The sequence below is a fragment of the Lathamus discolor genome, chromosome 1, assembly GCF_037157495.1.
Source record: "Lathamus discolor isolate bLatDis1 chromosome 1, bLatDis1.hap1, whole genome shotgun sequence".
In the NCBI taxonomy this organism is placed as follows: domain Eukaryota; kingdom Metazoa; phylum Chordata; class Aves; order Psittaciformes; family Psittacidae; genus Lathamus; species Lathamus discolor.
Genome location: NC_088884.1, coordinates 86,214,464 through 86,458,256, shown reverse-complemented (window position 1 = coordinate 86,458,256; position 243,793 = coordinate 86,214,464). Strand labels below are relative to the sequence as shown.

Genomic DNA, 243,793 nt, shown 5'->3' with positions numbered 1-243,793 from the left:
TATCTGCAAAAAGCAGCTGATCCTGCTTTGCCTACTCTGATGATGAGCAACTGTGTTGTTTGATTTTGTTTCTTCCCGCCTCTCCTGTGCCCAATACTGCACACTTTGTAATGCCAAACCAACTCTGAGAATCGCCCCCTTGTCTTCCCCCTAACCCCCTTCCCTGAGTATTTTAGGAGTTTAATCTCCTAGAAGTATTTTAACAAAACACAAAGTAAATAGCCTCAAGTCCTCGACAGGACCTGCCCAGGAGCTGGCAGCTCAGCTGCCGAGATCAGCTGACTCACACGGGGCGGAGCCAGGAGCAGCAGTGGCAGATTTAAACTGGGCATCACGAACTATTGACGGTCAATTGCTGAGGTGAGTAGCTCGAGAGAGGACGCCTTCAACACCGGAGCGGGGGGAGATCGGCGTCCAGGAGCCTCAACTCAGAGCGCCCAGAGCCGCCGAGGGAGCCTCAAGGCCTCGACAGGACCTGCCCAGGAGCCGGCAGCTCCGCTGAGAGCAGGGACTCACCGGGGGCGGAGCCAGGAGCAGCGGCACCAGCCCTGAGGGGGTAAAAACCTGCCCCGGGGGGCGCGGGCGGACAGGGCGGGTTGAGGTATTTTGTGCAGGCAGTCGAGCGGGATGGTGAGCACCCGTTGTATGGGCAGGGCCCGCTCTGGGAGCTCTGCTCTGGCTGCCCCGGCGGTGGCCAGCGTAGGCACCCAGACAGAGCAGGTGAGAGGGGAGGCTGCAGTGCAGAGCTCGGAGTGTAGAGGGTGCCCGCACTGGTCTGGTGAGGGAAAGGAGCACGACGGGCAGGGCTGCACTCGGTGCTCCCTGGTGCAGGTCCTCCTGCAGCAGGTGGCTGAGCTGTGGGGTGCTATTAGCGGGCTGCAAGATGTCAGGGTAGCTGAGAGGAAGCAGGGCTGCTTGCTCCAGCCCCAGGCTGTGCAGGGGCCTCAAGCTTCCTCTCCAGCTCATGAAGGAAAGAAGGAGGCCGTTATCCCGGGGAGCTGGAAATTGGTGACAAAGAAACATAACAAAAGAAGGAGGAAAAGGACCATTAAAAGCAAGGGGCTTCCTCCTAAATCTGTTGTCCCCACGCAGAACCGCTTTGCTGTCCTGCAGGAGGCTAACGAGGAAACACACTTGCACCGGTAAAGATCTCTACTGGCGCTACCAAGAAAAAGCAGTGGGTTGTAGTAATAGGGGACTCTACTTTGAAAGGGACAGAAGCACTCGTCTGTCGGCCTGACCCCGTCTCGAGGGAGGTGTGCTGCCTACCAGGGGCACGGATCAGGGATGTTACAGAGAAGCTGCCTGCACTGGTAAGTCCCACGGACTATAAGTCACTCCTGGTGATACATGTGGGTGCTAGGGATATAGATAGTAGTAGACTGGGGACCATAAAGAAGGACTACAGAGCCCTGGGAGAGGTGGTTAGGGGCTCTGGAGCTCAGTCTTTTCGTCAATTCTCCAGGACACAGGGGAGGACCTAAAAAAAAGCTAGGAAGATTAGCCAGGTAAATAAATAGTTAAATGGGTGGTGTCATAGTCAGGGGTTTGGGTGTCTTGAACACGGACTGGACCGATGTTTGTAGGCCAGGTCTACTGGGGGCTGGTAGAGCTGGTCTGATAAAGGAGGGGAAGAGCAGTTTTGGTAGGAGGCTTGCCAGACTGGTCAAGGAGGCTTTAAACTAGATGTGTTGGGGGAGGGGGGCTTCATTCCATCCCAACACACCCAGTCAGTTACCAACACCTATAATAAATGCTCGGAACAATGTACATATATTCCAGCTGCTCCAGCCAATGAGCCGGCTTCAACTGGAGCTCGTCTCAGATGCCTCTATACAAAACGCCTGTAGCATGGGGAACAAACAAGAGGAATTAGAGATGTGTGCATGTCTACGGAGGTATGATATAATAGGCATCACAGAAACATGGTGGGATGGCTCCTATGATTGGAGTGTTGGAATGGAAGCTTACAGGCTCTTTAGAAAAGACAGACCCGGCAGGCAGGGAGGGGGGGGTTGCCCTTTATGTTAGTGATGGGCTGGAGAGTATGGAACCCTGTCTGGGGGCAGGTGAGCAGTTTACAGAGAGTTTGTGGGTCAGGGTTAAAGGGAAAACAGCTGTGGGAGACATTACTGTGGGGATCTGTTACAGACTGCCTGATCAAGGAGAACCTGTGGATGAAGCACTCTACAGACAGATAGGAAGAGCCTCACGCTCGCAGGCCCTTGTTCTCATGGGGGACTTCAACCACCCTGACATCTGTTGGAATGACGGTACTGCATGGCACAAGCAATCCAGGAAGTTCCTTGATTGTGTGGAAGACAGCTTCCTTCTGCAAGTAATAGAGGAGCTGACAAGGAGAGGTGCCGTGCTTGACCTCGTGCTCACCAACAGGGAAGGGCTCGTTGAGAATGTGATGCTCCAGGGCAGCCTCGGATGCAGTGATCACGAGATAGTAAAATTTGAGATCCCCAGGACAGTGAGAAGAGTGTGCAGCAAGCTCACTGCCCTGGACTTCAAAAGAGCAGACTTTGGCCTCTTCAGGAACCTGCTTAGTAAGGTTCCATGGGATATAGACCTGGAGGGCAGGGGGGCCCAAGACTGTTGGTTGATGTTCAAGGATCACCTGCTACAAGCTCAGGAGTGCTGCATGCCAACTAGAAGGAAGTGCAGCAGGAGGGCCAGGAGACCTCCTTGGATGGATAAGGAGCTGCTGAGGAAAATTCAAAAGAAAAAAGAGGCTTATAAAAGTGGAAGCAAGGACAGGCAGCCTGGGTAGAGTACAGGGATGTTGTCCAGGAAGCTAGGGACCAGGTTAGGAAGGCTAAGGCCCAGTTAGAATTAAACTCGGCCAGGGATGTTAAGGATAACAAGAAGGGATTCTACAAGTACATAGCAAACAAAAAACAGACTAGGGACAATATAGACCCCCTGAGGAAGCTCTCAGGAGAACTGGCTACACAGGATTTGGAGAAGGCTGAGGTTCTGAATGACTTCTTTGCCTCGGTCTTCACTGGCAAAGGCTCTGACCGCACCCCCCAAGTCTTGGAAGGCAAACAGAGGGACTGTGAGAATGAAGACGTTGGGCCCACTGTAGGAGAGGATCTGGTTTGAGACCATCTTAAAAATCTGAATGTGCACAAGTCCATGGGACCTGAAGAAATCCATCCACGGGACCTGAAGAAATCCATCCACGGGTCCTGAAGGAGCTGGCAAATGAAGTTGCTAAGCCACTGGCCATCATATTTGAAAAATCATGGCAGTCAGGTGAAGTTCCCGACGACTGGAAAGAGGGAAATATAACCCCCATTTTCAAGAAGGGGAAAATGGAAGACCCGGGGAATTACAGACCAGTCAATCTCACTTCTATCACTGGCAAAATCTTGGAGCAGATTCTCCTGGAAGGCCTGCTAAGGCACATGAAAAACAACAAGGTGCTTGGTGACAGCCAACATGACTTCACTAAGGGGAAATCCTGCCTGACCAATTTGGTGGCCTTCTACGATGGGGCTACAGAACTGATGGACAAGTTGATGTCATCTACCTGGACTTGTGCAAAGCGTTTGACACTGTCCCACACAACATCCTTGTCTCTAAATTAGAGAGATATCAATTTGATGGATGGAGCACTCGGTGGATAAGGAACTGGCTGGATGGCCACACACAAAGAGTTGTGGTCAATGGCTCGATGTCTGGCTGGAGACCAGTAACGAGTGGTGTCCCTCAGGGATTGGTGTTGGGACCGGTCTTGCTTAACATCTTCATTGCTGACATGGACAGTGGAATTGAGTGCGCCCTCAGCAAGTTTGCCGATGACACCAAGCTGTGTGGTTTGGTTGATACGCTGGAGAGAAGGGATGCCAACCATAGGGACCTTGACACGCTTGTGAGGTGGGCTGATACCAACTTTATGAAGTTCAACCAAGCCAAGTGCAAGGTCCTGCACCTGGTTGGAGCAGTCCCAGGCAGAGCTACAGGTTGGGCAGAGATGAGATTCAGAGCAGCCCTGCAGACAAGGACTTGGGGGTGTTCGTCAATGAGAAAATAAACATGAGCCATCAGTGTGCGCTCACAGCCCAGAAAGCCAACCATATCCTGGCCCGCATCAAAAGGAGCGTGACCGGCAGGTCGAAGGAGGTGATCCTGCCTCTCTGCTCTGCTCCTGTGAGACCCCACCTGGAGTATTGTGTGCAGTTTTGGTGTCCTCAACATAAAAAGGACATGGAACTGTTGGAACAAGTCCAGAGGAGGGCCACGAGGATGATCAGGGGACTGGAGCACCTCCCGTATGAAGACAGGCTGAGAAAGTTGGGGCTGTTCAGCCTGGAGAAGAGAAGGCTGCGTGGAGACCTCATAGCAGCCTCCCAGTACCTGAAGGTTGCCTATAGGGATGCTGGGGAGGGACTCTTCATTAGGGACTGTAGTGACAGGACAAGAGGTAATGGGTTAAAACTTAAACATGTGAAGTTTACATTGGATATAAGGAAGAAGTTCTTTCCTGTTAGGGTGGTGAGGCACTGGAATTGGTTGCCCAGGGAGGTTGTGAATACTCAATCCCTGGCAGTGTTCAAGGCCAGGTTCGACAGAGCCTTGGGTGAAATGGTTTAGTATGAGGTGTCCCAGCCCATGGCAGGGGGGTTGGAACTAGTTGATCTTGAGGTCCTTTCCAACCCTAACTATTCTATGATTCTATAGTGGTTTCTGTCATAGAATGATTTCTGCCATGTTTAGGCTTGCATTTTGAAATCCCAAATTATTACTAGTTGTGTACCAGCAGATTAATTTAGGTACACCTGAAGAGATCTGTTTCTAGTGTTTTGGCAAAGGCCAGGTTCAGAAGGATAGAACGAACTGGCCTGTTGTGATGAGTGTAGCTGGATTTTATTGTAATAGAGGAATAAAGAATACTGACTCCTAGATAGGTATCCCTCTAAATATTATAACTAAAATAAAATAATGTTAAAATGGGGAAGATGTTTAATGGGAGAATGGGATGGTACTTCGTTTCACCTCTTATTGTAGAGGAGTACAAGTCTAAGCTTGACAAAAAGCTGTTTGTTCTGAGGATGGGCATATCATGGATAGCTTACAGATAAAAGTTGCATGGGTCATTCTGATTTTCCTTCTGTAGTCTATTGTACCTTTCAAATTATGTTCTTGAAGGCTGAATCTGGACTTCAGTTAATCTTTTAATGATTTATCTATATGAGCTTTTATAGGTTGGTATTGTTGTCTCCTGAATGGCTGCAAATTTGGTCCCTGATGAAGCAGACCGTCTTCTACTAGTCTGTCCTTCTCTTTTCAGGAAACTTAGCACCACACTAGTGAGCCAGTAAAGGATGAAAATCTAAGTAGAATATTCAAGTCAGATTTTTTTTTAGCCTGTTTAAAAAGTTACTCATTGCATTGTCATTCAGAATCATCTTCCCGTGTGACAGGATGGGCTTGTCAGATCCCAGAAAGATAAAGACAGATTTCTCAGCTCCCAGAGGGCCAAAGTAAGCATCCTTCTGGCTAACAGTCTCTGAGCACTGTGTTGGGAGTGGTGTAAATTTGAAGTTGTGTGCTGTTGAGTGGTATAGAAAATATGCTTGTGTAAATGTGGTTTATGGTTAATGATTTCTCTTATTCTCTATTTGCATTCTGTTCTCCTTGCTCTGTATGTGAGAGCAGGAAGAAGGATACGGATGGAGCAATGCAACTTCTTCTTTTCCTACATGAAACAATTTTGTCCATTTCTAGAAGTCATCTTTGGTCTTTTCTAAAGGACCGTCAAGACATGGGAGATGTCTCTGATACTGCAGTATGGAAGGTGGGCCTTTAACATTCTCCTGCCCACTAGGACCTCTAATTGATGGCTCTTCTCCCATCTTCACTTACATCAAAATGTGAGATTTCTCAGGTGTTTTTCTGTCTAAGATGCCCCTTTAAATGTAGAACTTGCCATGAAGGCTAGTAGTCGTTATGATGAGAGCATCCAAAGGGAGAGGGAGCCCTGAACTCAGCATCTGATTTGGAAGAGGGCTTTTGTCATCTTTATGCTGGTGGTCAGGATTGATAATAGGTGAAATAGGTGGTAAAAAGGTGAATTAAGCAGATCTTCCAAAGGGTGCAGTGGTTACCTTACAAATGAAACAAACCATTAAGAATTGCCTGAAATATTACCAGTGGCAGTGAACATAGTGTATGATACATGTCTTCGACAGTCTCATTTTGACTCCCTAAAGCATTGCTTCAGAGGGTAAGGCTGTGCACCAATGGGTGTGGAAGAGTGCCTTGTGTAGGCAGGGCAGTGTTGACAAGTGCCTTGTGCCATCTGCCTCCTTTCTCCACAAATCCGTCAGCATCCATGCAGCAGCTTGTACTTGGTAAGAACACTGAAAGGAGATGTGATTTGGATTTAATCATTAGCAAATGTCCCTCAACTGTTTCTCAGTTGCCCATCTGAGTTTAATTCCAAGAGAAGGAAACTCTGATGTATTCCTGCCTTCAGGTATAATTACTTCAAGACAGATTGACTGTTTAAGCACACACTACACTGCTTAGCTTTAATTAGAGTAAATTGGCAGAATTTATATGACCGGTAGTTTTGGGGAATGTCAGATGCATGAAAGTGTATTTTGCATATCATTTCCTGCTGAGGCTAAGACCTAGGTACTAGCTGAAAGGCTTGTAATTAGGATAAAAACACTTTGTAAATTTAACCCCATCTAGATTAGGAGAGGAATGGAATTGGCTGGGGGAAATGGTGGTGCTCTGGGAAGATAAAAACATGTGAAATGGAACATAAACCAAGAAGTTGTTGGAGATAGTGCTGTAACACAGAAAAGTGCTATTGCAAAATTGAAATCTTTGTGGACAGGCACAGGTGATTTGTGAGTACAGAAGTAAGATTTAGAAACCTAAAATGAATTCTTTTGAAAGGTTTTTGTAGTATATCATAACCTCAGTGCTGATAATTGAGATGAAAAAGAAGAGGAGGTTTGGCTGGATGTCTTGTCACAATAGCTCCTAATGCACTGATTCCAAGTGCCCTGGAATAACATTAGCCTTTGCTGTATCCATTTCTGACTTGACCCTCTGCTGTAACTTGCCTGTTCACTCACAGCAGTGCAAGCAAAGAGTGCTTAGTACACAAAGAGATCCCAAACCATTGACTGAACAGTAAGTGAAGACCAGGAGTGCCATTGAGCCTCTTCTGTACTGAGGGTCTCCCCTTTGTTGTCCCTAGACCTTTTGGCTAGGATGAGGTTTACAGTCTGTCTCTGCATGGCAGGCAGTGAATCTCCATTTAAAAATGTGTGGAAGAAACAGTCCTCAGTTTTCCCAAAGAAAGGGAATAGCAGACCAGAGGTTCAAATCTGATTAACTCACTGGCCCTGGGTTTGCAAACTGACCTCTGTTTGGTGTTGGGAGCTTTTACTGATGCTATTCTCTGAGAAGTTTATGGATTAACAAGAGTCGCACACAGCAGCATTTTCTTTCTGGAATGGCACAAAGTTTATTAGTTTCTGTATTATGGCTTGGTGTATGAGAGGTGACAATTTCAAGTTCATTGCTAATTTCAAGTTCACTGTTAAGGCCTAGGGAAAGTGGCCTCAAACCTTTTCTACTGTGGGGTCAGGATGGCATGTGAGTCTGTTTACTTGAGGATGCTGCAAATATTGTGGCCTCAGCATATTTAACTATTCTACTTTTTATTTTCTTCGTAATTTGTCCCTGGCATGAGATCTGTGAAGAAAGTGAAGTGGCTGTGGTCTTTAACACTTTGGTCCCAACACTTAATTTGCTGACCAGCTCAGTGTTTTTGAGAGGTGCGTTATTTCCATGTCGGTTGTGCAGGCTTCGACACAGCTTTGCTTTAATTTATTCCACTATCCAAATGTGATCTATCTGAATCCATCAGTTCCTTGAACCTGTTTTCTCTAGTGAAGCTGATGGAGTCCATACATAGATAGAGGTGGTTCTCCCATGTTAATGAGTGAGGCTAGTCTGGCTTCTTCCTTGTTTCTTGCAGCTTTCATGGGATTTTTGATTCTGACTTAACTCAGCAGCAGATGTAGATTTTGTCAACTGTATTCAGATTAAGAGCTTGCTGTCAGCACCCATTCTTCCAGTGCAGTATCAATAGTTAAGGTTTTAGTCACCCTAATCTCTCTGCTTTTAGAAATGGAGTCCTGCATCCCTGCAAACTGGTGCAGTAGAAAGAAATGATTTTGATCTTTTTTCCCAAGATCATGCATTAACAAGGACTAAGGTATGAAAGTTTGTGGAAGAACTCTAGGAATTCCTTGCTATTCATTTTTTCTTCTGTCTTTTAATATGAACGTTGCAATGGCAATTTGCCGTGAGAGATTTTCTGAAGTCATGTGTTCCAGGCTGAAGGGGCAGAAATAAGGGTTCAAGATGAGTAAAGAGTGTTTAGTACAGTGGACGAATAGTGGCCTTCTTGGTGGTTCAACTGCACATTTCTTTCTAAGCCTAGCACAAATTTTATTTTTCTGTTGCTTTTATTTTTAGCAGGATGCTGGGGATGCAAAACAAACATGAAACATTTAGGACTGTGCTGTGACCTAATCTGCCTTCTGTGAAGCTAATAGTCCTCCAAAAACTTTTACGAGAGAAGTTACAGACTTGTATTTTTCACTGTGTGGCACGTCACAAACTAGAAATGTGGTTAATGGCTCCCTGAATTCTCCTCTTCAGGGAGTTTTTCCTCAGGAGAGCCATTATCGTTAATCTGATTAAATCTGGATGCTTTCCCTTCTTTTCTTGTATTGTTTGTTCTGCTTTTAGGTAGTTACAGTTAATTTCTGTCTAGTGAAGGAACAAGTGGTGTTTGCCACAGTCGGCCGCAAGGGCTCACAGGCTCTCATTTGCATAGGCCTTGTTACAAAGGCAGACCACATCCTGGCGAGGACAAAGTGCTGTCTGATACACAGCCTGCACACCCCAGTGCCTTCCTGGAGGGCAGCCAGGATGTGGGCAGGCTTTGTGAGAAGGCACTCTGTTAGTCTGAGTGGAAGTTCAAGGAAGGGATAAACCAACTAAATTAATCTTTCTTTCCATTCTCTGGCAGAGCTTCCACTAGTCAAAATATGCATATGATTCACTACAGTATAAATCTTTTCCTGTGCTTTTTTGTTTGCTGTCATCTAGGAGAAAAGTAATGTGTCAATCACTCGCCTGCATTTCACTGGGAGCAGCGAAACATTCAGAGAGGGCTGAAGACCCCAGTATAGATGACTTCTTGCAAAGATATCCTCATTCCATGTCTAAGAGATATCTTTGCAACCAAGTGATAAATGAAACATGTTTATAATCTTCCATCTAAAAAGTTTGAACTCCACACACAGCATAAGTACTAGGATTTAAGATTCAAGCACTTGCTGAAATGGGTAGGTGAGCTTCTATGTGCTTGTCAGTTGTGTCTGACTCTTGCAAAATAGAAAAACTGAGTTTGTGAGGAAGAGGGTGAAGATGCTGTTGTAGTAAGCATATTATTATCTGCCACTAAGATGAATCCACAAAGTGTTTAGTAACTTGTCTGACTTTACATTTGGTGATAGAGTTAGACATATTACCCCATATTTCCTGATTTTGGGTCTGTAGGGATAAAAAACCCAACCAAATTTGAGAAACAACCGTTGTTCTTTTCACTGAAACAGCATCATGGGAAAGGAACTCAGTGGACTGCTGAATACAGGTTAGGGTGACTTTTAAAAGGAGTGGGACAGCTTTTTTCTATTTTTTTTAAAGCGTTTCATTGCATTTTGTAGTTGAGAGAATTATCATGTGGCTGCAGGGTTTTAATAAACCTTTCTGCAGCTAAAATAAAATGTTGAGGTTTGATGGGAAAGCGGGTTGAAGCGGAACATTGGTTACATCAGTAAATGTGCCTTATTCTCAATTGGCAGTGGTGAGTGTGAGTCAGTATGTTTGTTTCAGCCTCTAAAAATACCATATGTCTTTATAATTCCAAGCAAGTCCTTACGATGGACAGAAGCAGTGCTCTTTATTTCTTAAATATGGCACAGTGTCTGCTGCGTATTGAATATCCCTGAAAACAAGCTAGCCCACATCCTGATGGACTGCTGTTTCACTGCTGTGTACCTCATCAAAAAGTGACTTTACAAAGGTGTAGAACTTCAGTTAGCTGTGGGGAAACAGGTCCTCTGCCTTATGTTTGCAGATGCTAGAGACCAGAGTTGGTCCTGGCATAAACAGGTGAGTTTTCCATTCAAGCTGAAGGGAGTTGTCCCTATCTGTGCCAAGAATGAGCTCTAAAAATGCACTTGTGGGTGAAATCCTCACAGATTTTTGTTTATCCAGTTTTGGGTAAACACGTTGTCCTAAAAAGTACTGCGTGAGCCTAGCTTTACCATATGATTCAGTATCAAAACTATGTGAAATTAGCCATTTTCCTTTTGATCTCATGGTTTTGAGCTGAGAATAAACCTGAGGGTTTTGTTACTTGAATGCCAAAGTTGAGCAAAAATGGAGGGCACGACAACTTTGTTCAAAGCAGCAAAAGTGCTTGGGGAAAATACCTATCTCCTAGAATAATTGCTGGAATCCCCCTTGGTTTAAAACATTTAAAAAAGGCAAATACACTGTATGGGACTCTTTTTCTTCACTGACTCCATTCAAGCCTGCTCCTGGATAAACTCTGAAAGGAGGTACGTTTCGTGATTTACTTGGAAAAGACCAACTGTTCACTGGTGGGACTCAAATCCAGTCATCTTGAAATCTTAGAGAACATTGCTACCATATATTCTGGTAGAAACTGCCATAAATCATAGTAGACATCATATATTTGTCTGCTTGACTGATCTGTAGGTACTCTGAAGTTATGAATCATCCTTTACAGTAAGAATTCTTTGTGGAGTTTTTCCTTCTAAGGCCCAAAAAAGTCCCTAAACACGCACATCTTCTGGTCTAGAGCTGAGTTACTTGGTTCCTCATTTTGAAGGTATTTGAAGGTATTAGGGTAGAACACTACAAACTAGCAAGGCAGTTTTACAGTCTTTCATATGTGTTTTGTCTAAAACCCATGAATAACTTCAGATGTCTGTATTCTAGGTGTAGTTTTTAAATTGTTTGCTCTTTATTTTCTTTTCTGCTTTTATGACCATGAAAGAATAACTAGAAATATTTGATAAGCCTGTTGAATTACACAGAGTAATTGTTAGAAGCATCCTAGAGAGGATTCCTTATCCAGCTGTAGGGTGCCACATAATATTGCACCAATCTTTGTCAGTATTGCTGTATTTGAGCATACAGAATTTATTCAGACAAGTGCTGAAAATAAAGGAACCAAAATAAAGATGAGAGCTGTTTCTGTGAGAACTATGAAAATAAGCTGATGGAATTTAGGGTTCATTTACAATACTTACCATGTCAAAAGAGTGTCTTCCTACAGTTGTTGAAACTTTTCTCTCCCAGATAGTCCCAAATCAGGCTAGTCATATTTACTTCCAAAGGTGTGTGATGTTCATAACTGGGTGTAAAATATTTTACTACTCTTACAGTGTAAACATCCAGCACAGTCTCGGAGGCTCTCTCTCTGAGGGTTTACTGTTACCCTAACCACAGCCTTAGATGGCGAGTGTGGGAACAACTGGAAGAAAAAGTGCAAATAATTTTTTCTCTTAGTATTACAGCTTGATTATGCCATTTCCACTGCCCCAGAATGCTTCTATAGCACCACTTTTTTTTCTGATGATGTTAACACCAGTGCTCTCCATGGCATCTTTTCCTACTGGTGTGCTCTGTGCCAGCTGTTTGTTATTCTGTAATTGCACAGTCTGTCCTGTGCAACATTATTTTGCCTCTTTTTCAGTGTTGTACTTGAAAATTGTCATGTGGTATCAGATACTTACTGGACACTGAGATCAGATAAGACTCATGAGAGGGTTAGAGCTGAAAAACTAACCTCTTGCCCCCATCCTGTCTTGTAGCTTGGCTTTTTCAGGATAGTGTTGGCTTTTCTGGTTATGTTTTTTGTTGTTCTCTCTCTCTCTCTAATCAGGAACCTGGATATAGGAGGTATTAAAGCTTTACTAGAGTTGCATGTGAAGGAGCAAATTATTGCTATTTTGTGTGGGAGGAATGTGCTCAATAAGCCAATATATGGGTTCCTCTGTCAGCTGATAGTACCCTTGTTAAAGCCTATTACTATAGGCCAGTCTTTCCTCCTGCTCTTGTCACTTGAAAGGCTTCAAAGCCATCACCCTATTTATCTGGTTTTAGAGAGTATGGGAGGAGCTGTTTCACATCCCCAGGAAGCATGATGAACAAAGGATGTGATTTGCTAGGTCAGACCAATGTCTTATCTGGTCCCCTAGCTGAGTTCAGCCTTTGGCCTTTATCAGTGCTCCAGACAACAGCAGTATTTCTTGCCAGGTATCTCTCCAAACGAGAGGCTACAGTGAGTGGTTAAGTGTTCTTTTCGTTTGGCCAAAAATGACAGTTGTTTTATACCTTGAAGCATGATTAATTGTATTTTTTTAACATTGGCTTTGTTTGTTCAACAACAAATGTGGCTTGCACCCAAGGCTTTATTCCAAATGTTTGCCTTGATGTGCTGGTGGCATAACAGCAAACATGCAAAAAGAGGCCTAGAGATGTGACTCAGAAACAGAATTAACTTCCCTGCAGAAGTTGCCTGAAGGAAGTAACAGCCAACAGCACAGGATCCACAGAACTTGATGTTACAGCTTATACTCAGGAGCAGTGGGGAACATGGAGATTTTTTTGCGTTTTAGGCAGAGCCAGTTCTCAGTGCTGGACGCATAGGATTTTATTTTGTACTTTTTTTTTTTTTTTTCCTCAGCAAAATCTCTTTTCTGTTTTGTTTGTTTTAGAAAAAGTGAGAGGAAGTCACACTCAGAATTTTTCACTTCTGTTCTTCCTTCTGCAGAAAAGAGGGGATCACAAGGTTGAAAATGGAGGACAAAATGGTTGAAAACCAAACTCAGAAAATCTTCCTTATTTGAAAACTGAAGTGAATAGCTTAGCTTAAAAAATACATTCTATTTTGGTTACTGGTTCTTATTACAATGCCCTTGTTTGAAATGCAACTATTTTGTCTTAATCTTTGCTACACTAAAGAATATGGTGATACACTCAGTCCATAAGTCCGTGTTGTCATAAACTGCTCTAGAAGACCACTGTAGGTTTGGTTGTGTAACTGTTTAAGACCTCAGTGTTTGTAAAGCTAGTCTTCCCTCATGGGCGAGCTGCATTATGTGTTCTGCGTAGTGCTCTTGAATAGCAGTTTTGAGCAGAGCTATATTCATGGGAGTGAAGGATTATATGCAAAACACAGCTATTACCTGAGTGTGATCTGTCTTAGCAGCACTATGGGCTCTTGGAGACAAAGGAACTGTTTCTGCACACAGGAGACATTATTGAAGCACTTATGAAAAACAAAGTATTTGCTACAAATTGTATATTTTCTGAGGGCAAAAAAACCAAACAAGAGGAGGAATGTTATTCTTTCTTTCTTCAGATTTTTCCATTATCTTCCCTTTTTATTTTAAGGGAGATTCACAGTAATGGGCCTTAAAAGTGGCAGGCTTCTCAACAGTTCCAGTGACAGAAACTAATGTGAGGTACACTTGCAGGGCTAAGGGTTTCTACTTTTAGACAGCATGAATTCCTAAGCAGTGGATCTGCATGTGAAAGGCTTGTCCATGGCTCTTGGAGGCATGGAAGGAGATGGTATTCCTGGACTACATGCTGTAGGAATCCTCCCAGTTTTTGGGCTGGCTTGGACAGGATTCCTTTCTGGAGTCTCTGGAAAGCATAACTCAGAGAGACAGCACAAACTTCCCTACCATGAATGAAGTGTGCTCTCATGCAGAGCCAGGGTAAAAATCCTGACCTCCTTCTCTGTCCTTTTGCAGGCAGCAAGCAAGATCTTTGCCTATTTTCTGTGCAAGAGATGGAAGATGCTAGGTGATTTGCCAGGGTTTTATTTTTTTTCTCAGAGCATGCATGCTTGTGTTAGGACTATCTCATTAAGTGTCTGTGACTTGTTTTTTCTCTAATGGTCTAGTTATTTTTGGACCTGGATTGTCCATTTCTGATTTACATTTGCTCAATGCAGAGTGAATAAAACAGTGGTCCTTAGGAATCTTTCTGTCCTTCTGTGGGCTCCCATTCAGAGATACTTTTAGCTTTCTGTTTTTTTTTTTTTTTGTTGGTTTTTTTTTTTTTTAATGGGCTTTTTATGTCTGCAAGTTCCACCATCTTCCCTGCTTCATTTTGGATCTGTAAAACGGAGATAATAATTCTTCGTAGTAGGAGGACTACATTTGGGTGATATATGCACTCCAGTTTCACCGTCGAAAAGCCTCTGGAGGGAAAAGCACTTTGTTCATCTACTGCACACAGTAACAGCAGGTGATCCACTGAACAGATGCAAGCACTGACTGGTTTTTGTGTTGAGCACAGATGGCAGAATTCTGTCCCATTCGAGTGGTATGCATGGTTGCTTTGCCTCCCTTCAATCTCGTTTAAAGGCTGTTTTCAATACTTAAGTATGACTTGAGTAATGCAGGTCTTGCTGGCACAGCGGTGAGGAGGATTCTGGGTAAATCTTTCAGAAGTGCCAGGAGACAGTAACTTTTGCTTTGATGCTTCTGGTGGATTTATTTTTAGTCTTACGAGATCTATCTTGCTGTGATGAAAATCAGTGGAATTTTGGCTTCAAAATCATGGTAGTGTGTCTGAAGTGTTCCTGTGCTGTCTCATTTCTTTCTCTGTCTTCATTTAATGTGCCACCACAACAAGCTTCTAATGGAAAGACTAATTAAGGATTGTTATTTGATGATTTCAGTTGCTGGTTTCCCCTGCATGGATTTGGAGCTAAGAAAATAATTTGTGTGTTACTCTTCAAAACATCTTGCAGAGTCTCCTTCATAGCACTTTAAATAGGGACGCACCTGCAAACTTCTTCTTGCTTTAAGATACTTAAGAGGTTGAATTTAGCTATCTGGTTAAAAAAACCTCAATCCTGAGTTGTTTTCAGGCTCCCAGTTGCCATGACCCTCTGAACTGGGTAGCATCTAGATGTATAGATTTAGCCTACCTTATTGAACTCTGTTGTTGCTTATTGATTCCATCATGTAGCCTGTATCATGGGTGTGTGTGTGTGTGTGAAATCATGAGCTGCTAAGCATGCGTTCTTGCAAAAGCTTTTGGTTTGTATTTTCCTCCCTTCAGTAGCAGTAAAATACTGCTGACTCGCATACCATGGATACCTGTCTGTCCACTTTAAAGCAACCAGATAGTGTGCTTTATGGGTACAAGGGTCAACTGGACAGTTTCATGAAAGAGAAATTAACTGAGGGTGACTAAATAGATAAAAAGAAGTCTGGCACAGGAAGTCTCTGATCCTCAAATGGTTGGCTGCTGGGAGACTGCCAGGAAGGTATTGTATGTGTGCACACAGTTCTGCTCTTTCTTAGATATTTGTTCTCCACTACTATTAGGGGGCAGGCTGTTGGGACAAATGTTTTGTTCTGAGACAACATGGTAGGTCTTTCATTTTCATGTATAACCTCCTTCTCCAAAGTAGAAAATACTACCTGCTTTAAACAGCTGAGGCTGTTTACTGTAAAAGAATCAAGATGCAAATCTGCAGGACCTGATTATAGAGTCATAGAAAAGTTTGTGTTGGAAGGGACCTTAAGGCTCATCCAGTTCCAACCCCCTGCAGCGGGCAGGGACACCTTCCACTAGACCAGGTTTCTCCAAGCCCTGTCCAACCTGGCCTTGGATGCTGCCAGCGATGGGGCAGCCACAGCTTCTCTGGACAACCTGTGCTGGTGCCTCATCACCAGCTTAGTAAAGAAGTTCTTCCTAGTATCTAATCCAAATCTACTTTTTTTTTTCAAAGCTTGCTTTCTCTTAAACTTAAAAATACCAAAGACTTAAGCTGCCTATGGGGCTCATATTCCCTCTGATGTGATCAGAAGAGTTGGATGATAAAATTTACAGTGTTGTGTAGTTGGGAAAATTAGTAATTTGAGAATGCAAAATATTTGTCTTTAATTCCTGTTCCTGCTGCCAGGATCAGTACTAGACTGCTTGTTGCAATCTAGACCTAACTAGCTGTAGGAAGTTGCTTGTGTCATTTTCCAAGAGTGCCTGGATTGTATAGGTTCAACCGTTCTCATTCACTGAGTAGGTGCAACCTAAAGCCAAGGAACATGTACAGGTTTCCACAGCTACCAATAAGATAACACTGTGGCCCCAGTCTCCTGGTTAAATGTTAACAGTCTGCTTCTAGCAGTGTATATCCAGGGTAGCATGCAGTTACTAGTGACTGCAAGCTCAGCATACTCTAATCGGCAATATTAACATGCCCTGGCATGCTTTCAAATGCCTGTTTCACTCACCCCCACCCCTCAGTTTGCTTCAGTACCATTGCATCTTCCTTGTATTTGTGTAGTCTCATATATACTGGTGGTAATTTTGTAGGGTTAAATCTCTCACTGTTAATTTGACTTTGTCTTAAAATATTTTGAAGCAGATATATTGTTTGCTTTTGCCCTTAAAATTCAAACAGCATTGGACTCTTATATCAAATGAACAGGCTGTCTTCTGAGGCTTACAGTTTTGAGGTGTTTGTAGCTGGCTTCATTATTCCTGTGCCGCTTGCTGTGACTCGGAAGTGGAAATGCCTAGTGAGCTCATCTTGCTTTTTGAAATCCTGACATGTTAAAGTACTACCTACTTAGGTGCTTAATTAACATAGTAACTAAGTAACTGGGCTGCAGTAAGTTATGTGTGCATTGGCACCCTCTCAGGAGCAAGAGCGGGCACTGTTAGTAGCTGCCTGATGGGCAGTGAGCAAAGCATTTCTGCCTGATGGAGGGGTTTTTGCCTAAATTAAGCCTGCAACGTAGTCAGCAAATTCAGCTGCTTGGCTGGCAGCTCCCTGATAGTGGTTGCAGGTAGCTTGCGTAGGAGTAGGAGCTGTTAAACACATAAGCAATTACCCCATCTGCCTCCATACCTGCCAACTGTGGAACTGAGCAAGCTTGGAGTGAACATGCAAATCATGCTGCTATGGCACTGTGATGGTGCTGGGCTCTTCTGTGCTTTGGTCTCCAGGCCAGGCTGCCTTGCTGCTGCTGCACAGTTCAGAGATTCTGTGCCATATGTAGTTGGGGAATGCCCTGTTGGCTTGGGCAGTTGGATTTAATGGGGTTGAACATTTCTGTGACAGTTTTCCTTATGGTGTGTTGCCACCTTACTGTGGAGAATTGTGTCAGAGCTAACCTTAGGACTGGGAGCCACAGAGCATTGCACCAGTGACCTGTTCCCAGTGCAAAGAGAATGTGCATGAAACTTCCTTGAAGGTGGTGGAAGTATTTGTTTCTCACCAGTTTCCATCTAAACTGGACACTACAGAAAGGCCTCATGTATTTATTTGAAAGGGTCAGTGTGTCAGAGTTAAATCATTGTGAAGAAAATTTATCCAGTTGCAGTGGCTACACACCCCTCAAATCCTGTTTAATCCCTTAAATAATTCTGCAGTTCCTTGACCTTGTGCTGGCCTTCAGCATAGGGGAGGATTTCACCCAGTATGAACAGGTCTGGAGGAATGGGTGTGATCCTGTGAAGTAGGTAATACATATGAGTGACTTAATCCCCTGTTGAAATACAGCCACAGCAAAAACCTTTTTGCTTCCAAAAGGAAATGAAGAGGAATATACAAATAACCTCTTGAAGAATAAAGTCATACTTTAAAAAAGTTGAACTATAATGACCAGAAATGGCATTTCAGCCAGGATACCTGGATTTAACAGCCTAATGTTTCTTTCAGAACTTCTCCATGTCTTTTGCAATCACAAGTGGAGAGGAACTTGTTTTAAAATGTTGCCTGAAAGTCTGTGCCCCAGATTTGCTGTTAGCCTGATATTAAGCCACATAATTACAGGGAAGTTATTCTGTCTTTGTACTGATGTAGTGAAAAGTGATTTGGTCTGATGTCAGCATATGTTAAAAACAGAGTGGTAGAATCTGTGGCACCATAAATAAAAGATCATTGACTGTGTTTGTTTCTGGAACAGGGATGGGTCCTGACTGAGACATCACCTCTTCTGTAGCGTCATGAAATCACTGTAAAAGAATACAGTAAGGTTATTTTGCAGGAGGAGTCTGTATATATTGCGTTTAAAATATAGCCTGCTGCAAATATATCAGAAAACTAGAGGCATAGAAAGATTGAGGTAGCCAGTGAGGACTTCATTATTAAAAAACCCAACCAAATTAGAAATGAGTTAAATTTCATTGATTTAGCTCCGGAGGGTTTTTTTTAATTTGCCCTTTGCTTTGCTTAATAAATATTGTAACCTTATAGGGTTAACTGTAGGTGAGAGACTAACTATCTATATGGGACTTGGATTTGCTTTTACTTTGGATTTGTTGGTAATATAATTTTTAGCAATATGTTACATATTAAAAGTGGAGTGTTTTAGTGATGTGGGGTAGTGATAGAAATCTGTGTCCCTTTAAAAATGACATAAAACAGCATCTCCCCCACTCCAACAAACCAGCCAACAGCCTTCCCCACCCAGCCAGAAACAACAAAAAATTCCCAGCCCAAATCTAGAACAAAACCAAACTGTGCTGTTAAGCACTCTTTAATATTGCTTGTCTTGACTAAATGCCTTCTTGGGCATGCTACTGATTTGAAAATTTCTTAAAGAAAAGGCTGTCAGGAAGCTGGAATTCTTGTTACCTCTAGCATGCTGTTACCCTGCCTTCAAAATGTTATGTCAGATTAGAGCTCCTGTGTGTGGAATACATGTTGTGTAATGCACATTTCCATTCTTCTTCTATAAAATAGTTATTTGATGTGAGGGGTGATGCCAAATGAAGTAGTGGCTTGCACATGTGAACTGTTGTGCAAAGGATTGTGATGTTTTGTGTGGAAAAGCTTTGCTTTAAAAACACGAGAGACTTTGTTACAGCTGAGGGGGAAAGTGATACACCGTTTCAGAGGCACCTTTGTGGCTCTAGCAAATGCTTTTATTTGTTGCCTGTAAGATACGTCCGTGATAAAGATACTGCTGAGGGGCAGAAGTGGCTTTGAATGGGCTTTGGATTGCATTTCTCCTCCTGCTGCTATGGACTAATGAGGTACAGTGGATATATCGCCTGGTCTCTCTTTTCCTTGGACTCCTCTTCTGCAGAGTGTCTGATATTTCTCTCACTTATATGAAGAGCCCAGGATCACTTCAAGATGGTAGAGTTGCTCAGTGGGAGAGTTACGTGCTACTGCATATCCTGTTCAAATGTGTTTCCTCCCTTTTTACTAACTGACAAGAAGGGAGGGAGTTTTTCAGAAAGGGTGAAAATGAGCCGTGGATAGCTGCTTTCTAGATTTTAGAGAAAACGAACGCTTTTTTCTCTTTGCTTCCTTCCTTGCAGAATCATTCATGTTTGCTCACTGCCACTGCTGTTATGCACTATATAATACCCAAATATGCCAAAGGTTTGACAGGCAAGGGGGAAAAGCAACTTGTTCGTGAGGGAATTGCCTCAGCAGGAGCTGATGCAGCAAGAGTTAAAAATCATCTGGGGGAAGACGGAGGTGACAAGAATAAGCTTGTGTGGTTATGCCACGAGGAACCTAGCAGCCTGTACGGTTGGAACGAAATAAAATGCTTTTTTGTCACTTTTCTGCCCGGCTCCCTGGGGAGCATGGGGGCTGTGGAAGGACTGAACAAGGCAAGAGTGACAACCTTGTTAAGTATTCTGGCCCACTGGGTTGTGCCTTCAGTGTAGTGTTGTATCATTATGAGTGTTTTAGGGAAGGAGTTTAGATTTTGGTTACTTTCAAAGGCCACGCCCTAAAAACATCTGTCTGCTGGACAATGGAGCTCTAAGCTTGGAAATAGAAAGGAGTCTTTTAAAACAAAATGTAAAAATCCTGTGATCTATGCAAGTGGAGGGAAGAATGAACGCCTTGTGGAAATGCTAGCGGGACAGATGAATCTCTAACGTGGTGCTGCCTCAACTTTAATTTTATTCCTTTTTTTAATGGAAAAAAATTTAAAATTGTAATCCTTGCTGACGTGAGTTCTCTGTTGTGGTTTCAGCATTATTTTTTTTTTAATAGGCAGAACAAAAACAAATGAGAAGAATTAACAGCCTTGCAAGGTCACTGGGACCTGAGCAGAATTATTAACCGGTTCTCTCTCTGTCAGGCACTCTGTATTCACTGTATCACAAGCTTGAAGCCAGACCTTATTTTACTAAGCAAAAAATGGTTCTTTTGTTGCTGTTTTCCCCCTAGTGTCATCTCTCATGGTTGCCAGGGAAACCAGCGTGTATCCTTTCAGCATAGGTTATTGGGCCTCAGGAAGGAAGTGCTCCAGTGCTGGCCTGCTATTTTTATAGAACCGTTACATAATACAATCTATTAAAGCTTCCTCTTGGCGTTTTATGACACAAAGGGGAAATTAAGTTTGATGACTCCTAAATGTTTGATGGAAGATGTCAGGTGACTTCTGGATTGTTTTGTGCTCCCCACATAGCAACAATATTTCTCTATGCAATTCAAGAAGGACAAATATACATTAGTGCCATTGGCAATACTTGCCTGCATCCAGATCACCAGAGGAAATTGAATTCTAAGCAGAGCAAGTACAAACACTGTAAAAGTGCAGAGCTCTATCAGCTAGGGGAGGAGAAGATGGCAGAGTAGCTGATGTTTTGCAATATAGGGAAAAGAGGCCTAAAGGAAAATAATTTTTTTTTTCATTGCTTTATTCTGTTGCACACAAGCTGGGAGGTGCCTTAATGCACTTGCAATCATCATATATGTCTTTAACATGTATATCGTAGCAGCATTTTCTTTATTGACAGTGATTTCTCAGAATTTAGCAGGATGACAGAATTTGAATTGAAGCTTTGGTGTCACAAGCCTTGATCATTGAGAGAAATGAAACTGCAGAGTTAGTGATGTTGGCTATATGCTATACTTATATGGCTCCTGTATATATTCCTGTCCTAGGTAGGCTATTGTTTCACATGTATTGCTGATTGTTTGGAGATACATTTCAAAATGAATAATTCTGGTTTTAATACCTGGTCAGGATGAAATTTCTGCTTAGAGATTGCATGTTCACAGTTCATTTGGCTGCTTCTTGTCAAGATCAGATCAACACTGTGTCTTGACTGGTCCATAGCTATAAGGGTAAAGGCTTAGCAAGCAAACAAGTTGCTGTGAAGAAGCAACAGTACTGCACATGGCTTGCTCCAGGGGAACTGCCTGTGTACTTGCACTTGGCTGGCATAAAAGATGATGTAATTCTAGCCAGCTTAATCCTCACCGTCTGTTCTTTGTTGCCATGTAGAAATCAATGATCTTCATAACTTCCTACTTGCCCGTATGGCAACTGTGTTGTACTTCAGTCCAAATTTAACATGGAGTTTGTAATATGGATAACATGTAAGTGGAGATAGCTTTGTGCTGAGTTCTCAGTACTGTCCTTGAAAGAAGGAAACAATGGGACTGTGAATGGCAAGGCTGCAAGCTTTGGGAAGAGCAGGAAAGCATCCTCCTAAAAACCTAAAGGGCTAGACTGACTTCTGATCTTTACTGCTCATGAAATCTGTATTGAAAGCTGCCAAGAGAAACTCAATTTCTACGCAGGCAGAAATTCTATTAAAGCTGAGAATTACAATTCAAATATTTGAATTCACAGGAGTAGTTTCAATGATATTGTGCACTGCATTGGAGGGAGATTAATTTCTGCTTTTAACTGTTTCTGCTTATTTAAGAGATGACACTGCTCTCCTGAAACTGCAGGGAGGAAGTGAAGAATTTTCAGTTGCTTGTAATCCTTTGCAAGTAACAGAAAACTTTCCATAATCATAAAGTCTTTGCCCCACCATCCACAGAGGGCATCTGAGATGAACCCAGCAGGCAGAATAGCTACATACGGCTACTTACAGAGACTCAGGCCTCAATGCTTTGCTCCTGACAAATAATGGGATTAGATTCTCGCGCACACACACAAAAAAAGTACCGCATTTTTGACCAGGAGATTATATAGGACCCAAAGGATGCAAGACTCATCCAGAGAAGGGGTGGAGGAGGAACCAGAGCTGAGTGCAGTTTTACTAGGCTCCAGTCAGCATGTGTGGAACGAAGTGCTGTAAATCCATGGCCATGATTTCATGTGAAGAGTAGAGCTGGCTAGGAATTTTCCAAGAGAACTTTTTTCATTAGAACTTTTCATGGAAACTTGTCACTTCAGATGAAACTTTTGCGTGGAAAAAATTCTGTGATCTGGCAGTCAGTTTCTGTACAAAGCCAGAGCAGAGAGCTCAGAATAGCCAATACCCTGGAGGGCAAAGCTTTTCCTGGGAATGCAGGAGATGTCTGCCAAACATGAGGTCTTGATTCTCAGGTTGCTGTTCCTTCAGTGGTACAAGCTCTGACTACTGGGCTTTTGGCCGTCCTGTGTGGATGCCTCTTTCCCTACTGAGGGTGGGTGGGGAGAGAGACGTCTTTCACTCTGTCTGCTCTTCTGTGTCCTGATGCAGAAGAATTTGTTGTTGTTTCCTGTCCTGCTAACGCTTTTAGGATTACAAGGTTTCCACCCTGACCCAATGATGTATTTCCGCATGCTCCCACCATATGCAGTCTGTTGTACTGTAGCTTGTTTATAGGCTGTGGGTCAGGAGGGATCCACTCTGCCCAGTCCTCACTCAGAGTGGTGACCTGGCTGGAAAAGTTGGGTGGTTACCCTTCTGCATTGGAGCCAGGCTATGTCAGGAGGCCAGGGGGGAGAGTGTGGAGCTTGCCCAGGTCTCTGACGTAGGGCTGGGATGTCCACTACTGCTCAGCTGCAGCAGCTTAGAAGGGATTAATGCTGCCCCAAAAGGGCTGGCTACTGTGTTCCCTGAAGTAAATAGTTGTCAGAGGGTGTGTTGTGCTGTAGAAATGAAAAATTTTTACGACTTGGTTGTTTGGCAGTTAAGAATGAAGGAGGATGTAGCAGCCATGTGACTGTTCCAGATCCAGCTAGCATTAGAACTGACCTAGGATTGCAGGGAGGTTGGAAAGCCAGTCATCTCCCTCCCTTCTCAGCTGTTTTCTTTCTTTTTTTTTTTTTTTTTTTTTTTTTTATTGACACGTGGTTTGTTTATTAATCAAAAACTTACATGAGTGTAGTTTGAGTGACCTGGAACTGTTTATGTACTTGGGTTAAGTCTTTAAGATAAGTTTACTTGTACAAAAAAATTAAGGAAAAAAATCAGGCAACTTCAAAACTACACATTTTGACATTCCCCTTACCCACATACTAGGCTTCTGTGCATCTGGTTAATGAAGCTGGAAACAAGTTAAGTGCCTTTCACATGAGGAAAGAAATGCTGGACCATTTCATAGCCAGCTTCAAGTTGGAGCAGACATGTTCAAAACAGGTCTTCGCACATTCATCTGATTTCAGCCTTTTTTTTTTTTTTTTTCTATTTTATTGTAATTTCTGATCTAATTTGTAAGTCATAACTACTCCTCCAGGCTTTGGAGACCCTGAGGTGACTAGCTTGGATCTACTAGGTGATAGTCTGTCTTGGTCCTCAGTAACATTTAATTTAAATGAAGTGGAACAACTTTAGGAGGACATGCTGAGGTGCTTTTCTAGCCTAGCAGATATGACCTTTTTTGGGCAGCTAGGAAACTAGTTTGAATTTCCTCTGAATTGGACAGAGAGGAGATAATAAACTTAATGATTCTTCAGAAATTGCTCTTTCCCCACTCTTTCACCTTACTTTCCCCAAGAGTCATATCTTTGATTTGAGACAATGTTAAAATCACAACTGACTTGCACAACTTTTGGTATTTATGAAACAGTAATTTCTGAAGGAAATTACTGAATATATATATTTTAACACTCCTGTTTTTCTGCTGGCCAGAATGAAAATGCCCAGTGAAGAGAAAGTGGAGCAGCAGGCAAAGTACAGAGGAAGGTATGTGTAGGAGACTCGAGAAGATACTTCCTGTGTTTGCTTTGAAAGCACTGATGTATAAAAATCCTTGTTTGTTTTTAGAAGAAGCCTCTGGCGGAAAACAACTGTGGGCAAGAACGTGCAAAATGCAGAACATGAATTATCTGACTTTGTCCTGTCAAATGTTAAACCAAACAGGAAGCTTTATTTTTCTCCCTTCTTTTTTTTTTTTTCTTTTGGCAACTACTTCCCCAAGCGTCCTATGGGGTGGAAATGGGCAATAAATAGCAGGGTATCTAATGGCATCATTCCAGGCCTCCCAGCTACTGTTGTTGGCAAGGAAATAGCTCTCCTTTTACTTCCTTCTTATTTTTAGAGTGCTGAGTTTTCAGGGGGTGGAGGGAGGGTTGGCTATTATCAGTGAGAGTCAAACCACAGCGGCTGCCTTCCGCAGAGCTCTTACCACCCTGCCAAACTGGAGGAAGTTGGAGTCATATAATTCATACCGCTAGTGGTTTTGCCTTGTAAGTGAGACTTCCTTTAGATTTAAAATACATGCATGCAAAACTGAATTGTCTCATTCCTATAGAATCTCTGTTTAAAATATGTTCACATTTTTGTCTTTTTCCTTCTTCCCCTGCTGCCACTTCTTCAAGTCTAAAAATGCTCACTGGAGAGATGAACTGCAAACAGAACCAATGTTGCTTTTGGAAAAGTTGCTCAAAGTACAAGCCCTGGAGGACAACAGTGTGAAAAACTCTTCTTTATGATTTGATGACTTCCACATAAAAATGTTCTTCTCCAAAATTCTATTTTGAGCTTGGTGTATTTGAAGATCATTTTTTTTTTAACTTGTCAGTCATGCAGACTGTAGAAAATACAACTGGTTTATGCAAAATCAAGGGGTTCTGTTTGTTGTGAGATAGTAAAAAGAACCAAAAATACCAAAGACTGGTTTTAAGTTTCAGAATTAAAGTTTTTTTACCCTGTGAAACTTTGAATGCTATTCTTACTTTTTCCACAGGAGTGCTTGATTTTAGTTGTAAATTTGTAAGCCAGCTCAAATAATCTAGAATTCATTCATGCACAATAGGCTTGTATTTCCCTTTGGCTGTGGAGCAGAGCTTTAAACTAGAGAAGTTCAGCTTGGTTTTGATTTTGACATGAACATTTCAAGTACTCCTATTTCAGCAAACCTAATGCAAGAACATTTATTTCTGCTCTTTACTGCATGTTCTGGACTTAAAGCAATCATGGCTGGAAGCTTTGAATTTCAGCAAGTACGCTGCATTGCTTCTTTCCCCGAAGCAGATTTAGCTAAGCCAAATTCTTCTTGACTAACATTTGACCTGTTCTGAAGAGGCTCTGCTGATGGAGATTACACATCCTCCTTGGTCAGTATCTTCCATCAGAACTTTGTAACTTCATCTCAAAATGAGAGCTCATTGTCAGAGCTTTAGAAATCTATTCGGTCTGGACTGTATTCTGCAATGTTGTATGCAAATATATGTTCTGAAATTTCTCCTAGCAAAGGAAAAACTCTTGCCTAGGCTAGATTTTTAGCATAGAGTCTTGAGGCAAGGTATGATACTTGATACCAGAGGAATGGATAAGGAAAAAAACTGAGCAGAAATATCTGCTTATACAGGTTCAAATGCTGTTGGTCCAGATTGTGGCATGGAGTTTAAACATGGTAGAGATCTTTCACATGTGGTCTTGATGGTTTCTGAAGAATGATTTCATAGTCATGAAGATGTCTCCAGATGGTTTACTAAGTCTGTGCTAACTGATCTAGCCCCCTGGGTACATGTCAGTCCAGGTTTTGGCAAGACCTTGGCTGAAGCACAGTACTCCCCATAGTCCTAGCAGAATGGTTCCATAATCCACAGCGTCTTTTTGTTTCATATAGTTTCAGATGCAAAGGCTGAGGAGGACCATGGGACTAGAAAAGTTGTGATGTCAGATTAGACTCAGCCTAGGAAAGTTATGATGTCAGATTGATAGTGAAAGTTTTTTTTACTCGTGCTTTGCATAGTCAGGTGGGAATGTAGACTTGAGGCAATGAGGTTTACATCATCTGTACTTGGTTTCCCACAGAGGTTCATCTTGAATCCAAGCACAGAGACGTTTCTAATTTCATGTGATGATACTTTTGTACAAGCCTGCACATTCTTCTCAGTGTGAGATTATTTATCCTTTTTACCAGAAAAAAACACCCTTAGCTATGAACAAGTAGGTATATTGCTACAAGATGATGATTTGTTTTTTTAACGACAAAACTGAAAGACTCTCCAAACAGATGGTTAGCATGTTCATCATTAGCCCAATGAATAAATGCCCAGAAAAATCCCTGTTGTCTGAGTACCAATTTATGGGAGAATACACTCTAATTACTCTGTTATGACACTAAAAATATTCCCATTCTTCTTGTTTCGTTGGCTCATTTGGCTTCCAAATGCACCTTTTGTCAAACAGAGTTTGATGCTGTGAGCAGGTAAGCACAATAGAATTATTATAAACTTGTTTTACACTTAAAAACTTGTTTTACACTTACTGCTCTTTGGAACATATTAATGACAGGATTTAGTAGTCTTCTGTACTTGTTATTCATATCCACATATAACAGTCTTTGGAAAGTGTGAAGGTTTTCATTACAGATTTTGCAGTATCCATAGTGAAATGCTGCTTCTATCAAAAGCTCATTTATGATTGCAAGTTTCTGATAAAAATTTTTGTCTAATGTACCTTTAAAGGTTTAAGGGCTCTTTCCCTCTTCCTTTTTTCTAGAGGGTCCTGGTTTACTGTGATAAAGCATGATGTTTCTGACTGGTGACATTGACTGTTATCTGATCGGTGTGCTTGAATAGGGATTGTGATAGAGCAACCCTTTGGGAAGCAGCAAATTAATCTCTTATCATTCTAAGTATACGTACTGAGACAAGGAGACTTGAAGTAAACCATGGTTAGGGACAATGTATATCTTTACTATCCGTGGATACAGGACCATTCTGAAATACAATGCAATCTAAGTGATTACCTGGATAATTTTATGCCAAATACATGGTGCATATTTTGCAATATAGAGTAATAAGATATGATCCTATATCGGACATGCAGCTTTCTGTTGAATACAATATTCTGTTGAATAATATAAGGATGAAATACAGAACATGTGGCTTAACTATGGTTTTTGAAAAAAGCAATCTGTATATGATCAGTACTTTGATCACCTTCATGGTAAAAGTATTTACTGTTTTGAAAAAACAAGGAAAAACAGTTATGATTTTGTCCCCTTTTGGGATGACCTGGGCTTATTTAATATAACAGTATTTTACAAAACGTCTAATTTGGCATGCAAGTGTTAAATCTCTTTTAAGTATATTTTTGTTGCCTTCTATAAAAACTGTATAAACTATTCTATGCGTATCCATCTCGGTCAATACTTAGGCTCAGTTATTTTCCATTGGTATCATTTGGTCTTCTAACAGATGCGGTGAGACTTTATGAGAAGCACCGTGGAAGATGATTCATTTTCATATGATATAACATCATAGTCCTTATCTTTCCGTGGAAACAGGATTTGGGTTTTCCCCAAGTGGAAATTTTCTACTAAAAGATGAGTCTTAAAGTAAGGTTAAGGAAGCAGAAGAGGAAAGAAAATAAAAATACTCCCTCCTTTGTTTTTGTTGGATTCAGGAAGAAAACTAATTCTGCAGGGACAAACACAGTACTACAAAGCAAGTATTATATTTCATGCTAGAGTCCTCATAGTGGCCTGTAAAAAGCAGACAGAGAAAACCTCTAGAGAAACCTTAGGGTGTGCTCACTAGGAGATTGCTGCTCTTTATGTGGCTGCTGGGGTGTGTGGGTTATAAAGCAGGGGGAGCATAGAGCTCTATGATGTCTCTGATAAAGTGGCTATGAGCTGGTTTTCTGTGGCCCCTTTTGCTGCTGACCTGGTCTTCCTGCAGTTGGACTTGTGTGGAACGCCTGTGGCTCCAGTGTTGCAGTTCTCACTGCCTAGATTCCTAGGCAGGTGACTTTGTAGCATGTAGATTGCCACTACATGGTCATTTTCTGCTCTTGTTCATTTGTTTTAAGACAAACTGTCCAAAAGAGGCAGAGGTGAATAAGAAAGCAACCTTAAGAATTAAGAGGTAGAAACCTAGTTTACTAGGCCAAATAATCAGTGGTGTAGCTCCAACAGAGTTGGTAGAATTTGAGCACTGAGAAATTGGCTCACTTACAGTGAGTCACAAGCCAACATGTGTATGGCCCAAACATCCCATCTTCTTATGAAGCTGCTGGGCTAACACATTTGGCTACCTCTAATATTCTTGACTGCAACTTGGGGTAGCTTAGACGTTAATGTACGAAAAGAGAATGGGGATCTATGAAAAAGGGGGTCAGTGTTAGGGAACAGAGACAGCATCTGGCATGCATGGTTTCTTGCTCTGATTTTTATTATCTTCTGTTATTTCCTTTTTCAGTTTGGTACTTTTGATGACTGTAGGCCAGGGGTTACTATCAAGCTGGAGATTAAAGTTCAATGGAGGAGATCAAATGGCTTATATTTTAAAATATTAAAACTTGTAGATTCCAATTTAGCACAGTCGTTGACAGTTATGCCTGAAAAGTAACAGATGCTAAAGGACATTTCTGTCCCCTGGAGGAACACAGATATTATATCTTCTGATGGACAGAAAGTCTGATTTTCAATTTGTATGTTTGTGTTCTATATATAAATATTTATATATACATTATATATATAGAACGATATATATATATTTCCCTTCTGTAAAAGTGGAACTACTCAAAGGTTTGAAGCTCCTGTATGCAGCACCTTTTGTGGATTCTTTTTTCTTTTCCTCTAATGAAAGCAAAGCAGACAGCTCTCAGGTGTGTCCAGAGATCTCAGTGACCTGAAAACAGTGCAGACTTATGCTGCTATGATTTATTTGAAGCCTTGTCATTTGCCTTCAGTTCTGCAGTGAGATGCTAATCTTCACAGATTTTGTGGACTGTTAGTACACGTAAAAGCTGTCCAGAATGGTGATATCAGCATTGTTTCATGACATTTACAATGAATGTTTCAAAACATATTTGCACTAGTTTAGAGTAAGTTTTACAAACTGATTTCAACCTTCATCCACAATAAACATTCAGGGTTTTGATTTTTGTGTGCGAGCAGTAAAATGTGAACTGTGTAATAATTAAGAGAGAAGGTAGAAGTCCTTTGTGTTGAAAGGGACTTTTCCTGTGAGGCTGGTTGGTTAATTTGGTCAAAAATCTGTGGGATGGGAGGAATAAACATTGTGATGAAATAAAAGCCTTAAATGAAAACTTTCCACTTGGGTTGTATTTCTAGCCTGTCTTCAAAAACACTAAAACTTACTGAACTGAGGAAAGGTTTTAGTTGCCAGAAACAAACAAAATTTTACTCTGCATGTAAACTGGAAACTCCAATTAAGTTGGAAATTGTTCATTTTCCTAAAATGCTTTTGTGCAGGCTGGGAAGTGGGGGTATAATTTCCTGACCAGCTCTAACACATACTTGCAGTGCTGCTGCTTTTTATACTTGTAGGCAGCCGGAACTGGTGACTAAGGTTTCGCTAATACTGCAGATTCTGTAAGCTGGTTGTTTGCGAGCATGTAATTGACCTTTGCTGGCAAAGTGATGTGAAGATAAGGAAAGGGAAAGGACAGATCACAATTAACTTATTTTCTCCAGCTCAGAGGAATACGCACCAATGTTGCCTCTTGTTTTAGAAACAATTTAATTTCACTTTGTAGTACTTGTTTCAGTATCACATAAGGCAATTGCATGTCTCAGTGCCTGCTTAATTGCACAGGTAGGAACCCTAAGTTATTTAGCAAACACCTCCATTATTGATAAGGTTCCTTACTTACCTGCAGTGATCTGTTAGTAAACAATAGTCTTCTGTAGACAAACAGCGTCATTAGCCCCAGACCATCCATGGATTCAAAGGGTGCTTTTTCCTTTCACCTCTGGGAGGTGAAACACAGGGAAGATATGAATCAAAACCAGTTTATTACTCCCTGACATATTATTTGTGTTTTCTCAGGAAGTGGGTATACTTTACAAGTATAAATTATCAATTTATCAATGACAAATGGGGGGAAAATATTTGTGAACATTCTTTTTTTTGATCAAATTAGGGGTGTGTGTGCATGCAGCTTGGGTTCTGAGTCTAAATTCTCACCTAGGTTTGGATCACCCTAAACTTGGTAGTATCAGATGAAAATTCTATTTTGGAGGGTGAGGAGAGAAAAGAGCCTACTTCAATGTTGGCCCTCCACATACTTCCTGACTTTGCCCAGTGACTTGATGTAGCTGAATGACACCGGACTTCAGTACAAAGCTGCCAAGCACAGCAGCTGCAACTGTGCTTTGAACACAACTATTTCCAGCTAGGTACCTGTTACTGGGACTGAGAGAAATGCTGATATTTACAAAGGAGAGGGGAGGAGAGCTTCTGCTGTAGCTATTTATTATCTTAAATGCTCCAAATCCTTCTTGCAAAGTAGCAAAAGATCCAATCCTGTCTTTCCATAGACATCTGAGTGCTCCATCCATAGCAACATCCATGGCTCCAGTGACTGAAGAAAATAAGAGTATGTTACTGACATGTGGCAGAGTCTGTATTGTTTTATATCCGTCACTGATACAGCTATTTTATGCTCAGTTTTGCTGGTCTGGATTTTTTTGGCAACAGGTTCTGAAGGCAGTGTGTGTTGTGCAGGGTAATTTTTCCTTCCATAGGAGGAAACATTGAAGCATCTCTTTGTCTCTCTCCTTCGGGGTGAGAACGGCAATTCTGAAGAGCTGAATGTCCTTCGCTGATGTTGAAGTCAGCAGTGGTGATGTTTCCCTTGTGCTTGTTAGGCTGTGCCCGAAAAGCATTTTCATTTCGTCACAAAAGTAGGAGCTGAGAACAGGCTGGTTTTCGTTATTCAGCCTTCTCTTGTTTCTGAGGACCAGGCTCAGGAGCAAGGTACCACACAGTCAGCTTTTCGACTTGCTGATGTTTGCACTCGCCTTCCCCTGTGACTCATTCCAAACACATCTCATTCATTCAGGAGGGTAATTTTCTGTTTCCACTTAGGTGTGCTTCTCCTCCTCCTCCTCCTCTGCCCCCTCCTTCCAGATCTAAAATGTCCTGTCAGCTGCTGTTTATCTGATGGTTCAAATGTCCATGCTTGGTTTCTTTTTCCCTGTTACTACAGTTTCCCCTTCCGTTTCAAAGGCTGTTTCAGTTGTTCTTTTCCTACATCAGCAGCATTCTTCATCATCTCTGGCTGAGGCAGTCTGTCTACATGTTTCTCTTTAGAGGTGTTTTTGGTCTAAATGAGTGCCTCCTAGGAAGCCAAATGTAGCATAACATAATTAAGTGACAATATATGAGTCCTTTACCAGGCAGTTAATGACTGGCTGGAAGATTTACAGGCATCAGGTAGAGTCAGAGGAAATTTAGCACTCCAGCTTGCATTTAAATGATAGGTAGAGGACATTTGAACTCTCCTGTATACCAAATAGGTACTGGCTTAAACTTAGCAGCGGTCAATTTGCTTATTTCTGTATTAAATTGAATGAATGTCAGAATTTTCAAGGCTGGAAGATGTTATGCAAATCATATCCCTGGGCTGTCTTGGTGAGGTGGACATCAGAAGCAGGCTTCATTTTCATTCCATATCTTCCAGTATTTGCGTGGCTACATTTGTAAAGATTTTACTTAGAATCCTCACTGTTTCCCCTTTTCTTTAATTGTAATGCAAATGTACACTCACGATATCCTCAGAATAGTCTGTGTATTTTTTGTCCCATATGCTTACAGGCTTTGCTTTAGCAGTGTGCTCTGGAGGCCGTGCCTTGTGCTTCTTGATCCACGTACTGATGCCCTAGGCAGGGCAAAGAAAAGTGTTTCCTAGCCCTGTAGACAGTGTGCACATGCCTTGGTTGTCTGCAGGTTCCACCTTTTTCTAGACACAAATTGATCATCTATAGCTCTCTGTTGGCTTGCAGAAGTGTAGTACAGGAATGTCAAAAATAACTTTCTGTTTTGCTATTCTTACGTATCTAGATACACTGTAAATGGATATATGTTTCCCATTCCCCATTTGCCTCTTCTGCAGCCCGCATGGAAAGAAGTGACGATTGTTTACCTTGGTTTAGATCTTACTTTGCATTTTTGAAATCTTTCCAATGGGTCCTATGCTTTCAAATATATTAAATATGAGTCTTCAAGGCTGGAGGAATCACGCTAGCAGGACGTGTGGGAGGTGTGTGCATGTGGCACATAAATGATAGGTTGAACAATATCTGTTCACGTCCATCTTTTTAAAAGACAAAGGGGAAAACAATTTCTTAGAAACAATGTCTCCAGGATTATTCCAGACGGGGTACCAGATCCTTCTATGTTTGCCTTATATATATATATATATATATATATATATATATATTTTTTTTTTTTTCCTTCCTTAGCTCACTTGTGTTTCCACTCAGGACTTTCTTTTTTTTTTTTTCCATCTTCCCTCGTTTTGGTAGCAGATTAGTGTGGCCACTAAGAGGTACTGTTGATACAGCTCTAGTTATTGCAGTTTGGTTGCTGAAATAGAGATCTTTTTGTGTACTTTTTGTATATTTCATTTTATCTTTTTATTTGTTGTTGTTGGGATTTTATTTATTTGTTTATTTATTAACAAATTGGCTGTTTATGTTAGCTTAAATATTCCCTCAGTTTTCTCAGCTTCATGTGTGTGTACAAGCCATGTGAACAAAAGGCACCCTCATACAGACAAGTGTTAGCAACATAGAGTACCTGGTGCTCAGCCCCCTGGTTGCCTTTTCCAGGCGCAGCTGCTGGAGGTGCCCGATGCTTTGCCTCTTTGTCAGACCATGCTGATAACTTGTTGTGGTGGCTTTTATTATGCCTGAGGGTGATGTGCAGGCATTCTGCACCTGTGTGTAAACATATGACCATACACAGATCACCCTTTGCTCCAAAAAACTATTCCAGCAACAGTTCCTTCCACTTCAGGAAGGGGCACTTTCACTAAGCCATTGCCAAATGACATCTTTCTGGATGTGTGGTATTCCTGTGGGGTGGGTGGTTTGTTCAGGTAAGTGAGATTGAGCTGCGTCAAAGAACAGGATACTGAGCATCCCTGAAGGAAGAGTGCAGGCTCCTTCAGGGCTGCTCATGTTAGGGCTTTAGGTGGTAAGGAATGGTGTATCCAGATGGTACCCATTGTTACAAATTGGATTCAGAGCAATATTAAGTCTTTTGATTTGTGAGTTGTACTGGGCGTCTTGGTGCACTTGTGAGGCTTCCCCTGTAAACTGGCTGAATACAAATTTGTTATTAAAGGAATATTTGCAGATAGCTACTAGTTGCTAGTTATGCATTAAGCATATCTTGGTGGTGCTTGTACTGGATGTGTCGGAGATGTATGGAAAGCGTGTGCTTGGGTTTAGCTCATTTTGCTCCTTTCTGTTTGTGAAGTAGTCCACTTTAAATTGTGCCTTTGAATTTCTGGCCTTTTATATTAAGGAGTACTATTTTTATCTTGCAGTTTTCTCTCTGAGCTCCATATGAAAAAGAAAAAAATATTACAATTCAAATGGGCATCCTTAGGATCTACTTCTGTTATGGGAAGAAGTTGGAATATTTTCCTAAATTGTAAGTAAATCTATCTGTGAAAGTTTAGTGAACAGAGTTTTAGGACCAAGTCTTTTCAGGTTTTGTTAGAGTCACTAACTTGCTATTGAAGCATTGTCCAGGCTCAGATACATGCTGGTCTTTAGATACCCAGGTCCTACTGAATCTAATAATGAAATGGCTTGCAAATTTCAGCTTTGGATACTTTAGGAATCTACTTCCTGTTCCCTTCTTCCACCTTATGTTTGTGGGTGGCTATATTTAAACAGAAATTTGAATTTTCAGCTCTTAAAGAAATGATAAATCGTTGTGTATCTCTGCTTTCTTCCAAGCTGAATCTGTTTCTCTCACCAGCATATTCTGTATCTTTTACAATTGCTTTTCAACCCCACACATTTGATCCCTCTCATTTAGCATCAAACTACTTGCATTCATTTTAAGTTGTCATTGTGAGGTTGCTAGATGACACATTAGGATTTCTCATGATTTAATTGCATGATCATGAGAGGCAGCTGAACCTCCAGGAGAGTTGTATGCTCATAGGAAGCGTGTCCAAATGCATGTCAATTCAATTGCTAAGTTTGTGCATGTGTATATCGCTGCCCTCTCCTGCATAAAACAGGTACTGCTCTAAGATGCGCCTCAGGCCATTTTATTGAGAAACTGACAGCTGCATCGTCCTCCTGCAGAAGCAAAAGGGTCTTGCGGCTTTGACCTGGGAGATGTCCTGTCTGCTGTTTCTGTGATGCACAGGGTGCCTGTGGTGAGGTACAACAGGATAATCCTGTGCCTTAAAAAAAACAAAGGGAGAAAAGGAGGGAGGGCTTTACTTGGTTTTGTCTCAAAGAAAGTTAGAGTGTAGCTACTGAGTTGATATGACTTGATTATTAAAAGCACAAGGAATTCAATTATGTTTCCTTATATCTCGTCATAATGCCATTGAGATAGCATTCTTCGAAACACTATTGGGCTTTTGTATAATATTAATAAGGAAGGAGGTAACATTGACACAGAGCGCAAAGGAAAATGTAACTTTGAATTGTTTCTGTGCTAGGTGTGAATTCGCTGGAATGGGGATAGAGAAGGGCCGTTGACACCATTCTCCTGCTTTTCAATCAAACTTAGCAGCTTCTTGTTTCATGGGTGCTGGGAGGTGCTAAAGGTGTGTTGGAAGTGTGTGACTCTCTTGGAGGCACCAAGGTCAAAACGGAAGGGCAAAATGCCACATAGCCTGTGGATGTTCAATATCCATGTTGACATCTGGGCTGTGCCTGCATATGCAAAATGCTTAAGACAGCCATGGACGTCATCTGTGATCTCTGAAAATGTCATCTGTGATCTGTTGAAAATGGAGACAGTACGGCAAGATCAGGAATTTGGGTTGATGTGGGCACGTTTGAGGGCTTAATTCACTAAGATTTTACCAGATAGCTTGTCCTGTCCAAGACTGACAGAGAAGAGGGAGAAGGGTGATGGTTCAAAATGGAAGGGTGACAAAAATGTGGCAAAATGAACAACTTGCCTTCTGCACTTCTAACTACAAAATGTCTCTCCCCTGTGATTCCTGCAAACATCTGCCACCAAATTTGCATCTATTCTGAGCCAGCTGTTGAGGTTTGTAATCAAAGTGAGATAAAGCTGCACATCCTGTATCCTAAATACTCTGCTAACTAAGCAATGAATGTCTGTGTTCATTGATTGCGAGCACACTCTCTCATTTATTTAATTTTTTTTAAATTATTTTTATCCTTCTTTTGTGCTTTGTGCTTGTTTTCCACATTCCTGGGCTCAGTATGTCTAAGAGCAACAATTTATCTACTTGCTGGAGCTTTACAAATAGAGTTTTGGGGCAGTGTTGGAGCACAGTTTTGTTTTATTATTTTTTTTTTTTTTTAAAAAGAACAGTGACTTGACACATAGTAAGCTCCAAGCATTAAACTTTTTCAGGTCAAGCTTTTCAGTTTATGTAAGGAAGATGGATTTGAAATGTTCTTAGCTTTGCCCCGCGGATTAGTCCAGACATTTCAGTGGTTGATTATGTATATATTATTAATATGGTCAGCTAATGAAAGTGATGCAATTTAGATAAGTTATGATTTCCAGAAAGATAGGTCATGGTGTTTGAACATGACTACCTTGTAACTGAGTAAGATGGCATTAAATCTGATAACAGCTGTGTTTGATGTCACAATATTTTGTGAAATTTTACTATGGAGATGATATAAAGACACTGTCGTTCTTAGTTAAATCTGTCTACCATCTGATTTCAGTTCTTTGGCCTGCTTACTTTCAAACAGGCATAAAAAAATAAGCCATTTAATTTTTTTCACTTCATCTTGCTTTTTTCACGGCTACTGCACAGAAAATGCTTTTGGAAGGTGAATGATTCTGTGTGAGGGATGGATTCAGATAATCTAGGTATGAAGAACAAATTATCAAGAGTTGCTTGATGAGGGAGGAGGAGGGAAGTGTTGAGTGTAAGAGATGAATAGAAATTAACAGCTTTTCATGTGAGTTGGCACAAGTCTTTGTGCTGATCGGAAACCACAGAGCAGCAAAATGCACTTAGATATTTGGGAGTAAAAGTTAGATTTCTACTTTTCATGTTGCTGCCCGTTTCATGTCACTTGTGTGTGTATACTGCGCTTGTGAATATTAGCATGTATTCTGTTTTAGTTTTTAAAGAGGTAATTTTTTCAGTCTTTGTAGTCTTCAGGTTTGGTTTTATAGAAGTTAAAGTAATTTTTGTATTCAAGAAGGTGCATACAATAAGGCTTGTGTGACCGATTAGATTTCTTTCTGTCTGGGAGGATAATAACAGTTTCCTTTCAATGATGAGGTTTCATTTTCTGACACAAGTAAGCCACAGCAAAAATGTCTGACTTCAAATAAGTTTACGAGAACACAGCATCTAAGGTTCTGAATGTAGAAATACCAAGCAGGGACATGATCTCTCTCATTATGCTCAGGCCTTTGGAAAAAGAACATGCCAGAAATATTGCCTGCCTTTGTTCTTGGCATGGCTAATAAATTGCTCTAGTCAACTGGATGTTCCTTTGGAAGGTTACAGTAAATCATGGGCCTGGACATAAGCCAATATTTCCTTCCGTAATCCAAATCTTAAAAGGTACAGAAAGGCTGTGTTGGGCTATTCTCAGATACAGCTTCCTCCTGGACAAGGTCTGCTCACCAGTAACAGAGCCACAAGAGGGCAATGGGTCTTTCATACAAGCTGGATAGCCAAAACAAAAAATAATATACATTCAAACAGTTAAGTAAGTCCTTCAGACAATGGTAAAAAGTAATTTAAAGGGAAAAAACAGATGGATGAAAGCAGAGGAGTGTAATCCTGATAAGCTTCATTCAGGTCTTCAGACTTGTTCAGAGTTGTGTGTTTATTATTTGCGTAGTGGTTTTAGACAAGTTGTATGTGATTACAGTTCACTTCTTAAGGGAAGCAGGCTTAGTTCTTGTATGTAGTTCTTCCATTCTTATGCTAGACTTACTGTCAAGCTTACTGTGCAATTGGCACTTGGAGTGTATCTGGATGTACTCAGATCCAGACGAGAGCTATTTATCCAGTCTCTCAATTCCTTTGGTGTATCCTTCTCCTTCTCCCTGACACTTTTTTTTTTTTTTTTCTTTGCTTTAAGGTATGAACAATGTGTTTTGGAAAGATTTGAAAAAATAGATTCTGAAGTTTGGCTTATGATTATTCAGGAAAAATTCTTGAGGTACTGAAGTGGTGTACAGGCATTTCATAGTTCAAGACTCCCTACTGAAGAACTATGCTACTATTCTATAGATATTCACTGCATTAGATAGTATTTTTTTAAATGGGTGCTCATAAAGGTCTCTTGAGGTCAGTGGTCTCTTTCGAAGAAGGACTAGTGCATAAGCCTGGTTTCACTGGAGTTAAGATTGACCCACTGGGGTGTCTCACATTTCCTCTCACTTTTTTTCCACACACAGTTTTTTCTCTGTTGAGAAAAACAGAGCAGTTGAAGGGAAACAAATATCTGAAAACAGTCATTGGAGGGAAACAGTTTAGTTTTCCCCTTTTCACCTGGATGATTGATGTTGCCAGTGAAGAAGTGGTACAAGACCGTATCCTTCCCCATAAACACTGCTGCAAACATGCCAAGCACAGAGCCCTTAGGGCAGGTTTCCTTGACCAAGGAGGGAAGGGATGGGCACCAAAGCCTGGTGTTCAAGAGGGAACAGCCTGGCTACAAGTACGCTGTGTAAATATCATCAAGTATTCCTATTCCACAAAATGCTGATGGAGTTACGATGGAACAGGGGGTTTTATTCTGAAGTTGCTTTGCATAAGTGTGTATACTTTTGGGGCTTTTTTTTCTTTTAGAACAGACAGCCAAAAGGAAGGTGGTGTGTGAAGGAAAAGGTGGCTTCAGAGGGTTAGCATTTAGGGGGCAGGGAGGGAATCTTGCACCTTTGTGGTGCCTATCCCATGATTTGTCAAATAAGTAATTATACTTTTTAATATTAAAAATGTAGTTATAAAATGATATCTGAGTGAGGTGTATTGCATTTATATTTTTAAATAAAAATAATTGGTTTAATGTTTTTTAAATGATGAAAATGATTATCAGCTTACTGACTAGGTTTGCAATTTGGAGTTCAGAAGCAAATAAAATGTGATACATTACAAGGCAACAGTAGAAGCCTGGATTTAGACTAAATGACATAGATTCCCCTTGTCTGAAAAAGTTGAAAGTCTTATTTCTTGCCGGAGATGGAGGCAGTGTGAACATTTACAACTTGGGTGGGGTGTGTAAGCAGAGGATAGTCCTGATGATCCTGCTCTTTTCTGTTCCTCTTCTATAGTAAGTGCTGGTATGGCATGGTGACTTATTTTGACATCTGCACATGTGCGCAATGTACAAAAGAAGACAATTTTAACCCTCACCCACTTTTAGTAGCTTTAAAAATGGCAATGTGGCAATGCATTTGTGATACTGCTGACACAGCTGTAACCGAGCAGCACTGTTGTGGAGGCCCAATCTTCGGACAGTCTTCACCCAGTTCCAAGACTTGTGGCAGTTTCTAGACAATGGCTGCATGAAAGAGGACTCTGCTTGGGTTTAGACTTCAAAGCTGGGGATACAGTCTATTCTGGAAGACAAGCTGGGTAACCAGGCAGTTTCAATTCATCCCCTCTACTTGACTTGATGACTCAGTTTCATACTTCAGTGCTAGTTTTATGTCTGCTAATTATTTTGTCTTTGCTCAGCTACTCAGAACAGAGCTTCTGCAACTTAGTTCTAAAGCCTTCTCTCCACTGATAAAGCCCAGAAGGTCACTGTCAGCATGACTGTTTTCTAGTTTCTTGTTTTGTTTTGTTTTTTTTTTCACATTACATGAATTTACTCAACAAATCCTGTGAACTAAGTACTTGAAGAGGCTGAGAGATTGAGGAGGTAAAAACCAAACAGTTTGGCAGTCCCCCCTGCTTTGGCTTCTTGGTGGCAGCAGTATTGGTTAGGCTTCATGTGGAGTTGTGAGGGTCGATCTCTGGAAACAGGCTCATTAGCATGGCAAAGTCACTTGCCTTGTGGGTGAATGCAGATCTTGACCTGTTGGCTGATGCAACCTAAGTGCACTAGAAAACTGAGATCCGTGCAACAGCTGAATGGCTCTTTAGATCAAAACATATTTGACATACAACCTGGCTGGGTGAGTCTGAAGCTTGTGTTCACTGATGTATAGAAAAATCATTAAAAGATGTAGAAACATGCATAGGAGTCTCTCAGTTATTGAGCTAGAAAGAAATATTTCTGTAACTTTCAATAACCTTGTGAGTCTAACATCACTCTATAATAAAAAAAAAAAAGTAGGAAGTGAGCTTTATTGAATTTCACTTTTTTTTTTTTTTTTTTGAGTCAGCACAGTCTAATCTATACTATGATTAAGTGTCTCTAGCCAGGAGATTTAAAGAAGAAACAAATACAGTTTTGTTCATCCCCTTCCTCCATCTTCCTGTTGTGCTATTTCTGCTCCTGTTATGTTTGTAGACTTGACAGATGTGCATCCGTACGCAAAGGGGCAGACAAGTGTGTGTACACATTCTCACACGCACACCTGTCCTGCTCTGCTTGAGTACGGTGGGGTGATGTAGAGTCTGCTGCCTGGCCTTGTCAGAACTTGATAGCTCTCTAAGTATTGTATTCCTTGTTTCCATAACACTGGGAAAATAGTATGGGATACTGCGTTATTATAAATATAACTGAAGCCTTGGGGAATAGAAGCATTTCTAAATGACTTGAACCTATGTCAGAGCATAATTCTTGCTGAACCCTAGCTGGATTTTTGCCTCCTGGGGCACTCAACATTGCTAGACAATTATTATACTAAGGGATTATCTTTAAACAGAGAACAGTTATCTTTTCTATTTGTTTTTACTATTCACATAAACCAAGGAAAATGAAAAGTGTTCTAATTAGTCATGGATCTTTCTCCTGAATTAGCTCTAGCTTTATTTAGAAGAGTTTTATGCAGTACATTCAGTTTACAACTGGAGGAAGGTTAAAGGTGGGGAGAGAACTTGACAGATCTGTTTTACAAAGCCACCTCAGTGAGGACATGAAATGGGGAAACAGATAAACATCATGTTGAACTGAGTTATAGGTGAAATATGAATTTAACTATAGGAGCAAAACCACATTCTTCATCTATGGAACTGTGACACTTGAATTGAAATACATTACCCTGAAGCAATCTTTTTTTTTTTTTTTCAGACTTCAAATGTAGATCCAAAGAAAATAAATTATATAAAAGGTATCATGAAAAAATTGTACAGTTTGCCTGCTAAAGCCAGAAGTCTAAACTCGCGGTCATTTTGCATGTGACAAAAAAAGAAGAAGAAAAATTAATCTTGATTTGGTGTCTGCCTATTTATTTTTTTTTTTAATATATATATATTTACTTGCCTACTATTTTCTCTTCATATTGAGAAGTATCAGCCTAGGACAATTTCTCACAGATGGCAAGTACAGTACAGTCTTCTAAAGCTTTCTGGAGATTGGAAAGTGCTATGCATCACAGGAAAATGTATGTCTAGCTATAGCATGGACAGCTGAGCTGTAAATACACTCAACTGTGAAAATGTCAATGCCAGTTAACTCTCTTATACTGTGACTGTCTTTGACGGTTATGTTTTAGTAGATTAAATTTGCAAGATATTTGTAAGGGGATTTAATAAAAGAAACAAAACCAACCTAAAGCTTTTTGTTTTTTTTTTTTTTAACTTCAGTACATGGTTAGAGAGGAATGCAAGTAGTGAGGATCATGCTGCAGTTTTGATTCTTTACAGGATTTTTATTATCATCCTAATAATCTCAATACAGAATTAATGTGGTGGATTTCAGTTTTGTGTATTGTTTTGTTCACAAGAGCACCAAACCTTAATTACAAAATGCGATAAACCAGAAGTAATTTCTCATTCAAGCTTATGGTCAGTAGCAAGGTGTCTGATTGCTGATGTATGGAAGATTCAGCTTGCAGAGGTCTGAAAGCAAACAGTTGCGCTGTTCTGAAAAAAAAAAAAGGGCATTTATGAAAATTATTGGGAAGTAATTCAACTTAAATTGAAATAATTTGATATCTGACCTCTATTGCACCTCTGGACTTCATATGTTTTGAAAGCATATAGATGGAGACAGTGTCCCTAGGGTGGTTGGCTTGTGGCATGTGTGAGTGTGTGTGATTAACAGCAGTAGAGAAGATGCAGTGGCATTGCCTTTTGCTGCAGGCTTCCTGCCTGAGCAGACAACACAGATTTTGCAGTCAGGACCAAGTTTTGTATTACCAAGTTTCTGCTGCTATAAATCTAGCACAGCTATACACATGGTGTAGTAAGGAGTCGGATGTGGGCAAATAAATGAAAAGGAATGGATTTTGTCCTCCTTTTACCTCATGTTTTATGGCACACCTACAAAATCTATAAAAGAAATCAGGCTCCCTCTTTCTATTGAAGGAAGGAGTGTTAACCTTTTTCCTCTGCCTCACCTGCCTCAGCTTGCAAATACGAGAGCTGCAAATAATATTAAATGTACCCACTGAGCAGCAATGTGCTACTTTGTCATGTTTACTGTCTTTTACGAGACCTGTATTTCTAAATGCTTTCCAAGAGTTAAATAACTGCCAATGCTACATGGTCTAAATTCCAAAAGAGTAGAGAAAAGGAGATTGCATATACTGGAAAATTTGAAGACATATAAGACAAATAACATGGCAAGAGAACTCCAAAGGGCAGGAAAGGGAAGACATTATATAGCTGAAATATAAGTGGAGAACGGTGAAGGCAGAGGAAAATACAGAGATAAGTTTGTCAATTGGGCAGAAAATAGACTGCTACCAAAAGAAATAAGAAAAGGTAAGTATTCCATGGTAAGGGGAAGGAGTGGAGGAAGATGCACATGCATGAATGCATTTAAGCAATGAGGAAAAAGAACTGGTAAAGAATGAGGCAGACTGAATAGGGAATAACTTTTATGTACCCTGGAGTTTGCAAGTCTACAGAAGTCTGTTTTTTAGTCCATTTTGTGGGAGATGGAAGTGATGCAGACAGTGGAAGAAAGTGACAGAATTATCTGTACAACTATCTTGTCATATAACCTGGGTAAATCCAGTTTTGATGACTTTCTAAGCTTCCATTGGAAATTTCAATTGAAAAGGAATACTCTTCACTTACTTTTCAGAGACCATAAGATTCAGTGCAGGTGGAATGATTCCTGTTTAAGCTTTTACCATTTTTAGGTCTCGTCTCAATTCTATTGTCTCAATATGAGTAATCATCAGCCAGGAACAACATTGACTTTGAGGCAATCCACTGGGGACGTTGTAAGATCAGGGCTACTGTTTGTGAAGCACTTCAGGATCAGGATACTGCTGAAAGATAAAAAGTAGCAAGTATTGTAGATTCATTATCTGGCATTGTAGGATGACGTCCAGCCCAGCTACTTGTTAGTCAGATTTTGAAGGCTTTCAGTGACAGAGTTTCCACAGTCTCCTTGGAAAAACTGTTCCAGTGTTTAATTAGTTTTATAGTGATAAACTATAATGCCTCCCCCTCTGATAATCTGGTTGGAACTTCTGGTTGAGTTTACAGGTGTGGCCTCTTGTTCTCCTGCCTTGCACTGCTGTGAAGAGCCTGTCTGTCTTCTTTGTAATTTCCTTTTACATATGGGCAAGCTGCTGGTAGCTTCTCTCAAAACCTTTTATTTTCCAGGCTAAACAATCTCGCTCAGACCTTCTCTCCAGCCCTCTCACCATCTTGGTGGCCCTCTCTTAAATTTGGTCCTTTTAGCACTGGGATTACTAAAACTGGGTGCAATATTCCAGGTACAGTGAGTGCTAAGCAAAGGGGAATAGTAAAAATCCTGACGAAGTTTTGTCAAGGATAATGGATTATACTTTTAACAATGCTGATGTAATGGACCAGGAATTTTTATGGTGGTTGTACCTGGCTACCATCCTAGAAACAATTCTTCAGACATCACTGCCTCCTTGGAAATAGGTTAGCTAGAAATTTGGAGCCTGTGGAACCATTAGATTGTATGTTCCCCATCTTGTAGAAATGAAAAAGGAACACAGACCTGGTTTCTAGGTTTTTTTCATCTTCTTTGTATGTTGAAAATGACAGTGGAAGATGTGAAGAAGCACAGTAGAAAGTCAGTAATGACTGGTAATTTTATTTCCCCTACAAATGCCTTAAAAGCAGTTCTGGAGCAGGAGGAAAGGAATGATGTCTTGGCACCACATTTTGGCAGGAACAAATTTTTCTCCATACCAACTTGGTTTCTGGAAATCCTGAGTCTTTCCTTATAGTAGCCTTTGCAGTTGCATATGAGAACCTGATGAACTGAAAAAAAGAAATAGGTCCAAAGCATATGCTGGTCTAAACTCTATGAAGACTAGTGAGGTTGCCTTACTTTGCTTCTTGCATTTCTGCCACAAGATCTCATGGGACTTCATGATCTTAAGTCTGTCTAGGAAAGAGGTTATATTGATGTCACTTCCTAGTCGAAGAGCTTCAGAAGGAGAAACTAGGCTGAGGCTTATAGCAGGGTGACATAAATGCCGACTCCAGGGCCACCTGGCTACTACTCATACCTGTGCTAGCAGGTATAAGGAGATATCCCTGCTAGCAAAGCGTAGGGAGAGAAGGGAACCAAATCAGTCTGTGATGGAGATGACAGCAGGTTGCTGGCTTGCAAACCACAACTGTCAGGTGCGCCAAGTTTGACAGAATTTGATGATCTTTTCTACCTCATGGTTCTTGAAAATGTGACTATGCTGTTTGGTTTCCTGTTGTGTTCTGTGGCCTTTGTCATCAGAAAGAAGTGACATTTCAGTAGCTGGTGTGCCCCTGAACGGCTACATTGTGCCACGCAGCACTGACCTTTCCAATGTTCTCTCATGTAAATGTCAGGTGCCTCTTCAGAGCTTCAGTAGCTCCTGAAAAGTGTGAGGCTGTGGGGAAGTGTTGACTGCTGAAGAGACAGAGGTGTGTGATTCATTATCCTGTATCACAAAATATGAAGGCTATCACTCGGATGCATTGAGGGGGGGCTGAGGGTGAGCAGCTCTGTGCTTGTGGGCTTTCAGAGGCCTTCTGTGCAGAACTGGTTAGATAAAATCAGTAGGAAAATGGCATTTCTGTGAATGGGAGAGGTGTTGCTCACCTCCAGCAGAAAAAGTAAGGCTGCAGTCCTCAGGTTCTGTGAGCTGCTGGCAGGATGAAAGATGTTCTGTACTTCTCTGTCTGCTGTCTCTTTGGTCTATTATTTGAGTTATAACCTCTTCAGGGGAAAAGACTGGCTTGCTTGGTGGGTGCTAATTTCAACAGGCTGTCCTTGGTCTTTGGCTGTTACTGTGATAAAGAAAGATGGTAATATTTACACATAGAAAACAGGTTTTCTTAGTTGTATTTGGTTTCTATTTGTTTGTTTATAAAATCATCTTACGATTTTTGTCTCTAAGTCCCTGTCAGTGATCTCTGAAGAAAGTCTGAAAGTCATGTAGGGGAGGGAGCTTACCTAAACGGAGGCCTCATGCGTGTCCAACTCTTGTCTTGCTCCGTCTCCTCATCTGATGCTGTCTGATTGTTACTAAATTTGGTAGCATTTCCTCTGTCAATCTTTGGGGCCCTCCTGACCTGTAGCACCTATTTATTAGTAGAGTGTATAAGTGAATAAGTAACTCTGAAATTTTAACATTTCTGCGATAAATAAGTGGCAAAGCAGTAAATCCCATTTAGGATCCCCCATGTCAGGAGAAGTAGCTGGTTTTTACCTTGCTTGCTCAGCTTCTCTGACCTTAGGCAACTTGCTTCACCTTTGTTTATCAGTTTTCCAAACTGTAAAGTTGAATTAATAATCTATATAAAATTGCACTTTGTTGGCTTGATATATGTATAGAGGAAGTCATGTTATAGTTGCCTAGTTTTGAATTATGTTAGAAAGTGCTAGAAGCACTTTCCCAGAGGGAATAAAGTGTCAGTATAGCATCAGTCTGTTTTCTCCTTCTGAGCCTGTATTCTAGGTCACAAACAGTATTTAAAGAACATTTAAATGCTTTACTTGAAACAAGTTACAAAATGCCAAAATTGTGAGCCATTGCTTATTTTCTACAAATTCCTGAATTCCTACATCATTGAGAACATCAGTGTTTACTGAATTCCATATTATGTTTTCTATTTTTTTGTTCAAAACATGGCCTGTGATGCACTTGCTGTGAGTTTTTTAAGACCTGCTTTGGCTACTAACTTGTTAATTTTCTTCTTGCTTTCTTCTGTGGTACTTATTACTGCAGGAGCCATGCTGGGAAGCTGTTTGAGTTTTGTGGTAGTTTGGAAACTTGAAAAATATTTCTGTTTCAAGTCAGTGTTTTCTATAGAACAAAATTCTGAATTTATATTTTGGAAGAACCAGTGGAGATCTGTTTCTATGTATGTATACGCACACATCTGTGTATGTAAATATCAAACACTTCTTAAAAAAAATTTTAGCTTTGCTTGTGATTTCAATTTACCATTACAAAGTTGAAATATTTTTACTTTTCAAAGGTCAAGCTACTGTAATAGACTAAATGTTTAAACTTATTGCATTAAATATTAGTAATTTTACTTTGTAACTAACATGTATATTTGGCATTTAGGAAAAGAAAAGCAGAAAGATTTTACATTATGCTGTAATGTTAAGACCCTACCTCACCCAGTGAATTTTGGAGCCTACATGTGTGTAAGCAGAGGACTTCAGGAATGTAGCGGCTAACAGGAGTGGCTGAAGTACTCAGCCTCTAGAGCAGGGAATTCAGTCCTTCAGAATTACTTCTGCTAATCTTGCTGTTTCATCTCAAAGCTTGCATGCATGTCTTGCAAATGTATGCATGTCTGTATTAGGATATGAATGGCTTCAATTGCTGATACTTTGCTTGTTTTTTCTTCAATTGTCTTCTTTCTGTTTTGCTTAATATTAAGGTTTCTATCTTACTCCTTTCCAGTTTTTCCTGAAAAAACAACGAGAAGGGACATTTGTACTTGAAGGTGTACAGGCTTTTCTTGTGTTTTCTTTTTCTTGTGCTGGCATCATATCTGTCCACTTGCCCCATAATATAAATCCACAAATGTTGTTCTTTCATAAATTTAAAAGATTCATCCAAAATAAGAAGTCCTTGTATCAAAAATTACAGTGTTTTGAAACATGATCCTTAGCAAACAGTCTCTGCCAGTGAGAGCAAAACCTGTATTAAAAACAATGTTTACAATATTAAAATAGGTCAGTATTGGAGTTTCGGAAGTACAAAAGGTTCTAATGGATCCTGTGACATGTTTCACTCAGTTTGGAGAAGCACATTCAGATAGATATTAGTTCTAGTTGTAGGGAAGGACAAGCAATCTTTTTGAAAGGCAAGCATAATGAGAACCTGCATATTTCATGATACATCATGTGCTGCTCAGGTGCAGAGGCAAAAATCCAGTACTCTACAAGTCTGTCTGCCCAGACTGGAACAGAGGTAGCTATTTAGCATCCCGCCAAAGTGTGTCTGATCTTAGAAGTTATAGAATATTTGTTTTATGACTATAAGAGTGCCAAGAAATTCTTTGAAGCAAAGTCTGTAATCTCTGAGACTGAGATGGAATAGGATGAAACAGGAAAGTTACTGGAAGATGACATTGTTAAAAAAAAAAATACAAAAACCCAAACACAACGATCTTCCCTCCCAACTCTTTTTAAGCCTGACTTTTTTAATTATATTGCCTGTCATGACTCTAATTCTGTAAATTAATAATGGTGACTGATATGGTGTCTGAAATATCTTTTCCAATGAATGTGTGATATGATGGATTGTGATTAATTGAAACATAGAGGTCTGAAGTTTGATAGCTTGTGAAGTGCCATTTGTGATACAGCCTCAGCTTCCACATTTCTTCGAATTCAGCTATGTCTTTCTGAATGTCATTAGTCAGAGTATTAGACCCAGAGAGAGACCATATAAATTACAGATCATTACTGAACGAAGTTCCAAGATTTCCTTTCTTCCTTCCAGACTGAGGTAGCATATTGCAGTACTACCCTGACTGGTTTTGCAGACAGAAGAAAGCAGTGATTAAAAACTTTAATTTTAAAATGAAATTTGTACTTGCATAGTAAAGTGTTTGCAGTACTTGCCTTTGTGGGCTTGCTGGGGTATCTGAGATTGGGTAGGTTATTGAGACCATCCTGCAGTTAGTTTGTGTGACACCATGCTGGAAATTTTCAGTAGAAGGAGTTGGCTGGTGAACAGAACAGCTTCAAATGTCAGACTTGCCTAAATGACTCTCCTTCTAGTGTTTACATCTGAACCAAAGTCTATCTTTCACTCTTCCCCTCCCAGTAAAATAAGTTCTTGGCAGCTGTGTGAGACCTGGATAACTTTAACATCTTGATTAACAATTTTACCAAATAACCCTGCAGTGAGGGTGTGGGGGTTTGAGGTTGATTTTTATTTTTTAATTTTTTTAAATTGCCTTAAAATAATCTGCAGTGGGAAGGTTATGTGTATTTGTGTTTTGTACGGAACCTAGAACACTCATTTTAAAACCCTGAAGTTAACTTTAATAGGTATAGAAATAAGATATTTAGGACCTACAATTAAAGTGCTGATTCTGTAACATTCTGCTGCTATTTTTAAGCCATTCTGAGGTGCCTTTTGTGCCATTGCAGTTGGGTGTTGCAGAAGTTATAAATCTCTACTGTGTATGAAAATCTAATGGAACGAATTTGTGATATTTTTTTGAAGAGCTCAGTAGAGGCAGTACACTTATTACAAAAACAGTTTTAATAAAATTTCTTTACTTTTATTCCTTTTCTGTACTGTTACAGGCAGCTAGTAAGGTTTAATTTGAATACTGGACATGACTGTGGTTTTTTTTAAAGATCAGAGATGATGAATGGGCTTATCTCAAAGAAACTCAGTGGCCAGAGCTATAAGAGACTCTAGTAGAAGCAGCTGTTGAGTTGTGCAAGTAGCCACATTAAGTAACAGCAGCGACTGTGGAGCACTGGTGGTGGAAAGGCTTCTCTCAAAAGCTTTGAGTGATTACTGCACAAACACACAGTGGTGAAAATGCAGTGGCCAAAGATAACCTGGAGGAACTGTACAGTTAGCTCACCTTTCACTATTTCAGCTCTTTGGTTCTATAGATGGCAAATGAAGAGTACATAATGCTACAGTCTGTATCTCAAGTAGTGGTCACTGACGATAGACAGTTCTGCTGCAATGCCTGAACAGTTTTTAGCTACCTTTAGGCAAAGGGGGCCAACCAAAACACTGTTGTAGCATTCTGAAGAGTAAGGACAGCACAAAAAGAAAGTAATGCTCTCCCAAGTGGTTAAATGCTTTCAATGGAAAAGCCAGAATTTCAAGTTTGTGAGGTTAAGTGAATGTCTAATAAAAGGCAAGATTCTATTCTGGAACATAAGTTTGCTGAAGTTACTAATGAACACTCGAAGTTTTAAACCTAGAGGAAGCAATAGAAATGTGCCAGGACTTGACAGAAAATCCATGATACTAAAAGTAGTGATACAAAAGTACTGATACCTGAGAAAGGAATGTAAAACTCAGTTACACTGTGCAGAACAGCCCATAAAACCATGCCAGCTCCAATAACCTATGCAAGATGATGCCTGATATTTGAAGAAAAAGGTAAGTGAACAGCAAGGGATCATATTACATTGCAAGAATTTGTAGAGCCTGTGTGACTGGGAGAAGAGGTTTGACAATTAAGCTATTAACCTCGAGGGATTCCTCTTGGGAATAGAACCATAGGAGAATATTAACAGAGCATTGCACAGATAGCAAACTAGGCATTTATTAATTTTAAGTTGAGGATGCTGACGCTTGAGACAGTATGAAATAATGAGATCAACGCCAGGAAAAAAAAAAAAGCAGTGGTCAGCTGGAACACAATGAGGTGAAATGAGATGAAAATTTGTTCTCAGGAAGAGAGTTAGTTAAATAATAGGAATAGAAATCTACTTTTAAGCATACAAAAAGTATTCAGTCGTCTTCTGGAGGAATTTTTGTCCATTGACTGTATAAGAATTGTGGATTCGTAAGGTATAAAGTAGGTTGTCACATGATTAGTCTGTAAATGTATGAGTAGACATCATTGCCTATTTAATCACATTTCCAGTGGACAAGTACCCATGATATGCTTCAAAATTATCAAATCTTCAAATTCTTTGGATAGGTATGTACCAAGACAGATTTGGAAATCATTTAAATCCTCTTTTGAGCAGCAAAGTCTTAAATAAAATGGATTTTACTTCTTTCAATGGTGCTCCAGTTTGTGATTCTGTGAAAGATTTTTAAAGGCAGAAATTAAAATTAATGCTATCCTGTTGATCTGAAAACAAGTAGAAAAATATTAGTCAATTTTAGAACTGATTTCTACAAAAAGCTTGTTGGTCTCAGTAAACAAACAAAAGCTGGGTTCATTTTGCGAGCAGACCCCCAAATAACTAAGATAAGTGAATTACTTCCTACTAGCTACCATGAGAAAACTGAATGATGTAAATACCTTTTCTATAACTACAAGATTCTGTCAAGTGGCTTAGAAATACATGACTGTTTGAGATGTGTTGGAGGTTTATAAGCATCTGCTGGTTTTAGTAAACAGAGAAATTAAAGGATTTCAAGTTTTACATATATCTATATCTATTAGTCTGAGAAAAGAGTATGTGGAGAAATACAACTTCAGGAGACACAAAAATGAACAAAGTGGCATATGAAAATATCTCTGGGGGCAAGAGTCTAAAGTTAGCATTTATAACTCAGGCATTGAATGAAGCACTACTGTAGCTACCTCAGTGGCATAATGATCTCAGTATTTCTTATATCTGGGCTGTAATTTCAATGCCTCTGCAGGCACTACAGATCTTTTTAGACCTTCCTAATTCACCATGCAAAAGTGGAATTTCCCATCTAATCCTATCCCTATTTAAAATTTTTATATAAGATCATTAGCAGGGTTGGCTGGAATTTTTTTTTTTTCTCATAAATGTGTTGCTGAAAAAACTTAACCTCAAAAGTTGCAGTTTTACTCTACATTAAGAAGTTATGCAAATTCCCCATCTAGCTCAGGGAATCAGAGTGAAACGCAGATGCTGTTTATTATTCTCAACTCACTTTTGACTTTTTTTACTGGGCTTTGAGCTCAACAGACCCAAATGTAATTAAATGCATACTTTGTGCTCTCTGGAAAATCCTACATTAGTACTGATAGCCTCCTTCAAAATTAATGCTGTGCATGCCAAATTGACCTGCAGGAGAAAAATATGAGAATCAGAAGCGGCAGATTTAAACTGGGCATCACCAACCGTTGCTGGTCAATTGCTGAGGTGAGTAGCTCGAGAGAAGACGCCTTCAACACCGGAGCGGGGGGAGATCGGCGTCCAGGAGCCTCAGCTCAGAGCGCCCAGAGCTACCGAGGGAGCCTCAAGCCCTCGACAGGACCTGCCCAGGAGCCGGCAGCTCCGCGGACGCGAGCAGGGACTCACCGGGAGCGGAGCCAGGAGCAGCGGCACCAGCCCTGAGGGGGTAAAAACCTGCCCCGGGGGGCGCGGGCGAACAGGAGCGTGGCGAGGCAGTTTGCGCGGGCTGGCGGGCGCCCGTCGTATGACCAGGGCCCTCTCTGAGAGCTCTGCTCTGGCTGCCCCGGTGGTGGCCAGCGTAGGCACCCAGACAGAGCAGGTGAGAGGGGAGGCTGCAGGGCAGAGCTCGGAGTGTAGAGGGTGCCCGCACTGGTCTCGTGAGGGAAAGGAGCACGACGGGCAGGGCTGCACTCGGTGCTCCCTGGTGCAGGTCCTCCTGCAGCAGGTGGCTGAGCTGTGGGTTGCTATTAGCGAGCTGCAAGATGTCAGGGTAGCTGAGAGGAAGCAGGGCTGCTTGCTCCAGCCCCAGGCTGTGCAGGGGCCTCAAGCTTCCCCTCCAGCTCATGAAGGAAAGAAGGAGGCCGTTATCCCGGGGAGCTGGAAATTGGTGACAAAGAAACATAACAAAAGAAGGAGGAAAAGGACCATTAAAAGCAAGGGGCTTCCTCCTAAATCTGTTGTCCCCACGCAGAACCGCTTTGCTGTCCTGCAGGAGGCTAATGAGGAAACGCACTTGCACCACAAACAGCCGGATGATGCACGGGTAAAGATCTCTACTGGCGCTACCAAGAAAAAGCAGTGGGTTGTAGTAATAGGGGACTCTGAAAGGGACAGAAGCACTCGTCTGTCGGCCTGACCCCGTCTCGAGGGAGGTGTGCTGCATACCAGGGGCGCAGATCAGGGAGAGGCTGCCTGCTCTAGTAAGTTTCACGGACTATAAGTCACTCCTGGTGATCCATGTGGGTACTAGGGATATAGATAGTAATAGACTGAGGACCATAAAGAAAGACTACAGAGCCCTGGGAGAGATGGTTAGGGGCTCTGCAGCTCAGGTAGTCTTTTCGTCAATTCTCCAGGACACAGGGGAGGACCAAGAAAAAGCTAGGAAGATTAGCCAGGTTAATAAATGGTTAAAAGGGTGGTGTCATAGTCAGGGGTTTGGGTGTCTTGAACACGGGACTGAAGATTGTAGGCCAGGTGTACTGGGGGCTGGTAGAGCTGGTCTGATGATAAAGAAGGGGAAGAGCAATTTTGGTAGGAGGCTTGCCAGACTGGTCAAGGAGGCTTTAAACTAGATGTGTTGGGGGAGGGGGGCGTCATTCCATCCCAACACACCCAGTCAGTTACCAACACCTATAATAAATGCTCGCAACAATATATTCCAGCTGCTCCAGCCAACGAGCCGGCTTCATTTGGAGCTCGGCTCAGATGCCTCTATACAAACGCCCGTAGCATGGGGAGCAAACAAGAGGAATTAGAGATGTGTGCACGTCTACGGGGGTATAATATAATAGGCATCACAGAAACATGATGGGATGGCTCCTATGACTGGAGTGTTGTAATGGAAGCTTACAGGCTCTTTAGAAAAGACAGGCCCGGCAGGCAGGGAGGGGGAGTTGCCCTTCATGTTAGGGATGGGCTGGAGAGTATGGAACTCTGTCTGGGGGCAGGTGAGCAGTTTACAGAGAGTTTGTGGGTCAGGGTTAAAGGGAAAACAGCTGTGGGAGACATTACTGTGGGGATCTGTTACAGACTGCCTGATCAAAGAGAACCTGTGGATGAAGCACTCTACAGACAGATAGGAAAAGCCTCACGCTCACAGGCCCTTGTTCTCATGGGGGACTTCAACCACCCTGACATCTGTTGGAATGACAGTACTGCATGGCACAAGCAATCCAGGAGGTTCCTCGATTGTGTGGAAGACAGCTTCCTTCTGCAAGTAATAGAGGAGCTGACAAGGAGAGGTGCCGTGCTTGACCTCGTGCTCACCAACAGGGAAGGGCTCGTTGAGAATGTGGTGCTCCAGGGCAGCCTCGGATGCAGCGATCACGAGATGGTCAAATTTGAGATCCCCAGGACAGGGAGAAGAGCGTGCAGCAAGCTCACTGCCCTGGACTTCAAGAGAGCAGACTTTGGCTTCTTCAGGAACCTGCTTAGTAAAGTTGCATGGGATATAGCCCTGGAGGGCCGGGGGGCCCAAGGCTGTTGGTTGATGTTCAAGAATCACCTGCTACAAGCTCAGGAGTGCTGCATACCAACTAGAAGGAAGTGCAGCAGGAGGGCCAGGAGACCTCCTTGGATGGAAAAGGAGCTGCTGAGGAAAATTCAGAAGAAAAAAGAGGCTTATAAAAAGTGGAAGCAAGGACAGGCAGCCTGGGTAGAGTACAGGGATGTTGTCCGGGAAGCTAAAGACCAGGTTAGGAAGGCTAAGGCCCAGTTAGAATTAAACTTGGCCAGGGATGTTAAGGATAACAGAAAGGGATTCTACAAGTACATAGCAAACAAAAAACAGACTAGGGACAATATAGGCCCCCTGAGGAAGCTCTCAGGAGAACTGGCTACGCAGGATTTGGAGAAGGCTGAGGTTCTGAATGACTTCTTTGCCTCGGTCTTCACTGGCAAAGGCTCTGACTGCACCCCCCAAGTCTTAGACGGTAGACGCAGGGACTGTGAGAATGAAGACCTTGGGCCCACTGTAGGAGAGGATCTGGTTCGAGACCATCTTAAAAACCTGAACATACACAAGTCCATGGGACCTAATGAAATCCATCTACGGGTCCTGAAGGAGCTGGCGAATGAAGTTGCTAAGCCACTGGCCATCGTATTTGAAAAATCATGGCAGTCAGGTGAGATTCCCAATGACTGGACAAAAGGCAATATAACCCCCATTTTCAAGAAGCGGAAAATGGAAGACCCAGCGAATTACAGACCAGTCAGTCTCACCTCTGTGCCTGGCAAAATCTTGGAACAGACTCTCCTGGAAGGCATGCTAAGGCACAAGAAAAACAACAAGGTGGTTGGTGACAGCCAACATGTCTTCACTAAGGGGAAATCCTGCCTGACCAATTTGGTGGCCTTCTATGATGGGGTTATGGAACTGATGGACAGGGGTAGAGCAGTTGATGTCATCTGCCTGGACTTGTGCAAATCGTTCAACACTGTCCCACACAACATCCTTGTCTCTAAATTGGAGAGACATCAATTTGATGGATGGACCACTTGGTGGATAAGGAACTGGCTGGATGGCCACACACAAAGAGTTGTGGTCAATGGCTCGATGTCCAGTTGGAGACCAGTAACGAGTGGTGTCCCTCAGGGATCAATGTTGGGACCGGTCTTGTTTAACATCTTTGTCAGTGACATGGACAGTGGGATTGAGTGCGCCCTCAGCAAGTTTGCCGATGACACCAAGTTGTGTGGTTTGGTTGATACGCTGAAGGGAAGGGATGCCATCCAGAGGGACCTCGACACGCTTGTGAGGTGGGCTGATGCCAACCTCATGAAGTTCAACCATGCCAAGTGCAAGGTCCTACACCTGGGTCGGAGCAATCCCAGGCAGAGCTACAGATTGGGCAAAGATGAGATTCAGAGCAGCGCTGCAGAGAAGGACCTGGGGGTCTTGGTCAATGAGAAAATGAACATAAGCCGTCAGTGTGCTCTCGTAGCCCAGAAAGCCAACCGCATCCTGAGCTGCATCAAAAGGAGCGTGACCAGCAGGTCGAAGGAGGTGATCCTGCCCCTCTACTCTGCTCTTGTGAGACCTCACTTGGAGTATTGTGTGCAGTTCTGGTGTCCTCAACATAAAAAGGACATGGAACTGCTGGAACAAGCCCAGAGGAGGGCCACGAGGATGATGAGGGGACTGGAGCACCTCCCGTATGAAGACAGGCCGTGGAAGTTGGGGCTGTTCAGCCTAGAGAAAAGAAGACTGTATGGAGACCTCATAGCAGCCTTCCAGTATCTGAAGGGGGCCTATCGGGATGCTGGGGAGGGACTCTTCGTCAGGGACTGTAGTGACAGGATGAGGGGTAATGGGTTAAAACTTAAACAGGGGAAGTTTAGATTGGATATAAGGAGGAAGTTCTTTGCTGTTAGGGTGGTGAGGCACTGGAATGGGTTGCCCAGTGGGTTGCCCAGGGAGGTTGTGAGTGCTCCATCCCTGGCAGTGTTCAAGGCCAGGTTGGATGAAGCCTTGGGTGAGATGGTTTAGTATGAGGTGTCCCTGCCCATGGCAGTGGGGTTGGAACTAGATGATCTTGAGGTCCTTTCCAACCCTAACTATTCTATGATTCTAAGATCTATGATTCTATGATTCTATTTGATCTGTGGAGCAAACATTTCATCACTATTTATTGATGATTATTAATGTGGATGAAATGTAGCAAAACTAGTGTCAGAAAAACTATGAGAAATTACATTTTATAGTAGAAGCATAAGACTGCTGTTATTGGAAAACAGTGATTTTTTTTTTTTTTAAATTACGTATTACTGAGTATTAAATAAAGTAAAAAACCCTAAGACTTAGGTCTTAGGCAATGAGTCTGTTCATTGCAAACATCTGTCTGATGTACAGTGGCAATCATAATAGAAATGAAAAATGTTAGCCTGGGTGAAAGAAAGGATAGAGGATACATTATTATGCTATTGAAAACACAGCTGAGATTCTCTCCATTTAAAAATATTAGTGTTGATGCAGAATTGTAATTCTTGAGTCTTACTTGGGTCTGAGTCTGAACACTCAGTTCCCACAGTTGTGCCAGCATGCCACGTAGAGCTGCCATGGAAATATCTCCAGCAACTACAATTGCATCTTTGTAGTTCAGTCTGTCAGGGGTGCACAGATATTAGTGGGCTGGAATTCTGCTGTTTCGGAAAACTTTAAGATGCAAACTCTAATAGTATGTGGTTTTAAAATATTGCAAGCTAATGGTTATGAATCATGCTTCCCTTGAGGCAGAAATCAGTATTTGACTTCAGTGCATCCAACAAAGAAGGCTGTGTTTTAATCATTTTGAACTGTCCTTGGTTTGATCCTTGACTGGGTTAAAGTGCCGTATGAGAAAACAGGGAGGATAATTTAATGTTGTCATCCATCTAAGTAATAACGATGCACTTCAATTTTTTGGCATCTTAACTGATAGGTTTGTGAATGTCTGAAGAGAAATAAATAACAAAAATGTATGACAGAAACAAAAGGAATATTAGTCTATGAATTAAAATAAAAATAGACAAAACCTATATTTTATTTCTGGCAGGAGATCAAGAGAAGTCATCCTTTATTATCATTTAGTGTCTTGCACAGATAGTGTAAGTAGAAAACTGATGAATATTTACCTGGTTTTATTCTGTGGTGACCACTTGCATCTTAGTCAAAACTTTTGTCTCTGACTTCAGCAGAGAGGTTCTTCACTTTGTTGTGTTTTGTTTTGAGAATCGTCATAGTATCATAGAATACCAGGCTGGAAAGAGCTTTAAGGATCATCTGGTCCAACCTTTCTTGGCAAAAGCATATTGCGGACAAGATGGCCCAGTACCCTGTCCAAGTGAATCTTTAGTGTCCACTGCTGGGGAATCCATCAATTTCATGAAAAGATTATTACAACAACTGATTTTGTAATTGTGAAGATTTTTTCTCTCATGTGCAATTGGAATCTTGTTGATGTAACCTGGCACTCTGTTGGCTTTCTTTGCTATAGCTGTGTACTGTTCACTCATATTGAGCTTCATGTCTACCAGTACCCCCAGGTCCCTTTCCACAGATCTGCTCCCCAGCTGGGTAGATCCTGTCCTGTGCTGCGCTCTTGGATTGTGTTTACCCAGGTGCAAGAGTTTATATTTGTCCTTGTTGAACTTCATGAGGTTCTTGTTAGACCGCTCTTCCAGCCTGTCCAGATCTTCCTGCAGGGTGGCTCTCCCTTCTGAAGTGTCTGCTTCCCCGCTCCGTTTGCTGTCGGTGGCAAATTTCATGAGGGCATAACTGATCCTATCATCCAGATAAGTTATGAAGATATTAAACAGCATTTGGCCCAATATGGATCCCTGGGGGATCCCACTTGTGACAGGTCACCAGATAAAAGAGGAGCTATTTACCACCACCTTCTGCATGCTGCCTGTCAGCCAGTTTCCCACTCACCACGCAGACACTTTGTCTAGACCATAGCTCATCAGTTTCTCTAGGAGGAGTCTGTGGGAAACTATCAAAAGCCTTTAAGAAATCCAGGTAGGCAATGGCAACTGCCTGCCTCACATCAATTGAACAGGTTACTTGGTTGTAGACGGTGATAAGGTTTTTCAAACACAAATTCCCCTTGGTGAATCCATGCTGGCTTTCCCCAGCCAAGTGCTTCATTTGACTTGTGATAGTCCCCAGGAAGATTCATTCCGCAACTTTCCCAAGGACTGAAGTAAGACTGATGGGTGTATAATTTCCTGGATCCTCCTTTTAAGTCTTTCTTTTAGATGGCGGTGACATTAGCCTTCTTCCAGTCCTCTGGGAAATCCCCTAATCTCTGTGACTTCTCAAAGATTATGGAGAGCAGCCTCACAACATCAGCCACCACAGAATTCATTTAGATAACCCTAGAAATGTGGAATCACCACGAGAGGCTGTGCAACCTGCCACTGTTTTACCAAACCTAACTAGGTAGCTTGCCTTTCTTGGCTTTGTAGCTTTAAAGCAGAGGAATGTGGTATTTCAAGAGTTCATAAAACTGTTAGAAACTCCAGGCTTGGAAAAGCAATCATTTTCTCAGTGCAGTGGAAGGTTGTTAACCTTTCTAAGCCTGCAAGCTGGATGCTAAACTTCCTCTGTATTTTATTCAGAGCTCAAAGAGTATGTCATAAGCAGGGGAAGATACTGTTTTGCTGGACTCAATGGGCTCAGCTCCATTTCAGGCCAGGGTAAGGTTGAGCATGTAGTTAGGAACTAGGGCAACTCAATGATATTTGTGGCAGCATCCTTACAGTCTCAGTTCCTGGGGAAGCTGATGCTCTGGTTTATCCAGCAGGCACCACTGAAACCCAGCTCATGAACATCTCAAGAAAGGTGGGCAGTCACTCTTAGTGTGAAAAGAGCTGCCAGTCTCATTATGAAATAGCATCTCTCTTGGCTTCTGCTGCAGTTCGGGTTCCGCAAATGAAGCGTAGAGGGGAGAGCTGTGGGAAGAAAAGACTGGAGACCAAAGGAAACTGACTGTTTTCTTTGGGCAGGATGGTACCAAAGAGTTTGTAATGTTTAACTGTCAAATAAATCTTTTGCTAACAGTTTGTTTGGTTGTTACTGGATGTGTTAGCCCAGTAAACACTTGTTTGCAAGACATAAATATCTTTAGGAAAAAATAGTGAAGTTTAATAGTGAAATTTGATGGTTTTGCTGAGCTCTGCTGGAATACTTTTATGCTGATTTGGCAAATAAAATCTCCCACAGTTTAATGCAGGATTTAAAAGAATATCTGTAGCTGGAAAACACTATAGAAGTACCAACCCCCTCATATTTACTATGAACCATCTATGAACTAATATAATTTCTATGGTTCCTCACCAATATTTTTGTTGTTTTTAGAATTTATTTTTAAATTAATCATAATAATTTGAGTTACTCCAGAAGTGTCATTCTACATCTTCTGACCTAAAACTTCTGAAAACATGAAGGACTGGGATGGTGCTGCTTTTCAACATCAACTAGTTGTTTGGTTTTTTTTTTCACCTGAAGTAGCATTTGATATGGGATTTTTGCTTTTATTTATTGTCAGATCCTAAAAATGTTAGTGAATGGTACCCACACCTTTAAATAATAAAACCCCTAAATATGTTTGCAGATACTCTAATCTGTTGTTAATAAACTTTAAAGGATACAGTCTTGTCTAATAAACACATCAAACTAATGTGTACCAAAGCAGTTCAGAAGAGTGTCTGTTGTTTGGTGTTTAGATTTCAGTCAAAATTAATCAACAATGGATGGGGCCTGCTGTATTTATTAGCAACACAAATCCCTGTGATTCAGTGCCAGGTCTTTTTGATTCGTTTTGGTGTATGCTGGCAGGGTACAGGACTGATAAATACTTACATCCTTGTGACTGTGAAAGGAAGAGGGTGGGGAGGGGGGAATACAGCCGAGAAAACAGGCCTCACGGTTGGCATGAATTCCTTGAAAGACATTTTGAATCTCTTTCTATACAGCTAGCTTGTAAGTAGGAAGTCATTGATTCAGAAACAGCAGAGGCTTTTTTTCTTTGTGGAAACTTCAGCTTTGCAGATGGCTGGCTTCATAAGATGGCATGGTTTTGTTCTCACTTCCCCTCCTGGATACTCTCTTTCCCCAACTTTAATTTTCATTCTCCTTTGCTTTCTATTGAATTTCTTAAAGAGCTGTTGCAGAGATGCTCCTTCTTGGAAGCAAGGGATAGTTAAACCATCCCTTGTTAGAGAAGTTAAAGTGAGGGTGTTTGAATTCTTGATGTTTAATTTTTAAGTTCCAGTTATGAACTCATGGCAAATTATGGCTCATTTTCTGGAGAGTAAAGTGAATTACTAGCATCAGAAATGTTTATATCAAAGTAAATTAAAATCTTTACCGATTCTCTTTGTGTCAACCATTTGTGAACCTGGAGATAGAGAGGTTCCACTCATAGTGATTTTGTGTCTTTCAGAAATGGTAAAGGTTATTTTCCCTGTAGATACCCACTCTCACTTTGCTTCCGGAACACTAAATTCTAAGCCTGGGAAGTAAAATGTTCCAATTCTGGACAGAAGTATGCTGAATTTCTCATAAGAATTACTTAGTGATAAACTGCGCTAGGAAACAAATTGCAGCATGTTGTTCATGTGGTGCTGGAATTTCAATAATGTTATCTCAGAGACTAGCAGTTGCACTTGATCCTGATAAACCAGTCAGGTCATGGTATCCGCTACAAAGTCTTGATCTTGACATGACATTTGCTATTTTACAGCTTCGAACCCAGTTTTCTTTTTGTGATGAGCAAATGACTAATGAAAGTTGAGGATGCTCTCTGAGGAAGAGGGGCTTGCAGCAGAAGGGACTTCTGTAAAAGCTATTTGAACACCGTGAACTCAGTTATTAACTATGGGAGAAATGATGATGGTGGGGGAGATTTTTGTAACAGTATTGCTGTGTGTCAGCCTAATCAACACAGATTTTGCTGCTATCCAGTGTTCCCAGCTTCAGAGTTTGCAGCCATTTTAGAATGAGATGCAATTAAAATTAAACAAACTGCCCTTTTATAAGTAACCTGTATGAAGAGGATTTTGCAGACATTAAACACGTGTAAGACATCTGCCTTAATAAGGACAGGTGAGATCTGGTAGCACACAGCTTTCTGTTACTGCTGCAGCTGTTAACTTTTTATGTTTTTAATCTTCAGGTAAAAAGATATTTATGTTTCAAAATTCAAGGATATGTTTATTTTTTAAAGTCAATCCAAATGCTGTTCTCCTTGCAACAAATGTTTGGAGGTTTGTTGTTTTTTGGTTTTGATGGGGGGAGTCACTAAAGAAGTACGTACAAAAGAAGTATCCTTTACACTTAGGGAGGAAAACAAGTACTTTAGGGAAGAACAAAACTCACTTGTGGGGGTAAAAAGTCTTTTTCTGAAAAGGTATTATTGGAGGGGAGGAAGAAGCTGTTTCTATTTCACAAGTTATCCTGATGTTTGTCACTCTTAAACTCGGTATGAAAAAAACATACAAATTTTGTGTCCACAGAAAATATAGTTCTGACTCCTTTTGCATCTAGTTCCTAATGCTGATGTCACATGAAAGAAAGGCAGGGTGGTTCTCACTTGTAGACAGAAACGGACTGAAGACAGTGTTTGCAGAAATATTAACCAGCTTCTCCATGGGACTGTGTGTTACTTTCTCTCAGGCTAGCTGAGAGTCAATAAGTGCCCTACATTAGAGGCTGCCCTTTTGTTGTGAGTTTTCTTTCCTGAGGGAAAGCCTATACAGATAAGGGGAGAAATTAAACCTTGTTACTTGAGAGATTCATCTTGCAGTGATGCTGCTTAATATTATCTGTCTGAGTATGATACAGAACACGTGTAGTTTCTGTTTACTTCACTGAGACTAACTCAAGTCTCAAGATGAGCCATTTAATGTCAACTAATATGAGTAGTATTTATCCTTTGGCATCACTGGGGAAAAAAAAAAAAAGTTAGTAAAAATAATATAATGAGTGTAGGGAATTTGAGTGTCTGAAACCAGAACAATGAGTTAGGAAATGAGACAGACTTCCCTCATGAGTTACCAGAACTGAAACAACAGGCCTCTTGCTGGATTAACTGCTTGGCTTCTTCTAAATTTTGTGATGGACATTAAACACAGCACTGTGCTCTTCTCTCTGGTCCAATAGCAGTCATCAGTGTATAGGAACTGAGCCCTAATGGATGGAGTTATACTGTACAAAATAACAGCTGGTGGGATGGGCTTGAAACAGTTCACAGATGTGAATATGAGTTTTGTGTGAAAAGAAAAAAAAAAAAAGAAAAAAAGTTTTCAGTTTTAGCGTGAACATAAACTCTTTGGAGGCAAGCTCGATAAGGTGATTAATGTCCTAGCTGAAACACCATGCTAAACTGATTTTGTGACAAACTGGTCAGTGTAAGAAAATCTGAAATTTCTACCCTGTAAGTTGGGTCTTCCTTCTACCTTTCCATTTAGGATACCTCAAAGATCTACTGATGAACAGATTTATCAATACAGTGTCATCTTTTCTTGGGTTTCAGGAAATACACCCTTGGCTATTCACCCCAGAAGAGCTACATCTTCAGTGTAATAGGCTTTGTAGGAACTATGATCTGTAAAGCCCCACTTTAGGTTTAGACCGGCAGCTCCAGGATTAGATTGCAAAGGGTGCTAAGGATTATCCAAACAGTTGACCTGTTAACATACATGAGCAGAGATGAGATGCTGTGGTTGAACAAAACCTGGTATAAATGGTAGAATTCTTAGCACAGCAGTACATCCTTGCAGATATCTTGCTTTGGTACTGATTCATCCTTTATTCATAAAGTGGTTAATCTTAACTCTTACCCAATACCCCTGTGATTAAAATAAATCCCACTTTTTCTCTTATTATTTTTAGGAAAATACACACTTCCTTCAGAAATAAGGAGGCTGCCTGTGATGGAGCTCAGTGGGTGGAATTACTCACAAAGGTACTTCAGTACATTGCATGGTTGCTTGGATATAATTTGGCATTTTCTGGTTTGAGAATATTTGTTTTCCTGTTCCCCTCCCTCTTTTATTGTCATTTTAATTGGTGTTCTCTTAAGTATGGATTTAAAGTAATATCTAGTGAATTAATAGTTTAGGAGAGGAAGATTATGAATCAGCATATGAGCTACATATGAGTTACAATTCTCACACACTAATTTTTCAAAACTAGTTAGCAGTGATTTAGGAGAATCATCTTTATGATGTATGGTGTTCAAGAAATCTCAGGGCGTTCTCAGGCTGAAATCTCTGTGAGTTTTTGAGGCTATAAAATCTTTGGCTCTGCGTCTTGTGGTATCATGTCCATGTCTTGGTTATAGAATCATAGAATTATAGAATAGTTAGGGTTGGAAAGGACCTCAAGGTTATCTAGTTCCAACCCCCCTGCCATGGGCAGGGACACCTCACACTAAACCATCCCACATAAGGCTTCACCCAACTTGGCCTTGAGCACCGCCAGGGATGGAGCACTCACAAACTCCCTGGGCAATCTATTCCAGTACCTCACCCCCCTAACAGGAAAGAACTTCCTCCTTATATCCAATCTAAACTTCCCCTGTTTAAGTTTTAACCCATTACCCCTTGTCCTGTCACTACAGTCCCTAATGAAGAGTCCCTCCCCAGCATCCCTATAGGCCCCCTTCAGATACTGGAAGGCTGCTATGAGGTCTCCATGCAGCCTTCTCTTCTCCAGGCTGAACAGCCCCAACTTCCTCAGCCTATCTTCATACGGGAGGTGCTCCAGTCCCCTGATCATCCTCGTGGCCCTCCTCTGGGCTTGTTCCAGCAGTTCCATGTCCTTTTTATGTTGAGGACACCAGAACTGCACAGAATACTCCAGGTGGGGTCTCACAAGAGCAGAGTAGAGGGGCAGGATCACCTCCTTCGACCTATTGGTCACAGAATCACAGAATCACAGAATCCCAAGGGTTGGAAGGGACCTCAAAAGATCATCTAGTCCAACCCCCCTGCAAGAGCAGGGTAACCTACAGTACATCACACAGGAACTTGTCCAGGCGGGCCTTGAATATCTCCAGTATAGGAGACTCCACAACCCCCCTGGGCAACCTGTTCCAGTGCTCTGTCACTCTTACAGTAAAGAAGTTCTTCCTGATGTTAACGTGGAACTTCCTATGCTCCAGTTTACACCCATTGCCCCTTGTCCTATCACGCTCCTTCTGATGCAGCCCAGGATATGGTTGGCTTTCTGGGCTGCGAGCACACACTGACGGCTCATGTTCATTTTCTCATTGACCAGCAGCCCCAAGTCCTTCTCTGCAGGGCTGCTCTTTAATCTCATCTTTGCCCAACCTGTAGCTGTGCCTGGGATTGCTCCGACCCAGGTGTAGGACCTTGCACTTGGCATGGTTGAACTTCATGAGGTTGGCATCAGCCCACCTCACAAGCGTGTCAAGGTCCCTCTGGATGGCATTCCTTCATTTCAGTGTATCAACCAAACCACACAGCTTGGTGTCATCGGCAAACTTGCTGAGGGCGCACTCAATCCCACTGTCCATGTCACCGACAAAGATGCTGAACAAGACCAGTCCCAACACCGATCCCTGAGGGACACCACTCGTTACTGGTCTCCAGCCGGACATTGAGCCATTGACCACAACTCTTTGTGTGTGGCCATCCAGCCAGTTCCTTATCCACCGAGTGGTCCATCCATCAAATTGATGTCTCTCCAATTTAGAGACAAGGATGTTGTGTGGGACAGTCTTTGCACAAGTCCAGGCAGATGACATCAACTGCTCTAACCGTGTCCATCAGTTCCATAACCGCATCATAGAAGGCCACCAAATTGGTCAGGCAGGATTTCCCCTTAGTGAAGCCATGCTGGCTGTCACCAATCACCTTGTTGTTTTTCTTGTGCCTTAGCATGCCTTCCAGGAGAATCTGCTCCAAGATTTTGCCAGGCACAGAGATGAGACTGACTGGTCTGTAATTCCCCGGGTCTTCCATTTTCCCCTTCTTGAAAATGGGGGTTATATTTCCCTTTTTCCAGTCGTCGGGAACTTCACCTGACTGCCATGATTTTTCAAATATGATGGCCAGTGGCTTAGCAACTTCATTCGCCAGCTCCTTCAGGACCCGTGAATGGATTCCATCAGGTCCCATGGACTTGTGTACGTTCAGGTTTTTAAGATGGTCTCGAACCAGATCCTCTCCTACAGTGGGCCCAAGGTCTTCATTCTCACAGTCCCTCCGTTTGCCTTCCAAGACTTGGGTGGTGTGGTCAGAGCCTTTGCCAGTGAAGACCGAGGCAAAGAAGTCATTCAGAACCTCAGCCTTCTCCAAATCCTGTGTAGCCAGTTCTCCTGATAGCTTCCGGAGGGGGACTGTGTTGTCCCTAGTCTGTCTTTTATTTGCTACGTGCCTATAGAATCCCTTCCTGTTATCCCTAACATCCCTGGCCAAGTTTAATTCTAACTGGGCCTTAGTTTTCCTAACCTTGTCCCTAGCTTCCCGGACAACATCCCTGCATTCTTCCCAGGCCGCCTGTCCTTGCTTCCACCTTCTATAAGCCTCTTTTTAACTCTGAATTTTCCAGGTCCCTCTTGATGGCGTTCCTTCTCTCCAGTGTATCAACCAAACCACACAGCTTTGGTGTCATTGGCATACTTGCTGGGGGCGTACTTAATCCCACTGTCCATGTCACTGACAAAGATGTTGAACAAGAGCGGTCCCAACACTGATCCCTGAGGGACACCAGTCGTTACTGGTCTCTAGCTGGACATTGAGCCATTGGCCATAACTCTTTGCATGCAGCCATCCAGCCAATTCTTTATCCATTTTATGTTAATGATGCCTAAGTTGTGGAAATATTATTTGGTGGTTAGATGAACAGAGAAAAAATATATCTCCCTGAATACAAAACACCTTTTTATGTGCTTCCCTTTGTGTTTTGCTGACCACAAATGAACTAACAGTACCTGATTTGACTGTCTAGTTATGTCTTTTTGTGGGGACATCGTAAAATATTCCAAGGTAAGGAAAGACAGTGTGAGTTCCAGTCAGGAATTATGGAATTATTTCTGATTTTTGCCAATAGCCATATACGACCTTTTGCAACATCAGTTTAAAAGAACACACCAATTGAACAAATTAATGGAAGAAGAAAACCGTTTAATATTTTTTTTCTGGCTTGAAGATCCTGACCTGTAGCTCGTTTAGGGCTGGGAGAGGTTACCAGGAAAGTACTGTTACTTTTCCATTTCCTCATATTTACTATTAATGTATGTTATTGATTACTGTCATAGATAGGATATTACACAGGATGGACCTTTGTTTGGAGCTTTTATAGCAGTCTTCAATTTTCATTCTCTTTGTTACATATTTGCATAGTGAAGGAGTTACCATTCAGGTCAGCAAAATTCCCCTTAGTTTGCCACCAGACAGCATAACTGCTTGAGAATTGCTAAATCTTTTTCTTGTCAGTTGGTACTTGCACAGCCACCCAGATCTTGAGAGCACTGAGCTATTAGGCCTCAACTAGTATGATTTGCAACCTAGATGTTTTCCCTTCCCATCTCACCTGACCTGAAGTGTGTGCTGACTGAATCTAGCCAAAATGTGCTCCCCATAGCTTAAAGGGAAAATAGACTCAAGTATAATGACACAGGGAAATACAGGGACTTGAAGAGGTTGTCAGAGCCTGCATCAGCATGTGTTGGGTGGTGATGTAATGTTCTGGCTCTTACTTGTGATATGTGTCTCTTCAGTGGTGCCAAGGGGAGCTAAGCGTGTTCTCAGCTTTAGTCCTGCTCATTTCTTTGGCTAGTAATTGAGCACTGTAAAATAGCAATTGTAAAATCAGGCCAGGGTGCCTAGCTGGTTAGAGACAAAAGCGGAGAGGAGTCATTTTCAAGTAAACTGTTAGTGTCCCATTCCATGGGTCTTTTAAAGAGGGGCTAGAGAGACCAGACCAAGCAGAGCTTGGTGCCACAGATCCTGAGTGTGTCATGTGTCCTGGTAGGAATGTGTGTAAACTGAATTGATGCTTGGGATGCAGATATTTACACAGCCTGTGAGTTCTAGGGGGATTCATCTTGGACTAGCTCTAGTCTGTATTGAGTGCCTGTTATGTGTGGATTGTGTTAGGTGCATTCCCGGAGTGCACCTAACCCAGTTTGGTTTCACCTTCCTTGAACCAATTTAATGCACTGCAGACTAGTTGTAGTCAGGTCTTATAAAATGAATGTTTGTTTGCCATTGAAGCACATTAGGTGTATGCTTGGACCGTCTCTCTGTCTTTGCTTTCCACCAAAAGGAGCCAGGCTGCATACCCTGAGACAGCCTTGCGATATAGACCAAAGTGCAGTTAAGTAGGGAAGATGGAGAGATTCACCTCAAAAGGCCATTCCTGATCCTGAAGTGTTGTGAAATGCTCTTTCTTAGGCTAGCTGGAAACACTGAATATGTTCAACTTCTTCTAGTACAGTAGCAGGGAAAGGGTAGACTGTGGACTCCTTCCTTGCAAAGAGAAAAAACTTGCAGCAGTTGTTGCACTACTGCCGCTCTGGAAACATGGATTGTAATAAGAATATAAAAGACATGGAACAATAGAGAGAAACCTATCTGAAGGTAGCTAGAGGAATGATGTCTGTGCTTCTGTCTGCTGTCTGAAGCCTAGCTTTTGGGACAGGCACAGCATGGGCACTAGGGAAGCAAATGCTTCATGCTGTCTCGTCAGTGCTGTGACGACCGCAGCTAGCAGGAGTCCAGTGTTGAAGGTAGCTGTTCCTTAATCTTTCTAGTAAAACTGCTAATGAAATTTCTATTTGTGCCAATTAAAGTGGCGATTTTTAGTTATGTAGGAGTGTCCAAAGGTGACTTCAGTCAATCACTTAGCTGAATTTCGTATCAGTTATCAGGAAGCCAAAAGATGACTGTAACTTTTAACCTCCATTAAGTTAGCTTTTGTCACATGCAAAAAGGCGTGGAAAAAGTAGAAGTGTCATATCCTCAAGTCACGTTCCTTTTTCTATCCTCAGGCTGTGTTGTTTTCCTTCAGTATTCATTTGGTTAACTGAACACGATTCTTCCTTACTTACCTTCTCTTGAGTACTTCCTTTGGAAAAACAACCCAAGAAGCCCCAGTATGGAAGTTCCCAACGGCACCTATCTGAAAACATGTCTTGGCCGAAAGCTCAACTTTACCAGTTCATTTTAAGTGTGATTGTACTGCAAACGAACATGAAGAGGAAAAATGTAATTTGGCTGGTAACATCTTCTGGAAGGCTCAACCCTGTGATGCATTGGGGTAGAGTGGGAGGAGTCTCTGATGTTAGTTTAGTGATTAATTTACAGGAAGGAAGATCACAGAGTAGCTATGCGAATAGAGAGGGAAAATATCTTCAGGGTGGCCACCCACACCCCACCCAGGTCTTAGCTACATTCTTTCCAAATACCATTCAGAAAAGCCCCCTTTACTAAACATAGTCAGCATAAACCCCCTCATTAAACAATGACACAAGATTTTTTTGTTTTTATAATACTGTTTTGATTTTCTTTTAAGCAAGCATAAAAGTTTTTTGTGATTTTTTTTTTTTTTTTTTTGGTGTTTGTGAAAGGAAGTCTTGGGCTCCAACTGTGTACCAGTTGTTTGAAATAGCCCTTTTGCATTTATGGCGCTATAGTTAACCAAAACGCCAGCTGCAAACTTTAATTTCACCATTTTTTTTCCTGGAGGTATATTACAGGTCATGCTTTCTCCGCTGGAAGGGGTGGGAAGGAGCAGGGCAGGAACGAAATTAAGCTACAGCCCAAAGAGACAGAGGCAGTTAAGCAGCCCAAGTTTTGGATATCCTGCTACCCCATGGGATCTGCAGCTCTAAGTCAGGTATCCAGGATCTGCAGCTCTAAGTCAGGTATCCAGGCTTCTTAGCTTGAGGCTGGAATCTGGGTGCATGCAGCCACAAGTGCAGTAACTTGCTGGACAAAAAGGTAGTAAGAGATGCCTAGGAAAAAGATATAGATTAGGCCAAAGGGAGAGAGCAAGGGAGACTAATACCGCTGTTATTTGTGTGGTATAAGGTGTCCATTGAACATTAGCATATTTGAATAAAGCAGAATGGTGATAGGAGACCTATTTTAGAATCAGGCACCTTCTAGAGATGTAGATTCAAGTCCACGCACACTGGGCAGAAGATGTAGAATCAAGCTTTTCTCACTCTCACGGGTACCAGACCACTTGCTTGTATGTTACTCACAATTTGGAGAATGTAGTTTTTCTAGACTATGGTGTGTTAGCTGAGAGTAAGCATGTATGTATTTAGCCTTGCAGCTGCTAGAGTTTGCATGAGAAGCAGATTGATTGGGAAACAGAAGGGTTCAAAAGCTTCTCAGCTGAAGAATCAGATCTTCCATTGAAGAAGGTTACATAGCTACAAAAACAAAGCTTGATGGGAGAATGTTATTGTACAGGAGGGAAGAGCAGTACCTATAGCAAGGGAATGATGCAAAGTATGTTGTTTAAGTGTTGGACTGAGCTACTCTGGCAAAGTGACTGCAATTAGGCTTTGTTGTGTGCACCTTCAGGCTTCAGCTGGAAAGAGGCATGAAAGCAAGATATGGGTGAAGAGTAAAACCAATGCCTATTTCCATAAACAAATGGAGAAGATTTTTTTTTTTCTTATCAGTTGGAGGAATGGAATACAAGCATGGAGGTAAAAAATGTATCTGACTCATGGCAAAAAAGTCATACATCAGTTTGATAGATTCTGTCACTTTTCCTTTGTGCATCTTTCCATGCCAATAGCAATTATGTTAGCACCCTGATTAATTTTCCCCCATACAGTGTTCACCTTTTTGTGTTTCACATGTAAAGGTCCATGCAAATAGAATTTTCCACTCACCATGAGTTACTAGAATTTATTTCTGAATTTCTAATAGAGGAGAAATGTATCTGTATAATAACAGATCCTAGCTGCTTTTCTTAATCCAGGTACAAATCTTCCCATTGGTGTTCTCCTGGATCATACCTTTCTATAAGTTCCTACCTCTGCTCCAGACAAAAAAGAAAGTGAATACCCCCTCCCCCCATCATTCAAACGATGAAAGATATGGAGTTCTAGAATATTGTTAGGGTTTGCTGGTATTGTATTTTGAACTCAGAGATGTACTGTGACTCAGAGGCTATGATAGCACCTGTGCATACTACTGATAGGTTACCACTGGCTACTTCTGCAGCAAATGTGTGGTTGCTCATTACTTTCATGTAGGTCTACATACCAGCTGAAACCTGCTGGCTTCAGCTGAATGTGTTGTCTCCCCACTGAAGTTTTTAAGTTACTCGTATCAAGGTTACAGTAGCCAGAGATCATAGGCTCTTTTGGGAAGTGGGAGTGGTTTTTTTTTTCGTGTGGGTGACAAGCCGTATGGGAACTGTGGGCTCAGGCAACAGCTGGAATGTGGATGTGGCAGTCAACTGGATGAGGTTGCTGAGTAGGGAATGTTAATGGAACAAAACTGATAGATTTAACTGAGTAAGGAAACATTTCACTTCCAGATGTTGAAACTCTAATCCCTTTGACAAAAAGTCTTATCCTTCTGTGTTTGGAATGGATGGGGAAGCAATGTGCTGTACCTGTCTGGCTGTTTGTGTGCTACTGCCACACATCCAAGATATAGCCTTTCGGTGCCATTCTTAGTGCAGGAGGAGCAGTGATTATGCTAGTTTTCCATTCTGAATGGGTGCTAACCATTTTTTCTTAGGAGCAGGTGAGAGACTAGTGGATGCTGGAGCTATGTCTGTTGTGTTTTAAATTCAAATTTGTCAATACTAGGTATCACTGAGGTGAAACTGAAAATATCTGTAATGAATCTACAAATCCTTGGGCCTGGTTCATCATTAAAATGTATCTCTGCAAGTTAGTTAAGGCCTCTGTAGCAACAGAACCTTATCCTCTGTCCAGGGAGGAATTCCCCACAGCACGGAAAATCCCTACGTGTGGTAAAGGGTTGCTTCTGCCAAATTTAAAAGATCTGTGCAAAAGTCATTGGCACGGGAAACATGCCAGGGGTGGTTAGCGTAGGTAATGTTCTCTCATATAGCATGAGCTGGGTAGTGGCATAACAGGACCTTGTTCCTGTAATAGCGCTAAACCAGAACTGAAGGCAGACCTGGCTGTAAGTGCTTCTACCACCCCTGGCGTTCTTGCTGTAGGTATGTGCTTCCTTCTTCACGTCCCCCATGAGGATCCTCTTCTCTTTCATTGGTGTCTGCCCTCCCTCCCCCCCGGAGTCCTGGCCATGGTCTCCTTTCTGAGGGGAAGGGAGGCTGCCTGTTGCTCTGGTGCTACATGCTATTTCTTTCTACTGTTTCCTTGGGTCTCCAGCTGACTTCCCTTTCCAACTGCAGCTTGTCTTTTGCTCACATAGTGACAGGCAAGTGTTGTCATTGCATCTTTGTATGACAGTGTCCGAGGATCTCATCCACCTCTATTCTTCAGAATGGCCTGAGGTACTTTACTCCTTTGTAGCAGAGCCGTTCTCTTTACTGCTTGTGCAGCTGTTGTTCCTTTGACAAGTAGAGCATGTTACCCCATGGGGGAATGGTTGTGGTTTCCGACCTGCCATTTTTTCATATTTTGTCTGGCTTTTCAGAGGACATAATGGAATGTCTTGAAAAATCCAGGTGGGGATTTTCTCTCGTTCCCTCTTCAGTGGCCCCACAGCAGCAAGATCACTGGGACTTTAGGTGAGTTGAGAGACTGCATAGGATTTAGCTATAATTTCAGCCTGCATTTTCTGTTCTGCATAAGGCTTATGGTGACTTTGTTTTTCTTCTTATTTTGAAGGGATTTTGGCAGTGTATTGCTGTATTTGCAATATACACATGCAATATCTGTATTTCTCTGCCAATAATAGCCAGTGCTGCCACATATAATTTTTCTGCTCTTTGTGATTTTGAAAGATCTGAATACAAAATACACCATGTACATCAGCAAATGTAGTGCAGAGCCTTTCCATGGGACTTCCATTCATGTTAGCTGTGGGGAAAATAGTGAAAGTCTTCTAGGGTTGGTACTTTCGCCGCCACAGTATTTAAAGGCTCACACTCTGTCACGGCTCAGAATTCTGTCTTTTCCTTCTCCAAGAAAACTAAGTACCAAAGGAAGATGACATATAGACTGCTATCTTAGCAGGTAAATTTATCTACCCCCAATCTGAGTGAATATATTGTTTGCTTTGTTTCTTATTAAAATCACACTAATTGGTAGGGAAATTGTTGAAAATGAGCAAGGCTCTAGGTGTTTCTTGACTACATGCATAGAAAACTAGATACTAAAATGGAAAGATATTGAAAAAGTCCAAGTAAGATAGAAATCATGTTTCAGAATAACAGTAGCAGCAGTAAATGAAGAGATTTAATGGATATAAGATTTTTTTTTGAAACCCCAAACAGAACCTTAAAGCCACCTGTGCTACAAAACATGTTTTCTTGCTACAGGGCCTGTGCTTCTGACAATTTTGGGAATTTCCCCCACGTTATCATTTTATAAATCATGTAGCATTATCTTATATTAAAAGCATTCCAGGGAGAATAACTGGTCAGTATGCTCAAACAGCTATTTCCTGCTACTACAGTTTCACATTTTATTGTGGTATGAATGCAGTAGGGCAGAAAGGCACAAAGCTGACAGCGTTAGCTACCTTAATGCTATGACAATAAAAGGTTTTATAGTGAGACAATGCAGTTTGAAGGTTCAATGACTCACTCTTCAGTGGAAAGAGTCAGTCTCTAAAGATAGCATGATTTGAGGAAAGGCTTGAGTACTCAAAGTTGTCTTGAGTGATTCTACAGTGTACCTTTGTAAACAAAGTAGTGACCTTGCACATGTATTAGCAGGTTGTTGTCCCTTAATCTGTGCAGCCATCAAAAGATAGGTGCCACATGAAGTAATTTCTTCATTTTACTTCACAAATAGAAAGCTGCAGCAATCCTCAGCTGTCATGAATCAACCTTCTTGATTAACATATAAGAGAGGTATGTGACTAGAGCCCAGCTTTGTGACAGCTTGAGGAATTCGGTGGGCTGTAAACCCCCAGAACTGTGATCCTTGTGGGACTGGGCTCCAACCAGTCAAACATCCTATCAATCAGGAGGACTCCTGCATGGTACGGCATTAACTTTTACAATTCAGACTAGTGTGGGACTCTGCTATACTCAATCCATCCGTCAAGTCTGTCTGCACATTTCCTCTACAGGGGATACATCAACATTTATGATGCTGGTCATTGACAGTCTGAGCTGTGATCAGTCAATCAGTCTCCTATCCTGCTGCACAATAACTGCAGGATAACACAAGTTAGACTGCCCCATAAACACTCCCATGTCCCCCAAAGCTAAGTAAAATAACCTTAAAATAAAAATAAATCAATCTTTTCTTCATATATTACCCCCAATGACATCCTCCCCTACTTTTCCTTCAATTATTTTGCTCTTTGTTTTTTTTCTTTCCCAAGTTCAATTCTGAGGAATGTTTTTAATTATGTTTCATTATTATTATTATTAAGTTTTGTGTGTATGTGTGTGTGATTAGCTAATTGTTTGGCACAAAGAATTGTCTCTGATCAGGCCCAGGCCTAGAATAACAAAAGTATGGCAGGTCAGGATGGAAGAAGGTGGATTGGCAGAGTGTTTACATTATCCCTGGCTCTAGCTTAGTTTATCAGTAGATTTGGCCATATTTACTGTTTCTTTATAGCTAATGGTGAAGTAGATTGTATAAACCAAGAGCAGTTTACAGGATAATAATTGTTTGGAAAAGCTAGTAGTGAATGAAGATAAATTAGAGAGTGTGAGGTTTTATGCATGGTGTGCCTCTTCTGTGGGCAAAGGACGTGATAGTACTTGAGCACTAATGTAGGTACTAATTTCTATGTACCCCCCAACACCTAGTTTTGGTAGAAATTAGCAGATTCTAAATTTTTGCACACACACATATATATAAAGTGTGTATGTATACATATATTAAAAAATACATTTTGTGCAGTGGTGTCTTGTTTCTCTGTCCTTTGTATCAATGATTTTGAAGGGTTTTTTTTTGGCACTACTTTTTTATCTGGGAAAACACAGCTATTATACTGTGAAGTAATCTCAGTTTTTAACAATTCTTAAGTATTTTGTAAAATTCTAGGGAAAAAAAAAAAGTCTTCTGACTCCCCCAAGCCTTGGTAACAATGTAATTGTTTGATAGTATAGGCAGGTATAACTTCCCTCTTCTATTGTTAGGGCCACCAGTTTACCCGTATTCCAGTCAGGTATACATTTTAGATTAGCTTTGAAAAAATTATTAATATAACATTCAATGTAATTGAACTTGTTCCTCTGCAGTTCAACAAATGTTAGGAATGAGGAATGGCATGAGGGAGAGGCTCAAATGTGTAATGGTAACATTCCAGTTATAGGATTTGAGCTGTGGAGAGCAGTTGGAGTAGCATAGCTTCTTGGTTCAAATGTACTACTTTCTAGGGCATGGGCCAAAGTATCATTAGTAGCTGTGTTTTTATAACTTTTAGAAGCAATGCTTCTTTAGCAGTATGCTTCAGGGCCAATACACTACTAGCTGACTGCAGCTAGAAAAATGAAGTTCCTGCAGATTCAGTGAAACACTCAAAGGGATTAGGAAAGACCGAACGTTGCTGCTTACCCCTCATCCCATAGCAAGGTGAATTAGGTAACTGTTTGGAAGAAGAGATGCTCTGAGGCACTTGTCCAGATCAGGTCTAGAGAAAGCTGGGACACGTTCCTGGCCTGGATTGAAAGTTTTCCTTTCTGTTGCTGCCTGAGCTCTTCTATGTCCAGCAACCTTGGCTAAGGAGCTCCCTTTCTCCTGCTACTGTTTCTCCTTGGAGATGGCAATACTCCTCTCTGCTATGCACGACTGAGATCTGCTAGTGAAATGTAGTAGAGAAGAACTGGGTGGATTTCACTGCAAATCTTAGAGAGACAGTTTTTTTGGTAGTAAGGTTTACAGAAATTGCAGTGTTTGTGCAAGACTGATGGCTTCATTGTTTCTACAGGAGGAAATTCCCTGTCCTGCTTGCTTGTAGGAAACACTGGAAATTTTCATGTCTGGGTAAAAGATGAAAGAGTAGGAAGTAGCTACTGCCCAGCCCTACAAAGACTTAAATACCTGTGAGGAAATTTGCTAATTTATAAGACTGCATCTTACTTGGCAGAGGTGGGAATCTCCACAGACTTTGTGCCAGGGAAGCAAGTAGTGCTAACAAGAAAAAGCAGGCAGATTTGTGTGAGGCCTGGGGCATCCTAAGGCAAGGATGCAGTGGATTTCCAGATCTCAGCATGATACCGAAAGAGAATCACTGCTCAGATAGGCCACGAAGAGGGAACTAAACTAGAGGAGGAGAATTAAACCTTACCTTATCCCCCAAAAGCTTTGTATAAAACACAGATGCCTGTGTCAGCATGAGAAGTCCAGAAAAAAGAAATTGTACTGGATTCACTAGGCCTTTTTTCCTCCTGTGTGTCCTGCCAAAAATGCTATTTTGCTGTAATTTTGGTGGGTTTTTTTTTTGTGTTGTTTTTCATGATCCTAAAGCATTGCTTGAACACAGATGTAAAACATCAGTACAGTACTGCAAGGAGTGGACCACACAGACATGCAGCTCCTGTTGAAAACACAAACCAGAGGAAACAATCTGCCTTTAAAAATAAACTTCCTCATTAATTTCATTAAAAAACGTGTGCAGCTCCTAGGGAATGGCAGAGGGTGACTTAAAACATGGCATTATCCCTTGAAAATTGGCAGGTGGTGAATGTGCTCTAGAGGGAAAAATAAAATCCAGGGTGATCTGAAAGAAAGTTTGGGAAAGGGAAGCAGATCTCCTGCAGTGGTTGCCATTTTTTTTACTCCTGTCTGCTTTGCTGCGCTCTGCAGCCACACAATAATAACCCCAGTGGGCCTGGGGATCAAATGACGTGTTGCTGAAAGATTAGGAACAATTTTATCCTGCTGGCATGGGCTTAGGAATTTTCATTAAAATGACCTTGGGTGTGGTGAGAAAGGAATTCAGGCTGCATGGATGGAAAGCTAAACATCCTACCTGGAGAACAACAAAAGGGCCTTGGCGAGACTTGCCTCCCTGGGCCCCAAGCAGAGCTGTAATGCTTTTTTCCCACTCAGTGCAGTTGTTCCTGGATTAGCATGGAGATACGTGGAGGATTGGAATTAAAAGGCATCTTTCCAGGGCATGGAGGGGGCAGGTGGGAGTATGGAGGGGAGGAATGGGCAAAGAAGGCTTGTTTCCTGGAACTGCTTAAAAACAAATACTTAGAAACAAATATGTGTTTGGTAGAGAGTGGAATTGCCTTTAATTAGCAAGGGAGCATTATGCCTAAGTGTTGAGCAGTTGAAAATTATTCCTAGATTGTGCAACCCCATCTTGTTCACCTATACAAGCAACTCTTACACAGTTTGGTGAGTTTCTTGTGTATGCACTTGTTTGAGCAAAACTTTTCAGTCCTGGTCTAGGAGACCTGGTGAATGTCTTCTTACAGCACGACTGTAGGTATTCAGGTGGGCAGCGTCTTACACCTTACAGGAGCACTTTTAAATTCATGCTGGCTAAACTCAATTGGTTTTAAGGAAGCAATTAACTTGTAACTGTAATGCAGTTACCTATGAAGTATGACATTAACATCTTCAACTGGTAGGGACATTCTAGAAGAAGTGGGCTTATCAGAATAAAAAGAAAGCATGATGTTGTTAGCAGCAGAGCAAAAGCATGAAAGCAAGCGGAATATAAATACCCATTTTGAAGTCTATAGGGCATGTGGTTGAATGCTTCCATGTTTGTATACACAGTCTTGACAAAGTTCATCACATCCTGGTGAAACGTCCCCTTTACCTTGCATTCAAGGTAAATTAAAAGAAACGTTTGGAGGCAGGTATCATTCTTCTAGCAGGTGCCAATCTGTTGCCTTTGTCCTTCAATTCCACTTTTGTGTCACTGTCTCATTGGAGCGTCCTGCAGGCTTTGCAACTCAAAGCTGTTAAACTTCTAGGCAGGTGCTTTAATAGACAGGATGGTGACTGAGAGGTTTTTCTCAAAGTATTGTTGGAAAGGATGGAAGAAGGGAAGTGGTGAAACTCACTGACCAAACAATGAGCTGTTTGAATTAGTCTTCTGATCGAAGTAGCCAGGTAGTGTACACATAACACCATAGCAGATATTCTTGGTGACAACAGTCGTTTTGGAACACTTGGATGTAACAAAAGGTGTTAAGAAGCAAGCACTGAAAATGGCGTATTATCTGTAGTTCACTTTTCTTGTCTGGCTTGAGAGGTTTGTTTTAAGCTGGAACTGGAAGTGACTTAGGATTTTCAAGTGCATTCTGGAAGATGTCAAGGAGCTCTTGATGTCCAAAGATATGGCAGCCAACATCTGACAACTAGGTGAACCTCAGCTATGTCATAGGCATGTACCTGTGCCCAATGGTAGCCCCACCTTTTTGCATGGTCACTGAGTCTCTAGGTGGATCTTCTGACTGTCACCACCCTGGTCCTGCTTGGCTCCTGGCTTGTCTAGCCATGCCCCTGCTGCTCCTTCAGAGTTAGTATGAGGAAGGAGCAGGATCCTGGGCATTTAGCTTCAGTGGGGTTCCTGGGACTCTACATAGGGTCCCAGATGAGGCTTCTCAGGGCAATTAAGGCCTATCAATGCCCCTAGGATGGGATACACCACAATAGTGATCTCTGCCTTCTTCAGGAGAGTTGGGCACAGTGTGTGTCAATTAGGTCAGCACTGGCATTTTGTGAGATTGCACAGCTTCTCTGTTGGGAGAACAGGTATCTCCTCTCTGCTAATGTCTTAAGAGAGAAAAGTCACGAAGTTGGGTTGTGATGTCTTGTCAGTGGACTTGGCAAAATGAGAAGAGAGCTGTGGGCCACGTTTACTTGCAGTTTGCTGTGACAAGAGGAAACTCCATCACTTTAAGCCATGAGTGCAACCTTGTTGAACCTAATGGAGAGTTAAAAACTCATTAGTCCTCTTCCTTTTTATGGTCTCCCTCTATAGAAGACCAGTTTGGGCTTGGCCTGGCCAAGTGCTGTACTCTGGGAGAAGACACAGTCCAGGGACAGACTTCCCTAGACCAGACGAAAGGCTGAGCATTTTGCAGCAGGTGCTATGTGACTGACCACCCAGTGTTTGTAAACCAGAAGCTGATTGAGTGTGAAGCCCTGTCATGTCCCCAGAGGGTGCCCTGGGTGGCATCGTCATGATAGCAACAAAAGATTATCTGTTCCAGGCCTCTTCTTCCTAAGCCTGCAGAAACACAATCCATTACTTCAGACTGGAACAATTTATTTCAGACTGATTATGTTACAAGAAGATCCTGGAGTGAGTTTGTGCACCAGCAGCAGAAACCTGTCACGTCTGAGAAGCTGTTTATCAGTATGACTGGCCTGTTCCCCTCAGCTCAGTACCTGGAGGCAGAAGGCACCATGGTTAATGGGGGGAGGCCTAGAAATATTAAACCTATAACCTCCTACAAAGACGTGTGTAGGCACTACTGCTGAAGACTGTTTTTCTAGACACCTTATTCTGATTTCTTGAGTCTGTTGTATGTGGCTCTGAAAGGAAGGGTGTAATTGTAAATGTGACCAAGCTCAATAAGTGACTTTCATGAAAATAGGCTAACTGATTTTCCTTTCGCAGAAGACAAATGTAAACCGCATACCTTTTCCCTAAGTCTCCGGAGATTGCTCTTCAAGTGATCGATAGGGCCCAGATTTGTAGAGCTGAGGATAGTAGGACCTGTTTTGCATTTTCTTCATCCTGTACCCATGGGTAATTTAGCACAATTAAGGAGGAAAGTTTTCTTGTTGTTCTGGATGGTAGAACTCTGCCTCCCTTCCCTTCTCTTGAAGAGGAACTTTCCAGCTACCTGGGAAAGATTTTTAGTAAATTTTAAGAGAACCTTCAGTTCACTTGTAATGGGAATAAGTGGAGCTGGAAACCTGAATCTTTCCTTCCAGAAACAGATCTAAGGTGTCAGAAAGCAAAGGGAACAACAGTATTTGTGCTGGGGCTGTCTGTCCTTTCTGCTCTGTGAGGGTGAAAAACAATCAATCAGAAACTCTGAAATATCTATCATTCCCATTGAGTGAAGAAAAGCGAAGTGTGATACTTCGTAGTGCCAATCAGTCAGCAATCATTACCGCTTAAAGATTTGGCTTGAGGCATGCAAGTTGGTATACTTATTTTCATATTCAGGGAGGGTGATTTGAAGCAGAGAGAGGTTAATCCCTTACATTAGCAAAGTCATATTAGCACCGGCCATAATGTTCAATAGTATTTGTTTGCTCACTGTCGGTATGCACAGCTAAAAGCGTTGGTATGCACTGCTTCTGCCTGCCTGTTGTGGGTTATCTTGGGTGGCCTTTCCAACCCACTGATAAGGTCCAGCAGTGACGCTTCTGTGACAATAAAATTGCCAAGGAAGGAGTTGCTAGCTGAGCTCTGAGTCTTAAGCCTCTAGTAATGTGCCCAGCCTAAGTTTTCACAAGCTGACAAACATGTTCACTGTGGCTGGGGAGTACAGCAGAGGTGGCTAACTGAATTGTTTGACGACCCTTTATTTTCCAGTCACTGGGAGACCCAGCTCCTCCAGCACTGTTTTGCTGGTCCCATAGAGACTGATTTTCCTTGCCTCTAGTTCCAAACCTGGTGATGGTTTTGGTGGTTGTTAGGGTTGTTTTGTTTTCTCAGATCTCCATATTTAGATGCATTACTCTCATATCAAACATATTTGTGTTGTGTTCTTGCAGGTTTCTCTCAGGAGGAATGGAAGAGAATGGCCAGTAAATATTTACTGTATGGGAAGTATATGAATGCCAGTGGGGGTGGGTGTTTAGTGGTAGTGAACAGGTGTTTGCAAAAGGCACAGCACTGTGTGACAGGATTTTAGTAGTTTTGTCAATGTGCTAGTGTCCTGAATCTGAAAAAGTTGCCTGCTAAGTGTAAATGAGAGGTTCTGGCTGTTGAGACCTATGCATCATTCTTCCCCTCTGGTCCTGCCTGTGGGAAGACAATGCTAGAAATCTTCTAATTCAGGATTTAGAGACTGAACTGGACAGAGCCCTGAAAAGGTCTTAAACAGAACAGCCGAGATCTTGCAAGAGAATATGAGAGAGGTTACGCAGATCTCGGCATCTTTTCTGTACTTTATCTGTTTTTCGCAGATATATGAAGACTTTCATGATGTTCTAATGCATAGAAATAAGAGATATATTTGAAATCCTGACTTTTTTTTTTGGTTTGTTTTAAACCCTTTTGTCAATATTTGTGATATTCACCATATGGTCAGTGCAGTCTCTGACTGACATTTCTTCCCTTGGAACACGTGCAATGTGGCTAGCAGGTTTAAAAACAAACAGAAGAGCTCTATTAAAGCAGCTTGACTAGAAAAGTGAAAAAAAAGCCCAAGTCTTGAAGTGAACCTTCAGTTGTTGCAGAGGTTTGTTGTCCCTGGAATACCTTTGCAGTGTGTGCTAAATGGTCACTCAAAGTCAGCATGAAAAAATTATTTCCAAAGCTGTTGGACAAATAAGTAGAATGCTTGCACTGAGCAGCCAAAGTACATAATCAGGTTTAGCAAAACAAAGCCTGATACCAAACTTGCCAGGAAAAATTGTTTTGTCGTTTAGAATTCTTCTTGGTTTTTAAGCAGACCTTCCCAGTACAGAAAACAATGTGTTTCATGCCCCACTTCATCTGCCATTGCTGTATTTTTCTTCTGAAGATTTGTAAGGAAGGGAAAGAATATATAATCCCTTTGTTAAAATACTTAAATTAAAAGCTTGCTCGTGTTGAACTGCCCTGTGTCTATATGCCCTGTAAAACGACAAATCCAGACATTAATCACAGGAAATATTCCGGACCTTTTAAAAATAAAACCATGACATTCTATGAAGAATACATAATTGCGAGTATCCTGGACAGGTTGAAAATTAGCCCAGTTGATCGGTTACATAATGATCAGCTGGGTAAGCCAAGGGGAAAAAAAGAGCACATGGGGCAAACAATGCAGCAGCTTTGTGCTATTGTCTGTCTTTTCCTGTCCTCGAGTTCAGCTCGGTACAAACATTGTCATTCCAAACGAAATTGTATTAACAGGAGGTGTCTGTACCCCGGGTCAACCTCGCTTTCCTGCTCTCCATTTTTTCCAACCACAGTTTGTATTTTACACCCCTACTCTCTTCCCCATTTCCAGCCAGTGTTTCCCAGGTCCAATCTGATGGCCGGAGCAACTTCTGCCGCAGTTGGGTTGTGACTGATCCCTTTCTTTAGGCAGAATCCGTCTATGTCCCCACTCTCTGCCAAAGGCCAGTTACTCATGTCAAGGTCAAACTGTGAACAGTCATTCTGTGTCTGCCCAAGTTAATCCAAGCCAAACATACCATGTATAAGTAGTTTATCCCCCAAAATAAATAGATGACAATTAGCATAAGCCACTGCACCCACTTCTTTTCCATTCCTCTCTGAAAAATTCCTCCACCTGAGTAAATCACGATGCTTTGTCTGACCCATTCTTATTATGTCAAAAAGAAAGCAAGCAAGCTCTGGCTCCAAATGGGATTGGGTTTACTACCTGGCTTTCTGAGACCAAGCTAGTCTCAGTAATGAGGAGAGAGAGTTGAATATAAATGTGCTCGTAAAGGACTGTCATTTGCATCAGATCTACCCCCACCTCTGGGTCGATCATTATCAGCTGCAGTGGTGTTGCATTGGTAGTCGAAGTGGGCAGCACTTTTGAGGCACAAAGGTCCCATCACCATTTTTTCAAAGACAGGAAGCTAAAGCAGTGCAAGGAGACTGAGGTACCTGAAGTTACAGTATGGATATGAGTCAGAGTTGTACTAAAATTCTGTATTTTATTTGTGGGACCTGCCCCACACTGACCTGCTGCTTGGTGGGCTGAGCCTTTGTGCTGTGGCACCATGGCACTCTAGTGAAAACAATATTCCTCCCTGGTGTCCTAGAAAATATAGGTAGCAGTCCTGAGGGGAAAGAGGGGAAAATGGTAAGGGTGGATGCTGGTGCTGTCAGGAGGGTAAGTGAAGACGGGTGATGTAGAATGGACAGCGAAAGGCAGAGGAAATGAGTCTGAACTGCTCTTCCTGCCCAAGGTGTGAAGTGATTGGCGGTCAGTTGTTTACTTCCATGGAATCAATTGCTCATGTACAGCAACAACAAAAATTATATGGGCTGTGAAAAATCCCAACTTTACCCTTGGAGAAGGAAACAGCCTGACACTGGTTGCTGAAGCTCAGCTGGCAGTGGAGTGGGCAAGTGGGATTCTGTTGCGCTGGCAGACAAGAAAAGATTTTCAAGTTGGCTGAAAGTTTTGCTCTTGCTTTCAAATAACCTATAAGAAGAAAGAATAGGAAATAATCCTAGTCTTTCTGTTCAATGTTTTAGAGATCACATATATGTAACACCGATTATTTAATAAACAATTGATAACATGGGCAAATTCTATTCACTACACAGGGTTTCCTCTCTTATTCAGGTTTATTTAACTTCTTTGACCCTCTCAGACATATGATCTGCTCTGAAAGAGGGAGTGCCTATGAGGAGGGAGCTGAGAACCCACACCTTGGCTATGGTTATCATTTAAGGTGTAATGTCTATTTAGATAATTGCTTTTTTAATCTGGATTTGTGCCTCTATCACTCAATGTCTACAAGCAAAACATGAATATCTTTAAAAAAAAAAAAAAGGCAATACTCTAAGCATGGTCTCATAAAAGAGTTAGAGATGCAGCATGTTGGAAATGAGTCAGGAAATTAAAGGGCTAGACCTAGAACACACAGGCTTTGCCATGAGTCCCTAGTCCATGGGTTTCCAGGGGAAGAAGTGGGGCACAAGGTAAGCATGACCTGTTTCAACTGAGCCTCTTGTTCAGAAAGAGTCCTTGGTGTGCTGGAAAATGCACGTAACCTTTAGAACATGCACAGAAAATATATAACACGGAAGTGTTTCTGTTTCAGTGCTGCTCTTGTGCTTAATATCACAAATAACATCTTAATTAAGCTGTTTGCAAGAAAAGAAAGGCACGTTTCAGATGTGCTTCTAGCCAACAGCAACAGCAGCCCAAAATGCAGTTTTAAGAGCAGCATTGGTACAGTCTGGGAAGCTATATTAGCTGTAGCAGCCCAGGAGCACATCAGAGGTGACATGAAACCTCTTGAGGGGAAGGTTTATTTTTGTTCTGAACAATTTCCATCAATGTCTGCACATCCTTCCTCAGCTTCTGAGGCTCAACCCAGGTGTGCTCAAATTCCCCTGAAACTTGGCAAAAGCTTCTGCAAAGCTGCCAAGAACTCTTGGGCTGGGGGAAGGGAGGGAAGGAAGCAGTGGGGAAGTTTCACCTGGTTTCAAGTTTCAGGACAAAACTTTTGTGTGAGTGACAGTTTCCAGCTTCAAGAGCACTGTGTCAGCATCACAAGGAGGAATCCAAAATTGTGGATTTGAAATCAAGACAGGAGCTGTCAAGCAGAAGAATGGGATTTTAAAGCAGAATTGAAGAGCAGGATAACGTGCTTGTCATTGTACAGGACGTGCTTACTGGAAGTTTCTGGGAAACATCTTTTGTTAATCACCCAGATTTGGGCGCCTTTTTCCCTCGTGGGAGGGGAGAGTGGGAGGAAGGCTTTGGGGGCAGTGGAGTGGCAGTTGTTTCCACCATGGTTTTGGGAGAAGGGTGTGATCTGGCACGTCCTGGCTGCATTTCCCTGGCTCACAGCTGGCTGCAGCTGTCTGACGGAAGCCTGAGAACTGCTGGAGAACCTCCCCCAAGGTGGTTTAGGAGACGCGTGCAAGCGGTGCCGTGCTGCTCGCAGGCTGTCTGCCAAACACCAGGCTGGTGGCAGAGGGTTAACCTTGTAAAGGAATTACATTGATCGGTGGGTGTAGCTAAAATGTGTCATTGGTTGAAAAGTCATACATTAATTAAGTTGATGGCCTATTTAGCTTGTAACCTCAACAGCAGAGTCTCAACCTCTCTGTGGTCAAATAGATTTACCTAATGTAATGAAAGGCTGTACCCTTTTCATTTCCTTCTTTCAAAGCCTTCTCACCACAAACTCTTCTGGTAAGGCCACTTATCAGTGACAGAACATTTTTCATTAGGAGTGGAGTATGTGTTAAAATGAAATTTTGAAATACTTTTTGAAATGTCATACAAAGCCCGCTGCATATCAGTTGCTCAGTAATCAGTCCATAAGTCAGTTATCTTTGAAGAATACTCTTGGGGTTTTTTTTGTTTAGTGGGGCTTTTATTTATTTTTTATTTCTTTTCTTTTTCTCCCATTGAATTGTTGAATTGTGTTTATTTGAAACAACAGTCGTTACTCCAGGCAAGCTTGTAAAAACAAAAAATGCAAAACAAAAAAATGTTTTTTCTTTTTTTTTTGTCCCAAGCTGAAATATTGATATTTTTATTAGCTCATAAAAAGAAAAAAATTTATAGCTCTCGAGTAATTAGTTTTGTTCTGTAATTCTTCCTGATTTTAAAAAATAAGGCTACATATATACACAAACATATATATATACATACACAAATAAAACTTCTATTCTTGTAGTATAGCTATATGCTAATACCATGAAACTCTTTATTTCATATATTCAATTATTTATTTCAGTAAACAAAGTATGAATTTAGCTCAGGCACATGTGTTCAAAGTGATCCTGCACAGCTCTCTAATTATGAAGGTTCTAATGCTGCTTCAAGTTAAGAAGTTTTAGTTTGCATTTGATTTCACAGTAATGTATACTAATGTCATTCCTTTTACTCTCATTAAATATTACAGATGAATTATACAACAGAGTATAACAAAAAATCTTGTGTGTGTTTGGTTTTGTTTGGGTGTTTGGGTTTTGGTTGGTTGGATTGAAGCAATGTTTCAAGGATCCCTCCATTGGCTGAGACGGCTAAAATTCATGCGCTTAATGTTTTCTATGGCAAGAAGGAAATATCAAACAGAAAGCAGGAAGTTGTAGGAATAGGAGTTTGTAGATGATAGGATAAGAAATCTTAGGAAAGGCCTAAAGAAGAAAACCTATGGAAAGCATTTATAGGGAATAATTTTCATTTGACACTGTTATCTTCTATAACATTTTATTATATATTCTATGTATTTTATACTGTAAGGCATTTCTGTGATATTTGAATTAGAATCAAGTAAATTCAATGAGAAAGACCTTACTGAATTAATGCAAGCTCTAACACACCTTGAATTTCAGGGCTAAAATCTCCAAATATTTTAGCTCTGGTTATTCACTTGTTTGGAATTGGTCTAGTAGAATTAATATGAGTATCTATCTGTTGAGGTTATTGCTGTTTCAAAAAAGAATTTAATTGCCAGAGTAGTTCATATCTCAGGTCTTTGTAGCCAAGTATGCTGTCTCCACAAGTCACCAATAGCAACATCTACAGAGAACTATGACCAGGACAGAGATCTAGTGATACATCCCTGGATGGATTTTGTACCTTTTCATGTTCAGTGATCCTGAATGAATTTTAGATAATTTTGTAAGATGGGCATACTGGCTTAATCTTAATAATTCTCCTTGACAGCTCTTCTAAGGCTAGATAGATAGATCTGTGAGTCTAAACACAACCTGAGTTCTTCGCAGCTCTCTAAGTCCTTGGGCTTTTAAGTTCTCTGAAGTCCAGAAGAGTCTTTCAGAGATTTGGAGGTTGATTAAGTTTTTGTTTTTTGAGGAAGATCAATGCATTAAACTGACACCAAAACTGGCATTCAGGGGAAGGATTTAAAGCAGCCTATTCAGAAGGCAGGCAGCCACTAGATAATATACCAGCTGGAAATTCTCACTGTCTGCACAATGGGTGGACTCCCTGCTACATGAGAATTGTGTAGATCTGTTGCTGCTTCATAGGGGAGGAAAAGATAAAGCAAACTGATGAGATAAAGCTCACCTAAATGCTGATGTCACCTGTCCATTTACACTTCTTGAACAGTCAGACTGGTCCTGAAGCATTTGCATTGCTATGATTCAGTGAAAGCTTCAGCTTTCAGTAAAAGAGGGAAGTCAAAGAAGCAGTGGTCTAGCCAAACAGATATTTTTGTCTTTGTTATGAAAATATCCACATGGGGTGAAAAGAAACTTATTTAAGAAAACATTTTCTGTTTGTTCTGAAGGAAGAACAAGACTTTCCTGAATAGTCACTCAGTCTTCTGGTTAAGGTACTATACTGAAGAAAGCACTACTATACTCAGTACTCTACTGGGGAAGGTACTATACTGAAGCACAGTAAAAACTCTGGCTTACCCCAGCGCACTCACCGCCTGACAAGCTCCCAATGCACCTGCAATGTAAGGCATCTAACGAGATGGCACACTGAAGGTCTATATAATGGGGGACGGTGGCATCATTACCCAGCAAGTGACACATCTTCCGCCACTCCAGGGGCCTGGGGCTGACTCCCGGTGCCAGTCCCTGCCGCACAGCCCGGGTCAAAATCTTTTCTTTTTTAAAGTCATGGCAGTCAGGTGAAGTTCCCAATGACTGAAAAAAGGGAAATATAACCCCCATTTTCAAGAAGGGGAAAATGGAAGACCCAGGGACTGTAGTGATAGGAGAAGGGGTAGTGGGTTAAAATTTAAACAGGGGAAGTTTAGATTGGATATGAGGAAGAAGTTCTTTACTGTAAGGGTGGTGAGGCACTGGAATGGGTTGCCTGAGGAAGTTGTGAATGCTGCATCACTGGCAGTGTTCAAGGCCGTGTTGGACAGAGCCTTGGGTGACATGGTTTAGTGTGAGGTGTCCCTGCCCATGGCATGGGGTGTTGGAACTACATGACCTTAAGGTCCTTTCCAACCCTAACTATTCTATGATTCTGTGATTCTAAGATCTGGCTTCAGAGTGATGTTTTTCCTAATGGAGCATTTGGAGGTGACATGATTTCTTTATCCTCTCAGGAGCATGCATTGTGTAATGTGCTGAGGTTTTCCTAGATTGCCTCTCCCACTGAAGCACCCCATTCTGTGTCAGTAACTACATGCTGGGAATCTCACTTACTCCATCGCATTTAAAGATCTTTGCTGAAATAATTTCTAGACAGTTTTAGCAGATTTCTGATAGAAAAACAATGTCACTGGAAACCCCCTCATTAGCTCTTTCTGGAGCAAGCCTGGGATAGCCTAACTATGCTGCTGCATTTGGTTTTGCCCCTTTAGAGCCACTTTGGTTTTCAGATTTGTTTTAGTTTGTCAATGGGCTGGTATTCCTAATGCTTAACACATACAATTACTGCTCTGTTAGAAAATAAAGCATGCCATGGAAGCTGAAACCAGAGACTGGAGACTAGGAATGAAAACAGCTGAGAGCAGCAGGGAAGGGGAAGCAAGCGGCAGGGCGGGCTCTGGTGTTTGGTGGTGCTGGGATGCAGTGGACTCCTCACTTTTAATTGTTGGTAGCCACATAGAAAAGCAATCTCTTGTTTTCTAAGTGTCTGCAAGCATCTTAAAAGTCTTCATAAGTGGTTTCAAAGGATGGAAAATAATCTGGAATCTATTTCTAATTGTGTTCTGACCATCCCTGCTCTGTCACTTGTTGGAAAGATCTGGATCAGAGTATCCTATTTTCATAATTTCTCTTTATTGTAAAGCAGGACTCATGGTGGGAGAACGACTTTCGACAAGGGAACTGGTTTATATGTATTATCTGAACTTACACATCATGTACCCCTACACAAGTAGGTGCACAACAAAGGAAAAAAGATGCTGAGAGGTTCAAAGGAGAGTTTGTAAGCATTTTGAGCTCCAAACCTATACATTGTTAAGCAGGAAATGAAGGCAGAGCACCCAGGTAAAAAGGGCAGCTGCAGAAATAAAAGCAAGGAGATGTACTTTCTTCCACAGGGAGAAAGAAAACATTGGTTCACATATTATGCTGTGACTTTGGCTGTCTAGCTATAGTGATGTACATAAACCAAACAATTTTTTTTTTTCCTTTTTAAACAATGCATTCAGGAAATGTTCTGAGGGTACAACAGAGGAATGCCCTCTATTTTGCTTCTGTATATTTCTGTGTCTTGTTTAATCAAATGTAATAGGACCTACTTAAAAAGGAGCACACACGTGCCATGTGAGGTGCCTAAGGCATCTGTGTGTGTGAGGGAAATTCAGATATGCTGCACATAGGAGATTACTCTCAGTAGTTTGTGGACAGAGGCTGTCTCTGTGTTAGTAAGTAGTCAACACAGAAGTACTGGACCTGTAAAGGGAAAAAGTTCATACTGAGGACCTGATACCTGTGCTTATAACTGTGTTTTATCTGGATCTAAGATATCTGAACACCTGTTAATGGTAAGAGTGCATTAAGTATGCTCCTGGAGTGCATTTTACTGTATGGATTATACTGCATATCTTTAATATGCATGATAAATGTAATGTAGATGCAATCAGAGAGCTTAGATTGAAATGGGGCAGATCCCTCCTCTCATTGAAGCTTCATGTTTAAAGTAGAATAATAACAAATGTAATAGCAAAAGTCTAGATGCAAGTTTCACTGTATTGCAAACATGGTTCTTGTAGGTTTGAAGTGATGAACACAGTCCTGCAGCCATTGCAAAGAAAGATTATATCCTATTTATGAAAGTTTTTCCTTCAAACCAGATTTGATGCTTTTTAAACTCTGCTGTACTAATGACTGACGACAGTGTTCCTCTGCTGGCCTCTCATGCCATGTGAAAGCGTTAAGTAGCACATGCTGAAATGCTGAAGATGCCTGTGGGGTATGTAGCTCTCCAAAGCAATATTCTGATTCCTGAGAATCCAGTCTAAGTGTAACAGTGGAAGCAGCAACCACGGATAGATTATTTTTATCTTATGTCTTAATGCAAGTAAAATGCATTTGTACTCTAGGAATCAGAGTTCTCATAGAGGGGAGGAGATGCTGGAATTGATGTATGAGCAAAGGGGTTACATTCCTGCTCTTTGTGAAAATCTCATCATAATTAGTGATAGCCAGTACCTGAACAATGAAAGGAAAACAGAATTGTTGACAGTGTAAGATAGTTTCTATGCAAGTTTTATCGTCCTGAGGCTGAGTGGTAACAGATGTTCCTGGTCTTGCAAGCTGGTTTCCCGCTGGATGAGAAATCGGTGATGTGGAGTCTGGGTATGTTCTTCGTTTATTTAAGACTGCATTCACCAGCGGTGAAACAGGGATGGACAAAGAGCACACAAGATGTTCTCCCTCACCCTTTTTTTTCTTTCCTAGACTGATAGAAGAGCAATACCAATGGAATGACTTTGTTTCATGAATTAATTCTAGCTAGAGATACTAAAGCAGAGAACTTACCACCTTGTTAATTTGTGACAGCTCCCACAAGAAAAGCAGCAACTTAAAACTAAAAATATTACCATTTCTTGAAAGACTGAACAGTGCTTGCCAACTAAATAAAAGATGTAAAGCAACATACAGTGGCATCCTTTCACTCTTACCGTAATGATATTGAAATTGAGGATGTAAATTACAACATAGAGGATACAAGATACAGCATGCAACACATGGGGGTTCAGTGCCAAAACAGCTAATGTATTATAATTCATCTGTTTTTAATGGCACAGTCACTCCTTCTTTTAATCGTCTCGTCTCTTCTGAGTAATAACACAGTCCAGTTATTGTTCTTATGTAGGCAATAAGTAATTGTGGAAAACAATTTCTGTACTTGATCTCTCTAGTTTTCAAAACATGGGAGATTATGAACCTTAGTTCACATTGGTACACAGATCATAGAAAAAAAGCACATAATTTATTTAAAGGCTGAAGTTGTAAAGATTAATCACTCTTTGCTGACTTTATGTTCCTATTATATGTAAGATAATGAAATTAAGCCACTGTCCACCATATTTGAAAAATCATGGCAGTCAGGTGAGATTCCCAATGACTGGACAAAAGGCAATATAACCCCCGTTTTCAAGAAGCGAAAAATGGAAGACCCGGGGAATTACAGACCAGTCAGTCTCACCTCTGTGCCTGGCAAAATCTTGGAGCACATTCTCCTGGAAGGCATGCTAAGGCACAAGAAAAACAACAAGGTGATTGGTGACAGCCAGCATGGCTTCACTAAGGGGAAATCCTGCCTGACCAGTCTGGTGGCCTTCTATGATGGGGAAATGGAACTGATGGACAGGGGTAGAACAGTTGACTTCATCTACCTGGACTTGTGCAAAGCGTTTGACACTGTCCCATACAACATCCTTGTCTCTAGATTGGAAAGACATCAATTTGGTGGATGGACCACTCGGTGGATAAAGAACTGGCTGGATGGCAGCACACAAAGAGTTGTGGTCAATGGCTCGATGTCCAGTTGGAGACCAGTAATGAGTGGTGTACCTCAGGGATCGGTGTTGGGACCGGTCTTGTTTAACACCTTTGTTGGTGACATGGACAGTGGGATTGAGTGTGCCCTCAGCAAGTTTGCCGATGACACCAAGCTGTGTGGTCTGGTTGATATGCTGGAGGGAAGGGATGCCATCCAGAGGGACCTTGACACGCTTGTGAGGTGGGCTGATGCCAACCTTATGAAGTTCAACCACGACAAGTGCAAGGTCTTACACCTGGGTCTGAGCAATCCCAGGCACAGCTGCAGGCTGGGCAAAGAAGAGATTCAGAGCAGCGCTGTGGAGAAGGACTTGGGGGTCTTGGTCAATGAGAAAAGGAACATGAGCCGACTTCAGTGTGCACTTGCAGCCCAGAAAGCCAACCGCATCCTGAGCTGCATCAAAAGCAGCATGACCAGCAGGTCGAAGGAGGTGATCCTGCCCCTCTACTCTGCTCTTATGAGACCTCACCTGGAGTATTGTGTGCAGTTCTGGTGTCCTCAACATAAAAAGGACATGGAACTGTTAGAACAAGTGCAGAGAAGGGCCACGAGGATCATCAGGGGACTGGAGCACCTCCTGTATGAAGATAGGCTGAGAAAGTTGGGGCTGTTCAGCCTGGAGAAGAGAAGGCTGCGTGGAGACCTCATAGCAGCCTTCCAGTATCTGAAGGGGGCCTATAGGGATGCTGGGGAGGGACTCTTCATTAGGGACTGTAGTGACAGGATGAGGGGTAATGGGTTAAAACTTAAACAGGGGAAGTTTAGATTGTATATGACGAAGAAATTCTTTCCTGTTAGGGTGGTGAGGCACTGGAGTGGGTTGCCCAAGGAAGTTGTGAATGCTCCATACCTGGAGCACTGCATGGAGCATTGCATGGAGCACAGCTGGCTAATGTGGTATGTCCCTCTGATGGACCCCAGTTGGCTAATTTGTATGTCCCTCTGATGGACCCCAAATGAGCACCTGGACTGTCTAGTATGTCAAGGTATCTTGCAGTATAGACTTCTAACTGACAGCACATGTTGAGACTAACACAAAATGTTCTCAGTCAAAACTTTTTTCAATTATAAAGAAGAATAGGAAAAAGAATTCTTGCTATTAAAGTACAAACAAACAGAAAACAAAAAAAACTGGCATGTGAAAAATTTCATGGCAGAGTGATCTTTTTGGAAAGCTGGTGGTGCGGAACAGCTGTGTTTCTCAGCATCAGACCAGAGATCAATTGGTAGTGTGGTGACTTCTCATGTGTTGGAATATGGTGTCACACTGCAGATGACAAAAAGCAAGTACTTAGCTACTATTGCCCTTATTTGTCATAACTTTTGCTCATTTATTTTCACCTTCTCTGGTAGTGCTGGTTGTCTCTTCACTTTCTAAACTGCTAAACTGTAACCGGAAGCTCTGTTAAGAGTGATAGAGCATGTTGGCTCAACTTGTACTCATATTCTTATTGGGAATAACAACTCTGGAGGTACTGAAAAACAGGTGCATAATTGGGGAGAGAGGAAATGTCCGTTTCTGCAGAAGGCTCAATTTCAGTAATTAACTCCTGAAAGAGTTGGAGCCTAACACTGCCTAGATTTATATAGTTTATCGTAGTATTTATATTCTAGTTGAAGAAGAAAAATTATCAGTGTTTTAGCTTTCCTGAAGTCAGGTAATATTTTTTTCTCTTTGTATGTTCTTGCACATTTTTTTTGTACTCCTCTTGATTTTCTCTTGCCAATTTCCTGTAGAAGTCAAAGCATAAACTTACCTTTGTGGGAGGTAAATTGTACCACAAGTAACAATTACAGTCAGGCACAGGATATGAGCCTACATTATCCTATGTATGACAGCCAGACAATTCTATTCAGAAGATTTGCTATATCCTGGACATTAGAAAGCTGAAGTTATTGCTGTGTACTGCCAGTTATTTTGCATATATAATTAACTTCATGTCTATGCAGTAACCTTTTTTTGAGAGAGAGACAAGAATCTTAGCCTAACAGCATCACTGTTTTGATGGGAGCATCCCCAAAGGAAAGAATAGTGTCCCTTCTTTGGCAGTCATGGCTGAGAAAAAAAAAAACTACAAACACCAAAGGTAGACTTTATCTCACTGAAATTTAGTCCAGGCTTCCCTTGCACTTACAAACCAATTCATTCACATGGCATGAGATCTGTTTCTTGGTGCCAGTTATAAGGGGAACCCAAAATACTATCCAAATACTAACCAAAATACTAACCGAAAGGAGACAAAAGTCTCCTTAGATTTTGTGCTTATTGAGCACAAAATAAGCACAAAATTATTTTCTTGACAAGTCTTGTCAGTAGGGAAGCAGTCTTTCCTTTACATAAGAAAGTTGTACAGAAGAGAATCTAGTCTTCCTGCAATTTCAGGAACCTGTTGTAGAGGCATGAACAGAAACCTATGAGTCATCAAGACTGAAAGAAGAAAGTCTAACAAATCTAATATTGTGTTTCTGTAAGAAACAAAATGTGTGCATTCTTTGTAATTAAATAGGATTGCATAAAAAAATACTTTGTTCCATTGCCAATTTGTCTTCCTTCTGGAAACATCCCACATCATTTTGAATTTTGCCCCGTGGCCTCAATGAAAAGGGTAACAATATATGTGCCCTAATCTTTTGCTCAGTCTGTATTTTGTGTAGGCATTCAGAAGGTTTTGGTTTTGTTCCTATGAGGACTAGTATCAGATGATAAAATCTCCAAAGCTGGTGCCAAATTGCAACCCCTGGTCATCCTTGGTGAGGCTCATAACTGTCAGTCCCCCAGCTCAGGGGAAGACCTGTGTGTTGAATTAGTGTCAGCTTTCTTGTATTATGTGCTTCCTACTCTAGGGTAGTGTATCCAATTATCATCTGTTACCAAAAGCCATGAAAACAGTGGGGTAGCATGGCAAAAAGGCCGTATCCACAAACCATATTGATCCCAGAACAGATTTGTCTGGAGTCCTCCAATACACATACACATATGTGTGTGCATGCATGTAGAAATTTTGGTGGCTTTGCCATTGCTGCTGTTCAAGGGGTTTGGTCTGCACCCCCTCAGAGCTTCATGGCTTTTCCCAGTAGTTTTTTCTGAAACTGTCAGCGCAGGTGTTCCAGAAAATGCCTGCGATACGTGAGCGGGGATTAGAAACTTGCTTCCCAATAGCTCTCCTGACAGCTGATGGATGGTTCTTTTATTACCAGAAGTTTAAAAAACAAAAGGATCTTGCAGTGGGGTGGCTTGGAGTCAAAGCAAGCTAAACAAAGCTGAAAGTTGAGTGTATACTGAAAGTTGCAGCTCGATTATTTTGAAGGTTGAGGTTTCTGCTTCAACCCTTCATAAGGAAAAAGGGCTACCTTATTTAAGCATCCCTTTTATCATTCTCTGGGATCTTCATGTTTTCAGTTTTGTGTGTTTTATGAAAAAAAAAACAAACCCAAATCAGTGCATCCATTAACATGTTTACTGCTAGTAAACTGTAGTACTCCTGAGCAATGCTGAAGTTCTCTGAATAAAGTGTAGTGTTTTAATAAGGGACACATCACGAAAGGCGTTTCTTTTCTGGCAGGCAATGACCAGAAGCGGCCCCAGTTTGAAGTGATTCCATCTTGTATATCAGTTGTACTGTCCTAAGGCTTTTGTTGAAATAGTTGGAATGTTTTCTGCCAGCCAGTGGGAATAAAGCGAAATTAAATGAAGAAGGGACAGCATAGCTTTTGTAGGCCATGGAAATACTTAAAGATGTCAATGGCCATTGACAATTTATAAAATCAAAACCACTCCTGACTTTCCTCTTCCCATCTCCATTTAAAAAAAAATTAGATATATATTTGGATTCCTAATAAGTCATTCTACATAAGGCTACTCACACAAAACTGTGTAACATAATCTGAAATGAATGTTATGAAGTTAGGCTTTCATATCACGTCATTTTTGCTCACATTTTTCTGGACAGTAAGAATAATCTGACTTTTGAAAAGTTACATTCCTTAATCCAGTAGTTCTGTGGAATCATTTAATTTTGTGTGATGTCTTTCACAAAGAAGCTGGCATCTGACTGATCGAGTGGTTGGATTCTGGTGCAAGGTACTTGGAAAGTTACACTGATCTGATGAGAGCTGTAAAATTCAGTTGCTCCTTCAAAGTCCTTGCTCACTTCTTTCTTCTCTATTGAAAACAAGAATTTGACTTCAGACTACTGACATTTGGTGGGAAAGGGGAGGGAAAGAGATATATCACTGAATAAAACACTACAGCATTCCGTTGACACTAATGTGCATCCTTTGGTTGGTTGACAGGTGGTGTCAACTCTTTGACTCTCGATGTTTTTTGTCTAGAAATTTTGTTGTGCAATACAGATGTGAAATGTAAGTGTAATGCAACACAAATACAAAATACAGCTGAACCCTTTAGATCACACTTGGCACTATTTCAGTATATAGGTGAGTTTATTTGTAGTATATGCTTGTTGTAATGAATACCCAGTTGGGGAAGGATAGAAATAATTTAGTTCATTTATCTAGGACAACATTTTAGGATAAGAGCTGTATGCTGTCGTTGTGAGTGTGATTACTCTAGCAGCTGGTCTGCTGTGGTTACAGCCTGCTGTTTCTCACATCTAAACCTGTTACTTCTTTAGCTGGGATTTGGAGGCCTTGTGATAGCGGGGTTGAAAGCCTAGGGTTTGAACTCTATCTGCAGATTTCATTGTCTGTGCATATAAAGGGATTATAATTTCTTTAGCTGGGAGCATGACAGGGTATGCATGCCTGGGGACAGCTGTATTCTCCAGTTCTTTACCATAGAATTTGGGTGGGAAGCAGCCCTGTATTTTTTTCCTAAAGCTCTTTTTGCTGATTGAAATGGATTTTAATTTTTTTGATCATCATTTTTATTATTGTCTAGTAAAAATTTTGATCTGTTATCTGTTTTTTCATGTACAATTGCAGAGTTAACTGTGAGCAGCAGTGAGCAGCTTTTCTAAGTGCTGGCTACAGTGATCCTGTTTTGGGATCTGTGATGACATATCCATGATAGGAGCTGAGCCTGTGTGGAGACACCTTTTTACTTTTTCTTGGTTTGTTTAGTCTTTCCGTTGTTGTTGTAGGGTTTTGTGTTTGATTTTGGATTTGTTTGCAGACTCATCAAATCAGAAGCATCTTATTAACTTCAAAATGCCGATGTGAAAGTGTTTTCAGTCTCTGGGGCTATGAGGTCTAGCTACAGGAACTACAGGAAATGGTGGGACTGTAATGCATGGTCAAGTTTCTGCTGTTCATTTCCCTCCAGTAATACCTGGAACAATAAAGAATATGTTCTTAGCAGCCTTGCCCTTCTAACATGAAATCATCTTGGATATATTAAGGTAGCTGTAGCTGTATTTTGAATCCTTTCAAGCACCGTGTGATGATTAGCTAGGGTTTGCATGTTTCTGTGCCTGTGATTTCGTAGTGTATTGGGTCTAAACATCCAATGTTACATGAGGGAGAGGAAGAAATGGTTAAACTAAACTTCAGCTGAACTGTCAGTAACAGTAGATCCTGCTCTGTTAAGAAAAGGAAAAAATGCATATATACTAATGACTTTCTGTTACGCACCAAGAATATAAAAATATTTTGCAGAGGTTGCTTTTTGGAGGATTATTTTTCCTTCATATTCCACAAAACTCTTCAATTCCAAGAGAACAAACCCAAAAAGCTTTGTTGGTTCCTAGCTAGTACAAACAGACCAGTATAGTAGCCATGAAATACACCCCAGCCTTATCAAGACTTGCATTTTAAGCTCAGATGCGCTGGTTCCTGAGACAGAGTGCAAGACTACATAATAGAGAGGATTAATAGGGAACATCATGCTGTATTTATAGAACCACTGTGGCAAGATGAAAAGCTCTAAGCCAGTTTTGTTGGGGTGTGGATTTGTAGTAGTCTACTGGACACTTTGGTTTATCAGTCAATTCTGCCTTGTTAAAGTTTCTGTGGCTCCTGTGGATTATTCTTCCATAATGCTTGGACAAATGTAAATTTCTGTATATCAAAAATGTTCTTGTTTATGTCCCCTGCAAATGGGGGACGCCTAAAAGACACAATCCGATTGAAAACAATGCGTATTAAGATTGCAGCCAGGCATGCAGGCAAATTTTGTGGACAACGTGATTTTGCTGATACAGATTTGTTGGAAATATTATATTTCTTTCTGAGACAGGAATAATTATAAAAGCAGATATCAAGAAAGCAACTTACTGGAAAACTAAGCCATGCTGAATAGAAAGTACCTAAGGAAGTTTGCCTTTTGCAAATTGTAGGCAATTTGCAAGCCTTGCTGCCCTGTTTATTTTGGGCTTGCAGTGGATGTTTTGCTGCTGATATTGTGGAGTTTTGTATTTTCTGGGCCACATTTTCAACATATTCTCTGATTTAAATGATATCAAGTAGTTGACATCCCCAGATATTGTGTTTGTTTAGAGGAAAGCATGCAGTAGTGTCATGCAAATTTTACTCGCTTCGTGTATCTCCTGTGGAAAAAATAGTAGATGATGTGAAGAGATTTGTCAAGTCAGGTGTACAGCTAGATTGGTGTAGACAAGAATGTTGGTAATCTTGCGTGGTTTTGAGAATAAGCCAATCCAGTGAGACAAGTCTTAAAGAAACATTTCTAGGATTGATCTCGATCTTCACTCAAACAAAAATTTCTGAGTTAAAGTGAATGGACATGAGAATTTTTTTCTTCGGAAACCTTGTGTCAAGAGAAGCTGGATTACATGTGAGGAGGACCTTATAAGCATGTGCTTCTTGGCCTGATAGCACTCTCTGATCTTACTCTTTCCATGTCATGTCACAGGTAAAACGAGAGATGAGGGACTCTTTGTCAGGGACTGTAGTGACAGGACAAGGGGTAACGGGTTAAAACTTAAACAGGGGAAGTTTAGATTGGATATAAGGAGGAAGTTCTTTCCTGTTAGGGTGGTGAGGTACTGGAATAGATTGCCCAGGGAGGTTGTGAGTGCTCCATCCCTGGCAGTGTTCAAGGCCAGGTTGGATGAAGCCTTGGGTGGGATGGTTTAGTGTGAGGTGTCCCTGTCCATGGCAGGGGGGTTGGAACTAGATGATCTTGAGGTCCTTTCCAACCCTAACTGTTCTATGATTCTATGATTCTATGACCTCAGTGTGCTCAACCTGTAAAGCAAAAGTGTGCATTTAGTACTGATTTTATAACAAGGTTTACTAAGCAAGTCAGTAAGTGGGGAACAACAAAATGAATGATGTATTTTAAAATATTTAGATAATTTATTGGCACTAACTAAGCCAAGCTTCCTTGTACTTAGTCTGTCAGGTGAAGTGAAAGGAAAGAGATTTTTATGTTTGACTACTTTGTTTTGATTAAGTGTGCCTAATGGGAAAAAAACATGCTGTGTGATGCTGGCTAGACCGTACAAGTGAGTGTGAATTAAAACATGACTAAGTATCTCCAGTATATTGGTGAGACTGTCAGACTCCATTATATCTGAGTCAGCCTACCAGAGTATTTGTCTTTGGGGTTGACTCCTCAGTCGGTTTCAAATCCCTCATTTCATGTTGTCTACTCAGTGTAGGGAAATGAAGGGATTGATCAGAGGATGGAGTACTTGGGTTGGAGGAAAAAAATAAAGGGAAGTAGGGCCACCTGCACTGGCAGGGTAATCTCAGAGCTGCTCTCAGGCATGCGGACAGGTCTCAGGACCTGATGGAACCAGGTAATCTTCTCAAGTAGATGTTGGGATAAACTGATTACAAGTGGTACCTGTTGTGCTATGAAAAGACTTTAAAGATTTAAATGTTGATCTTCTAAGTACTTTTTCCACTGACTTGCTGTTTTGCTTACATATCATATGGCAGTATCACTTTTAGATACCAAATGAAAAGCATATGTAAGAGAAAGCAGAAATGCTCTTCCACTCTGTGTAACCAAGGGTAACATCCAATATGAAAAATGGATTTTCTTGAAGTGGAACATGCTACTTTAATTACTACATGCAGTTTGGAATCCTGAGTTTTTATACAATTAGAAGTTTGGAAAAGCTTCCATGAATGCTTTCTATTTATGAATTCAAGAGAGATTTTTATTTTTATTTTCTATCTAAATGCAAACTAGAAGATGAATACCAAAAATAACTTGTAAGTCATCATAGCAGAAGAAATATCCTGAATATTGCTATTGCCTGAAATACAGTAAACATTTCAATAGCTGAAGATTCAATACTCTCTTTGCCTTTAAAATCTGTGTAGACCATTGCTGGCAAATAACCTTGTTGAGTGGGGAATGGTTGCCATGATCAAAGCACATGAAAACTTCTCTAGCGTTAAGGTGGAAACTGTATTTCCATGTGGGCCTTATATAATTTTAAATTGATACCTGTTTTCTAGTGTGGATTTTTTGTCTTTAACATGGAACGATGTGCAGGCTGAATTCTGCTCCGTGTCTTTTGAAAAAGTGTAGTGTAGTGGGATCTGTTATTATTGGACATGTTCTTGAGAGTGAATACTTTGAAAAAGTCTTCTTATCACATTGCAAAATGGTATAATCTAAACAATGGTCAAAATTCTGGTCTTACTGACAGCAGTATAAATCTATGTGAATTCCCCAGAGACAAAGCTGATTATGTGGATTTCCTCTACATTTCCACTTTTGTTTTAAAGTGCTGAATCTGCCCCATTGACATTATTGAAAGAGTCATTGATCACACAAGAAATCTCCTGCTGTTTGATAAGGTTCTACAAAGAAAGTTTATCCTCATGAATTCCATGTATTTTTAATGTAACTTTTTGCTGAATTGATTAAGCTCTGTTGAAAATTCTTGAATGTGTAAGCAGATCGGCTGTGACTGTCAGAGCAATTGGCTGGTACTTTAAGTAAGGAAAAAAAACAGCTTGTCCATAGACTTCAGAAAAGAAGGTTTCCAGTAGCTGTAATTTTCAAAATAGGCTGTTTTTGAAGTTTGGTAGTATGTTCTGAATGGAGCTCTTCCTTTCCTTTAGGCTCTTCATGCACTTTACCAGGGGTCAGGAAGTTTGCATAAAAGCAGAGGCAGTAGGTAAAACCCATCTGAAATCATGGGTAAAACTCTCAATTAAGCAGAATCAAGATAAAAAAACATGTTGAATGCAGCAGACAGACTGATACTATCTGTGGAGAATTTGTCTGTTAATGAGGTGTGGCTAGTTTTCCACACTAGAAAGAGAATCATACTTGATTTAGTGCACTGCCATTCCCTTTTTCTTAAAAACAATGTAGTAATGATTGCCTGCATTAATATCACCAACCATTACACAGTGTTACTGTATGTTTGGGTTAATTTCTGAAACTGTAGTAATATTTTATGAGGGCTGTATATAAAGGGCTTCATCTTGGTAATGCAAAAACTTGTCTGCTTATATGTATTCCCAGGAAAAATGGGAAAAGTGAATGAAACTTCAGATGACTGGTGCTTTTAGTAGTTCTGCACACATCTCTGGTTTCTTTCTTCTGAGGTAATGATTGGAGGATTTCTGTTTCCATGGGCATAACAAATGAACAATTAGTCTTTGATTTTTAAGATTGCATCAGCTCTGAGGCATTGCTGCTTTGTTGAACCAGATCAGTGTGGTCGATTTGTGTTGATTTGTAGCAGTTGCAAAATGTACCCAGTCCCTGATGTTCCCTTGGCAGATGTGTTAGACCTATTAGTCACTGAATGGAGTTATTTTACTCAGTGAACTATGATTGTTATATCTTTCGTATTGGTTCAGAGCCACCCATTTTGCTTTCTTTCCAGAGAGCATTCCATCTGGTTGAGTGATAAGGACCTTCCAGCTTGATGATCTGGTCCATTTTCTGTTGCAAAGTCAAAAGAAAAATATCTGGAATAAGCTAAGAAATACTGTGTGTCTGTGGCTCCCTGAATAAGCATTTGCTGGCAAAATCAATATGTAAGCAATTTGTACATGAAATCATGTCACTTTACAGTACTCATTGAAAAAGCAGAAACTAACAAAATCATATAAGAGACCAGATGACTTGTCTTTGTTCTTCCTCTGAACCAGATGTCCTAGGAAGGTAAAAGACAGTGGTAAAAGGTCAATGACTGAGCAAATTCTCCCACCAGTATGTCAAGTATCTCCTTTCTTATTGTACTTAATTTCCATTTACTCTCTTGTCATTACTGTTACTCAGTGTTTCGAGCCAAGTGCTGTTCACATAGTCTTTCACAGACCCCTTTTGTAATGTTAAAACAGAGGAATCTGCTCTTAACTCCTTTATCTGTACTAGGACACCAGTTTGTAAACTGACTTTCAGGTATGACCTCATATTGCCAAAGCAAATCTAAGTCATGTCTGAAGTGTGATCCAAGAGACCACCCTACTGCCTGGTCACGGTGTTTGGGTCAACATTCAGGTAACAGAGTCCAACTTCAGAAACTCTATGAATACAAAATCTGGAAGTATGGCTGATCTACTGTAAATCAGAATACAGTTTACAATGATGCCCATGTCTGAAGACAAAATGGTACCATGTTATTTTTTGTGTGCTTGGATAGAACAACCTGTTTTTTCCAGCACTACATTTTGCAGTACGCTTTATGATGATTATGATGTTAACCTGCTTGCTGGGGGTGTGTGGGGGGGGTGGGTTTAGAGGTTATTCAAGATGGCATTGGGTGGAGAACAGGCATCTTCACCTGAGGAATGTCAGATTAATAAATGGTGAGTTCAGTTCCTATGTCTGAAGGAGTACTGTTTGCTTAGAGAACCATGAGCAGTGGAAAGAGGCAAGGATGACTGGTAGTGCTCACTTATGTAAACTCCTGTAGTGAAAACCAATTTCAGATGTATTTGGATAAAAGTGAAAACAAAGGTGAATTAGATAGTTGTAATAATCTAGATAATAACACAGATTAATAATCTAGATAATAATATAGATTAATAATCTACCACTCTAGAAGGCAGAGTTACTTGAGGTAATACTTAACCAGAGATCAGCACCAGAACAAGGATAATTATGTCTTTGCAAGTCCACAGTTCCATAAATGTGAACTAATTAAATCTGTAGATATTGGTTATAAGCCTCTAAATACGGGGATTGAAGCAGTTTGCAGTATCAAACACAACACTGGTTTTGAGTGGGTGATAATTCCACTTTGCTTCATTTAAAATGCATTTTGTGTTGATATATAAAAGTAGATAGGTAGATGTCTGTTAGATGTATGGTAGAACAAAGCAGCTACAGCTCTCTAATTCAGAGTCTGCATTCTGAAGTATATAAAACCTTATTTTTCTTGTGCTAGGAGCTTTCTTGCACTGTTAAAGTAATTCAAGAATAGTCAAAAGCTTGTGTTAGTCTGGGCTGTTAACTGCAGATTGAAAAATCTATGTATAGTGGACATTGCTCTCTAAGGCTATTGTTTTGATCCTTTCTTGCCTTGATCTGAGTAATTTATGCATATGGCAAATGGAGTTCCCCCACACACACACCACAGACCTTCTGTCTGAGAACCAAATCAGCAAAATCAAGACTATAATGTTCTCAGAAATTACAGGACTGCAAAGAGGATAAATATGCTAGCTGGTATTGAAACTTTCTGTTTAGTGATGTGAAAATAGGCATACAATAGGGTGTGATTTTTTGTTTGAAAATAAGGATGTGGGAGGGGGCCATGGTCTTTTGCATGATCTGGTCTTTCATTTAGATTCTGGAGAATAGGTAACGAGAATCCATGTGGCATTCCTTCTCACCTTGGGCATCTGGACACATCAAGCAGTAATCCAGAGCTTAGTTGCTTGCTTCTTTGCTCCTGACCAATTTTACAAAAAAATAGGTAAACTACTCAATTTCCTGTTTTCAGATCTTATGGGAATCCATCTTTCTTTTTCCTTCCTTTTGTTTGTGTGCATGTGCGCAGGTGAATGCACATGCACATCTGTATTTCTGTGTGCTGGATGTTACCCGTGACACTCAGTCATAAAGAATGCATGACAGCCATGACTGTAGGGTTGTGATATGGCTATGTTGTGTGAAATGGGGCTGGGAAGAGAGGGTGGGAGACCAATGGTACACATTGAATGTACAGTCATTCCCTCCTTTCCTTGTCTGAAAGGTTTCCAGATTTCATATATTCACAGGCAGTCCCTAGCCAAAGCCTGCAGCTGTCATGCATTTTCAACAGATTCCACAGGGCCTAGATGAGGTTTGAAGACATTCCTTTGCTCTTACACGTTAGCTAAAAGGAATTACCGTAACATCTGATATTGTGGAAGTGGGAAATTTGCCATCCTGACCTTGCCCAAAGCATTCCGGAACTGGAGGTCTGAGGATTTATTATCTCAGATGGCCTCCAAAGGTTGTAGAGGGCCCATCCAGTGGTGCTCCAGCACAGCTCAGACAACCAATGTGCTATTAATTTGGAGGGACTGTGCTGGGTTGTTTTTTGGGTTTTTTTTGTACGGCTGAAATAATGGGCAGACACATGTTGCTGCTTCTCTCTGGATCTTTGTCATAGGAAAAGCATGTTCCATTGGAGCAATTCCCAGCTGTCAGTAATGTGCTGAAACACCACAGCCAATCATCAGAGAACAGGCCAAATAAACAGGATGTTCACAATGTGTATGATTGCATGAGTGTGTAACAAACTTTCTGCAAATTTCACAGTCTCATAATGAGATTGACATGCATTGCTTAATCTGCATCTGTCTGTTTGGGGAAGAAACACATAAACGCCATGGAGACCATGTGCAAGAAAGCTCAGTTTCTTGGCTGTGTGGCTGTTGATATGATAGGACAAAATCTGGTACTAAGCTGGAAACGAGCAGTATTTGAGAGCTATTCATTTAGCTGCTGGGAAATGCTCTGTAGTCAGCCAAGCACAGTTTCGTGAGTGTTCATGTAATCAAAGTGGTTATTATAGCAACAGATGACAAAAGTGCCTGAGGATGATGCACAGAGCTATTTATTAAGGGAATATCTGAGGCTCCATTTGTTTTCTCTTTGTTTTGATTTCAGAATTTATTTTCATTACTTTAAGTATTTTAAAAAAATCCATGCACAGAGCAACCCAACAAAGGAAAGAATGTTTAGAGAAATTTATAATTACATAATGGAATAGCAAAAGCCATTGTGTCTTCAATTTGAAATCAGGACAGTATAATTAGAATAGCAAATATAAAAAGGCAGTCAGTGTCCTCACCCTCCAAAGCATGCATTTTTCCAGCAGTCAGTGCTCTGATCCCCAGAAGCATGCACAGTTTGGGCAGAGTGAATGTTAATGCATGTTAACTATCTAGCTGCAAGACTGTCAAGGTGCAAGCCACAATTTATCCCACAGTTGGACAATGACAACTTCTTCCTTAATCCTTCTTCTTCCTGCTTCTAGGCCTTTTCATGGTTCATTGCTTATAATGTCCTAAAACATATATGCATTTTCTTCTTGTGAGATTTTTAGTAGTAACATCTGATGCCTATTACTTATGAGTAAAAGCAGATCTTACTTAAAAAAAACCCAATGCTGAAATATAAACCTCATAATCTGTGTTATGGTGGTGTCGTCAGATTAGTCAGAGGCTCTGCTAGGTTTTACAAAACTGTATCTGAAAAACCTATCTGCCCTATCACAGTACTCAGAACTATTGTTAGCTTCTCAGTCATATGGGAGGATCTGGAAGGTGTGGTTATTATGAACACGTCCACCACAACTTCACAGAGGCTGCTCCAGGAGAGCGTTAGTGCCTGAATGTCTCTGCAGTAAGCTCCTGCAGAAGACATTTCAAACGCTACCAGTGTTGGAAGATGATAGTGATGAATTTGTTTGCTCTAACTAGATAGACACAACATAAGAATATCTAGTAAACCTTTTAAAAACTGGCCACCTCTCATTATCTGAGGCTGAGGAAAGTACTCAAGAAATTAATATTGTACTCTACAGGATACAGCATTCTAGACATGGTATTCCCCACCGTTATCTTTCAATTTATCTTGGCATTTAGGAGATGCAGAAACTTACCCCCATTTCTCTCAGAAAGTGTGCATAAAAATGAGCAGGTGATATTGCAAAACACTATAAGGCTAGTTTCAGACTATCTATTTAGCATTTCTAGTGTGCAGGAATGCTGCTTCCCAATGATGCTTGTGAGTAAGAACTTCTTTACTAACAAGAAAAGTCATAGGGTGTCAAACAAATGGAGTGGGAAAGGAGTGAGTTATTGGAAGTTCTAGCCCAAGCCTCCAGGAAGGTGTAGGAAAAGGTGACTTCTGCACAGATTCTTAGAGTATGACTATCCTGAAATGTAAGTGCTGTAACATAAATTCAGGCAATACGAGTCAACAGACAATATGCAAGAGAACAGAAAAAATTTCCTTGATATATCTATCAAGATGCCAAAATTGCAAGTAAGCATAAAGTCAGAAGTAATTCACAGTTTGTGAGGCTGAAAGGGAGTCTAGGAAGAGGTGGGTTGCCAACTCTGAGTATGTTAGAAATAAACTTGACATAACTGATTTGAAGAAGCCATTTTGTCTCAGTGGCTATCATTTCCCAGCATAATCCCTAGACTTTGTGTGTTCTACAGGGATGAAATTTACTGGAATTCTTTGTTGTTGCTGACTGGTTCGTAAAATGTGGAGAATGGAGGGAGATGATAATATTTCAGGACAGGTCTTGTCTGATGGGTCATCTAGAGCTTGGAAATGGAAACTGAACAAACTGCGTAGCAGTTAGCATGAATGCCTAGCCACCAGGCCTTAAAAATGCCCCAAACTGTTCTTTTTTTTAACTGCCTTGTTGCTTTTAGTTCTTAATTTTATGCGTTAGTCCCATCTTTCATGTTTTGAGTACTCTCCTGGATCACAAACCTTAAGAATATTAACAATTTCTCTTCCTTGTTCCATTACATCTAATCCTGTTTGATTTTTCTCAGTGAATTGTTATAGCTGCTGTTGAGTGAACATGGCCAATGCTGTATTATCTCTTCAGACAGGCTAGAGCCAAAGTGTGGCAGCAGATGCTGAGCATCATCTTTTAACAAAGTGAAAAAAGCACTTTGACATAACAGATCGGTACCCTGGGAAATCTGCCATATAAGCTAAAACCTATTCCATGTTCAGCACACACATGGGCACATTCATAATCTTGCTTCCTTTTTTTTTTGCTGGCAGCTTCTCCCCCCTACAATGTTCTTGCTACAAAATGTTAAACAACTTTATTTACCAGCCTTTAAATGCTTACTGTCTAATTTGCTACAAGCTAAGAGAAGGCTATCACTGGTATCACACAGCTGTTCAGATATCCTGAAAAGTGCAATATTTAGAAACTGTGCCTCAACATACCCGTAAGCTGTATAATACTTACTAAGGTAGCATGCAGGGTTTTGTTTTCCTAACTTGATTAAATTGTGAGATACTAAATGGGTGGACATTTGTACAGACATTAATAAATCAGAGTGAGTCTATTGCAGTGCTCTAAGTTTATATGCAGATTATAAAATTACACTATTATAATGCTGCCACCCTGATTTATTTAGTTTATCCTGAGCCAGGTCATTCTAGATCTCTTGTAAAGCCACAGTCATGAGAATTAAATGTTTCCACTAAGTTAAGCTACTTCAACGTCGACATTTTTCCTTAGAATCAAAGAGCATGGCTATGATTTCCATAGAAAAATACTTCTTTTGATAGGTATTTTTCTTGTTTTGTTTATTGCCATTATTGCAAGCTAAATCAAACTCCATTTGTTCTCTTTAGCTTCTGAAGCTGTATTTGGTTTTACTTTCCAAGAGATTGCCCAGCAATGCCAACACATTATGGAATCAATGGGTAACAGGAAGAAGACAACCAGGAAACTGTAAGTGTCCAATACAAATGTATTTCTATGAATTTATAATGGCTTGAGCAGATGCCATACTATATCTTCATCTAGGTGTATATGGTTATCAATATTTTATGACATTTCCTGACCAAAGTTGCTGCTGCTATAGCTGATCAGTAACCCTTTGTTTATTTCATGACTTCAAAATGAGTAGTGATACTCATCCATGTAGTAAACAACATGTTTCTCTTTAAAAATTAACTATAATTTTAAAAGAACCTTCTTAGGCCTTCTGTTTGACTGTGTGACCATGTGTATTTGGTTACCCATGATTAATTTTTGAAAGGGAATGCATTCATTTGCTTAGTTCTAGACCTAAATAAAAATTATGACTTTTACGAGATATGAAAACTGTAAGTTATTTATTTCCTGATTCACAGCTTATTAAGTGGAACAGAGATAAGTCTGATTATTTGGTAGAGTTGAGAAGGAGAGAAGGATTCTTGTACAGAAAAATACAAATTGTCTCTGATTCTCCTTGCTGGTCAGGTCCCCCTATGTTTGTTCAGCGTCTCCTCCTTACAAGATGAAGGTCAAAGTTTTACAATCAACTGGTAAAGCTTTGGGAAAGAGTATGATCAGCAAAGACTGAGAAGGAATGGCCTCCACAGCATATGTTTTTCTGAGAGGATAACTTGGGAACATCTAATCAATTCTTTGTCACTTCAGGAGCCTCAGGAAATGGTGGTATATTGATGTCTACCTGATTAAAGGCTTGTGGTGTACTGTTTGGCCTCCGAAGAGCTCGATAACGATTCTAAAATGAAATTCAATGACAGGAAGCCACACTAGGTGATGTAACGGTAGAAATCATCAATAGATGAACTAATGGCACTTTCCAGGTTTAAGAAGCTATGAGTTTACCAGTAGGGTTATAACTGAACGCTGTCATAATCATCATTATTACTAGCAGTTTTTATACACATGTGTGGGATAATATGTTCTTTATTTTTATTTTATTAATGATTCTGTAGAGCCCTTTCCTGACTTCATGCATCTTTTCTCAAATGCATCTACTAAGGTCCTGTAAAATAATATAAATGTAATAGGGGGTTAAGATAACAAAACTGGTTTCTTTCTTTTTTTTTTTTTTTTTTTTAATATATACAAGTAACCTCAATTAATTGTAAGCAATATGGGAGAGATAAGTTTTTAAGAGGGTATTTGTCGTGGTTTAGGCCCAGCCAGTAACTCAGAACCGTGCAGCTACTCTCTCACTCCTCCCTTCCTCCCCCCAGCTCCAGGAGGGATGGGTAGGAAAATTGAAAGAATGTAACTCCCACGGTTTGAGATAAAAACAGTCCAGTAACTAAGGTATAACAAAAAATCACTCCTGTTACCACCAGTAATACTAATGATAAAGGAAATAACAAGGGAGGAGAATACAACAGCTCACCACCTGCCAACTGATACCCGGTCCCACCAAGCAGTGATCTAACCCTTCTGGGTAACTGCCCCCAGTTTATATAGCAGGCGTGACATGCTGTGGTATGGAATACCTCTTTGGTCAGTTTGGGTCAGGTGTCCTGTCTCTGCTTCATCCCAGCTTCCCCTCCTCCCTGGCAGAGCATGAGACTCAGAAAGTCCTTGGTCAGAGTAAACATTACTGAGCAGCAATTACGAATATTGGTGCTATCAACGCTGTTCCCAGGCCAAAAGTCAAAACCACAGCACTGCACCAGCTACTAAGAAGGAGAAAAAATGGCTGTTACTGCTGAACCCAGGACAGTGTTAAATGTCAGTATGGGAAGAACTGTGCATATGGCTTCAGGAGTTTATTCTATCAGAGAAGATGTTTGCAAAACAGATAATAGAGGTGATTTGTGAATGACTGACAGACCAGTAGACATGACTGAGCACTAGCAAATGTGGATGGTAACACAAAGCATGACAAAGAGAGACAGAGTCAAGGAATGGTAACATAGAACTTGGAAAGTGATGACAAGGAACATTAAGTTGCAACTGATGATTAGAAAGGGCTCTGAAACTGGAGATTGATATGGTCAAACTGATGAGTCAAAAAGGCAAACTTTGGCTGGCTGTCTCCTTATTTCTGCTCTCTGTTTTGTTTTTAGAAATTACTCCTGGACACAGGTGATAATTTACTTTCTCATACATGTGAATCTGTAGCTTGTATGTGTGTTCAAAGACTTGAGCCAGGCCAGTTTTGGAGAAATTTCAGTTAGTAATATTTAGTGAAACCTTCACTTAAGAAAACCTTTAAATAAAATAATTTCACCCTGTTAATACAGAGATTAGAAGAAAGAATCAAAGATTAAAGAAATGAGAAAATGTTCAGATTTGAAACGTCTTTGCAATGCTGAGGGCCTTTTGGAAGGTCATATGATGTAGCCTTACAATCTGAAGATGTCCTGTTAGCATTAATTTTTATCTTTTAGTTGTGTTTTGTATGTAATTTTTAATAAAGTAAATGTGCTTAATAAAGTGAATTGAGATCCTCAGGCAAAAACTAGTATTTAAAATGCCAGTGATCTTCTGTACTTATTTTATTTAGGGAGTTAACAAACTCTTTGAATAGAATGGCCAGACAAACCACTGTAAAATTTCTATTCCATTACTTTGGAAAATTCTCCCCTTCACCCTCCCTCTCCTAACCACAACCACACATATATCTGCTATTTTGAGGAATGCCAACATTGTTCTCAGTTGTATTTTCCTTGCAGTTTTAGTGGTTATAAATTGAATTCTTCATCCCCTGCTCTGGTTCATATTTTTTAACCTAAATCAAATTCATATGTCACTCTCCAATTGATTAATGCATGCCCTATAAACTTTAGCAACAAAATTGCAAGCCATATACTGAGAATGATGTAATACTTGACAAAATATCAAATATTTGCCAAGCTAAAGCTGGCGGAAATGGCTATCAGTGGCAGCAGCAGATTTGTGAAAGGCAGGAAACATCATCTAACTTAGTTTATTTTGACAAGAAAATAACTTTTTCAGTCTAAAAAGAGCAGTTCTTTACTGCTGCAGATACACAGAGCATGCTATTTGTGGACAATATGTTGTTAGTTAATGACAAATAGGTCTAAAGCCTCCTAGTCTTAAGTTGCTATAGCTCCACTGAAATTCATATAGCTCTTCTGATTTTCATCAGTTAAACATCTGTCCCCATATCCAGCAATAAGCAATACTTGTAGTGTGAGCCAACTGATTTTTTTGAAGTCCATGTAGACCTGCAGAGTCTCATTTTACATGTCCCTGACTGTTTGGACATCCACTACTCTGGAATACCAAATCCAAGCAGAACCCTTTCTAATGAATATGAAATGCATCTGCCGAACTTTTTCTTTACTTATCAGCTTGATGATGTTGCCTCCCTCTTTCATGTGTCTCTACCAGCTCCTCACCTGGTACTGCGTCAGGTGTAAACTGCTTGCCACCACTTTCACAGTCTTTCTGTCTAAGAACAGCTTGTCCTACTTAGCTGTCCTCCCACAACAAACTTCCTGTTCCCAGTCCTCCCCATCTGCTCCTCCAATATTCCCAAATCCATCTGCTTCTCATATTATCATTATCTTTCTTTTTTTTTTTGACATGCTGTCCCTGCTGAGCAGAGCAGCCTGCCTAAGTTAGTTTGTTAGGTCTCTTGCCTTTTATGTATATACTCAAGCCATTTTAAGGTTCTTGTCTGATTTATGACTTGCACTTTAAAACGGCCCCTTTTTGTTATCCCATTTTGTCCATCTCCTCTGCAATACTTAGGCCTGCAAGGCAGGAATGATGCCTTCCTGAATGTCTAGAAAACATCTTGACATGTTTTTTATCTGACGATGATAAACAAGAAGTCTTTATGGTGGTAGGAAGAAAAGGCTGGAAATTTCCTCATAAATACACTATGAGATGGTGCTAGAATTGTCTTAAGATTTTTTTAATTAAAATCTCCTATCTTATGTTCTTATTTACTACTTGAAGGCTAAATCTTACGTGAAGCTTCTCCCTTTTACTTGTGGGAGATGGTGTTTGGATATTCCTGTGGTACCAATCCTTTGAGAATTACATCCTGCAGGTCTTTCTTCGAAGTGGTGTAACCTGGTGGTGGGAACTGGGAACTAACGCAGCCATGTGCCCAACTGAGAAATTCCCTTTACAGAACAGAAGACAGGAACTGCCATAAAAAGGGATCTTGCAGAGGAAAAGACACAGATTAATCACAGAAGAATGCTGATAAACAAACAGATTTATAAATCTCTCTCCCCATCCCCCCCCCCCCCCCCCCCCCCGCATTTTTTTTCTTTTTAAACTGATATTTGGCTTTAGTGGGTTTAGTGCCTGTCCAGTGAGTTAAGGAAAAGTTGACTCCAAACATTACATAAATAGCTCTGGCATAGTGATATAGGATACAGGGCACAAACATTGCTGAGAGGAAGGGAAACTGGGGCAAGATCCAAAGTCTCTGAGGAATAGCACAGAAGGAGATTTTCATCAGCCAGTCATGAGAATAGGGCCATCAATGGCAATTTGCCTCTCAGTGATGCAGAGCTGAGCCAGCCTTCTGAGATGCATACCCAGTATTTAAGTCTTTTACATGTTTCCCCTGACTCTAACTAGCCTGGAAAACATTTTTTTAATTCAGCCTTAACAGAAAAGGAGCCATGAGATTATCTGCCATTAACATCTTCTAGTTAATTCTCTGCTGAATCTTATTATTTATGTTTGATACAAGTGTACCTTCTGGAAGTGTTAATTTTGATTTGAAGATATGTAGAGATGGAGAACCTATTACTCATTATGATTTTTCATCCAGGAATAAATCATTGGCTTAAAATATTTTATTTCAGTTTATATATGTCCAGTTTCATTTTCTAGCCATTGGATCTTGAAATACATTGGATCTTGCTAAATTTAAGAATTGGTTAGTGTCTGTATCTTCTCTTTATGAATGTATTTACACTCTATGATCCGTCTAAGGTATTCTTAGTTAAAATGAACAAAATGAAGTCTTCAAGTGCATCTCATCTCAATGTAAGAAATTATCTCAAGCCCTGATTTTTATGATTTCCCCCCCCCCCCACCTCCCCTCCTTAGTCATTCCTGGTTTCCAATCTTCTTTTTAGAAAGTGAACATCACAACTGTGAGCAAATATTCCTTCAGCTCTAGACTGAAGGTTAAAACACTTCTACTGAATACCCCTCTGTTTATATATCTTAGGTTTCTTTATTTACACTTGCCAAAGATGAAGCTCAATTTAAATTACCTGCATGCTCTGACACCTAAATCCCTTTCTATTGCTGCTTTTAAAGACTGTATAGGTCTGTAGTGACCTCTATATGTATCTCTGTGCAAGCCCCATGATACAGGTCAGTCGGGATTAATGTTTATAGATCACCCATGAAAATGCTGAATTGCATTGGACCTAATTCCAATTTGTCAGGGCTCCCACTAGGAAACTTCCAGTCAGTGACTAGTCTTCACTGAGAAAATATTTTAAGCTAGATCTTAATCCATTGATATGTATCTCATTGATATTAGATATTGCTAAACAAATCAGAAGTCTCATAAAAGTTCAAGATTAATGCATTTGTGCAGTTGCTTCCATTAATGAAATATATAATCTCCTCAAAAGATTGAATTGGATGGGATATGTTTGATGAGATCTACTTTCCATAAAAACATGCTGACTGGCAGTAATTATATTCATATTCTTGAGTTCTTTATCAGTTCGGTCCCTTATCGGTTTTCTGCTATTTTGCCTAGAACAGATGTCACTAACCAGCCTGTAATTACCTGGGTCATGTAGCCTGCCCTTTGTGGGTACTGGCAAATCATTAGCATTCTTCCAGTCTTGTTGAATTTCCCCATTATTAAAAGATTATTAAAAATTAACTTCATCAGTCCTGATATATAATCAGCCAGCTCTTCTAGGAATCTGGGCCTGTTACCTTGGGTCAGTTGCTTTTGAAGTGTTTATAGCTAACTGATACCACTCAGCATCTTCCCTGACCATGAACTTCATCTGGAATTTTGTGGGGGGTTATTTATCTTTTTCAGTTTTTTTTTTTTTGTCTGATTGGTTGGTTGGCTTGGTGGGGGGGGGTGTGTGTGTTAATTTATTATTTGGTTTAAGTTTTCTTTGACAGTTTTCTGCACTGAGCAGCACCCAATTTTTATGGATCACAGTCTGCTATTTTTTCATGAGTTATGTACTATAATTGTTCTCCTCTCTTGCTGTCTTAATTTTTACCCAGCTGGTGTTTTAATCAAGTTATTGTCTGTCTTTGGATACAGTTTTGTGGACTTTTGCCATGTGATAAACTTTATCCTAAACAGTTTGATACATTTATTTTTAGTATGTAATTTTACTTCCCAATCAGTTTTAGCTTGTTTGGTTGGCTTTTTTTGTTTTGGTTGTGGTGTGGGTTTTTTTTTTTTTCCTTTAGGAAGTAAGGCAGGTTGAAGTAATGGTGTATAAATATCTGAATAACCAAGTATGTCACTCTAACCTCTCCTGCTTGCCATGCAGTATGCTTTAGCCATGTAGGCTGCACCTGGTGCTAGTTAGCTCAGCTTGCCAGAGGTGATTCTGGATGGATTAGTAGCTCCTGCTCTCAAAGTAGGTACGTACGAAAGTACCTTGAGCTGATTTCTTCTGATCTACTGTGTGCTTCTCAGAATGCTGTATCTGGAAGTAAAGAATTTTTCTCATCACATTGTTATACAGTATGAGGTAATGCAGCTGAAACCAGAGACCTGCTACCAATTTATAATGATTATGTCAGCGTTGTTTTTTTTTCTTCATTTAAAACTTGCTCAGACCATTGAAGTGATAATAGTTCTTGTTGAAAAGAAAATAATTTTTAAAGACCAATTTAAGTCACTGTTAGGCTGGGGCTGGTAGAAGTGGGGATCTTGGCTTGAGGGTATAGTAAGAGGATCAATAAATTTTCAGAAAGTGAGCCTTAAAATGGTAATATTGTAACATTTCCCATGACTTTTCAACAGTGCTCTGTGAGGTAGCCCATACTTCATATCCAGATTATTTTAATGGTGTTGTTTTCAGAGATGAAACACTACCATGGCATTGAGTGAGTTTTTATTATGGTAACTCATTTGTAGTGCTACTGCCCATGAGTATGTGGGTAACAGTTAATCTTCACCTGCCTGCAGCATTAATAGGGGATACCAACAAAAGATTGTCTGTAATAAAAATAAAGAACCCATTTTATAGCTTCCAGAGGATGTACAGCTCTTTCGTTTACTGGCTTTGGTTAATTACATGAAATTGATAAAGAAAAGCCCAGAAAAAATTTGTCTCAAGTATATTTTGTACATCCTTCGACAACAGATCTTTAGACGTTAGCTTTGAATAGATTTACAGGAGTCAAAGGTCATAGCTCCTGAAAACAGAGGAAACTGTACATAGAGATTGTGTTTATTTTCAGTATTTTAAAAAAATCAAATGAAACCATTCAGTGCATAAAGCAGAAGCACTTTGTTATGAGTAGAGAACCAAGGACTGTGGATATTTTCATCTCCCTGGTTACCATGTGTAACAAAAACAGATGTAGAAAAACTTGTGGCTTTTTTTCATCATTACTTTCCTTAACAGATTTTTTAAAATGTATATACTGCAGTTTGTTTAAATAAATACAGTAATTCTCTGGGAACATCTGCCCGTAGGACCTGTACCAGAAAACCCCACAGTAGATTGGAAGAGGAGGCAGTATGCAGTGGTCTCTGTGGAGGGAGTCTGGTAATAGATCTCTACCACCTTCCCGAATGGGTGGCAGCTTTAATCGCATGGTTTTACTGCAGGGTAGATGAAGATAGATTTACAGGATAGATGAAAACCCAGCATTGAGACATTTTTCCATAGATTGAATGCCAACAATTTAAGTGTAAATAACCCTTTTTTAAACCATAAGCAGTTTCAAATTAAGGTTATTTTCCCGAATTGTTGAAAACAAAATATCATCGTTATTTAAAGCTGAAGCACAGAATGATTCAAATTCCCTTTCTGACTAGACTGGGCACAGCACTAGCCTCCTTTGGACAGGGTGCAGAGTGGAGGCTGGGTCATTGTCAGTTGCCTGGTGATGTCAGGATTTTTCTGCGCAGGACTGTCCAGGACCATATTTATCCTTTTCATCTATTTAATCTGTATCTTGATCTCTATACTAAGTGCCATTTGTCTGGGCTTTTCTAGCTTTACTTCAGTTTAACTAGTTTGTGATCCTGCATCTACTGCAGAGAAAAAAAATTTAGTGCCTCTTACGGACGTGCCCTTCATAGTGAATTATATAGCTGTTCGTAATGCTTTTAAGTCATTCCCTTCTTTTTCCTGCTTCAGGACAGTGGATGCTTATGCCATTAACTGGCCATAGGATTGTTTGTGGACTTCTTTCACAGCTTTCCCAGAAGGCTTTGAAGAGTTTGTTTTATCTGAGTGACTGAGAACTTTCGGCTTACAGTTTGATGTCAATTACTGTATCTGTGGTTCATCAACTTGTAAGGTAATGGATTCCTCTCACCAAACAGTTCCTTTGGGAGCATATGGGTGCATAACCTAAGGAACTAATTATTTATTTGTGGAGCTTTTATCAGAATACGAATTAGGTGCTTATTTACAGAGTAAAGCTAAATTGCTCTGAATTTAGCATGGGAAGCATTGGAGTTGCTGCAACTGCTCATATCTGTTCTGAATACACTTGTGAGTGGAAGTATCCAGGTCCTCTGAATGCACTTGGTGTCATGGACATAAAGGAGGCTGAAACACCTGGAGACTGCAACAGACAGAGGAGAAAACACAAACAGAATGAGCATGAAAAAAAAGGAAAGGAGGAACGGTCACAGTGTTCATAATTTGTGTTCCAGTAATGGCAGTAATACCTAGATCTTTCAGGTATTAGATTGGGGATCATAGAAAATGCAGTAGTTCATAGGCAGACCTGAAAAGCAAGCCTTCTGAAAAGGTTTATGCTCACCAATTCTGCTGCTTAGCCGTTCGGGTACATGGTGCACTTTTCTTTCATGGGCACAGATAAAATGGAACTCCTACCAAATAGATTGTACATACTACAACTTCAAGGGCAGTGTCCACAGGTTCTTTGCATGGCATAATTTTAGTCACCAAAGCCAGATGCTAATTTAGAAATGTCATTTCTTCTGTATCCAATGGAAAGAAAGAGGTTCACAGAAATAGCAAAAAAATGGCCAATGCTTTCCTATGCTCCAGTCTTTCAATTGCTCTGGTAGAATTTGCCAGAGTGTCTCTTTTCAGCTTCATTTAGGAGAATTTCAATTGTGTTTGAACAATATGCCAAACATATAACCTGCAGTTAATATTTAGGGTCATAGTTGTTCACTGCAATTAGGCTTTTGAAATAATGCATTCTGAAGCATCTTGTCCTGAATTTTGCTTTCTTTTTACTCTCTATCATGCTTTCTGAAGTCATCCATGAACTGCCCCAAAAGCTGGCTGTACAATCCTTTTGGACAAAGGGCTTCCTTAGAGGCACAAGTCAATAGCGTTTGTGGACAGGCCAACAATTTCATACTGGTAAATCTCCGAGACCTCGATCAGTCATGATTGCCTGGCAAAGTTCATCTCTAGATCAGTCTAGCCAGCGCTGCTGTCATATAAGCAGTAGGTCTCACAGCAGCTAGCAGTGCTTTTACTTGTGTTTTGTCATGAGGAAATACCTTTTGTAATATACTCACCATTTCCCTGCTCTCACCAATTGCTAGGAATGAGGTCTTATTGCTGGAGTAAAGTGAGGATAGGAGGCAAATTCTGTGCGTTGTGGAGAGTGTTTAAAACACTGTACAAAGCCAGATTTAACTGCTCTCACTTAGTCTAAGCTGACCCTATAGGTATACGCGGTGCACATTCATAAAGAACAAAAGGTCAAAGAGTCAAAGACTTAGAATAATCAGCCAGCTAAATGAATGGAAAAAAAAAAAATCCAATACTGGTTTCTGTTTTCCCCTTCACTTGGGGATTGGATATTTGCCACCAAGTCTCAGATGTAATTAATGCAGGGGCCTTGTTTACAGCAGGTACAGCAGAATACCTTCTTTCATAGCTGCTCAGCTACAATAATAGTGTTTTTTCTTGCATCAGAATGATTGTTTTGTTCAAATACTCTCTGGGGTATAGCTCTTCCTACACTTTGGGTAGAAACCCACAAATCCGGTAGAGGTCATCTTTCTTCCTTCCTTCCAGGCTATGCTTTCTTAACAGGGTAGCAGAGAACTTCCCCAATCAAAAAGGAAGCTCTGGAAAGCTATGATTCTACAGACATAGCTATTGGTGAAGTAGTGGTAATGATGTAAAGGGCTGAGTTAAACAGACTACAGTTTTGCTTTTGGAAGCCAGTGAAAAGTCTGTGAGGAAGAGAAGGGTGATATATGCCATGATGTGTCCAAACACGTCCTGTATCATTAGAGCAATAAAGATGTGAGTAGTTCTTCCTCTGAGACAGATGTAATCAGTTCCTGTATACAATGTAGTTGTTGGATGTCACATTTCCAATTGAATGTGTATTGCGGGAGACCTCCAAACAAGATGAAGTTATGAAATAAGTAAAATGCATACACAAATATCAATATCATTCACTCTAAATAATTTTTTTTCTAGTGCAGTTTATCTGTGTGAGATGTTGGAGAGGTGTGCCATCCTGAAAAGGTCTTCAGGATTTTCTGCAAAGCCTTCAGAAAAGTGTGCTTTTCCTTTGTAATTGTGGGTCAGGTAGAAAAATTAGTCTGTGAGAATGGTGACAGAGAGATTACATTTGTACTTCTTTGTACATTTAATGCATAGACCTTGGGTTCATTTTCTTACAAAGCTACCTTACAGTGCAGCTAGTTTGTGAATATCTCTACTAAATTTTGAGGAATCCACTCTGAACTGGCTCCGTTGAACGTAGTGGACTTGAGTATATTTTGCTGTTTATAAATTCAGCTGGTTTCCAAATGTCCTGGGGTCTAGTCTAGCCTTCTAATATAATTATGAAAAAAGGTCAGGCTAAATGTCATGTGTTGACAAAGTACTGATTGTTTCCACTTTTCAGGCTTCATAAATGTCAAGAGAAAAGAACTCCGCTGTCTTGCCTTATTAAAAAAGAATTTAGTGAATGTAATGTGTCTGAAGAGTATTAGTGTTCCAGCACAGCAAATAGTCTTAGTCTCCTTCCACATCAGGTACCTCATGGAGGAATGGGTGATATGCAAGCTTCTCCATTTTGATTTTATGCTGCATATCTAAAGTAACTCAGAGAACTTGGGTATGTAACTCAAATTCTTTTTCATTCTCATTTTCCATTTCAAGTTTTAGCCTTTCTGCAGAAGTTAACCCACAACTTTGTGTTGTTTTTCTTTTGTCTCCTCATTGTATGTTTTTCTTTTAATTTGCTTGAACAAGTAAAAGTACTCCTTGACATCATCTTCAGAATTCCTTGCCCATATGGTTACAATCACTCAGCTTTTTCTGTTTCTACTAGTTAATGGCTATAGTAACAAGATAACCGTTCCCAGTAGGAATATCCTGCAATATTCTTGATCATCTTCATCAATCATCAGATTGTATCCACTAAATAAATACTCAGCATTTGATCTGGAACTCTTGATTGTTTGGTGGTCCTAACAGGTAGTAAGAGGGATTTGAAGAAAGTGAAATACAGTACAGTAACTGTTCTGGAGAATTGCGATATGTGGTTGCACAATGTCACATTATATTTAACCAAATTGGAGTATTATTTAATCATTCAAAGCATGAGGGAGAGATAAGACAGCATTTCTTTTAGAACTGTGGCCCAGAGTTCTAGGTGACCCCCAGGAAGCTACAACAGTACCATTGCAACCACATATTATCTTCTGAGTGTTCAGAAAACTCCAGTGGTAGAAAAGGCAATAAAACAAAGAAGAATACAAAGAGCTGTGATATATTTAGGCTCTGTTCAGTTGCTGAATGGTGTTATATGAGACTTGTTTATTGAAGGCATTCCTTTTGGGCTGGGAATGGGAGATCTGTATTCTTATGGAGAAAAAAGTGGGGATATCAAGTGGTTCTAAATGCTTATACAAAATTTATACAACAGAATAAAGTCCATAAGGCCCTTCAAACTGCTGCCACTGCCTCTTGTTGACACTGAAGTATGGTCCTGCAGTCATTCTTGAGTTGCACCACAGCTTCAATCACTGGGCCCTCGCTTGTAGTCAAGCACTATCTTCTTAGCAAACCTGGTTGAATCAACTCCTAGCTTTGGCCATGTTTTGGTCTCCTCTCCCCTCTTCTGTTTTGAATGTCTAGGATTTAGTTGTGACAACCTGATAAACCATTTGTCCTTAGATGTCAGTCCAGTTGCCAGCCCTTTCCTTCCTTATCCATAGGCCCTTTGTTTCCTGTTTGCTGAATCATTACAGTCAGCGTTTGGTCCTCATAGATCCATTTTAGCAATCTAGCTACATAGATGTGCACATATGTTTACCTCTGACCTCAATAAGCAACAGCTGAGAACACTGAATACTTTATTGATAAGTGTATCTGATGTCTATTACAATATTAATACCAAAACCAAAATAGTATTGGGATAAAACAGAATAGTTGTGCTATTATGAATTAATATATAGTACACTGTCTGGCTTTTAATGTATTCTGCTCAAATTTGCCTATTTAGATTTCAGGCAAAGTAGTGAAAATGTTCTCTTCTGGCAGAAAAAAACTGTCTGCATTTTGAATACATACATTAAAGGTAGCTGCCATGGATTCCTCTTTCTATATCTGGAACTGTGTGCCAGTCATTTGTATGACATCTTTGTCACTGCAGCACGGCACAAAAAGGAATGGATAACATCGATTGCTCTCCGTGTGGGAAACTGGTTGCTGCCTACGAGCCTTTTTCCGTGCCACTTGGGAGACTACAAAAAGCATTCATTTTACATGTAGACCAGGGAAATTACCACTACATTTATTAGAGGTTAACATTACTGTTATTTCCTCTGTTGCCTGGTTTTACAGAATACTATGCCCCACTGCTTTTATTAGATCCAAGCAATGGATGAAATAAGTGTTATTAAGCTCTAACACTTGAGAAAATTAGTCTTAAGAAAAACAGAGGCAAAGCTGGGCAGTTACTTTTCCCTGCTTGCTGGGTGAGGTGGTGTAAAACTTTGCAAATTTAATAGTTATTTCATAATGCTTCCAGGAAAAAAAAAAAAGGAAACAAGAAAACAAAAGTCAGTAAAATGCTTGCAGCATTTCTTAAGTCATCGAAAATTTACATAAAATAGAACAATAGAAAGTTTTTACTGAGTATGAAGTTATTTGAATTAAAGAAAGACTAATCTGAGTCTTAAAATGTTAACCGACTGTATTTCACTGACATATTTGAGAGTTAAAAACATTTTAAAGACTTTACTTTGTGGCTGCACACAGGACCTCAAGCAACACTAGTTTAAACAATCCAAGACCCATGTGCTTAGTATACTTAGCGACTGGTTATAGCATCACCAGAAATAGGAGCTGAAGAAGTTCCCACACAATACAGATTTAGCAAGGGTGCATATCCTGTCATCGTTACAGAAATCCCCAGAGAGTGGAATTGAAGAAATATGCCTGGATATAATGGGATATGGTCTGCCAAAGTCACTTCCTAAGCTTGTCGGAGACCTCATATATTTCTGGCCATGGATACACAGCTCTCTCTTCCTGCTCCTCACCTATAGAGTTCAAACAATGCTGTTTCTTACTATACTGTTCTAAAGTGAATTTGATGAATTATGGGAATTAGGAAATTGAAGACTAAAACACAGGGGTTGTAAAAGTGCTAATGACCATGGACTTTTTTGAGCCCAGTTGTTCTGTGAGTTAAAATACAGTATAAAGTTATGAACACAATGTCAGATATAATTTTTTTCTGAATTTAAACTTATTTTAGATTCTTCAAAATTATTTTTGACTGCAGCTAAAAGTAAATAATTTTTTTAAAATTTATTATTGTATTTCTTATTTGTCTTTGTCCATTTGCCATCACACACCTCCACATCCTCAGTCAGGACTGTAAATTTGGACAACATCTGACTTTAAACTTCAGGTTAAATTCCACTTTCTTCCATCTGAGTTAAGTGTGTATCTAAGTGCTCTTTGAAATAGTCTTTTTTCTATAATTTCTTGATAGGAATTTTTTGTACAGTGACCTGACGAACAGTGGGGAAGAATGAAAAATGTCTGGGGGGAGGGAGTATTGTTTTAAGGCCACAAGTGTTATCAGGAGGAAGTAGAAACAAGAGAACCAATGTACTGGAGAATTTTTATTAAACACACACATGCACACCAAGCAGCTAACTTCTAATTACTGGTGTTTTTCTAAAAGCGGATATAATCTGCCTTATAGAGCTACCCCAACATTTTTGGAAATGGAAGTGATGATCTCAATGGTCTTTCCTATCTCTAATTACTGAGTCTATATTTTATTCTATATTGGATCTTTTTTTGGTATCTAATTGCTTGTGATAAAGGTATGTGTCATTGCTTGAAATGAAAATACAACCTTAGATCCATGTGAAAAGACCTCAAAAACTCTCTAAAAGTTGATGTTGAAGGATTCTGAAAGACTTTTATAGTGTAATTTCTGTGGGGAGCAATTATGGTAGAGAGCACGCCCTTGAAACACGAATTCTATAAACATGTATTATTGCCTTTCTTTTTTTCTAAACATCTAAAATTCAGTGACCCAACTAATTTACTTTCAGAATATTCAGCTTTTCCTTACTTTGTTAACTATCTCTTCAGTAGCTTAATTGAGTATTTTAAGCCAATAAATTACCCTTCAACATTTCTGTCTGGAAGCTCAGTCAGTATCCAAAACAAGCTTGTCATTAATGAACACTTTCTCAAACAAAAGAAAGGAAGGCAGTGGATCTGAACTGGGGAAGTTGTTTGGTTCCCTTATTCTAAACACATTAGTACAGTGTATTTCCCCACTTATATAGGCTTTTGTATGGTGAGCATGTGACTGTTTAAATGTCCCAGCAGGGCACCCGGAGACTGCAAAGGGGAAAAAAAAAAAAAAAAAAGAAAAAAAAAAAAAAAAGAAGAAGAGAAGAAAGAAAAAGAAAAGAAAATTGTTTGGAACAATTTGCATTAGTTCAAGGGCAATGTTAAGCATTTTACAGCTGGTTTATTGCTATTCTTTTGCTGTTTAAACTGTCTTTCATGTCAAAAGTCCTTTCCTGCTTACAAATCATCAGGAAGAATTGTGGCCACCATGCTGTTCGCCTAAGCTCCACCAGGGGTTCTGGCCCTTTGATCACAGATATCGTTTGCAATTGAGTTAAAAATAGGGAGCTGCTGAGTTAAGCCGAGGCTGTGACAGGAGATCAGCTTTTCTTTTTCTTCAGGACTTTGTTCGCTCCTTCTCTAATATGGGAACACGTAACCTTGGCACAGAAGGAGTAGTGTTATGGCTTTAGGAGATGTGTTTAAAGGAGTTGAGGAGGTCATTAAAGAGCTCAGCCCCTTGTGAATGCAGTCCAGCTTTACAAGATCCCTGGGTTCGAAAGCAGACTCTTAAACTATGGTCTTGGTATATAAAATTAACAAACATAAGCCTGCATCAGTTTTTGAGGTAGATTCAACTCAATGCCAAGATTTTAGCACCTCTCAGCTCTCTTTAGTGAGGAGAAAACTATTTAAAACTGAAGATCACTTCCTCAGTAATGGTATTAAAATTGTCAAAGAACCCTATGCTCATTCAAGTTGAAATTCTTCTTGACATTGGTGGGCATGAGAAAAAGTCTGAAGTAAGATATATTGTGAGGAAAAATCTCAAGAACAATGTATGTTCTTTGCTGCTGTAGGCAGATGAGGAAAATGTTTTCTTCAGCAGTGTTTGTCACTGCAACTGACTTCAGGTTGTCAGTGCAACCTGAAGAAGAAAGGACTTCACCACAAGTGAGGTTTATTCTAACCCCTCCTCCCCTGCAAAAAAAAAAAAAAAAAAAAAAAAAGAAAAATAGAAAAACCCAGATAATTTTATTTCTGTGTCATTGCCTTTTTAAGTTGTACTGTTACCTTCTTTTGGAAACATCCAGGGTTAGGGTGAAGAGGTCTTTAATTTAACGTGAAAGTTTCCGTCCTTAATAAAATCCAAGTAATCTAGGACATAGTACACATAGAGATTGCACAGACAACATATGGACTACCTTTCTTAATAATATTTATTTGTTTGATTATGTTGCTTTGGAGCCGAAGTCGCGAACCAGAGACCTGTTGGGCTAGATGCAAACCCAGAAAAACAAATAATGGAAAAAAAGGTTCTGCAGGCTTTTTGTAACTGACAATAAAAATTCAGGGAGAGGCAGAGCAGCTGTCACAGCACATCAGCAATCTTTGGTTTTAGTTGTCTTCATGGCAAAAGAGGTGTTTCGGAAGGGATTCGAATGTGGATGCAGAGGTAGCTTTACAGCCATTTTTTGCAAGACATGCAGCTTATATTTCATTTGATAGAGAAGACGGAGGCAGAAGATGTATAGAAAAGTGCAGTATTGTTACAGCTATGATTTTAAAAGGATGCGGGAAGGAAAGATTTGAAGGGAGAAGCAGATTTTATCAGTCGGATAGATTTGTTTTGGCAAAAGAAGCCTCACAAGATCTTCAGACGGGCTTTTGAGCCTGGAATGTTGTTGGGTTTGTGTTTTGATTTTTCTTTTTTCCCCCAACATAGCACTTGGTATAATAGAAGATGTTACTTTCCCCACAGATTTTTTCTTGTTCATAGAGAGGACTTACATAGCCTATGAAATAAGCTACTGATAGGGTAGTGCTGAATTTTGGTTTCACTTATGCAATGGTTGGTAATGTAAGAGAACCTTGCTGTTCCCTGAGTAAAAGTAATCACTGCGTGTTCTTGTCCTCCCAAATAAATGACAATGGCAGTAGTTCAATCTGCGGGTTTTGCTGTACACAGTTACATAGGAGCTGTGATCTCAATTAAGTAATTTCATAAGAATGCAATATTTTATGATATCAGGAAATGGTGAAGTTGGAGAGAAAAACAAATCAGACTTGAATTTGCAGTTGTTCCATTGCTACAGAGCTGCCTTAGTGTATGCAAGATTAACAGGTAAGAACTTTTACTGCTGAGTTTTTCATTTGGTAGTATTTTTTCATTTGGGAGTATTTTAGTCATATATAGACTACTGGTAGTAAAAAAACCCCAAACCACTGGTAAATGTGGAGAAAAAGTTGGCGGGAGGGTGTTCCCACTACTCCCCCCTTCTTTTCTGGTAACAAAGAAGGTTTTTTCTGGGTACTTTTACTGGTATGTATCTTGACAGAAAAAGCATCAAATGGCTCATTTATCTTTATAACAAAAGACACATTTTTCCCCTCCCTGTGTTCCAACTATTTGTTTAAGATTTGCTGTCTATAAAATGAAAGGAGAAGCTTTATATTTTTTAAAAATAACCAAGAAATATGAGTTTTAATAGTCACAATGAAGTTCTTGAGTTCTGCCTTACTTTGTGCTCCTTCTATTACCATGTAGAGTACCATATTACCTTGTGAAACTCAGGTGGGAAATTAGTCTCAGTCCTAAGAACAGAACTAAGGCAACCACCATCACAAAGATGATGCAGCAACGTAAGGTGGAATAAAAAGGATTGTCTTTTCATGAGCAAGATGTGTGATATAGACCAAGACAACAGCATGGTGAAGCAGGGCTCCAGGAGACAGATGGGATCACTTAGGTAGTTGGAAAGGAAAAGGGAAAACCTGACCAGGTGCCCATCACTACATCTTTAAATTTACTGTCCTTGGTGCCTCTGATAATAAATGGGGAAATGCAGGACTTTGTACTATAGGACAGCTGTCTCTATAGCGTGGTCAGCACTAAAGTGAGTGTCTAAAGCAGGTCAGGTGAACCACATATCAAAAGTTCTTTTCTCTCTTACTTGACCCTGAAGACAGCTGATGCAGTTACCTAAGACTATGTGTTATGAATTACAGTCACCCACACCAGAGGATAGGAGTTTTGCCTCCTGTGGTAGATATAGCACAGGGGATGGGCTTAATATGGTTTCCATGAAGAGTTAGGGCACTTATTTAAATTTCGCTCTGGCTCTGCTACCCTGAAGGACTGGAGGTATTGTCCTTGGCCCGGGCAAGGAGGCAGGCCAGAAGACTGCTGAGAAACTCTTGATCCCTGAACGGACCTTTATATTTATTTCTCTTTAATATAAAACATAATACAGTTAGTGGTCATAGCAAGCAACCAAAATTCTATTTTGTTGACAATCAGAACACTCATTAGATTCAGTTATCATATAGTTGATGCTAATTATACAGCTTGTCTGCTAATTAGGCATGAGTCCTGTAAATTCCTTGTAACTGCAGTGGGGCTACTGCAATTTGTATTGATTGATTGATGGCTTGGCTTCACAAGCAAAGATTTGGGAAGGGCTTTATCCACACTTACTACAGGCACGATGACCAAGGGCATGTGGGATAGGCAAATCTGGTTGGAAAAAAAGGCTGCTTAGGCAATCAGGAAGTTTCCGACCAGGACTGTCATCTCCTGAGGCAATCTCGAGCGACCAAAGTCCTGATCCACCCGCATTCAAGGCTGGATCTGCAGCTTCCAGTGCACATTGTCACTTGCCGTTTCGACCCTCACCTGTCGCTACAGACAAGTGAGACTTAACTGCATGATGTCAAACAGTCATGGTTCATTGTCCTTGAGACAAATGTAAGCAAAATTGCTATGCTTCTGAGGCAAAATGGGAATGTCTTATACTTGTTTCTATCTCCAGTCTCCTGTTCAAGATGGGAGAAAGTCTCCTCATTACTCAGCAAGATTAGGATACTCTTAGGAAAGAAGCTTTTTGTGTGTGTGTCTGTGTCTCTGAAAGAGATTTTCTCACATGGCCCTGTATTTAAGAAATTTGTGGTTCTAAACTAAATTCTGTGGCTGTGGAAGGCAGTTTCCACTTCAGTCCTGTAGTGTCTAATTTGTAAGCTTGACCTGCTAGTGTGTAGGCTTTTGAAATGGGAAAAATAACACAATCAGAGATGTTAGGTAGGCATCCCTGTTTGAAAGGAGATGTAGGCTCTACATTTGAGCCCCAAATATTAGTACAGCAGTGGGGGAAAAAAAAAGAAAGTTTTGCTAATTGATAAAACCAGCTTTCCCCCTCCTAACCCTTTAAAAAGTGTTGCTTGAAGTTGGTCTTGCTTATAATTTACTGGTTAGAACCATTACCTCCAGTGAAATAGCTTAGCTGTAAAGAGATTGAAAACACAGAATCCTAATATATTGCCTTTTGTATCTGCATTTGTTTCCATGTTTGGTGTTTTTACTAGCATATTGCAAAGTTATATGTAGTGACATCTATGGCAGAAATGACATTACCTCTTTGTGTAAGGGATAGCATAAAAACAATATCCAGAGTTCTTTTAAATATCTTTCCGATGATCTGTGTCTTGGGGAGGGAAGATAGCGGAGTGATAGGAAAAACCCTTTGAAAAGAATGGAAAATCCATTTGCACAGATGTCTGGAAAATCAGTTTCCTCCCAAGCTGTCATAAGACTTTTGAAGAAATCATTATATTACCTTTTAATCCCCTAGTGCCAGCAGTTGCCTGTGTGACCAGACATTGCCAGCAATGGTCTGAGTGTCCAACAATCTCCCCTCAGTGTCCACATGTTAATTAGATTTGCTCCTGTGGAGAAGCACATTCATGTGCACGGAAACACATGCATTTTTTGCTTTTCAAATTTTGACAGAGACTATGAATTGCAGGTGTTAATAGGACCTGTCAAACAGCATGGAATACAATTTACTTCCTTTTTGGCATTAAGTATATCCTGTCCCTATAGTGAGGAAGTACTACTGCAAAAATGTTGGCATTAGCATTGCTTATGATAGCCCATTCACCAAGAAACTGGGATATGCAGCCTTCTTTTCTTCTTTTGCAAAGCAGTATAAAGTGGCTATTATTCCAATATTTTTTTTAATAATTATATAATATTTATTTCATATACCTATGTCTGTATAAATGTATTAAAAATCTCTGATGTCATAATCCATGGCATTAGTCTTGCTTATGTCAAACGTGGTGTGCTGTATAGATAAATGTGTATCACACACAATGTTACTATCTCTTCTACATACATAACTTTACTGCTGGGAAAAAGAAATGGTGGAATGTAGTAGTGGAAGATTCACAATGCTAGTGTGTGGAGGATTGATCTACAGGGAGGTCTTCTAGGTGGATAAGAATAACTCTGTGTTTTGCGTGCATTTTTATATGTTAAACTGCTGTCAGAGGACTGAATGCTCTGAATACAACTCTCAACTATCTACAGGCGAATCTCCATCCCTCATTTATTCAAGTAACTGTACAGAAGTTGAGATGTTTCTCACCTAAGTAACATTAAAAAAAAAAATATTTCTTATGTTGTGTAAATGTTTAATTATTAAACCAGTACAGGTACTAATGTAGAGGAGATACTATGTAGTTAATATGATATCCCTTGCAAACAATGCTATCTTTGTAGTCTTAATGCTGAATACTTAAATCCATGCAACTCAGTAACGAGGTTTTGTTTTAACTGCTAAGAAAATCTGGAAAAGTTCTTGTTGAGGTTGTATCTTCATATAAAACAATTCATTGGGCACCCCTGGGTAGGAAGTGGTGAGCCAGACTGATTGCTTAAGCCTCAGCCACTGAAATCATAATTGTGTGAGCTGGTGACCCTGGGATTAGAATAAGAGAAAGAAACTTCCTCAGTTTTTCAGGTCACGTTGGTGTTAAGATTTGTTAGACAATTTTCCTGTTGCAAAAATGGCATCTCCCCCACCCTTTTTTTTTTTTTTCTTTTTATGATTCCTGTATAAGAGTGATGCAGATGCTCTCTGAGCTTTGTTTACCCTGCCACAGATAAAGATGATGTGCCCAAAGTCAACTATGTAACCTCTTGAAGCCACTTAAATGTGCATTATCTCAGAGACATGAGCAGACACATGGTAATTTGCTTTCTTCTGGCAGTAAGACGAGTTATGTTAAATGTGGGCCTGAGGGGAACCCCGGGTTTGGGTTGTAGTTTATTATTAGGTGAGGAAATTACTGGACACCTCCAGCTGCCATTAATCAGTAGTGGAGTCTGACTGGAGCCAAGTGAGAGGCCTGTGGGTGGATGCCGCTGAATGGCAGGGAAATACAATGAGACAGAGACAAATGTATTCCAGCTTAGCAGCGCTAAACTCTGCCCTTTCACAGTCCTTAACATGCATGTTCAAATTGATTTAGTCTGTTTACCCCCTCAGCCTAACCATCTATTTCTATTGAAGACTGACAGTTTTATGTGTTGCTACCATGTTATTATGTGTTGCTGTGCTGCCAGTAGCTATAGTATTTCAGAAGGGCTCACTTCCAGACATAAAGGGAGAAGGGGGTTGGGAGTCCTTTAATTCCTTTTTAAAGGGTGCAAAACATGTTGAGCATGACACAAATTCTCTCCTGCTCTCTCATTCTTTTATTCAGTTCTTTCTTCCACCCTTCCCCCTCTGATTTACTTTTTCATTTATTCACTGATGTTGGGTCAACACATGCCATGAGAAAGCCTGAAATGAACTTGCGTGTTTGAGAAACACATCTGTCACGTGATGTGTCTGGCTTATTCCTCTTTCCTGCTTTAGTTTACAAACATGCCATTCTTTTAGGGCTTTGGTATGTGACCGAGAGGCTGCTAGAGGTGGGTGGCACTCAAGCAAGGAGGAGCACAGGTAGCAAAACCATGAGCTCCAGTTGAATCCTGAACCTACTCAGGTCCATTGTTAGTGCTCAGCTAGCAGGTCAACATACTGAGGTTGCAGGGAAAGCTGAACTTTTTTATCGTGTGCGTTCACAAAATGGACGTGCAGGGAAACAGAAGGGAGGAGCTTGTTTTAGTTTTGCAGTTTTTGTGATAAAAAGCATCAGCTCTTTATCTGAAAGACTAATTTCAGAATTAAGATTCCACCAACACTTCTTGTGCTGGCTGATTCCTCGTGCCACAGTTTGAGGGCTGAGAGTCTAGGTGGCACCGGTAAATGTATAGAGGGAGAGCCAGGATGTGGCTCTGTCTTCCCAGAGGATGATCTGTACTTGCCTAGTTGTTTTATATTGATGCTTTGTTTGACACAAATGCAGGAAGCTAGTAAACACCAAAGAGAAAGAAGTGGCAGACAGAAAGTGAATTAGTGATTAGGTTTGTCCTCTGGGATTCACTTAGGTCTGTGTTATGAATTCCCAAGTTCAGAGGGTTAGTGCACTCAGGTGGTTTTCTATCTTCTCATTTGTAAGGTTTCTTGCTCCTTCTCCAAACTGTTTTCTTTCCAGGTGATGCCTCTTTGCTTTTTTTCTCTGGCAGAAGATTGCCAGTCAATAAGGAGGATTGTTGGAGCTTCACTGTGCATTTGTTTCCCTCTGTTTCTGTTAAATCATAACATGTTCAGAAACTGAAAACAAGCAAAAAGTACTTATATACACAAAATGCTGGTTTCTGAACTGAGGCTGATTTATGTGCATATTAAGGCATGCCAGGCCCTGTATGCCTATGACAGGCAGATCCTCTGTGCTCTGCTTTGCATTGAAACATCTGCAGAAATGCTGCAGTACCTTCAAGAAAGTTTTGAATTATAAATAATTTAGTAACATTATTTAGATGAATTATTAATAAAGTAATGCAATAAGCAGAACAGTCATAATCCATAGTGATACATATACAGAGCATGTATCCCTTGTAGTAGCCTTGTCTTTGTAGGGGAGAGGACGTCTTAAGATCTTCAAAACTACCTTTTGCAAGCAAAGGATCTTGACTGATACAGTCTTTGCTATCTTTAAGGGGTAATTCTACACTGAGAGCCGATGCTGGCATCCATGTAAAATTCAAATCTGGTACTGTCATAGCATTCTCTAAATGAATCTTGCAAAGATGACAAAAAAGAGAAATGGTCTCAGAAAATAAAAGCGTTGCTTCTGCATTATTTAGCAGCAGCTCCCTGCAAAATTAATATTAAATCTATTTTTTAAAAAAGTCTTTTAACAGAGTTTGCATTGTTTCATAGCATCTTACATGGGTGACTACATTAGAGGCCTCCTTCTTCAGTGTGATATTTTCCAGCATTTTGCATTACGAAAGCTAATGCTGTGACCAAGCTATCTTAAAGCTTAGGTTTCCAAAGATCAATCAATTTTTTAAAAATTATTTATTTATTTTAAAGGGACTGTATATTTGTTAGCACACAATTAAGGTATTAACATCAAACCAAAACCATTTCATCTGTAACAATCTCCTTTTTTGGGACAAGAGAGAAATGGAAGCAGGTGCTGAAGAGACAATGAGGAAGATTTCTGTTTCGGTGGATACAGACATTCTCCAGACTACATTTCTGTCCTCTTTTCAAAATGACATTTTTACTCTGTCCACCACTTGTATTTATGCAGGACGTGGTTTAAAGTGGGTTTTCCTGAATATTCTTTGCTTGTGGTCATATTCTATCCATGGGTAATAGAGTCACTGTTTACAAAACCTGGCTGCATGGCTCTGCAGAGGAGAATACATAGAAAGAAGTTGATGTGGCCTGTGAAAGCTGCTGTCAAGTCCCTAATGCCATAAACACTGATCAGTAAGATCAGGGAAAGCTCAGAGGTCAAAGGGTTGCTAGTTCCCCTCCCCATAGTGGAACCTCAGCTTTTGCAAAACCGGCTTTTCCCTGTCATTCTTCTTAATGGCTATTTTGGTTAGAATTCCTTGTGTGCCAGGACAGCCATCAGCTCCTAGTCCTTCCCTAAGCTGGGCATGAACAGTGACCAGTTCCGGCCAGAGATTTTTTGAGTGTCTCAAGTTGGACAGCTTTTCTTTCTGTCTCTTTTCCCTTGCTGCCCTTTCCAGCTTCCTCTTACTGGTGGTTCTCATCTCTGACTTTCAATCACTGATTTGATGCAGGTCATTACTACTGTATTTCTAAAATGTGCTTTTGAACATACAGCTATGCTGAATTAGAGTGCCTTGAACTCTGTAAATTGTATATACAGATCTCTTAAAATGTTTCATAACATTTTCCATTCCCTGTTGTGACTCTCTTGTCTCACTAGAAGTGGAGTTCACATTGCAGTTTTTAATGGTTCTTTTTCCTTGCACATAGTGCTGAGTAATGCAGTCAGCATCTTTAAATTTTTCTCTCAAAACATGAGTTGTGAAGTGAGAGCATCTGTTCAGTCTGCTTCCACTGAAATATTGTTATGTAAAAGTAACTCTTCAAATTAATAGTAATTGAAAACATAGAAAACATTTTGGTTTTGAGGAGTATATCTAACACTAAGATTTACTGTTCATATAATTGTCTGATGTCGTTAACTTTTCATCATTAAAAATCAAAAAAAGAGAGCCGCCTCTTTTGTAGATGGAAAGATACTTTTTTAAAACAATGTGCTTATCTGGAGAATATATAAAATGGTGATACACTATTTAAAGATATAAATCATTCCTGTAAACATACCCAAGAATTTATTTTAAATTGGTTTCTATTCAAAAGGACGCAATATTGCTTGATATCCCAGCTTAGGATTCTACAAAAACTTACCCACATATTGAGATTTAAGAGCTTGAATGGAAAGAGCAGTGCTGTAGTAACAGCTTCATCACATTTAATTTACAAGCTGCCTTTTCTGAAGTGGAAGAGCAAAGCAAACTGTCTCCAACATCTTCCACCATAGCAGCAAAGGTGAAGAATATCAAAGCGAATAATTATCACCATATCGCTAAATGTTCAGTGCCTAGAAAATTTAATTCAGGGCCTTTCCTTAACTCTTCCTATCTTCAGCTTGTTCCTGTACAGGTAACTATATGCTATAACGTAAGAAATAAATATTAATTTTTGTAATGTAAAACAGATTTTTGATGACTTACCTGTAAAATTGCCTTACCCAGTGAATTTTAAACAGCTGTCCTATACATCCTTTTCACTCAGCTGTTTTTCCTTCTGAAGGTACTTAAATAATATCTTGAGGGTGTTTCCTCTTAATGAGGTAATTATACCCATATCCTGGGCTAAATAAACTTGAGGCCAAAGGCCTAGGTGTTTATTAGCAGAGGATGTGGTTATTAAGAAATTTAACAGGAAGCACCCTCAAGTTATTATTTTACTGACATTTCTAATGATTATGCATTTGAGAAATAATTGGTTGAAAAATAATACTTATACTTTTAAGAGGGCAGGTGAAGCAGAATTTATAGGCTGGCTCATAGCAAACAAATCTTCTATCAATCTGGTACCTTCTGAAACGGGCAGTAGTATGAGAATAAGGATGATCAGCATGCTTTCAGCTGTTGTTGCCTTGGGCACTTCAGGTTAGCGTGCCACTTTCCTTAATGCAAGGAAGCCCATGGAAGTTTTGGTTTTCAATTCAAAGCCAGTTAGGTCATGCATCCTTTTAAGAGACTACAGTTATTTGTCAACAGCAGAGGTAGCAAAAGCGCCTGAATTTGCGAAGTTTGCATATCGTTAGCTCTAATAATTGGTATCCTAATCCTCTTTAGTAAGGGAGTTTTGCCCCCAAAGGAGCAATAATAATGAGCTTAGCTCTTAGAAAAAAATGGTTCTCATCTCTGGATCTTTATTAGTTTTGCAGAGATGGACAGAGGAGCAGAGACAAAGGGAACTTAAAAAGCATGCCAAGCTCCTGTCATAAGTAAACAGAGGTTTGGAGAAAGACTCTGGACTCTTAAGTCTGGTGTTCCAGTCATGTTGCTTCCTCTGCCTCATAATACCCTTGTCCTGCAAATATTTGTGCTACATGAGTAGATTCAGAGGCCTTGGCTCCACTTAACCAGGCCTCTACTACTGCAGATAGAGTTTCATTTACAACACTTCTAATTTTGTGTGGTGCAAATACTGGCAGAGTGGAAACATACTGATGTGAATGTGCAAATTACGCACAAACTCAAAGCTGAGTATGTATGTACGTATTTGCAAGACGTATTTGCAAGAGTGTATCTGGGAGAGAACAGATTATACTATTCAGTTTCACTCATATGAAACCAACAGCCATCTAAAATCCCATCAGATCCCCTTTATTGCTACAGAACAGAAACTTAATGGATTTAAATATATAAAAAGAAGGTGATTTGGTGAATTGATAAGGCTCTACTGTTCTTTGTTTAGCTCAGAAATTGTAGCCAAGTGTTTTGATAATCATCTAGCATCTGTGATCAGAATTTTTGCCAAACTTAATACCTTCCAGTAAAAATATGGCAGTGAATGATTGCTATGCTGGCAGCTTGTTTAAGTTGAATATAGGATGCTAAGATTCTCGTGTTAGAACAAAACCAAAGAATACAATGGTTAGTTATGTTTTGCCTACAGTTAACAGAATACACATCTTAATAGGCAGAGAAGACACAAACAGATGTTCTAATTGCACATCTGTGAGAAACTGATATTTACTAGTTCCACTGTAGCTTGACTTCTGTACCTTGGGAAGTTTGAGTCCCACAGCATTTTGATGATTTATTGATCTGGGTGCAATGAATATTGCAGAAACAAGCCGTATTTCTAAGAAGTTAAATACATGCTCATTCAGTGTAATACTAATTCATGTTTCAAAGGAATCCACACTCAGCTTTAATCAGAGTGGAGATATCAAAATTGCTCACTGTATACTTGAATGAGTGGGAGGAAGGATGAAAATGTGGAGGATATGATATTGGGAAACTAAAGGCATGTGGAAAAGAGGAAATTGATTCCAGTAGTTCCATCTTTCTCTCTCGGCTTCTAAAAAGATTTTGTGAGATGGAGCAAAGAAAAGCAAATTCGGATTTCTTCTTTCTTTTTGTAGCAATCAAAAAAACCCCCTCATACCCTACACTGAAGATTAATTCTGTATCACAGTTCTCTATCAAAAAACTAGACAAAAGCTTCATAATTCATATGGAGCTTTTACATAAGTAAAGATTTATGTTGACATGTTTTCATTACAAGTTTCATACATAGCAAATAATTAATATCAAGCGTCTTTAGGGCCAGATGCAATATAGAAGACTGCAAAATAATATCCTTACCTCTATACTGGAAATATTACCACAGTAAATTTGTCTGTGGTTTTGTTCTTGTTTTGTTTTGGTTTGTTCATTTGTTTTGTGTTGGGTTTTTTTCAGAATATTTGTTTGCATTATTTTTTGTAATTATGCCTTTGACACAGAAAATACTCACTAGTGTGTGCAGCTTTTGGCATCTTAGGAGTTCCACTGAAATCAGTACTTAATGTCAGAAGTGGGAAGTCTCCAGTCCCAAACCCAGTGCTGGTTGTAAAGATTATGTTATTTAGCTAGCTGCTTATCTGTCCCTGCCAACAACGGTTACACCACGTTGAACTGCAGTACAGCAAATCTCTGTTTTTAAATGCACTAATTTTTATATACATCTGTCTGAAATCAGTGCAGAGCAATAAACAAATGGCGTGCAGCTGGATTTGTGCAACCTGCTAGAGATCACTGTGGTTTTTTTGAAGGTTTCATTGGTTTTGTTTGTTCTGTTTTGCTTTGTTTTTCTTTTTTTCTGATGTGTCAAACAAACCTGAAGTTTATTTTGCTTAAGGAAAGTGAGATTGAGTGGCTAACAAACCCGTTCCTGTAGAAGAATGGATGGCTCTTTCCAGCTAGGAGCAAAATATCTGTAATCGATACGGAAGTGCCCAGAGCACATGTTCCTCCTCTGTGTCTCACCTCTGGACAGCTGTGTGGTGCTGTCCTTGTTTCCGTGTGCTCAAGGTTGCAGTCTGGCAGCTCATTAGGAAAATTCTTAATGCCTAGGAGGAAAGTGAACTGAGAGAGTAAAATGTTAAGAGGGAAGATATCAAGAAAGTGGGGAGGAGAGACAAGAAGTGGAAGCGCTGAGCAAAGTAAATCATTAGTTCTGGGTGTCCTGCTGAGGGTAACACTGGCCTGTTTTGCTAGGATCTGGATGGTGACTACAACCAGGGAAAAGAGTTGTCCTAGCACTAGCTCTCTGTGGTGGTTTGGAGATTGCTGAGTGGTGGGAACATAGAAAGGAGTGATCATCTGAAGCAGTCACTTCAGGTAATCATTTGGTGCATCACTGATGACTAGATCTTTAGCCAGCTCGGGACTCTTCTACTTGGCAGGCTGGGAGTCTGATGTTTGTTTCACAGAAGACAGATTTCTTTGGCAGAAAGTTATAATCCTTTTTCTAGGCTTTAAATCCAACTGTGGCTAAGGAGATCCCTAGTTAGTATTAGAAGAGATTGCCATTAAAATACTACGGTACCATATCTAAAATACAAAGAATCGATAATCGCGTCAATAAATAAATCACAAAATCAGTAGGAAAACACACACATGCATTCATGCATGTGTAGCATGTATAATTCTCTGTCCAAAAGATTAATTCATTAATGACAGGACTGTTAAATAGCGAGCATTGGCACGGTACTTTCTATTTATTATTCCTTTCATATAATTTTTACACCTTTATGCTCTACCTTGCAGTTTTCAGATTAATTCTATGGCGCTTTGTGGTTTCTGAAGTATTTTGCAGTACATGAAATATTTGAATTAGAAGGCAAACCATTCTTTGGTATATATTCGGGGATCTGATGTAAGGCTTTTAAATTTCTACTTATCTTTTATTAAGGTTACTATGAGGGCATCCTCCAGGTTTTTCAGTTAACTATTTGGTGTACAGCAAACACATTTCATACCTGATGTATGTTGTGTTTATGTTCATATGTTCTGGAGCTATCGTAAGACAGTGTTTACTGAGGAAATCATTGAAGAGTTCATATATATGATTTTAACAGCACAATTTCCCTTGAGGTGATTTATATATATATGTCAAATGTAAAATATATGACTCCCAAAAAGGCAGCCACAAAACACAAGACTGTGGTCATAATAACACAAGTTATCAGGGGACTGGAGCACCTCCTGTATGAAGATAGGTTGAGGAAGTTGGGGCTGTTCCCTGGCAGTGTTCAAGGACAGGTTGGATGAAGCCTTGGGTGGGATGGTTTAGTGTGAGGTGTCCCTGCCCATGGCGGGGGGGGGGGTTGGAACTAGATGATCTTGAGGTCCTTTCCAACCCTAACTATTCTATGATTCTATGATTCTCAATCTGGAGAAACAAAGTCTGTTTGTCCTACAGCATACACATAATGAGAAGACAACATATAAAATTGTGATTGTTATAGGTTAAAAAGGATCTTGATTTCAGGAAGAACAGATTCAGAATTATTAAAAAATATTGTACTTTTCAGTGTACAGCAGTTTGTCAGAGCAACAGCTTTTTTATATGCAGTTTAGTCTTAAATATGAGCAATGAGATGATCTTCTTGTCTGTAGCTGTGAAGGAAAATAAACAATTATTCTGAGTTTGTAGGACAAAAATGATGCACATACTGAGTTTCAACCCCATGAGGATGTTGATATTGTGAGGAGCTTGCTGTAAATATAGTACAGGTCTTACTGCTCTCTGCTCTTAAAAATAACTTTTACACTCTAGCAAGGACTAGGATATTTAATGAAACCTGTGCTAATGAAATGATGGAAATCTGATGCAGTGAAAATCAAACCTTTTTATTACTGTGGTCAGTGAGAATCTCTGACTGGTCATTACGTGACAATTCTGAAGATGCCCAGAAAATAACGGTGGGGTTGATCTTGCGGTAAAAGATACAAGCCAGCATATAAGGACATAAAAAAAAAAAAAAAAAAAGAAAAGGTAAAAATCTTCAACTTATATAGTCTGGAAAAGGCACAGAGATAATGTCAACTTTAATTACTGTTTTCTTCTGAACACAAAGAATAGGCCAAAGGGCATGAATGGAAATTAAAGAAAAATGGAAAACAGATGGTAGGAAGCATGCTACAGGAACTGGAATACAGGCATCACTGTGCATAATCTACCAAAAAAGAAAAGGGTCCTTACGAGTTATTTTGTTCCATTTTCAACATCATCATCTTATGGTTTATTTCACAACAATCTTATTGCTAAATCAAGTCCCATTGACAGCAGCCACTGTATTGCTGCCAGAATTTAAAATTCTCCTTTTATAAGACAACTTTGAAATACGGGTCAAGCAAAATTGGATGCTGAAGGATAGACACATAAATTAATAGTGTGAAATTCAAAAGTGCTGCACACCAAAGCCATCATATATTTCAGGGGGTACTGGTTGAATACTTGCTGTTTTGGAAAAGGTTGACATTGACTTTAAATTCTTCAGCGTGGGGTTAGGAGCCTAATTTTAATAAGAATTTTTAAATAAATCACACCAATATTTATGATGATAGATTGCAAAGTGCTATCGCTTTGTTTTAGAGGCTTTCATCTGGACAGGAAATAATTTAGTCCAGGCAGTTTCTTTTGTTTTACAGCACACTTCTCAAAGTTGAAGGAGCTGATGAGGGAATGGCCCTGATGTGCAGTGGGAAAGTTTTAAAGTCTGAAATCAGAAAGACTTTAAGTCACATTAAGCCATAGACTGGTGAAACAAGAAAAAACCCAAATAGTAGCCCTTGCAATTAATCCTAAACGCTTGGGTTTGAAATTTTTTCTCCTCTCCTTCAAATCCTGCCCCATGAGGGGCAGGGTGACAAGGCAGGGTAGGCAGCAGGGCTGACCTACTCTTAGCATGTTGCTGAGCACCCCATGGTCTGCCCCTGTGGCTGTGCCTTTTCACTCTCCCTATGTTTTGGCCATCTTGGGCTGGTGGGGAGCAAGGGGTAGCCCGCAAGCCAGACCACTACTAGGAGCTCACCACTTTCCTGGCCCTGTGGCTGTAAGCTGGTCTCCCCAGAGGTACTGCAGCTTTCATTTTGTCAACTTCTCCTTGCAGGTGTGGCCCTGGGGATGTACTCTTGACTCCACAGTGGGACCATCACTGATAGTCATCAATGTTTTGATGTACAAATACTAGCTGAGGGATCTTAGTGGACCAGCAGCAAAAAGCTGTCTTGCCATGGCCAGCTCCTGTGTTACAGGCCAGCAACCTGTCGGCATCTGTAAGTGAATGTACCCAGTAGCATGGGTGCTGCCTGCTGGTAGTGCTTCTGCCTGCACCATGCTTGGGCTTGCTTGAGATCCTGAACTAGGTTTTCTGTATGTGTGTGAAACTAGGTTTCTGAGCGTGTGAATAATGGTGTTATTCAGCATTACATGGGCTAGTAGCAGCTGTAGCAGTAGACAGCTCTCCTCCTAGGTACCTAGTATGATGTTTACAGGGAGCCAGGTCTACACTTTTCATGGGACACATCTAATTTGTTGGGTTTTATCTAGGATGGAATAGAATTGTGTTCATGTATGGAACATCACGGCAGCTCTTGGAACAGCCTTCATCAGAAGTGCTGTTTTAAAGGAGAGGGAAAAAAGGCCAAATGGCAACTTGCAAACGTGTTAACATGAGCTCAGTCATCCCTAGGCTTCCAGCACCGTGATGGGAGAAGGTAATGAGGTCATGGGTTGTTTTTTTAGGTTCTGAAGACTGACTTTGAGAACTGAGGAAAAGTAAACAAAGGATTATTTATTAAATGAAGAAAGGATTATCCATTACAGGATGAATCTTGCTTGCCTTATGTGTACAAATAGTTCCCATTGACTATGAGCAACTCAAATACTTACATAAGACGTTTATAACTTTTTATGTAACCTTATAAAGCCACACATATTTTTCTATGTCCTGGGCTTAGGACGCATGCAGAAGTCAGACAGTTAGATGTATAATGAAATTAAGTAGTCTCATTTTTATTACAGTTATGTTCAATGATAGGTTTAAACAAGAAAACTTCCTATCTATTTAACCAGGAGGCAAGTTTATCCAGAAAAATATCCAGATAACAAAGCAAGTTTCACTGGAGAGTCTCAATTGCTGTGAGAACAAAGAGGCTGGGAAAAGGAAAGAACCACCATGCAAAGGATGAAAACATTGGGAAGGTATTTAAATGGGGAGTTTCTCCTCCTCCTTCTGTGCATTCCTCAGCATCTCTTAGAACAGGGGCAGGGCTAGCCCAGGGACACTCCTTAACATTATGCTGCTGGATAATGCTAACCTTCATTATAACACTAGAAATGGATTTCAGAATAATCTTCTTCTAGCCCACCAGCTGTACTTACTCAAGGCAGATTAACCAGAACATGATTGTTTTCAGCCGCTATCTAACAGCATGAGCCAAATACCACAATTACAGAAGACAGAATCATAGAGTCATAGAATAGTTAGGGTTGGAAAGGACCTAAAGATCATCTAGTTCCAACCCCCCCGCCATAGGCAGGGACACCTCACACTAAACCATCCCACCCAAGGCTTCATCCAACCTGGCCTTGAACACTGCCAGGGATGGAGCACTCACAACCCCCCTGGGCAACCGATTCCAGTGCCTCACCACCCTAACAGGAAAGAATTTCCTCCTTATATCCAATCTAAACTTCCCCTGTTTAAGTTTTAACCCGTTACCCCTTGTTCTGTCACTACAGTCCCTGACGAAGAGTCCCTCCTCAGCATCCCTACAGGCCCCCTTCAGGTACTGGAAGGCTGCTATGAGGTCTCCATGCAGCCTTCTCCAGGCTGAACAGCCCCAACTTTCTCAGCCTGTCTTCATACAGGAGGTGCTCCAGTCCCCTGATCATCCTCGTGGCCCTCCTCTGGACTTGTTCCAGCAGTATCATGTCCTTTTTATGTTGAGGACACCAGAACTGCACACAATACTCCAAGTGAGGTCTCACAAGAGCAGAGTAGAGGGGCAGGATCACCTCCTTCGACCTGCTGGTCACGCTCCTTTTGATGCAGCCCAGGATACGGTTGGCTTTCTGGGCTGCAAGCGCACACTGCTGGCTCATGTTCATTTTCTCATCGACCAGCACCCCCAAGTCCTTCCCTGCAGGGCCGCTCTGAATCTCTTCTTTGTCCAGTCTGTAGCTGTGCCTGGGATTGCTCCGACCCAGGTGTAGGACCTTGCACTTGTGGTTGAACTTCATGAGGTTGGCATCAGCCCACCTTACAAACATGTCAGGGTCCCTCTGGATGGCATGCCAACAGAGATAGTGTTAACCATTAACTTAGTGATATTCCTAGTTGTCTTGTGATGGAGTGATATTCCCAGCTGTCTTGTCTTAGGGCTGAGGTTTTCTGAGATACAAGTACAATGTCATTGAGGAATTAGGAGAACTGAGGTGCTTCTGTCCTCCCCTGCATGGGTGATGCATGGATTCCTACCCACAAGGTACTGGATGGTATGTGGGTGCCCTGCTCCTGCCCCAGCTTTTCTGTCAGCTGTACACGACACATCCGTACGCGGATTGTGCCTACAGTATGTCTGTTATGAAGTCACTTGGCACTTTGTACAGCTTTTAACTGATATTATACTCCATATACTAGATACAAAAACTATTCTCATCATCTTTCATTGTTATTGAATAGGTTAGAAATCACCCTGCTTTATGTTTCCCATAGTTTATCTCAGGAATGCATAGATAATGGCTTTTCACTAAAAGAGAAGGAAACGCTCAGCCTCCTATTTTAATTTTATTCAGAGGAACAGCTGAATCCAAAAGGAAGATTTGGATCTTTTCCCTTCTTTCTTTGAAAACTCAGCTACAGAAGTTGAGGCGAGCAGACTTGAATCACCACAGGACAAGTGCACTCAGTGCTGCTCTGGAGTAACTCACAGACATTCTTTTCCCTGTGGTGAAATATTTTTAAATCCCTCATTTTGGTCTGAATGGTAAATGCCAAAACCTCAGTGTTTTTCATGAGGAAGAATTCTTGTCTTCTGGCCAGCTCAGTTAGCTTCCCAGCAAGAGCTGGGAAGTTAAGGTTATGGCAAAGGGGGGATTTCCACATCTATGTGGAAGTAGAAAGCAGTTGCTTTCCGTCCTTCGACCTGCTGTGGCACTGAGATATCAAGCATTAAAATCATGATGCTGTATAGAAAGTTACTGAATCAACTAATGCCTTAGGCCTTTGACCATTGTCTCTATCTACAATTTTTTGCTGAAGATGGTTTAGTTAAGCTTAGATATTCATTAGTCAACTAAAGATCATGCCAGGAAATCTTCATAGCAGCTGTCAAGGGTGCTATAACTTTACCAAAAAAAAAAAAAAAAAAAAAAAAGGAGTGGAGGGAAAGAAGAACAAGAAGAAAAAAGGTCAGATTGTTTTCTCTCAATTCCATGTTGGAGTGTATTTCCTTTCTTAATCACAGTGCATGCCATGGTCTAACCTGTCACCTGTTATCTGAGTTCAATCTTCAGCTTGACCTATGCTTGTGCTGTAACTTCCACAAATTCTGTTTTATTATTAACTCAATGATAGGGCAGTTTTCAGCCAGCTGAAATATTTGACTAGGCTTTTCCTTGTGTCTTTTCTGTGACAACTGGAGCACTCCCTTGTGCAGCTCCCAGTACGGTTGCCAAGATTACACTCTTAGAACACAGCTTTGAATATGTTCCCCTTCCCTCAGCATCCCTTCACTATCTGCTCATCTGAAGGCCCTTCGTTACCCCTCTGCTAGTCATTACCATGATGTCTCCAGCCTGCCTGTAGCACCAGTCCCTATTGCTAACCTTCTATTTTATCCAACAGCTCATCTTAGCTATGTGTGGGCATAGAAACCTCTAAGGACACAGAGTGTGACTTCAGTGCTGTTCTTCAAACTCCTCTTCATTAATGTGTTACCAGTCCATCCCCTGCGGATGGGAGCTGATGTGCACGTTGTTGTGGGCTTGTGTCACCTTTTTTTTTTTGTGTGTGTGTGCTTTTCTGCCTGTCCACAGTTACTGCTTTTCTCCCAGTCTGTGGTATAGCCCTTCTCGTTATGTCTGTGTGCCGTATACCATAGTGGTGTGGTGGTTGGTGAGCAGAGCACCCATGGGAGGCTGTGGCTGAACACCAGTGCTCCTCTGCCTCCCAGTAGCCTCATTAATCACATTTGGCTCTTAAATTCTTTCCTCTTCTTGATGGATGAGCATTTAAGCATGACCCATAAATTCATCCAGATTCCTATTCACATTCCTTTCTACGTCCCAATGTGGTTTCACAGGCAGAAGTTGTGGAAATACCTTTTTTTTCTTTCCTTTTTTTTTTTTTTTATGAGAGGGAGAGAGAAACCATGTGCCCAGATTTTTGCCTTTGCATAATTTTTTCCTAGAAGTGGTCACTGCATTCAGTTGAGTGGGTCTGCGGGGTGCTTTGTTCCCTGGCTCACCTCTGTGTTTGTCCCATCATGTGCTTCTAGGTGATTCCATATCAGAAATTAAAACATGCAAGCAGGAAAAATACATGTTACATATATTATAAAATGAAGCAGTAGAGGTGTTCTATCCTAAAATCGATGCATTGTGATTAGGATAACCTACTTCGCATATAATTTCCGCACAATCATAGAAACTCTATTAATGTTCATATTTTCTCTCAGAACTCTCCCAGTCCCCCCGAAAGCTACAAACAAGAATGTAAAGTTAAGGATGGAAGATGTTATATTGCTGCTTCCAGTTCTGTCTCTCTATAGCTAGTGCTTTCCATTTCTGTGGGATTAGAGTATCTGTTTTTAAAATTTGTTACAGCAGGAATTAAGGGTTTTACAATGGCTTTGTGGTATTGTAGTGTTAAATAGACATATAGCTGTGAACCAGTGTAGTCTGACATAATGACGTTTTCATGGAAAAATCACTGAATGTATCTTTGATGTTAAAAAATAATAATAAAATAAAAATCAAACATTTTGAAAGGTTACATCAAAATTTAAAATTTGCATTGCACCTGCCAGCTTATTGTATGTTACGCTCCATGAACACAACATGCCATTTTCCAGAGTTAACAATAAAGGTCACTTCCAACACAAATTATTCTATGATCCTGTGATTATGTAGTACTAATAAAGTGTACGTTGACCTGCACTGTACTATATAGAGCTCCATCTATCAAAACCATCTTCTGAGAGAAAGTAGAAAGAATGTCTGTGGTTTGTTACACCCCATTAAGCTTCCTAACCAGTTACAGCTGATAATTCTAAGGATTTTTAACCTGAAATTCACCTCATTCAACCTAGGTTTTTGGTTTGTTGGTTTTGGTGGTTGTTTTTTTTTTTCTTGTTGGTTTGTTTTGGTTTGTTTTTTTTTACATTTTAGTGTATCGCTGCTCTTGTTACTGGACACAGCTTTGTGATGTGTCTATCCTTAGAGTTATCTTCTATCTTGCATGGGCAGAAAACCCTCAGTTTGATGGATGATATCAGCTATTTTCAAAGCTAGTATCTTAGAAATGAATTATGGACGGCTTGTCTTAAAAAAAGAAATATGGAAATTTCTGGAATCGGAAGGGTTTTAAAGCCACTGGGGAACAGGTGAGGGAAACACAACAGTAGGTGCAAAGCTGGAGAGAAAGGCCTGAAAGAATCATCAGCACTTTGGAAAATCTTTTAAATGTGAAACTAGAAATTTGAGCCATTTGTCATGTTAGCCAAGGGAGATGAAACTCTTGATGGAGTGAGTTGTTTGCATGTGGTTGGGTCCCAAGACTGACTTCCAGCATCCACATCGCTTGATTATGCTATCTTCTCTATTAGCACTGAAGTCTAGGTTTCTTTTCAGCTTCACTTAGTTTCCCATTGTGTAACAGGTCTCACACCCTTAGTCTGTCCTAGATCTCTGGTTAACTGAAACTCAGGCTCTAGAATTCACTGAGGTGCACTAGAAACTTTCCAGAGTAGAAACGAAGCACTGCAAGGCACTGTGCAGAAGCTGGGAGCAAGTTAAGCACTTTGCCCTACAAACACCAAACAAACCTGAATTCGGCAGCAACTCAGGGTTAGGTCTGTTCTATCAAGAAAGACAGGAGGTTTCCTGGTTCAGGATATACTCTGTGGAAACAAATTAGCCCTAAGAAAAGTGTTTTTTACTCTTGAACTCATTATAGACTGGAAAGGCTGGATATTTAGATCTGGATATGTAGATCTGCGTCTAGAGCAGTGATATTTATTTGACACAGTTTAGAGCCACAACTCTAGCTGCACTTCAGAACACAAAGAATATTTTCCACTGGATTCCTGTAGTTTCAGCTTCATCACTTGAGCTACAATGATTTCTTGTTGTGCCAGAACAGAGTTCACACACTCTGCAATTTACAGCTTCCTGCAACAGTCTGACACAGGCCCCTCTGGGAGAAAAATAAGTTAAACAGAGAGCTTTTTCCTCTTAAGGAATTATATTGATCTTGCAGATGCTGAGTTGACTTGCTGTGTTTTTCCTTAGAGCACTTGGCTGCTGATTCGCTTAATAGTAAATAGAAGAGCCCTATCATCTCATTTTCCCTTAAGCTGAAGCATTATAGTCTCTGTCAGTCACTGACATGCAGTTTTTCTTCTAAAGATGAGATTTAATAGCATGAAACAGCTCCTTAGTATTCACTAAATTCTGTGTCATTATTTTCCTACTGTAACTACTTAATTTCTTTCAAAAAAAAAAAAAAAAAACAAATACAAAACCACAAAACCACAACCTGTGGTTTATATGCAACCTAAATTTCAAGTGCAATATATAAAAAATGGAAATATTTACATTTTGGGATATGGTTTACACTGTGCTTTACTGGAGTGTTTCTTCTTGTTTCAAAAACCACAAGAGCATAGCTTAAGTAGCCTACTCAAGAGAGCAAATTCATCATGTGTCTACTTCAAGGCTCTCTTGTTGTTTAAGGGCTAGCTAGATTGTGGTAAATAATCCACAGACCTTAAGAGAAGGCAATGCTGACTCACATCCTTTCCGGAAGAGCTGCAGCTTACACCTTTTGGTATCCTCCTGCTTTTACGCCTTTTCCATCTCATTTTCTCTGAGATGGGAATGAAGAGGTTTGTCCTGGGTTCAGCAGTAGCAGTCATTTTTCCTCCTTCTTAGTAGCTGATGTAGTGCTGTGTTTTTTCCTTTAGGCCCGGGAACAGCGCTGATAACACCGATGTTTTTAGTTGCTGCTCAGTAATGTTTACTTTGACCAAGGACTTTCTGAGTCTCATGCTCTGCCAGGGAGGCAGGGAAGCCAGGAAGAAGCAGAGACAGGACACCTGACCCAAACTAACCAAAGAGGTATTCCATACCACAGCACGTCATGCCTACTGTATATAGTGGGGGCAGGTACCCGGAATTATTAGATCACTGCCAGGGTTGGGCTGGGTATTGGTCGGCGGGTTGTGGGCGGTTGTATTCTCTTCCCTTGTTATTTCCCTTATCATTATTATTATTATTGGTGGTAGCAGTAGTGGTTTGTGTTATACCTTAGTTACTGGACTGTTCTTATCTCAGCCTGTGGGAGTTATATTATTTCGATTCTCCTCCTCATCCCTCTGGGAGTGGGGGGCAGGAAGGGGGGGAGAGTGAGAGAGCAAGCTGTGTGGCTGGGCTTAAACCACAACAAGGTTCTTTCATCTCTGGAGACTTTGGTGATGTTTATTGGACATTGACCTTTATAGTTTTATTTCAGCTTGACTAGGCTCTCAAAGGATAGTTCCCGTATTCTGCAGCCAGCTACAATACATTCCTCCCTGCTGACTATAGTCTGTGTTTCCAAAATGAGGACTCTTGGCATGTGCCCATAGACCCTATGTTCTTACACAGCATTAATGTGTCAACTTTATATCATCAGACAAGATGAAGAACCTCCTCATAGGCTTTCCTACCTGGGAAGTTATTTTCACATACAGCCTTAAGCATGTGTGTCCATGTCAGGATATACAAGAGTATGTATGTACATATGTAAAGGATATACAAAGAGTATGTGACCGTTTGCTTGACCTCAAACAGGCAGCGTGCAGTGATTTTTCTGTCTTGGGGCAATCTTGGGGACATCACCAGATGCACTGTGATAAGGCAATACCACATCAATAGTGTAATATGATTCTATTTTGATTTAATGTATGAGAATTGACCTTTTGTGCTAGCTAATGTAAACATGAAATAAAAGAGGTAGTTTTGGTCCCAAAGGCTTATCGTTTCATCAATGTACTAATCTTTTATCTGCTGTTGAGTAGCTGATGTGTGCAGAATGTGTAGCTCGAAGGCAAAATACACTGCCATGGCACTTCCTTTAAAGCTCAGTGTGTGGCTCACCATCCAGGGTCACTCTTGTAATCTTCCAATTGCTTGCTTTATTCCAAGTAGTTTGCATACCAGTGCTAAGCTGATTTTATGCTTTTGCCAGTTTTGCCATAATTCAGGAAGAACAAGTAACCTTTGCTTTCATTCTGCAGAGCTCATGTGGCTGACGGAAATGACCCTGACATGCAACTTATATTCCCACAGCAAAAGAGACTATGCTTAGAGCAAAAGATTTTAACTCCCTTTGGTAAATGGGGAGGAGGGGGGTGTGAGTATTTTAATATCTGACATTGTGTTTTACAGGTAATTGATTTAAAAATACTACTTTGCTTCCTATTTAGTGGCTAGTAAGTAACAACACCACCCCCCACCCCCCCCATTCAATCCAGGAATCCACCACAGACGTGTTGCAAGTAAAGGCAGAGGGGGAAAGAGAGAGTGTAAAATACATTGTAAACCAAACACATTTCTCTGTAATGGTGGATTACTGCAATCATTTTCCCTTCCTTCACAGAGCACAAGGGATATAATACTCATGAGAATTATGCCTCAGACCTTCAAATCCTAATTACCATATTATACAGTTTAATCAGAGATGATATTTGTTGGAATGAGCAAGTTGCAGACAGCCATTGGGCATTTCCGTGGAATGCAGGAGTAAAGGGAAGTCCTGCTTCATATTTGACTTTAAAAATTGGACAGACTGTGGGGTATAAAATGCGCCTGGCTCAGGCTTTGGTGACATGAATGTTCATATAGCCAGCCCTGATCTTGTGGTGCTGTGTTGATATTGGGCACAGATGCACACACCTCTCCTTTCTACCCAGTTCTGTTATGGAGCTCTTCATGGTCTCTGAGGATTACCAGGACAACTGTGGTGGCATGAGGAGATGGCTTTCCTGGCGCACTGCACTGCTTTTGCATTGTTGGGGAAATCTGTGGAGAGGGAAAGGGCTAAGCCTTTCCCAGTGTAAGTAAAGCAGCACAATCTGGTATTTAATGCAAAATCTGGGATAGTAATTCTGAGCTTTCATCTCATTGCAGGTATGTTTAAGGTCTCAATGACCATTCTCTGCTTTCAGCAAAGGCTCATTCTTGATGCTTTCAAGTGTACTCGTGCATAGAATGTTATGTGCAGTCTTAGATGTGAGCTAGAGATCCACCAATGCCTTTTGGAAAGATAAGGAGCATCTGGGTACATAAGCTTATGGAGAAGAGTTCCCAAAACCAGTCTAATACTTTGATGCAATCTTGTGATTAGATTAGAGTTATTCAGTGTTGAAGGGCGAGGGGGGGATATAGGGGAGAAGCAGAGGCAGTGATATGCATTTCCATCTCAAATTACAAAACAAGCATTCTGAAGAATTTTCATGAGCAGGAACAGGACAGGGAAATGTAAAACAGTTTCCCTAAGTCTATCCCATGCTTCCCACGGATGCTATTAAAAATTGCAGTGAGTATTTTTACGGATTCTAGTGGCTGCAGATGATTGTGAGATACTGTGACATAACAAATAACCACAGTTTCTCTTTGAGACCCAGGCGGAAAGAGAATATGTACTTGTACTTCAGCTGCTGCTACTCTTTCTGTTCATAGCTGTGATGAGCACTTCTAATTTTTTAATTTTTTATTTTTAAATTTTATCTTTGCTGATTTCATAAAAGCATAGCAAATAGTTGAATTGAATGTTCTGATATGTATGAGCCCAGGCGACTCCCTACAGTATGTGGGAAAAGTGCTTTTTGAGAAGATTGTCACTGAGAGTATAAGTATTTTGTAACAGTGGAAAGCATGAAAGACAAAAGTGTAATTGAGGTCTGTGGTGTTCCTGAGATTGTGTTCCTTTTAGAAGGAGCCTTTTGCTGGGTAGAAAATCTGCTTGGTGCTTGCATAACAAGTTTTGCAGTTTTCTCTTTGACACCTTATCCAAGTTACTGTGACAACTGTGGCCTTAGAGTTGCCCACCTTATGGATGGGCAAATAATGGGATCATTAAAGATGCATGCTGAGGTCAGAGGTTGCCTGATGTTTGTTCAGTTGAGTCCCATGGCAGAAGCTGGAAAATCCTCAGCAGGGAAGGTTGTCATCCAGGGCACATAAGAATACTGGAACAGGTCAAACAATTTGAGACTGACCTTCCTGCATCTGGTGGAGCTTTAGGGTTTGGCGCACAGTGACTTTAAAACACATTTGCAATTTTTCAAACCTAAACATGCTAAATATATTCCTGTTCAATAGTGTAGCACAGACTCAAGGCCCTAACACGTAAGATAGTTATTGTTTTGGTATTTTTGAATTACAATAAACTAGATTCTATAGTGCTTTACCATTTTGCTTCACATCCAGTTAATGGAAAAAAAAAAAAGAGAAAGAAGGTAAAACATTACAGAGGACAAAGTTGCCCTAGTTTAAAAAGAAAATAGTTCTGTGCCTGAATGAGATGGCTGGCACAACTGACTGATGAACGTGAACCCACAATAGTGTGCCATTCCTGCTGATTTTGCAGTGCAAGCTGGAAAGGAAACATAGTCCTGGTTAAAGACATGGGAATTTCCTGGGGTGTGTGTAGTGCCAGCAGGTGCCAGGAACAGATCTTTGATGCACAAAAGAGGTTTAATGACTTAATGAACCTGCTGTACTGAATCAGTCAAAAACCAGCAAGTAGAGGGTTTAGAAAAATATGCTGGCTTCTGGCAAGAACTGGCTATTTATTGGACTTCACATTTTATAGGCTATGGTAGATCATTACTTTCAGATTACATATGAGGATAGTTACCAGAACTTCAGTATTTTCTGGGAAAAGTTCATATATATATAGAGAAAAATGCTTATTTATTTATGTTGTTTCCCCTCAAGAATACCTAAAAGCCTAAGGATGTTTTAACTAAGTGTTCTTCCTCTCAAAATTTAGTTTCACTATGACATAAATTTATTGTGGGCTATACCATTCCAAGAGAAGGTTAATGATAACTGTAGGGAGACAGTTTATTGACTAGAACAGAGACTTAGCATACTTGGAGTACCTCACTTTACCGCTACACACTATGCTTAGAAAGTGAAAAATACTATTTTTTTTTCATGTATCATGTATGCTAAGAACTTCCATTGAAAGAGAAGTGGGTGTACTGGAGACTCTCATAAAAACCTGGGAATGGTAATGGAAATGGACACGTAAAGGCAAAATTAGACAGTTTAGAGTATCATTATAGAAATGAAAATACCAGCTTATGTGCTTAGACTATGATGTTATCCTGCAGTGTAAACAATATACCTACATGGCAGTCATATGTAACATTTGATATCCATAGCTAGGTAGGATGGGAACCTATGTGCATTCTTATAGTTATCTAAATAGTGAAGATTAGACAGAAAGCTCTTTGCAAAGTAAGGCAGAAGTACTTTAATATATCATAAAGGTCAGACTCAACTAATCTCAAACAACTTCTTAGCATAAGTCAAGCTGCATTTAAAAATGGGTTTGAAACCTTGCACTTAAGGTCACATCCTCCCCTTATGTAAGCAGGATAGATTCCTTATGTCTAGTCAAGCTGGGACAATTTACAGCATCTGGCAGCTCAGCTGTGTTCATTTTAGGTATATAGATTCAGAAGGGGAATATTATTTTTAAAATATGCAAAACATTTTCAGAGAAAAGGAAACAATAATTATATATTACAAAAAACTTAGACATGCCTCAGTTTCAGTTTTAGTGTGAGCCTTAGAAACCTGGCCTATACTCCTGAAGTGGTTCGTAATGACAGGCCAACTTTCGGGGGAACACCCTGCTCCCCATGGGGAAAGATTTATGATTTTATTCAAGATGTATGAACTGGGATGATTTTGGCTGGGTTTCAGGCATCAAAAGGGGGGGGGCAGTGTCTACATTCATTTACACCCCTTTGAGTCTGCTTGTTGTCAGTGAAGTTTTAATGTCAATGAACAAAGGCAGGATGTGGGCTACAGAATGGGAACTGTGTGCTTTATAAGAATGGCCAAAGAAAAATTTAAATAATTGCCGACCCTTCTTTGAGCAGAATCTGCTGGTGCTGGCAGAGCTCTGAAAAACAAGGCTGCAGCAGAAGATAACAGAAGTAGAGGCCCGTTAGGGACTAGATCCTGAGTTCTTGTTCTCTCTGACATACTGAAATGATCTGGTATAATACAGTGTGAACTCAGTCTTTGGAAACAGATGTAACCAGCTGTGTTTCCAAAACGCATGTATGTGCAGACAAGTAACTGTATTCCTGGAATATGCAGGAACTTTTCATCCCCTGAGCTGCACGGACTGACGTTTAATGCATTCTGGGGGAAGCTGAAACAGAATTTTAAAAACCAGTCAGTTGAAGGAACTGCTTCCCTCTGTTCCTTCTCACTGATAGCTTAATGTTATCTAACACATGGTAATGTTCATTTAATGAAAGTGGTGCGTGGGGGGAGAATTGCTGTCTAAAATAAGCAGTTTCTGAGCCAGACTGCTGGCTTTCATCCACTGCCTCCACACCACTGGTGCATGAGGGCAGTCATTGGTGCCGCAGGCGCCTGGCCCCTGCAGCGCCCTCTTGCTCTGCCTTTCAGAGAGAGAGCACACCAGGGACATAGCAGAAGTGAGGTGGGAGGGATACTTAAACCATTTGTGAACTTCAGTAAGCCCCAGCTGCTGAAATAGCACTTTGGAGGACGTTGCAACTGAACACAATTTTGAACAGTCTAAAGCAGCTCCATGCTGCTGAGTGGGGTCCCAGCAGGCCCCTACATGGGATGGGAAGTCCAGAGACTTGCAGGTTCCTGTTGCTGCACTCGGATCTTGATGCAGGAGATGGTGACCAAGTACCTGCACCCAAATATGCTATCGAAAGCTTCAGAAAAGTACCAGGCTTTGCTTGATAGGAGTAAAGACCCCAGCCTATCCTCTAAATGTATCTGCATTTTGTAAGCAAAGCAATAACTTAATAATAACTGGAAATAGCAGGTACTGCCTGGGAGGCTGAAAGTGAGAACTGAACTGTTCCACCTGGGATTTGCAAGAGCCTTGAGGTCATTGACAAAGATGTCCTGACTTGAAACTGTAAACTTTCTTTGGAATATGTTCCGAGCTTGAATAATCAAGTATGGAATGATTAATTGACGTTTTATGCAGGTAGAAGTATCAGTCTAAAGGGAGACAAATGCACTATTGAAATAGGTTTCTTTTTGATGGAAATGCAAATGAAATCCGTGTCTTGTTTTATTTCATGATGTAGCTTGCAACTTTCTAAATGCCCTTAGACAGACAGGGCTCATACCTACTGCAGATGTACTTTAGCTATCATTATTTTCACACAGTATCCAATACATGCATGTTGTGGACCTTGTTACTGCCCGATGAAAAGCTTTCACAGCCTCGAAATAATTAAAAGACAGCAGCAATCTCCGTGCAGCCGCATGTCTATATGAAACCAGAAAATCACTGCTAGAAATGTTAGCCACAACAAATTAAAAGTCTGCAGTCTCACCATGCTAAGCTGCTCATGTCTTTCTTCCTTCTCATGTTCCTAAATACAAGGTAAAATATTAAAATGTAATTACGCAATAGATGCATGACTGAAGAACCTTCCCCCACCTGTAATGTACTGCTAGCTGCTTTGTTAATGTTGCCATTCAGGTACAATTTAAAATCAATGGAGAAAGTTGTTCCAGAACCTGCACAAGAAGGTCACAAACTCCCTTTGAAAGCACTGATACTTCCTTTTGTTTGCTTTTATGTATCTGATTACAAATTACTAAATCCTACTGCTATTTGGGAACTTTTAGATTCTAATCAGTACTTTGATGAATGTACAACACAATAATGCAGATCAGTGATGTCATCCTTTATGCGTACAGCCGCATACATGGACGAAAATGCGGAGAAACCTTTCAAAGGCACTGGGACCTTTGTGATAGGAACTTCCTTTGTAATCCATCCTGACTGCAAATTATTGCCTAACAAGTCGACATTGTTAAAAGGTATAATTAAATATTTCTTTTTAATCACATCAATGCAAAGTGTTCTATTAAAATGTGAAGAAATTCCTTTATGTTGATAAAATAGAATAAAAATCTGGAATAAAAAAAATGTTACAGAAACTAACTTGAAGAAACAAGAAGGAAACATGAGGAAGTTTCAGCCAGATCAGCAAATTAAAGATATTTTCTTTAACATTTAGGAATTTGTTAACTTCCTAATGCTTTGTGCTACAGTAAAGGAGACTGTTTGTTAAATTGAGATAAACATCATACTCTTTTTCATGTAATGTAATGAAAGGAAAACAATGTAGCCACTGTTAACAGATGTTAACAGGTGTTAACAGATAAGCAAAAAGTTCTTACAAGGTAGGGTGTTTTTGTAAAATATAATGAAACCAAATAATTGAAGAAAAAGTTGTAATTATTAACATCATACTGATGTTACCGATTTTTTTTTTTACTGCAGATGACATGGTCTTGACATATTATTTTAGCCTGTTTAACACACTTATATTCAGTATTTTCACTGGGTATGAAAACTCCATAAGACTATTCTTTAAACTACAAGCTGCATCGGAGGGATGCAAGGATTATACTATGAATTTATGAACGGGAAGGAATGCAGAGATCTGCCTCTCTGATACCTATTCAACACCAGGTGATGTCCCAGGAGGGATAATGCTTGTCCATTCCTATACTGTCTTTGTAGTTCTTTGCCTGTGTGGTTTTGCATTATCATGTCAGTATTCTTTTAATGTAGATTATGAAGGAATGACCTTGCTTTATTTTGAAACACACACCATTATATGAGAAAAATTGGGGGATTTCCTGTAGAGGCCTTTCCTGGCGCCTTGCATGGTGCATGGGCAGTTGTGTGTGTTACTCCTCTTCGGCTACCCTTGAAAACGGTAACAAGAAAAGGAAAAGCAAGCAAAGCATACCTTCCTAAATACAACATGGTGCAATGGAAAAGGTTCCCTACAGAGGTGCTGCAGACTGAAAGCAACTACCTCTTAGTAACCTGCCTCCTTTTCTCTGCCAGGGACTGCTGGCACTCCCAGTGCTTTAGGCTGGTGTATCCGAAGTACAGGAAAAAGAGTTTTCCTGTAGAAGTTGTTTGAGTATCTTAGCTATACCTCCTCCCTCTTAGGTAATCAATACTGCTTATTGTAAGTTTGTCACCCAGAACTGAAGAGATATTCCATGGTACTAGCTCTGATCATAGTTATACATTCCATGTATTTTGTTTTCAAAACAAGAAAACAAGCTTCTGAGCTCTTGTAAATTTAACTTATATCCCTTTATTTTTCTATCCCATTCTTTCTAAGTGTGTATATATGCATTTATACAACTCCAACTGTCTGCTGGTTTATCTGGAAAGCCCATTATGCATACCTAATGGTTTTCCCCACTGTAAATAGGTTCACAAGTGCAGTGTGTCACTTCCATTATCATGGGGTGCTGTCTTTTCAACACTTAGGCATGTCATGTCATCACATGATTAACATTTAAAATAGTAGTACACTGCTTTTAGCAGTGGAAGTAAGTATTACTCACATACTTGGTTCCCTCGTTGATTGTAATATGTCACTATCCTCTAACTGGACAAATTTCCTTCAAGTGAGCTTGAAATCAGTGCAGGCAGTAACACTGTATCAATTCTTTTCATTTCCCCTCCTTCCTCTTCTTCCATCATGTCTAATATGTCTGTTGCACTTCAAAAAATCCCAGGCATAAGATAAGCTGTCAAAAGTCTCCAATTATTTCTAAAGAGATCAGGGAGTCTGAAACATTGGAAGGAGTCACCTTGAATCTGTGTAAGTATGAAAAATGCAGGTGTGCTATCCCAGTGGTCTGTCTTTGTACTTTTTATGCTATAAAGAGAGGCATTACTGTTGTTTGGAAGGAAGGGGTTTTATGATCAAGAGCAGAAGAAAAGGATTTAGAATTGTTAATATACTGCTTGAGTGCTTAGCCATTCATATTTACAGTAATTGCGTCTGGGGGAAAAAAAAAAAAGGTCCTTTTCCTGCCAACATATAGGAAAAATAAAGGCTGATTGAATTAAGCCTGGGAACCAGTTTGATTAGAAACTGAAACAAATCTCCCAAGACTATAGGAACCTGGTTCATTTGCAGCATTCCTTCCATACTCTAATGGGCTCTAATGCTTGATACCAAACGATAAGAAATGTTAGTTTCTGAAAACAGCTGTTGTGAGTTTGGTAGTTTGGTACCACATTTTGAGAGCTGAATATAAACCACAAATACATGGAAATGCAGGCAAGTCAGATTGTTCCTTCAGATAAAATTTGAAGCAACGGTCATTATTTTAAGAGGTTCCCAAATGAGCACTGGTATGATGCCTTTCACTTTTGGAAAGCAAAGCAAGACCACCATTATTCCAGCCAGTGCAACTGTATAAAATGTCTGTAGTGTGTAATGGCATTGATGCTATGTGCCTTTAATAGGCACTTGGAGGTATTACCTATCAACATTTTAGTATTTTCTGTTTACTGAACAGAATGGCCCAGTGCCATTTTGCTGGGATTGTGCAAGTATTGGTTCAGAATCTGATCGAAAGAAAAACTTTTCTGTTCTACACTCTTGTGAACACAACTCAGGCCTTCAAATACCTGAAAAATCATGTCCCTACTTTCTAACTTTTCCATCACTCATTAAAACTTGTAAGGGGTATTTCACTATTGTGCCTTGCAAGGCTTGGAGCCCTTTGCCTCTAGCATCTTTCCCTGTGCAAACTTGAAAATAAGTTTCTTGAGGCACTCAGTGAGCCAGAACTTGTGAGCTGAAAGCAAGAAAATTCTTCGGTTGCTAGATGTAGCAGCATGCTTCATTCCCCTGCTTTCCCACTCCTGCTACTTCTACTCACCATAGTTAAGTTAGGTGAAACCTCCTTGGGCCACCCCTGATGTAACCCGCATCTCTGATGACTTGTGTGCGGCAAAGCAAGAATGGGGGTAAAGGTGTCACAGCCCACCGCCCTGTTACCATTCCTAAACCTTGTGATACCCTCTGCTCAGGGACAGTAGCTCTAAATAGCTACCTAAGACTGTGGTTTTCTTGTGGTTTTGCTCATTTTTGTGAGTCATGGACCTACAGGAGTCCACATGTGGACTCACATATGGGGAATCACTGCATTAAATGGTAAAGAAGGTATACAGACAATGAAACAAAGCATATTTATGGTGCATTTATGAAACACAGGTTAGGAAAGGAGTTTCTCCTCCACCAGACTTGGAAACAAATTCTGTGGGTTTGCATATTTCTTAGATGAAAAAAAAAAAAAAGAAAGTTTCTATGTGTTGGTGATGGTAGAGGTAGCATTTTTAAAAAGAAGTTGCATAATAACAAATGCATTTCACAGGCAGCTCTGTTTTCCAGGTAGCTCTTTGTACATGACAAATTAACAGTGATTATAGTTTTATATAATGTCTAATTATCTACTATTTGCAGAATGAAGAGTGAACAGTGAAAGCAGAGGTCATGCCATAACACGCAATGCATGAAGTGCTAGGGAAGAATACTTTTTAATGTGACCACTTCATTCATCATTCGGAAATTGTGGGAAAGTATTTCTGACATACAGCCTTGATAGGCATTATATTTCAAACTGAATTTCATGAAGCAGACAACACAACTAATTAACATTGACTTCATTTTAAAAATCTTAAAATGCCTGGTTCTTTGGTAACAGCTAGGCATAGTAGAGTCTTCTTGAATGCAGTTGTTATTGGCTTATTTTCATCATTTCAACATATCATAGAATATGTGTCAGAACTGAACAACGTAAATGCAGCCTGCATTTTGGAAAACAGGTGTTCACCAACTTCAATGTGCGATGGAATGATGTTTGCTAATTTGGCAAACCTTGAAAAATGCAGTTATTCAGAGGAAAATGTGTAAAGAATTGTACGCATACAGTGTGCAGTAGTACTTTCCATGCAAAAATTTTGTGCAAATAGAAACAAAAAACCCCATGTGGTGTCATCTGACATTGTAATGCATAGAAACTATGTGTAGTTATGAAAAGTGTTTATAACCTGTCTTCTTTAGAGCAAATTCCTCCTATTAAACCAGAATGATGTACTGAAGACAGATCTATCTTCTGCCTTAGTAATACAAAACTTTTACGAAAAAGATGTTGTCTGAAGCATTTGAATTATAAATGTTTACAAATCATTGAACTTAAAAATATTGAATGTATTAATTATGTTTGAGAAGTAGACGCAGTAACAAGTTGATGTGTTAGCAGGTTCAGATAAAGGTTATATGACATTTACCAAACATTTTTGTGACTCAAATCTGTGGACCAGATGAGAGGGATAGGGGGAAGGTGGTGATGCATAGCTGATGTTTCAATATGTTCTTTTGCATTTTCTGTGGTTTCTGTTTGATTTGCTAGTGTGTTTAATGAGATCTGCTAGATGGCACCATGCTCACTTGGATGCTCTGTCCAGTGCATTCTCATGTGCACTTGACAATATTACAGCTGTTGGTTAAAACCTGTAGAACACCCCATCTACCTAAAAGAGTCCAGATAATTTTAAAGGGTTTTTTTTGACATGATTTCAGCCTCAGGCTTAGGAAAAGGAAAGGATTCATTTTTCACTGGAGTCTGAAGAGGGACGAAGGAAGCTGCTAAAGGGAAAGACAAGTAGGCAGTGGAAAGGTAGGCAAGAGAAAGTGAAAGAAAGCCATCAGGTGTAGAAGTATGAAAGAATGAGATGAATATAAATGGAGTGGAAAAAATGTAGTCAGGTGTATCATTTTTCTTTGCTTTAAATGCCCTGCAAGCAGAGGAGTCAACAGGCAGACTTTAGATTGCACCAGGCACTTTAGATTATACTAGGGTGCAAGGCAAGCTTTGCTCTCCATGGCTTATGATATCATTTGAACCCTCTGAAAGGATAAATGATATAATTTGTGATATGAGTCATACAGGAAAGCAGATAATCAGTGGTGTGCCATAATACGAGTGAGAAAAAGACAAAATAACAGCCAAGGAGCAGTTACCGTAGACATTGTGTTCCTTTTATCTTCTGATATTGTTTATCATATTAGCATTATCATTATTATTTGCTAAAGTTATTGTATCACTTAGTGACAAAAATTCAAGGCTTGGAGCCAGGAGCCTAGACTAAACAGTCTAATGTTTATGGCAGTCTCTTCCTTTGTTGGTTATTAAATTGTTTCTGTGAATGAAAACAACGATAACAACAACGAGAAATGTACACCATGCTGTGACCAATTTCCTGCCACACCATGAGTCATGCACATAACTGCCTTCTGCAGCTGTAACAGTGCTCTTAGATGGAGGGAGCCTGAATGCGGACCTTAAGAGTGTAGCTGGAGTGTCCTCCTGAATCGTGCTGTTAGGACAGAGAAGAGGGATGCCTAATTTAGTTCTTCAGACTGCAGTTTCCTGCATCCTGAAAAATAAAAATACGAGAGAACAGATCAGACAGGGCTGGGTGGCCTTCAGACTTAGGTTTCGTTATTGATTTGCTGTGGCGATATCAGTTTTATGGTGAAGTTAAAAACTTCCTAGCTTGCCATCTGTATCTGCATTTTGCTGCATTTTCTCTTCCTTTGTTTTTATTCAATTACACTGAAGGGCACCAGAACAAACCCCTGATGAAAATGAAGTGCCTGATTTTTCCAAAAAAATTAATAATAATTTTTTAAAAGGCTATCATCTGCAGTTTCATGCACAGCCTTGAGCTATCCTATATGTCATATTTTTCTAAAATCCTTTCATTAGTACTTTGGTAGGCAGACTTGAGAACTCCAAGAATTTGTTAATGTTACACCAGTAAAAATGTTGCCTGAAGAGGACAGATATAGGGAACATTTTTACAGGGTCATATTCTGCATTTGTTCTTTTTTTTTTTTTTTTTTTCTAATAGATAATGCTTCTGTGGAGTTCCTAGACTCTTCCTGGAAGATCCTGCTGGACCTGGGTCTGTGATGCAGAATGTCTCTTATGTTCATTAGTAGCTTATATGAGAAGCAGAGGGCTCCTGAGCTTTTCAGCTGTAATTCAACAGCATTAGTCTTAGGCAGGAAAGTGAAAATTTTTTCACTGAAAGTAAAATAATTGTTTTGGTCAGAATGCAATTTTTGGCACCAGTACTGACATCTTTTAGGTCAAATGTGATCCTTCTAACAAGCAGGATTCGAATAGCGTGAGAAAAAGAAGACTAAGGACCGCATATTGGGTGACATGGTTTAGTGGGAGGTGCACCTACCCATGGCAGGGGGGTTGGAACTAGATGATCTTAAGGTCCTTTCTAACCCTAACTATTCTATGATTCTATGACTCTATGAAATTCTGGTAGTAGGCTAGTAAGCCTATAATTACAGACACAGGCAAATTTAAGAAAAGTTCAGTCTGATCTCATCCCTCATGATGTAAATCCAGAGGTTTTTGCTGAAATCTATTGCCATCTGTCTATACTTTCTGTTTCTAGGGTCTCCCAGTGTACACAGTATTTGGCAGTATCAGCCCAGAGTATGTTTAGATTTTCTTGTTACCATAGAAACTAATTAAAAATCACCAACTCACTTTGCAATTCATTATGAGTATAATGACAATCTAGCAATCCTGACCAGGTGACACAAACTTATGCTACTGATGTGACAATTATCTGGTTTAATAATAGTGATCAACTGTAACAGCAACAATAATAGTGCAAAAAATTGCTTCCTGAGGAAAGTGACTATTACTACCCCTTTTATGCAGACAAACTGAAACCAAGGGATTAAACAGCCTGCCTAGCACTTCCATGTAAGATGGAAATGAAATGTGTATAGACAGATGATGAATTATGCCATGTGCATAGTGTAACTTGTGACTTTTAGATCGAGCTTTGTTATACTTTAAAGCTTGCAGAGGCAATCAAACCAAACTGAGTACTTCCTTTGCCTAGAAGATGAAACTCTTTTATGTACTACATAGGACATTAGTAAAGAACCTTTGCTTCATTGCACTAAAAAAAAAATATTTTCTGCTTGTATGATGGGAATGTCTTTTTCCTTTGTTTTCTGATTAGTCACCATGCTTCTTTTCCAAGCAGACAGCTGTTAGTAAGGCACATGCAGTTCCTGTAAAAATTGTCCTTGTATCTGGCCTTCAGCAGCTCAGAGAAGATAGTAAGTTTGGACTCCCTGTGAGTTATTCTCCATGTTTTCCAGGAGACTTTGTAGCAGTAAATGCTGGTATTCCATACAGTGGTTACCTGATGGAGAGGTGTGACTACCTTGGGATTCTGGGCCACACCAAGCTCTTGTCACTCTGCAGAACTGCCACTCTCATCCAGAAAATTAACACATATGTTAGTCACTTCAGTTTCATCTCTCTTTTGAGTGTCCAAGCCCTTGGGGCAAAATTTCCAATTTGATTCCCTAAATTGAGACACTGGAAACAGGAGCGAGATACTTTCTGTGAAGGCTTTGAGCATGCTGCACTGATAATATCAAGCACCCTAACGTTGTGTATCTAGATTTAGTAGCTGAGTCTAAGAGTTCTGGTTTATACTTTTCGATCTGGCCTGTACTTTTATATGTCAGAAACTATTTAAGCAGCTATTAGGCTTGCAACAAATTACAGTGGAAAGATCAACAGAGCATGGAGGAGCCCTGTTTACAAGGTACCAGGGACCACTTGCATAACAAGACTGTCAATGATTTATAAAGTGTACAGACACAGTACCATGGAAAGTCTCACTCAAAACAATCGTTTACTCATTACCACATTGTTTCAGTGATCATCTCATCTTACAGGGTGTGCTGGAGAGCAGGAAGGCCTGCCCATCTCTTTAGCACCTGATGATCCTTGGACAACTTCGTTGCCCTCTCTGTAAATTAATCTCAGTTTTCCTACACAAGTACAGGACTGCCTCCTGAAGTAAAATGCCTGTTTTATTTAAATGTTCTCTGGGAAACAGTTTAGACAGCATCCATATCAAAAAACTTCTACATTGCAGTATTTGTACCTCAAAGAGTTAGGTCAAGGGGTTTGGATCAAAGCCTAGCTGAGACTGCATATATCATGGGGCCCAGGGAGAGAAGCATTAAATTTCTTGCTTAAAATTGGCTGTTAAATGCAAATGCATCATCCTTTTTGTTATATAAAATCCAAGCTGAGTGTTCTGAATTTTCTTGAGGTAGCAAACTGTTGAACAGGCTCTCCTTCATTTCAGGTCTTTCTATCAGGCTCTTGATGAATTCATTAAACTATATATTCATTACATGTGATGAAAAGCATATAACCTTTCTGGGAGGGAAGTGGTCTGCTCCATAAATAAATCTAACCTTGTAAATTAAAGATGTGCTAGAATGAAATACCTGGATCCAACGGTGCTGTAACTTGAGCAAGGTGAGTGTTTGTAATGGTAGCTTTGGGAAGGAGGCTACTCATAGTGGAATGGATGAACCTTATTAAGTGCTCTGATGGTCTAAAAATCCAGGTTGTGCTGGATCAGGGGAAAAGGTAAATTCCAGAATCAAGGTCCCTTAGGAAAGAAGCCTTGCCAGAGTTCCTTCTTTGCTATATGTTGAGCTCCTGACTATGGCCTCAGATCAAAACCACTGCAATACTACACAAAGACACTTAACAAGTAGGAAAGTTTTGAATTCTATTCTGAGAGTTTATCTCATGATCTGTGTCCTTTAGGAGATGAAAGGGCAGGTACTCATGGAATGCTCTCTCTGGTTACTCGTTCTATTTGATACTGTGTCCATTGCTTTCTGCATTGTTTGGAGCTCCTCATGACTATGAAAACTGGCTCCAGCATTGAAAACACTGTAGTAGTCTAAGGAATAATTAACAAGTCAATGAGTACCATATATCCATGTGAGCCAGAAACAGAAAAGTGAATGCTCTTTCTCACTGTTGTTTTCAGGCCAGCTACTGTCAAGTGGCAACTAAGTACTTAACTAGATCCGTATCCAGGATTGTTAGGTGAGAAACAGCAGGTGTACTACTAAGCAAGAAGGTCGGATATAGCCTTTGCTGTATCTTGCTAGTGATTTTGCCAGTACAACTTTGGCTTTCAGTGGGTTGTATTTCATTGTGTATCCTAAAAGCAAAGCATCAGTCATACCCTAACTTAACTGAAGAGTTCAGAAAAGCCCCAATCCTCCACTTGTATTATCCAGATTTCAACACCTCAGTGTCTGGGGGCTTTTCTGTTTTGGGGTTCCTCTCTCTGCTCCTCACCTCCCCACCCCACTCCTCGGCCCTTACTTTCAAATAAACTGTGAAGCTTTGCTATGTATACTTTGTTTCTAAATGCAAGGGCATGACAGATATCAATCCAAGACATTTTCTGACCTTTTTATTGTTCGTAGCTTGTTCAGGGTATCACTGTCAGATTCACTGCCACAGAGAACTGGCCACAGCTGGTGTACTCCTCAGCACTTGTTATAGTGGTCGCATGCCAGTGAAGAATGTTTTATAGCAATGGCACTGTTACAGCATCACAGTGTTTTTTCTTAATGATTGAACACAGTCCAGTCACAAACTGGTTAGGATACCAATGTAATCTGTGCTGGTGGAAAAATAAACATCCCAGCTAAGACCTAAGTAAATCCTCCTCAGTACTGACTGTGACCAAGGGTATGATCCAGATCAAGTCTGGAGAAACAAATACTGTGCTCACATAATGGTTCGTTTGAAAACTGTACTGTATTAAATCTGTACTTGTTTTACATTTGAGTACCGTTCCTGACACAACCAACTTAAATCTATTAATTGCTACCTGAATTTTTTCTAAGTTGGGAATCTCCCTCCCCACTTTCTCCCAGTAATTGAATTTTGATCCCGTGGAACCAATTCGGCTCTCAGTGAAGCTCTCAGGAGCCCTGCAAAGCTCCTGTAGACAAAGGGGCTACAGTTGGTCGCTTACCAGACACAATGTAAGGGGTTTTTTTACAGTTTAATGCAGACTCAAAATAAGAGCCACATTTTTTAATTTTAGTAAGACAAATCATGTGCACCCACAAATCAAGCTGTTGTCATCAGAGTCTTAAAAAAACATGCAGCTGGGAGAAAAAGTAGATTAATGAAGTTAAACAAAGTACAGTATAGGAGAAAGAGAGGGAAATCCACAGAGGTGGAAGGGGAAATTAGTGTACTATTTACTAATACCTTTTAAAATCTCTCTTCTGTGTCTGAACTATTAAATAGAGGGCTGGAGAAATGTAGTTTTCCTGCAAGGATGTATTGTTTCCTTCAGCATAAATATCAGCATCTTAAAATGTAAGTTTGTCAGCACCTGAACTGTACTGTTATTGTGCTGCAAGCAAAGGCTTTGTACTACTGAGTTTTCCTTAATAAAGTGCAGAGGCTAGAATGGTAAATCTTTTGAAGTTGATCCTAAACATGTAATATTTAGCCTGAGAAGCAATAGTGAGGAAATGAACATGATAAGAGCTCATTCAGTAACAGCCCTAAATTGATTATTTCCTTCCTTATGTAAACTTATCAGTCAGCCCTTTGGGCTCACTTCCGAATACCACCTCAGCACAAGAGTCTTATCACAAGGAAATGGAATGTAAAAACCCTGACAATTTTGATAAGGCACGTACTTTGGGTATGATCCTATCTCTCCCCTCCTCCCTTTTAAATAATTCATCTGCACTAAAATGGCAGATGCCCTCCCTCTAACTTTTGTATAACTTGATGTTGTTATATTCAGAATAAGCCCTGGTTATTTATTCTGCTGGTTTCTCAGAATATTACTAGGCAAAGAAATTAGAAGGTATATTGACAACTACAGCAGCTTTGGAATGGAGTGGCATAGTGCTCTGAATAGATTAGTTCTGAGTTTTTAGATTTTCAGTAGAGCAGAAACTGTAGGAAACTTAAGACTCTCTTTATTTACCACCTATACACCTTTACTCCAAGCATGACATTGTGGGTCCTCCATCTTCATTCAGTGGCAGAACCCAGACTGATAAGGATCCTACAGCTCACAACCCAAAAGCCAACAAGCAAACTAAAAACCCTACCATACAAACACCAAACCACTCACAAAAAAGTACATATGGCAAAAGAAAACTGACAAGCAAGTTCTACCCACCAGCCACCGCAGCATGAAACCTCACAGTTCTTGCAGCCAGGAAAACAGCAAAGCAGCTCAAAACACAAATTTAAATTCACTCATTTGTTCCAGTAACGTAATAATTTAAAAGTTTATGTAACAAGTTTTGTGGTTCATTGCATACCAGGACAGCAAAGCCTGATAAAAGTGCTCAAATGACAGTAGTGTTTTTGTTTGAGATGTGATGACATGCTCCTTAAGCAAATGTTATAGGCAGCAAACCCATGACCCAGTAAAATACACTCCAGACCATCAAAGTAGTTCTACAGCTTAATGAAATCCACTCATCTCTAGGAATAATGACCTAAAACTCTTTAGAGGGGAAAAAAATGTGGTGGAATTCAGAAAGAATGTTTTTTAAGCAAACAGTGACATACCAAAGTTGAGTGTAACTTTTCCAGTGAAACCTAAACCTGAGCCAAACTTACCTGATTCATTTTTTTCTGCAGAAACTCAAACCTTGAGTTGTTTTATGGAAATTAGGGAAAAGTTGTTGCTGAAGCTGGCCTGACATATGAGTTTGATTGGCTGCTTAGCTAAATCTCCTCTCAGGAATAGTCATCAGAACAACTTCATAAATAATAGGGGGCTTAATCCTGGTACTGTTGAGGTTTGTGGCAAAGATACCATTGATTATGATAGAGTTAGGATTTCTCTGAAATTTTCATGATGCTTTTTATGAGGAAGCCCCTAAACTTCTTTACAAGACATTCTAAATGCTTACTGTTGAAGAAAAGGTCTTTCGCAATGGCAAGTATATTTGGTGAAACAGTATGATTCTGACAGCAGTAAGACTAGAAGAAGGTCATGGAGCAAATCCAGAACATACCTACGTGCACATGAGCATCCAGAGGAAATGAAGGCTTTCTGGTAGAATACTTGGAGTCAGAGTAGATGAATCTATGTTACCTTTGCTTTCTTTGTGGGCAATATGGACTTTCTAACTCTGTGCTTTCTATGCCATACTATACCACCACGCCTGCAACAAACCATATGTACCAGCAAGAAAAATCTCCTTAATGTTCTGAAAAAAAAAGAATCAAAAGAGATAAGGAAAACTGTGAATGCGAGGTAGCAAAATAAAAGAGGGTGTAACTGCATTGCCTGTCATTTGTTTTGTGGGGCCTGCAGCAGCAAAGTCCTCAGGGAAAGGAACTACAGCAGGAGATATTATCTTATTTTAGTGCTTTATTTCCTATCTTCAATTAATATTGCATAGGTTTTTCATTGATTTCATAATTGACATAATTATTCATAAGTCTATTTTGTGGCCCAAGTGAGTAAAGAGCACTTTGCTGCTCTGTGAAGCCTGGCTTGTTTTATGAAGTTTAAATTAAGGTCTTCAAGATACCAGTATGATGGATAAATACTATTGCTAAAATTTTCAGTCCAGCAACCAAACTGGTGACCAAAGCAGAGAGCAGATGGAAGGGCTGGGAGCTGGCACCCATTTCTATAAATGCTGATGTTTGTATTTAACTCCATAGGGAAAAAATTTAGTGACTTCAGATGCTTTGCATGCATCTGGCATACAGCAACATACAGCAACTGGCTACAGCATGCATGGCTTTTGCTTTGTGACACGGCACTGGATAAGTGCAGAGCAAATGATCTGTAATGCAGCACAGCCTCTGTTCATGATAGGCTTTGTTCGTAGTGATAAAAATGAGGGTGGCATTATATTGATCGGTCATTGATTGCTTGAAGGTAGAGAACAGGGTAAATTTAGAGAGAGCTGTCAGACATAGTTCCTAGCCAAGCTCAGTCGTCCATCTGTGGTTTGCGTGGCTGAGCTTCTTTGGGCTGGATTCTGCCACCTTTACTGAATGTAGTAGTGTACTATGAGAAGAGGCACATTGGAAAATATTTGTGGTGGCAGAACTGGGTATTTATTTAGGTCAAATAGAGTCAAGTACTTGGAGGCCTAGGGAGCTGATGTAATGCACTGGCTAGGTGAGCATGTTGTGAGGGAGCTACATTCTGCACAGTGGTGAAATAACTGCACACTCTCTGAGTAGGTGTCTGCCGACATTCATGATGATCTAGAGACAATTGTGTGGCCAGAGACTTTCTAATAAAAAGATCTGCAGAGTCCCAATGAAAAAAACCCCACACAGCTCTCCCAAAGACTTGTAAAAGCAGACCAAACCAGAAAATGAAAAACATTTTCATATCTTGTGCTTATTAACCGTGAGGTTTTGGAAATGTGATGATCATCTACTACCCAGGCCAGCCTTCAAGCTTGTGTACTACTTTGAAAGTGTTTGGGCTGAATTGAGGTCTCAGGTATTTCAAAAGATAAACCAGTACATTTTATTGTTCTGAAACTAGCAGGAACTGTTTTAAAGAGTTCAACTTGTCTGTTTGGGTTAAGTAGAAGAGCATAAAGTCAGGCTGCTTTGTTAGCTAACAATAAATACATTTCTTTCTTTTCTAAACAGGTACATATTGTATGAAAACAATATAGAATGCACGTGCAAGGATTTCATCATGTAACTATATGTTTATAGCCAAAATTTATTGCAAGATCATTTTCACATACCTGAATTCAGCTTTTGAAAGACCATATCCATTACTTCTCTTTGTCCTTTTTTTACATGCTATACTTTCTCCACCAATGAAATATAATTCCTGGTAACAGATGATCAATTTTCTCCAATGTTGCCGGTTCTGAATAGTTGCCATAAAAGATGCCAGTCTTCAGTCAGACTGTTTATTGTATTCTGTAGCTCTAGTGCTAATTGTGTATTTGTTATACATCTGAAGCTGCATCATACGTTGTCACCTGCATTTCCAACAAGCAATTAAGAGGTCAGGTGAGCTACATATGTTCACTTTGCCATGAGGTTATGTATATGTAGTGCTCTGTTCCAGGCTCAAGTGCTGAGGAACAGTGCAAAGTTTGTGTAACATGGGGGGAGCAGAATGTAGCTGCTCTATTGAGAAAGTTTCCGGGGAAGGGTTGTGGCCTGTTTTACCTGCATGACTCATGTGACAACATCATGTTGCAGAAGCACATTATTGTCACCTCCTGGGGCCATCTTCTCAGTGTTGTTTGGTGCCCTGTGACTGCAAGGGTTATTGTCCCATCAGTGCAGGTAGCCCTTTGCATGAGAGCCCTTCTGCTTGCTCAGAAACTGTTTGCAGTCAGCCTAGGGATATTCAGCTCCTATTTTTTTTCCTGTGGACACAGAATACACGTGAGACAATTGAGATCTGAATCACTGCCAGTATAAATGGCAAAAAAAACCCTGGTGCAAACCAGATTCTTGTCCATCTCAGGTGGTATCAGGTGATACACCAAAGTGGCTTCACAACCTGTGGTTTTTCAATGTGGGTTTTTTTCACAACCCCATGAGTGGCATTACAAAGAACATTGTACAGCAATCTGTGAAGTTGCTGTATTTTAAATGTATGTTAAATTCTTCACTCTACAGAAGCTGTACCATGGAGTAGAAACCTTTCCTCCTATGGAGGGTTAATCTCATAAATTAGCATTACAACAAAGCCTGAAGAAGCTACACCACCCCCCACTCCCCTTCCATTTCTTTTCCTTTTGTGGCAAATCAGTTATCCGCCAACGTTCTTAATTTCTGGAACCAACTCTTTGTTTTGCAAAACATTGTTCCACCCCTGCTGTCTAGTAGAGAGCTGTTCCAAGCGGTGTGCCACAAGCCAGGAACACGCACAAGGCAACAGAAATGCTTTCCTTACAAAACAGTCTTTGCAAGCATTGTATCTACTGCCCGCTCTAAAGAGGAAATGTTTTGTTGAGATCAAGTAGACCTGTATGCGTTTCCCTTGGGAAATTCTCCTTAGTGGTTTCCAAAACTGTTACTAAAAGTCTGCATTTGAGGAAATGGCCTATACATCAAAACAGGCAAGAGATGCCTCCGACATCCTCCATAGTGATCTGTGACCCTTCAGTGCTAGTCATTTGTGATACCATGGGAAACATTTCTAAAGTAGCATGCATTATTCTGCTTTTAATGGTTCCAAAATCTCAAGTCAGTTCTCTGAGGTATGTTTTGCTTAATTACATCTAGTATTGGAGTTTGCATTCCTTCAGGCACTAGATTTTCTGCTAGTGGAAATTACACCTTTTGTTTCTAGTAAGTAAGTAACTAGTAATCATCATAACTGTAAGTTACACTCTGTACATTTATTTTGTGTGGCATTATTGGCTCTTGAGACTTGCATATCGAACGTGGCTTTGTCCTAATGCAATTACATGGATATTCCCAGTGTCCACATTGCCTTGTGTAATTTTCCAGAGGAAAACATATGCTTACATGGAAGAGAAGGAATATTAGAAATTCTTGTTAGAAAGTTGGAAACAAATCTCACCAAACCTCAGATAATTCTTTTGTTGGTTGGAATGGAAACAGAAAGAAATGTTTCAAAGGAACTGACTGTGCATAAGATGTGATTCAGGCTCATAGAGAAATTGGTTTAGTATAAAATCTTATGCAGAAGACATGTTTTCATTGAAGCCAGTGAAAATGAATGAGACTAAGATGAAAATAATTCTTATCTAAAAAAATAAAGAAGTCAGTAAGCTCTGTGTTTCATCCTTACTCATCTGCCCTGGTGCCACGTAGATGGTTTCTGCATCACGTCTGTTCTATAGAAATTGAATAAGCTTTTTGATTGTCCGAGGGTTTTGCTGAGAAATTGGTTTGTTAGAGTTATTGCAAATAAAAGATCATCTCAATAGTCAATTATTTCTTTGTCTAAAAGAAGTCATTAAATTTGATGACAGAAGCTGTCAGTGTATGAAAATATACAAATGAATGGAAGGTGAGAACAAATACTGACAAGTATAGTATACAACCAGTGCTCTTGACAAGACACAGGGTTGAATTGAGCAAATGGCTCATAAAGCTCATTTAGCAGGAAGACAGTAAAATCCTTCCTTTAAGGTGATTTAGCTTTTTAGCAAGCATTTATATGGAGACAGGGTAGGTGGGGTGGTTGCTTTTATAAGGCACTACAGACAGCACCACAATATAACTTTAGTTTATTATGGCACTAAACCTATTAAACTGTTAGAGTCTTTGTTTTCACTTGAAGTGAGGTTTGTCTCTAACCAAAAGGGGATAGCCATTCTTTTCCTATGGTGGGTGTTGTTTTTGATGGACACTCATCTCTGTCTCTTTTGTAAAAGCATGAATTCACTTTGTGCTATATGGCTAAAAGGGAAAATAATGTAGAGTTAATTGAAGAGATTGGTCAGTAACTCACAACTACAGGAGCTCCACTTAGAAAAAAAAGTGGAAACAGTTACTACATTCTCTGTCTTATTGACTAGCATCATCCAGATGATAAAAAATAGTGATGGGCAGCCACAGGGTTGTCCACCTTTCTGAGGAACGAGACAAGAGCTGTGATGAGTAGAGAGAGAGCCCAGGCTAGAAGCCTTCCCACAGGGATGGGGATCTGACTGATGCCCCGGGTAGCAAATAGGTACTGTCTCATATGGGCATCAACAATGAGCTGTCTTAGAAACGTTTTCTGAATCTGTTTTTTCACCTTTTGGTCTATGACAAATTCCAATATACTCATATTAGCAGGTTCTTTTTATCCACAAATCTCACAAAATTGAATGTTTTCCACTGTATCTATCTCATGCTAAGACACAGAAAACATAACAATTTCTAAACAGTCTCATGTATCCCCTGTTAGCTAGATCAGAAACCAGTTTATGTCATGCCTATGATTAGTTAGGTTGACCAGTCTACCCTGGCATACTTGACTTTTAATCAATACCTAACCTTAACTCCAGCATGATGGTTCTGTTCAGGTCAGACCTTCATGATTTCAAGTCCTTGTGATCCTTCACTAATCTGGGACTTTGAGTCACTTTCATGTTTTCTTTGTATCTGTACAATTGTGCATTATACAAAATGCTAAGAATATTCTTAAATCGCTGCCTGTGTTTAACAGCTAACAAAAACAAACAGCAAAATAAGAGCAGGAAACCAGCAGGTGTTTAGGAAAACATGGCAGGCTTGCTCAGGCTGTAAGCTCTGCTTCTTAAGTGGATGGAACAGACAATTATTTACTATATTTTTGGAGCACCTGGCAACTTAAGTGAAAGAGGTGTTTATAATAGTGCCATGTTAAGTGGATTTGATTGCAACAGAAATAAACAAAACAGAAAAAACAGTCTCTGTAAAAATTTCAGGACTTGCAAACTGGTGAGAGCTCTGGTGTTTCAGACAGCCGGGGTTGTTTATCAGGAGCCAAACAGCACAAATGACAATATGCTCTTTTCTGTTTGCTGTTTTCTTTTATTTTTGTTTTTTTTTCCTTTTAAAGAAGGCATATTTCATGCAACTATATTAGTGCACTGCCCTTCATCCTTGTGCCCCCCTACCTACCCCTCCCCCACTTAAAAGCAATCTCAAGCCTGCCCATCTGACAGATTCAACATCTTCTTTCACTTGCACTCCTTTGCTCTCCTCTTCATAGGGAAACCTCTCATTTGTTGCTCTATTTTTCTTATATGAGGCGAATGAGAAAATTCTGGTTTCCTTCTTTCCAGAAGTGTTATTTTGGTAGGTGGTCTAAGAGGGATAGATCATACGGTACAAATTCCAGGATGTAATCATCTTGCAATCTTGCATCTTGCTTGCAAAGGTTGCAAGATTTATGTATTGGCTGTTTTCTGCAACTAGAAGTCACTTTTTGAGCCAAGAATGGACCCTCCATTACTTCTAACCAAATACCACTTAATTTCAAATGAAGAATGTCAAATCATTTCTGAGTTCAGCATGTTATCCAGTTTACCAGCCCCAGCAATTTCAAAGTCCAAGATGGAAGTCCAGGACTTTTGTTAGTGGTGGAGAGTCTGTAAGACAGCCCATTAGCCTCTCCTTTGATCTGCTAAAATTTCTAGATGTGAAATATGTCTTTACATTGCCTTAAAAGTTCCCTCCTGCAGAAGTAAGCCCTCTGATGGGAGAAAGCTTATGCAAGCATTTTCTTGTCAGTGGTCTCTTGTGACAGTTGCAGTTGTTCTTTCCAAATCTGACACGGGAAGATGAGTGTGGAAAACTAGGAGAAGCTAACGGTAAATAAACCAGTTCTGCCACACTTGTTTCTGTCCTTCCCTGAGATCCCTGACATACCTCATTCTAGTGGTATTCATTATTGCTGGCACTGGAAAGAATCTGTATTCAGGCAAAAAATGTTAGAAACAAAAGTCAAAACCACTAGAACGTGTTGAAAAACGATGAAATTTTACTATCTTGCCCTCTGTCATTAAAACATGAAGATTATTACAGTTTTCTTGTTAATGGTTAAAGATTTTACATGGAAGTCTAAGAACACATGCAGGTTGGTATCAAATACTTCTCAGAACTTTAGCTGCTTTGAATATCATTACTATCAAAAAAGAAAAAAGTCAGCATTTGCACCTTTTAATGGCACAGTATGAGGCAAAAGGCAGTTTTGATTCTTAGCAATTTCTATTTTTTAGTGGAAAATGTATTTGCATTTTACAGTTCAGTTTTATGTTTTGGGATAAAACTTTCACTTCTATCTGGTTCTGAAATCCAAGCACAGTATGTCATTCCTTTAATTATGCCATGAGAATTTAATTGTCTAAAATACAATTTTTTATTCCTATTAACTAGCTGTTTCAGTGCACTTATGGTAGATTGAGCATCATTTTGACCAGTGATGTATTGAGACTGCCAATTACAGAATCCTCTAGAGTTCACAAATAGGAAATCTGATGGATTCCGTGTCTCACAGGCAACTAATTGGTAATGTGCAGCAACTTATCAGATAACAATTACCCCCAGCAGCTGTACACAGTATTTCTGGGAATCATCCTTTGACACTTTATTTAGAGCATCTGTCAGCATATAGGTTATTAATCTCATTGGACATCACTCAGCAACCACCATTTCCCTGTCTGCAGAAGAAGGTAAAGAAACCTGCTAAATTATCTGTAGCACCACTTCTTGAAAGATACCTGTTTTCTCTTGCCTGATTTATTTTTTGGTCTTGTTGTCTTTGATGAAAGTGAAAACACATATAACATTGCTGCTGCCCATCTTTGCTATTCTTGAAATATCCCTTGGTTATGATGAAACTATTCCAGTTATTAAAGAAGTAAAAGAATTCACTAGATAGGAAATGTACACAAAGAACACCTCAGGATGGAAAGGATCTCCAGAGAATGAGTGCTATCTCCCTGCTCAGATCAGGTCAAGCTAGATCAGGTGGCTTGGGGCTGGTTCAGTCAAGTTTTGAGCATCTTCAGGGATGAAGATTCCTCAGCCTCTCTAGGCAATCTGTTCCAGTGATTGATTGCCCTTGTGATCGAATAAGTTTTCCTTATGTCATTACTCCACCAAAATAAAGTTTTACTGAAGAGGCTGAGAAAATATAACGCATGGTGTTTCATTTTGATTTTGATTACTTTTGTATTTCCCACTGTATAATAAATTAGAATCATAGAATTATAGAACCACAGAATAGCTAGGGTTGGGAAGGACCTTAAGGTCATCTAGTTCCAACCCCCCTGCTATAGGCAGGGACACCTCACACTAAACCATCTTACCCAAGGCTACGTCCAACCTGGCCTTGAACACTGCCAGGGATGGAGCATTCACAACCTCCCTGGGCAACCCATTCCAGTGCCTCACCACCTTTACAGGAAAGAATTTCCTCCTTATATCCAATCTAAACTTCCCCTGTTTAAATTTTAACCCGTTACCCCTTGTCCTATCACGACAGTTCCTGACGAAGAGTCCCTCCCCAGCATCCCTACAGGCCCCCTTCAGGTACTGGAAGGCTGCTATGAGGTCTCCACGCAGCCTTCTCTTCTCCAGGCTGAACAGCCCCAACTTTCTCAGCCTATCTTCATACAGGATGTGCTCCAATCCCCTGATCATCCTCGTGGCCCTCCTCTGGACTTGTTCCAGCAGTTCCATGTCTTTTATGTTGAGGACGCCAGAACTGCACACAATACTCCAGGTAGGGTCTCACAAGAGCAGAGTAGAGGGGCAGGATCACCTCCTTCGACCTGCTGGTCACGCTCCTTTTGAGGCAGCCCAGGATACTGTTGGCTTTCTGGGCTGCAAGCTCACACTGCCGGCTCATGTTAATTTTCTCATTGACCAGCACCCCCAAGTCCTTCTCTGCAGGGCTGCTCTGAATCTCTTCTTTGCCCAGTCTGTAGCTGTGCCTGGGATTACTCTGACCCAGGTATAGGACCTTGCACTTGTCATGGTTGAAGTTCATAAGGTTGGCATCAGCCCACCTCACAAGCATGTCAAGGTCCCTCTGGATGGCATTCCTTCCCTGCAGTGTATCAACCAAACCACGCAGCTTGGTGTCATCAGCAAACTTGCTGAGGGCGCACTCAATCCCACTGTCCATGTCAGCGACGAAGAGGTTAAACAAGACCGGTCCCAACACTGATCCCTGAGGGACACCACTCGTTTCTGGTCTCCAGCCGGACATTGAGCCATTGATCACAATTCTTTGCATGCTGCCATCCAGCCAGTTCTTTATCCACCGAGTGGTCCATCCATCAAATTGATATCTCTCCAATTTAGAGACAAGGATGTTGTGTGGGACAGTGTCGAACACTTTGCACAAGTCCAGGTAGATGACATCAACTGCTCTACCCTTGTCCATCAGTTCTGTAGCCCCATCACAGAAGGCCACCAAACTGGTCAGGCAGGATTTCCCCCTAGTGAAGCCATGCTGGCTGTCACCAAGCACCTTGTTGTTTTTCATGTGCCTTAGCATGCCTTCCAGGAGAACGTGCTCCAAGATTTTGCCAGGCACAGAGGTGAGACTGACTGGTCTGTAGTTCCCCGGGTCTTCCATTTTCCCCTTCTTGAAAACGGGGGCTATATTTCCCTTTTTCCTGTTGTCGGGAACTTCACCTGACTGCCATGATTTTTCAAATATGATGGCCAGTGGCTTAGCAACTTCATTTGCCAGCTCCTTCAGGACCTGCGGATGGATTCCATCAGGTCCCATGGACTTGTGTACGTTCAGGTTTTTAAGATGGTCTCGAACCAGATCCTCTCCTACAGTGGGCCTAAGGTCTTCATTCTCACAGTCCCTGCGTCTGCCTTCCAAGACTTGGGTGGTGTGCTCAGAGCATTTGCCAGTAAAGACCGAGGCAAAGAAGTCATTCAGAACCTCAGCCTTCTCCAAATCCTGTGTAGCCAGTTCTCCCGAGAGCTTCCTCAGGGGGCCTATGTTGTCCCTAGTCTGTTTTGGTTTTTTTTTGCTACGTACCTGTAGAATCCCTTCCTGAAATTAAATGGAAATATTTTTGAACAGGAAGACTGAGAATGAAACCCTTCTTCTTTCTTTGTAGGTAAGATAGATAAATACTTACTGAATTTGGAACCGAAATATAATCGTATGGTATTTATTTCTGCTAAATGTGTTTCTGTTAACGGTCCGTGTTACCCATTGACAAGCAATTGTGCTTTGAACTCTCCTCTTGAAAGAGAACAGGATATGTTTACTAGTGTGATCAATATTAAATACTCCGTCTTCAAAGGAGCATTCGCTGTTATGCCCAAAGTTTCCACAGGACACGAAGACTGTTTACCCTTTCTATTTCTTTAAATACTTTGATAACTGTATCATAAATCTGTATGTAATGTTAGTGGCTTAAACCCACCTTTTCTTTTTTCTTAACATAGCGTAGCTGATAAAAGGATGGATGAAAGAGATACGACTAAAAATGTATGGTGCACTAAACATGTATCATACATACTTTACATTTATGCTTCATACATAGTCGTCACTGCTACAAAATACTAGCTGCTACTTTGTATGTTGTAAACCAGGTTCTTAATAATGAGTTTGTGAGATTTTGTGTGTTAGAAGCCAAAGCTTCCCAGAGCTTTCCACATAGTTAGGTTTTTTGTTTTCTGGTTTTTGTTAGGGTTTTTTTTGCTTTAAATCAGAGTATTAAAAAAGTGTCTGTACCTAAAGTGGGATGCCACTTGGACACAATTACTTGAGTTCTTGGATTGCAGCTAAGAAGGCTATTCAGAGTGAATATCTAAAATGTTGTCTGCTTAAATTTAAGCAATAAATCTTTGGAGGATTTTGTCAAGGCCCTGCTTCTGCAAAGTCCTTACTCTTATGTTTAACTGTAGATAAGGGAACTCATTGCTTGTAATGTATGTACAAAGGCAGCTTACGCTTTTTTAGAAACATTTGCAAAACTAGCTCCTGAGTCACTTTGAAGCTAAGGCAATTCTGAACCGAGCGGTTTGTTGCAAACAGACTGCATTGTTGCAGCAGACTGTTGCAAAAAATTAGTTGACCCCCTGGTTCATCTTAACCTTATTCTAACATTTCCTGTAGACTTTTCCCAAACAATAAGCCCATGAAAAATGTCAGTTGCATTAAAAAAAAAAAAAAAAAAAAAACACCCAAAAAACCAAAACCAAACTTACAAAGCAAAGTCACAAACAAAGTTACAAAACCAAATCCACCTTAACGGGAAATGAGAAACAAAACCAAAAATCCAAGCCTGGATCATAATTTTGCTTTTCTGTGTCGCACACTCATTATGAAAGTAGCTTTTACTTAACCTCTTAGTTCTCACATCACTCATGTTAATGGCCAAGTTTCTGATACCGGTGACATTTATCAACTGATCATCTGTGACTCCATGTGTCACTGTCTCCAGGCTTGACATAAACCACTCAGACTCTGTACTAGGGTCACCTGGACTTTGTCACTATTTAACAATTGAAAAGGAGCAGTATTTTCTTAAAGCACAGGCCAGACTCTCTGGTGATGTAAATGAGCACAAGAGAAGCGAAGTCAATAGAGCACTGACTTTCCTAAGGCTCTAAGGGAGTGGAGCAAATGGTGAAGCTCTGTTTTCCTCCTGCTCATTTGTTTCTTTGCTCTCTTCAGTTAAATAACCATACCTAGATACCTGCAGTAGTTGAAAGGTGGGTTATTGCATCCAAATACTAGGATGCACTGACTATATAATAGATGAAAAATTTTGGGCTGTTCATATTTTACTATGCCTCTAAGGTAAGTCTAGAAGTAATGACAAGATTATTTGGTTTTTTTCTGCTTTTGAAGAGCCTTCTGAATGCAAAGAATGATTATCTTAGTGCTTTTTTACAGAGTCTAGAAAGATAATGTAGGAGCAGCGCATAGAAAGGAAGTGTTTTATTTACCCTGTTTTTTAATATAGTGGTTTATTTTGGCCATGCAAATGTTATAACTAGGGATAAGGTTTGATTTCTTGAGAGGCAGAACATTCAAATTAGGCACATGGCTAATTCTTTCCTATGCCTGCATCTGTGGAAAAAGAGACAAATGAAAACGTGCTGTCTCTTAAAAGACAATTCACATCCCAGTTATTGCGCAGTTATCTGCAGCAGACCTGGGACCTGCAAACTGCCATTGCTGTCTTCACATAGGCTATAAACTACTGCACTGCTTGACTATAGTAAAGCTATAGGTAGAAGAGGACCCAACTGCAGCATGGGGGCTAAGGTTTATCAGTGAGCCAGAGCCATTGACAAAACTGTGTTTTAATTCAATCCTGTTCTTGGCAGCTACTTTGAGAATACATACAGTCTTTTTCCAGGTCAGCTAGGGCTCCAAGCCCCAGGACTTGAAAAATACATGAATCACAGACTCGTTAGGGTTGGTAGGGACCTCTGGAGATCATCTAGTCCAACATCCCTAAGGCAGGGCCACCTCAAGCAGGTTACACAGGAATGTATGTTTTGAATGTCTTCAGAGAGGGAGACTCCACAGCCTCCATGGGGAGTCTGTTCCTGTCCTCTGCCACCCTCAATGTAAAGAAGTACTTCCTTATATTGAGGTGATACTTCTTGTGTTTTAGTTTATGGCCATTGCTCCTCGTGCTGTTGCTGGGCAGCACTGAAGAGAGTCTGGTACCATCCTTCCGGCACTCATGTTTGAGACGGTTATATGCATTGAGGTCCCCTCTAATGCTTAGTGAACTTCTTGAAAAATGCAGTTCTTGTATTCCTGACCTGATAAATAAAGGATATTGATGAAGTTCAGACATTTATACTAGGGGAACTTTCATCCAAGTGCCTGACATATATTTCTTTAGTACATGAAGTCTTTCAAATGTTGGACTAGGTCAGGAGAATCAGATCACTGAATCAACACAAAAAGTTTCTGGTCGTCAAAACACCATTTGAAACTTCTACAGGGAATTTAGTACTGCTGCTCATTTGCAGCTGCTGGTTAGTCAAAGGACGTGCTTAGCCATGTGTCTCTGCTACTCTGCTTCAGTCCTGCCCTAAAATAGTGTGCCACAAGATCTATTTCTGAATCAATGACAGAAGGCACCAAACAATCCTCTCAAATTATTCTGTTGACCAAATGAAGACTTAACTCCTCTAAAGACAAGACAAAACAATGTAATTTTAAATGTGGTGATTAGCTCCATATGTTTTGAGGCATTAAGGCAGAGTGAAATGACCAGAAATGAACTAATAAATAAAGACCATATCCTGGTATTGATCTGCATATGGAACTCACCTCTGAAATCAATAGGGAGGACTGAAAAAAAATCAATGGCAGGATATGACTCTTAGATAACCTAGTTTCAAACCATTCTGTCTCTCTACTACAAAAAGACAGGTTACTCTGTTATCTAAGCCCTCAAAACATCCTCAAGAAGTTTGGGAAATAGGAAAAAGCCACACGGAAGGGAGCTGATATAGAAGGATTTACATGAAAAGTACTTTGTGTTTTTAAAGACCTTGACTAGTCATTGTTTTTTAACATTAGCTCTCTGGATGAAACATTCATATGGTTTCTTGTAATTGACACTGAAAGTCTCTAAGAATACCTTAGGGAAGAGTGAGTGATGCAGTAAAAGGAAGCAATGTTTATGTGCACTACCTACTAGCATTATCAATAACCTTGCCCTGCATTATAACATGGGGAAAACTACAGAAATGAGGCCTTCAGGCAGTTGCTCTACATGAGAAGTCAGCCATGTGTTGAAGAGAAAATGGAGGTAAGAATCTCAAGGGATACAGCATACCTTCTTTTCTGGGATAGGGTTTTGACAGATGATCACAGTTTAATGCGGTTATTTTTCCCCAGCTGGATATTAAAAAGGTCTGGTTTTGCAACACGTAAGTTTCTTGGCTCTATTTGCTTGTTCTAGATCAGTGCTGTGTGGGATCCTCTGAAGCACAAGACTGCAAACAGGAGCCTCACTGAGGCAAGTTACAGCTCCCTTCAGGCTCTCAAACTTGATTTCTTTCCTTCAGAAACCAAAGTGAAGGGATGGGCATATGGACACCTGGATACATGTCAAATACGGCATCAAGGCTCAGCTGAAACTTACACCTAGACCCAAGTGTGCCAGTCCTGCACATACTTTGAAGCTCCCATGACCTGAATCAACAAACAGCTTTAAGATAGCTGCATGGATACTCCTCTCTCTAATTATTTTTTACTGATGTGAGTATTCAAAATTTTTTTTATTTGTTAGGAGACAAAACCTCAAGCAAATGTTCCTGGGAGTGAGAAAAACTTTTTTTGATACCCCAGAGTTTTTGCATAGGCTTACTCTGATGAACATTATCAAAGTCTATTAATTTGGTACAACACATGCTTAATGTCAGCTAAAAAGAATTAGCATAATATGGAGAAAATTGTAAATTTGAACCTGGAAAACAATTGAACCAGAGGCATTTACCCAATGAGCTTCTATCTTCAGAATAGCTCTCTTTACTTGCCCTTGCTTGTGCATTTAATGCACTTGAAATGATTCATATTGCCAGACATGGTATAAGCCTGCACTCAAAGCCTTGTGGACTTCTTGTTCCTAATATTGGAAGATGTAATCTAGTCAAAATCCCCCCTAGATGGCTCCTATGCTTTTATTACATTACCAGTCTTTGCTTAGATCCTTGTCTGACTCTTTTTTCCCTATCTGTAGCTTTGTTCTCATTTAAAATTGTAAGTTTGAAGGTTCCTATTTCTTTTTATCCATGAAGGAGATCTATCCCAGTAATACAAGCTTTTGCATGCTGCCCCATTAGTGTCTCATCTTAATCCATGCCTTGAGGGTCCAAGTCTAGGGAGGATAGAAAAATTCATTCTCCATACAGATATTGGACTCTTCTCAGACTGTGCCAAGAAGTGTGCCAATTAAAATTGTGTTTTCATGACATTGCAAGCCTGCCCATTGCAGAGAATGTGAATGGAGAAAATGGAATTATAATTTGGATTTCAGAAAAAGAATGATTTTTCCCTCCAAAATTGTCTGACTTGTGTCGTTGTTCATGGTTTAGTCAGAACCTGGAATGCTACCTTCAGATTATGGAAGCTGGCAAAATTCAGAACCTGGAAAAATGGAAAATATTCACATAACTCTCAGCAAGAAACCAAATCAAATTATTCTTCTTAATTGCAGGTGAGTAACAGCACTCTCACATTTCACACAAATAACGTCAGCACGCTCATGCTCTGTGATTGATGGGATGTTTTAACTGCAGTGTTTTAATTCAGCACAGCTGGATGTCTCTTTTTTGGATTCCCTTCCTAGTCTAAAAAATTTTGGGGTTTAGATGTATTGGCAACAACTTGCCGTGTTAAAGCTGAAAAATATCTGTCAAAATATCTGTTGAATTGTCAACTCTGCTCAGTCAATATGTCTGCTAATGAAAACTGGGGATTATTGGTTGGCTGCTTGGTTAGTTGGTCTTTTTTTTTTGAACCAGTTCTCTTGGTCTTCAAGGTCTCGTTTGAGCTTTTGGATTGAACTGTCATGCAGTAATGTGTCTGTAGCTTAGGTGCTTCCTCATAGTACTTTCAAAACAAGTATTACTTTTCCCAGGATCTCTGCCGTTTTGTTGCTTGCTTCCCGTGGCTAGGATCAAGCAGCTGGCTGCAGATTTAGGAGATGTTAGTAGTATTCCCCACACTATTTTAACCCACGTGCATGACAGCTGGCTGAGGAGGGGTCCTGTGGGAGTCATAGGAAAGCACTGATAGGGAAAACCACACATTTAGCTTATGCAGATGCTCAGGGAAAAATGCTCATGCTTAAATCCAGTGCAGATTTGGAGAAGTGCAGCACTGGTGTACCATCCATACCATATGAGGGCCATAGAGCTTTGCAAAGCCAACAAAGGGTATCTAGGGAAGAAAAACTAGTTATTTTGAGAACAGAAGACTTTAAGCCATTTCTATTAAGCTTTGACAAGGAAGCCAATTGCAAGTGGAGCAAAAGGCAAAAGGCTTTGAGGATTTTGCCACACTACCAGCCACGGAGTTCATTTAAACTAGGCATATATCCACTTAGTGTATTAAGTTCCCTAGCATCAGACTCACATGGAATTATTTACAGTCTCTGAGTAGAATCAACATGAGCTTTCAGAGCCCTGGAGTACATAATAACAGGAAAATCATGGCTCTAGTTAAACACATCCCCAGGGAAAGCCTGGTAAATATCCAGGGCAGTGATTAGAAAAGGTTAACTTATGATGTGACAAGGAAAGTAGTACAACTTAGATAACACTAATAAATGACACTAGTGCCCAAAAATGATAGATTATTCTGATGTGTTCTGTTAAAAAAGAAATAAATAAACCAAGCAGTTTTTAGAGGAATATCCTGAATCTGCATGCCACTATGTACAGCTAATTACTATTCTAGCATATCGATTTGCATGTCTATGTGTGGAAAATGTATTACAGAAGGAACTGTTTAACATATAAGGACACCTTAGTTAATATAAAGGTGTGTTTCATGCAGGAGAGGACATTATACAAAGGTCCAATTTGTGTAGCTGTCGTGAGTGAGCACCTATAATGCCATTTATATTGCAGGAAAATACCACTAATAGGAAGCATTTACCGAATGACTGAAAACAGATTTGCAAGGGAGAGGCAATTTTCTCTTTGCTTTGGATGGTTTTATGATCCACACAGTGTAATCCTTAGATTATGGAGTTAGTAAATTGAATTGTGGGGACTTTTTGAATAAACAAGCAAAACCCTAAAACTCCCAGCATTAAACCCCCCCTCTTTTTCAAGGATTAGCCGTCTTGTTATTGTCAATTTTCTTATGTTAGAATTTGCACCATAATCTTCTTTTCTCTGTTTCAGTTACACGAATTGTTAATGCTGTGGTTTCGGCAAATATGTACTTTAAGACTTTATTCCTTGTTGTGTTGAAAGCTGTCAGTCTTTTCACAGCCTTTGATACTCTCTTCCACTTATACAGTGATCTGGAATACAGATTTCATTGGGAGAGTTCATAATGAAAAAAGTTCAGCAATACTTTAAAATTTGGGATCCAAATAGTTCTGTCTTGCTCAGTAGTTGAATAATTGTTCAGTATTTGTAACTTCCTGTTACTTTGATGGACTAAGCTGTCCTTCAGCATGAAGGACCATGGGGCACAAATATCTAACCTGTCTGTGAGAAATCCTGGTTTTGTCTATGCAGCGCTGGAAAATGGTCTCATAGCTCGAGCAGAGCCCTGCACCGGCACCAGCATCTAGTTTGGCAATTAGTTTGGCTGCTGTTTATTTGGATGTCACTGCATTATGCTCTACTACATTCTGTAGACATATTCAAGTTGTGTCTTGTAGGGGAGTAGACAGAGACGTGTCTTAGCACAATGGAAAACAGAGATTCCTTATTGATGCGTTGAGATCTGTGTGTATCTGTAAAAAGCCCTTTTAGAAGGCTGAAACAGAGGTTCTATTACGCTTTCACTGACTCTAAGGGAAAAATATCTTTCCCCTTCAGGAAGATGAGACCTCCTGACAACAAATATTTTTGTTCCAAATAGTATAATGTGTATTCAGTGGCACATAAAGAAAAAGCTACTCAAAACACTCACTAGGGAGATGCTTTCCCCACTTCTCCCATAATGGATAAACAATATTTGTCTGGATGATGCTATTATAAACCATACATTTATTATGCAATAATGTCAAAATGTTAAAACTTGAGTGTTTATGCCCAGAGTAAGCTAATGTTCAGGAAGGTCTAACACAGATACAGATCATATCATGGTCTACAAAATGTTTCACTGAAAGCATAAGCAGCTGACCACAAGGTGGGTCCCAGACTCCTGTCCAGATTAGGCACCTCGTTTGATCTTGGCAGTCAGTGAGTTTTAAAGACCTCAGCAACCCTGAACATCAAGCCCAGTCTTCAAGACTTGCGCAGGCATAACAAGATTTGTATCAGAAGGAAGAAGCTGGCTACAAATGTAGTTACCAGTTGAGAAGGTCTCTGTTACATTAAAAGATGTATGTATCTGTGGTTGCTTTCTTTCAGGCACAGTTTCTTACTGCTACTTTTACACCTCTTCGGACACAAGGGTAAGGATTTCAGCATGTTTGCCATGTTAATGGTGTTCTCAGTATTGCTATATGAAGCAGAAATAGATACCTAGGCCAGCCCACAGCCTTGTTAGGATCCCAGCCTTTCACAGAGGCACTGCCCTAGAGGCACTGCATCCTGCTGCATGGAAAGCTTCTGTCTGAAGCTGCTCTTTGCCCAAGCCACACATCCACCTGACACACAGAGAGCACAGCCAAGTAGTGCCCAACTGGGCTGTGAGAAACTAGAGCTTACCCTGTGGAAGTTTTTCCAGACCTGCTGTCAATGTATCCCCTCATGCCTGAAGTGCAGTCATTCCTCTCTTTCTTGAGCTATGTTCTCCGAACAGGGAAGACCTTGTTAAAAACAAGTTGGCTTCTCATCTGCACTCCAGGAGGCTGACAGTCTAAAATGCAAGAAGAAAAAGAACAGTGCTATAAAAAGATGTGCTTTTCAGCCAGCTAAAAGTGAACATATTTGCCACTGAGACCAAAAAAACCTGTGTGGTTTTTGTTACCTGCTTTTTTGTGGGGGTTTTTGTTTGTTTTGTTTTTTGGTGTTTGGTTGTTTGGTTTTGTTGTTTGGTTTTTTTTAATTAGCTGTGATTACAGGATAAATGAACAGGCTTCATTTACATAAAGGTGCAAAGTTGAGAACCAGAAAAAAATAAATCAATTCTGTATAAGCTTCTCAGGAAAAAGATACCTTTTCACTTTTGCTATATGATGAGACAATAACTAAACCAGAGAAAAGCACAGAAAAAAGGATGCACTAAATGAAATCTGAGGACAGTTACTGTAATGCCCTAGCTTTTCCTTTAATTCATTTAATTAAAACAATGTTTGTAGTGTGTAATATGATAATTTTTTACCTCAGCTGGCTGCAGTCAGAGCTATGACTCTATGCAGTGAACTGAAGCTAGAATCCTGTGTGGTTCAGCCAGTTAAAAACACTAAAATTGCTTTCTTCCCTCCTGCTCTTCCAAGCTTTCTTCTTTGCAGATGGCAGAGGACAATATGCTGGGTCTGCAATAACACTGACTCAAAATTCCTTGCTAATTGTAAGATAACTTCCTAAAGACTGCAAGCAAAAGGAAGTCAGAGAACAAAGCAATGTCAAGTAAGCACATGTCACAACACAATGTGCTGATTCCAAGCCCTTGGGAACATGCTGAAAGGCATGTCTGGAAAAAAAAAAAAAAAAAAAAAGGAAGTGCTTCCAGACACTTTTTCAGCATGAAAAAAACAGCTGAATGTGCCTGTTCCCACCAGGAAAAAATACCCTGAAATAACAAAAGGTGCTGGAAAGCTAGAAATGAAATCATCAGATAGCGAGTACACTCTTTCGTCTCTTCCTAAAATTGACACAGACTGTACTCCACTACACTGTTAATCAAGGGATCAATCTGGAGTAGTGTTTGACTCCGAGATGCCAAGAAGACCAAGAAAAATGGAATGTACAAACATATTTCCCTTTACAAGGAAGGACTAGTTGAACAAAACAGAAGTAAAGCAAACAGAGGGACACACTTTCAGGTAATGTATCTAGAGGAATGCAAACTCTGTGCATTCCTCATCACTCCTGTAGGCACTGAGGGTACAAAAGACACACTCTTGAGGAGAATGGCATACATAGTGTTTCTTTATGAAACAGAATATGCACACATTCCCTTCATGACCACAAGTAAATCTTTGCATCATTGGTGTACTCTAAAGGTGGAAGTGTGTTCAATTAGGTCTGTCACTGTTGGTCTGTCACCTTATGATCTAAGGGATGAGTAAATTCCCAGGGAAAATGATGGGATCTCAGTGAAAGATGACTTGTACAACACAAACAAAACATTGTCTGCATCAGACTTCAGATGTTACAAAATATTGCTTCCGAAACCAGATGTATAGAATACATAAATTCAAATGAACAAAGCATCATTCCATGATGTCTATGTATATTCAGTAAAGAATAATGATGTGACTAGGCATTTTCCTTTCAAACATGACAAGGAAATAAAATTATCGCTAGTTTCTGCAGGCAGAAACAAATACTGAGATGAAAATCAAGTCGCCTAATATTGCACATCAGCTCAGGAATAAATTCTCCATCTTCAGATTCTCAAGTGACTTTACAAAATCGTTCCTTTTAGTTAACTGCCAAGCCCCAAAGAGCACATTTGGACTCCAACTGTATGAAGCTGCATTTAAATTGGTGGTCAGCTGTCTTCTCTGCATTAGAATTATCTTCCTTCATGGGCTAAACTGAGAATATCTGACTGTCACTATAGTGAGTTCACAGAAATGTGGCTTCGTTTGAACCACCATTATTTTTGTATAAACAAGAACCTGACCAAACTGAGCTACGTTATTTTATTAGTATTATTGTTATTATTTATTTTCTCTGTTTGCAATACAAGCTAGTAGCTTACTTTTCTGAATTGTGGTCTGTAATGGTTCTAGGACTTTATGTCCAAATTGTGTCTATATAGACAATAAAATCTGCACCAGTTGCCAGTCGCAGGCAGGCACAATGCATACATATTGCATACAATGCATACATAGTGCTGGTGTCTGCGCTGATGTATCACTAGTGCTCAGGTATTCAACTTCACCCTGCCATCACTAGGCAAAGTGCTTTGCACCAGCAGTGAACTTGAGAGAGTGGCAGAAGATGCCAAGCATAGACACTGGGTGAATTTAAACCAAGAAGAAACCTTCTGCCATAATAAATCACTATTGTAGATGTCCTCTGAGGCTGAGACTGTGCCTGACTAGCACAGCCAAATGAGGAAGTGAAATACTCTTTTACTGCTGTGCACAGCCGTGTAAAACTGGGGAGCTGGCAGGAGCAGGTGGATAACAGGCACATGAAACTGTTAGGCAATGAAAGGATAGATGGGGAATGCAGCTTAAAAAGAGGTTTGGGGCTGTGCTTTTGTTGCGCCTGCCAGAGGTTTTGAAATGATGCAAAGCATGAGCCTGTTGTCCAAGGTACAATATAGTAGAAAACTACTTTTCCAGGACCAAGACAATAGTGTCTTTCATCATAATTCCTCTTCTCAGACCCCTGAATAAAGGAATTGATGGCTAACTTCAGCTTATAAGAAATCAGTATGATTCTTAATAAGAAAAAAGAAAAAGAAAAAAAAGAAAGGAAAGGAAATACAAAGGTTAAACCCAAGCACTACTATACTGCCCAAAAGGCTGAAGAGATTGTAGCAGGTGGTCCCACCACCTGTTCTTGTCTGCTGCCATTCCTAATAATCTCCTTATCAAATGCAGGGAGGAGCAGACACCCAGGAGGGTCCCACAGGAAGAGCAGTGGCTGAAAAACAGTGACTAACCAAAGACTTAGGAACCTGCAGTGCAGGGAATACATAACCTGAGGAAAGCAAAACAGAGTGAAAAACACTAGAGCCAGATCTTTATCTCATTTACAGCTTGTGTATCTATAGCAATGCTGCTGGCTTCAGGGGCAGCCCTTCACATTTCTGTCATGTTGGTAATAGATGTGAGGTAAGAGACATTGCAATTCAAATCTGTAAGCTAGCATGCTCTAATGGCTTGCAGAGCAAAAGGCCAATCAAACAATGCTTTTATACTACCAACTATTTTCTTTATCCTTCCTCAATTGCTACAGGAAATGCTTTAATTTAATAGAGTAAGCGGATGCATTGCATGAATTCCAAATGGCACACTAAGAGCGTAATGATCCCTACCCTCCGCATTGCAGGGAGGACTGTGGTTTGTTTCTCAGTGGGCTGCACCTAGAATAGCTTTTTATGACTGTCAGACTGACTAAAAGAAAACAAAGGGCTGGCTGGAAAAGAAGTCACAATAAAGACGATTCCTGTCATGTATCTGAACTTTCACTCATTCTTTTCTGTGCATGAAATTTCTTAAATATAGCTATAAAGGAAAAGGTGCCTCAAAGTTGCCTGCTGTTGCCAACATGTATCCTCACATTCAAGCGAGATCTTCTGAAGTGAAAGTGTTCTCAAAGTGGAGGACTCCTGTGTAAAGCTGCCTGCTGGGCACGACACACACCCTGAAGCTGACAGCTCTACCTTTTCACAAGCTGCTCCTTAGCAGAGTGAAGTTCTTGCTCTTCATGTGGCTGCCAGTATTTTCTTTTCATTTGATCTGCTTGCTGTGGTGCCGCACGGCACTGACGTGACTAAATAGCTTCTCAGGTGGCACCCAGCTTTGTACCTCTTTTGCTATCTTCCGCTTTGCTCCCAGACGTGGTCCTTGAGTTCCTCATGAATTTTGCACCTAGGCCCAAAGGCTTCCAGAGTTTCCTCTCTGCACCATGTAATGTAGCACACTTTGAGATAACCTCTTCTGAGACTGGGGGTACAATCCTCACCACTTTTCTTCCATCTGTTCCTCACTGACAGGACATTCTTCTCCTGTAAGGATCAGTTTCTTACAGCCCTGTTGCTAGATTTGATGTTCTGGGAGGTCCAGCTGTTAGTCCTGGACTTTTCCTAATCCCTCTTCTGTTTTAGTAACACAAGAAGATATGGACAAAATTGAGGCCTGTGGAAACCCATCAGAAAGGTTGACTGGCACCCTGGGTAAGGGTGACAGACCCCAGGACCCACATTTTCCATCATGATAATGTTCCATTAAAATGAACACTGTAGGAGAGCTAATCCCAGAACACCCAGCATAGCTTCTGCAAGCTTTAGTTGTTTGTCCTGTTGTAGCACTGCTTTGTATTGTTTTTTTTCCTTGAAGGTTAGTTCACTTAGGATTTAATACTGGAGTCTCAAAGTATTGTTCACCTTGATAGCTGGTTCATTTTGAGACGCTTGAGTGAAATATTTTGAGTTAAAAGATCAGTACTGCAGTTTTCTTTCATGAATCGGAAATAATACTTCCATTTCTTGCATGATGTTGTCAGGACGACAGTGTTCTAATTGCATCTATATACTGTTTGCCACAGTATTTTAGAGGACACAGTGTTGGAGAACCAAAATGTTTTTGAGCAACTTTAGTTACGGAAATATTTCCAAAACCTGAGCAGCCATTTTTTTTCTTATTATTCTGTTTGTTTGTTTGTTTTTTGTTTGTTTGTTTGGTTTGTTTGTTTTGTTTTTTTCCTTTTTCCCTTAAGTATTTAAAATCTGAAAGTAAATATTTATTCCTGGCTAGAAATTACTTGACATTTACAATCTGGAGCAAGAGGCACTTTTTGTTCATATGATTCTCAGAATAGACAAGCTTTGTGCTAACTTTTCAACCAAAATGCCACATATGCAGCAGAAGGGCAATGACTGTATAATCTCATTTACTTACACAGTGCAGACATTTTTATAGTAACTTTTCATTCATCAATTTGGCACATTTACAGTCTCAGCTAACATGCTTTTTTAATATTTGATTTTCTTGACTAAATCCATAAAACAAAGACAAGAATGATTAAAATAGCAAGAACTACATTAACCTAAATTGAAATAAAAGTTTATGTTGGCCTCTGCTGTATACTTTTAACAGAGAAACAAGAAGTTTGTCAGTGAATGAAGTAGCAGAAATGCTTGTGCTCTCCATGACTTCCGAAAAGGTCATGTCAGAACAGGACAGGCCCAGAAGAACTCGGCATGAAGAAGCAGCAGCAGTTTTGGTGCAAGCTTCTTCAGACACTGACCCCCCTTCCTGGAAGTCTGTAATCCTGTTGAATAGAAGGGTTTGGGTAGCAATACTTAAGGTTCTTGTCAGTATGAAACTTCCTTAGAAATTCTGAGCAGGCTCTCAAGACTGGGTAGGAAAAGACAATTCAAATGGCTGTGAATCTAGTTTAAGGACTTTGATACCTAGAGTAATTAACAAAAACAGAAAGGGGGGTGCAGTAAGATTCAGACCAGGGCAGCAATAATTTTTGATTCATTGTTGTCATTTCCATATTGGTCACAACACTGGCCAGAAAACAATGGAAGAACCACCAACTTTAGATAATGTTTCTGCTGACTCCACTCCAGGGCCACAGCGATTCTCCTCATTTCAGGAAGAGCAGTCTTTTCCAGATGGCTCCTAATACCCTTCTTTCTTCATCACAAGTAAATTGAAAGCTGTTCTGTAGAAATAAAGGCTCAGTAATCACACTAGCATTAATTTTCACCTACATTTAAAAGGCAGCTGCAGATGTCACCTGCCAGAGATTCTGTGTTCAGGCTGCAAAGCCCAGAACTTAAATATTAGGAAATGCCTTATTCATAGCTGCCAACAGAACCTTTATTCAGCTCCTTTCTGTGTTAAGATATAGTCTTTAATTGCATAAGCACATACTATTTTTTCCACAAGACCTCTGTCTCACTTAGGGCACAGGACCTACAAGAGGGCTGAGTAGAGGTTATGCAGGCACACATAAATCTGCCACTTCCTAATTTAGCTGTTCTTGACTTCCCAACCTAAATAATTTTGTTTTCATGGAGATAGATTTTTTTTTCCTTAAATCATGTTAGAGGAGCACTCTGTAAGTGGTTTCCTTTGGTGGGATGTGTGACATCAGTTTGCAAAGGCTCTTAAAGGAGACATGGTTAAGAAATGGATAATCCAGTAAACACAGCTTCCACGCATTTTAAACATGCACAGACTAACACTTCATTTGCTCTCAGCTTGGATTGCCACATGGTGTTTCAAGTGCTGAAAGATTTACTATGGTTTATGGCTCAAATATTTCTAACTCAATTTGTCGTTTAGCACCAAACTCCCCTGTTCTGCAGCACACTCAAAGGCTAAAGTGCATTGAAGCACTCTCCTGCCTAACTGCCCATGGACTGGAATCGCTCTCATGACCTTTCTATTGCTCTTGGACTCTTTTATAAAATCAGTTATTAAAATACAAGGCCTCAGATCTATCTGTGACAAAATGCTTGAGGTTTTCAGTGCAAAACCAGATTCCCCCAGTCACAATAATTTTTACATAGTAAACAGTTTCTGCCTGAAAAGAGAGGCCCTTCACTGCTTTTTTTAATAAAACTTATTACCATTTTTCTCTTCTACAAAGCACTATTAACAGAGTGCATTTCCATTAAATTTCAAAGTACATCTTAGTCTTTATGACTGGATGGTACTTTTAAAACATGCCTGTTCTGGCAGGTATGACCTCGGGTGCAAACAGAACTTTATTTGGGAAGAATAAGCTATTTAGCTATGTAGCTTTGATTATGGTTCCATAATTAAAGTGCTTGGACACTACTGCAGTGAATGCGCTGAAGCTACAGGTATGATGAGCAGGAAACACACACAGATAAGAAGAATGAAGCCTGAGGAGCAGGTTGTCATATCCAGTTCTCCTACCTCATAAATGGTAGATCATCTCATCATTCATTTTGAGTCAGCCTTATGACAGGTAAGTGAGGAGGATGTTACCACAGTGGAAGACTTGGAAAGAATAAGAAGTCTGAGCAGGGAGGATTTTGGAAAATACCAACCTTGACTTGCATTGAATGTTGAATATAACTTAGCAGTTATTAGGAGTCTTTCAGTCCAAGAGGCTTGAGTTTAACAGGTGGCCAAGTCAGCAGGTTTATAATTTATAAAAAGAATATGCTACAGAATTGCCTGTCTGTTAGAACAATAACTATTGAGTGACAAATGCATTTAGTGGTAGCTCTACAACTGATCCTACAGACATTTATTACAATCCAGGTTTTCATGCCTTCAGCAAAGGCTAGTTTTGAGTTAAAATGCAGCTGTGAAGCACTCAAAACCTCCAATACAGGTAGGTGTGTGCTCTAAAATAGATGAGCAACCTGAGGCAACACTGAAAGAAGCTTTCATTTTTCTCTTTCCAGTTTCTATTCTAGTCTGCAGAGGCTCTCCTCATGTATGGAGGAACTAGGGATTTCATAACAGTTTTATGAGATGAGTTTAGAGTTGCTTTTTGGAAATGTGTTTTTAAACAGAGGATGTGTTTTATCTTTCTTTAGAACATGTTTTCTTGATTTAACTGGTGGGGCTTCATATTTTTTTGTATAATTTAAGCACTGTGGATCCGGGGCTAATATTGTGTTGACCTTAAATATAATCCTGGTGAAAAGAACGTCGAACTAGCAAAGAAAAGTTTAGTTTTGTGTTGAACACCAGAGTCTGTGAGTAATACTTCAGCTGGTATGCTATCCCAATTTAGAAAGCAAGTGAAAGGCTTCTGTGCATTGTATTGACGTGGTGTGACTGAATGAATGCAGATGCATCATGATCTGAAGTCTGTTAAACTTGTCTTTGGAGGGGTGTGAATATATAAGAGAGTCTGTTCCTGGGAGAAGCCAACCACTGGTTCTGGAAAGTTCCCAGCAAATCACAATGAAGTTATGCAACTAATCTTTATTGCTATGATGCAGTACAAAATAAGTTGATTTACAGGTTTATTCAGAGTTTTTGAGTACAACAGACATTAGGAGTTATCACCAGTGTCAGGACAGGAACAGAGCCCAGAAGCTGCCCTAAAGCCTCAGGCAGAAGTGTTACATGCATACAACTTGTGGCCTGTTGCGGGAGGTGCATTTTGTATTATGTTGGATATCTGAATTTTCTGTTAGGCTGCTTCTTATGCAGTAGATGTAATAGAGAAGCATATGACCAACCCCAGGCCTAACAGGGAACAGTGACTACAGTATTTGACAGGATCTAAGACCTTTTGCCCCTGCAGGACTGGAGACAGTTTCAGGAACAGCCGGTTCCTAGTGAAAGCAGGCATGCAAGCTGCTCCCCACGGGATGAGCTCTACACAACGGAGGGGTCAGTGCTACCGCGTCCGACCATCTCTTCTTCCTCTTCTCTTCCGGGGGGGGACGAACCGGACACCAGGCAGCTGGAGAGCGGTCAGAGCTCGGGCAGATGTGGGCGCAGCCGCTGGAGGGAGATGCCTCTCCCGCCCTGTCTTGCTCGCCACTGGGGGTTAATGGAGTCCTGGGGTGCCCGAGGCCTCCCCGCCGGTGACCTTGGGAGCGCTTCTTAGCTTCCCTGCTCTGCTGTGCCGTGCCACCCAGCTGGACTCTCCCCAGTGGGCGCGGGTCAGGCCCGGGGGCGCAGCATGGGGAGCGGGGTGTGCTATGGTCCCCGGGAGGGCTGTGGGGTGTAGCGCGGTGCTCAGAGTTGTCACCGAGCTTGTCACGGTTCGGTTCAGTTGTGGGCTAGTTTGCGAGGCGTTCTGGGGCGTGCAGTGCTGCGCTCTCCAGGAGAGCAGCTTACCCAGGCTGGCCACGCTCCCTTGGCGGTGTTTCCACCTGCTTCCTACACATGTGCAAGAGCCAGCGTGTGTAGGCATCTAAAGACACCCTTCCCTCCCCCTGCAGTCATGCATCCAGCTCTGGGGACCCCAGCACAAGAGCGACATGGACCTGCTCAAGCAAGTCCAGAGGAGGTTATGAAGATGCTCTGAGGGCTGGAGCACCTCTGCTCTGGAGACAGGCTGAGAGAGATGGGCTTGTTCAGCCTGGAGAAGACAAGGCTCCAGGGATACCTTAGGGCAGCTTCCAGTGCCTAAAGGGCCCAACAAGAAACGTGTACAGGGACTTCTTTTGACAAGGTCAAGGGGGAATGGCTTTAAACTGAAAGAGGGAGATTTAGATTAACTATTAGGAAGAAGCTCTTCACTATGCAGGTGGTACAGGTTGCCCCAAGAAGCTTTGGCTACCCCATCCCTTGTAGTGTTCAAGGCCAGGCTTAATGGGGCTTTGTACAGCCCAGTCTAGTATGTGGCAGGGTTGGAACTGGATGATCTTTAAGGTCCCTTCCAACCCAAACCATTCTGTGATTCTATGATTATATTGAATCAGTTGGCCAGACAGTGAGAAGGTAAGATCTAACCAGTTGCCTCTTTTCATTCCTGTTCTGAGTTGGCTCCTTGTGTTCTCCATTAATTTCACTGAGAGCCTAGGCTTTCCCCCTGTGTATTCTATGCCCAAGAATGTACCTAGCAGACTAGGGATTATGTCCCCACATCTCTAGGCTTCTGAGTCCTTAAATGGCTGTAGCCCTTAGTGTAGGAATTCTGGAAAACATAAACTCTCAGAGAGCTGCTTCTACAATGTTTTAATTGGGTGGCAGTGTGTTCCTCATCAGAAGTCTGTTATTCAGAATTACTCTAGTACCTGAAAAAATATGTGACTACTATTTAGGTAGTATTAGTCATCCATTTCCATCGATTATTAAAAACTACTCAACACAAATTGTTTCATTTTTCAAGCTGCTCTGCTGCTTAAAATAAAAATGGATGTAGAGAAATGCTGAGATTTTTGAAAGCGCTCTAAAAAACAATGGAGTCCAGAAAAAAAAGCCAAACAACAATGCAAACAACAATGGAATTTGTTCAGTTCCTTTAGAAAGCCAGCCTCCGCCTTCAGAGCTTTCTCAACAGTCCATATTTTTCCCAATCACTAGCAAAACAAGGGTGAAGGCTTTCCCAAGGGAAATCTGCTTAAGCCTGTTGCAATGTCTGTGAGGAGTATGGGTGCTGGTGGAGAGTGATACAGGGAGGAACTGTGCTGTCAACAACAGGAAGCTGGTGAAAAATGAGCAGTGCCCCTGGGGAGGTGAATACAGAGCAGATGGCTCTAAGTGTGAGTCACACTGTGACAACTGACAAGATAAATTCTGCACTCTTGACACTTTAAAGATACCAAAAATACCAGAGAGCACATTCCATGGCTTCTTGAAGACTTCCATATCGAGGTAGCTGGGGCGGGAGAGCTCCAACTCCTCCTGTTTCCATCACTAAACAGCCCATAAAATTTGCCGTTGATAAGCTTCCAAGCAGCCAAGCATTCTAATGCTTAGATAAGTCACTAAAGTGAATAAAACCACTGAAGAAATAAGAAAGAAGAGGCACAAAGGGAATTCATGTGCAGGGCAGCACCAGTTGCTTTAGATACTGATCCTTTCAATTAAGGGTGGTGCTGGATAAGAAAGGGGAAAGTAACATCCTTGTTTATAAGCACTGATAGATTTTGAAATCTCTATTTTGTTTGAGTTTTTTTCTTCTTTTCCATCCGGAATGACTGCAAGCATTTTCTTGATGTATTTCAATTATTGCCCGGATACAGGGTTGCAGATTTATATTGTGTTGCTTTAGTGGAATTACAAAAAGTCAAGACCAGAAACCATTCATAGTTGGCTGCCAATTTTTTATTTTGGGATGAATGCCTGGCTTGGGTGCATCTGCAGATGTCAACTGAGCTACCCCAGAGGGAAGTTGTATTTGCTGTATTTGCTAGCTTGATGCAACTGCTTTAGTATCAGTAGTTTAGTACCATACTCAGGTAGTTTGTACCTTATGCAGAGCCTGGTTGTTTCACATGCACCCAAATAACATAAATCAGACCCTTTACTTGGATCTCAGTGCCTATGAATATTCAGCTGAGACATTATTGTTATTCTTCTGGTATTATGCAAAAAATTTTCCTGGATATTTGAGGAGGTTGATGGGGGGAGAAGAAGAATTTCATAACATTAGAAATATTTTTGGGAGTGTCTCATTCTGACTGGATTCAGATATCTGATGTTTTGTCATTCTCTCCTGCTTTTCACATTGTTGTTATTTTTCAAAGTTACTAACAATGAAAAAGTGCAGCCAGTCACTTGGGAAGGCAGCTACACTGCACAGCTTAACAGCTGCTGCTCAGAGGTGCAGTTTGACAGTTGTTATTGAGTAAGTGCTCAGGCACTGATGTGGTGGGTTTGCTCAGGCAGGTTACACAGTTCAGCACTTCAAAGTTCAGTATTTCTGAACTTTGTTTATGTTTATCACTTTGCTATGTTTATCACTTTTATTTTTATTGTTAATTTGTTTTATGTTATATCAAAGCATAAAAAAATAAAAACATAAAAAAAATTGGCTGCTTTTTTTTTTTTTTTTTTTTTTTCCCCTGTTGTGTAATTCTGCTGTATAGAGATGCCCAGGATGAACTGAGTAAGTTACATAGGGTATAAGCAGTAGTGTAGCCTTACTGTGGTGTTCTGCTAAGGTTGGCTAATTTGCTCCATCATTAAGTGTCTTTGTAAATTGCAGCATCTGCGGTGGTCACAGCACTTTGCATTGCACCATCTGGAAGTACCTTTCCCTCAGTAGTACAGTGTTAACACCCCTGAGGTTATGTCAAAGGATACTTCTGTTGTCCAGTTCTTTTTGGCACCAATGCAACTTGAGATGAGAATAATTTAAATCCTTGGCCATTTTAGAACAAGAATTTCCCCTTGTAACTGCTGTCCTGAACTGACATTTGATTTACTTGCTAGCAGATATTTTATATAAGGTCAGCTATTATTGCTACTTTTAAGATGTTATCTCTGTGAGCAGCCCAGGATTTATCACTGATTGGAGTAAACCTACCAAAATTCTTGCATTGTCATGCTTTAAACTTTGTAAGTTGTATAGCACCCATGTACACTAGGGCACATTTCGTAAAATCGTCAACCTTTATTGTATCTAACTCACAAATTGCTATGTAACAATCCTATGGGTCTCCTAAGACATGCAAAGCCCTGCCATCATTCTGTGCTATCACGACTGCTGGAGAATCCTGCTGTAATGCAAAGCCAACAAAGCCTGAGCAGGACTCAGGAAGCCCCTATTTTCATGTGTGGTGTGGATTTCAGGCTTTGTCTCTTGTGGTGTTATTTTTTCCTGCTGATAGTAATGAAGGGGATGAGGAACAAGCACCATGTGATCTTCTGGTCTTGGACCCTTGGCATGGATTTTGAGACCACAGCTCTTCTGTCCTTTTACATGCTTTTGCTTGAAGAAATTGTACAATAGGGTGGAATTTCTTTCTTCTTTGTATCTGTGTTGGCTAAAGCTAGACAGAGGAGCTTGAAAAGGCTCACCCTCCTCAAGGAACGCTATCTGATTTGTAAGCATTCCTAGAGGTTAAGGCTGGTGACTGTCAAGAAAGCAAATACTTCATGCAAGGGTAAGTCCTCTAATTGTGTTTGTGTTGAATAGCTGCCAGATCCCCATGTCAGGATGTCTGCAGTCACGGCTCTGATCTCACCATTCCTTTCTCGGCCGTTGCACAACTGTGTTGCATGTTTGTGGTAGGGGAGAAAGTTGGAGAGCTGAGCTATGAAACCACCTCAGGGAAGGAAGCCATGTTTTATTTTAGTTGCTTGGTTTGGATAAAAGCCTGTAGGAGATTGAATAACATAAAAACCCCATAATGCGGCCCATTCATGGAAGCCAAACCTTGTCTTCTATACAGATATGTGAAATATGAGGTTTAATAGCCAGGGTGGAAAAGGAAATGTCAATGAAAATGTGTTTGCTGGTGTAGTAGAAATCCTAATGTACATATGTGATAAGTCATTACTTGCTCTGCCCAGACTCTCACCTGTAGTTGTAGGTCTGTTCAGCTTAGGCTTGTAGATGCATTGAGCAGCTTTTGGGAAACTGGTTGTGAATCTGCTCCTCTCATGGAGCACTTCAAGGATCTTTTTTGGCAGACAAGTGAGACAAAGCAGTGACAAATAAGAGGCCATGAAAGAGGAAAGAAACCTAAAGATACTGCAGGCCATGAGCTTAACAGTGAAGAGAGAAGAAAGAGTATCATAACTCCTTTCAGCCACAGCAGAAGAGTTATGGGGGACTCTCAGCACACGTAAGGGCTGTAAGCCACTCCGGTTACACAAACATTCAGTTCCTGAAAGAAGACAGCAGTTGCCTTAGCCACGGAAATGTTGGTTAAAAGTAATAACCCAATTAGTCTCAATACCATCAGTCTTTCTCAGATGATAAAGTTGTGCATTATCCTGGGCAAAGCAGATTTCACACAAGTCTAATTTTACTCCTGAAAAGAGTAAGAGGTTGGGTTAATCTATGACCATCATGTCGTCTCAGATGATAAAATCCAGTGAGTTGGATGCCGTGCTCCAGGAGGCCGTCAGTTCCACTTCCTAAACCAGGAAGTAGAGAATTATCCAGAGCAATAAAAAGCTTGTACAAATAATACTGGGGAAATCATAAATTAATGTGAATACCAGCTCACTCAATTTAATCAGTATGAATGACTCCCTGCCAACTGCTCCATTACCTGAAACAGGGGTCAACTGATAAACATCAGTCAGTCCTCTCATTTAAAAAAACCCAGAAAACCAACAAAAAACTAACAACCCCCCTTCATCTCAGAATCTCAAATTCCATCATTCCTGATAAGCACTAACCAGTTCCTCATCTCTCATTTGCAGTTCATATCCTGAGCTACATAGATTTGCTGCTAGAGATAAGGATATGAAAAAGTAAAGTAATATTAATACACGTGTTGCAACCTGTTAGCCTCTCTCAGGCTGCTGTGCATTTGAAAATAGAGATGGTCAATAGGTCTGCACAGAAACTTGGGAACTGGCCACATGCCATTTGTTTAACAACATTAGCCCAGATGAGTGTGTTCAGGGAAAACAGTAGGAGTCATCTGAATGGAGAAACAGACGATTGAGAAAAGAGAGCAAGCGAGATGGGAAAGGGACGAGTAATTTCAGGCTTCTCAAAGAGGTCAACCAACTGACATCAAACTCTGTGTTTTGATTCTTATACTGTGCTCGCCGTTGCTGGATATTTGTCAAAGTTACAGCCAAGACAGTCTTTTCCTGACTTTCTCTTTTAGCATAGACAAGATTTTGCTGTCCTAAAAAACATGACACCCATCAATAGTAACAGTAAAATACCAGTTAGTAAAAGGTGGTTCCTGTATTAGTATTCTAGTGTTCGAATCAAACATTTATCTTCAGTGATTTATGCAGTATTTTTCTACATTTTTGGGAAGGTACAGGAATTGCCTTTTTTGCTTTTCTTGGCAACTGAGAGAAAGCTGACTGTCAGCTGCACTATAATACAGAATTATTCTTTGCAACAGTTCAGAAGCTTCCCAGAGAAAAGAATTCTTTTCTGTTCTACAGAATTTTTTTCCTCATGTGTTTTATATTTACAGATAGTCAGAAAGCAAAATAGAACACAACCAATATAAAATCCCCAGATACTCTTCTAAAGGACACTGACACAACTATATTTAGTTTTAATATATTTTTTATTTCATTATGTAATAAATAGAGATTATTTCCTCAAACAAAACAAGGTTTTCTTAGCTTGGTTTCTTGAGTTCAGATTCAGCTAAACAGATTAACTGTAATCATGTGAGAACAGTATGTCTTTTTTTACACTCTAATTGTTATTCACTAGCACATTACCTGTTAGGAAAAAAAGTAAAGCCTGTTTGAGTGAGGCACAGGTAAATGAATTTTAATGCAAGTCTGTGATTGAAGGTAGAAGTCTTCTGGAGAGGAGCTGCCTGTAGCAGCTTATATATGCTGATATTTATGGTAAGTCTACACACAAATTATAAGTAAGTAAAAATTATTTTAGTGAAATGTTTTACTTTTAAGAAATGATGGTGCCATTTTTGTCGAAGTGAAAAATAGCAGGAAACCTATAAAATTTATTAATTTAGATCATTATTTGCGGTAAACAGATTTACTCTCTCACGTTTTGTTTCTCTGTGAGTTATCACTCATTTTTCTTTCCAAGCACAGATTCTCCTTCCACTCTTTAATTTCAAAGGGGGAAAGGAGGATGAGGTGCTTTGTTGTTTGTTGTTTTTTTTTTTCATTTGAAATGACTAGACAGTAATGAAATAAAATATTCTTTTCATCCTTAAAAAGCTGGACACCTGCTATTGAAGGGGAAATAATGTCATCACCCCCCCAAAAAAGAAGAAAAACCCAGAGAACAGGTGCTGTTAATGGGCCAGACTATAGCATCATGGGAGATTTTCAAAGCAGCAGATGAATGTAGCTGCACTACATCCGAGGAATATAAATGAGTGTTGTTTACTTTGGTCTTCTAAAGTTTGAAATTATCCTCCTTAATGCAGGCTTTGGAGGGAAGCCCACTTGAAATGATTGTAGACACTTGAAACTAGCATGTCACAGCCACCTCATATGGCAAGGATAACTGCCACTCATACACTGATTTTCCACAGACAAACAGTATGCCAGAGAATATTACCAAACACTGTGAGCGAGGAGGAGGTATAGCCTTGCCTTACATCTCCACTTTTTACTTCATTACTTTAATTTCAAAATTGTCTTTGAGCGGGCAGCAAGGTCTGGGCGTTCGTCCCAGGCAAGCACATTATAGTTTTTTTAACTTGGGTCTAACAGAACCTTTACTCCTACCTACACTCCCTGTTCTATTTGTTTATCTAAAGCTGTGCAGGGAAAATTATGAGTTTATGAAAATGTAACACTTTGCCTTGATGCATGAAATCATTATTAACTAGAAAGTCTTTTAATCACACATACCCCTACTCCAGAAATACACATTCATTGATACATATGCATCGATTCTATTAGAAAACAACTTTCAGGAAGTTTCGGAATTACACAAAAATTAGACAACACTGTACAATTAAAACCCTATTTAGCTTATTAATGGATAACTCTTGCTCATCTCTGTGTCTAATTCGCATGTTGTGCTGATCAAAACAACAAATTAATTCAGGTAAATGATATCTATGCTCTTATTCTAAAGTCTTAGTTCAGTGTAAGGTATACTGTTTTGTAAGGTCACTATGGAAAGATGGTAAAAACTGTTTATCGATGTGATTGTGGCTTATTATTATAATAAGAGAGCTTCTTTTCGTTATCTATTCTACCCTCAGTAGACCATCACCTTCCTTTGCATTCAGTATTTAAAACTGTAGTCAGAAATGCAGACTGCTTTTCTTGGACTCTTTTGTTCGTAGTTTTACTTCCATGAAATACCTCAGATATATGTTTCCTGTACAGTGACCCACTGCATGTAAATTCAAAGTAATAACCGTGTTATTTCTTCTGTTCTAATGACTCACTTTACTTAGGAGTGAACTCTGTTGTGTTAGTTGTTACTTCTAAGCTTATATCATACACTGCATTCCTACATAATAATGGATTTTAACTTGAAATTACAGTAAAACATAGTGATTGAAAATAACCCATAGGTGATTGATTGCACTACATGCAGAATCATCCTCAGGTCTGGATTCATTTGTTTGTCTTTTATATAGATCAGGGTTTTCTGGGGTTTTTTATTTTCTCGGGTGCCCCACCCTCCCTCTCCCTTAAAAAAAAAAAAACCAAAACAAAAAACAACAGTTTTGAATGCTTGAACAAATCCCTTTTTCTTCCCCTTGGTAATGTGGTTAACTGTCTGGAATGTGAGCCACTGGAAATTCTTCCCCCCAGAAGAATCTCCATTAAGCTTTCAGAGTTACTTCATCCCCACAGCTGCATGGCTAGAAGACTTTCTAGTGCCTAAATGCTTACTGTATATGTTATCCTTAAATTTAATTTTTTTTTTTTTCCAAGCCAGAGCAGGTGCTACCCTTTTGCTTCCTTTCTGCTTCCTCTGTGGGGAATGGGCTGGAAAGAGCCAACTAATTAGCAAATTCTACAGGGAAATTAATTCCGCAAACAGCTGAGGAATGGCATTTCGGTATAATGCTCACTTTGTCTGTCAGCAGAGCACTGATTGGCTTGACAAGTGGCAATTCTCCCAGATGTTACACATGTGATGAGACTAGAACTGCATCATAGGTTGCCTGTCAACTAAAGACATGATGCTCTAAAAAAGTAAATACTCTAAAACTAACCTTTAGGACATGCTATGTTGCTGTCACAAGGGAACAGCATGGTATTTTTACATATGCTCGAAGTGTAGCAATGAACCAAATCAGTTTTAGTGAGCTCAATTGCAGATGTTGCCTTTGTTTTCATGTGGGGCTGATGAGACATGGGGCAGGGGGTTGAAAAGAGACATGCGACAATACTTGGTTTGAAAAGGCTGTATTGTCAGAGCTAGGACTGCATACTGAACACTTCTAAAAATACATGCAGATCTGTAACATTTAGCTGAGTACATGCACATGAGAATAGTCAGATCTGCATTCACAGGCGTCCATGTTCAGAGACACCAGTGACTGGAAACTGTAAAGGAGGTTTGCTCTGAAGGAGCCTGTAGTGAGAGGTTTAGTGAAACAGCACTATCTTAGCAAAGATGATGAGAGCCTGCCAATTTCTCAGAGATCTCACCATTACCAGTTTTGTCATCTTAGTACTTCTTGTAGACTAAAACCCATTTTGCCACTTACCCAATCTGCAATCAAGTGCAGGTTCTCTGCTTGCTTCTTGTGACAGACCCTTTGTGACCCTCAAGCCAAGAACAGTCTGGTCCTCTTCCCAACCACATTCCTATCTGTTCCTTAAAAAAACACATTTTTTTTCCTCAAGCTATTTGTAAGATGAGATAACCCTCAGTAGCAAACTTCATGTGCACACTGTTCTCAGATTTACTTGGCATCCCTTGTTTCTGTCCTGCCAGGGGAAGGCCCTGCGCATTCCTTATGTGTTCAGCTGTGCAGAATTGTCCCCCACACTCCAGAGGTTTAGGAATTTGCCCTGGACTTAGAAGGAAGGACTTGTGAGTTCCCACTGAGTAGTATAGAACTGCTTTTCTTATCTTTTGTTCCAAACTTGATGCTGAAGCTTGCAGTGCAATGAATACCTCTTTGTGTGGCAGCTCGCTCAAGTTTTGTACATCTAACTCTCCCTCAGTGGGTCTTGTATTCGTGAGCTCTTTTTTGTACTCTTTTATCTCTGTTATGAGTATCTGAATGCTGTTCCTTACTGTGTCTAGTAAGAACCAATTTGTCATATATAAGAATATAAAAAAGTAGTACATTCATGTAAGTCCCTTGAAGATATTCTGTAGCTGAGGATTTTCCAGAACATTTTCCTTTTTCTCATATTTGCTCTACAAATCTTGCTTTACAGGATTTTTGACTTTTCTTTTTTCTCCCTCCCTTCTTCCCCCCTCCACCATGTCCTGTGCTTCACAAATGCAGTAATATTCCATATTCTGTCTTGGTCAAAAATCTCATCCTTATTTTCTTATCAATCTGTTCTCTCCAGCATAATTACATTACTTAACATATTACACAGTGTTGGATTTGAGGACTGTTTTTAATGGTGAACAATCTATATCCTATTACCAGTTCAGAGTTAACATGCTGGCATTATTTGAGAATCATTTGGGTATAAACTGGTTTTAATCAAAAAAAACAGATTTTTGCTGTGCTCATGCTGAAGCATGATCATCTTCCAGCACTAAATACTAAACTAGATAGAGGGGTTTGACATAAAAAGAGTAATTTTCACAGATTAAGATCATTTTTGCTGATGTAAATAATAACATTCCATTCTTTTAAAGAAAAATCAAGCCACTTTCTATGCTTTCTGAATTTACTTCACCCAACAACAGCTATAAATTTCCTGGTAAGACGAAATTGCTTAAGAAACCATTGAAATTGAATCACAGCTAAATATGGACACCTTCCCATTATCTAATTAATAAATTAAAAGAAACTCTTTGCGTGTTTAAATTAATTCCTGTATTTACATACGTTAACAGACTGGAAGGACTAAAAGACTTTTATCTTCAAAAGATAGGTGCATGGATTCTCAAATATAGGCAACTTGATTCTGAAGTTGTGCTAGAGAGGTCCTAATGTCCGTATCTAGAAGATTTATTCTGCAGTTACGTTTTCGGAATTAACCGACTTCTTAATTTTGAGGTTAACTGCATCACTACTTGGCAGTTTTACAAAGTGCCTTGTGATATATCTAATGTGTGTATTATGGAAATTTGTCAAGTGGCCCATGCTTAACACAAAGGCCAGTTTGCATTTAAAACAAGAACACAAATAGATTATTAAATATTATTATTATTATTATTATTACACATTTTTCCCAGAATTACATTTTTTTTATATTATGGAGGGCTTACCAACTACAGGAACACTGTCAGCTGAAAATTTTTAAGTGATTGTCAAATGGGAAATAAAATGGAAAAATGCACTATTTATTGCAGGTCAATGTCTCTCTAGATTGCCTTTATATGCTATTTAGATACAAGTTGTTAGTGATTTAATTTTCTATTTATTGTCATTCAGATGCTCAAAGCACTGACCCAGCTGGCATGGAAGTTTAATTTTTTCCAACTTATGATAGTGGATTTAATCATAAAAAAAAAAAAAATTAAAAATAATCCATATTACATTCATGGAGATTCACTAGGATGATTTACACTAAAGAGATTTTTAGATGGGATTATTTTTTCCAAAATTCAGTAAGAGTCAAGATTATATCTGTGTGTGTGTTCAAGAGCCGAAAAGGGTAAGCAAATGGGGAAAGCACATCTGTAGAAGGTGTTGAATACTTGCATGCTTGCAGTATTAGCCTAATATGATGGATCTTTAAGAGTACTGCTATAAAGGATAACAGAGGTAGAGCTTCATGAATCAGGCTGTTCTCACGTGATGTGATGGTCATCAGAAAGACCAGGCATGGTTAACCCAGAAGGAAATACATTCTTGTTTTGGAGGCATGGGACTGTTTGTAGATGTGGTATAGGGACCCCGGTGAGTTGAATTGAGGAGTAAATTTTTAAAAAATACTCACCACTTTACAATTAATTGAAATGTTTTGATGTGTTTGAAACACAATGCTTGTTTCTTTTGGGATAAAGTGACATGATTTGTCTTTGTGTGTTCAAGACAACTGAATTTCCATTTTGTTTCCAAGAGATATACTCTTAAAATTAAATTCTATTTCAAAACAGTAGTACTGGTTTAAGAAATCAAAACTTTTCTTTATTTACTTATTTCCAGTTCAAAGCAAAGTAGTTCACTTACCCTAATTTTAGGAACAGTGTTACTCACTGAAGTTGCTCTGGGTTTGTAAAGGGTTTTAGTATGACTCACACTCCATTTTCCAATTAATTTTGTATTAATCAAGAAATTTCATTTGTCTATAGCACTAATGTTTTGTTTTGCAATATTTTTATTTGGTTTTGGTATGTGTTTGCCATACATGTTGCAAGAGTTAATAGATAAAACCAATTTATGACTTGTTCTGCTTGGAGAAGTTTATGTTTAATTAAATTTTTTCTTTCCTTCAAGGATGTCACTTTCCAAAACAAATTGAGAATTTTGTTTAGAAAGTTTACTAACACCTTGTATTATTATGTGTATTCTTGAGACAAACTTACATCTGGGGTAGATATTTACAAGAGCAGTTTCCTAACTTTAGACTGGAAAGTTTTAAACTTTCATGCTGTCCCTGAATTTTAATACATCCCTGTCTTAATATTGCATTCTAATATTAACATAAATTCTCTGTTTTGCACGATAGAAATGTCTGCAAAATGTAAACCTTTTCTGGATACATTTTTCAACAGCTGTAGATAACATTCCTTGCTGAATTTCTAGATTGTTCAGTAAGGTCAACATTCATAAAGCATTTTATCTATCATGCTTTAAAAATTTTCCTCTGGCTGCTCTAAAAAGGTAAGTGTTAACGCTTTTCTCTGAAATTCCATCAGTTCGTCATTTGTAGGCAAGGCCTGGAAAGGAAGGAAGGATAAGGAGACAGTGGGAGTGAATCAATATTGTTGTGACATTCTTGTATTATTCCAGCTAGTCAGTTTTACTTTTAACCTTCTGACTGCAGTAGCATCCATTGCAGTTGCTCAAAAATGAAAGGCTGCATCTTCTTTGCTGTTAGTTCATGTATGTAGCATGGGTGAGAAAGCAGGTAGATACTTATGCCAGCTTTATTATTTAAGAGAAGGCTTTGACAATCTAAAGCTGTGCCACCTTTCTCAAAGACCACGCTTGAGGGGAGTGCACCTGTGTACCAGGCAAGACATATTGACCACCTTCTTACGGTGCCTCTCCTCTTCTTCCTCTTGCAGAAATGATGCCTGCCTCAGACATAACGTCTTGGAGGCTTTGGTGACTTGATACCTTTGGAAATTTTGTGGGTCTGCTGGTCTGAGCTACTGAAGAGACTTTTGCAAACGTACCTTCAGATGCACATATACAGAGTAAATACCTTCAGAACCTCACTGGTGTTTTGAAAGCAGCATGAAAGGACATGTGTCAGTGGTACAAGGAAATAAGGTGGAAGCTGAAGAGCTAGGCTACCCATTTCTGTGTCAGGTAAGCAGACCTTAGCAAACACCACACTTCGTGGGAAGTGTCTTGTACTACTAATATCAATGCACATTTGTTAGCCTTCAGAACTCTCTTTAGATACAAGATTTGGAGCTTGTAGCTATTGGAGGCTCTAAACATTTAGAAACAACTCTAAATGTGAACATGAGATGATAATATTTAATATTACGTTATATTTATATGATGATGTCTGACAATTAGGTTATGCAAATGCTCTTTATTGAAAGAGAACATAGGAAAGCAAGAGGGTTTTACAGAAGGATTTTTACCTTGTTTCCAATTTTTTGTAATTTTAGTTGATCATCTAATCTTTCCACTGTATTTATCAACAGTACCTAGAAAGACAACAACTTAATTGTGCTAAAGATGAATCTAAGGATGCTATTTAAACATCTGCACATTGTGGCCAGAAAACTATTCTATTAAACTCATCTGAGGGCCTGCTGTTGGTATAACGGAAGTGTGTTGGGGTGGCTAAGGCTACCAAGTCAGGTCCTTCATGGTTAAAAGAAATTAAATCATGCATGTGGGTAAAAGTCAGATTTTCAGATTTCCAAGGACCATGATTCTTACCCTGTTGGTCAATAACATTTTTACTATTGACACCGACAGAAGCAAAGCTAGACCAGTACTGGCTGGTTCTTGAAATCCCACCCTTAATACCAGCTTTCTTAAATACTTTCTTTCCACATGTTGGGAAAAAAACTGAAATCTCTGCCTCTTGGCCACACTGAAATCAAACAAGAAGTGAAGAGGTTAGGTGCTGGTTTTTGTTTGGTGGTGGTTTTGGGGGTTATTTTTCTGTTAGGCCATACAGGAGAAAAAAGAAGTTGGAAATCAGATGAACATAAAATGAGTTTTGACACATTTGGCAAATGGCAGTGTTTTCAGGAGTTTGCTAGCAAGAACTGTTGTGTAAGCATCCAGTTGCTCAGTCTGAGAAAGACTGTTTCTTGCCAGGAAGGGGGAAAAAAAGATCACCAGTTGGCAATATTAATCTTTTCCACTCATATTTTATTTGCCTATGATTCCCAAAGTGTTTGGTAGAAATGGCTTGCACGTTGCTTGTATTTTTACAACTAAAGCACAGGAGATTAAAGTGAAGATAGGATAACAAGACTACCTGAAAAGCTACATTCCTGGAAAAAGAGAGACACAGAGGAGCTGACAGAGAAACCTGATGCTCAGAAGTACATGAAGAACCTTCAGATACTCAGCATTTATGAAAATCAAAACACTTATTTAGGAGCATAAGTTGTGCACTAAGTGACTGCCCCAAACTCTCATAACGTGATATGAGAAGAGCAAGAATAAGATGAAGGTAAAATTTTCATAGTCATCTATTCAAACTACTAGACTGTATATTATATCTGTTGTCTTTGATTTGGGGGAAAAAAATGTATGGCTTGATTTCTTTTTTTTTCAAATCATAATCTGAAAAACCATTTTCATGCTGAGTTGTTTTTTAACTGGGTTATTGTTGAAGAATTAGAAAAATCTGCAAGACTCATGTTTTGCTTTACATAGTCATTGTTTCAGTGACTGCTGAATTACTTATGATTCTGTTTCATTGGTAAGATCATGCTATATACAGTCATGTAGAATGTCCAGAAGTTGACATGTCCTTTCATTGCTAAAAACTTTGCTCTGGAATAGAATGAAATGAAGTCAAATACAGGAAGGAAATTATTTTGGAAACTGAGAATTTGAGACCTCAGCTATCATCAGACACAACAAAACATTTCCTCCTTTTATTGGAAGGCATGTAAATACTGATCAGACAAAAATTGCTAAAAAATATTTCAAGAAGGTATTTGGCTTCCAAAAACTTAATTCTGATGTCAGAGTACTTACCAGACATAAGCAGAGCATCACCTTGTGGTATTTTTTCTCACATGAAGAGACATTACAGATGTGAAAAAGGTAACATTTTGGAGCTGAGGCTGTTATTGTTTGTTTCAAGGGACCCTACCAAATGACTTTACACTCTCAAAAGCTCCTTTATTGGAAGAAAGATAAGCTCCAAAGAATGTTGGTAAACATTTTTTTTTCACTTAGGTGGCTAAGGTTATAGTGGACACACCTGATTATGCTATCATAGTCTAGGAATTTTAAAATAAACTCAATTTCCAGAAAAATTCAAGCTATTCACAAGTCAAAATAACTTCCAAATACATCACGTGAAAGGCAAATAGAGCTACACATATGATGCTAATGTAAAGAATTTTTCAAGTTAGTTGGAGACATAGAAGCATGGCACTGATTTCGTGACTTTAATCCTTGCATGATAACAGTGTTGCTTTCAGCTGGAGATTATGAAGTCATGCATAGAACATTTCCATATGTAAAACATATTCATAAACTAGACTTTATTGAAGCCATTTTCAAGATTTTATTGTCATTTTAAAGGTAAAATTATACATTGTACACAAGAATATCAGAATAACAACAGTATTCTTTGCACGGATCATAGTTACGCAGAAAATGTTAGCATTCTGTTGGATTGTGGAAAATTATAATCATCTTGGCAATGATAACCATCTTGGCTATTCTTATCTGTGATTGCAGCGGAATTGTTATTTTTACCTGCATCTTAAAATTACCTTAAAGTATAGAATAGAGATGGTTGTTATTTGTACCTGCATCTTCATATCTTAATATTACTTTAGAGAATGGCAACTGAAAGCTAATTCTTAATTAACCACTATTTAACCAGTTAATATTTGAAAGGATCAGCTTTGCGTGGAAGAAGTACAGGGCTAAATCTGCAAAGAAAACAGTGCTGGCTAGTGCAACACCTAACCTTAGGGCATCCTGGCAGCTCACAGGAATTTTTGCTCCACGGTTAGTAACATCTCTTCCTTAATGAGTAGAGGGGAAGAGCTAAGTCAGCTCAGAGTAATGTCACTGGAGACCAAGGAGCTGAACTCTTCTAGAGAAAAACAGCAAAATCTCAGCTGTATCCCTAAGAGTAAGGCATTTAACTCTATTTGAGTTTCTCTGCTGTGAATCTGGTCTTTGAATTAAACATCTCCAAACCGGACAAAGGAAATCCTATCCCAATATTTAAAGCGTTCACCTGATTGGGGACCTGTTTTCAAAAATCCCTTCTGCTTTAGCTTGAAAACCTACTTCTCAGGCTTCCAGGTTCTCTTGGCTGATTTATTTTTATTTAGTATATATTGTGTACTTTGAGGGGTAGGGAGGAGAGTGATCAATCAGCTTGATAGATATCCCTTGGTACAGAGGGAATGCTTTTCAGATGGCTGGTATAATGAACATTTACCTTTTTTATGCAGAGAAGTGCTTCAGTGAGAGATGCTGGAATGTGATAGTTGCAAACTGCCAGAACTACCGACGGGCAGCTGTGTCAAGTAAATCAGTGCAACCAGTATTCAAATGCAGTCACATATATACATGGTGACAGAATATCCAGCTAGAGACCTATGAATATTATCTTTGTTCACGTACATGACAACAAAAACTTATTTCAGAATAAAGGGAAAAGTAACAGTAAGTACTTCTGCCTTTTCAGAGTTTCTTCTGTGAAATTCTGATAAATCATGGAAGATGCCATTGTCTGATGATAAAAATGTTAATAAGATGCATAAAAGGAAAAAGGTAAAGCCAGCAAAATCCTTTACTCTGTGTACTTCTTAAGGGAAAGATAGAGAAATCCACATGTGCAAAATGGCAGAGAGTTCAGATTGGTTTGTCTGTCTCTGCAGTATGTTGATCTGTAGCCTCCTGGCAGAGTAGGAAATTGCTGCTCAACCAAATCCATATCACATGGAGATGTAGCACTTTCCCACTTTTTCATGGCAGAGTAAATAGATTAATATTTGTGTGAAAGTGTGGCTGGAGGGGCACCCTGTTTACAACAGCTATGTCTGTCAGATGTCTGTGGAATGTTGCCCTGGAAGAATTTGCACTATTTCCAGTAGGAAACCCAAATGCTAAGAATATGCATTTTCTTCTAGACCTAAACTATTGAACTCTTTGGTTTAAGGTTCAGACTGGCAGAAAATTTTCACTTTATTAACATTTTTAAGACAATAGTCAGAAAACAGTGACTTTTCAGCCTGAATGACAAAGACTGGAAGCCACTGGGAAGGCTATGAAGATCTGTGTTTCCCAGAGGGCACGCGGACTGCTCATTAAATCTGCTTGGTCATCTCACTTATGCATTGAACTTAAAAACTCAAACAACAAGAAACCCAACCCCTAAAAGCAAGCAGCACTCCTGCTCAGAGGATGTTTGAGGGAGTAATTCCAACTTGACCTTTCTCCCACATACCCTCTATGGGAGGAAATATTTTTGGAGGAAACAAATTGTAAAAGATCACAAAGATCCTGCCACGTAGGTTTCCTGGTGTTATTTTATAGAGGAAGAGGCAAAAGTTCTTTCCTCAAATTCCTTTTCCCATGTAAACAGGGGGAAGAATATTGTCTTTTGTCAACACTTTGTTTTGCTCATTTGCTGTTATCTTCAAAATATGTTCTATGAAGATGCAGTTTATTAATTGTGACTGTGTTGTGTTCTATACCAGAATTGATCTTTTGAACCATATTTGTAATACATGCTGAAACATACTGTTTGCTAAGTGGCCTTATCTATGATTTCAAGAGCCTTTATGTGCTTTGGAAGACCACTTGGCAAACTCTGTATGAGGAAGTAATTTAGTTATATGGCTGTGTGAAAGATGAAATCAATTTAAGATTAATTAAGACTTCTAGAAAAGCAATATGAAAAATAAAAATAAAAAACCAACCAAAAAGCCAACCTAAGTTCTTGGCTTTGGAAGAAGTAATTAGCCAGTGCTGCAAAAGCTTTGGCGAGCACGCAATCAGATATCTTTTAGTTGATCTAGAAGAGCAGTTTGAGAAAGTATTGTCCCCAGCTGGTTGTTTCTTTCTCAGCAGTTTAGATGTCATGTGTACCCTAGCAACTACTTCTAGACTGTTTAAGTGACAAAATAGATTCATTTAAATCACCGGTTTAGATTATTTGAGGGGGGACATAGAGCAAATCACTTTCAAACAATGTGAGACTTCATTTCAGTTTGAGTCCCTGTCTCTTCTTATTGTTGCTCCATGGCCATAAAAATGTTGTAGAGGGGATGTTGCAACCCAAGTACCTGTGTGAAGGCAAAGCTCCAGCTGAGACTGACTTCAGTTCCAGAAGGTTCATAGCATGATCTTAGAGACTGTTTATTGAAAATGCACTGCTAAGTCTTTCTAATTGAAGATACAGTTCACAAGCATTTATTGCAAGTCATTTGCAATATAATGATAAATCTGTGCAATTTTAGTTCCAGCTCAGCAGGACATTGGACATTGCTAAACTGTTTAACGTATGTAACATGATACTCTGTGATAAAAATGATGCATTAGTGAGCTAAGAGACAAAAAAGTATGTCTAAAAGAAATCCTGAAGGGTAGGCCAAGATAGTTTGCATTTATTTTAATGATATCCAAATGGTGTTCTAACTAAAGATGTTAATAATTATTATAAGCAATAAAACTCTAGAAAGAGTTAAACTTAGTGGCAGGCTTTATTCTGCTACAGTGTTCTGTTAGACATAACCCCATAACCTCTTCCTTTCAATAAATGTCAACTACTTTGTTGTTTTCTTTATTTCTTAAATGTCTTAGCTATGAAGAGGCAGAGCATGAAAATTGTCAGGGATAGATCACGTTTTGTATTCACATGCTCATGTTTTTTGTTAGGGAGACTGAAAGGCCAGAGAAGATGCTGCAGGAAGACTTCCAAGACACAATAAATGTGGAAGTTTTTTCCAACTCTATGTTTTGATATGCTTTAAAAGCTTTAATCAAAAGGCTTTGCTATGATCAACTCTGGTAAAGGAATAACATCATCTAGTTCCAACCCCTATTTCCATCAGAACAAGAATATTTCCAGAAGAAATATTCTGGTTTTGACGGTACTTTCTCTGAAAACCACCAATACGCAACGGCTGGATTTGATGACAACACAGATTTTAAAAATCGTATAAAATTACCTAATGGCAGCAGATTATGACAGTTTTTGAAGATCACCGACCAGTCAAGAGCTGCTGGAGCCAGATGAAAAACCTCTACTGTTTTTACTCTAAATCTCGATTAGCTAATTAGAAGGTCTGTATGATACAGCAGTATCTGACACAGGAGAACAGCCTTTAGAAGGCAGAATAACATGTTTAAACAAGATCTTTGTGGTAGGTCTGCATCATCTGCAGGGACCTCTCTACCCTTAACCATCTGGCTTTGAGCGCTGCTCTCTGTGGTTGGATTGAGAGTGTAGGACTGGTCTTCTTTGTCTGTGGTACTAGAGGCACTTTTGCAGACCATGTGATTTGTAAACCTTATGAAATAATTGAATCATAATGGCCTAATCCATCTCCTATCAAGAAAACTGAAAGACTCTTAAATCTCCTCTGGGGCTGGTCAATACTCGTACCCTACCTCACAGCGTTTGATACAGGAGAAACAAAAAAAGGGAAGTGAAGAGCTTTCATTTCTGTGGGTACTTAGAGTTATTGACACAGATGCAAATCTGGTCTTGAAAAGCTGTTTATTTTGGAGTGTAAAAAAAATGGAGATGGCCCTAAATAATCCCTCACCCTACACATCTTGGAAGAAACTAAGAAAATAATAATCTGCCATTTTGCACAAGGATGAACAGAGGTCCATACAAAGAGTGAGTAGCAAATGAAGCTCATTGTAATCAGTGAAATCAGGTTAAAGACAAAGCTATCCCTGCATGCCTTTCTCCTAAGGTCAAGACCAACAGAAATAAGTGAGGGTAATAAACTTGATCCTCAAGACAGTTTTAACAGTATTTCCAAAGGCTGTTTCAGAAAAATTAGACACATTAAAGAATAGCCAGAAACCTAATCTGCTCAGCAATCACAGATTTCTCAGTTGTGTGTTGAAGACATAGCAACCTAAATTACCCTTGAAATGACTGTTTCAACTCATATGCTATTCTGAGCTATATTTGTAGAAATCTTCATACTAGTAGTACAAAAACTTATTCCAGACAAGGACTTAGTTTGGGTTTATATTAACATAGAATTTTTAAAACTTTGTAATGAACATACCTCACTGAGACTGGCAGAAATCATAGGAAGGAAAACACCACTACTAACTTTGGGCTACTTGCTTTGATTCAGACCTCATTGTGTTATGTTTGTTATGTGAGCTTCAAAACTGCAGAGAAGTAATGAGTTGTTCTGTCACCAAGACCAAAATTTCCAAAGCAGCCTCATCTTTTTAGAAATTCTCTTTTGATTAAGGATTTTTACTTCCAATAAAAATATTCAGCAGAGGTCTGAGGCTTAGATTGGGAAGTGCACTAACAGGCTTTCATTCAGATAAAAAGAAATAAGCAATCCGTAATTCAAGACCATAGGCCTGAGCTGGCATCCTGTTGTACACCTACTGAAGATGAAATGTCACAGTGTGCAGGAAGTACCAACTGAAGCCTTACAAGTAAACATTAATGAATATTTATTTAAATATGGTAAATAGTAAAGAAAAATATCAGCACATATGCTGGTGGTCAGTCTGAAATTACTACTCAGGCCAGTTTTTCTGTCCTTTAGGATAATAGGGCCATCATTATTTTTCCAATGTTTTTCAACTCTTGGTAAGAGTTTCCCCTCTGTTAGTCACACAAACTAAAAGCAGGTTTGTAATCCCAGTTTAACTGCACTTGGAAACTTATCTTGTTTATAAATAATGAAAGGAAACCAGGCACAAACCTATTTACCAAGTTTCTCTGTAGAAGTATTCTGTTGTTCCAATGTCACTCTTTTCTCCATACTAACCAGCACCTCTGCACTGGATAAAGTTTTGAATCACTGGTGTCATTGGTACAATTCAGGAGTTTAAAAACTAAAGCATGGATCAATATCTTTGAAAGTATGTTTTAGAAACTTCTGTGATATTGCACTTTGTGTGTGTGACTTTCATTATTTAAAACAGGTGCAGATGTTTTGGTCAAAATTGCTCATGGCATTGTTTGAGACATTGAGCAACCTCAAAATGGGAGACTCCATTGCTCTGAAAAGCCAATACTTTAAATAATCTAAAGCTATGTTCATCATTCTTCTAAAATGAAGCTTAATCTATTATTTACCTAACTGTCCAGGAAGCTGCTGTTCAAAGGTGATGGAGAATCTTGAATTAAGTGGGGAAAAGTTGTTAGTACTATTAAATAAATATTTAGTTATAATAAAAGGTGGCATTTTAATAATTAGAAGTCTTGTATTTATAGATTTTTCATAACATAGTATATAGTATACAGTATATAGTATAGAAGTAATGAAAACAAAAAATTGATTGCTCAACATACAAAAGCCAGTTTTAGAGGTATAACAGACGGAGAGTGCCAGAGCCAAAAAAGAATGAATGTTTCTTAAAAGCTGTATGACCATGTAGTTACACTGAGTGAATTACATATGAGAATTCACAAACATTCAGGTGAGTTAGGTTCTGTTCTCATTGACACAGGCGAAATAATGAAACTTCTGGTTTTCTACATGTATGTGCTGTTTGGAAAACAATTAATGTTAAAATTAATAGCATCATGTGCATGCATTCAGCAAGCCCAAAACTGTAACATGGCTTGAATGATCAATTACATGTAATAAAGTGATTATGGAGGCAAACAGAATAGCAGTTCTTCCAAACTGCTGAAAAACTACAAGTATTACCTTGTTAACATTTGTCTCATAGGCACAACCAAACTAGTAACACCGAGGAATGGCAGGAAGGAGAGTGGGAAGAAGAGGTAATGACTGACCTTTTCATGATTATAGTGCTTGACAAAGCTGGAAATAGTTCCACCTTCTCCAAGTCGTTAGTTTCAGATGACTAAATTCTCTCCTTAAAGAAACAAATCAATTTCAAAAGCCTTTAAGAACAGCACCAAAAGCTATGCATGTATGTGTGTCTCTATATGCCAACCAAACTGCTGCCTCTTTGAGGTGTTTCAGCATCTTTGATGCAGGATACTGCAATGTTTTAAATCATCTCCAACATGGGTTTTTCAATCAAATCAAGACATTTATTTTTAAAGGTGATTTCTACTAAATAGATAGGTGAAAGCTATATCACAAGCAGAACCAGCCAACTCTTGCCTAAAATGTGCAGGGCACACTTTGTGCTGGTGCTTGTTCTTTGGTTTGCTTCCTATAGCTTACTAGATAAAGACCTGGCTGTAGTCAGCTTTTCCACCTATGGTCTGAGTGAGAGCGGTAACTTCATAAATTCAGGCAAAATGAACTGACCAAGAGTAATCTGTAGTGTCTTTTCTGATGACAAGTATAGTGAGTCGTCTTTTTTTTTTTCTTTTTCCCCAGAGGTACCATACATACCTGTTGAACCTTCTTGTTTCTTCCTGACTGGCTTTACTGATTCCTGAGGTCACACAGTACTCGGTTTCCTGTTTTAAGCTGAGTTCCCTTTTTTGTATTAAGGTCATATATAAATGGGGCAGCTTTCGTATGGTTTTGAAAGTATCTGACCAGCCATGCAGTCTCAAAGAAACAGTCAATTTTCTTTTGGGTGTATATTGCTGTAGGTCTTTATTGGCTTGCATATCTTCCTCTTCCTATCAAAGAAACAGAAGACAGCTTTCTTATTCCCCAGCCATCCTGCAAAGTCCCGCATGAAATAGCCACCTCTATCTTACAGGTCTTAACAGCAGTAATTCAGTCAAGTGAACAAATCCCACTCTAGCTCCTGTGTTTTTTAGACTGATGCTGACAATCTCTTTGGGCAGGTTGCATAGCTCAAAATATTATTGATGGGCTGATGAAAGTCTTGCTACAGTTTTTGTATAGTCATGAGGGAATTGACCATGAACTATTAATCTGTTAATCCATCTTGTTGCTGAATCCCACAGCTAACGTTGAAGGTTTCAGCCCTCCATTTAGCCAATTTGGTCAAAGGCAGGCTCGTGGTATCTGAAAGCTATGACCAGCTGCTGGCTATATGCAATGGTAGTTTGTGAATATTACTTTTGTCATTTTACTGATAAAATGTCATTGGCTATCTCAAAAAAATTTCTCCAAAATAACTGCTAGCTGAAGATTAAGGGGCAACCAAGGGTTTAAAGGCAAGAAAGGTGAACTTGTCTCTTCCTTAGAAGTATTATCTGTATGCCATATAGTGCAAAGGGGCACAATTATGTTGGCACCACCCAGGTTGCCAATAAAGAACTTTGGTCCTCAGAAATACCAAATTGAATTCATGTGAATTTCTCACCCTTCAAAACCTCTTTCCCACCAGGCAGAAGAGATCACAAAATTAAACAGCATTCCCTCCTTCTCACATCTCTGCAGTCTTTAAGTGCTGTGCTTCTTGTATTGTTCCCAGGAGGTTTCCTTAATCATAATGTCTCATCTGTACAAGCAGCTGCTTCCTTTCTGTGCAAGAGCTCTTGGAGACTTGCTTCACTTATCAGAACTGAACCACTGAAAGAAAAGCTAGTAAATAACTAACTTCTATTGGGAAGATCACATCCCATTGCAGATGGGAAGATTTGTTTAACCTATAAAATAATTCTGGAATAACTATTCTTTTGGCAAAATTTAAAAATGTAACAAAGTTTGATTATTCTTGGCTTCTCCTAAGTTGCTTACTTTGAGGTTTTAGCTGATCTTCAATATGTACATGCTAGTACCATTACTGTTAACAGCAGTTAAATATAGACAAATATCTGAGAGGCTTGACCATTTACTCTCAGTGTTCCAAGGTCAGCTGAAGTCTGGACCTTTTACTTTCTCTGTGCTTCACTAATTGATAACAAAGTTTATGCAAGACTTCCCTGGGGGAACATGGGGTCTGAGTTTTTTACAATCCACAAGGCTAAAATTCAAATATGAACCACAGCTGTTTGGGTAAGAGTCTTGGACGCCTTTGTTTTGAACTGTAGTGACCTGCTCAGCCTTACCAACGCGTGAAACTGAAATCACTGAACAGCAAATGACTGGGATGTGAGAACTGCCTGGCAGGCAGACCTGGGTAAAGTGACCAATTTATAGTGCTCTGGGATTCGCAGGTGGAAGGGCTGTTCTTTCTCTTCTTCTCTCTGCTTCTTCCTCCCCCCACCCCACCATTTCTATACTCATAATTTCATGCATATATACCTATGCATGTATGCAGATGTTGATCTATGTTTACATCTAAACAGGTGACCAGATGTTCTTGTTGCAGATGGTAGATTTCTTCCTTTCTGCCAAATGCAGGTGTTTTTATGAGTCCCTGGCAAGAGGTAAGATAAAAGAGAAACAGTGTGGGATAAAGTAGCCTTTTAATCTAACTAGTGATATACCTCCAGTACCCTAACACTTTAAAATACATTCTATATACCTGTGGTAGCGCATGTATTTTGAAGTATATAGTCCATAGAAAAGGGCCAATGTGATTTCACTCTATTTACACAAATATTTAGAATATCAACAGTGAATAATTTTGCATAAATGAGACATGATATGCTGTGTAATAGTTAATACATTGAAATAGACTGTCAGCCAGAAACTTCCAGTGATGTGAATCAGGTGATAATCCCAGTGGCGGATGCTTGCCCGATTATATTTTTCTTCAAGTCAGTGATAGATATTCTTATACCCCTTTTATTAAGTATCTAATTCCAATCTCCCCCTAACGCAATTCCATTATCTTCTTTGCAAAAAGTATATGTATTCTCTTTATCAATGCCTGACTGCACCAAGAAAAACATATCTTTATCTGGTTTGGGTGTCTGACATGTCACACGCATTCTGCTCTTGCAAATCAAGTCAAATATCATGGAAAGAATGTCAAAAAAAGGAATTTTTTATGTAGTGAAATAATGAATATGTTTGTGCATCCAAGATAATAGGAATTCCAGTATTAACACTTACTATTAAATGTAGCAATCAAAGGCTAAGTAAACTCTCTTTAATGCGGATATAATTTTGACAGAATCTTTGGCTTTTTGTGACATGGAAACTGGTGATTGTTTATGCTTTGCTACTTTTTTTGGTCTGCTTTAAAATTCTACATGAGAAACAAATCTTTCTCTAGGAACAAAATGTTGCTTTTTTGGGACTGAGTTCTAATTAGTTGGGTAGTACGTCTGTTTCTTTTCAGTTGGGAAAATGCAATGCATATAAAATCCAGATGGATAGCACATGATGCTGGAACCAAACCTGGCCTATGAGCCACATCACTTAGTTAAAAGAAACCTATAAGAATTTAAGTAAAAAAACAAATCCAACAAGATAGTAAGAGCAGCAAACTGGCTGCACCAGTTGCATCATCTCTCTCAGATACTGCTTTTCTTTTGCTGGTTGCCCTCCCACACCTTAGTGAAAGTTAACCCGCAGTTGTATTTAATTTAAACATCTGTATTATTAAAGCACCCAAGGTTTCAACAGATTTGAGACTGGATGTTTTGGAGAGGACTAACGTGGGCTATGAATTTGGAAGGAGAGGCAGGCGGGCCTTGGGGAGGGGATGAAGCAGCATCTGGAATCCCTATGGACAACTGCAGGAATGTTTATTATTCTATGTTTATTATTTCGAGTGTCTGCTCTTTTCCCTCTTCCTCTTTGTCTCCTTTTGTAATTTGTGTAATAAAATTCCTCTAGGCATATAAACTAAGTCATCTGGAATTGTGCAACTCCTTCTGCCAGGAAGCTGGAAAAGCCCCTTTCCTGTGCAGAGAGAAAAATACAGACTCATCTCAACAGCTGAGAAATTGCAGAAATACAGCATTCATCTTTGGGTTACATTTATATAGCAAAGAGCTGTGGCTAATAATTGTGCTTCTTACTGTTAAAAATTCTACTTTTATCCTGTCCAAGGTGTTTAAAACTTGAGAAAAGAAAAATGTACGTTTAAAAAAAAAAAACAAACCATGAAAAATATCTTAAAAAGGCTCAGTGTCAAAGTCGGTTTTCCTGCCAGCGGGTTCAGAGAAGGAAAGAAAATGAGCAAGAGGGAGGAGCATCTTTGCAGCCACATGGCTAGTGAAATTTTCTATTTATTCTTTGGGGAACAGGCAATGTTAGCTGTGTAGCTGCTAGTTGGACAGATGCCGGCACTATTTTTATTGGCAGTCAACCCTGAGTGGCTGAAAGGTGGTCATTAACACTCTGACACAAAGTGCTGACAGGGCGATTATAAGATTAACACCCTCTGTTATATTAACAGTGTCAAAACCTCCCCTTACCTGTCAGTGAGAAATAATGGCATGTAGAAAAAGATTATAGACAGACTGAGATTTTAACATGGAAACGCCACACAGCTTGTTCAAATTGGTCTAAATATCTAGATGACCTACTAAAGTCCAATAAAATATAGTTTCACAGAGTAACAAAATTAACCCCTAAGCTAAGCCACAAGCTTTGCCAATGAGATTTGGGCTCCCCAAGCTCTGCTGAAATTCCCCAGCCCTGTCCAGATATGCTTGGCCACCTGCCTGGCCATTTTTATTCCACATTTGACCCCTTTCCAATGCGTGTGCTCTGTAACATCAGTAATGTGCCATATGGTTTCTTTACCTTCAGGTCTCCAGGGAACCTACCTCCATATTGTCTAAGTTTTGCCAGCTCATGCCTTTTTTCTATATAGTTTTTAAATTATATTTCATATTGTATACAATTACAGTATATTCTACATGCTATATATTTTTGTCTGTAAGATCTAGAGACAGAATGCACAATGCATATTCCTTATATATACTTCAGTATCTAAAAAAGATCATGATACAGATGAAGCACCCAAAATGCCAGGAAGTGTTCCTGGGTTGCATAGGAGAAGTTCAGTACTTTTAAGTAAGATTATTTTGGGTTTTCAGAGAGTTGCAGTTCCACCATTTGACAGCTTAAAGTTTATTGAACCCCTTAACAAAGTGTTTGCAGTTAACCTAGGACTCAGTACAAATTACTAAAGTGCCATCTAAAATGTTCAAATGTCTCTGAAACAGATTCAACAGAAACATTTAATAATTAAACAAGGATAAAAGATAGATTTATGACTGCTGAATAGTTTGGGGACTGCTGGAAGACAGTGTAAAAAATTCACACTTTCAGAGCTTCTGTTAAATGAACACCGTGCCTGCAGAAAATTGAGTATTTATTATCGAGTGTTTTCATTTACTTTTCTCTTTTTACTTCAAAAAGTAAAAGGTATGACATAATAGAGAGAAAATTATTTTAAATCATGTTTTATTAATTATATTCACACCGTTCTTTCATACTGACAAGAGTCTTGGAATATTTTCAAAAATGTTAGAAATACTTTCAGAGATTTTCAGCACTTCACAAAATTTTGAGTGATTTTTTCAAGACAAGACGAGTCGAGCAACACTATCAGATAGCTGGGTGTTCAGTGGTCTGATTTATTAAGATCAGGTGGCCACCAAAAGGACTCTCAAGCAATGAGATCTGGCATACGTTACAGTTTTCTGGGAATTTAAGTAACATAAAATCTGTGTTTACCAAATGAATGTCATTGGATTCTTCTTTGACTTTAACTGTAAAATGCTGTTTTAGCTTTCAGCAAAGGTATTTTTCACCTTGCTTTATTTTAATTAACAACCCTAAATTACTTTATGGGAGCTCTGTGTCCCATTTATTAGTCTCTGGAAGGAAGCAAAACTCCTGTTTCATAGAAAAGGAGATTGTGCAGCTTTCCTGTTCAAAGTGTCTCTCTGCTGGGTGAGACAGAGACAATCTTTTCAAGCATTGTTTCTGCTGAAAAGTATTGAGGGATTATGGGCTTGGTAGAGCTAAAATCAATGATCAGTACACACCACAGATTCGCTGGCTCTGAGGGCTGAATGGGAGTGGAGCAACAGGCTGTGTCTGCTAATCCTCATCCCTTTCTTTGTGCACATATTCTGTGTGACAAAGAGAGATCATGGGCCACAATCTGCCCCAACCCCATCCCTTCCTTTCACACTTGCAAATCAAGACACCCTTTGGCAAACCCAGGTTGGCAGTAACAAAAAAAAGCACAATGAAAGGCACCAAGTATTTAGTAAACTATGAAATCATGTGTACACATGAAAGTGGGAGGAGAACTGCCTAAGTCTCCATTTGCAAAGGAGTAAAGACATAGAAGATGACCTTCTGTGACCACGAAAAGCACAACTTCATCTGGATCTGTTTGTGCCAGAACATGAACAGACGCTTGCACGTCAGTCATGCTGAAGTGCCAGAAACTTTACCGTAGTCATTTGCAAGGGGGTTTAAATGAACAAGGTGAGGCGGAGTTTTTTTGGGGGGGTTCAAGTTTGTTTGGTTGGGGGTTTTTGAGGATGGTATTTCTCTCTGGTAGGCAGTTTGTGAACACTACTACCTGAACACTGGAATCCTTAAACTCAGGTTGCCCGTTTTGGATCTGATGCTGTAACACACCAGGAAGAAAACCCATATACAGTCACAAGGTAAGGTTTGTGGCCCTGCAACTGCTGTGAAGCCCAATTAAAGAAAAAAAAAAATCCTTTTAAAACAGCCAGTGCAACTGTGCATTGTTTTAGCATTATGTGACAAGCAGTAAATTATCTTAATACTTTTTTTGTGTCCATTGTTGGGTACACGGAAGCCACATCCTCTGCAATCCCTATATTATTCTTAATGTGAGGTATACTTTCTCAGCTATAGTAAGGGCATATTGTCCATGGTCTCTAAAAGGCAGAATATCAAAGGACACAGGAGAATTTTATTCCCAGAAGGCTGCAACATGAAATATGGGAGCAAGTTCACCTATAGACATTAAAAGAAGCAGGGGGAGGAAGTGGAACAGATCCCACTGCTAAGCCACATTCTAACACCGGAAACTCTTGACTCCCTGTAAGTCTTCTCATCTACATTGCTTTGCTTCCCTGTGGCTAGAATGGATTTTTTTTGAGGCATTTATAGCATAGTATACAGAAAAAACACTCCCTCCCTTCATTTCTCTGAAAAATATTTCAGTAAACTAAAAATCTGGGGACACTTTTATATAATTATTAACATATAATTTGCATCAGCACAGTATTCAATAAAAAGGTGCTATGAAAAAAAGTGAAGCTAAACACTATGCACTTTATCTCTATTAGACAGCCCAAGTGGTCATAATTTAGTCAGTGCCCTAAATAAAAGCACTGGGGGTGGGGGAAGGGGGGGGGGGGTGGTGCAGGGAGGAAGAGGAAGGAAAAGGAGAAGAGGAAGTGGAAAGGGAAGAGAGCATACGTACGTACATTTCTAACCACACAGTGTAGAGAATGGCCCAAAATAGCTGCAGACAGTAGCACATCACAGCTCACCTGTACTAACTTGGGATTGGCTTGCCCCTAATCCATAACAGATGATGAATATCTGATTGCACTTCCTTAATGAACATTATAAAAGAAATGTGAAGCAACACAGAAGATTCTCTGCATCCTCAGTGCATCATAGTATGCTGTTTGATGTCAGTGCTGTCGCAGGTATTAGCTGGAGTCTCACCACCATTAAGCTGGCCTAATGGTGCACGGGCTCAGGAAGCCTAGTTATTGGTGGTGTTTAATGGCCCCCTCTTAAAACATAGCTAGCTCACTGAATCTTTAACCATACCTTGTGAAATGATCATCATGCCAGGAGCCATGCATATTTGTGCAGGCCTAGGATGCAATGTGTTGCCATTGCATCTGCGTGTCCAGCCTTTGATAGCCCCTTTGGGAACAGGAAAGAATTCTTATTTCTGCCTGCTAAATGCTCTCTCCTGAAAATGAGAAAAGCAGCCTTTTCTTGCCCACCATCACCAACAACTATACTTCTGCCTATTTTCTTGTCAGCACTAACAATGGCACTGTTGTGGCTCAAGAAAAGCAGAAAAGATGAGGACAGATGCATCACTAGTGTACTGCACGCAGCTACTGAACTACCTCTAGTCCTTTTTAGTCGAATTTATGTGATCTACATACCAGTGTCTAATGCAGCCCCATCTGACTGCAAGGGATCATACCACATACATACAGCAAAGACAAGGGAAAATGGTTTCAGCATCACAGTTGTTAGACTAATACTAACAGTAAGAAAATAACTGAATGACATTAAAGAATTACGTATTTAACAAGTGGTTAGGTAGCAAGAATTCTTTTGCTCCAATATCTCAATTTGCCTCTTTCTGTCTGAGGTCATTAATTACACGAGTCAATCTGTTTACCTGAGCAGGATGATTTTCATGAAGTTCAGCTTGTTAGTGGCAGTGAGGGGTTTACAAACAGTAGATGGGGCAAAGGGTTCCTCCCATCAGCAGCTTGTTAAGGTGCCCTGGTAGAGTACTTGCACAGACAATACACTACAGAGAAAGGCTGAAGGCAGCAGGTAACCACCCAGCTTTTATCCGCTAAGCCTCTCCTGTTTCCTGTGCTGTGGACCAGGAAGCAATACTGCTTTATGATAAAAAGAAAAAAAGAAAAAGGAAAAGGAAAAAAGCAGCAATCTAAGGACAGGGATTTGCTATAAACACAAGAAAACCCACACTTTTAAAGGCAAACATGCCCTGTTTTCGTTCTTCAGAATAAAAGGGCAATTTGCTGTTTGCTTCATCCTTATCACAAGTGCTAACCCTTGTTCTGCTAAGCTGGATCAAGCCAGTATTGATTCTACCCTGAGAATGACATAGCTGAACATAAGATGTTTTACATATGCACCAAAATAAGTAGCAATAATGAAGTTGGATTAGTAAGGTTGAGTCTTAAACTAGATTTGATTTATACCATGAAATCATCACAAGGGTTGGACCTCTTCATTACCTAAATGGAAGACTTCACAACAAGCCTCAGGAGCACTAGAGGTACTTCAGCTTGAGACTGACAGAATGGTGTGCTATTTATTGCTTGGGTGTCCTTTGGTGCCAGAAGTTTCAGAAAGGCTTGCACACTTAACACCATTACCAGCCCTGCAGCAAGAGCATTCCTGCATCTCACCAATGCTCAGCCTACATTTTGAAGAAGATGCATTCATGAAGTCATGGAGCTGTACAACACTTACAGGAAGGAAGGAAATAATGGAAATAGTTACCCATTGACTTCTTCCTTGCATGACATTTGCCTCAAGGTTGTGTGTTGCTGGCATAAAACGTGCTGTAATTGGGGGGCAGGAGGACAGCAGGTGGCCAGTCAGCTTTTCCACCCATTTAGCTGTTCCCATCTTTCCCCTGTTCCTTCTCAAAGCAAGATTTAAATGCCTAACTTGCTTTGTCTCCTCTCCTTATAAATGAGTGTTTATGTTGTGGACCTACAGCTTCTCTCAGTAGCTGCAGGCATGTGACTCCCTTAGAATGGGGTCTGGTGGGACCACTGGTAGAGGTAGATATGGCTCAACCCTGCCTTGGCAAGTCTTACAGTATGGGGAAGCTCCCACGGATGCAAACAAGTGGGAGAAAAACTTCACCTGAAAGACAGCAGGGTTTCCTTTCATGTACTGCACTTGCTTTTTCATTGAGGAGGAGGATGTAGTTGTACTCATTTCTATGAATGGATTCCACCCATTTCAGAGGCAGAGGTAGAAGCTACTAAGTGAGACAGCAGGGTCCAGAGGAAGGTGAATCTGCTCTGTATCTTTACGGAATCTGCCTCAAAGTGAGGAAAACGTTGTGACTTATACGTACTTGCTGACCTGACCCATTTCATTCTGCTGGATTATCCCCTCTGCTCTTGTCATAGAAGTGCATGCTGCAGTTAACTGGCATGCTGCCGTAAATAAAGATTTCTCCTCAAGCAAACGAGAGACGGGTTCTGATTTTCAATATATTTCTGATCACCTACAATCCTACAAAGTTTACTGAAGTGGTTGGAGGGTTTAGCATCCTTTCATCTTGTAATTACATGTTGTGTCTCAAGAATTATATTAAAGCTGGGGATAGAAGCTTCTTAGAAGATTGACTTAATAAATAACTGAAATGTGTAAGACTCTCTTTATTCAGAAAATCTGCCTGGAAAGCTCATAAGAAAAGGCTTTCCTGCAAGATTTTCTATACTTCCTACTTGAAGACAGGTTGGAAATCTGAGAAGAGTCTTTCTGTTCCAGCTAAAGTGGACAGGTGCCAGGGTTTTAGGAGGCTGAGGGAGAGGCGAGGGTAGGAAAAGGGAGTTACACTCTTTGCTCAGAAATTCAGGTTCATCTTGAGTTTTCGGAAGAAGTTAGGATTCATTTTGTTTTGTCTGAACAAATTTCTTCACTTTATTTTTTCTAAACCATCTGGCTGAAGTGCAGCATGGGCTTGGCTTGCCTGAGAAGTCACACTGAATTAATAGGTCTATTCACATAGTGTAAGTTGAAGTCTGTTTGTAGATCTCTGCAAGAACTAAACTGTTCTGTGCACCTCTTGCCAGGCACATGAGAATCTACTCTGTGCTGCACTTAAGACCAGCTCAGCCCATGTTATTTGAGACGTGCTTGCACTGGGCTTGACCCAAGTCCAAAACTGAGCTCCACTTCCAGAATGGTCTTTGATACAGGAACATCCGTCAATATGAGCTTATTTTGATGTGGGGTGCTATATTTTCCAATAGAATAGACTTGATATCTCTCTGCTAGTGTTAAGACAACAGCAGTTCAGTTTTTAAGGTATTGAGATAGACTTCATAACTGATAACAGCTTTGAAACTATGATCTGAAATTGGCTAGCTCTCAAATGGGAGAAAACCTGAAAATCTTAAGCAGAAATTATGGCGCCAAAGGCAAAGAACCTGTCAAATCCCTTACTGTGTTTTCACCTCTGAAGAGGGATGCACACAAGTATAGAGGAGTGGGCACAACATGCTTGGTTACATGTGATACAGAGTAAGATTTGACCGGAGGAACAGATGTGCAGCTACATGTGCAATTTGAGTAACCAAATAGATACATGAGCATGCAATGTTCTAATCACAAGCAAAACAATCAGTTTGATTCATGGATAATGCTCAAAGATATTTCAAGCGCAAAATTCAAGAAGGGACCTAAACTCCACACGATTTCTAAACCATCCATTTTTTCCCGACCAAGCTTTGGAGCTAAATTTCCAATAACAAGAAATGTAGGTTAAGGATATGCAATGCCAACGAGCTCAGAACGGCAATGTTTTTCCACAGAGAATGATGCCATGATCACAAAGGGTAAGGGGTGAACACTCAGGACATCTCCACAAAGCTTCAACCCATATTACTTTTGAACCAGAGGGTCCAACCGGAATCACTCAGAGGTATATAAGGGTGCAAATACCAACCCTACAAATCGAAGTCACACCTGTCCCCATGCCAAAAAGCGGCATTGGTAAGACAGCAGCAAAAACATAATTTGTAAGAAAGAACTTAGAAGCTGTCAGATGTTAATTTGGCTTCAATGTAACTATGGTGTAAATAACACACAAAATTATTTCTACCAGCAATCCACTGTCACCCTTCTCCAAAAGAGTGATGGGGCTGCATTTTTCAAGTGTCTGCCTTGAAATAAGGCTTTTTGGGGTTTTTACTGCCAGCCCCCTAAACGGTTCCTCTCTCAAAGCAAGACGTGTCTCACGTCTGACAACCATGGCAAGGCTCTTTCAGTAGAGTAGCTCTGTTCTATACTGTGCTACCAAGAATAAACACACTATGAGCATAAGTGCCAAAGAGAAAAATAAATCCCTCCCTTTCATTTTTTATTTTTTTTCCTTGCAAGGCCAAACATGCTGTCTTTGGACAGATCTCAATCCTGCTTTAATTCATTAAAAAAGTGAAACAAAATCATCATTTACATCCTTGACAGCTGGCAGATTTTATATGTTCTTGCTGCTCCTGCCAAGTCAAAAAAAGTTTTCATTCAGCTCTGTCATGGATCTTTGGAGTGCTGGAAGTGTGAGAGATGTCAGAATGTACTCATAACAATGACATACAGTACCTGAAGGCAAGGTATTATGCTAATGTACTAGTGTAAAGGAAGTTACAATTCTCCTTTTTACTTAAAAAAAACCCCAACCCAAACCAATAAAAAATGCCACGACATCAGAAAACATACCAGTCCAGAAAGAGAGAGCATTTTTCTTTCTATAAAGCCATCTGACATATTTCAAGAGCTTTCTGTTTGTCAGAATGCATTCCAACATATACTGTGGGAGAGGGTGGGGAGCAGGGGGTAGAAGCCAAAAATCTGGTGGTTTATTAGCTTTTCTTGATTCCTATTGCTTCTGTGAGATGAGAATGGTTTTTCAGGTCAGGTGATATGGAGGAAGACACTCACCCACCACGCATCAGGGCCCTGGACAAGAATACTTTTCACTCTTATGCGATTATATTTGCAATATGCTTCACAACAGGGCACTGAACAGGGACATTACAGTGACTGTAAATCAGGAATAAACAGTGCCTTGCAAGTACTTCATCGGAAATCAGGAACAGAAATGATCTCCAACTTACATTTTCAGCAGCTCTCCTATGGCCCTTGTAAGACAATAACAGAAGGAAACCCATTTCCAAATAAAAAGCAAACACTCATGTAGCAGAACTGAGGCGTGATGCAAACCACCAGCATTTTATGCCACAATGCGTGTAGACCACAGCCTAGATCATGTTGCACAGAATATAGAACCTGGAGGCATATGATCCAATCCTACGCATCCAAGCTGTATAGACTCGGTGTCTTTGCCAGAAATGGGCTGTACAAAAAAGCTTGACAGCTGTTTGAACTCTGTGGCATTAGGTAACATTATATAGATTACAGTCTAAAAGAATCCTAGTTGCACTTGAATTTTGATGGGGACAAAGATAAATTAGAAATCGGAGCCGCTGATATTGCATTTCCTTGTCTCACCAAGGAAATGCAAATGTAAGTTAAATACACCCAAGCACAAGTGTAAGAGGAAAAGCCTTCCATTTCCACCCTGCACAGCTGTTTATATTAGAGAGAAACACTTTTAAAAATAAAAAAGAGAACCCCATGATATAATTGCAACCCATGAGCACACCACTGCTAGCACTTCTAGAGGCATTTGTTTGGGAGGGAGCTGTTGCAGTTTTTATAACTCAGAAAGAACAGATGCCAGATCATTATTCTTGGTTTTAAGATAGAAAATAGCTTATAGACATAAGATGTTATTTACTGCCTACTGTACATTTCAAAGAACAGCTATCTTGTCAATCATGCAGTCTTTGTATTACTTGACTAGGCCATTTTAATTTTGCTGTGGTTAGTTATTTTAAAATCAGTGTTAACTCTATGATCAGCTATCCCTTATCTACGGTGGTGAGAACAGCTTGGTGTTGTGACTTAAAAAGACTGCAAATATGACTAGTCTTGGCTCTGAAACTTTGAGACCCATAGGCACAGTCTTTTCTTACAAAATGCAATCATTATGGCATGCGTATAGCCCTGAGCCATTTCACTTATTAAGCCAAAAACTGCTTAAAATGGCAATCTGCTCCTGGAAAAATCAACTTGCTGCTTTTTGCCTGTACAAGATCCCTTTTGATACACATAAATTTTTAGAAAATCTAAGCCTAGGTCAATTGTCTATCTCTGAGATAGATACAGTTACAAGAGGATAATAAGTAGATGCTCTGTTACACTTCTGTGCTCATCTTTACACACAGTATTGTGGATGCAACAAGCACACATGATTTGTTCTCCTCAAGAGTTACTTTAAAAAACTCAAACCACACCAGTGGGAATGTGGCATTGTGTGTGTAACTGGTGGGAGAGAGATCAAGAAAAACACTAGCCTGAAGGACCAGGAGCAGTGCAATGTCGTTTACCAGGACTGGTTCTGGGAACATTGGAAATGCAGATGTCTAAGATGTATGCACATCAAACCTCATAATCTCTTGGTCACTCCATTTTAGGAACAAGTCCCCCAAGGCTCAGTTCACAGCACGCTGCATAAGGTCCTCAAACAAGTGCCCATGACCACAGTGTGAAGCTGAGGGGATGAAGAAAAGCAGCTGGAAAAGCAGGGATCGCTGAACTTTATTTCTTCTTTTCCTTCCATTGCACTTGTGAAAGTTGTATGTAGCAATAGGAGAATAACCAGGCCACAAATAATGAAACTCCTCAGTGAAAGGAAATCTGAAGCATCATTATGAATCACTAACATTAGTTCTTAATAAATTTAGTAATTCTTAACTACGACAAGCCAAGGCTCACCAAAGACCTAATGACTACACTGTTGTGACTGAGATGAGACCTGCTCTTCGGGTAAGGAGCCTAGCGAGCTGTTCTTCTCTTTCAATAGAGTTGTAGAAGTGTATTTTCAAAGAAGGAAAAGCAGAGGTGTAAAAATATGGTGGTGTAATGATGCTCTTCCAGGATATCGGCTTTGGGGCTCTGATCTAACAGAGTTAGGTGATCTGCCCATTGCTTTTTGTACGTTAAAAATAATTAAGAGGGCGTATTTTGAATCTTAAAATATACTTCCACCTCTTACAAGGAAATAAATCTTGAAGCAAGTAAAATGATTATTTTTATTACTTCTAGATTAAGTGATAGGTTGCAGATTTCTGTAGCCCTGTCGGGTTGTGATGGTGAAGTTGTATATGGTCTATACAAATGAGCATCCAAGAAGTCTTTGTGTAGAGGCAAAGCTCTGGATACTGATCAACAAACACTATATCCACATATCGCCTTGCCAGTGGCTCTGGTTGCAACAGCACATCACATCATTTCTGGAAAACAGCATTGATAATAGTCATGCGTTTCCTGTTCCAAAACTGGATTTCAGTTGCCCTTCCTCAGCAGGTGCAGCGTATGCCAGGCTGTGGGGGCTCTGGAAGCCTTCAAGATAAAAAGCGCTTTCTTAAAGTAAGATTACTTCTATTACTGAGATGATGTGAAACTGTTTATTTTAATCAGTATCTTTTCAGATCATTTAATTGTCATATTAGTTATTTTCCTAGCTTATATTCTAAGGGCACAATTGTGCGACTGAAAGATTGCCTCCTGCCAATCTCATTGCACAAACAGCCTGGAGCTCTCTCTGCCATAAATACATATCCAGAAGCAAGCTGAATGTGTGTGGGAAGTGGAGATAGACTTTGGAAACAAAAGGAGCTCTTACCCAAGTTCTCTTTTTAAGACTCTTGTTCACACATTACCATTTTCTAAAATGGCCAATGATCCTTGAAGACTGAAAAAAAAAAAAGAGTACAGAGTTCCATATTCTGCTCAATGCTGATCAAACAAGCTCACATTTGTTTACAATCAATAAAACCTTGTTTTGGCTATGTCAATGTAAAGATCAAAAATCACAACATTTTGTGATTGCACATCTGGGAAAGTTCTGCTTTCCCACATGAAATATAATGCAACGCTAAAATACTGGGACTGCCAAAAAGCATATCACCATGCCATATAAATGGTGCCGTTGCAAAACTTATTAACCTATGGAACTTAAAGCCAGCCGGGTTATAGAAAAATTATATAATGATGCAGAGAAATTGGTAAACAGAATTGTTATCAAGCATGATTTCCATTTTTTTATTTTTTTTTCCTTCTATTGCAGAGTTGCTCTCCTTTTGGATCAGGGAGTTAAAAATGCAATAGCACAAAAATTCCAAAGTATTTCTAGAAAGGAAAAAAAAACAACCTTTGGAAGATGCAACCCACTACAGAACACCTCTGTATGTCAAAATTATACTCTTCTTTTTCCTCCTTCCAAAGAAGAACCACCTTGTTCCATGAGAGTAAGCATTTTGGTCACAGTACAATTGCATTTTTCAAAACTGCATTTTCTAGGTGAAATATCCTTCTCACAAGAGGTTAGGTCAATCCTCTCCCCTTTTCCTCAGCTGCTGCTATATCACACTGGCAGGAAAAGCATCTACAGTGTGCTGGCAAAACCTGTGACCACCATATAGTCTACTCAGAAAGCCCTGGAGGGTGTTAGACTGGTGAGCTCCATATTCCAGATGTTCCACACAAGGTGTCACCACGACAGCTGACGACCGTAAGGCACCTGCACAGAAGCTGCTGTGCCTACCCCAGCAACCACAGCTGGAAAAGCGTTGTTGATTTCTGAGGTACGGAACTGTCCCTCAATCCAGCTGTGCTCTACTGGACACTTACTAATGAAGTGAAGGACTGCTGATAGCATGGTGACACTAACATTGGACAGCTGACAACCAAAAGTTGTCACATACCCCCTTGATTGGACTTGCTGTCCTTCCTTTGACCCTCAGCTCCTTCCTCTGACTTTGAATAATGAGTGTAAGTATTCCCAGCTATTTTAATATATCTTTCTCCTGTTTTTCTTCTAGCAGAGAGGATATTCCTCCTTCATCGCTTATACTCAGATTTGCCTACTTTATAAAGAAGCGAACACATCTTGAGTCTGAACTCATCCATTGGGAAAGGTTCATGAAATACTCAGTACTGCTCACCGTTCTCACAATTTGTTGAAGCTTTGTCTTTACAACAGCTGAATACAACATACCTGCTGAAAAGCCTGATTTTAAACTTGGACAGCCCGCAGATTATTTTTACATGGCTAGAAGGACATGTTCTCAGGGCTCATCCTCTTGGAAAACAAAAAGGAGAAAAAAGCCTCACCAAGGACTGAATCCCCCAGGACAATATGGCTGAGCTTATCTGCAACCAAGTCAGAGTCAGCCTAGTTCCTCTGCCTTAAGTTCACTAAGTCCATCTATGAGGATTATGCTTCCCACGGTTGTTTAGATGGTCACATCAAATATAACATAATTTGGGAACATGGGGTGCTTATTATTCCAGGATCATCAGTACTTAGCACATCAGCAGTGTGTTTTTACATTCGACTGGATGTACTGGAATGGTTGGTGGGTACCTGAAGTTGATGGTGAGATAGCTCCTGTGCTTAGGCGAAGCCACCCAGGGAAAGCCATGAACAAAGGAAGCCATCCATCAAAGGGCCAGAACAAGTCTCCAGCTACCCAAGCCAAAAGGCTTTGGGAGCACTGTGGCAAGAAAATCATATAGAATCATAAAACAGTTTGGGTTGGAAGGGACCTTAAAGACAATATAGTTCCAACCTCCTGCCACAGGCAGGGACACCTTCTACTAGCCCAGGCTGCTCCAAGCCCTGTCCAGCCTGGCCTTGAACACTGCCAGGGATAGGGCACGTACTTAAAGTAATCAATTGTATACTCTTTGAAATATAACTTGTTCCTCTTGTGCCTTCCTGGGGGTCCCACTGCCAGGACTGGAGAAATCAAGAATGGCAGTAGAAGACAACTGGGGAGGGGAAGAGGACAGGGGGAGTCGGGGGTGGGCGTCTGCCACAAAGTGCCACACACTATCATCAATAAACAGCAGCGAAGGGCTCCTCCATGTGTCTGCATGGGAAAACTCTAAAATGCAAAGCCAGAAGCCACTGTGATAGACCAAGAAAACTTCGCTAAATAATGAGGGAGCAGACAGAAAGGAAATTTTTTTCCCTGAATGGTATATTATACTTCATGTTTCTGTCTGAACAACAGCAGTGAATGAGAGTAAAGCTGGAGAGGTTAAAAGCATAACCTCAAAATGCTGAGAGTTCTAGACTGAGTGTAAAGGTTTTCATCAGTGTGGGGCCAAAGTTGCACAATGGCACATACAATCAGAAAAACAGGCAAAGTATCAGATAAAATTACATTGTGAGAAACAGAATCTTAATTACCTTTTTAAACTGATGATGGTTTATTACATAGCAATTTTTCAATGATGCTGCTTGGAGCACCTCCCCATGCCAAAAATGCTGCATCTGAAACCCTCAGGCTCAGAATGGGAATGCCAGTGGTGGCTAAAATGGAAGGATTGTTCTCCTTCTCAGTTTCACACCATGGAAAATGAACTAATGAACATAAAGAGCAAGGCAACAGCTTGCAAAAATGCAAAGTCAAGCTTACATGCCGCCCACTTCTACAGCAATCTTGTTTAGCCATCAACACCTCAGAAAAAATTTACTCTTCATTCACATTCCTCAACAGCAGCCTTTATTATATGGTGTACCACATCCTAACATTAATTAGCACTTCACTGGCAGGCTAAGTATCATTTTTCAAAACGACTGCAATTAACAAAATAAAACAAATCCCTTTTTAGTTCAAGCAGCATTGCTTCTATCCCTCGCTTCAAAGTGATGGTGTCATAGTGTTGTTTTCCTCTTTCAGCTTGCTGCCAACCAGCAACAATGGAAATATTTTCTAATGCATAATAGTTCTTACTTGCCCACCACCTTTCACCTGAATATTTTTTAAAAAACTTAGCAAAAGCAAGGGGTGGGGAAGGATATTGATTTTCTTTGATTTTTTTTTTTTTCCAGTTTATATGGGGAATTGCAGGCAAAGAGATGGTAACTCACTCCCCCCAGGTTACGAAATGGCTCATGAGTAGTCGGTAACAAAGCCTGGCTTTCTGGACTCCCTGATTATTCTCTTCACAAAATAATCCAAGAAATGCAATGATTTCACTTCAACTCAAAATCTGGTAATGTGCCTTTCTTGGAGATAAAGAACAAAAAGTGTCCTGTTTGTGGAGGGGAAGCATCCCGGTTTATTCTGTGTGTTGATACAGTATATCAACAGCCCATCCAGCCTTTGAGACCAATGCATATGACAATGGTCTGAGTGCAGAGCTCTCACATAACCATCAGCTTGAAAACCGTCTAGCAAACTCACAACTGTGAAACTGTAATACTACAGCAGTATTAGTCTGCAACAGATGGAAATCATACAGGTCTTAATGTCAATGATCAGAACATAATCAGATGAAATACTCTGTATTTCTTTGGTGGTTTGCAACATGATCTTTTCTCTGTGGAAAAAATCCTTAATAGATGCAGCTTGAAAATTTATTTTCATATTTTTGGAAATAAATTCAGTGAGAAAAAAAAAAAAAAAAAAAAAAAGGAATTGCTCAACTTGAAGCCTTGTATATAAAACCAGCTTAGATTTGTCATTAAAATACCATGGCTGAAAAGTGTCAACAAAACATAGACATATTGACTGGCAATGGTAATCCAGCTCCCTTAAGGTCAGCCTGAGATCTTTACGGTGCCCTGGCCTCTAGGCAGGATTTTCTGGCTGGACTGGCTCTTCTGTCGATGGCATAAGCTTCCCCTCATCAGGGCTATTGCAGGAAGGAGCAGGGAGATCTGCTCCTATGGAGCCCCATGACAGATTTCCTGGTGTTTTTTGATTTCACGGGGTGGGCCTTTGCAATTCATGTTATACTCAGAGAAAAGTCAAGCTTGCATTGTCTCTGGATGCAAATTCCTCTTTTGGGCAATTTTTTTTATCTTAAAGGAGAAAGAAGCCCAGTCACCTCCTCACGTGTCACTATAGGGTCAGCCCCTTCCTCTTGAGGGAGCTAACGTGGTGGTGCCTTCAATGACTTGTCCTCACAAGCCAGTTAAAGGCCTTAAAAGAGACTTCTAGAATCACCCTAAATAACTTCAGAAAGGAAAAGCTAATTTGTTACGTTCAGTTCAGCCCTATTTTGGGTGAAACATGGCAAAGACAGGTGGCAACCAGAACTGTGAAGCCCACTCCCATGACAGCACCTTTGCAACACCTCCTGAAGCCAGCAATATGTGTGTCTTGTAGCAAACTTTTAGGGCCTCCATGTGGAAAAGGCCATTGACAAGCATCATTCCCTCTCCATTACATACCCCCATGCTCTGAGACACTACGAGTCCTAGTGTTTTTTAAGCACCTTGTGAGAAGGGTGATGCTACATTTCCGTAGCAGATGACACTGGTCTCTTGGGAAGATCTCGTGCTACCCGCCTTGGAAACTGCCCTTTCTGGGACCCAGACGTGTATGGCACAGCTGGGATTTCATGAACCCTGTCACACAAATCTCTTGGCTGTGCTTCTATACCAGAAAAAAAGAAATAAAAAGGTGATCTGGAAGTGCCATCACAAAGGGACTAAGAGATATACTGGAGGTATCTCCCCTGCAGGCATTATTCCTCTGAACAGGCCAAAGTTTAGGGCAGGTCAAAAGAAAGCTGTTGATCTGGAAATAAAGGTGCATGCCAGAAAGACCCCACTGCTGTGCCTGTCCCCTGTGTGGGCACCCCCTCCAGCCAGCACAACAAAGGAAACACAAAGATTAGCTGAAAATTATTAGTATTATAGCTCCTTGGAATAACAATAACAGTAACAACAACAACAATAAACCAATAATAATTACTATGCTCTGGTCGTTAAAGACTGCAGTTTAGCATCAGAGAGGCGAACCACGCTCAAAGCCCTCCCATCCTGGGGCCTCTGCTAACAAAAATCTTAGACATCTAAACACATTTCAAGTCTGTTTGCACCAATACACCTGTACTGTACTGTGTGAACTTCTCACCTATCAGCCAGGTTGCTTGCCAGGCTCAGGAAAGTAAATCTGGCTATAAGGATGACCGCTGGCTTTTATGTGGATCCTAGAACAGCACAACCAGGAAAGCTTAGGCAAAGGTGTCTTAACACTCCATCAGGAAAGCCTGGCATGTATCTACCTGCAATTACAAAGACACGATGCTGCAGAGTATGACCAGAGAATAGCCAGACAAGTTATCATGGAAAAAAAAAGCTTATTAGTCTATAAATATTGTTTCCAAGGATATTCATAATCATGGCTGCTCTCCCTGTGTATACAAAGAAACTTTAACAAGGCTTTCTGCTCTTGTCTTTTTAAAGCCATGATAACTTTGCAGAAGTGAAGAGTCTGTTCATAAGGTGCATCAGCTACATAACAATATATCTCTTTCAAATGCTAAATGTTGTTGTCATTATTGTTGTTGTGAACATTATAACATGTGCTGCCTTCTCAGACCCTGGGAGGACTCTGCCAGTATGACTATAAAAACAAATGCTTTCGCTAGCAAAGTCACATGCAGTGATTGCAGGTACACAACGTTGGGGCATTCACTGCTTTTCTATACACCTTCAACCTCCAAAAGAAAAACAGGCTATAACCATCCTGAGAAGTTTCCTCCAGACTGAATGTGAGGGTATACAGCTGGGCAGACATGGCCATAGTGAAAGATCTGTATTTCCCTGGCAAATACACTTCCTGCAGTACCCTCGCCTTCTGGATACATTTGAAAAAACATGCATGAGAATGGTGCATCCTTTTGCTTTTCACACTGACAATTGCCAGAGCTCAGGTTACGAGTACATCAAGTCCCCTGTAAGAACACCAGAGAGTAAAAATGTGCTACTTCCAATTGAATGTGGACTTTCCAAAAAAATTGTGCTGCTCCTAGCTGGCACTCTGTTTCCCCCAGAGTCATACTCTTCCTTCCATAAAACTCTGGATTCTCTCAATGAGTGAAAGAGGGGGATGATATGTATACATTCAGGTAACCCTCTGCATCACTGAGGGTTTCAGAGCACTGAGTCAGGGGGCTCAGTGGTAAGATACAGCTTTTTTGGTGGCAAACATGGCTAAAGCCATTCTTGGGAACTACTGGATTCCTGCTCTTGTTTCCTTTCAAAGCAACCCAAGGCACATCAGCCAACAAAACCAACCTAGCCTTATTTCTGTATTTGATTTGATTGTATGTTTAACTTTCCATTACATTGGGAAAGGTATTAATTCAGTTACGTCAAATTAACTTGTTGAACATTAGCATTAAGCAAGCCCAGTAATTCCCATCAAACCTAGCATGTTAACAAGGATACAATTACACATACTCCCAGTCTATACCATTTTAAGCTAATTAGAGCACAGGCATTAACAGCTAGTGATCCTCTATGCACTACAGCTGTCTCATTACATCTAATGCACCTCTGAAACACGTTCAAAGACATGGAGCCATGTTGTAACCAGCAGATGAAACAGGAATGTAAAAGATAGTCCTACAACAATTGTATTTTTATGAACGTTTCCACCCCTTTACATTTAACTGCAATTTCTTTGATTACTACAGCTCAGATAATTCTTCCCCAAACCCCAGTTTTGTGGGTTGGTTGTTTTTATTTTTCCATTTGTGCTGCTGAGAACTTTACTCACTGTCACTGTTTCCTTTATACCACCAATTAGTCAGCCAGCCCCCCTAGTTGTGTGGGGTTTTCATGCCAGTGTGAGAAAGCAGGCATGAAGAAACCTAGGAAAATATGAATTCAAAACTGCACAAAGACAAGCCAGGCATCACCAAGGCCAGGTGCAGGCTCTGAAACTGAATGTAATTTACTTCCAAGTCATCTTACCAGAAACTTGTGGTTAATATTGTCACTATTGTTTCAGTGGGCTCATTATGCTCTGAACTCAGGGCATTTATTTTTTTAAGGTACATCCTAAGAGATTCAAGTTCCACCTACAGAAGATATTCAGAAGAAAACATTTAGCTGTGAAATTTCATTGGGAACTAGACCACTGGTTATTAGCAGATAGAATGTATAAATTTTAGATTAGATCTGAAGTTCTTTAAGCAGAATCAAAGGACCTGCATTATTCACTGCAGTTATTGGTGCACAGTTACCCTCACGGTGTTCTCATTAAGCTGAAAAAGGAGATGATTTTCAGGTTTTTACCCTTTCTTCCTGCCTGGCTGCGATGGTTTTTCTCATCAGAGTTCACTGCCCACCCCTCTCCTCTGGCTGACCTTCCTCACAAGTTATTTGCTGTTTCCTACCAGCCCTCTTCTCACCCATCCTTATGCTTCATATCACCCAAAGACATCCTGGCCAAAGGCATTGGGATAAGGACTGCACAAGCTACAGCTCCCTGCCCTGCTAGCTGAGCTCTGGGACAGGCTTCGGTGCCCTTTTTGAACTCATGGCGGGGAACTGTGCCCAGCCACACGGAGCAGTTGCCAGCAGCGATCACTTTTGTGCTCCCTCCCTCCCTTTTGCTCCAGCTGCTGGAGCTGTTATTCCTCCTTTCTTTCCCCACCTAGGCATTCAGGGCCACAGCTGTTTGATCAGGTCATGGTCCCATTCTCTCACAGTGCTGCCTCTGCAGAGCCAGTGTGATAAACTGCTGGTGGAGAGATCACATTTTTCCCTTTTAATTTCTTTTCCACCAACAAGAAACTCTCCCCTGTTCATCCAAGGGTACAGCCATCAAAGCTGTGTGGCTGCTGCTGGATGGCTGGCAAGACACACGCAGGCTACAATCAATATATCTCATACCCCTTCTCAGTTAATTTCCCCTTCCTATTTACCCTTGCAGGTGTACAGAAGAAAGAGCAGGCAAGCAAAGCCGCAGAGTGCTTGTCACACTACTGTTTCTTCAATCACGTAGTGAGTTATAAAAGCGGATCACTTTGATTTACTGTGAGGAACCAGAAAACTTTTGGATGCCACTGCTGTATGATCTCATGCAGACAAACCACCTGTTAGTGGGCTGTAGCAGCCATAAATTTGTCCTGGGGATGCTTGGATAAAGAACTGTCTTCTCTGTTGTCCCAGGAGAGTAGATTTGTCTGTATAAACTATCTATTTACTCTCCAGAAATTGCCATTAAAATACTAGCTTAGCAACTTTTTCCATTAGTAATTCCTGAGTTTTCCGTGCTCCCGTGTGCATGCAGATGTGTGTACCCACATTTGCACACACTTCAGTCTGTTGGAAGAAATGCAAGTGTATATAACACTAAAACATGTTATGTATCTCTGTGTGTGTATATAAACAGGAACTATTAAGGTTCAGTGGACATCGTAAAAGGTTGGAATGGTAGAATGAATTCTTATTAAAGAGCCAACCAGACAAGAAAATCCAACCAGCATCAGAAATGGATAACAAGGAACTTTAAATATCAGTTTTATACTTGCTTATGATTCCAGATAATTTCCTTTCTGTTTTTCATGGATAACATAAATTTTAAAATCTAACTTCCAGCGTTTTGAATTTTATATAACTTTAATGAAGTTATTAACAGATTCTATAGGGGATCAATATTTTTATTGTTTTAAGTGCACAAATGGGCTTTGCCATAGTGTTTTCTGCTTTCTTTTTAACTCTTTATGGGTCATTTTTGGAAAAGAAGTATCAATAGTTTAACTTTCTGTAGCAGAAAACCTAGTAGGCTTGTACCATCTTTTTCCTTTTCCCACTGTGTACTTTCTCATCACTTCTTCAGGTTTTGAAAATCCAAAGAGTGGTAAAAAAGGGTATTTTTCAGAAGCTAGCAAGCTGCAGAATGGCCCAAGGAAAAAGCAGAACCCCATTCTGTCAGGTGTTTTTCAATTCATAGCGATAAGGAGCAAAGAGAATTGAAGACAAGTAGTAATGATGATGCTGCAGCTGCTAAAGTAACTCACTCTTCAATATTGCCAAATGAAAATAACTTCAGTGGTTCAGTGTTTCTCACAAAAATATTTCTTTTATTTTGTCAAACCATAATTCATGCGTGAAGAATGAAAGTCTGGCTTTTGAAAAATAAGTATGTTTCCCTGGAAAGGCTAAGAAATCTCAATAGTAAGACCATACAGTGCCTTTACAAAAACACAGGCCAAGAGGCATGCCTGCCAGAAACAGGAACCCAAAGCACCTTTCAGTTACCAGAAAGGTCTGGTGCAGTTAGAGCAAATCTATGCCAGAGAAAAAGCACACCTGACCCTTTTCTAGCTTCACCAACTTTGTGCTGCCTCTGCAGAGGACCTAGGGGTTTTGCAACATGGCAGAAGGGAAAAGGATTTGAGTATGTGTGACAGTGAGAGAAAGGGAGCAAAGGGAATGGGCTTTTCTGGACTGTTGAAACATCTCCATTTTGGTGCTCAAAATCAAGAGCCTTTTATTGCACCTCACTTCAAATCTAGCAGAAAACCTCTTCCTCAGACATGGGTCATGTGCCAGTTTCAAGACAAATATTCCATTTTGTGTTGGTTTCGGATGGGAAGCCAATATTGGACTAATCATGGAAACTGAGTCTCAGCTTTAAATTTGGAGAGGCAACTGGTTCCTCTGCATGCTTTTAAACACTTTCAGCCCTTTGAATGAAAAATGCTCACTCCTGTTTTACTATTAGTAAATGGTAAAATGGTCTTTCTTTGAGAAAGACCGCTGGCTCTGAAGAATCAGCTAAGCCCTATTAGATACACAGCTGCTTCTGGAACACCCTTTATATCACATCAAATAGCTGAAGAAAAGGTATTTATACAAATGAGTCACGTGCCAACTGGTATTTTCTTTCTTTCGAAACAAAGATGTGAGGTTTACATATATAAAATACATAATTCTATGTGCTGTACTTTCCTCAGTGCATTTTCAGGCAAAGTAACATGCTGGATGCCAAGACTACAAGTTTAACAGAAAATCCAGCTCTCTTTAATGCAGGTATCTATCCTTCAGTAGAAACAGTCTCCATCAACAGCTGACAGTCGTGGCATTTAATATAATTCAGTGGCAGATAATACAAAGCAGTACTTTTACAACTGGAGCATGAATGAAAAATTACACAGTCCAGGAACATGACAAGTAACAGGCCTGTGGGGTGAAGCTCTGACTGGCTTTAACTGGAAAGCTTGTTTTCTCTCAAGCACACGTTTGCCAGCTTCAAATGGCACTTACTATTTTTGGTAAAGTTGTTGCAAGCCCTCACACATGCTTCATCCAGCACCAGTTCAATAGTATATGATGATCATTTGGTATTAAATGCTGGCAACAGAACCAGAAGGTTTCCTTCATGCATCTTCCTACTACTGCCAAGGCAATCAAATTAATTCTGTTAACAGCCTGCCAAGTCAACTAGCCCACTAAACTGTCCTGTCTTAAAAATGAAATCGAGACATTCATATCAAACCATGCTGTTTCCCCACTGAGTGTGACAGCTGGAGCCCTGCCAGCGGGAATGACTGCTATCATCAGACGATGCTATACTATGTCTCTAATGAGCTGACATTTCCTGTTGCTAAATTGCCACGTCTGAAAGCCAAACCAAATAGTGTTCAACCTCTGTAGAAACCAGACGATGGTTTCTGACTTTTCCTTCTGCCTTCTATTTCCTCACTTTCGAAGTTTCTCCATCTAAACCTGCTTAGATAAAGAGACATGAAGCAAAAAACTACTCCCGCACCATATGGAATATATCAGTCTGCTCTGCAAAAATGAAGCTGTCTCACATTGCCTCCCCAGCCTTCATAGTCTGCTCTGCAAACCGAACCATTCCTCTGTTAATTGAAAGGTGGGGGCTGCCATGAGTGAACATCGTGGGCACAGGTTGCCCACACTGGCCTGACTATACCATTTTTCCCTGGGTTGACACCTGAGGTTGGTTTCCTTCCATATATTTCACATTTCTCTGGCTGCTGATTTCAGCAACAACCAACAGCAGTGGCAGAAGGGAGATTTCAAATACCCATTCTAGGATCTCCAGGGAAATAGTGCAGAGCATTCAAGTTGCTGTCACTATTACATCTTTTGAGTCCCTCCTAATCACTATTTGGCACTGTGAAATGTTAATGCTTCTCTTCAGAATAATTGCCTTAAGTTTTCCACCTGGAGTTTTTCACCTAAAGGAATACTCTTTGGGGGGTCAAAGCACCAGTGAGTGTTGAAACTGCTGTGGTCTTAAGCCCAGCAGTGCTCATGGATGTAGCTACTTCTTCTGAAGCAGGGACCCAACAGGTACACCCAAGAAATATTAACGGGAAGAAAAATTACAGGCTCAGGCTTCCTATGGCAATACAGAACTAAAGAAACAGCCAGCGATCCTCCATGATTCTTAACACACACTCCTCAGCATAGTTAATGAGCTATCAGACAAATCGAGCTGAATAAGCAAGAAAGAGATGTTTTGCTAGAAAAATAATGGAAAATGGGAAGAATGGCAGAAAGAATATTTTTTTACCATCTAGAGAAGACCACTAGGCACAAGGCAGTGTAATTTTTCTACATTGTTATTTGCTAGGCTAGGACAAAACTGAAGAGGGGATTTTATCTATTTGCGCCTTGATCTTGCTCTAGTAAGATTATGAGCTAAATAGGGGCCTGTTTAGCTGGCACCATAGTTTACTTAGAATCATAGAATAGTTAGGGTTGGAAAGGACCTCCAGATCATCTAGTTCCAACCCCTCTGCCATGGCCAGGAACACCTCACACTAAACCATCTCACCCAAGGCTTCATCCAACACGGCCTTGAACACCGCCAGGGATGGAGCATTCACAACCTCCCTGGGCAACCTATCCCAGTGCCTCACCACCCTAATAGGAAAGAACTTCCTCCTTATATCCAATCTAAACTTCCCCTGTTTAAGTTTTAACCCATTACCCCTTGTCCTGTCACCACAGTCCCTGATGAAGAGTCCCTCCCCAGCATCCCTATAGGCCCCCTTCAGATACTGGAAGGTACTATGAGGTCTCCACACAGCCTTTTCTTCTCCAGGCTGAACAGCCCCAACTTTCTCAGCCTGTCTTCATACAGGAGGTGCTGCAGTCCCCTCATCATCCTCGTAGCCCTTCTCTGGACTTGTTCCAATAGTTCCATGTCCTTTTTATGTTGAGGACACCAGAAATGGCCATCATACTCCAGGTGAGGTCTATACACAATACTCCAGGTGAAGTTCTTCATAGTCTTTATTTTTGTTCTCCAACTACTATATGAATTTCATAGACCTCAAGCTGTACTTGCAGACTTTTCCTTAATCCACTGCACTGGTAGTCTTGGCTATCTTCCATCAACTTCACTACTAAGTCTCAAAAGTCTGTTACACATTTTATAGACTTGGGGGAAGCTCATTTTGCTGGTGTTCAGTCTACTTGTAAGGGGCTGACATTCTGTTCACTTTGGTTTGCTGTAACCAGAAGCTGTTTGGTTCTGTAGTAACACATTTCATGTTAATGGTACTAATAAATAATTGAAAATTAGTCTACCTATTTCTTTGGATTAGGTTGAATTCGGGGAATGAAAACTATCTACTACAGGACCTGTGTTTCCTGTGGCAGCAATGTGCTTTTTACAGCAGAGACATTAAAAATTCAACAGCACTGATAAAATCTGAGTGTGTGTCTACAATTTCCAATTTTCTATGCCATGAATTGAGTCTTCTGTTTGGGAATGCATTAAGTGACAAGGAAAGACCATCAAAAATATGAACATTAGGAGTGAGATCTCTTCAGATTTTGGTAATTTTAAGAGGTCTTCAACAGAGATCTTTTCTTTTGAAGATGGTAATGCCCCAAAGATATCTGAAATGGACTTTTACCTAAGACACATCACATAAGAGAATTTATTGCTTCCCTGACAAGTCTTAGATACAGAAGTCAGAGCACTGAGGTTCAATATAATCTCTACATATTGCATATTTTCCTTAGAATTTTGAAAGCATCCATTTCATCCCTTTCCACATTAATATGGCATGTATTACCAAGGAGGCCTACAGTGAAGGGAAAATTAAAGAAGAATATCATAGGTACCAGCATGGATAAGAATCATTTTCCTCTCAAAGCACTGAGAAAAGCTACTGATGTCACATACTGTGCTTCTCCCCACCCCTTTGTTGGGGATTTCTATTATCAAGACAATCTAAGTTACAAGTCTGCATGGCTACACAGAACCAAACCAGCCTTCTGCCTTTGTGTTTAATTAATTCTGAACCTCTGAACTTACGTATTAGGGAAAACTGATGTTCACCCTAGGTATTGATCTATTTTGTGTAACCTGGCCAAAGGATCATTGTATACAAAATAGGTGGAATGAGCTGTATAGTTTAAATAGAGCTATATATTGTGTCAGATGATCAGGTCAATAATTTTTGTATACAGCCATCACTCCTTAGGGCTTTTCTTTAAAAAGCTTTGTATAGGGGAAAAAAAAACCCCACAACAGCAGCATCATTACAATATTGTGCCAGGTATGCAATGCAAATAAGCATTGGGTGAATTCTGTCATGTTCAATAATAACTGCCCCAAATCTCAACAGGGAACTGAAAACCACTTAGCCAAACTTTTCCTAAGGAAATTTTGGATCCTGGAAGAATAAATGTGTACGTGAAATCCCCAACACACTGATTTTGAATAGTTCAGAAATACCACCAGGGTACAGCATTACATATGGGGTTAACTTGATGGTTAGTATTTTTGCTCAAAACCCAAGCAGGAAAGGGCTTCAACCTCATGTGAAAAATTAGTCAGTACTAATTGAACCCTGCAAATTATTTTCTCCATATTTAGTTCAAGCTCCAGTGAAAACTGGCTTAGTGCCACCATGTGCGCTTGATCTGAGCCATCTGAAAATGGTATGGGCCACAGATGGTACTCAGCACTTGGAAAAAAGCAGTCACTCTCTCAGATGACAATATATGAGTTCAGCTCCTAAAAGTAGGTACCAAATTGAAAATTACCTAAGAGTACTAGATTCGTAAGCGTGAGATACACAAACAAGCAAATAATATCTGCAAACCTCATGTCCCTCCCAGAACAAATCTCATCTCCATCAGGAACAAGGTGGACTTTTCCATACAATGCAGCTTTTTCTGCAGTTCTTAAAGTGCATGTATAGGAGTGATTTCCAATTTACAAACCTTCTTAGGAGTGTGTAAATGTTTCTTATTTTCTACCTACTCAGTAAGTCATAAAATCTTGTCATTTCAGTTTAGAAAGAAAAGATCACATTCCCATCACATCCAAAGCTCAAGGTTTTGTTCTATATGAGATGCTTGTATTAGAAATTTTCTGTCTTTGAAGAAACTGTGTTGTTTAGTTTCTGGAATATGTAGCGCTAGACACCATAGCAATTGTTTTTTGGATGCTATAAATGGCAAAAGACATTTAACAACTAGCTTCAGTGCAGAGAGGCAATACCACCTGCAATCTAAAAGTCAGTATTTAAAATAAAGGGGGAAGTATTTATAATTATTCTGCTAAGACAGTGTGTTTTCCAGCAAGTGTGCTATGACACATTTTCCTTTCTGTTGACACTTTATTTTCTGATGCAACAGCTGGGTTCATTTGATTTGTGCGCAATTGCAAGAGATGATCTTTCAAAATACAGTTTCACATAAAAGTACCAGAGGAGAAAATGGGACATTTTGCTAAATAAATGGCCACAGGATCAGCTCTGCTTTCTTTTGATCAAAAGGAAAATGCAGGAAGGAAAGTTCCAGTGACTTTCCATTCCTATTTGCACAATACTTGCTTTCATTAACGTAAGCACACTGACCTGTTGCTGCAAGGGTGAAAGCATTGAAAAGAACAAGAAAAGGAAGGTTACATCCTGAGATGATGATGTATGTTAATTGATTAAGAGAATGTTATGTCATTTCTGGATAAGCTTAGTGTCAAACTCATGCTTTCCTCAAACTCTGGTAGCATTAACAGCCTGCTGTTGATAATATAACTCAAGGTCTCACTAACTTTGACAGCTCTGCAAGGGTATTTTTGGAAGGATTTAGTGGTTTTGAATGGCTTACTTCACTAACCTGTAAAGAAACTCTTTCAACACAAGCATGAGTGGTTATTTTCTATACTTAATAGGGCCAAGGTAAAGAAAACCCAACTGCATATTTTAAAGTATTTTATCTTTACACAAGCCTGGGTTATGCAGAGCACAGAGCCATATGCATACTTCCACAGAGAAGGTAACAGTATCTGACAAAATCCCAAGAACTACTGAACTTGCACGTCAAATATTTCAAGCAGGAGGACGAAATTAAAAAGGAAAAATAGTCACAGCAGAACTGTTATTAAGGATAGGAACTGATAAGAAGCTGCAGCTCTAGGGATGGGGAAGCAACAGAAGGTCAACAACCTCTGTGCATTTCCTACAGTACTGCAGTGGAACATTAAACAACCATTTTTCTTTAAAGTGTGTGTGGAAGATCTATGTCTATAAATGGTTCGGCAACCATATATAGGGTTTATCTATCTATCCTAGAGGTTTCCTAACTTACAGGATCAGACTGTGGGAAAAACAGAGAGGGAGAGCTGAAGGAGTCAAGGAATTCAGACTTTTCTCTCTACTCTTCATAAGTTTTTAGATGCCCCTGTTCTGTAGTGAACTTGTGATAATGTACTGAAGTCTTTTTCTATCCATTGTAAAAAATCCCATGCAACAAGCGTTGCAAAGTTAGGTTTCATTTATTTTCTGTTATTACTATTATCATTATTACTACTGAACATTAGGTAGTTTCAAAATTCCTCAGAGTTTCACATAACCCTTCTCACATGACAAGCAAAACACTAGCAGGCTGAAGACTGTTATCAAGTATGCTACTACAGAATGGAATTAATATCTAAAATCTCTGGCTCATCTACATGAACAGTCTTGGGGCAGAAAGAGTAAGAAGCAGAAACAATTAAAACTAAACATCATCTACCTCCTTGTGAGTCCCTGTTTCATTAGTCACTGACTTTTTTAGTTGTTATTTCTTCAGCATGTTTAGATTAAGGGTCATGGTGTTGTCTGGTCATCACCACAGTACTGTGCATATGCTCCTCAACAACTCCTCACTGTACACAGGAAATTAGTTAAAAATACAGTCATTTGCTACCAGCTTTGGATTTCTTCAAAATTGACCCTGATCTCCATGAGAGCCTTTAAATGCTTTGATTAACAGCCAAGGCCTTTTCTTGCTGGGTTGGTGGTGATGGTTGTGCCGCCTTTCACTGGGGCTAAGAGTGGTTTCAGATGTTCCCTTCTTCATATCCTGCCCCACACTGTCCTAAGTAGATCTGCGATCCATTTGGAGCCCTGCACTCAGTCATCACATTAGTCATAGACGACAAAAACATTCTGTTCCTGTTCACCAGCCAAGCTCTAAGTCTCTGCCCTGGAGGATACACAATAAAGACAGCACTCTTGTGTGCCGAGAAAGCCCAGATCATCTGGGTAATGCAGGAAGCTGTGCTGGTTTTGCCTGGGATAGAGTTAATTTTCTTCAGAGTAGCTAGTATGGGGCTATGTTTTGGATTTGTGATGGAAGCAGTATTGATAATTCAGGGATTTTTTCACTGCTGCTGAGCAGCGCTTAAACAGATTTAGGCTCTTTTCTGCTTCTCAACCCACCCCACTAGCAAGTGGGCATTGGGTGCACAACAAGTTGGGAGGGGACACAGGCAGGATAGCTGACCCCAACTGACCCAAGGGATACTCCATAGCATATGACACCATACTCAGCGTATAAAGCTGGGGTAAACAAAAGGAAGGAGATAGAGGCATGGAGATTGATGGCGTTTGTCTTCCCGAGTAACCATGACGTGTGATGGAGCCCTGCTTTCCTGGAGAAGGCTGAATACCTGTCTAACCATGGGAAGTGGCAAATGAATTCCTAGTTTTGCTTTGCTTTTCCTATTGAGCTGTTTTTATTTCAACCCATGAGTCTTCCCACTTCTACTCATGTGATTCTTTCACCATTCCACCAAGAGGGAGTGTCGTGCTTAGTTGCCCGTTGTGGTTAAACCACGACAGTAGGTAGCTCATCGTGTAATTAATAAACCCACATTAAATGCTTTTTAATGGTAAACTTTGGAAGCTACAGAATCTATATACCACCACTGCCACCCCATCCCCCCGGTTTTCAAGCATGACCTTTGGGAGCTTTAGAAGAGAGAACAGAGATGCACCAAACTGACACTGAGAAGCAACTTGTCTCTTGTTCCTCAGTCAGCAGCACTGACACTTATTTACACGAGGCAAACACAGTAAAAGGAAAAAAAATTATTCCAAATGCCATCCTAAAACATACTCTGTTTTAATCACTGTGTTTTACAGAAAAATCCTGTAAGCAGCCAGAGCCAAAACGCAGTCTCCACAGTTTGGACCAAGCACAAACACTGAGTGTACCTCTCACTTCCAAGACTTTCTGTGGCCTTTGACAAATATCTTTATTTACTGTTTGAAAATAAGGGAAAAGCATTGTACTGGGACCTGTGAAAAGCCATCAAGTTAAATGGCATCCCTACAAACATGAGAAAAAATCTGAAAAGTAAACACTGCCTCCATCAGAGGATTGTTACAACACTTCACTGCTATAATTATTGGAATATTATAATCTTTTCCTTAGCAACAGCCTAGAGCTTGCTTAAGCCACATTAATTTTAAAGAGGTTGACGTTGTGATGATTCAGTGGATAATACAGTTGGGTTCTTGTTAAACTACAAGTAAAATGTAATCCCATTTCGTTTTGTAAATGACACCTGATTAAGCTTGTTCCATGTCTCATATGTCAGAGGATAGCCACTGTGATGTAAGAGCTGAACTGACTGAGAAAAATG

At 40.1% G+C, this 243,793-nt stretch overlaps 4 long non-coding RNA genes across 10 annotated transcripts; 3 read left to right on the top strand and 1 right to left on the bottom strand.

Moving 5' to 3' along the window:
* The first annotated feature begins 257 nt into the window (after nt 1–257).
* LOC136016808 (uncharacterized) lies at nt 258–24,792 on the top strand. Its single transcript, XR_010613713.1, has 4 exons — nt 258–556; nt 1,213–1,313; nt 23,953–24,006; nt 24,642–24,792. It is a non-coding gene; the product is annotated as an uncharacterized LOC136016808 (long non-coding RNA).
* A 16,204-nt stretch (nt 24,793–40,996) lies between these two features.
* LOC136016789 (uncharacterized) lies at nt 40,997–46,171 on the bottom strand. Of its 2 annotated transcripts, none has more exons than XR_010613695.1 (4): nt 44,726–46,171; nt 43,283–44,559; nt 42,379–42,575; nt 40,997–41,217 (listed from the first exon to the last, which is right to left on the bottom strand). It is a non-coding gene; the product is annotated as an uncharacterized LOC136016789 (long non-coding RNA). The 2 variants fall into 2 exon arrangements; XR_010613697.1 differs by having other exon boundaries at nt 42,379–42,572.
* A 15,560-nt stretch (nt 46,172–61,731) lies between these two features.
* On the top strand, nt 61,732–201,608 carry LOC136016796 (uncharacterized). 2 transcript variants are annotated; one of them, XR_010613698.1, is made up of 5 exons: nt 61,732–61,776; nt 104,968–105,067; nt 175,596–175,788; nt 176,625–176,746; nt 201,447–201,608. It is a non-coding gene; the product is annotated as an uncharacterized LOC136016796 (long non-coding RNA). The 2 variants fall into 2 exon arrangements; XR_010613699.1 differs by lacking the exons at nt 61,732–61,776; nt 104,968–105,067 and adding exons at nt 142,870–142,957; nt 143,036–143,189.
* Nucleotides 201,609–201,619: 11 nt separating this feature from the next.
* LOC136016777 (uncharacterized) lies at nt 201,620–227,881 on the top strand. 5 transcript variants are annotated; one of them, XR_010613694.1, is made up of 8 exons: nt 201,620–201,693; nt 202,794–203,029; nt 205,244–205,329; nt 210,451–212,992; nt 214,353–217,156; nt 224,537–224,888; nt 226,192–226,708; nt 226,946–227,881. It is a non-coding gene; the product is annotated as an uncharacterized LOC136016777 (long non-coding RNA). The 5 variants fall into 5 exon arrangements; XR_010613692.1 differs by having other exon boundaries at nt 210,451–217,156; nt 226,192–226,372; nt 226,478–226,708; XR_010613693.1 differs by having other exon boundaries at nt 210,451–217,156; nt 226,949–227,881.
* Nucleotides 227,882–243,793: the final 15,912 nt, after the last annotated feature.